General features: G+C 37.5%; 24 protein-coding genes, 1 long non-coding RNA gene, 4 other non-coding genes and 1 pseudogene across 41 annotated transcripts; 13 read left to right on the top strand and 17 right to left on the bottom strand.

The window, feature by feature from the left end:
• The first annotated feature begins 12,880 nt into the window (after positions 1–12,880).
• On the top strand, positions 12,881–14,484 carry LOC135632811 (cytochrome P450 71A1-like). The gene is made up of 2 exons (XM_065141601.1): positions 12,881–13,681; positions 13,762–14,484. Exons 1-2 carry the CDS (start codon positions 13,004–13,006, stop codon positions 14,380–14,382), a joined length of 1,299 nt encoding a protein of 432 aa, XP_064997673.1. The 5' UTR covers positions 12,881–13,003; the 3' UTR covers positions 14,383–14,484.
• A 4,054-nt stretch (positions 14,485–18,538) lies between these two features.
• LOC103978095 (cytochrome P450 71A9-like) lies at positions 18,539–19,635 on the top strand. The gene is made up of 2 exons (XM_009393797.3): positions 18,539–18,913; positions 18,994–19,635. Exons 1-2 carry the CDS (start codon positions 18,539–18,541, stop codon positions 19,633–19,635), a joined length of 1,017 nt encoding a protein of 338 aa, XP_009392072.3.
• Positions 19,636–36,330: 16,695 nt separating this feature from the next.
• Positions 36,331–50,340, top strand: LOC103977842 (uncharacterized). Of its 3 annotated transcripts, XM_009393477.3 has the most exons (33): positions 36,331–36,674; positions 37,203–37,264; positions 37,397–37,489; positions 37,834–38,005; positions 38,172–38,287; positions 38,404–38,490; positions 38,609–38,725; positions 38,800–38,863; positions 38,974–39,116; positions 40,379–40,426; positions 40,511–40,579; positions 41,094–41,169; positions 41,979–42,109; positions 43,334–43,393; positions 43,553–43,622; positions 43,688–43,752; positions 43,839–43,900; positions 43,984–44,104; positions 44,176–44,233; positions 44,373–44,485; positions 45,638–45,715; positions 46,009–46,071; positions 46,184–46,279; positions 46,382–46,491; positions 47,142–47,331; positions 47,723–47,837; positions 48,541–48,653; positions 48,732–48,809; positions 49,291–49,359; positions 49,443–49,574; positions 49,682–49,738; positions 49,811–49,891; positions 49,982–50,340. In XM_009393477.3, the coding sequence occupies exons 1-33, from the start codon at positions 36,551–36,553 to the stop codon at positions 50,030–50,032; spliced, it is 3,084 nt and encodes a 1,027-aa protein (XP_009391752.2). In that variant the 5' UTR covers positions 36,331–36,550; the 3' UTR covers positions 50,033–50,340. The 3 variants fall into 3 exon arrangements, with proteins under 3 accessions (XP_009391752.2, XP_065000805.1, XP_065000804.1); XM_065144733.1 differs by lacking the exon at positions 36,331–36,674 and having other exon boundaries at positions 37,224–37,272; positions 37,407–37,489; XM_065144732.1 differs by lacking the exons at positions 36,331–36,674; positions 37,203–37,264 and adding an exon at positions 37,265–37,286 and having other exon boundaries at positions 37,407–37,489.
• Positions 50,341–50,871: 531 nt separating this feature from the next.
• On the bottom strand, positions 50,872–53,882 carry LOC103977841 (heat shock factor-binding protein). Its single transcript, XM_009393475.3, has 5 exons — positions 53,754–53,882; positions 52,634–52,690; positions 52,426–52,449; positions 52,300–52,342; positions 50,872–51,194 (listed from the first exon to the last, which is right to left on the bottom strand). Exons 1-5 carry the CDS (start codon positions 53,781–53,783, stop codon positions 51,073–51,075), a joined length of 276 nt encoding a protein of 91 aa, XP_009391750.1. The 5' UTR covers positions 53,784–53,882; the 3' UTR covers positions 50,872–51,072.
• Positions 53,883–58,595: 4,713 nt separating this feature from the next.
• On the bottom strand, positions 58,596–58,716 carry LOC135634462 (small nucleolar RNA SNORD14). Its single transcript, XR_010495373.1, has one exon. It is a non-coding gene; the product is annotated as a small nucleolar RNA SNORD14 (small nucleolar RNA).
• A 322-nt stretch (positions 58,717–59,038) lies between these two features.
• On the bottom strand, positions 59,039–59,160 carry LOC135634464 (small nucleolar RNA SNORD14). Its single transcript, XR_010495375.1, has one exon. It is a non-coding gene; the product is annotated as a small nucleolar RNA SNORD14 (small nucleolar RNA).
• Positions 59,161–59,272: 112 nt separating this feature from the next.
• On the bottom strand, positions 59,273–59,398 carry LOC135634463 (small nucleolar RNA SNORD14). Its single transcript, XR_010495374.1, has one exon. It is a non-coding gene; the product is annotated as a small nucleolar RNA SNORD14 (small nucleolar RNA).
• A 93-nt stretch (positions 59,399–59,491) lies between these two features.
• Positions 59,492–59,613, bottom strand: LOC135634461 (small nucleolar RNA SNORD14). The gene has a single exon (XR_010495372.1). It is a non-coding gene; the product is annotated as a small nucleolar RNA SNORD14 (small nucleolar RNA).
• Positions 59,614–64,949: 5,336 nt separating this feature from the next.
• On the top strand, positions 64,950–66,961 carry LOC135632949 (probable xyloglucan endotransglucosylase/hydrolase protein 33). The gene is made up of 4 exons (XM_065141870.1): positions 64,950–65,221; positions 65,302–65,402; positions 66,140–66,348; positions 66,422–66,961. Exons 1-4 carry the CDS (start codon positions 64,993–64,995, stop codon positions 66,837–66,839), a joined length of 957 nt encoding a protein of 318 aa, XP_064997942.1. The 5' UTR covers positions 64,950–64,992; the 3' UTR covers positions 66,840–66,961.
• Positions 66,962–68,167: 1,206 nt separating this feature from the next.
• LOC135634166 (AP-1 complex subunit gamma-2-like) lies at positions 68,168–93,933 on the top strand. The gene is made up of 19 exons (XM_065144432.1): positions 68,168–68,403; positions 71,546–71,848; positions 71,965–72,106; positions 74,640–74,813; positions 77,029–77,208; positions 78,976–79,130; positions 81,100–81,190; positions 81,938–82,101; positions 82,786–82,840; positions 84,254–84,376; positions 84,460–84,555; positions 84,987–85,114; positions 89,351–89,455; positions 89,580–89,857; positions 91,619–91,720; positions 91,812–91,898; positions 91,974–92,149; positions 92,824–92,928; positions 93,515–93,933. Exons 1-19 carry the CDS (start codon positions 68,372–68,374, stop codon positions 93,608–93,610), a joined length of 2,592 nt encoding a protein of 863 aa, XP_065000504.1. The 5' UTR covers positions 68,168–68,371; the 3' UTR covers positions 93,611–93,933.
• Positions 93,934–98,362: 4,429 nt separating this feature from the next.
• LOC135633146 (RING-H2 finger protein ATL46-like) lies at positions 98,363–101,634 on the bottom strand. 2 transcript variants are annotated; one of them, XM_065142270.1, is made up of 3 exons: positions 101,347–101,634; positions 100,959–101,048; positions 98,363–100,822 (listed from the first exon to the last, which is right to left on the bottom strand). In XM_065142270.1, the coding sequence occupies exon 3, from the start codon at positions 99,579–99,581 to the stop codon at positions 98,418–98,420; it is 1,164 nt and encodes a 387-aa protein (XP_064998342.1). In that variant the 5' UTR covers positions 99,582–100,822; positions 100,959–101,048; positions 101,347–101,634; the 3' UTR covers positions 98,363–98,417. The 2 variants fall into 2 exon arrangements, with proteins under 2 accessions (XP_064998342.1, XP_064998340.1); XM_065142268.1 differs by having other exon boundaries at positions 100,959–101,634.
• Positions 101,635–101,785: 151 nt separating this feature from the next.
• On the bottom strand, positions 101,786–105,287 carry LOC103977835 (uncharacterized). Its single transcript, XM_009393469.2, has 2 exons — positions 104,174–105,287; positions 101,786–103,147 (listed from the first exon to the last, which is right to left on the bottom strand). The coding sequence occupies exons 1-2, from the start codon at positions 104,628–104,630 to the stop codon at positions 103,107–103,109; spliced, it is 498 nt and encodes a 165-aa protein (XP_009391744.2). The 5' UTR covers positions 104,631–105,287; the 3' UTR covers positions 101,786–103,106.
• A 5,701-nt stretch (positions 105,288–110,988) lies between these two features.
• Positions 110,989–111,842, bottom strand: LOC103977834 (MLP-like protein 423). The gene is made up of 2 exons (XM_009393468.3): positions 111,493–111,842; positions 110,989–111,414 (listed from the first exon to the last, which is right to left on the bottom strand). Exons 1-2 carry the CDS (start codon positions 111,671–111,673, stop codon positions 111,143–111,145), a joined length of 453 nt encoding a protein of 150 aa, XP_009391743.2. The 5' UTR covers positions 111,674–111,842; the 3' UTR covers positions 110,989–111,142.
• Positions 111,843–113,686: 1,844 nt separating this feature from the next.
• Positions 113,687–115,414, bottom strand: LOC135634137 (xyloglucan O-acetyltransferase 1-like). The gene is made up of 2 exons (XM_065144388.1): positions 115,051–115,414; positions 113,687–114,967 (listed from the first exon to the last, which is right to left on the bottom strand). Exons 1-2 carry the CDS (start codon positions 115,397–115,399, stop codon positions 113,853–113,855), a joined length of 1,464 nt encoding a protein of 487 aa, XP_065000460.1. The 5' UTR covers positions 115,400–115,414; the 3' UTR covers positions 113,687–113,852.
• A 5,858-nt stretch (positions 115,415–121,272) lies between these two features.
• On the bottom strand, positions 121,273–129,061 carry LOC135634141 (uncharacterized). Its single transcript, XM_065144394.1, has 4 exons — positions 128,379–129,061; positions 126,172–126,540; positions 121,553–126,068; positions 121,273–121,457 (listed from the first exon to the last, which is right to left on the bottom strand). Exons 1-3 carry the CDS (start codon positions 128,556–128,558, stop codon positions 121,596–121,598), a joined length of 5,022 nt encoding a protein of 1,673 aa, XP_065000466.1. The 5' UTR covers positions 128,559–129,061; the 3' UTR covers positions 121,273–121,457; positions 121,553–121,595.
• Positions 129,062–134,446: 5,385 nt separating this feature from the next.
• LOC135633823 (nucleobase-ascorbate transporter 6-like) lies at positions 134,447–139,550 on the top strand. 2 transcript variants are annotated; one of them, XM_065143762.1, is made up of 14 exons: positions 134,447–135,163; positions 135,742–135,839; positions 135,970–136,146; positions 136,225–136,325; positions 136,411–136,486; positions 136,645–136,704; positions 136,837–137,021; positions 137,149–137,245; positions 137,324–137,410; positions 137,504–137,562; positions 137,662–137,753; positions 138,775–138,852; positions 138,933–139,093; positions 139,185–139,550. In XM_065143762.1, exons 1-14 carry the CDS (start codon positions 135,058–135,060, stop codon positions 139,401–139,403), a joined length of 1,596 nt encoding a protein of 531 aa, XP_064999834.1. In that variant the 5' UTR covers positions 134,447–135,057; the 3' UTR covers positions 139,404–139,550. The 2 variants fall into 2 exon arrangements, with proteins under 2 accessions (XP_064999834.1, XP_064999833.1); XM_065143761.1 differs by lacking the exons at positions 134,447–135,163; positions 135,742–135,839; positions 135,970–136,146 and having other exon boundaries at positions 136,169–136,325; positions 136,837–136,865; positions 136,953–137,021.
• A 1,650-nt stretch (positions 139,551–141,200) lies between these two features.
• On the bottom strand, positions 141,201–145,495 carry LOC103977830 (uncharacterized). The gene is made up of 2 exons (XR_010495163.1): positions 145,116–145,495; positions 141,201–141,776 (listed from the first exon to the last, which is right to left on the bottom strand). It is a non-coding gene; the product is annotated as an uncharacterized LOC103977830 (long non-coding RNA).
• An 85-nt stretch (positions 145,496–145,580) lies between these two features.
• Positions 145,581–146,708, top strand: LOC103977829 (uncharacterized). Its single transcript, XM_009393462.3, has 3 exons — positions 145,581–145,987; positions 146,072–146,235; positions 146,369–146,708. The coding sequence occupies exons 1-3, from the start codon at positions 145,726–145,728 to the stop codon at positions 146,471–146,473; spliced, it is 531 nt and encodes a 176-aa protein (XP_009391737.2). The 5' UTR covers positions 145,581–145,725; the 3' UTR covers positions 146,474–146,708.
• Positions 146,709–150,145: 3,437 nt separating this feature from the next.
• LOC103977828 (protein PLASTID REDOX INSENSITIVE 2, chloroplastic) lies at positions 150,146–155,844 on the bottom strand. The gene is made up of 3 exons (XM_009393461.3): positions 155,514–155,844; positions 155,339–155,437; positions 150,146–150,619 (listed from the first exon to the last, which is right to left on the bottom strand). The coding sequence occupies exons 1-3, from the start codon at positions 155,781–155,783 to the stop codon at positions 150,416–150,418; spliced, it is 573 nt and encodes a 190-aa protein (XP_009391736.2). The 5' UTR covers positions 155,784–155,844; the 3' UTR covers positions 150,146–150,415.
• Positions 155,845–156,717: 873 nt separating this feature from the next.
• On the bottom strand, positions 156,718–184,771 carry LOC135633876 (DNA polymerase lambda-like). Of its 3 annotated transcripts, XM_065143848.1 has the most exons (15): positions 184,573–184,710; positions 183,955–184,088; positions 183,390–183,527; positions 180,496–180,861; positions 179,529–179,622; positions 179,325–179,455; positions 178,315–178,377; positions 165,207–165,386; positions 165,075–165,128; positions 164,058–164,146; positions 162,380–162,470; positions 160,528–160,608; positions 158,643–158,710; positions 157,262–157,346; positions 156,718–157,053 (listed from the first exon to the last, which is right to left on the bottom strand). In XM_065143848.1, exons 3-15 carry the CDS (start codon positions 183,501–183,503, stop codon positions 156,955–156,957), a joined length of 1,515 nt encoding a protein of 504 aa, XP_064999920.1. In that variant the 5' UTR covers positions 183,504–183,527; positions 183,955–184,088; positions 184,573–184,710; the 3' UTR covers positions 156,718–156,954. The 3 variants fall into 3 exon arrangements, with proteins under 3 accessions (XP_064999920.1, XP_064999918.1, XP_064999919.1); XM_065143846.1 differs by lacking the exon at positions 183,955–184,088 and having other exon boundaries at positions 184,573–184,771; XM_065143847.1 differs by lacking the exons at positions 183,390–183,527; positions 183,955–184,088 and having other exon boundaries at positions 184,573–184,771.
• A 2,081-nt stretch (positions 184,772–186,852) lies between these two features.
• LOC135633084 (peroxidase 31-like) lies at positions 186,853–187,884 on the top strand. The gene has a single exon (XM_065142158.1). It carries the CDS (start codon positions 186,874–186,876, stop codon positions 187,882–187,884), a length of 1,011 nt encoding a protein of 336 aa, XP_064998230.1. The 5' UTR covers positions 186,853–186,873.
• Positions 187,885–188,526: 642 nt separating this feature from the next.
• LOC135632305 (zinc finger AN1 domain-containing stress-associated protein 12-like) lies at positions 188,527–189,274 on the top strand. The gene is made up of 2 exons (XM_065140761.1): positions 188,527–188,702; positions 188,775–189,274. The coding sequence occupies exons 1-2, from the start codon at positions 188,598–188,600 to the stop codon at positions 189,168–189,170; spliced, it is 501 nt and encodes a 166-aa protein (XP_064996833.1). The 5' UTR covers positions 188,527–188,597; the 3' UTR covers positions 189,171–189,274.
• A 3,756-nt stretch (positions 189,275–193,030) lies between these two features.
• LOC103977824 (protein LURP-one-related 6) lies at positions 193,031–194,615 on the bottom strand. The gene is made up of 3 exons (XM_009393457.3): positions 193,699–194,615; positions 193,398–193,634; positions 193,031–193,333 (listed from the first exon to the last, which is right to left on the bottom strand). Exons 1-3 carry the CDS (start codon positions 193,930–193,932, stop codon positions 193,202–193,204), a joined length of 603 nt encoding a protein of 200 aa, XP_009391732.2. The 5' UTR covers positions 193,933–194,615; the 3' UTR covers positions 193,031–193,201.
• A 1,321-nt stretch (positions 194,616–195,936) lies between these two features.
• On the bottom strand, positions 195,937–200,632 carry LOC103977823 (subtilisin-like protease SBT1.8). Its single transcript, XM_009393456.3, has 3 exons — positions 198,543–200,632; positions 196,243–196,948; positions 195,937–196,100 (listed from the first exon to the last, which is right to left on the bottom strand). Exons 1-2 carry the CDS (start codon positions 200,185–200,187, stop codon positions 196,281–196,283), a joined length of 2,313 nt encoding a protein of 770 aa, XP_009391731.2. The 5' UTR covers positions 200,188–200,632; the 3' UTR covers positions 195,937–196,100; positions 196,243–196,280.
• An 8,040-nt stretch (positions 200,633–208,672) lies between these two features.
• LOC103977822 (uncharacterized) lies at positions 208,673–210,808 on the top strand. 6 transcript variants are annotated; one of them, XR_010494705.1, is made up of 4 exons: positions 208,673–209,055; positions 209,134–209,652; positions 210,440–210,499; positions 210,628–210,808. XR_010494705.1 is itself a non-coding variant. In XM_018822983.2 (3 exons), the coding sequence occupies exon 2, from the start codon at positions 209,150–209,152 to the stop codon at positions 209,609–209,611; it is 462 nt and encodes a 153-aa protein (XP_018678528.2). In that variant the 5' UTR covers positions 208,673–209,055; positions 209,134–209,149; the 3' UTR covers positions 209,612–209,652; positions 210,535–210,808. The 6 variants fall into 6 exon arrangements, 2 of the variants coding, with proteins under 2 accessions (XP_018678528.2, XP_064997098.1); XR_010494704.1 differs by having other exon boundaries at positions 210,575–210,808; XR_010494703.1 differs by having other exon boundaries at positions 209,134–210,499.
• On the top strand, positions 210,125–229,860 carry LOC135633881 (ATP-dependent DNA helicase Q-like 3). Its single transcript, XM_065143853.1, has 21 exons — positions 210,125–210,132; positions 210,440–210,499; positions 213,629–213,774; positions 219,619–219,726; positions 219,851–219,858; positions 219,933–220,016; positions 221,070–221,210; positions 221,304–221,338; positions 221,475–221,558; positions 222,691–222,779; positions 223,170–223,322; positions 223,412–223,508; positions 224,996–224,999; positions 225,105–225,254; positions 225,330–225,422; positions 225,503–225,568; positions 225,666–225,799; positions 226,523–226,617; positions 226,997–227,124; positions 228,230–228,333; positions 228,950–229,860. The coding sequence occupies exons 1-21, from the start codon at positions 210,125–210,127 to the stop codon at positions 229,416–229,418; spliced, it is 2,256 nt and encodes a 751-aa protein (XP_064999925.1). The 3' UTR covers positions 229,419–229,860.
• Positions 229,861–230,888: 1,028 nt separating this feature from the next.
• On the bottom strand, positions 230,889–237,378 carry LOC103977820 (probable nucleoredoxin 1). Its single transcript, XM_009393450.3, has 4 exons — positions 237,139–237,378; positions 234,151–234,633; positions 233,588–234,067; positions 230,889–231,830 (listed from the first exon to the last, which is right to left on the bottom strand). Exons 1-4 carry the CDS (start codon positions 237,259–237,261, stop codon positions 231,141–231,143), a joined length of 1,776 nt encoding a protein of 591 aa, XP_009391725.2. The 5' UTR covers positions 237,262–237,378; the 3' UTR covers positions 230,889–231,140.
• Positions 237,379–243,373: 5,995 nt separating this feature from the next.
• LOC103977819 (probable polygalacturonase) lies at positions 243,374–248,527 on the top strand. Of its 2 annotated transcripts, XM_009393449.3 has the most exons (5): positions 243,374–244,074; positions 244,509–244,629; positions 246,181–246,429; positions 246,759–246,912; positions 247,840–248,527. In XM_009393449.3, exons 1-5 carry the CDS (start codon positions 243,649–243,651, stop codon positions 248,363–248,365), a joined length of 1,476 nt encoding a protein of 491 aa, XP_009391724.2. In that variant the 5' UTR covers positions 243,374–243,648; the 3' UTR covers positions 248,366–248,527. The 2 variants fall into 2 exon arrangements, with proteins under 2 accessions (XP_009391724.2, XP_064999936.1); XM_065143864.1 differs by lacking the exon at positions 246,181–246,429.
• A 1,682-nt stretch (positions 248,528–250,209) lies between these two features.
• Positions 250,210–251,766, top strand: LOC103977817 (protein TIFY 10a). The gene is made up of 5 exons (XM_065141734.1): positions 250,210–250,585; positions 250,670–250,802; positions 250,877–251,106; positions 251,207–251,264; positions 251,340–251,766. Exons 1-5 carry the CDS (start codon positions 250,435–250,437, stop codon positions 251,458–251,460), a joined length of 693 nt encoding a protein of 230 aa, XP_064997806.1. The 5' UTR covers positions 250,210–250,434; the 3' UTR covers positions 251,461–251,766.
• Positions 251,767–254,815: 3,049 nt separating this feature from the next.
• The window catches only part of LOC135633890 (auxin response factor 16-like), an 8,182-nt pseudogene continuing 5,989 nt past the window's right edge, over positions 254,816–257,008 (bottom strand).

Raw genomic sequence — 257,008 nt, 5'->3', positions numbered from 1 at the left:
AATTATACGATGCGTACGTTTTGATGCCATATGTTCAAAGATCCCGTTGATCTGCTAAGCACCGTCTTTAATCCAAGATAGCTGCAAGCATCGTCTTTAATCCGACCGTCTTTAATCCAATCGCACGCAATCTGAAGGAGTGCAAAGAGAGTAGACCATTTCTCCTCTCTTCCTATCCATGGATTTTGGGAAGAGAGTCGAGGAGAATAACTGAATCCCTCAACGGAGAGGTGCGTCTATACGAGAGCAGAGGGTCTACGATGAGATCTCAGGAGATTTCCTCCCATCAAGGTTATCTCCCGAGGAATCGTTCCGTAGTGGACTTAGTCTATTGGCTAAAATATCTGAACGGAACCCAATTAGTTATTATATTATATATCTTATTCAATTATAAAAGGGCGACATATTCTAACATTCTCCCACTTGGCCCATTAATTGATAAGATATAAAAGAGATACAAAATCAAAACAAACAAAACAAAATTTATTTAAAAAATAATTTTACCTAATTGGATTCCAAGAAATTTTGAAAAGCATTTTATACATGGTCATGTTTTAAAATAAGCCAATAAGTCCAATAAACATAATAATACAATATTAAGTCCAACTATCAATGCGAGTCATAGCGGTTGTATTTCATCAATGTCACACTCCCTTCTATGTACCACAACATTGTTAGTATTTCCTAATATAATCTATAATGACCCCTGTAATTTATCTTGTCAAGACAATCCTGTTATTACATTCAACCATAATATGCATAAACATAAATGTAAACAGGATAACAAAAACAAATAACTTTAATTAAATAGAATGTCAATAATAGCATCCACATAAACATGCGTCACCATATCCTTTATAACTTGCTCACAAGCCCCATTCTAAGAACATGTTCTTTAAATATTTTGCACTGTAAGGCTTTTGTCAATAGATCAACAATCATCATAGTGGTGCTCAAGTTCTTAATTGACACTTGTTGTTTCTGGACTCTTTCTCTAACCACCAAGTACTTTATCTCAATTTGCTTGGAACCACTAGAGTACTTGCCATTCTTAGAGAAAAAACTGCTGCGGTGTTATCACAAAATATCTTCAGCGGCTTGGTAATTGAGTCGACCACACCAAGTCCTGAGATGAAATTTTACAGCCATAAAACTTGATTTGTGGCCTCAAAGCATGCCACAAATTCAGCTTCCATTATTGATGATGCAATAGCGATTGCTTTGCACTTTTCCAAGAAATTACCCCACCAGCTAACATAAATACAAATCCTGAAATGGACTTCCTACTGTCGAGGCAATTTGTAAAATCATGTTACTTCAAGCTGATCTGATCTCCTATATGTGAGCATATAATCTTTCGTCCCTTGTAGATATCTCATTACTTTCTTTGCAGCTTTCTAATGTTCCATTCTTGGGTTACTTTGATATCTTCCCAGCATTACAACTGCAAAACTGATATCTGGTCTTGTACAAGTTTGAGCATATAATATACTTCCAACTGCGCATCCATAAGGAATATTCTTCATTTGATTCTTTTCTAAGTCATTTCTTAGGCACTGGTTTTGACTGAATTTTTCACCTTTAATAATAGATACATCATTGGCTGAGCAAAGCTGCATATTAAATCTCTCCAAGATACGATCAATATATCCTTTCTGAGATAATCCTAATAATTCTTGAGATCTATTCCTGAATATCTCAATGCCAATGACATAGGATGCCTTATTCATATCAACCATCTTAAAGTTCTTGTTAAGAAATATCTTGGTTTCGTGCAATAAACCAAGATCACTACTGGCAAGAAAAATATCATCCACATATAAGACCAATATGATAAACTTGCTCCCACTTACCTTCAGATATATACACTGATCAATAGTGTTTTCCTTAAATCCGAAGGAAGTAATGGTATTATGAAACTTTATATACCATTGTCTGGAAGCTTGTTTAAGGTCATAAACGGATTACTTAAGTTTACAAGCCCAACTTTCTTTTCCCTTTTCTATGAATCCTTCAGGTTGTTCCATATAGATTTCCTCATCCAGATCCCCATTCAGAAATGCTGTTTTCACATCCATCTGATTCAACTCAAGATCATAATGAGCTACTAATGCCATAACAATTCTCAATGAGTCCTTTTTAGAAACTGGAGAAAAAGTCTCATTATAGTCGATGCCTTCCTTCTGAGAAAAACCTTTGGCCACAAGTCTGGCTTTATATCGTTCGATATTACCCTTTGAGTCGTGTTTTGTCTTAAAGACTCATTTACAATCGACTCTTTTACAATCATTGGGCAATTCAACGAGATCCCAGACATCATTGTTGACCATTAATTTGAACTCTTCTTTCATTGCATCATACCATTTTTTAGAATCGTTACTTTCTATGGCTTGTGAAAATAATAAGGGGTCTCTTTTTATTCCTATATCATAATCTGATTCTTGTAGATATACCACATAATCATCAGAAATGGCATGTTTCCTTTTCCTTTGAGATCTTCTCAAATCTACCAGTTGTGATTGTTCTACAAGATCATCATCGGCGACATCAACATCATGTGAGAGTTCTTCGATGTTATTTTGTTGTTCACCCTCATCAATACTCTCATTGATTTGGGGAACAACAATTTCTCGGACAGGAGATGATATGGGAGAATTAACATGAATCTCCTCAATATCAAAATTAACCTTTCGAGATTTTTCACTCCCACTGATTTCACCATTTTCTAGGAATTTTGCATTACCAGATTCTACTATTCTCATACTATAATTAGGGCAATAAAATCTGTATCTCTTGGATTTTTCTAGATAACCAATAAAATATCCTGAAATAGTTCTTGGATCCAATTTCTTTTCATGTGAATTGAATACTCTTATCTCTACAGGACACCCCCCATATATGTAGATGTCTCAGACTAGGCTTCCTACCAGTCCATAACTAAAAATGAGTCGATGAAACTGACTTACTAGGAACCCTGTTCAAGATGTACATAGTTGTCCTAAGAGCTTCACCTCACATCGACTCAAGTACAGATGAATAACTCATCATGCTCCTAACCATATCCATCAGAGTACGATTTCACCTTTCAGCAATACCGTTCTGCTGTGGCACACCTAGTAATGCATATTGAGCACAAATACCCCGTTGTTCTAGGAATCTAGCAAAAGGACCAATATTCTAACTAGATCCATCATATCTATCATAAAATTCACCACCTCTGTCAGATCTGACAATTTTAACTTTTCTATCTAATTGTCTCTCAACCTCATTTATGTATACTTCAAGAGTATCAATGGCTTGAGACTTTTCATGTATTAGATAAACTTTGTCATATCTAGACAGATCATCTATAAATGTGATGAAATATTTTTCTCCACTAAAACAAGGAATATGGAGTGGTCCGCAGATATCAGTATGAATAATCTCAAGGAGTTCTTTACTTCTTGTGGCATTTTTCTTTATTTGTTTAGTTTGTTTTCCCTTAATGCAATCTATACAAATATCAAAATCAGTGAAGTCTAAATGTTCCAAAATATTATCCTTCACTAATCTTTCAATTCTTTCTTTGGAGTTATGCCCCAATCGTCTATGCCACAGTATAGAAGATCTTTCATTATTGAAACTACGTTTCAATCCAACACATGATTGTAGGGTCATTAGTGTCTTTGCAAACTCAAGATCCAAATTAATTCTGTACAAATCATCACACAGAATTCCAGAACCAACTTTTATTGAATCAAAAAACATGCTGAGTTTGCCACTACCAAAAGAAAAATAATATCCTAACTCATCAATTCTAGAAAGAGAAATCAAATTTCTAGAAATTGTAGGGATATAACATGTGTCAACAAGATCCATCAAGTGACCCGTCTCTAAGCGTAGACGATAAGTTCCCATTGATATCACTTTCACTTTAAGACGATTTCTCATAATGATGAATCTTTCATGTTTTTTTGGTTTTTGAATTGAAAGAAATCCCTGTATGTTATTTGTAACATGAGTTGAAGCACCGAAATCTATCCACCAAGTGTTAGAAGGAACTTCTGTAATGTTTGATTCAAAACATACAAAGGTCGAGTTAATACCTTTCTTTTCGAACCAAGTCTTGTGTTTAATGCAATCCTTCTTCACATGTCCTTTCTTGCAATCCTTCTTCACATGTCCTTTCTTGCCACAAAAGAAGCACTTTATAGTAAAGGCTTTCTTTTCATTAGTCTGTTTAACATTTCCAAACTTAACAAATCTCTTTGATGGATGATGCTTCAACTTTCTTTTCTTATTACCACCTCCTTGAGTAGTCGTCATGACATTATATGAATTTTCCTTAATCTCAATTCTTCCTGAATACACATGCTAGTCAACTCATTCAAGTCCCACTTATCCTTATTTGTATTGTAGTGAATCTTAAATGGGCCAAACTGAGAAGGAAGAGAATCGAGAATAAATTGCACAATGAAAGATTCATCAACATTCATGCCTAATGTTTTAAGTTTTGCAGCTTTGTCAGCCATATTGAGGATGTGATCCTGAATTCCTCGAGTACCATCATACTAAGCCGTAGTCAGTTCTTTCATCAATGTGCCAGCCAATGACTTATTAGTAGATTTAAATCTATCTTCAATAACCTTTAAATATTCCTTTGCGCTAGTTGCAATCGATAATGAAGTCTTTATGTTATTTACAATTGTCATTCTTATGAACATTAAACTAAGCCTATCAGATCTTTCCCAAGCCTTCATTTCATTAACTTGTTTTGTAATACTTTCATCAGTCAAGTCTGCAGGCTTTTCAACAAGTAATGATAGATCAAGATCTAATACACCCAGTGTGAATTGCACATGTTCTAACCATTCTGAATAATTTGATCCAGAAAGTTCAAGACATTAGAAGCATAAGAATGTATATGTGGAAGCACCTCTGCAAAAAGATATATAATAATATTAATGCTTTGAGTTTGTCAAAAATTGATGAACTATTGATATCATCTATATTACACCTTTGGGTGAAATATTGACATATCTAGTGTTCACTCAAGAATATTTATGGAGGACTAGTACCATCCTTTAGGAATAGGTATTGTTACCTTTGGGTATAGAACCCTAAACTACAAGAATTTCCAAAAATAATATCATCCTACCCCATCATATAATTATTTGAATTAGATTCTCCTTTGGGATTATCTAAATCTACTAATTATATATGCAATTATAAATATTATTTCCTTAATATCATTTAGGACTAATTCTTTAATATTATTTTATAAGTCATTAGTCCACGTCACTTTGGTGGCTACAAGACTAATGCAATGATATAAAATAAAAATGTCCTATAAATGATAAAACTTTTATTATAATTCATATCACAAAAGTCTATCATCCTAGGCCACTTTGGCAGCTATTAGTCAGATAAAACTTAAAGAGATGAATTACAAATAATATTCATCAATTTCTTTAATTTTGCCAAGCAATTCAATAATAGAATAACAATAATAATTATTGAACATTAATGCTAAGCAATTCAATAATAAAGAATAATAATTATTATTAAATATTAATGTAAAATAATTCAATAATAAATAACCATAATAATTATTGAACAATAATGCAAAACAGTTCAATAATAAAATAAAAATAATAATTATTAAACATTAATGCAAAACAATTCAATAATAAAATAACCATAATAATTATTGAACAATAATGTTAAGCAATTCAATAATAAGAAAACTCATATGATAATCATGATAATATATAAATCATATATTTATGTGAAATGTAAACATTATTTCACAATTTCAAATATATACATATGAATAAATAAATAAAAGTCCAAAAACAATAATTGAATTTTAATTTTATTTATCATATGTAAAAAATCAATAATTTATATAAATCATGCATTCATGTGAAAGGTATACATTATTTCACAATTTCATATATATACAGGTGGATAAATAAATAAAATTCTAAAAATAATAATAATTGGATTTTAATTTTATTTATCACATGTAAAATCAAAAATTCATATGAGAAAACTATAAAATAAACCATAATTTATAGTTTTTTTAATCAAAAATTAAATCCAATCAAATAATCAAAATATAATTATGATTAAAATTAATCATAATTATAATAAATCATATTTATCAATTTATAATTGAGAATATGAATTAAATTTCTCAATTTTTGATAAAACCATAAAATTTTGAAATGGAATAAATCAGAAATATGGGAATGGCAGAACTGTAATTTTGGCATAAATTAAACCCGAGGGTAAAACCATAAATTTGTTAACAGAACATAACCTGAAATTACGAAATTTACAAGGGTAAAACTATAATTTTATAAAACCCTAGCCTCGAGGGTAAAACTATAATTATGCCAAGAACCCTAATCTGCCTTAGCCGCCGCCGCTGCTGCCTGCGGCCCGGCCGCCTGTGCGCGGCTGCGGGCTATCGCCTGTACGCGGCTGCCAGCGGCAGTTCTAGCCTGTGTGCGACCACTGCCGCCACGGCGCTGTCGCCGCGGGGCTGCTACTGCTCACGCGCGGCCGCTGCGGCGGTTCCTGCTCGCGGGTGGCTGCTGCCAGCACGCGGCCGCCGCCTGTGCACGGCCTACTCACGCATGGCCGCCACTTGGGCTGTCTACCTGCGTGCGGTCGACCGTCGCATGGACGGGTTCTGGCCGTGTGCGACTGGCCGTCGCATGGACGGGATTTGGCCATGTGCGGCCGGATTCTGTAATGCCCGCATATGGGACAGGTTCTGTGATGTCCGCATATGGGACAGGTTCTGTGATGTCCGCGTATGGGACAGGTTCTGTGATGTCCGCGTATGGGACAAGTTCTGTGATGCGTACGCTACTCGGCGTAATCGCAGATTCGCAACGAGGTCGACGGTGACCATTACTGCTTAGCAGTTCTTGGAAGATAAAGGTAATTATGCATCGTAAATTAATTTACAGATCTAATGCATGATTTCAAAAACCGGGCTCTGATACCAATTGTAAGCATAAAATCTATAATTATGCTATGTCAATAATGCGGAAATAACCTATATGCCAGGATTGAAATCAAATGCATAGATCTAATTATACGAAGCGTATCTTTTGATGCCATATGTTCAAAGATCCCGTTGATCTGCTAAGCACCGTCTTTAATCCAAGATAGCTGCAAGCACCGTCTTTAATCCGACCGTCTTTAATCCAATCCAATCGCACGCAATCTAAAAGAGTGCAAGGAGAGTAGACCCTTTCTCCTCTCAACGGAGGTGCGTCTATACGTGTCAACGTTATGACGTTCTAACACACCCTCAACCCTTAGAGATCCTGTCCTTTTATAGGTGAGAGTAGAGGGTCTACGATGAGATCTCAGGAGATTTCCTCCCATCAAGATTATCTCCTGAGGAATCGTTCCGTAGTGGACTTAGTCTATTAGCTAAAATATATGAACGGAACCCAATTAGTTATTCTATTATATATCTTATTCAATTATAAAATGGCCACATATTCTAACACCTACATCCAGAAAAATGAACTCACAAGCTACATATGCTTATTTTTGTTAAACAATGATAGAACATCCTAGAGATGTCTTCTCCAAAAGGCATTTGAACTATGAATATAATACATTAGGAGAAAAAGATGGTCGTGGATATCCTTCTTTCCCTCCCGCAAGTAATGTCCTATGTAATGTTAGTATAAAGTGTAAGCATAAAGATCTATAATTATGCTATGTCAATAATGCGGAAATAACCTATATGCTAGGATTGAAATCAATGCATAGATCTAATTATACGATACGTACCTTTTGATGTCATATGTTCAGAGATCCCGTTGATCTGCTAAGCACCGTCTTTAATCCAAAATAGTTGCAAGCACCGTCTTTAATCCGACCGTCTTTAATCCAATCGCATGCTCACAGGACCCACACAGATTAGTGCTTAGCAGTTCTTAGAAGATAAAGGTAATTATGCATCGTAAATTAATTTATAGATCTAATGCATGATTTCAAAAACCGGGCTCTGATACTAATTGTAAGCATAAAGATCTGTAATTATGCTATGTCAATAATGCGGAAATAACCTATATGCCAGGATTGAAATCAATGCATAAATCTAATTATACGATGCGTACCTTTTGACGTCATATGTTCAGAGATCCCGTTGATCTGCTAAGCACCATCTTTAATCCAAAATAGCTGCAAGCACCGTCTTTAATCCAATCGCACGCAATCTGAAGGAGTGTAGACCCTTTCTCCTCTCTTCCTATCCTTCATATCCTTTCACAGGACCCACACAGATTGATGGATTTGGGGATAGGGTTTTGAGAGAGAGTCGAGGAGAATAACTAAATCCCTCAACGGAGAGGTGTGTCTATACGTGTCAACGTTATGACGCTCTAACACACCATCAACATCTAAAATATCTGAACGGAACCCAATTAGTTATTCTATTATATATCTTATTTAATTATAAAAGAACCACATATTCTTCAAAGAATGATAATTGTGCCTACAATTTTCGGATTACTGTCCTGCCACTGGATCTTATCTTTTTCATTGATTAAAAAAAAAGACACAATATATAAAATCTTTCACAATTTATGGGACAACAATACATTTATTTTTTTATATTGCATCATTAATTGGTGGATACACCTATTTATAGATCAAATCATTTTTGAAGAAACTTATTCATATGTTTGATTACATTTTTGAAGAAATTAGTGAGACTCGAGCATTCTATCAACTCGATGACTATAAAAGCTGACCTGGAATATCAAGATTGATAATGGAATGTGATGTTGAGATTCTAACCAACATAAAAGCTTTTGAATTAAATTAGGAATACTCTAAGTTTACTTGATGGATTTTTTTTTTCTTTTAAAGTTGATAGATTTATTGAGTTGATAATGGAATGTGATGGATTTTTTAAGTTGATAGATATATTTTATTATTTCTAATATTTATTTAAAATATATTATGTTATCAATTGATCAACTAATTAGACTCATACCTACTGACTCCCATCATAATCATGACCAATTAATTATGCATTGTAGGGTTGACTTTTTCTCGTTGGAAGAAAATTTAGGACAATGCTCAATCAATTATTTTACCTACTCCCTCCATCGTCTTAAAATCTTGTGAAAAAAAAAGAAAAGAAAACGAGACCATGCAATCTCCCTCATTTAGGACGGCTTCTCGTTCTTGAGCGTGACATGCAGCTATAAAGAACTAGGAACCTCTACCGTTCCAGTATCATTCACGAGCAACCATCGCAAAGCACACTTCCTCACATTATTGGAGAACGATTGCTTGAAAACGACTAACGTAGTTCAACAACTCTCACCCACATCCGTAGTGAAAAATTAAATTTTTTAATATATCAAATTAATTACAAGATCATTAAATTATCCCACTCACGTACACTCAAGCAAGAATTAAATTTCTCAATATACGAGATCAATTATAAGGTTCCTGTTATAGAAGTACTCAAGACACACATTCTCGAGTACTATAATCAACTATTTCTCATCTCCTCTGTTAAGCTTATGTATAGTCGTTCCGACATAGGTTTCATGTCGTATGAATAAAGATCGATGAAGGATTAATATATATGATCGACTCTGACATAGACTTTTGTTAAAATAATTAAATTTAATTAAAATAGAACAAATAAGTCAAGAAGAATATATATTCTTATAAAAATTAAAATAATTTGAGTTTAAGCTATCACTCGATCTTATCAACTATTTGGATGATTTCTATGAGAAAATGGGTTCCTCCATACAAGCTTTTTGTTAAGGTTTTATTGTATTGTATGCTAATGTACAATTAATTGTACGTTGATAAAGACTTTCTCCGGAGGTCAAGAATTCTCAATCAACCTTATTGGTGGTTGCTGGAATTATGATTATCAAGATTCTATACCTATACTCGAGTGGGGACCTACAACTAAAACTATGATCATAAAAGCCTTGGCCAACACCTTAAATCTTTTGTCCACCTACAAAAGAAATCTATAGTTCCAATTGGATTTTATCCTTTGGTGTGTGAAACATCATCTATTAAGGCATCTCACAGTTATCAGACCACATCTGTCGTTAGAGGAAGTAATAATACTTCATCAAGGATTAGATATTTTGTGCAAACATCTAAAAGAAATCTCCAGAAGATACTCAATCTGTGTCGTCAAAAGTAGAGGCCTCTTTTTTCTTTGCCCAAGTCACTATTTGATGGTAGAAAGAAAGATATATATATATATATATATATATATATATATATATATATATATATATATATATATATATATATATATATATATAGAGGATATGTTTTCTTGTCCTTAATCAAATAGATTAAAAATTAAAAAGAAAGAAGAACAAGCAAGTTTATATGTCCTTGTCTAATGATTTCCTAAGAGAAATTATATATAGGACAAAGAAAATAATTGAAAGAGTGGAAGACACAAAGGACACTTACTGATTATAATACTACCATTGATTTCTAGGAACAACTAATAATAAAAAAATTTATATTATAAATAGCTTACTCAGATAATGTGCTAGAGTTTTAATATAACTATATAAATATAATATGATAAGATAAAATAACTTTATCTTTGTATAGAGTATTTATAGTTGTGATATCTAATTACACATCACATAGTTCTATAGGACCAAGTCTATGGTAATCAAGTCTAAAATTATAGCTTAAGATATTTAAAAAAATTAATAAATTGTTTTATACGTTTATCTCAATTTATTCTTATCGTCTTAGATTAGATTACTATTCGAGGAAGTGTCACACTTATATATGATCCTCCCTTTATTGTACTAATTGTATGTGATTACATCAACATTTTGATTAAAATATTTAAAGATTTATTTTAATGTAAGGTAAAACTTTTTTTTTAAGGTTATGATATAGTTTAGAAGGGCTTTGTTCGAATATATCATAATGTTAAAGGGACGAGTTATAGATATAATGTTATAGACTCTAATACTATTTATAAGAAGAAGATTCTTTGATATTAATAGATAACTGATAAGAAAAAAATAGCTGATTGTGAGGTGGTAGGAATATAGTGGAGAAAAGCCCTCACAGTCACTTACATTTTCACTTGATAGTCACTCACATTTTTCATTTGATACAATTTCTCCACACACTTATACAACATGGACCCCTTATCTATATATAGGGGATAGATGGTAATTTCAAATCACATATATCTAGTATTCTCATAATTATCTAGAAATATTTCTCTTCTCAAAGTATCCTCATTCATTCTATGTTTAATCAGGTCATAATTATTTAAATGATCTTTTAGATATCTAAAGAACTTCATATATTCTAATAAATTAATTTTATTTTGAACGAATTAGATAGTTGATTTGGTTATTGGATTAGAAATTTAAAAATATATTTAATTGAATCCAATCTATTAGTTTCTAGAAAATCGGAATAACAAATTGGTTGAACCAAATTGAGATAATTTTGAAATGCTAAAAAAATAATCAACAAAATATTTGTTTTTGAGTTTTCACCACTAATATGTGGAAAATATACTTAATTGAATCTAAAATTTCTGGAAAATCAGAATGACAAATTGGTTGAACCAAATTAGGATAATTTTAAAATACACGATAAATGATAAACAAAATATAAACCCCAACACCTTTCTTCATCTTATTAGTCCGGCCAAGCATAGAAATATGAGAGTTCCCACTGGCTTTATCCCTTAACTTGTAAAACATTGGACATGTACATTGCAACTCACATCCATCATATGACATCTATTCTTCATCCATCAGATGATGGATGTTTTGTGCAAATATCCAAAAGAAATGATTTACTATAGAGGCTCGATCAAATGACATTTGTCTGTGCATGTCTTTAGACGAAAGTAGAGGCTTCTTTTGTCCTTGCCCAAGCAATGCATATAAAGAAACGATTTACATGTTTATTAGTCCGCAACGCATATGAATCAAAACTTATAACCCAATAATGCAATCTTATGTAATAGGACAAAAAAAAGGGTGGGGATGGAACGAGCATTTCGATTAGAAGAAGATTAAAGCTTTACTTTATTAGAATTATAATTTACAAATAAAAATTATTCTAAAAAAATCCTATTTGATATAATCCTGATAATTTATAATTAATTTAAGTTCTTTACATATTTTTGGATATTTTTTATTAATGATATTTCATTAAATATATAGTTCAATTAATTGATCAGTCAATTATAAGAAGATCCTAATGAGAAGAGCTTACTATGGGACCTAATCCTCATAATTATGAAATCATAGGCCAATAGTGATGCCTGGGGGATTTCTCTGAGAAAGCTTCCAAGTTTTTATTTTTTCCAAAGGCGTCCCCTATTTTAATTTTTTTCAAAATGATACTCCTAATTCGAATATTATTGAAGGCAAAAAACTATTTAAAGAAATATTATTGAAAACAAAAAACTATTTAAAGAAACATCTTTTGAAAAAAAACAAAAAAATAACACATGATTCTTTGGTGACAAATTGGTGTTTGCTTGGGAGGTTGGTTTTCCCATTGGAAGATAATTTTGATCTAATTTTTCTTGCTAGTTGGATATATAATTAATTATCTTATCTATTATTTTTATTAATCTTAAAAGAATAAAATACTTGTTGTGGAGCAATTCATATGAAAACAGATCAACTCAGTAGTGTCACAACTATAAATCAGCAGGCGCTCCTACCATTCCCTTGTCAACATAAGTGAGCTACCATCACAAAACGCAACCATGGCAGTTCCTCCCTTCCTGCTCTCCTCTCTCCCTTCTCTTCTCGTTGTTCTTGCACTGCTGTCTTCACTTCTACTCGCAGGTCGGAAGGCGAGAGGTGGCTCGGCGACCTGGAAACTCCCTCCAAGCCCACCCAAGCTCCCCGTCATCGGCCACCTCCACCTCTTGGGGAGCAGCTTGCTGCATCGCTCCCTTTGGGAACTCTCCAAGAAACATGGACCTCTCATGCACTTGAAACTTGGTCGAGTCCCCGTTGTCGTCGTGTCCTCGCCGGAGATGGCTAAGGAAGTGCTCAAGACACACGATCTTGAGTGCTGCAGTCGGCCTTCGCTCCTCTCCTTTTCCAAGTTTTCATACGGTTTCTCCGACGTCGCCTTAACCCCATACGGAGAACGATGGAGGCAGCTTCGGAAGTTCTGCACCGTCGAACTCTTCAGCGCCAGGAAGATCAACTCTTTTAGGGACATAAGAAAAGAAGAGATGGAGCGAGTGACGAAACTGATATGTTCTCACGCTCGCGCTTCGACCATGGTCAACCTGAGCGAGTTGCTGCTCTCGCTTACCTGCAATATAACATGCAGAACTGCCTTTGGCTCCGGCTTCGACGATGGAGGCGACATCCAACTCCACGACATGCTCAGAGAAGCCCAAGCGTTGGTAGCTGGCTTGTTTTTATCTGATTACTTACCATTGTTGGGGTGGGTTGATAGGCTAAGTGGGATGAGATCCAGACTTGAAAGGACCTACGTTAAGCTCGATAGCATCTACCAACGCCTTATAGATTACCACCGAGATCGATTCAGGCAACAAGGTAAAGAAGATGAAGACGTCTTAGATGCTTTGCTCCGCATGCAAAAGGATGAGGAGGGTCTAACAGAAGACCACATCAAAGGAGTGCTCGTGGTAGTTGATGCCACCCTTTTCACACCATCCAGTTCTTGTTAACGCCTTTTCTCTTTCATAATAACCAAGCTCAAGTGCAGGATATTTTCGTTGCTGGGACGGACACATCCTCGGCAACCGTGGACTGGGCGATGGCGGAGCTCATCAGACAACCTGAGCTGATGAAGAGAGCACAAGACGAGGTAAGAGGATGCGTCGGAAGCAAAGGGGAGGTGGAGGAGAGTGACCTTCACCAACTTCATTTCTTCAAGTGTGTCATCAAGGAGACGATGAGGCTGCACCCTCCCGCTCCGCTGCTACTTCCTAGGGAAACCATGCAGCACTTTAAGCTAAATGGCTATGATATTCTACCCAAAACATGGATGTATGTGAATGCTTGGGCGATAGGAAGAGATCCCAATTCGTGGGGGAGGCCTCATGTCTTTGATCCAGAGAGGTTCATGCATGACTCCATGGAGGCAAATGGGCAGGATTTCAAGCTCATACCATTTGGCGAAGGTCGAAGGATCTGCCCCGGTAAGAATCTTGGAATGTTAATGGTGGAACTTGTGCTTGCCAACATCCTCTACTCCTTTGATTGGCATTTACCACCTGGAATGGTGAAGGAGGACATCAGTATGGAGGAAGCCCCTGGTGTTACTGTACATAGAAAGTATGCTCTTTGTCTCATGGCCACCAAATATGATGCAACAACAGCCTGAATTGCTCGTGCATGTTAAAGTACTAATATGTCTAAGTACTTTAAATGATACGCTTGTTTAATGTACAGGTGATTTAAATGATTAGTACTTGTATGTTCCTGTTAAAGTATCAGATTGAATAAAGACAGCCATATGTGTCGATTTGTGCAATTAAAACATCTGGCGATATCTTCTGTTTGTGATTTATTGTTTCATGAAAAGAAGTGCGTGACTATATTTCGTAACTTCGTGGTTGGATTGTTCACTTTGAGAAAAGAGTATATACTCTTCTATCAACGAAACTAATCACCAGTGATAAGAATTGAGACTTTTCTTAGTAGGATTATGGCATGGCATTGACTAACTATGGCTGTTTTATTCCTTAGGGGTTTTTGCGTTGAAAGTAACTGTGAAGAAGATAAAGTAAATTTGTGCTAGATTGGTTTTGAAGATTCATAATGCTTGGGGCTTTCAACTTGACGTCTGTGTTAGAGATCTCTTAAGGAGATCGAATCGAAGTCAAGTTGTGGCCCAGTTAAAATATTATTCAAACATAAAAAATTAAAAATCTCAATATAGTATTAAAGTTGGATGATGTACGAAAATAAGTTGGATTAATGGATTTGATGGATTTGGCCTGGATAATGATCAAAATTGAAGTAAAGTTTGCTTGAAGTTGAAGAATTGAAACATAATGATTAGTCATATTTACCTCATAAAGAAAAATATTTTATTATGTCAGACTGAAGCTAAGGATACGTTTTACCGATAAGTTAAGCCTAAAAAGTAGCGAAAAGATATTAAATTCAATTGAACCACATATGAAAAAGAGGAAATATTAGAAAAAAAATTCATATGTTAGTCTCAAATTTCTAAAAGAGATATTATCGAGCTATAAATAGGAGTTGTCCAAAATCTTTATAACGAAATTTTTTAGGTTAAATAGGTCTAAGAAAATTATTAAAAAAACTAAAGGTATTATGTCATCTAAGGATTTATTTATATTTTTTTAGTGCTAGTTCACTGGTTCGCATCTACTCAGTTGTTAGAATATTTTTTCTTTCAAGACTCTAATAATTAAACTGGTCGGAACTAATGTAAATGAAAGTGGATACCAAATACGATCTAAAAATTTGAACATTAAATCATGAATCAAACTTATTATTATATGCTGTTTAACTCTTTCGATCTTTATTAATCTCTCGATGATTATCACATACTCATATCTATTTTGTCATCTCACATATTTTGTCCTATGAGATTATGTATAATATATATAGGTGAAGTAGAGGATCTAGAACAAGTAATTATGAAAGTTTCTCTTATCAAAGTCATCTCCTAACAAATTCTATAATAACAAAAAAAGTTTATTAATTAATAATTTTTATTAAAAATAATTATATTTATAATATATCTTAATAATTAATTCCATCGAACTTCTTTACCGTTTAATCGAATTATGCTTCCATTAATTATTTAAGATTCTACGTATGCCGATACCTTCACATCAGAGTGGAGCCTACGTCCAAAAAATGAGATGTCAAACAGTTGTAATCATAAATAAGCCGGCCTTCTCATTGGTCAATCAATGATTCAAGATAAACATGAGATAGAATTGCATGCGTTGTGAAACATGAAAATTGTATCGAGGCAACTCACAAGCAGCATATGCATTTGAACTATGAATATATTCCTTTAGGACAAAAAGATGGTCGTCGAGATTTTTTTTCCCTCCCGCTAGTAATGTCCTAAGTATGTCACGTTAGTATAAAGCTAAAAAAAAAAAAGCTGACCAACTTGAAGGGGTTAAATAGGATCAAAGAATGATACTTGCACCTACAATTTTGAGAGAGAAAACCTTTGTCAGATTTCTGTCCTGGCACTTTATCTTATTCGTTGATTAAAAAGTATGTAATATATAAAATTGTTGACAATTTATGAGAGTGCAATATTTTGATTTTTTTTATGTTACCATCATTGATAGCTGGGGACACCTATTTATATGTTAAAACATTTCTGAAGAAACTTATTTATATGTTTGATTTTTTTTTTTTTTTTAAGAAACTAGTGAGACTAGAGCACTCTATCAACTTGATATTCCTGAAATGTCAAGCTTGATAATGGAATGTGATGTTGAGATTCCAACCAACATCACATTATCTTGTAAAACCAACATCACATTAGGTCGATTTGTCAAATCAATATATCAATTATCTTGTTAGGTCATATCAAGATTATCTTTTTTTTTTATCCCCTTCCACGTGTAGCGTACTATCAAACTGATGGCGACAAAAAATTATGTTAATATATGCTATGAACTTGGAATATCAAGATGGTAGTGAAATGTGACGCAGAGATCAAACTGATGGCGACAAAAAATTATATTTAGATTGGTAATGGAATGTGATGCAAATATCATAATTAAAATTTTGAACGAGGAGAATCCCCTTGTTTTCTTTGAAACTATAAGGAATATTGAGTGTAAATGGTTTGATGTATTCCATAAGGTTAATAGCAGTGATCATTCGCTACCTAGGTTTTTTTTTTTGTTTTTCAAAGGATATGGATAGATTGTTAAAGGTTTTTATCAACTATATTAGCTATCTATTAAGACCCTTGGGTTTTTATTTTAGAAGAAGGAGAACAAAAGGATAAGATCATTTCGAGGGGATAGATCTCCAAGAGTTTATCAAATGCTGAAAAGTATTTCCTTCGTAGCAAAAAGAAGCAAATGCATCACAATTTAGATAATTTTACCCCTTGGTCCACTAGGACTTGAGCTCATAATCAAAATAACAAATCTCAGCTAAACCCTTAGCTAACTCCTATTAAAATTATAAAACTCAAAAGAATATGTTCTTTATATTAGTTTAGGACTCTCAAGTGTCATCTTCCTTTCAGTACTTTGTAGGATTCTCAAATGCCATCTTTCTTTGGTAAGTTGGTTGATTGCATTAGCACTTCTATCATAAGATGTCTGCGACGCATGATAACTCATCGATCAAGAATAACTTGCGATTAAACTTGAACTTCACTAGCAATAGAGATGTCAGGCAAATGGTGTTGTACTACTATCTTATCTTCACCTAACTTCTTTTTAAGACAGAAAATATGAAAAACTAAGTGTATCTAGGAGCTAGCCAGTAAATCCAAACGGTAGGCAACTGGTCTAATACATTCTAATACTATATAAAACCCAAAAAATCAAGGAGACAGCTTCATAGAAGACCAGACCTTTATCAAAGTTTGCTTGTATGGCTGAAGACAAAGGAAAATCTAATCACCCATGATAAAATCTCATTTACTTTGGTGTTTATCAGCTTGTTGTTTCATTCTTGCTTGTGCGCCTGTGAGGTTATTCTTTAAAAGCTAAATAATCTTATCTCTGTCAAGTAATTCATTATTCACTTGATCAACTTTAGAGGAGCTATGTACATATTTTATAATTGCAAGTGGGATTTAACCATGAACTAATTTAAAGGGAGTCATTTTAATAGAAGAATACTATGAAGTATTATACCACCACTTTGCTAAGGGAAGCTATTTAGTTCATTCCTTTGACTTGTCACTAGTAAAACATATGAGATAATTTTCTAGGCACCTATTTATTATTTTAGTTTTCTCATGGATGATAAGTAATACTCATATTCAACTAGGTACCTGTAAACAAAAAAGCTTTGTCTTAAAGGTGTTAGTAAAATCCGTATCTCTATCAATAACAATGGAATGAGAATCCTACGTAATTTAGCTATGTTCTCGATAAAAATACAAACAACACTTACGATCGTATAAGAATGTCATAAAGCATAAAAATCAACATAATTCATAAGCCAATCTAGTGCTTTTTCTGTGGGAGTCTATCCATTAAGAAAGTGGGGAGGGGCTGAAGCAAACTTACGGTAGCTACTATCTCACTTTTGTCCTCGCCAGAGATGGCTAAGTGCTCAAGACACACGACCTGAGTGCTGCAGTCGGCCTTCGCTCCTCTCGTATTCCAAAATTTCATACGGTCTCTCCGACGTCGCCTTCATCCCATACGGAGAACGATGGAGGCAGCTTCGGAAGTTCTGAACCGTCGAACTCTTCGGCACCGGGAAGATCAACTCTTTTAGGGACATAAGAATAGAAGAGATGGAGCGAGTGACGAAACTGATGTTCTCACGCTCGCGCTTCGACCATGGTCAACCTGAGCGAGTTGCTGTTCTCGCTTTCCTGCAATATGACATGCAGAACTGCCTTAGGCTCTGGCTTCGACGATGGAGGCGACATCCAACTCCACGACATGCTCAGAGAAGCCCAAGCGGCGTTAGGTGGCTTGTTTTTATCTGATTACTTACCATTGTTGGGGTGGGTTGATAGGCTGAGTGGGATGAGATTCAGACTTGAAAGGGCCTATCTTAAGCTCGATAGCATCTACCAACGCCGTATAGATTACCACCAAGATCGATTCAGGCAGCAAGGTAAAGAAGATGGAAACGTCTTAGATGATTTGCTCCGCATGCAAAAGGATGAAGAGGGTCTAACAGAAGACCACATCAAAGGAGTGCTCATGGTAGTTGATGCCACCCTTTTCACAGCATCCAGTTCTTGTAAACGCCTTTTCTCTTTCATAACAACCAAGCTCAAACGCAGAATATTTTCATTGGTGGGACGGACACATGCTCGGCAACCGTGGAGTGGGCGATGGCGGAGCTCATCAGACAACCTGAGCTGATGAAGAGAACACAAGACGAGGTAAGAGGATGTGTCAGAAGAAAAGGGGAGGCGGAGGAGAGTGACCTTCACCAACTTCATTTCTTCAAGTGTGTCGTCAAGGAGACAATGAGGCTGCACCCTCCCGCTCCGCTGCTAATTCCTAGGGAAACCATGCAGCACTTTAAGCTTAATGGCTATGATATTCTACCCAAAACTTGGATGTATGTGAATGCTTGGGCAATAGGAAGAGATCCCAATTCGTGGGGGAGGCCTCATGTCTTTGATCCACAGAGGTTCATGCATGACTCCATGGAGGCAAATGGGCATGATTTCAAGCTCATACCATTTGGCGAAGGTCGAAGGATCTGCCCCGCTAAGAATCTTGGAATGTTAATGGTGGAACTTGTGCTTGCCAACGTCCTCTACTCCTTTGATTGGCATTTACCACCTGGAATGGTGAAGGAGGACATCAGCATGGAGGAAACATCTGTCTTACTGTCAATAGAGTGTATGCTCTTTGTCTCATGGCCACCAAATGATGCATCAACCGCCCGAATTAAAGTATATGATGGACGATGAAGACTGGTAAATGGATGGTTATATGCATTATAATTGGTATAATAATTATTATCCAGAGGATATGTTTTGATTCTTGGTGAGGGATAATGACTGATTGGATATGCAAGCGCAAAGAAACATATGCATACAGTTCAGTAGCCAGTGGAAAGCAGTGATGCGTCGCCCTCTAATTGTTTCATTTGCTTCGAGTAAATGTGTTGTAGAATGCTTTTAAGTGTCTGATAAATAATAAATAAAAATTATATTTTAAATATCAATTGACGTAAATATTATTTACTAAAATGATTATTCAAAACTTCATTAAGTATTTTAACTAAGACCTTTTAATTGATCATGAATTATTTTATATGAAAGATCTCAAGTATTTTCATATTTCTAGAGTTAATGTCTTTAGAGAAAAACCTGCTCGAGAAAAATCTTAGTAACATTCAGAGTGTTTTCTCACGTCCTCCCACGTCAAGATTGTCATCCGAATCTGTGCTCTTCAGATTCCTTTACTTTAGAGTTAAAGCATTGAGGAAAAGCTACAGAAACAAAGAGGAACTGACAAGAATATAAAACCTAGAAAGTTGGACAAATGGACACGTAAAAGAAGGCAGAAAAGGGACTGAAGAGCCTTAGGGGTTAAGAATAGTGTCATGCTGTATCATGTCTGTCATAGAACCAACCAACCCACAGATGATGAGACACTGAGACAATGCTCATCAGAGGAGGTTCAGAGAAGCAACCAAGATTCTCATTTTGGAGCCACAGCTGGAAAGAACCAGATTTTTTGTTTTGTATTGGTCCCAATAAAATTTGTATGATGTGGTCAAACAAGGTAGTAAGTACTCTTTGCACAAGCTGTGTACGTATGAAAGTAATGGTCAGGATGCATGTGTGAGCTAATTGAGGAAACAAAACTAAGTAAAATCCCATCTTGGAGAAGATAAGCATGCTTAGAGCACAGAAGTGAGAAGTTTTTCTTGGCATTAAGTGCTATATATAGAATCAATCACCAAATTGTATCTGTTCTGAACCATGCATTTGATGGTTCAAAGTATAGATGTTCTTGTTGCATTTATATGGTATTACCAGTTGATGCAAGACGATGGAATCACAAGGTTGCCTGCAATACATTTCTCTGAAACAAGGTTTCTGTGGCACCCCTGTGAAGCCAAAGTGAAGCAACTCAAAAAAATGAATCAATGGAGTGGATTCATGAAGAGTTCACAGAGTTTTTTTCCAAGTAGAAGATGGGATCCGATTCTGATCATTTAAACGAATGTTATACAAGATCAAAGAGGATTATTTCTCATCAAGTTCACCAATTCCAAAAGAATCATTGTACTATGCGAAGTGTCATTATCTCAGAAACCAGGTGGATTAGCTGCTTGAAGAAAGGAAACCGAGATTTTAGTTTGTTCTAAGGATGACTACATTATCTTGCATGCAGCTAAAAAGCTAATATATCAATCTAAGTTCTTGTAAGATATCTCAACAAATTCATCGGTTCACAGAATTGAACTTGGGATGGCGAGTTTTATTGTTCCGAGTGCAGCTATTCTGAACGTATTACAAGAAACACAAGAAGCATACAGAAGCACAAACAATGGTCGAGAGATCATCAAATGTGAGACTTGGAACCTAAACCATGATCGACGCATAAAATCTAGCGATAAAATCCGAGGCCTTCTTGTCTACATCATGTTCGCCGACCCATCGTCCCCGGTCCTCATCACTTGGACGCATCTTTCGCGCGTAGTACCTCTTCTCTCCGTCCACCTCTTCGTCTCTGTTCCTCGACCTCCCGAAGCAAAGGCCACAGAAGGACTTGGACGCGTACCGCTTTCCTCCCATGTGTTTCTCCTTCCTTTGATATGAACTCGGAGGAAGAGACACCTTACTGCGCAATTTATAGTGGTAGTCCGGCAGCTGGCTTCTCAGTACCGAAGCTAATTCGATGGTCGACATGTGATCTATGGCAAAAGCTGGTGGAGATACCAACTAAAAAACTAGCGCAAAAGCCTTGTAGTCTGTAATCCTCTGCTTGGTACTAGCTATCTCGTGAAGAAGTCAGGACGGTAAAAATCTCAAAGTTGGCAGTGCTTAGAATAGTCTCCTATAACTTAGACATAATGCAACCAACAAAGCTTTTGCAGCTTTAGATGCGCACCGTTATTCCATGGGATTGTAAGAAGTAACAGTAGCTTCATCTGTAGTCACTAGAGCAAGAGTACTGCGTCGTCAAGAGTCCACACTGTGCATGTGAACCTCTTTGGACTCCGCGAAGAGTAGTGGCCGTCGAACGTGCTTAAATGGCAAGTGAATACAGAGCCACTAATGGCTCCTTTTGCGTTTCAAGTTCAATGTCTGTAGCGATTTCTTATGATGCATGCAGATATCTATGTGTAGAATATGTAAAGCAAGTGTGGTCAAGACACCACTTTTTCTTGATGTTCTCCAAAAGCATCCCTTTCCTTTTTGCATGCTGCAAGCTGTTCTCCTCTCTCTCTCTCTCTCTCTATCTCTCTCTCCAAACACTCTCATGCATGCAAGCAACCATGGTTTGGTATGCCCACCTAGTGAAGGAAATCAACTCCAGATATCCAACTTTATCTTTACCTCTTTCCTTTATCAAAGAGCAACCTTTACCTATTTGTTTAATCAATATCCAACAATTTCTTGGTGTAATCACGTTCATTATAAAACTATGGTAGCAGAACCTTGATCATTGAGTGCCTTTGATAGGATGGTGAGCTACTTATAATATGGACTGTGAGATTCTTCTCTAGTACCTGTCCCTGTACATATATGTCTTAGCTCATGAACTCAAGAAAAGAGGCTGGAACAGAATCATATACCAACAGAAAAAGGCCAGTGTAGTATAATTATACTGATATGGAGCTTTTGCATGAGCCCATATCAGCTTAACTGATACAACTAGTATTGCATCTGTTTCCATTTTTCTGTTTCTGTAGTACTATGGGCTACTACTAAGAGAAAGCTTTGAACTCTATAGCTCTTATTTGCTTACATTTTGGCAGTAAGCCACTGAGATCTTTATGATGTTAGACCAGCCGATCCTATTTTGTTGATGTTTTATATCAGTGATTAGTGGCATCTTCAAGTAAAATATTGTGCAGTGTTTTATATAGCAAGCTACACTCTTTTCATGACTTGTCCTTGCATGTATGTTCTTCCATTATTATGCAGATTAGTTCAAACAGCATCCAACAAGCTGTTGTCTGAATTGAAAGAGATGAGATGCCTAGAACTAAAATTCTCTCTGCAAAGAATGCTGAAATAAGGCAAAGTTACTAGGCTTCTCTTCCTTTTCTTCTCTTTTCACCAATTTGCAAAAAATTATAAACTGCGAGCATCACGAATTCTGCAGTAAAAACACGTGATTCTTTAGGAGGATAATAAATTATCAAGTTTAGACTAAATCATACCACATCCAAGTTACCAAATCCACACATTTGCATTCAAGTTCATCATAAACTTGGTAGATCGATACATACACAACTTCCAAGTACTCTTTTCCCGAAATTTTCTGGTTTGAAGTAGTGGAACTTAACAAAGAAAACTTCATATTTAACATAATAAGAGACATTTTTTCTTGGGCGATTTTTCTAAAGAAACCCCTGTTTTTGGGCTTTTCCAAAAGGTACTACCATTTTTCATTTGGTGCCCCTTGTTTTATGTAATAATTGTAATGCCACCCGTCGTCGGTTTTCACCTTTGCCCCGTCGTCTTCCAACGTGTTAGATTATCGTTTTTGCCCACTTCGTCACATCCTCACAAAGATCACTAAAATCCTCAAGCGCACCCCTCACTCTCGTTCATCATTACGTGAAGAGAGTAGAGGTGGGCAAGAGCTATGGCAAAAGATGCAAGGAGTTGGTGATGGTGACAGAACACTAGATGAAATAGCATAGGACAACAAATGAGGGTGATGGTGTGCTTTAGTTTAGTGCCTTAGCAATCTTCACAAGGACACAATGGAGTGGTAAAAAAAGACGAGTCAATATGGTAGAAGGTGACGGGGCCTCATCATGCGGCCGAGGTGATGGGGCGAAGGCAATAACGAGGGGCATCACAAGTTGTTAGGATCAAGAGCACTAAGAGGGGGAGTGAATTAGCGTAGTGAAAAACTTTCGACGATTAAAACTGTGTTCGTACGTTGAAAGTCGATTCCGATGTAAAAGTCGTTTCATGCAGATAATAACTTTGAAAGCTTATGGAAATGTATTTGAAGTAAAGTAAGTTAGGAAGTTTGCAGTTAAGATAGAAATCAGAGCGCAAACTGAAATATGATGTTCGTATGATAAAACCGATTTTTGACGTAAAACCGTTTTTGGAAACTTAACTTGAAAATGAGTTCGTAAAAGAGCTAAAGGCAGTAAGCTATTGAGGAGATTTGCAGTAAAGATAAAATGCTCAAAGTAAATGCAAACCGAGATTTAGAGTGGTTCGGTTAATCTTGACCTACATCCACTTTTGGCTTCCTCCTCCAACGAGGTCACCGACGTCCACTAGAGGCCTTCCTTCAATAGACGAAGGTCAACCACCCTTTTACAGTTTCACTTCTTTTGACGGGCTTAGGAGACAACCCTTACAAACATTTCTCTCCTCTCTTGAAAGATCAAAACTTGGAAAAAGAGGGAGGAGAACTTGTAGCCTTTACAACACTTTTGAGCTCTAAAAATCACAAAGTAAGATTGGATTTTCGGTGCCTTTTCGTGCAGGAAAGGGTCGGGTATATATAGGCCCCAAACTAGTTTAAATTTGGAGCTCAAAAATATCTTTTCCCGGATTTTCGGGGTCCTGGCGGTACCACCTCCTAACTGGGGCGGTACAACCGCCTAGCAGCTCGGAGACTGAGCTTCTGGGCGGTGCCACCGCCTGACAGGGGCGGTTGCATCACCCAGTCTCGCTCGGAGACTGAGCCCTAGTAGTGCCATCGCCTGCCTGGGGCAGTTGCATCGCCCAGTCTCGCTCGGAGACTGAGCTCTAACGGTGTCACCGCCTAGTAGGAATTCTAGTCCGAATTGGTTGATCCATTCGGCCCAATTTGGGTTTGTCAAGGGCCCAATTGCCCCCATATTAAGTTAATGGGATCACCTCTCATTCCTAACTTAATCTATATGCTAACTACGATAATTCTTTAAGACATTTACTACAGCTTGCTCCGGTGCGTCAATCGCTTCTTCCGGCGAACATCCGACGAACCTCCGACGATGCTCCGATGAACTTCCAGCAAACTCTTGGACTTGCGACGATCCACTTGGCGAGTTCCGATGAGCTTCTTTTGGCAAGCTCCTGGACTTCTCGGATTTATTCCTGCAGAACCTTCGATGACCGTCCGGACTTCCGTCGAGCTCTCGAACTCCCAACATGATCATAGTCTTTGACTCTAGCTCAACTCCTGCTGCATGTCTTACTTTCATCGTAGTTAATCCTACACACTTATCTCAACATATGGATTAGATAATAAATGACAATTAACTTCATCATCAAAATCTGAGATACAACAATCTCCCCCTTTTTGATGATGACAATCAATTGATAATGGAGTTAACCTTAACTCCCACTATCTATATGTCATTCTTGAATTCAAGGTCTTTGAAATCAATAGACTTATTGATAAGTTAAGAACTCTTAACCTTATAAATTACTCCCATCATGATTCCTATCATGATGTATCTTACTGAAAATGATGTCAAGACTTGACATCCATTCTCAAGTTTTACATTTCAAATATGAATGATTGTAGTAGTTCAACATAAGATATCAACATGTAAAATTATGATGCAAGTTCTTGATATCTTAATATAATGCAAACATGGCATAATGTAAATATTGCAATCATAGTTATCATCGATTCATATATTTTCGATGATGTAAGCATGGCATAATCATAGTATCAATTCATATATCTCTCCCCCTTTGTCATCAATAAAAAGGAAAGCGATATAAATAATTTTTAAGCATAAGTGTGGTTTTATTCATGCCATAAGGTTCATGTCATTTTCCAATAGTGAGTGATAGGATACCAATTATGCAAACATCTCAAAGAAAACATGACATGGAGATAGCTTTTAATACTTCTTCCTTTTCATTTGTTATTATCTTTTTGCATGAAGGAGGACGGCTATTTGTGATACTAGCTATTTATGAGTTTACTTTGAATGAAGTTAAAATCGATGAGAGATTAAATCATATTCCATTTTTACAAGGATCAAGATATGTATGTGAAACAAATCCTTGCAAGTAAAAATACTATGATTCATATTTCAAAAAGGAATTTACATGCAGGAATCAAATCCATTTCTCAAAAAATATTTTTCACATGATAAGTGTATGAGAGATGTTTTTGCTAGTTGATTCTATATGTCAAAAATCAATGATGAGAATCAAACTCGATATACATATGCTTATTAAGTTCGGAAGAGGATAATGTATCGAGAAAATCCGATTGTTATGATACCACTAATTAAGAGAATCCGAAAATAAAATTAACACTTTCATGCATTCGAACAAGACTATACTATAGATTTTCAAATACAATCATAAAGACAAAACATGCTCATTGTTATGGAAATTTTTGTATCCAAAAAATATAATTTCCAACATGTAATTTTAGGCATGTAATTGCAATCAAGTGATTTGATCATTCAATCAATAAAGTCTGAAAAATGATTTTAACAAGTTTTTGCATTCGAACAAGACTATATTATAGATTTTAAAATACAATCATAAAGACAAAACATGCTCATTGTTATGAAAATTTTTGTATCCAAAAAACATAATTTCCAACATGTAATTTTAGGCATGTAACGGCAATCAAGTGATTTGATCATTCAATCAATAAAATCCAAAAAATGATTTTAACAAGTTTATGCATTCGGACAAGACTATACTATAGATTTTCAAATACAATCATGAAGACAAAACATGCTCATTGTTATGAAAATTTTTGTATCAAAAAAAGATAATTTCCAACATGTAATTTTAGGCATGTAATAACAATCAAGTGATTTGATCATTCAATCAATAAAGTTCGAAAAATAATTTTAACAAGTTTATGCATTCGGACAAGACTATACTATAGATTTTAAAATACAATCATGAAGACAAAACATGCTCATTGTTAAGAAAATTTTTGTATAAAAAAAACCATAATTTCCAACATGTAATTTTAGGCATGTAATGACAATCAAGTGATTTGATCATTCAATCAATAAAGTCCAAAAAATGATTTTAACAAGTTTATGCATTCGGACAAGACTACACTATAGATTTTCAAATACAATCATGAAGACAAAACATGTTCATTGTTATGAAAATTTTTGTATCCAAAATATATAATTTCCAACATGTAATTTTAGGCATGTAATGGCAATCAAGTGATTTGATCATTCAATCAATAAAGTCTGAAAAATGATTTTAACAAGTTTTTGCATTCGAATAAGACTATATTATAGATTTTCAAATACAATCATGAAGACAAAACATGCTCATTGTTATGGAAATTTTTGTATCCAAAAACCATAATTTCCAACATGTAATTTTAGGCATGTAATGGCAATCTAGTGATTTGATCATTCAATCAATAAAGTCCAAAAAATGATTTTAACAAGTTTATGCATTCGGACAAGACTATACTATAGATTTTCAAATACAATCATGAAGACAAAACATGCTCATTGTTATGAAAATTTTTGTATCCAAAAAACATAATTTCCAACATGTAATTTTAGGCATGTAATGACAATCAAGTGATTTGATCATTCAATCAATAAAGTCCGAAAAATGATTTTAACAAGTTTATGCATTCGGACAAGACTATACTATAGATTTTCAAATACAATCACGAAGACAAAACATGCTCATTGTTATGAAAATTTTTGTATAAAAAAAAACATAATTTCCAACATGTAATTTTAGGCATGTAATGACAATCAAGTGATTTGATCATTCAATCAATAAAGTTCGAAAAATGATTTTAACAAGTTTATGCATTCGGACAAGACTATACTATAGATTTTCAAATACAATCATGAAGACAAAACATGCTCATTGTTATGGAAATTTTTGTATCCAAAAAATATAATTTCCAACATGTAATTTTAGGCATGTAATGGCAATCAAGTGATTTGATCATTCAATCAATAAAGTCTAAAAAATGATTTTAACAAGTTTTTGCATTCGAACAAGACTATATTATAGATTTTCAAATACAATCATGAAGACAAAACATGCTCATTGTTATGGAAATTTTTGTATCCAAAAAACATAATTTCCAACATGTAATTTTAGGCATGTAATGACAATCAAGTGATTTGATCATTCAATCAATAAAATCCGAAAAATGATTTTAATAAGTTTATGCATTCGGACAAGACTATACTATAGATTTTCAAATACAATCATGAAGACAAAACATGCTCATTGTTATGAAAATTTTTGTATCCAAAAATAATAATTTCCAACATGTAATTTTAGGCATGTAATGACAATCAAGTGATTTGATCATTCAATCAATAAAGTCCAAAAAATAATTTTAACAAGTTTATGCATTCGGACAAGACTATACTATAGATTTTCAAATACAATCATGAAGACAAAACATGCTCATTGTTATGAAAATTTTTGTATAAAAAAAAACATAATTTCCAACATGTAATTTTATGCATGTAATGGCAATCAAGTGATTTAATCATTCAATCAATAAAGTCTGAAAAATAATTTTAACAAGTTTATGCATTCGTACAAGACTATACTATAGATTTTCAAATACAATCATGAAGACAAAATATGCTCATTGTTATGAAAATTTTTGTATAAAAAAAAACATAATTTCCAACATGTAATTTTAGGCATGTAATGGTAATCAAGTGATTTTATCATTCAATCAATAAAGTCTGAAAATTGATTTTAACAAGTTTATGCATTCGGATAAGACTATACTATAGATTTTCAAATACAATCATAAAGACAAAACATGCTCATTGTTATGGAAATTTTTGTATAAAAAAAATATATAATTTCCAACATGTAATTTTAGGCATGTAATGGCAATCAAGTGATTTGATCATTCAATCAATAAAGTCCGAAAAATGATTTTAACAAGTTTATGCATTCGGACAAATTAACATTCCTAATTCTCTTCTAATGAAATCAAATTGTTCTTCGCTTAAAGGTTTTGTAAAAATATCAACTAGTTGATGCTTTGTATCAATAAACTCTATGATTACATCATGATAACGACACATCAATTTCATGGCTATATTACCTTCTCAAATCACATTTATCATGGAAACCAAGACACAAGATTTTTAAAGTAGGCATTATAGAAACATTTAATTTCAACATGAAATCCGACAATGAGTAACGAGATTGAGCAATGAAACCCTACATATTCTCACCAATTAATACATCAAGTAACCATATCAAAGATTAGTAGTCATCAAGGCATTGTGATTAAGGTGAGTAATATAAAGAGTTTACAACAACGTAATTGTTACAACAAGAGGTGATTGTGTCCACATATACAAGCTTATTCAGGAGGTGAAAAATTAAAGTGCCTCAATAAAGAATCAAATTGTCGATTAATTTGCTACGGTTCAGATAGGATTTGATCTTGTCGATGTTCAAGCCGATCTTGTCTTTGTTTAAATCGGTCCGTCCGAATTCCAATGTCTTCGATAGATGATGTAGGAGCTTGCTCAAATGGATGTGTTTCCTCAAAGGGATAGATCAGAGGAGATTGAGTACCCCTAAAGACTGGTGTTTCGGGTTCTGGTTCTGGTTGAGGGGGATCGATTCTTCTAGGCATTCTAACCCGATTACCGTTTCTATAAAAATATATCAATCGGTGAAGTAGATTTTTATTTATTATACTAAACCTATCTACTTTCATCACTTCTTCGTCGGGTGGTATTGGATTATCGTAGGCTTTAAGTATTTTAGCATCATGTCTTTCTTGGATAGTTCTATCATGTTTTGTTGGATAAGGTAACCAAACCAAATGTTATGTCCTTTTATGATCCAATACATGGTTCCTAATTCCATTTGACTTACTTCATCATGATGGTATTGTTTAGGGAGAATGATGTTAGTTATGATATGATGAAGTACCTTAGTGTTTAGTGGTAGTAGATGTTCATAGCTTTTAGGAACTATCACTAAGTTGGGATTACCGAAAATTGTTCCTAAGGCTTCAACATATGTTGTCCCAACTGTTTCATTATCCCACGATCCTCTAAAATAAAGACCTCTATTTTTTATGAGAATGTCTATCATGTCGCAAATGAATCTATCCGTAATGGAGATGTGTTGTTCTAGGAGATAGGTAGACATTCTTTTTTCTTCATCTACTTGTAGATTGTTGTAAAACAATCTAACAAGTCTTGGATAGATGGGTTCACTAATTTATAAAATTGGGAGTAGATCTAAGTTTGCAAATCATTAGATTGTCTCTAAGTCTCTTAGTTCATCTAGATCTACATGTTTTCCCTTATTGACACTTCTAAATTCGAAGGAAAATTTTTTTTCAGCATGATATTTTGAATCGAAAAGGGTAAGATCAAAGTCTTCTTCTAATCTTCTCTTCCCTTTGTCTCTAGAGGATCTTCTAGAGCCCATAACTACTGCTATTTAAGAAGATAGTAATGAGCAAGAGTAAATGACTCAAAAATAGAATTTAAAGGGTTCTTAGAGAATACCTTAAGTGAGATCCTTAAGAGAAAGAGAAATTATTGATCTTTTGCTTTGAAATGAGGAGTATTTGGGAGAAATGAAGGTGGAGAAGCTTTGGTGGTGTAAAGAGGGGGAGTAAGTTGGGGTCGATTCCACCGCCGGCCCTAGCTTGGTTTAAAAGGGGCAAGATTACGGGCAGTTGCACCGCTGGCTGGGGCGGTGCAACCGCTTGCAACCCGTGATAGTCGGCGATGCCACCGCCTACAGGTGGCGAGCACTTGTTTGGGGGCTATATGGACTGATTTGGATGTTTTCAATTTGAGGAGAGGTTTCATTTGTGGAGCAATCAACTTTACTTTCGTAATTACGTCAGAGTTTCCATTTCAAGATGAGAAATTTCGTACGTTCAAAATTAGATCTTGTGACGCGCATATTCTACTTCAAATGTCATACACAATTTTAGACATGTTCATGACTTATTATCCAAGTTTGTAAGCTTTGCAAGTTTATGACAAACTTTGCTTGCAAGACATAAGTTAATGATATAGTTGGATCCGAAGAAGAAATCAATTCGATGAGTTCAGAAATCCGGAGGGTATGCGAAGGGAGAATTATGAGTTTCAAAATCTGAGGGATTAAACAGGATTGTATTAGTATCACTCTGTAATATTAATTTTCTAATCCACTTTTTACTATTTAGGCTAGAGAGCATTATGTGTTCTTTTGGATCTCGAGTCATGAATATCGAGTACCCAAAAAGCAAGATATTATCTCTTGCTCCTAGCTTTTGATGGTGTATGTTTCTACAAGAAGGGGTGATTTTTAGGTACCTATTTACTTTTGGGTGCCTTAAAAACTAATCTACATTGTTTATTATGTTGCATAGAGTTTATCATAGTTCCTTTAGGAACCCAAATCAGTTTGTTCGGACTAATTTTCTTGAATGGACAATGATACGTTTTATGTCCATGTTTGCAACAAAAGTTGCATTTGCTTTGATGTTGAACATGTAAGATAGGGCCTTTTATGAAGGTGGTTGGATTTTGGTGAGGACTTCTCACAAATCCGATTCCACTTCTTTTGGGAACGTGACCCTTGTTTGCAAGGATCATATTCAAAGACTCGCTACCAACCTCGAATTTCTTCAAGGTGTCCTTAAGTAGCAAGTTTTCCTTTTGGAGAGTTTCTAGATCATGACATTTTTCACATTGAGCTAAACTATCATGATATTCAATTTTTAATTTATCAAAATTGCTAACAAGACTATCATGCTTATTTTTCAACAATTTATATTTTTATTAATTATTTTGCATTCATCAAATAAGTCATGGAAGGCATTTAACAATTCATCAAATGATAAATCTGCATCAATTAAATTTGTTACCTCTTCTCCGATGTCTATTAAGGCGTAATGAGCAACTTGCTCGGTGTTGGACTCCTCTTCTTCGGACGTGCTCGAGTCATTCCACATTGCTTTGAGCGCCTTCTTCTTTGATGTTCTCTTCTTGGCTTGGGGACAATCACTTTTGTAGTGTCCCGACTTTTTGCATTTGCAATAAACAACTTGGTCCTTCTTGAGTTCAAGTTTATTTTTTGTGTCACTTTTAAACTTGTTTCTCTTAATAAATTTTTTGAATTTTCTTGTTAGAAGTGCCAAGTCATCGTCACAGTTTTCATCACTTGAGTTTTCTCTCAAGTGGTTATCTAAAGTTATAAGTGTCATATCCTTCCTGTTCTTTGGAAGGATGTCTTCTTGCTCTTCATGAGCCTTACAAGTCATTTCATAGGTCATTAATGATCTGATTAGTTCTTCAAGAGGGAAGTTGTTTAAATCTTTAGCCTCTTGAATAGCAATGACTTTAGGGTCCCAACTCTTATGAAGGGATCTTAGAATCTTATTTACGAGCTCAAAATCCGAAAAACTTTTGCCGAGTCCTTTTAGACCATTGACGACATCCGTGAAACTGGTGTACATGTTGCCAATAGTCTCGCTCGGTTTTATTCGAAAAAGTTCAAAAGAATGTATCAAAAGATTGATTTTTGACTCTTTCACTCTACTTGTGCCTTCGTGAGTCACTTCGAGTGTATGCCAAATATCAAATGCGGTTTCACAAACTGAAACACGATTTAACTCATTTTTATTAAGAGCACAAAATAAGGCATTAATAGCCTTTGCATTAAGAGCGAAAGTCTTCTTCTCCAATTCATTCCAATCGATCATCGGAAGAGAAGACTTCGAAAATCCATTTTCAACAAGATTCCAAAGTTCAAAATCCATTGAAATAAGGAAGATCCTCATTCGGGTCTTCCAATAGGTGTAGTCCGTCCCATTGAACATGGGTGGACATGTAATAGAGTGGCCCTCTTGGTTTCGGCGTATGCCATATCTCTTGGGTTTTAATCCGTTTGAGAGTTAACCCCGCTCTGATACCAATTATTAGGATCAAGAGCACTAAGAGGGAGAGGGGGGGGGGGGGGGGGTGAATTAGTGCAGCGAAAAACTTTCGACGATTAAAACTGTGTTCGTACGTTGAAAGTCGATTCCGACGTAAAAGTCGTTTCGTGCATATAATAACTTTGAAAGCTTATGGAAATGTATTTGAAGTAAAGTAAGCCAGGAAGTTTGCAGTTAAGATAGAAATCAGAGCGCAAACTGAAATATGATGTTCGTATGATAAAATCGATTTTCAACGTAAAACCGTTTTCGGAAACTTAACTTGAAAGTGAGTTCGTAAAAGAGCTGAAGGCAATAAGCTATTGAGGAGGTTTGCAGTAAAGATAAATTGCTCAAAGTAAAAGCAAACCGAGATTTAGAGTGGTTCGGTCAATCTTAACCTACATCCACTTTTGGCTTCCTCCTCTAACGAGGTCATCGACGTCCACTAGAGGCCTTCCTTCAATAGGTGAAGGCCAACCACCCTTTTACAATTTCACTCCTTTTGACGGGCTTAGGAGACAACCCTTACAAACTTTTCTCTCCTCTCTTGAAAGATCAAAACTTGAAAAAAGAGGGAGGAGAACTTGTAGCCTTTACAACACTTTTGAGCTCTAAAAATCACATAGTAAGATTGGATTTTCGGTGCCTTTTCATGTAGGAAATGGTGGGGTATATATAGGCCCCAAACTAGTTTGAATTTGGAGCTCAAAAATGTCTTTTCCCGGATTTTCGGGGTCCTAGCGGTACCACCTCCTAACTGGGGCGGTACAACTGCCTGACAGCTCGGAGACTGAGCTTCTGGGCGGTGCCACCGCCTGACAGGGGCGGTTGCACCACCCAGTCTCACTCAAAGACTAAGCCCTGGTGGTGCCACCGCCTACCTGGGGTAGTTGCACCGCCTAATCTCGCTCGGAGGCTGAGCCCTGACGGTGTCATCGCTTGTGAAGGGCGGTTGCACCGCCCAGTCTCACTCGGAGATTGAGCCCAGGCGGTGCCACCGCCTGCCTGGGGCGGTTGCACCGCCCAGCTTACCTGGGAGACCCTCTCCTAGGCGGTGCCACCTCCTAGTAGGAATTCTGGTCCGAATGGGTTGATCCATTCGGCCTAATTTGGGTCTATCAAGGGCCAAATTGCCCCCAGATTAAGTTAATGAGATCACCTCCCATTCCTAACTTAATCTACACGCTAACTACGACAATTCTTAAGACATTTACTATAGCTTTCTCCGGTGCGTCAATTGCTTCTTCCGGTGAGCTTCCGGCGAACTTCCAGCGAACATCCGACGAACCTCCGGCGATGCTCCGACGGACTTCCGGCAAACTCCTGGACTTGTGACGATCCACTTGACGGGTTCCGACGAGCTTCTTTTGGTAAGCTCCTGGACTTCTCAAATTTGTTCCCGCAGAACCTCCGACGACCGTCCGGACTTCCGTCGAGCTCTCGAACTCCCAACGTGATCATAGTCTTTGACTCCGGCTCAACTCTTGCTCCATGTCTTACTTTCATCGTAGTTAATCCTGCACACTTATGTCAACATATGGATTAGATAATACATGACAATTGACTTCATCATCAAAATCCGAGATACAACACAAGTGACATGAGACACCTTTCAAAATAATTCTAAAAAGAAAGATTTTTTTCAGAAAAATAACTCTCTTTTTTTCCTTCAGGATTGGTATCTCATGCAAATATATGTGCATAAATAATGTATAAAGTAAAATTATTAATAAGTTCTCTATGCATCCAATGAAAAAATTATCTCCTTATATTTTTTATATCATTAAAGTTACTAAATCATACTACATCCAAGTTATTATATATATCCACCTATATACACTGTTACTTTTTTATTTAAATAATTAGATATTTTTTATATTATTCTCTTTGTATCTCTTTCTTTTGGAAGAATAAAATTACCTTAAATCATCGTATTCATACAAGATGTTTGGAGGTGAAGTACCTCTCCAGCTGATATTAGCATACTGTTGTCTTGCAAAGGTTGCTATAGGTAAGATGTCTTGAGTTATGTTTTAAAGCTGGAGTCCTTGAGTTGTTGCAAGAGCAACATGAGCTGCATATAGTTAAATTTCAACATCTTTGATTTTATCAATAAAAATATTAAAATAATAAATAATTTTAATTTTAATATTCTAATTGATGATGATGAATGATGTGTGATGGACAATAACATCATTAGGAGTTATGAGTGACTGTTATATATGAAAAGAGTATTGACGAAAGATAAAAATTGTTTTGTATCGATATCGATGTAGTTATCGAATGATTCTTTCATCATTCTTGTACGTGAGTTTACTAGCCAATATGAAATCACTGTCTTGATGTCTCCCTCCCTCTTCTGAGGGACATCCGGATGATGCTAGAGACGATATACTTTTTCCTAACTATAGCTTATAAAAATATTCCGAATTTTTGTTGCTCATACGGTCGCACAAATCCGACCAAATGTGCACCGGTGAAGCAGCTGAGCACTCCGACCACCGGCGGAGGATCCCCCACCAGAACACACAATAGGCTGTGATGGACCTGGCCCACATATATGGGCCACAGATCAAACTCCAGCGTCGGCCTAGGACCAAGAATTACTTTGCCCAAAATCCCATTTCTCGAGCTCAACCCAATCCCATCTCGGACTCGAGTCCTATAAACACCGCCCTCACCTCACCTGCGTCAACTCAAACCCGTTCCCTTCCCTTGAGGTCCCACTCTTCGCATGGTGCCAAACACACCCCTTCCAATCCTACCGAACCAGCAGTTTTTACTCCTACTTTGTTGCCTAATCCGTCCACAAGGGTTCAAAAATAAATGATTTAGGATTAGAATGAGGATCGATGTGAATTAAAAGGGCAATGACCTAAAAGAAGGCTATTGAGATAGATACGTAAGCAAAAGGCTACATGTCTTGCCAGAATTGTTAGCGAGCACTTTGTAAGTCTAATAGGTAAAGTTCGAGCCAAGAAAACTTTGGTAAGCGAACATAATATCATGAAAAGTCAGTCATAACTGAATTATTTATGAAAAATGAGATTCTCCCTTTTTATCCATCGGGTGGTCAATGCAATTTAAATCTTAATAAAGAAACCATAACAAAGAATCCAAATCAAACAATGAAAGATCAATTTAAAAGAAATAACGTAAATTAGAGATAATATTAACATAGATGACAAAAAAGAGTCATCAAGATTTATCTTATTCTTTTCATAAATGAAGGAATGAAATTAAGTTAATCGAACTTTATATTCTTTCTAATAAAAATATAATTCTCATATGTCACCCATGATGTCATCGTCGATCATTATCGATACCATTCGTCATCATTTAGAATATTAAAATTATTTTTTATTTAATATTTTTTATTGATAAATTAATAAATATTATGATAAATAAATTTAAAATATTTTATTTTTATAATTATAAGAATTTTAACTTAATTTTTTAAGTATAAATACTAATCGGATCTAACTACCGTCTAATGAACCCGCTTAGTTCGGATTGGGCTCGACCCAAAAGCACCAATTCCAAAAGCCGCGCTCAAAAGCTCACATCCCAAACAACCACATCGCGCCCCCATCCCCCTCCCCCCGCGCGACACAGCCATCTCAATCCCTATAAAAACCCTAAACTCGCTCGCCCCGACCGTTCCCCAGGCGGATATCAGACAGCCACCCCACAGCGCTCCTCCGATCTCGCCGCCCTCCTCGCCCCCGTCGCTGCGGTGGCCCTTGCGGAGATCCCGAGCCCCTACTCGCCGATCGCTCTAGCGTTTTCTTGATGGAACCCGTTGTGGATCGGGACCAGAAATGGCTTCTGGATTGCCTCTCCGCGACGCTCGACACCAGCCGCGACATCCGGTCCTTCGCCGAGGCATCGCTACAGCAGGCCTCTTCACAACCGGGTTGGATTTTTCGTTCTTTGGTATTTGTTTCTCGAGACACCAGTTACAAGTCGTACATTTAGCATCTTGGAAGGGTTATTTGGTGTTTACTTTACTAGGACTAGGTAATTGACCAGGTCTGAATGGCACTCTAGTTGTTTCGTTGATAGTCAACGCGATGATCGGCCATGTTGTCGCTGTAGTAACAACGCGATGGCACTCTAGTTGTTTCGTTGATAGTCAACTCTAGTCGTTCGTGTTGTGCGTCGACCATTTTGGTTTATTATTTATAATTTGTGTTGCTGTAGTAATTTTCTAACAGGATTATTTTCTGGCTCAATGCCATTGTGTTGTTTTGGCACAAAAGAAAAAGAAGCAGGTTGCAGAATTGTCAACCACTTTGATTCCTTTTTTACTAACCTAGCATTTTTGTTGCATGTCACTTCATCTCTGTACTGCTTTATCATCTACAGAAATTGTGTTTCTACCTGTTCTATTGTTTCAGATTTGATAACTGCTACAAAGTGGTTTTTGTTTCTTCTCACACAGGTTTTGGGGCTGCTCTGTCCAAGATCATGGTGAACAAGGAGATCTCATTTGGATTACGTCAAATATCCTAGTAAATTTATTAGAGTTGTGTATTTTTCCTTCAATAAATTGTTTGGTTGTGATTACTTTCATGCTGTTTCTCGTTCTTGTTCTTGGGAAGGTCCCTGTTTATTGTGAGACTTAACTTCCTCCACCTGGCAGCAGTCTTGCTCAAGCAATTCATAAAGCAGCATTGGCAGGAAGATGAAGAGAATTTTGTACATCCTGTTGTTTCACCTGAAGAGAAGGTCTTTTTGGTTACAGTTTTTCTTTTGTAAATTAAAGTTTGTGCAGCTCTTATTCCTTTGAACAGGAAGGATTTAAATTTTGTTTGTAAACTAATGTGGTTGTTCTGCTATGCTCAACTGAATCTGTTTAAGACTTGCTAATTCCAATATATTTCAGTATTCTTTTGGGGGCATATTTTTGTATCATTACTGATTGGATTTATGTTTAATACTTTTCTGTTGTGTTTCTGACAATATTTGGTTAGTTTTCATGGATATGCATAATCAAAAAGTCTGTAGCGTGTAGATTCATTGTGCTTCAGTTTTTTTTCTTTAATTTTTTACCTCAAGTTATAATTCAACAGGCAGCTATACGCCAACTTCTGCCTCCTTGTTTGGATGACTCTCATGGGAAAATCCGTACAGCTGTAAGCATGGCAGTAGCATCAATTGCTCAGTATGACTGGCCAGAGGATTGGCCTGAATTATTGCCTTTCCTCTTGAAATTGATAAGTGGAGAGAACAATATCAATGGAGGTAATATGATATTATAGCTTGAAAATCTCAACAGATAAAAACTTTGTATATTACGTCATCAACTATACAAAACTAATACAATTCTGTGTACTTACTGCTTAGTGTCTCCCCACATATCTTTTATTTTTTATTGACTTGACATTGTATTTTTTTTCTCTTGCCACAGTGCATGGATCTTTAAGATGTTTAGCTCTTCTATCTGATGATTTGGATGATACATTGGTTCCAAAATTAGTTCCCTCTCTGTTTCCGTACTTGCACACTATTATATCTTCCTCCCATGTAAGTTGTTTAATGAATGTGTTTTTGCCTGGATTTTTTTTTTTACTTATTTACTTTTCAAATTGAATTAGCTCCTTCACTCTTTTTTGCTTAAGCTTCTACTTTTTAATTTGTAGTTGTATGAAAAATCTCTGCGTGCAAAAGCTCTTTCAGTGGTTCACTCTTGTGTCTCAGTCTTGGGAACTATGAGTGGGGTATATAAGGTAAACTTCTCTTCTTCTTCTTCTTGTTTTATCTCGTTGCTTTTGCCCATGGAGTGTGACTGTTCTATTGGTTTTCCACTTTTCTTCAAAAAATAACTATGGACATCTGATGGTGCAGACGGAAACTATAACAATGATGATGCCAATGCTTAGCTCTTTGATGGAACAGTTCTCCATCATCTTACAAGATCCAATGCAGTCCGAAGATCCTGATGACTGGAGCCTCAGGATGGAGGTAGATGCATTTACTCTCATTTACTTTGTTTAGATGTATTTAATTATTTATGTGTGCCTTTGATGTGACATTAGGTGCTGAAATGTCTGCTCCAGTTTGTTCAGAGCATTTCCAACCTTAGCGAAACACAATTTTCTGGTAACAATCTTGGAACATTATGGAGCCATGAGAACTTATCCTATGTTGTGTTTTTTTCCTGTTAATATTTCTTTTTTAATACAGATTATGAGAATGAAATCTTTGTGCAGTCATTCTTGCACCTTTGTGGCAGACATTTATTTCTTCTCTGAAAGTATATCAACTATCAGCAATAGAAGGTAAGCAGGATTCACATTCAGGAAGGTATGATTCAGATGGTGGTGAAAAAAGTCTTGATTCCTTTGTCATTCAGGTACATGATTCTTCTTGGAACTCTTGACTGTTTCGTTCCACTGTCTATCTGTCCAGTATGAAAAATATGCCAAATAAAAATTGGATGCGATATGCTGAATCAACACATAGAACATAATTAAGTAAACAATTTGTGTGTGTTTCCATTTTATGTTGCTTTGCAAATGTATGCATCTTGAAAAAATGTTTTGTTAGTTAGAGCATAATATTCTTGGACTTTCTTATCTGAAGCATGTTCCTCTTGTAGAATTATTTATTCTTCTTCTTTTGTCTCTATAATTTCTGTATAGATTGATGATGCCTTATGTTTGAATTTTGTTAGCAACCCATCTATCAAAACGGTTTGTTGCTTACTGGCTTGAAAGGTTGTTGATTTTCCAATCCTCTTGTTGCTCATAGTAAAATGAGATGACAACCCAACCAGCAGGAATTTCTATATTAGATATTGATAACTGCTGTTTACTTCCCACTTCTTTTGTTGTTCTTTGTTCGTCTTTTCTTCTCTTCTGTATAGATTTTATGGTAGTAGGAAGTAGGAACCATAATACTAGTTGTTGTATGCCTCACAGACATATTTCTCCCTTGAATTACTATAGCTGCTCAGATGATCTTGGTGGAGATTGTATTCCTTTCAGGAATTTTTTCATGATAGACTCCAAAAAAAGGGGGAAAAAAGTCTGGAAGCCTCTGTTAAGCTAGTGATACAAGAATGAGTAGGATCAATCTTATATGAGATTGAAGTCATCCAACACTTTATTATACTCTCCACAAACATTTAACCATTGTTACAGATATACCTGAAATTGGATGGGAGTTTATAGCTTTGTGAGCATTAGGAGGATGAGCATCCCTGGGTTCATTTAGACGTGCTCTAGTTATAGTTACTTGAATTTGAGGTACCACTTACTCTATATTTCAATTGATTGACTTGGTTTAAGACTCTAGAAAATGTTAAAGAAAAATGTCAAATAGTTGATTTGGCGATTTTTGATTGTATCATCACTAGTTCTAATAAACCATGACTGCATATGGATAACTTCAGTTTTTGAAGAATAGTGAAGAGAAAAATATAGAATTTGTGGTTACATTTTTCTATTTCATTCTTGTTTGAGATTCTTTTCTGTTTGCTTCGAACTCTTTATGGCTTTAACATATGCATGACTAGTACATAAAGACATTGGTTAAGTTTTTCATTTTGTGCAAGAGTTTAATTATCTTTTAAAATTTTCTGATTCATCATCTAACGTTGTCATTTATCTTTAGTTATTTGAGTTCTTGTTAACTATCGTGGGAAAATCTAGATTGGTGAAGGTACATACTAACACATCTATCACACTTTTGGTAACTTCCCATTTCCTAGACTGTTTTTATTCATGTCAATCTGGGTGCTTGAAGGTCATTGGCAGGGATGTGAAGGAGCTGATTTATTACACTATTGCTTTTCTTCAGATAACTGAAGAACAGGTATGCTCCTTTGGGTATATAATCAAGTGCCTTATGTTATGAAAATTTTTGAATTGTAGTGGTATATATAATATAATTCAACTTGCTTAGGATTAAATGTTGGTTAAGAAGTTGTCAAATCATAGTCAGGTTAAATGTTAACACCAATATTTTTGTTTTTCTTTCTTGTCCAGTTATAACTTGATTTCATTTATTATTTTTATAGTTGGCTAATCTATTAGGACCCTGAGTACTATGTTTCAAGACATGCTTATGTGACATCATTCTGTAAAATTTAACTGATCCTCAAATAGTCTCAGCCAAACTTCTGGATTTAACTGCTGCAATTTGTGTTGATTTTCTTGTTTGTTTCATACACTTCATTTTTGGAACTTCTAATGCCATTAGTTATTTATATTGCTTTCTTTAGGATTTTGTTGATATCATCTTCAACTTTGTTTGGTAGTGAGTTATTTGTTGACCATTTCTTTGTGTTGTTTGTTTTTTTTTTTTTTTGATGTTCACTTTGTTGTAGGAACACAGTTGGTCACTAGATGCTAACCAGTATGTTGCGGATGAGGATGATGTAACTTATAGTTGTCGTGTATCAGGTACAAATTATTTGAACAAGTTCTAGTTAATCCTTATAATTCTTCTCCAGAGTATCCAGGTAAAATTAATTGTTCTGGTGGACTTATTTGTTTCACTTTAGTTTCTGGGAGCTTCTGTCTTTAATCGGGCAACAGTTGATTTATGTAGGTTTAGTTTGTGCTGAGAGAAGCATTTCTTCTTTGTTGGTCTTTAAGTTTCTGGATGTTTTCACTCTTGGCCAGGAGTTAACGAGAAAATGTAGCAATTTTAAATGAATCTGTATCTTGAAGGGTTACCAGTAGCTAGAACTGCTCCTCTTTCTTCTTTCTCTGATTGCAGCTGTGTTGAAAAGGAATTTTGCCTCATAATATTCATAGCTTTTATTTATCAATATTCAAACTTTTTTCCAGTACCAGACCATGTTATCTGCTTAATGCCCTTCCTTTTGTTGGCATGATAATTAAGACTTTGTAGGTCATGTTTTTCTTAAGACAAAGCAAAAGTTGGCCAATTTATGGTGCACTAGGCCCATGTTTTGGCCTGTCGGGAGACTGATACTCATAGCTGGTCTAGGCATTTTTACTGTGTTTTCTTAGTAGGTGCTGGCTCATCAAGGGAATCCTTCATATTTCTTTGTTGTTTATGATATTCAATGGAATTTAGTAGCTAATGTGATTTATAGAGTCATGACATATAGTTTTCATGTTTTGTGTCATTTACTTCTTGTTTGGAGACTGTATTTATACTTCCATGAGCTTGAAATTGTCATCAGCACTTACAAATTTCGGTTGTATTTTTATGATGCATTTACTAAATAAACTATATCCAGGGTCTCTCCTGCTGGAAGAGTTAACTAATGCTTATGGTGGAGAAGCAATCAAATCTATAATGGAGGCATGTCAAAGCCATTTTTCTGAATCATGCCAAGCAAAAGTTGCAGGTTCTGCAGATTGGTGGAGAGTGAGTGAACATTTTTCTAACTCTATATTAAGTTTTGGGTTTCATATATCTAAAAACTTTTCCTTGTATATGATGCTGCTCCATATGTTAGAAGTTCTCTTACTTTTTTGTGGCACCTTGATTTAGTGGGAAGTTATTATGGAATGTAGGGCTAGATTGGTGTACTGATAAAGAATTGAACTTAAGCATTTTGGGTCATGTGCTTTAGGTTTATTAAGTTGGCCTATTAGATCAGACTGAAAATTGTAACCATACTAGACTTAGTACTACACACATATGGTGGTTGGTGCTATGTAAGAAAAGGCTATTGAGGTATGGTGCAAGAGGCATGTCAAGGGGTGGAGCCATGATTGGGCCATGAGCTTCACATGTTGTCCGCTAGCAAATGATGGTGGATTTATGTTGGACCTTGATAAGGACACAACATGCTGATTAGTCCTTCATCGCTAAGCGAGAGGGGATTATGACGGTATAAGAACTAGATGGGATACTACTCGTAAGTTGAGTTTAAACATTTTGGATCACATGGTTTTAGGTCCATTGTATCGAAGTTATTAGGTTGGTAGATCTATCAGGCTGGGATGTGATACTTTTCACCTAGATTGTTTGAAATTTAGGTGCTTGTGGAAGTTTGCTCTCTTGTTACATGAGTTTAAATTGAAAAACAACAAATCATACGTCAGACTATTTGTCTTCATCTACATGGATCTTTTCGTGCCATTAAGCTCTGTTGAGCTCAACCTTACTTCTTCAAATAAAAGTCATCAGCTGTTGAAACTCTTCTTATTGTTTCCAATAAAGTGTTCTTATGTCTTCCTCTTCTTCTCCATATGCTGCTATTTCAAAATGACTCCCTATCTAATAGGTTCATCTGGAGATCTCAGATGTGTATATACTACTTCCGTATCCATAACAGTTGGGTCACAAACTCTCAAATTCTTTTAGCTGAAACTTATCCAATTTTGGTTTTTCAAGAAGTTGTGTTGTCAGTGGCAATGGAGCTCGTTTCTTGTGCTTCTTATTTATTTTATTTATGTTCAGTGAACTATGATTTTGATGCTATTTGTGATGTAATTATGACATGTTGTTTGTACTTGACTCTTGGTACATTTACTACTACTTAATGTTTACCTTGACTTCTGTCTGCTGAAGGCTGGTTTTTCATATTTGTTTTTCTGTACATGTATCCATTGTCAAATTTCAAACTGCTGCTGGTTGTTCCAGTTACAAGAAGCATCTCTATTTGCACTGGTTTCTTTATCCGAACAATTGATCGAAGCAGAGGTTTGTTTTCTTATCTGATTTGATGATAAGATGCTGTCAACATTAGCTTTGTTTACATTCAGACTCCTAGCTGGAATGACTACATTTCATCTTTATTTTTTAGTCTTGCTTTCCTTTGGGTTTCATTTTATAAGTCCTTGAATCTTACCCTTCTTTCAGGCTTCAAAGCTAACAAAAGATAACTTAAGGAATCTTCTTGAGCAGATGATCACTGAAGATTCAGGGGCAGGTAGTCAAAGATCTTTTAGAACTAGGTTTTTCTAATGTTAAAATATGATGGTTTTCTGCTGTCAGGAATACATGAATGTCCTTTTCTTCATGCACGCATTTTTTCAACTATATCCAAGTTCTCTTCTCTGGTATGACATTGATTTCCATCCTCTTGATTGTCCTCCTTGCCATACATGGAATATTCCAGATACTGAGTATTTTAAATACTATGCAGATAAATAGAAGGATATGTGAACAATCATTATATGCTGCTATTCAAGCGATAGCTTCAGATGTGTAAGAAATAGATCATTGCTGCATTTGCAACTTAGTTGTAGTGAGGCAATCTTGTTGCTAATTTAGGCATATTTGTTGTGCAGTCCAGCACCTGTAAAAGTTGGTGCTTGCAGGGCATTATCCCAGCTTCTGCCAGTATATAGTGAAAATGTTCAACCATATATAATGGGCTTGTTGTCGTCTCTAACAAATCTTCTGAGACAGGTATGTAGTTATAAATTTTTTAAGCTTATTTTCAAAATGAGTTTTGATTGGCAATATTTTGTTTTTCTCAGGCATCAGATGAAACCCTACATCTTGTACTTGAAACACTCCAAGCAGCTATTAAGGCAGGTGTGTATCTTTTTGAGCTTTTATGATTTAAATATGTCTCATATTCATAGCACCTAGAACCTGGAGATGAGATCTCCTCTCTCTGAAGCAATGAGAGTCGTGATTTCTTTTTTATTTTAATATTTTTTTGGAATTATAGGTCAAGAACAATCAATGACAATTGAACCTGTTATCTCCCCCATCATCTTGGATGTGTGGTCACAACATGTTTCAGATCCATTTATCAGTATCGATGCAGTTGAAGTCTTGGAGGTACTCTCAATGTATTTGATTTGGATAGAAGGAAATGTCGAATAATATCCATACATCTGCCTTCTATGTGTTATTATTGTGGTACTTTTTGTATATATGTAGAACATGTTTCCTGATAACAGACATATGTTCTTACGGCTGAGCAAACTTATGCTCAAAAGTTAAATATTCCCATGGTATTTACTACATCCTTTCTCTAAAAAACTGTTTTTCAGTATTTAGTGTGTGGACAAAATATGAAACTTGCAAGCATACCTATATATAGAGCTACTAGCTCCAATTATCCTAACCTAAATAGGAGCATGACAAGTTTAGAAATCTGTACATATTACATAACGATATAGTGAAATAACATGATAAACCTTCCTTAAATATCCCTACTCAACCTTCTTAATTTCAATCAAGTTTTCCTGATTGTACCCCAAAAAAGAGCCCTGCATGCCTATCCTTACTGATTGTACTGACAGGTCATAGAAATGTCCATATGGTTTGTATGGATGGCAGGTTTAGGGGTGAGAAAAGGGTAATTGAACCCTTGTTTCACCTAAGCTATGACTTGTTAGATAATTAGGATTTAGCTCCTTTCCATCTTAAAGCAGATGTGATCATCTGCAACTCCTAGTCTTTGAACGACTTCTTAAAGCAAGAAATCATACCCAATCTTTCGCAGTGCAAAACTGTTGATGTCCATATCTTGTGCAGGGTCAAACATGCATCTTGAGATACAAGAAGTCCAGCATTCAACCTTCTGAAGTCGGTTGGACCTTGACTTGATTGACTTAGGCTGGAGTCTTGATCGGGTCTGGTCCACTCTGTAAAACTTTGTAGCCTGAGTACTGACTTCTAAAACTGCGTAATCAATAGCATCCAAAAAATTAGTCAAAATTGATGCATAAGAGGAGCTAATTGTTTAGAATTGTTGGTCCTCACACCATGCACCTCTTTTTTTTTCCCCCAGTCTTCTTTCTCCATGTGTTCGCTGTAAGTTGTGTTCAATTGACACCATAATTATCTATATTTTCTGGATTGTATTTCTTAAACTGTTCAACATGGATAACTTTGTGTATTGATCTATAGAATATTTTTCAAGTTTTATATGGCATGTTGTAATCAATTAAATATGTTGACTTGATAAGATTATTTGCATTTCAGGTAATCAAGAATGCTCCAGGATGTTTACAGCCTCTGGTCTCACGAATTTTGCCGCCCATTAGATCTGTTTTGGAAAAAGTAAGCTTTATCTACTAAAAGGAATTGAATTGATATCATTGCTATAGATGCCCACAAGAGCTCAAACAAGATACTGTTGTCAGCAAAAAAATGTTGTAAAAATTAAGGGAAACTATATCAGTTCATGGTTGGATATGAGATTTGATGAAGGATTGAGAATCACCTGGGATCTATCCTGGGCTTCTTTTCTGGGTGTAAAGAGCATTTCTCTTGTTTCTTTTTTTCTTTTTGTCTAAAGTGTTTTCTGACACATTCTGCTTGACATATTTGTCCTGTATCATAAAATGCATCAGCCACAGTCACAGCCTGTTGGTTTAGTTGCTGGCTCATTGGACCTTTTGATTATGCTACTGAAAGTAAGTTTTTGGACTTTTGTTTTGCTTATTCTGTTCATTAAAATTTAGATGAACTGTGTTACCATTTATTGGATTCCTGTTGGTGACAATCATTAATTGGGATGTATTATAGAGTGCTCCTCTGGATGTGGTAAAGGCAATCTTTGATGCTTGCTTCAATCTTGTAATTCAAATTGTCCTCCAAAGTGATGATCATGCAGAAATGCAGGTGAAGTATTTGGTATAGTTTTTGTTGTTACTGCAGTCACCTTTGTTTGTTTGTATCTTTACAATATGTGGTCACTTTCTTTATTCCATGATTGAATTTCAGAATGCAACAGAATGTTTGGCTTCCTTCCTGTCTGGAGGAAGACAAGAGTTGCTAGTGTGGGCTGGTGACCCAGCACTTACAATGAAAAGATTACTTGATGCTGCTTCTAGGTAATTCTAAGGACTTCACTTTTGCTGGGTGCAATCTGTAATTTATCTTCATTTTAAATTATTGGAGTACCCCTCTAGTCATATCTTTTGCTTAATTCTATACTTACATATTAACCAATTGTTCTGTGATAACTTAACTGTACCAAGATTCTGACTCATTATTCATAATTAGGACTTGTAGATTGTGAAAGTGGTTGGTTTACCTGTAGAAGAGATTGTCTGGAATAACAATCAGTGCTTAGTGACACTGAGAGTTTGTTACCTAAGAAGAGAGATTTTGTAATTATTACTGAAGTTGTACTTATTCAAAAAAGTGGTTATTAGCATGTTAAGATGCTTTCTCTTCCCCTTAGTTTAAAATTTCAAACTTACATGAAGTTTGCATAATCAGTAAACTTGTAGTGCATTTCTAAGATTTGATCCATGAATGCAACTGATTGCTTTGATGTTTATCAAATAATTGGTTTCTGTCCTTCCTACTAAGTTCTACTACCTGTCCAAGCACCCACTGTATTCTTCATTTTTATGTGTTCTGTGATAGTTTATTGTTCATCATGTGGTGCCAAGATATGTTGGTCTATTGTGTCAAATTTGACACAATTGTTATTTTTTTAATGCATTCCAATAAATTCCTGGTTGATGTTTTACAGACTTCTGGACCCAGACCTGGAAAGTTCAGGATCACTTTTCGTGGGCAGCTACATTTTGCAGCTTATCTTACATTTGCCATCCCAAATGTCTCTGCACATTCATGAGCTCGTTGCGTCTGTTGTGTGGCGTATGCAGTCATGTGAAATATCTGGGTTAAAAAGTTCCTTGATTGTTATTCTCGCTAGACTGGTAATTATCCTTCTAAAGGTTTCTTTTTTCCTTTTGACTTTCTGCTGCTTTACAATGTCCTTATATTTTGTTAAATTATAGAATAAAATGTTGCTATAACTTACATTTCATATAATTTTACTCTTTCTGAAATTGCTGATTATCGTGTGTTTGGTACCTTGGATAACTGGTAGGAATTAATAGCACAATTATAAGAGTTCTCCATCTGATTGTTTACAGCATACCCTTTGGAATACTGTCTTTTAAATGCCAACGAAACCTCACTTTCTATTTTACTGTTAAAATATACCTTATGTTGTCAATCTGTCTTTCCTGAAAAAGTTTGAGAAGACCTTATGTTGTTTCCTTATTAAATTAAAGTTTGGTTTGATATTCTCTTTTTGTGTTTCAGGTACATCTCAGTACCCCAGATGTTGATCGGTTTATCAATTTATTGCTTACTATACCTGCTAAAGGCTATGAAAATGCACTGGGTTATGTAATGCCAGAATGGACCAAAATTCAGGGTAAATATTTTGTTTAATTTATGTTTCTGGTTCTCCAGTTCTAGCTGTTTCAGACAAACAAGAAGCTGCTGTGAAGTATCAACCATTCACCATTTTTTAGGATTTTTCATGTTCAGTAGTATCTAGCTACCATGTATCTATAATTCAACTTTCACAATGGTAAGAACTGAAACCATGTGTCTTATAGAGAAACTAAAAGAAGATAACAGAACAATAATGATGTGAAAACCTAATAGAGCTTTATTAGTCATTACATTTAATGAGGGTTTAGACGCTCATCTATCTTTGTATCTTTGCTGAGTGGATTGTTCACTCTGATACTGAACCAATTTAAGAGAAATGAAAATGATCTGAGTTACTTACCTTTCAGTTTCTATTAACTTTGAGATAAATTTGGCTGATTTTAACTTACGAGAGGCTTTGCTGCTGGACTGATTCCCACAACAGAAAGAATTGTGAAAGACTAGAAGGTCAATATGAAGAATTCTTCAACTAAAGTGAAATGCCCATTGGGTTTTTAACTTTGGTGATATGTTTTATTGTGAATACATATCATTGGACTAGTTGTGAAAGAATTGTTGATTCACTTAAATTTTAATGGAGTTATAACATCCAGCAAAAGAAATTTTGGTGATAGTATCCAAACAAATGAAAAGAAATGATGAAACGTCAGAGCATTAAATTTCATATCTCTTGAGTGAAGGTGAAATTCAAGGAGCCTATCAGATAAAGGTTACGACAACTGCACTGGCTCTATTACTCTCAACACGTCATGTGGAGCTGGCAAAGATCAATGTCCAAGGGAATCTAATCAAGGTTTTGCATTCTTCCTTCCTGCAACCAAATTGTCCTTTAGAAATATATTAGAAAATCTTATTCCATTTGAGAATGCAGTCTAGTGCAGGTATAACTACACGATCAAAAGCAAAATTAGCTCCTGACAGATGGACGACGATACCGCTTCCTGCAAAGGTATGAAGCACATTTTGAACATTGAAAAAGTTGGATTAGTCTTTTAATTGGTTATTTTATAATCTAAGTGTGGCCTTTGAGGCCATTGATATCTTAGTCTTGGCCAGAAACTCTTTTGATACTTTTGGATGAAATACTTGTATCTTCCTTTTGAGTTTTCTTTGTCACTATCATTATGAGATTGGAAATGGTGTGAATAATGATTGTTTCCAGCATGACGTGTGATCTTTTCTACCAAAAAAAATCTAATAAATACCCTATTTGTGACTGTGGATGGATTTAGAATATTTAGCAGTAACTTATTATTTCATGGAGATAACATTTGATAAATACTTGTTGGTAGTTTCTTCTGATGGATCATTTGTTCACTAACCTGCTAAACTTAATGCTAACCTGAGTGCATCTGCAATGTTGTATGCAATTTCATCATGATTTCTTCTTTTTTGTGAGAACCTGAAGTTTGAGCTCTGCATAACTGCAGATATTTGCTCTATTATCGGATGCACTTATTGAGATTCAGGAACAAGCCTTGGATGATGATGACGATGAGGTAGTTGGGTGACTTTGGCCTCTTACATGAAACATACCAAATATATTATATTAGTATCTTCATTAAGCTAGCTGTCCCTGTAGGATAGCGACTGGGAAGAAGCTTCAAACAATGGAAGTGGTGTTCCACAAGATATACTATATTCGTCTACCGTGCCATCAAATGTTAATCCTTCAGTCAAACATCTTGATGCCATGGCAAAGGTGTTTGATGAGGTGAGGACACATCAACAATGCAAACCCTTTACCTATCTGGTTCTCCACATACGTTTACTCTGATGTACTTGGGAGATCACTGTCTCATGTGTTGCCCAAACTTCCAGGGTGATGATGATGGTGACTATGATGATGATCTTACAAAAGTTGATCCACTAAACGAGGTTTGTTATCTAACATAGGTCTTGTTAAAAATTAGTGTGCCCTCTTCTCATAATTCACATCATGCTTTGCAGATCAAACTGCCAGAGTTTTTGACAAGTTTTGTTCTGAACTTGTATGAAACCGATCAGGCACTCTTCAATTATCTTTCCCAGGTAGATTTGTGCATAACTGCTACTTGATATAGTTTGGAGTAGTAGTGTTTAATCTCTCTACTAATGCTGCCACATTCTCACGCATTGCAGAACCTGACAGATGTACAAAAATCTGTTGTGAGAAAGGTTATAAGAAGGTAACTTTAACCATTGGTAATGTTTGTGATAAATGAAGAAAGGGCTTGTCAAGAAGAAAGAGAGGAAGAAAGCAGACTTTTAAGGTTTGATATGCTTGTAAGTTGTTGAATGTATGTACAAACAAATTTTGCCCAAATTACATATTTGATTGAAGTCGATGTTGAGCTTATCCATTGAGAGTTATTTATTGCTTCCTTTGCCAGTGAGAGCAAAACGTCAAGTTGTAAATTTTTCAGGAGGATTCAGTGGCTGGTTTTACCACCACCAGGCTAATTGTATTCTTTGGATAGAAACATCGTTACAGAGATCCACCGTGTTTCTGCATAAATAATATATATTCCAGACAATATCTAGTCATGACTAGCTAGCTAATTTGGAATCTCATATGAATGCATGCCTCTAATTTAGCACATCTCAATTTCCAAGATTGATAAATTCGGAAACCCAAACCTCTCATATCTCTTTTTTCTTTTTCTCGCCCTCTTCTTTTATTATTTTTTTAATAAAGAAACTCATTCATCTGTCAATAAGGTTCACAATACAAAATTAGTGAACCATCTCGCCTGTACAAAAAATCCACTACATGAGCAGAAAACTCTCGATTCAAAACCTCGGTCTCTGAACCCAAAGCAAAAAACATCACTTTACATATCTCACACGGTTGCCTTTCTTGTTTGAAATTCTTATAATTCTTTGCTTAATATTTTGGCCCTCATAAACCTTCTTCTTTGTTTCACATCATTAATTCTTTTGTGTTGTTACATCTAAGACCTAAACATCATCAGCAAACCACTCGAAGCATACAGAAAGAAAGCAGAGCACAATAAATAGCAAGCTGATGATTGCATGAAGATATTACCAAGAATTGCAGTCGTTAGTTTCAGAAACATCTGTGGGTGTCAGCTAACAAAGAGGTACAATAGATTCCTAATGATACCAACAGGATTACTTGTGGTTTCCATATTACTGCAGAAAAGCAAATGATGAAAGGAACGATACCCCTAATCCCAGCATCGTCCGCCCATCACCTGCTTCTCATAAGCTTACACAGGCTCGTCGGAAGGCTTATCGTCTTCAGGCTTCGACTTGGATGCACCCTCCATGTCAGCATTGAGGTCTTGGATGCTCTGCTCCAGTTCATCTATCTTGCTTCCCATTTCATCTAGTGAATTGCAGTTAAGAAGAACATCCACATTTGGACACAATGCTAGCGCTTACGCATGAAATATAAAGATGAAGAGAATGCAGGGGTTGAAAAGGAATAAGAGCCTTCTTGGGAGCATAATTCAAAGGCATAGGTTTTGCAATGGAAATGATTAATAGTTTGGTCGAGGCAGAGATGAAAATGCACAAATTGCAAACAATTTGATTTAATTTCGATTAAGAACAAAATAGACAATTGTAAAAATAAATACAGAGTTTAATCCAACATTTATCACCAAAACCTGCTCCCAGAAGGAATGTCCTCTGTTATGCCCATTATGAACTCTTAAACTAGGTCCATTTAGATTAAGCATTCTAGAGTTCCTGCCAAAAATTGGACAGTCATTGCAGATTTGGAGTAAAATTTTGCAAGCAGTATTTTGAGTATACCCATGAACATAAAAGGAACATGCATTTATTTTATCATGTGTTTGATGTTGCCACCATACTGTCTTCCGTATTCAATCTCGAGAAACTGGAAACCTTATGTTCTTACTGAGTTCATGAAGTTAATTAGTTTCTGTAAATGCAGCAACGTAATGAATACCATTGCCCAATCATCTAATAACTTGCTTCTTGTTTATGTACAAGTATTGTTTGATCGGAAGGTACTTGGACATCTGAAATACTGCACCAATTTGTCACTCCTAGGCAAGATTGGATAAGGCATTTTAACAGCTAAAAGAGGTGAAAATGAGGCTTATAATATGATTTACCAGTCATGTCAAATTGATTAAATCAGCAGAATTTGAATCCTGAAAGAAAGCACTGTAAGAGAAAGATACAACTATCAACTCAATAACTGGCATATTGAAAGGTATGTAATACTCCCACTTAGGGCATAGATACTACTTTGATATAATGATATAACAGTACATATGGTTCACAATTAACAAGTGTAATATCAAAGTCAAATATATAATTAAAATGAGTGAGTTATTCTGATCCTAGTTTATCACACACTAGAAATGTGTAAACACTGAGTGAAACAGTCAACCAAGATGTCCAGTAAAACAAAAGACAATATGTCCTGTGCACATTGTTAAGACAGGCTTGGCAAAGGATATTCTTTGAAACAATGCCCTCTGACATTGCTTGGAACCTGGTTTTCTGTAAAAAGGAACTTCCAAATATAAGAAACCGCATATGCTCCAGTAAAAACAAAAAATTCTTGGTGGAAAGACAAAATTTACCATCTGCACGAGGAGATTTTGTACCTGAAAGGAAAGTGAATAGATTAACAAAAGCAATTTACTTTAATATGAGTTTGTCAAGAGAGAAAATAAATAACCATATATTGTTTCTTTATGATAAAGACCCTAAAGTTCATTAGCTATGAGTAAAAAGAATGATGTCAATCTTTTTTGAAATGTCAAAAATGTCATGGGAAAGAAAACTCACAAATGCTGTCATATCAGCAGTGCTCTGCATCGAACTCTCCGAGTCTTGATCGGGTTGCTATTGGTATTAAGGAGGCAGAAGCCAGCAGATGTTGAGTAAAAGAGGATTATCATTATAAATACATATAAAAACTAGAACACGTAATGCTTCATGAATAATTAAATTTGGCAGTTAGGAAAGGAACTTTTTAACTGAAAACAACAAAATGTCTCGATGCAGATTTAACTGAAACAGAAGTAAATATATGAAGATTAGTGATCATCTAACTGAACAATTTGAGTTTTTCCAAGTTAAGAGCGAAACATCAAGAGCTCCGAGAAAAGGAAACATATTCGGAGCTCAGTAGCTCCACCTATCCTCAGCTCACAACCTCATACTTTTTAGGTAATATGTTCACAATAGACTATCATTTTTGTTAAACAGAAGTTTACAGCATACCTCTGCAGAGCTACTATTGATCTTTTGGACCAACAAAGATGATGTCTTAGTGGAGGCAGATGGCAGTGGTTTTCCTGGCGCATACTGATTCAACTCACCAACAACTCTTTATCTTTATGAAAAGTCAGCTTAGTGCTTCTTTTCACCTCCTTACGATTTACACATAAAGAATTTGAAAATTGTGCATATGTCATAAACTAACCCTCCCTATGATTATGAAGATCAAAATTCTCTGAACGATATCAAGTCACAATTAACCGTCCCTCCGAAAGCAATACTACATAACAAAACCCCCTTTTTTTCGCTCATTAGCATGATCAATAACATACAGAGAAAAAGCTACTCGCACTGAGGAGCCTCACTTGTGGCTATTATAATCGCTTCAAGACCACATTCACCCACTTTCTTTGAGTTGGTTCATAATGTCACTGGGGGTTTTTACCACGTCCCTTAATTCCACCCGGCACAAAGGGTTAAACCGTGCCCATTTGGTCAAATTCACAAGGCAAAACAATTCGATGTGAAATTACCCAACAAATGGTCAAGATCGCTTCATCTGATCAACTCAGATCTTCCTCAACTCAGATCCGCGATAGCCATCACAAAACAGAATCAGATCGATCCGAGTGGAGAGAGATGGGGGGGGGGTGCATTGACAGTTTGGGCTTTCGAATGGACTGACCTTGACGCATCCGGGGTTCGTGGCAGCCATCGTCGAGGAAGGAGATCGAAACCCTAACAGATCCGAATTCGAAAGAGCTACAAGGCGAGCTAAGGATGAGAGAGAGAAACGCGAAGGGATTTATATAGTGTCGTCGAACCGAGGGTTCAAAATTTGAAAGCGGTATAATGCCCGGTAATTGAAGTTGGAGCAGCCGTTACGATCCATGATGATGTCAACATGTCCCGCTGTGACAAGCCAGTATCGTGCCGTTATCAAGCGGTTCCCGTTATATTCGGACTATTAATTTCTTTTAGGTAATTAGTTCTTCATAAATCGAATATAAGCATCATTTCTATACATTGTTTGATACATAATAGTCGCTAAGTCTTTATTATGGACTTGAGAGACAAATTCTTATAATAATAAAAAAATATTTTTATATAAAATTGATGGGCCCACATAATCTTATCCTTTCACGATAAATCATATTCTATTTAACCTTAGCTCTTCAAGTTAGATTAAATATGAGATTATTAATATTATTTCGACTAACATGAAGATATGAGATTTTGAATTTATTAATGTTATCTCGTATTTTTTCTGCATGTTATATTAAGATCATTAATATTATTGATGATGTGATAAGTGATTAGACCTCAATAACGAAGAATTAGGTCGACAAATGAAAAAAATATATATCAAACAGATATAAGCTTCTGATTGGATTATAATTAGAAAAGAACAAAAAGTAAAACAAGTGGTGTTGAGGTATCCAGCAAATTGATAATTTTTAATATTTTTTTCCTATTCTATAAACCCTTAAATTGGTTAATATCAACTCTTAGTAAAAGCTCAAGTTGTTTTTGTAACAATAAAAATAAATATATTAACAAAGATTAAGAAGCATCTGGGAAACAAAGAGATGATGATCCCAAGTTTGAGATAAGCCTGTGCACCTTGCTCGCTTGGGAAGGGTACGAGGAATGTTGTTTTCTTCCCTAGTGATGATGTGTGTCCATGAGACAACATTAACAGGTTTGACAAGATTTAGACAATCAAAGATGAGGGTTTTAAGGCATGAGGATACTGCTGTTAAGGATCTTGTTATGCGTGAGAGAACTAGTCCTGACAATAATGTCATGAAGGCCTTCAGAATGAGCACGATGAAGAGCGTCTCTGATACCCCATGCTTCAGCTTCAATACCATCATGAGTGGATAAGAACCCTCGCTGCTCTTAGTGAGAAAACTGTATTGTTATGTGCATAAGAACCATCACAGTCAATGATAGAAACATGTAGGTAAAGACTGTATTGTTAGGACTCTATGCCGCGGATGGCCTGGATGAGTTCGAAAATAACACCAGTAGGAAGAAGCGAAATAACATTCAAAATGTATGTGATTGATAGAATCAGATTCAGCTTGACAAACAGGACAACAATTTAAACATGCCATGATCTAATTAATCCATTGGTTATGAATATTCATCTTAGTTTCGACCATATAAATGGCATTCCATATAATAATACTAAGTTTAAAAGAGCTCAAAGTTACGAAAGCACAAAGGAGACAACCTTTACAATACACTAAAAAAAACTGTACATTCCTTTTTTATGTATGTTTCAACATGAACAAAAACATAATTATCCTTCTAACATGAAAATATGCTAAGAAGCCACAACCTTCATTAGATAGAGCGATATAAACGAGATAGGTCCACCAGCATCCATCACATCAATGGTGGCAGTATCAACTATAAATATAGGTGACACAAACTCCTGAATTGACTTCCACGAGAGAAAATATTAAGAATATTTTGATTAAAAAGAATATTCAAAGACATTGAAATGTTAAACCATCTAGATGATCTTTGGGTACCTGCAAGGACAAATGTTGCACATGGGAGATAATATTTGTCATAGAAAGGTCAAAATGCTTAGTTTTCAACATGGAAAGTGATGTGTTGAGTATAATCACTTCTCGACTGCATGATCACCAAAATGCCAGAGAGACTTTATGTTTTGGGCCACACAATCACATACAATGAAGTGTGAACCAATTGAAGTCCAGTGTGACTGTCAGATGAAGCTTGATGACATATCACTCTCATCAATGAAGCTTGATGACATCCATGTAGCCCATCTGAAGTAGTTCATGCATGGCCCCATGACTGATAATGCAACCAACACAATCTTTATGCCTTAATTCTTTAAGTTTATATATTTTAGGTAAAAAAGATACTAGAAAATGTCCAAAAAAAAAAAGGCTTTTCTTGGGATTCGCTCACCATACAAAGATGAGTGGAAACCCCTAAAACATGAGTGGTTATAGATCTAAGTCTTTTTGTAAAAAAAAAAGAAAAGAATATTCCTTTCTGGAAAAGGAAAAGAATAATCCCCAAAAAATTAGGGAAGAGACTTGTATTCTGTTGCTCATATCAACATGCAGGAGATCTACAAAGTAAAATTAGCCAAGTTTAAACCCCATGTCTTGAACAGAAAAATAAGGTACACCCTCAAAATCATGTTAATTTTCTCGAAAAAGAAAAGGTGCAAGTTTGAGCTTGAAGATGCTCAAGACAAACTAAACAGCAGTGTTCTTTCTCATAACACACACATGATTCTTGCCAGTGGATCTTTTAGAAAACAGCATGTAAGATAAACAAGCCGAGAACAGCTTCCATCCCTTCATCATCATCTCAATGAAACAAGAAACTAATCATGGTGGGTGGGAATATCTAAATTATATATATATATATATATATAGAGAGAGAGAGAGAGAGAGAGAGAGAAAGTTCATTACAGGAAAATCACACTAGTGCTGGAACTAAAAGGCATAGCTTTTTTTTCCCATGGAGTCGGCCGTCTTAAGGTTCTTGGCTATGAACTTCTGAGCCCTCTTGCTTCTGATCTCCACCCTCATGCTCTCCGTCTTGCCCATCTTATCATAAGGCTTCTTCCCCTTCAGTGACTTCAGCTTGGCCTTGAGGCTGCCCACCAGCTTTTCTAGTTGGTGCCCCATCACCACCATCTTCCCTGTGTTCCTGCAAACAGAACAACTAATCTTTATGGTAAGGACAGGAACTTGAACTTCCATAAGAATTCAGCATCGATTACAGAACAGAACAGGGGGAAGAGAGAGAGAGAGAGAGAGAGAGAGAACTTCGTACCAACTGGTGTGTGAATGATGAAGGGTAGAGGTTGAGGCTGCTTGTAGGTGTTTTATACAAGTATAATTGTAAGAGCAATGACCACTTCTCTTTTTGTTGTTGTGAAAAAAAAAGGAAAAGAATATCATATATATACATGTTTATATAAAAGAAAAAAAAAACATTTTGGTGGTTACGATGGAACGAAGAAAAGAAGTGGAAAGTTCATTTGTAAACAACCAACCAAAGACCTTTCTACTTGAGAAAAGTTTTCTTAAATTCCAAAACATTGAGGTGCAGTCAATATAACCTACCACATCACTGACTTTTTTCCATACTATTCAGACAAAAAGGTGCACGTCATCAGAGATTTCGTTGTTAAAGATCGTAACATAATAACTTCAATTATCTCAGGCAGGTATTGGGGTTTTAATTCGTAGATATATGATTTAGGTAAACCTGCTGGTAAAGATATGCCAGATTAGGAGGTCCGAGACACAAAAAACTATATTTGAATTATTATTGTCACAACACAAAATTAATCTTGACACAATATGAAATAACAGTACATGAATTTACATCCGTTGATGGCATAATTCGGTTTCGAATGTAGCTTAATGAACTCTCTAGGAATCTAAGAGGGTATTTTCTTGATCTCACACTCTATACACATGTTAAAAATTCTCAACCATACTCAGGCTAAAAAATTGCCTAAAATCAAAACCACCACAACAACAATAGTTACTACTATTCAATCTCGAGAGATTTTTTTTGTTACAATAAACCATGCCATATTTTTTAAAAAAATAGTTTTTATTTATTTAAAAAGGGGCATATGATATCATATATCAAGAGGTCAATATTCTGAGTTCACGGATTTAAAGTTTATTATAGTACCGTAACAGGTCTTGTATGTTAACTTAAGACACTTCAGGCATCTAAAAAATAAACTTCAGACAAGCATGTCAAATAATTTAGTACAAGCAATCTTCCAAGTGGAGCCTCCTTGATAGCTTTTGAAGGGTGCAAACAATAGAGATTTTGTCGCCACGGCCAGAATTAAGGCAGCGTGGCGACCACCATGAAGACTAAATAACATACTTCCTTCTACGTCCTTCCAGCATGAGACTGTCATGTACAAGGGAATACGCATACACACATACTGGATGTTTCGGACACCATGGCATCGTCGACACATGTGGTCCACGTGCAACGGTGAAAGAATTCATATAGACGATCAGTGACATTAAAGACTCGACAACAAAGAACCAAAGTAACGCTTGGAATGGGAGCGGCTAAACAAGTGATCAGAACTAAACTAGAACATCAACTTAAATCCAATTATTGACACCAATAGCTACATAATATAAATCGTATTTAGATGAAAGCACGTCAAACATTATCAAGATCTGTTACGACTAGAAATGATGAGCTACGATGAACAATATGATCTTTGGAACAAGGAGACAATATCTAGCAAAGCTCGATGAATAGAAACAATGTGGATAGCTTGTTGTAGCCGAACACATTCAGAGATGCAATGCGACACATTGAGACACAATGGCATGCGGCTAGAATCAATGTAAAACCAAAGATGCAACGTGATAACTACCAAATTTAGTGATCGAACAATCATAACTACTCTTCAAGTACACAAGCTAAGACTAGCAGACACCGTAGGAGAGAACTAATTTATAGAGCATGATTTGGAAAGGAACTCAGACATCCAAGGAAGAATTGAGCAGCACAAGCTCTCAAGCCCGTCAAGGCGAAAGCTCTCAGGCGGCCACTGCGAATGTTTTGAGAAACAAGCCTTAGATTTGTCATCATTGGCGAACTTCAGTGTAGTTAAAAGAAACAACTTTAATGCCTCTAGACAATCAAATAAAGATCGAGCATAAATCAATCACTAGCTTAAAACTAAGACATCCAAGGAAGGGAGAATCTAGCAGCACAAGCTCTCAAGTCCGGCGAGGCGGAAGCCCTCAGGCGGCCACTGAGAATGTTTTGAGAAACAAGCCTTTGAATTTATCGTCATTGGAATCAAGGATAAAAATGAATTTAGAAAATGAAAAAAAAAATTGAGATTTAAAGCTTTAACAATTGAAAAATCTAAAAACACATCGAAAAACATCGGGACAATTTAATTTGTTGATCGATCTCAGACATCCAAGGGAAAACAGGACAGCACAAGCTCTCAAGCCCGGCGAGGCGAAAGCTCTCAGGCAGCCACTGCGAATGTTTTGAGAAACAAGCCTTTGAATTTATCGTCATTGGAATCAAGCATAAAAATGGATTTAGAGAAGGAAAAAAAATTGAGATTTAAAGCTGCAACAATTGAAAAAGCTAAAAACACATCGAAAAACATCGCGACAATTTAATGTGTTTATCGATCTCAGACATCCAAGGAAGGGAAAACAGAGCAGCACAAGCTCTCAAGCCGGGCGAGGCGAAAGCTCTCAGGCGGCCACTGCGAATGTTTTGAGAAACAAGCCTTAGGATCTCTCATCATCGACGTCTAGCACGAAAATTTAGAAACTTTACAGAAATCAAAAGGATTCTTAACACAACGAAAAATAATAAAAAAAGCCGATCGACAACGCAGGGATCAATCTCAGACATCCAAGGAAAAATTGAGCAGCATAAGCTCTCAAGCCCGGCGAGGCGAAAGCTCTCAGGCGGCCACTGCGAATGTTTTGAGAAACAAGCCTTAGAATTTATCATCATCGACGACCCCGACAACCCACGAAGGAAGATTTGCCGATTAGAAACCACATACAGGAAAACGCTAAGCCATTAACAGCACAACGAAACACACTTCCGGCATCAGTAGCCCAGCAAAGCGCTCATCGGTCTGCCATTTCGAACACGAAGAGAGACTTTACCATCAGAAGAAGCATCGATTGAAGAGAGAGGTCAAATAAGCGAGGCAACTAGGATTTGGAGGCGTCCGCTGCAGAAAAGGCTTAGGGTTTACGGGATGCTTTGCGTTAAGAGAGGCGCAGTGCAAGCATATATAGAGGGTAGAGAGGGAGCTCCGGAAGCTTCTAGTTGCGCAAAGCAGAAGGGCACCAAAATTGGGCTTTCGGCCCATCAAATCATATAATTGCTAAACACGGCGGCGGCCTTCTGATGATGAATACTCTTCATGGGGAGAACTCATAGGAGTAAATAATGCTAGTAGTAACAATAATTCTACACAATAATGATTTTCCTGTTTATTCCACTAATATTAACTTGCCAAAACCTAAAATAAAAACTTGTATTTGTATACTCTTGTAATTAGACAAAACATGGTAAAATAATGGGACATTGAGGAATTTAATTCAAGTTTTAACTTGTTTATCCAAGCGCCAATAATTAGAATTTTAATGGTGATGTAAGAATGAACAACAATCATTTAGTTATAATTAGTTAACGAATCTAAGTCATAAATATAAGATATTAATGTGAGGGGATAAAGTAAAATTGATTTTATAAAATAAAAATAAAAATATAATCGGTTTGACAAATCAAAATATAAACAAATTTGTACAAAATGTATAACTTACAAAAACTGATAATGTCAATATCATCGTCACTAAAAACTAGCCTACACAACAGATCTTCTATATTTTTGTCTACGAGAAAGTTAATTTCTAAAGTATTTCTCAAATCAAAATTGTTAGCTTCAAAATTGATGACTTTCTTATAGTTGGGCACTCCTAAAATCATAGCAACATCACTCGAGCTAAATTGGATACCACCAAATGTAGAAATGGATCCTTAATCCTATATTTCAAAATACTATATAAAGTAAATCGGCACGTAGAACTATTAGGAATATATGCTATCTGGCAAAAAATAGCTATCATGTGCCCTCGACTTTTACTACTTGGTTTATAAATAATACCTAAAATGATCAATATAACAACAATCATTAACTATGTATGGGGTTTAGTGATAACTACGAGGTTTACTGATAACTAAGGAAGCACGATCGGTGAAAGATGAGGTGATGTAATAGAAGGTGAAGAAGAAATGGGTGATTCATGTTGTTTGGACTTTACACCTAAAAATAATTAATTAGTTATACATAATTTAATAATAATTTATATAAATCTTTAAATTATGATATATATCACTTATAGTAACTACTTTATTTATCTTATTTACTTGAATGAAGAGTGTTGTGATTTCTTATGCCGTGACTTAAGAAGGGGAACAACTAAGTTCAATCCTGATTGCGTAAGATCATTAGCAAGATTACTCAAGATGAAGGTTTCATGGAGAACGAATGAAGAGTTGTGATTATCATCTCTTAGGGTTTTCTCTAGCAAATCCACGAGGGGCTTATGGTCTCGAGTTCCTACACAACAAGTCAACGTTGGAGAGGAGAGTTTCAACTTAACCCCTTCAAAACTTAAGTCGGATTTTGTGCATAGTGGATCATATCCCCGACATTTATCCGGGGATGGTTTTTTATACCTTATGTAAGGAGTCAACTCTCCATGTGTTTCCTGGCGTCTATTGACATTTCTAATGGGCGGTTTGTATGTTCTATAGCTATTTTTTTTAACCCATGCCTTATGAGGTTGTATCCTCGAGCGGTGCAGATTTGTAATTCCTTCGGAGTTGTAACGTGGCGTCACTTTTGAGCCAAGCTACGGCACTTTATGATGCAACCGTTTTTTTGTTGTAAGTTGTGTGTGTTATTTTGATTGGGATGACACCACATATGATTTGAGATGGTTGCTAATTGGGTGAAGTGGCATCACGTATGGTCGAAGGTGGCTGCTAGTTCGGTAATACCAAAATATCCTCTATCAAAGGGATCCATGTAATTGTATTATTCTATTTATATACGGAGATAAATATTACAAATATAAGACATTATATCCAAAATTTAAGGGATAAAAAATAAAAAATTTTAATCGATGTATCATAAAACATATTAGAGAGTTCACATTCCAATCAAATAATATGTTTAACTAAATGAATTAAAATCAATTCTATTTGATAAAGATAACTTGCAAGTTGGTTATCAATGAAGTGCAATCATCTAAGCATGGATCAATATAAAAAACAAGTATATAGTCCACATTAATCTATAATAGTGTAACTCGAGCGTAACTCAAGCGTAAATAGAGAAATTATCCTCAAACTTATTTACTATCAAATTTTGCTAATTTTAAATTTATTAATTATCAAAATATGAGAATTTTATATTGAATAGTGTAACACAAGTGTAAATACGAGAATAATATCCAAGGATATCTAAACTTCTCCAAAAGTTATATAACATGGTTCTAAAATGTTTAGTATTACTTTTTCTAATTTTTTGATTTTATGATCATTAATTATTAAAATAAAAAAATTTATATTAAATTTATGATCGAGTATAATGCATGTATAACCCAAGTGTAATTCTAGTAATTACACTCTAAACATATCAAAACTTCTCTATAGTAATTAGTATCAATTTTCATAATTTTTATTTTTAGATTATTTTAAAAATTATTTTTTTATAAATAATTTTATAGTTCACGATGGTACTACTACTTGGTCTAGAATAGTATTACCGACTAGCTTGGAGTGATACCATCACTCAAGTTAGTAGTGCACTATATGTGACACCATCGCTTATCTGCTAACATCATCAGGTAGAGGTCCAAAAATTCAAATAATCTATCAACCCTAAATTCAATTAATCTTTTATCCTAAATCACATAAATAATTTGGTATTACAGAATAATAGTTAGGTATTACATATAAAATTTTGAGGTAGGAGACACCCAGCAAAGGCTTACCAAAAACAAAAACAAGAGAGGAGATGCCGAAGAGGAATTCACTTAATGAAGGATTGGTGCTGTTGAAGAGAGAAGTTACTAAGCCTCTTGGCAAAGCACTAACAAAGCTAGAGAGGAAGTAGCAAAAGTCACTGAGGAGAGGATACACAGTCAAAGGTGAGATAAGTTATTACCTATAATCAATGTCGATAAAGCCAAAAACGATTAGAGTCAAGTACTATCATTTGCCAATTAAGCTAGAGAAAGAGAGAAATTGAGAGCAATAGCTAGAGAGGAGACGAGGAGATGAGTCCTTCGTCGGGGCTATTTTACATTCAATCAGTGTAACTCATGTACGTAAATTATTAAATCCTAAATTTTGATAATGAAACAAATTGATAAGTTTATTGAACTAATATACTTTTGAGATAAGTGATATAATAAATATTTTGATCACGGACTTGTACTACTAAAGGATAAATTATTGAATAGGAGAGTTAAATGTTGTGTTAAAAAATTATCATATAAAAAATTAGGCTTTGTGCTAGAGGATTAGTTGTTGACGTGTTAGAAAATTGGACTTGTTCAAGCATCGTGCCAAAGAGATTAGATATTGTGCTATAAGATTGGATGTCATGGAAAAATTGATATTTCGATGAAATGGGCAATATATCGAAGGATGAAATACCAAATGATCGGACGACATGCTAGAATGGTGTACAATATGCTGAAAGATTCATAAATGTGTCGGATGTGTGGTTGATTTGTTAAAATCATGGTCGAGGTCATTATGGGGCAATTTGAGTTAGTATTGGATTGAAACAATATCAACTTTGTAAGAAGGCTATTGGACTTAAAGTCGGGTTGAATTGGGCTCATCAAAAGGCAAAATTGGTAGCTTAAACTAGAATTGGGTGGTGGTACCATTAGGCCCAAGCAGTAGTACTGTTTAAGACCGACAAACACTGCTTGTGCTTTATTAGCCTTTTTTATAGTGGTATCATCTATGTCCACTATAGTATCATATAGGCCGATGATAATATTGCCAGAGTCATTTATAGCATAGTTGTGGTGATAGTATCATCCAGTGCCAATGGTAATACCTCTCGTACCCTAAAATTTCAGGGATTTGAATATTTGACTTCTTTTAGACCTATAAATATCCCACTCCAGGTTGGTTGATAAAGCATCTACTCACCGAGTTAGTGAAGTATTATAAAGTCTTAGTTTGAGTAGAATTTAAGCATCATCTTCCTTTTGAATTTGATTATAATTTTAAGTTGTATGAGGTGATAGATCTTATATAAAAAGAGAGTGCCAAGATTATCTCTTTAGCTTTAAAAAGGAGAAAGTTATAATGAAGATAATTTATCTTCATCTATTAGGAAGAAAATCAATAGTAATAGTCAGGAGTAAACATAAGTCGAAAAAATCAAACTATTATAAATTGGTTTGCCTCTATTTACTTATTTTTAACTTGTAACTTTAAGTTGATTTATCAAGTTTCTAAAATATATTGATTTACCGATCAAGTTTTAAAATTAAATATTAAATTAATGCTCTTTTTTAACATCCTAATATAAACCATGTGTCTTATGTGAAAGATCCAACCCGCGATCGACTCAACCCACAACCAATATGACCTGAAATAAAATAATTGATTTGAATTAAATCGAGAATTCGATTAGGCCAAACTGGTCCAGCTTCAATTAGATTGGTTCAAGTGTATTCATAAGTTTTCTAAAAATGGGCATCCCTAAACTAATTAAGGGAATATTTTCTCACCAAAGTATTACATCATTGACATTTTATAATTGACATTTTATATGATGTGAATGGAACTTGTATGATATGAATAAAATTTTAGCATGGTGATAATTACATATCTTATAAAAATTAAGAAATGTATTATTTATATTATGGACATGTAACTATATATGACCACCCTAAAAAGTTGAATGAAATATCAAAATTCTCACAAGTATTTATTCTTTTTTCATAAGTGCAATGTTTGGTGTATGTAAGGATGTCTTTGATGAGAGCGTGCTGTGTGTTGTATGGATATACTCAACACCGTCAGCAATATATATAAAGTGCTTAAATATTTACTGTAAATTTAGTAGAAAAATTGTTGTCTGCAAAGGAAGCATGCGTGCTTGAGAATTTCTTTGAGATCTGCTCGTATTTTTACCACAAGTTACTAGTCGAAGAACAGTGTGCTGGGGCCATGGAAACCTTCAATGCTCTTTGAATGACATGCAGCTGTAGCCTTTGAATCATTCACTCACCAATCCAGCTTCATCATCAATCCAGTCAATCATTTGCACGCACACTGTCGTGAAGATGGTCACACTCACTCAGAGACTCCTCTTTGTGCTAAGCTTCATCTCTTGCATGGCGATCTCCATGTCGATGCGCCACAACACTCCGATCCCTCCGACCACCGCCCGTCTCACCGACCGCTTCCCCCGCCTCGTCTTCGACGGTGCATTCTCAGATTTATTCGGTGGCCAAAACATCAAAAAAACCAGCAACGGATCACAAGTCAGTCTCATGCTCGACAAAACTTCAGGTTGCATCTTCCTGCAAGCTCTCAGTTCAGTCTTCTCATAGCGCTGCAAGAAGCTCAGGGTTTTGTGACTGTGGCTGCAGGATCTGGATTCAAGTCAAATGATGCGTATTACTATGGATTCTTCAGTGCTGCCATCAAACTGCCTATGGATTACTCTGCAGGAGTTGTAGTAGCATTCTATGTAAGTGCTCTCTCTCTCTCTCTCTCTACCGTTTCCCAGTCTTTCTATTTGATGAAAGTTCAAAAAGCTAGAAAAGCTATTTCCGAGATTCTGCTGTATATGACATTTTTTGGAGTGCACATTTTGTGTAGCATAACAGAGCTTATGATCTGATATGCCTATGAACATAGCTGAAATTATTAGGATCAGATTATATTAGGACAAGAATAAGAATTTGTTCTTATAGAATAACATGGTTGGATGGAGAAGTTGGAGAAGCTAAAAGATTTGCTTTATGTTTAGGTTATCCAATTCTATAGCTAGCAACTTTGATCTACTAGATTGACTTGTCATCTGGAGCTTCAGAGGAAAAAGAAGAGAAGAGAAACAGAATATTATGTAGTCGAGTAGATGAATGCATCGTCTTCACAACCAAAGACTTCCCTGGGCAAAACAAAATGACCCATAGAATTGTGGGACAAGCTTCTGGAAACAAGAAGACATGGCTCAGTTATAGTACTGCCATGAGTAGCTGCTGGAGTTTAGGGGACAATTTTTGCTGTCAAAGATGAAGTCTTACCTAACATCCAGTTAATCTCTTCAGCCACCAAGCTATGCTGTCCAAGGATGGTGATTGCCAGCTTGGAAAGATTCCAACTTATCTATGAATAATTAGCTTCATCTGCAGCTTGTAATTGCTACGTTGCAATATTCTTTGTTGCATTGTAATTGTTACTGGCGTTTGTGGTGTCTCAAAGATGTCCAATTCAGAAGCCTACCCAAAAAACCATGATGAGATCGACTTCGAGCTTTTAGGCCATGAGAAGAGGAAGGAGTGGGCACTGCAGACCAATGTATATGGCGATGGAAGCACCGGGATCGGCCGTGAGGAGAAGTTCTTCCTCTGGTTCGACCCCACTGCAGATTTCCACGAGTACAGCCTCATCTGGAATCAGCATCACATAGTGTAAGCACTGCAGTTTCAGCTGACTGCACCATATTTAGCATTCACTGATGAGTTCATGCAACTCCTTGTGCAGGTTTCTGGTGGACAATCTCCCAGTTAGAGAGGTGAACCACAGTATGGCCATGGCCAGCGCTTATCCCTCCAAGCCCATGTCGATCTACTCCACGATCTGGGATGGCTCACAGTGGGCTACTCATGGAGGGAAGAAGCCTGTCAACTACAAGTTTGGGCCATTTGTGGCATCATTCAAGAACTTTCTGGTTGCTGGCTGTGCATGGAATCAGACCAAAGCAGCTCCTTCTTGCACGAGGAGTGGCCAAAGTGGGCGCCTCGCTCTCGATCCGATCGAGGGGGATGAATTCGTGAAGCTGTCAGCAGAGCAGCAGAGGGGGATGGAGTGGGTGAGGAGCAAGTTCATGTTCTACTCCTACTGCAATGATCTCAGTAGGTTTCCAGTGTTACCACCTGAATGCAAAGAAGGAAAACAGTAACAGGCATTCATCAGTAGCTCAATTTATGAAATAAAGTTGCAGAGTTCATCTCTCACCATTGCAAGGACATGATCTATGTTGTTATGATCTCTGCATTTAACCTGATATAACATTCAATTAAACCATGCAAGGACCCTTGGAAAGCATTAACAGCTGCATTCAACTGCTGCTAGTTGTTGAATGGCTTGGTTCCATTTTCCCCCTTCTGTGCACAAGATCTTAGCAAGTGTTTCATGCAGTTCCAGTTGAGCATTGTTTATTGAGAAAACTAGTAGTAAATTATCTGTCAATGTCAACAAGCATTGACGTGTGATCTGTTTGCAGAAATATCCATAGCCAAAGTAAACCACACCAACCCCAAGGATTTATACTTGGAAGGAAACCCAACCCAAGTAAGGAGGTAAAAAATAGTTTCACTTCATACCTTCCACACTAAGTAGAAAGTCTATACAATTAAAACAACTAAAGTATCATTTCTTTCCTTAAACCATCTCTTTCATGCCACAATTCTCTAAATTTAAAATAAATTCCCAATTTACTCTCAAATAATTTTAAAGTATTTTATGTAAAAGGACAATAAAAAAAAGATATCAAATATGATATTACATAAACAACAAATATTAGAGATAGAAACGACCACACATGAGTAAAAATTTATTATGCAGTAGTTTTCTCCTTAAACGCAAAACCCGAGAAGAAATAGTGAGAACAATATTTCATATTTTCATCGTTAAGCAATCAAGTGTTATTCAATGCATTAAGACATTTCAGGTATATATTTAATATTTTATTAACAGAGTTGATATTAATGTGAATATTAAGAGATAGTATGCAAATTAAAATGATTATGAGCTATCTAACCATTATCTAATTGATGGGGTCCATCTTCCTCCTAAACATCTCTTCAACAAGTATAGTAAAAAAAAAATAAGAACTTTGAGAAAGATCCCCATGATAAAAAAAATAACTTCATTTTTATAACACAGTTGATATTAGTATGAATATTAAGAGAGAGTGTGCAAATTAAAATAATTATGAGCTGATTAGATATAATTTTGAATTATCATGTATTTTGACATTAATATGAAACATAGAGAAATCATTAGATTTAAGCTTTTGGTGCATCATGATCATTCCCATATCACGGAGTACACGTGTCACGTGCCACCGATCCAGTCGCCCATTGGCTTCTAGGTCCGGCCGGATCGATTTCGTCGACCGGTGGACCGGCTACTCTCTCGCATCCGGGAGGGTGAAACCGGTCCGGTTCATGGCGTTCAGTTCTCGGAGACCGTTTACGGAAGAAGAAGGAAAATAAGGTAACCTCGCAGAATAAAATTGCTCGCTCACTCAGATCTAACCCTTCCCCTCCTCTATCATTCTCTCTCTCTTCTTGGATCACTGGAGTCAAGATTCCGTCACTCAGATCTCGATCTTTGCCTGCCCTGCTTCGCCCTCTCGGGGATCTAGCTTCTCTTGCGTGTTCCGGAGCCGAAGGTTGAGTTCCGGAAGCCCTCGCCTCGGCCATAGCCATGAACCCCTTCTCCTCGGGGACGCGGTTGAGGTGAGCTGCAACCTTTTCCCCCTTTACCGTAGATCAGACCCTTAATTCTTTCGTCGGCGCCCTTGTCCTTACATCTGCTTCGTCCCCAATGAGACGCTAATTTGCTCGGATTAGCTCGGTTTCGTTCTATTAGCAAGAAGAGTCTGGCAGGGCTGCCTGTTGATCAGATTCGCATTTTCTGTCGTTCTTGCCTTCTTGGTGGAAAAATCTTGCGATCTTGGTCGTAATAAGTTGGTGAACGTTTTGCTTTGGGGTTCTTGGTTGTGATCGTTAATTTGTGGGTCCAGAATTTTCATTGTCGTATTTGAAGGTTGGCAATGGTCGATCACACTAGGTGAAATGTGATTGAATGTTGTGGGATCGATAAGAACTTGTTCTTTATATCACAGAATTCAAGAACACACATTCTAGTTATCACCATCATCTTGGTTCCTGGTTTGTGACACAAGATTAACATATACAACAAATTTTGTTGTCATTATCATTCCATAAATTATATTAAAAAGCACTGGTACATATATTTTAGGTCTTATCAGTCGTAGATTCCTGTCAAATTATTAAAGTAACCACAGGAGCACAAAAGACATCTTTAAGTCTGAGGCAAAATTTAAGAATTGGTGCTGGAGTTCAATGCTACGTTAAACGTAGGGCTCATGCTGTAACTATTAATTCCATTTGGTAGTTTGACTTGTCTATGGCATGAATTTCATCAAGGTTACCAGAGGAATAAACCTTCAAATTTCTTATCAATTTTTTCAGAATTCAAGACAATGAAAATGACAATAAATTTTGCCTTTCAGGGTTTTTTAAAAATGAATATTTTATGTTGCATATAATGTTATATACCCTTTAGCATTCAACAATACTAAAAGCAAATTGAAAAAAAAAGATGCATCGGTTAGGACATAACAGAATTGACAAGACAAGGGTGTGAACCTGGTGGAAGATGAAGCACTAGTTATGGTGAAGACATGATTGATGTTACATTTCTTAGTGCTATTGTAAAGCCTGATAAAGTTGATCACTGGCATCATGTGTAAAATACCTGAAAGCAAACGAGAAAGAGATATCTTGTTAAAGAAAAAAGAGGGGTTATTTTGATATGGTTGTCTCTATTTCGTGATTCTTAATTCAATTATCTAAGGGGATCCATGTTAAGATGTTTCTACTGCATGAGCTTACATGTGGGACTGTTCTTTATAAGTTGGCCTTGATGTTCTTATTCATGAGTGAATTATCATAAGCGGTCTAAGGATTAGCTTGATGATGGAATGAAGGGACATTAAATACAACTTCTAATCTTAAAACTGTGATGCCTAATTTAATATCTTGATATTCATATTAGTGGTTAGGATATAGAAAGATGTAGGGTATGAGAGTCCCTTCAATTAAAAACTATGTAGTACCAAATAGGACTCCCTATCAATTAAAAATCTATATAGTATTAAATAGATATGCTACAAATACAAATCATTCTTTGTAATAATAAAAAATGAAGCATCATATTCATCACAACATGTATTGCCCTTTTCTTTTCCCCCACTTTGATAAGCATGCTGCTGAATCCCAACAAATAACAATTAATTTGTAGCAGCAATGACAAAGGAAAACTTAAATTTAATCTCTCTTAGAGAACATGTAGCTTCTAAGGACAAGCCTAAATGCAATCGTTTATGATAATCAGCCTAAAACAAATTTAGCTACTCATCTAGTAAACACCAGTATCAATATGATTATTTTCAGATTTTGACAATATTTGCCTAGTTTACTCTGATAACTCCTTGGTTTCGTAATTAACTCTGTACTTTCTTTTCTTTGTGAGCATTGTCAGATTTTGTTTAATAAATGTGCCATTTACCATTTTCATGTACAGTTTCTGTATTCATATTGTTAGAGGAAATCCATCTTAAGATTGTTTGCCGATATATCTGCAAATTTTCTTGTCTGGTTCATGCAATAAAGTGATTCTTATGTTGCTTGCATAAACATAACTTCCTTTACTATACAAGATACAGAAACTGCCTAGATATGAAGCATAGACAAGGACATGGGGCATGTATATGACAATATGCTGATATGCCAATATGACAAATATTTGAAAACTATGACACAATACGACCTGGAAACATCACATAGTAGCTATCGTTTATATATGTATATGTATTTCTTTAGTTAGATGTTTTGTGTAATATACAATTTGGATAATCTACAATCATTGAATTTGTATATTATATCAAGTTATCAACAAAGGTCTGCAATTTCGGTTAGCGGACCTGTGTTGGTCCATGGCTGGATTGGTATGGTTCTAGCCCGTTCCGACATTCTGTGTGTCAGTATGCCGGAATGTACTATGATCCATTTAGGAGGGGGGAGGAAGATGAGGAGGAAGAGGAAGAAGTAAGATGACGAGGAAGAGGAAGAAAGAAGGAAAAAGAGGAGGTAATGGGAGAAGGAAGAAGGGGAGGCAGTGGAAGAGGAAGAGGAGGAGAGGAGGAGGAGGTGGGTGGCAGGCAGCAAGTGGCGATGTGGGCCACCGGCATCCATGCGAGCGGCGGGGGTGGCATCCATGTGAACAGTGGCCCTGTGGTCCTCCTCATAGGCGTGAGGAATAAGGTGCTGGAACCCTAGGGTATATATAATATGGACCACCGGTTTGGCCTGATCCATGTACTGATCGGTGGTTGGACCAGTAAAAACGGGCTGAACTGTACCGAACTGGTCAGTTTAGTATACCTTGATATCAACCATTATAAAAACCATTTACCATATGCCGAAAGTTAAATCCCCAAAAAATCTTTATGTTGCCTACATGTAATTTTTTAGAAGTTTTAGGTGGATGATTTAAGCATCTTGTGTATGCATCAACTGTAGGTATTTCGAATTCTAATATGTTTCGAAGTATCTAAGATATGTCTGAGAGTATCCAGCAAGTGTGTGTGACCAAGACGGACATGACATAAGACACGGACATTGCAAATGTTTTTAAATGGCTGTGCTTCTAAATCTTATTTTTTTCCTTTAGTAATTGAGCTTAGTTGAGTAGATTGAGATGGGATTTTGGCTCTGTATCATGAGTTTTTCCTCTTCTTTTTTCAGTTAACTTTGGATAAGTCAGCATGTTATTACTAAACTTTGATTTCAGGGATATGATTCGGGCCATACGTGCCTGCAAAACTGCTGCAGAAGAACGTGCTGTTGTGAGAAAAGAATGTGCAGCTATACGTTCTGCTATTAGTGAAAATGATCAAGATTATAGACATCGTAACATCGCAAAACTCATGTTCATTCACATGCTTGGTTATCCAACTCATTTTGGTCAAATGGAATGTCTCAAACTGATAGCTTCAGCTGGGTTCCCTGAGAAACGAATTGGTTATCTGGGCCTTATGCTTCTTCTTGATGAGAGACAGGAAGTTCTTATGCTGGTTACAAATTCCTTGAAACAGTATGCAATAACTTGATCTTCCTAATTTTTTGAAAATTTTAATATCTCTGTCCTGACGACATTGTCATCTAAACATATACTCTTGTTATAACTTTGGATATCCTCTATATGTGCAGAGATCTCAATCATACAAACCAGTACATTGTGGGTCTAGCACTTTGTGCTTTGGGAAATATATGTTCTGCAGAAATGGCAAGCGATCTAGCAGCAGAAGTAGAAAGATTACTACTAACTAAAGACCCAAATATTAAAAAGAAGGTTTTTTTTTTGTCTTTTGAAGAGTTTCTCTCGAATTACATAACTTCTGGATGTGACTTTATGTTATTTTAATATCTTAGTTTCGTGAGCTAGAAGGTTTGAAATTGTTATTTTCCTCTTGGTTTATTCTTTCTGGTTTTCAATATAAAATCTGTACCTCCGTGAAATGTGTTTCTCATATTTTTAATGTTTGCATGGCTGCTTGCATGCTGTTCATATACTAATACCTTTTAGGTTGTATAGAAAGCAATTGAACCTGTAGGTGAATGCCCTAGAGAGTGAGATTGGTAATTTACTTGTTTTCTAATTTCAGTTCATCCTTATTAGATAGAACAACAAAAAATAATCAGTCAAAATATTCTCTCGAAGAAGTCCTGGTCAGTTAAAGCATATCCAGTTATCAACTTTTGTGCTTTTGAATTTACATGGAATAAAGAGCCCTCTTATCTACAAAATAGGTAGCCAAATGGAGCTTCCTCCTTTTCTTTAGATATCATCTCCAGAAAGTTGGGACATTCAAAAATAAAAAAGCTAATATCCAAATCCTTGAGTTTTGATTAGTTTTTGTTGCAGGTTTAGTTTTTAAATGTTTTATATATCACTGCCTAGATTTTAAAAAGATGGGAAGAAGGTTATGTGCAGCTAGAATATTTTGTTTCAGTTACATATTCAGTTTTAAATGGAAACTTTGTATTTATCAAGGTATATAGTTTTGATTGATATCGGGCGGTACATACTGGTCCGATAGTAAACCGGTACGTAGACTGCTCACTACCGGACGGTATGATATATATATATATATATATATGATGTCACCTCATTTTTCTACGACGTCGCCTTGCCGCCTGGGGAGAAGAGAGGCGATGTCGCCGAAATTTTTTTTTTACTTATATATATACCGAACGGTATACCGAGCGGATACCGTATCGTACTGAGAGAATGTCGAAACTTCGGTACGGTATGATATTTCAATCCTTGGTATTTATGACTAATTCTTTTAGCAAACAAAATCGAGAGCTTGTCAGAATTTGGCTAGATTTGGAATATTTTTGTTTTGACTAGAGTTAGTTTAACGAGTCCAAACCTTTGATCCAAAATACTTAAGTTTATATTAATGACATTAGACTCAATCTGTCCCTATAATTTAATTCAATTGTGTTCTCACATCTGATGTAAGATTAAATTTAATTGTCACTATCTCCTTTGCATATCCAAGTCAGTGGTTGCTCTATATGTTGTGATGGACCTCTAACCTCATCTAACCTCATCCACCATATGATCTTGATTGGACCCATCATCATGAATCTGAGTCACTGGTCCAAAATACTTAAGTCTGGTTAATGAGAACAGACTCATTCTTGCCCTACAACTCAATTCAATTATTCTCTTACTATCTTACATTTTATGCATGACTAAACTTAGGTGTCATAATTCTTCTTGAAGAAAGATTATAATTTGGTAGTTCACGATGCACGATAATATCTGTTAAGCATCCATCAGTGAATGGTGTAGAGGTAGGAGGGAGGAGGGAGTTGGAGAAAGAGAGAGTTATAGTCTCTGAAGAAGAAGTTGATGTTGTCGCTGAAGGAAGTCGTCGTCGTTGTGACTGGGGGAAGACGTCACCGCTGTTGCTAGAGGAAGACATCGCTAATGCCGTTGGACGAAGACGTCATTGCTGCTGTTGGAGGAAGATGTCATTGTTGTCATTGTTCATCAATGGTAGGAAGTCCATCGCTGTGCAGAAACATTGGGGAAAGACTTAAATCTGCGTTTAGGGCACAGTTTGTGTGGGGGCATTCGAGGTGTTCGAGCATGAGATTACCTGGTTCAATTGAACTAGAGAGTGATTGGTTTTGCGTTTTGGTTCGAGTCAGGCTCAACCTAGCATGGGTTGAACCAGGTGGGCGCTTGGCCTGCCTAACGCTTCACCTTGGCCGCGCTTGATTGAAGTTGCCCGCCTAGCCCAATAGGCGGGTGCTTGGGCCACGCTTCGCCTTGGCACATAGGCAAGTGCGCAAGCCTGGTGACTTCACTAGGAAGGATTACTGTACACATTTGTACACCTGCAAGTAAGAGTAAGAGGATGATTTCAAGATCTGAACATGTTTACTAAGGTTGCAAAAGAATAACCTTGCCATATTGTCAAGGATCATCCTCTAAATGTGAATATCAACCCTTATATTCTTATTACATCGTATGGTGATTTTGGCTTAAAGCATGTGATCAACGAAAGCAGGATGTATCTCCATCATACACATTTTGTTTTTGCATCAATTTTGTTATGTGGTTTAGCTTTCTCTTTTCCCTTTTGCTGTCAAGTAGATGAGTTCATTTTCTTGTATCTGATTTTTCTCTGTTTCCTGTAGTTATGAATAGTCTCATCTATTTTCTTTGTAGTTGGATGTGTGTGAGATGTGTTTAGACTTTAGTTTGAATACATATGGTTTTGATCGATGCAACAATCTTCTTTTATTTTTTTCCTTTTCAAAAACATTATTCATTCTTGAACTGAATGTGGTTTCTGGTTTTCTAGGCTGCCTTATGCTCGATCAGGATTATTAGAAAAGTTCCAGACTTGGCAGAAAACTTTTTAAGTCCTGCAGCTTCGTTGTTGAAGGAAAAGCACCATGGAGTTTTAATAGCTGGAATTCAGCTTTGTACAGATCTATGTAAAGTCAGTGCAGATGCCAACAAGCATCTGCGAAAGGTACCTAATACCATTCATTATCCGGTAGATGTTTTGCTTTGTCTGTGATTTTAATACATCTGTATCTGATCCTCTTTTTCTGGTTCTTATTCTTCATTTTACAACATTCTTGTAGTCAATCATTGTATCTAATATTTTGAAATTTCTAAAGCTAATACTGGTCAATAGAATATACTTGATAATGTAGTTAGGTTGGGGATTGCGTTGATTCAGTAACATGTTTTAAGTTTGACAGCATGGTGGTTGTGAGAAATGTGCCAGTACAACTTCTGTTGGGCCTTGTTCCAAGCAAGGTCCGCCATACCGTACCGTACCGGAGTTTCGACCCGGGCTCGGTATGGTACGGTACGGGTGTACCGACCGGTATACCGAGATGTACCGAGCGGTACACCTGATTTTATCGATTTATCCCTCCAAAATATCTGAAAATTAGAAAAAAAAGGTTAGGTTAGTGTTGTCAAGTAACAAATACATACTTCTTGATTAGAAAACGAATACATACCTCTTGATTAGAAAAGTTACGATAGTCTTAATTACTCTCTAATTAAAAAAAAAGAATACATATCTCTTGATTAGAAAGTTCTTCCTCTTAATCTTCCCAAATTAGCCTCGATTGAATTCACAAATCGTTGTTTTATAGAGTTTAGGAGAGAAAAAGAAAGTTTGAGAGAGAGTTTAAGAGAGTATAATGAAATAGGGGAGAGAAGAATGGTTTAAATAGGAGGAGAAAAAGCTCCAACGGTCAAATTGACCGTTGGAACACTGTAGCACTGCTACTGTGTGGTAACGGTCGATTTCGACCATTACCGAGTGGTGTCGGACGGTAGCAGTCGAAATCGACCGTTATCGAGTGGTGTCGGGCGGTAACGGTCGAAATTTCGACCGTTACCGCCCGATTTTGCCTCGTATCGCCCGATATGGGGTTTTTGGGGCGTACCGCCCGGTAGTGGGCGGTCCGCATACCGGTACGTACCGCCCGGTACGGGCGGTATGCTTCGGTACGGCAGACCTTGGTTCCAAGTTAGTGTGGCAGGGAGCTTCTGCTGCTGGCATGGACTGTCAATTAAATTCATATTTGGTGCTTCATATATGCAGTCCTTTTTTTCAAAGCTAAGAAAAACATAACGTGAGATACTGATGGAAATTGCAAATGGGATATTTTCTTTTGTCTAACTACCTTGAGCTTCATGGAAGTCCTACATAGCTCCTCTTTTATATTCTTATAGGCTTGGGTTTGATTTGGAAACTCTTCGTACAATTATTTTCACTATGGTTGTATGCTACAGACAGATTAGGTAGATTAAAAATTTAAAATAAAACTGATCATATGGTAAACACAGACTCGTAATTTAAAAAAGACCTAAATGTAAGATTTCTAAGTACCATTGTACATAAAATATTACTCAAGAACCTAACAATAAAAGATCATGATAACCAAAAAAAAAAACCGCAAGAAATCTAAGAAAACAGTGGATCCATCTTTTTTGCAGTCTAAATTTAATTTCAAAAATTGGTGAATTTGTAAACGGTTCTAGGCAGAAGCTGCCTTTTTTCTTCATGATCTCCACTCAAGATTAAGGATAGGCCCCACTTCTGTTTTCCAACGCAACAGATTTAATCATATTTTTATGGGTGCAAGGTCGTGAGAAGTTATGGCAACAATTGGCAACATGTGTAATCTTCATTGTGCACCTTATTGACATGAATAACATGCATTCTATGTCATCATCTGTTCTATCATCCATCTACTTTGGTATTTCATGAAGCTTGGCATTTATCTAATTAATTTAAAAATTCCAAAAGTCAAGTTTCAATAGTATGTGGCCAACTATTAGGATTTTGTTCATAATCCAGTTTCAGAACCTAAGTTGATATATGTTACTAGATCTAAAAAAATTCAAGGAGATAGTGTCTCATATTTGGCTTTCTGTGCTCAAGTTCTTGTTTATGACATTGTACCATGTTTTAGCAATATGTCTTTACAAGATACTGTAGATCATGTGAGTTTCAGTTTTTGATATTCGGCAGATGTCGAGTAGTTTAACACTCTTTTTCAATAATTCATCTGAAAGTTGTAGTGTTTCTTTTGCCAAGATTTGCATCATGCTATATACTTATTTTGGTTGATATGTTTTCTGGATTCAGCATATGACTGTTAGGCTTGTAGTTGCTTAATGCAGTGCATACCATAAATTAGTTTCCATCTTAATTATAGAACTGCACAGAGGGATTGATTCGGATATTGAAGGATGTCTCAAATAGTTCGTATGCACCTGAGTATGACATTGCTGGGATTACAGATCCTTTCTTACACATCCAAGTGCTTAGGCTGATGCGAATGTTGGGCCAGGGAGATGCAGATACCAGTGAATATATGAATGATATTCTTGCTCAGGTCAGTTTTTCTTATACTATCGACTTGCTTTAAAATTTTGAAGAATCTTGCTTTGCTATAGTTTCTGAGAAACTGATAACCCAACCTTTTTGCTTTAAGGGATACATGTTTGTATAATACATACAATACCTTGTATAGGGAACCTGCTAGGGATATAAAACAAGACATATATGCATATCCAAGTATGTTATATCCGAGTTTATGTCCAAATTTCTAAGTATGATTTTATAAAGATCTGTACATGCACAACACATTTGTACATACAAATCCATATTCATATATATGAATGTGTGTTCGAAAAGTTTATTTCTCAGAGTGTAAGAATATTAGCTAAGGATATAACAGAAGTCTTGCTCAGCCATGTAGATATCAAAAACCTTCTTCCCTTTGTGTTGTTCTTATGTTTCCCCGAAAAATAAGGTTTCCATAATTATAGATATGGAAAACTAAGAGATCTTTTGTAAAACTTGACACTATGTCCACTGATCCAGGTCATACTGAAATATATTACATTTAATTAATTCCAAGCATCCTTTGATTGATACAGGGAAATGGAAAATAATATTTATGGTTAGCATTTAAGTTATATTCTGAATCTATAATTCTTGGATCACAATAATTTTTTTCTATATGCAGTTTTTTAATTTTAAATTATTTTTCTGATAACTAATGGAAAATATATCTGTTTTGCTGGTTAAATTTTGTCGTAAACTTTAGTCGCTTCCGGATTTCTATATTAGCACTTGCTGTATCATCCTTTTCATGTCTTCTTTTCAAACTCAAATCCAGTTAGGCAAAATTCAAAGGTATATCTGGCTGAAGCTTATAAACAAAGACACTGGGAATAGTTTCATAATTTTATATGTTACAACAGTAATAAAAAGATCAAAAGACGTTTGACAAAGCTTATGAAAATACAAGTAGCATGTGAAGAGGAAACCTCTTTCTTTCTCCTTGAATTTGTACAAATTTATCATTATCATCAAGTCCAGTTAACATATGTGCATTTAAATAAAGCCTGAAAGTTGGTATTTGTATAGGTATTTAGTAAATATGTAGTTGTGCAGAAATCAATGCACGAGAGATATGATCTCCTTTCGCCAGTGGACTTTTGTTTCTCGTCTAGAATGATTCCTTATGGAATCTGTAATCCATAATGCAATAATTTGTAGTCTTCAAATGTTTTTCTTTTCTTTCGTTTTACCATAAACACTTAAATTACTTTTCATAAGTGGCTTGTTTTAAAGTAGCAACTTCCAGAGTTATCCATTCTATTATTATGCATGTAGTCTAGTAATCTAAATGGTTGACGGTGATTGTATTTACCTTGATAATAAATGGAAGATATACAAAAAGTATTTGCAAAGATTTTGGATTTCTAATGTGAATATCTTGTTATTAGTATTCATTGATGTTGAACAAAATTCATCTGTTAAAGGGGTAAAGTCAAGCCTTTATTTTCTGTGGTCTGGAGCATGCGAATTAAGAACCTGAAGGGCATAAGGACAACTATTGGTTTAACTTATATTGCATTTATTAATGCATTTTTATAAGACCTTTTACTCATTGTAATCCATAACATCAGTTCATCTTGTAAGCATTTTACTTGTTTCAATCCATACTTTTAATTGTCTGAAAGGCATTGTTTGTTAAGTTATTCTTTTGATTGAACCATGAATCCATGATCAGGGGTGGTTACTTGTGCTATCAAGCGCTATGTATTGTCAAAACTGTACCTGATTATTATCTGCTGAATTCTTTTAATAGATTGCTTCAAAAACTGAATCAAACAAAAATGCTGGGAATGCTATTCTATATGAATGTGTTGAAACTATTATGGGTATAGAAGCGACCAGTGGTCTGCGTGTTCTTGCAATCAATATCTTGGGTAGATTCTTGTCAAATCGTGACAACAACATCAGGTAATTTTTTTTTCAGTAATTTTTTAGAAATTTTTTTGAAGGAGTCATTATATGCTATGTTTTGCTGAACTTTTAACTGTTTGGTTGTCAAAGTTTCCATATGTAATAATTGGTCTTCTTGAAGAGAGTGAATACATCCTTCATGCACATGCTTATAATGAAGTTTTAGATTGAGATTTGCATGGTTTGTGCTTGAAGTTGGACATTATATTGCTTTAAGTAATGCCTTGAATTTGCTTGTACCTTCGTTCAAAAGGGTATTCTAGTCACTAGAGATGCATGTGGTTCAAAAGCATTACTCTGGAGGTTTTAAAAAATTTCTAGTTATGCTTGAGCCTTTTTTTTTTTGCTATGAGTTGATCAACTTTTGGCAAGAGAGGAAATATGGTTTTTGTGTGGAGATAGTTTAAGCTTTGTGATTGATGCAAAGGGAAAAGATACCATCCATACAGGGGTCCGCTAGCAGATCGGTACACGGACCGCCAGCTACTAGGCAGTTCTGTCGACTGGGGCTGTTTTCGCCCCATTACCACCCAAAATCGGTCGATGACGGTCGATTTCAATCATCGCCACTTGCTACCGGGTGGCATTAGCCAAGGGAGAAGGAAGAAGAGGGAGAAGAAAAGGGAGAACCTGGAGATGCGACGTGGCTCTCCCTCGACGATCTCGATCTGTCGTCGCCGTACCTCGTAGGACGTTGCAGATGAGATGTCGCCTCCTCGTTTGAGGCGACGAGGCCTCGATGTCATTGGTTACTTCTCCTAATCAGCACGGAGAGAAGAAGCCTCGACGTGGGGAGAAGAAACCTTGGTGATGTCGGGGAGACCTCGACGTCGTCAGCAACTTCTCCTAATCTGTGCGGGGGGAAGAAGTCTTGGCGTGGGGAGAAGAAACCTCGGCGACGTCGCCAAGGCTTCGCGGGGAGAAGAAACGACACGACGTCACCTTGACGACGTTGCCCCTTTTTTATTTTTTAATACTGGTTTTGAATACTGGTCCATATATTTTTTAATATATGTATACACACACACAAGGTTTTGAATACTGGTCCACATCGGCGTATTGAGCTCTGCTCGGTACTGACGTACCATATATACCATCGGTACGCCAGGGCGTACCGATGGTCCATCGAATACCGTCACCTACTATGCCAGGGCGTACCAATCGGTATGCCTCGGTAACGATCGAAATTTGGGGCGGTACTAGTCGATACGTTTCGGTACCGGTCAAAACACTAGTACTGCCTGGTAGAGGACGATCTGCGTACCGATATCCTCTCGAACCGGTACGTACCGTTCGTATTGGGCGGTATACATCGAAATTGAAAACCCTATATATATACACACACACACACACACACACACACCACATACACACCGAGCGATACGCTAGAGCGTACCACTCAGTATACTCGATACTCGTACCGTACCATACTGTACTGAGTTGAACTTGATACTCCGGTACGGTACGAAATTACGAATCTTGTCTCCAACTCAAATTGATAATTGTTAGGTACATTAAACTTACATCAATTAAAATGAATATGAAACATGCATTTTTGATAATCAGTCTAATTGTGTTTGACAGATCAAGATGTAGAAACTATTGGTAGAAAGGACTTGCATAAAATACAGGTTTTTCAAAAAAGCTTATAGTAGAGTTCCTAGCAAAACAATATGGTGAATTTTAGAAAAGAAAGAACTTCCTTGCCAATTTTAATGTATTACAAAGTTCCAAAAGCATCCAACTAGAGCTCTGAAGTTTGGCTTCCATCTTGGCCATGCAATTGCATGCCAACAGTACTGGCATTTGAAGCCATTACAATTCATGCCATGCTACATGGTGATCTGTAAAGGGACAGGGGCTATAAGAAAACCATGATTTGGGTGTTCTTTTTCATTTCCATCCTTATTAAATCAAAATATAGTTACTGTTGTCTTGATATCTTTTTTCTTTTATTTTGGTTCAGATATGTTGCCTTGAACATGCTTATGAAAGCCATTGCAGTAGATTCTCAAGCAGTGCAGAGGCACAGAACAACAATTCTAGAATGTGTCAAGGTACCATACAGTCATACACTATATTTCTTTGCTTTAGAATGAACTTACTTTTGGCAAATTAGATGGCTGAGGTAGTATTTGAAGTAGATGCTTTCCTGTAAGAATTGCACTGTGGAACAATTTGAATGTTTTCTGTGATTTTGCTGTTCTTCCTATTGATAAATGGTATATGTTATTGGTGTGCCTTTAGTTCATTTTCTTCATCATCAGAATTCATATGGCTCTCTTCTACTATCTTCATGAAGTAATTTTCTTCACTGCAAATAAGGCTTATTAATTGTGTTTATACATCTTCCATGTCAATGTAAGGAGAATATATATACATACATACATACAACATACATACATATATATGTATATAAATTATAAATAAATAAATAAATAAATATATATATATATATATATATACATATACATATACATATACATATACATATACATATACATATACATATACATATACATATACATATTCATATACATATACATATAACGGAATTACTTACATTTGTTTTCTCTAGTTTTATTGTCCATCAGGTGCTTAAGTTTGTGGTCATCAGACTCATCACTATCTTCCATGTTTATTTAGCTCTTGAAATAACTTGCATATTACTCTTTTGTCTTTTCTTTTCACTGTAGATGGAGCTAAAGCTCATTGATACTGCTTATTGTTAATGGTATTCATGGCTAAATAGACTGTGCTTTCTGATTAGAATCAGTAACTTTGTTTATTTATACATCTTTCAGGATTCTGATGCCTCAATCAGGAAGAGGGCTCTTGAACTTGTTTTTCTGTTAGTCAATGACACAAATGCTAAGCCTTTGACAAAAGAACTTATTGATTATCTCGAAGTGAGCGATCAAGATTTTAAGGGAGATCTAACTGCCAAAATTTGTTCAATCATTGAAAAGTAAGTGGAAAATGACAGTTTTAAATTAAACTTAGCCATATACAGATGTGAATGATGTCTAAATTTTCCTTCATCAATCATGCACAATTCTGAACCCCTTTTTTTAACCATAGCATGAATGCTTACTTGCTTTCAAGTTTTCACTTTTAGCATCAGTTCAGAAGAATATTAATTGAACGATGAAAGATCAGCCACGTTATTTGACTGAATTGTGCAATTTATCATTTTGGAACCATTGTTGTTGGTTCATGTTGGAATGTATCTGAATATCAATGCAAGCGTAGGTATGCCATTTATTATTAGAAATTCATTAGCATTGTTCTAATTTGTAATTCTTTATCAATTTATTTATGTAATTTTGTCAATCTACCTTTTATACCAAAATAAGACATTTTCAACAGTTTCTCCAATTTTTGCAGTATTTTCATCCATAGTCTTGCTTTTCCATGTCTTACTTTGACTGATTTACTCTTCTTGCCATGCCTATTTTGTTATAAATGAACTGCACACTCCAAATCACATATTTATTTTAACCAAATTTTGCAGTCAGGTTTACGCTATATGAAATTGGCAAAATTTGGTTACAGCAATCCTGCATCTTTTGTGACCATCAAATACATTAAAAGCCTATGGACTATAACCTGTTTAAAGTCCTAATTATGACTTGTGCTTTTACTTCTATAGGTTTTCTCAAGAAAAGAAATGGTATATTGATCAGATGCTAAAGGTTTTATCTCTGGTATGTAATGAAGTAGTTCATTGAATTGCTTTCTATTCTTTTAGAACTTGCAAAGGTGCAGATATTTACTTTTGATTGATGTTTGCCAGATTGTTTCTATTAAAGTTATCATTCCAAATGTCATCTACTTCATGGCTCTTTGAAGTTCCAACTGCATTATTATATAATAACAGAATGCCTTCCACTTTTGTTTGTGATTAGACATCGCACTTGCTGTTGTGACCCAATCTGATAGACCCACTTGTTCAATTGGTGAAATGGGTTCAATAATTTAAGCATCTGAGGATATGTGAAAGTTTAGAAATGTATAACACATCTATGATCTGTCTGCTGCATCGACCTAATTGAAGATTTATGTTCTAAGTCCTTTTGGATTTCACAGATCACATAATATATGGAGTGGACTATCAAAAGCAGGCACTCTTAATTAAGAACTTTCTTCCTGAAGACCACATAAAGAAAGTAAGAGATTCAGATATCATCTTTTAATGTTCTGGTTCACAGTCAGTATTGTAATGGTTTCTAAGCAGTAATTTACATCTCATTCTGCTGAAAACAACTATGCTTGCAAACAGTTGCCATCATACAATATTTGCATTCAAATTTATTAGGTTCATCATAAAAACCGGTTGACCTAGTGCATGAGGCTCCTGTCAAATTCATAAAATTCATAGTTCTCTGAACATGGTTTGAGGATACTAAAATTCATACCGGTCCTGGGCCGGAGCACTACAGGTCTGATATGGGTTGGCATACTGACAAATGGTACACCAACACGTGCCATGGAATTTAAGGTTTGAGTACACACAGTGTTGAGAGAACATGTGCTACGGTCCGTGGTGCCGACCTAACAGGCCAGACAAGATGGGAGGACAATGACTCTGATCTGATACTGTTGTGGTGACAGCAATACTATTCCTAGTCTGAAAAAAAAAACTATTCTAGTCTGAATATGCTGTATCAAGAGTGTATTTCAATTTAATTCTATTTGGTTTTTGGAATTTATTGTCTGTCATATGGTTCAATCTATGCAACCAAGAGTTCTCTGGCTAATTAGCTGGCAGTTTAAGGTTCTCCTTATTTTCAGGCTGACTATTTAGATTTATTGTTAGATGAGAGAGCTTTAAATTTGTTATTTTTGAAGATAAGTAGTATGTTAATACATCAAAATAGAGCCATAACTATTTTAATTTTTTATTTCTTTGATAATGCAAAACTTGACAAATGCCTGAATATATCTGATGAATGTCCTTGCTTTTTACTAGATATCTTGGATGGTTGAAGTTTTATGACAACTGTTGCTATATGTTTTTCTTTAAAGATCCTATTCTGACATTTACATTAAATTTCTTTAGCTACTACTTAAGAATGTCTTTATAGCCTTTGTCTTTCTAAATGACCTATAATGTTTAGGCAGGGAGCTACGTGAAAGATGATGTGTGGCATGCTCTTATAGTTGCAATAAGTAATGCACCTGATCTTCAAGGATACTCTGTAAGGTCACTGTACAAGGCAGTCCAAACATCATTTGAACAGGTAAAGACTAATCTGTTGATATTGAAGATTTATAATATTTAGATTTTATTATTATTTATAGTAGCCTTGGATATATTTTCTAGGTAAGTTTAGTTCGAGTAGTGGTATGGTGCATTGGAGAATATGGCGAGATGCTGGTTGGTAATGTTGGGGTGTTGGAAGTTGAGGAACCGTTGACCGTAAGTGCACGATTTTCATTTCTTTGTTTACTAACAGCTGTAGCATCTCTCCTGTTACTTAGCCTGAAATTGACCAAGTTGTTGACTTGCAATTTATCAAGTTGTTGCTTTGTTATCTTCCAAAATCCTAAAACATGTTTGGTGCGATTGACACTCCTATTTCAGCCAAGCAAACTTTACAAACACATGAACATACAAAGTTGGGTTTTCTGAACTTCACATTTTCTTCTCGCTCTTATGTGTATAGTTTGGTTTTCATTTAACTAATAGTTATTTAAGTATGCTCTATATGCTGCTTTTATCAGACTTTCCCATTAATATTTGATGTTTAGAATTAATGAGCCATTCCTTGTACCTTTCTGTAAGGATGCTCTACATTGTCTTCTTTCTAATCCTTTTGTAGGCACTCCCTGCTTGATACATTGTTGCAGGTAACAGAATCTGATACCGTGGATGTTTTGGAGGCATGTTTAACAGGTCATTCAGCAGATATTACAACTAGATCAATGTCCTTGATTGCTCTTCTGAAGCTCTCCTCACGTTTTCCCCCAACTTCAGAGTATGTTCTTCGATGCATTTTATTGCATCATTTTTTTTACTTTTACAAGCCTTAGTTCAATCTTGTGAGCATGAGTTCAGTCAAAGTTCATGTTGCTGTATCTGATAAGTTTAACAGCACAGTTATCGAGTCAATCAACTGTCTTATTTTTTAAAATTAAATGGTTATTACTTTTTACAAGCTTTCTTTTTCTAAAGAACTTCTAAACTAACAATTTAGGCTGCTGCAAATTTCTTTTACGTATCTGTATCTTTATTTGTGTATATGTGCTCTATGTCTCCTATTAGTTATAACATAGCATCAGACTAATTTATTAGCTTCTAGGCTTTTCCTCTGTTCACAAGATCTGATACAATTTTATACTGGCTGTTTAGAAAGCAATTGCTATGAAAGAGATTCTTGGAGAATGTAAAGGTTGAGGCTAAGAGAGAGTTGGTGATGACACCAAGAAGTTCAAAAAGCAATTACTACTGAAAGATCTTACTTAATGACTAACTTGTAAAAGTGAGGAGAATAATAATGATATATTGCAACCGGAAAAGATGCAAAAAGAGTTATAAGGATGACAAGATATAAAGCCCACGATAATATTTTGTAATAATCTAGGTACTAAGCAAGGTTTGCAATACTGAATGATATCATCTGTACCGGGTAGTATGTATTGGTCCGTCAGCAGACCGGTACACAAATCGTCTGCTACCGAGCGGTATCGTTGATTGAGGTCGTTATCGTCGTCGGTGACCGATGGAGAAGAAAGAGGGAGTCGATGGTGACTAAGGGAGAAGAAAGAGGGAGAAGGTGAAAGAAGAGACAGAAGGGAAAGAAAGAAATAAGGGAAAAAAAAACAACCTGAGATCGACGTCTCTCTCCTCCTCTGCGGCAACTTCTCATTTGTGCGTTGGGAGAAGAGTATCGGTGCCACGGGGCGAAGAGAGGCGACGCCTTAGCGAATTTTTTTTTTCTCGACGATGTCGTAATTTTTTTTTCCTACGACCTTGCCTTGGGCAACATCGTAAATTTTTCTTTTTTTTCTACGACGTCGCCCGAGAAGAGAGGCGGCGTCGCCTCGGTGACGTTGCCCCGCGTGGGGAGAAGAGAGGTATACCGAGCGGTTTACCTCTTATATATATATATATATACCGAGCGGTATACCAAAATATTCTGCTCGGTATACAATATTGTACCGTACTGAGCAAATCTCGAAATTCTGGTACGGTACGAAATTTCAATCCTTGATACTAAGAATGGGGAAAATGGTATTTTTCAAATTGCTAAAGTTAGAAAAAGATCAATAATTTAGGTAATGTTAGATCACAAAGGATGAAAATAAAAAGATAATCATTTATACTCTTGGTATCTTTTACATTAAAGGAAAATTTTACAAGATAGTTATTAAATCAATTGTTTTATTGATTTGTGTTTTGGGTATTTAAGTAGCAACAGTTATAAAAAAATTGTGTTTCTTATATGATGATGTCGAGATGGATATGTGGGGATACTAGAAAAAATAGAAAATAAATTATAATATTTTTGAACAATTAGATGCAACTCTAACAAAGAATAAAATAAGCAAGAATATATTCTAAGTAAATATTTTGATTTAACTCTTAGTATTATTGGTTTGAGAGGTAGAGAGAGCACTAAAAAGACTTTATAAGAAACTATAATAGAGATGTAAACACTATTGATTTAACTAAGATATTGAAAAGATTCATATAGCCACAAATAGTTGGGACTTTATAGCTTGTTGTTGTTATTATTGTAGATTCCTACCCCATTCCCTTTTTTTTTCTATTCGTCTGATTGTTCAGAACTTCAGAATGCAAACATATTCTCCTGTAATTTACTTGTAAGAAAAACACATAATCCATTGCTTATTACATCTGCATATGGTAGACATTTCTTTTCCAGCTTATTACATCTGCATATGGTAGACATATCATTTCCTGTTACAATTTTCCCGCATCTGATTGTTATTTGTTTAGGGAAGCAATGAAAGTTAAATATCTTGGTGCACCTTGGCTTACATATTCCAATTTCATTTTATTACAAGAAATCTTTGTCAACTAACAAATATTATATATCTTTTTTCTGACTTGATGTTTGTGAATAGTTACTGTTCCATGTTGTTGTATGTAAATTACCCTATATGTCTTTGCATTTAATGTTAAATATTATATGCTTTTCTTTTTGGGAAAATGCAATTTTACCGTTGTGATTTCCCAGATAAAGTCCAAGGTTTTGAGTTTTCCCGAATCACACTCCCCATTTTTATATTTCTCAAAGGAAACTCAGTCCCCTTATAAAAGATTAAAATACCTTTGAAAATGTATTTTCCATCAAAAATACAAATCAGTCCATTAAAGCATTTTTGTATAGAGTTACATTATTTTTACTTTTAATGTGAATAGGGTTATAATGTGTTTAATTACTGAATAAAAATTAAAATGTGAATAGGGCTATAATGTGTTTAATTACTGAATAAAAGTTAACTCCATAAAAAAATACTATAACTGGATAATATCTTATAATTTTTTATATCAATTTTCATAATAAATAATTATAAATGTTATAAGATTTTTATAAAATATTTAGACCTAAATTTAACACAAAGTGGGAAAAATAAAATTTTATCATGATTTATTTTGAAATATATCAAGGCCTTTATAATTTTCATCTGAAATCATTCAAATTCTAATATACCTCCAAACCTAAAGTACAGTTGATATTTATTGTTAGTGAAAATTTTAATTAGTTAAAAAATTGAGTTACAATATTTTTTATTTGTAAGTCCATTAAAAACTTTCTAATTGAGAATGTTCTTTTATAATCATTATTTTAAGAAATAAAATAAATATTATAGGCCTAAATTTAGGTCATCTTAAATTTGTCTCAATTTTCATTCAAAATCACTTAAGAACTCTCAAGTAAAATATTTTATGAAACCTTAATACATATAATAAGATTAATAATTAATATTTATGAGAATTTGAATTAATCAAGATTGAATTACAGTATTTTTTGAATAGGGCTATACTATATTGAGTTCACTAGCAAAAAAAAAAACACTATAGCCCTATTAAAGAACACGGTAGCTGGTTCAGTTGAATAAAAAATACTGAAACCCTATTCAAAAATACCGTAGCCAGTTTGGTTTAATACCAAACTAGTTTGATTGGTTTGGATTATGGTGGGAAATTAAAAAATTAAAGCTTCAACATGTGGGGGACATTTTTATCATTTTAAAAAGTAGGAGCTCTCTAGAAGCATTTTGGAAATGAGGGGTGCTATCCAAGAAAAACCCAAATTTTAGGGCTTTCCAGAAAATCACCCCCTTTTTACTAATACATTTTACAAAATAATGAACCCGTAAACTGAAGAAAGATAGGTTTGCTTGATTCACCTTCTCTCGTCTAGTTGAAGTACTGCTATTTCGTGGGTATTTCAAATTTGCTTGTTTAACATGCTATGTTATAGGCATCTGCCTCCCTAGAAAGAAAATAGGTAAAAGGGAACAAAAAGAAGAAAAATAAAAGAATGTCACATCAATGCAGTGTTTGCTAGCTTCAATGGTATCATTGCTCATATATTGTGTACCTGCAAAAGATGCTAACTCTAAAAGTACATTATTAAGTCCAAACAAGGCAGAATCTTTGAGGAACTGTCTGCACCTACCTTGACCTGTAAGAAGGTATATCTGCCAGATGTGTCAGAATGTCTAAGGTGAGAGCTTAATAGTTTCATAGTTGGTCTTGGTGCATGCAGTCACATATATCATGTATGCCAATCAATTGTTTGAATTAAGTACATGTCAATATATAAGTAACAGTTTTGCACTATAATGCTTTTCTTGTTTCTTAGTGAGAAGGATCTTTCTTTTTCCATTATTAATCTCATTAAACATGTTTTAGTTTTCCTACCCAATTTTCCTTACTGCATATTTTACAGTTCTATGTATATTATGAGGCTTTTTAATATATGTTAATTTTTCATATCATTGAAGATTATTATGCCTACTTTCTCCAAACTATTAGCAATTGAATTTATTAGTTCTGGTATCACTACTCTATGAAAATTGTGTTGATATTACTGAGTGAAGAAAGGGCTAGTTGTCATCTGAATTGTGTTCTAGACTGGTACTTTTCCTTCCATGATCTTAATTATTTTACTTGATCTATCTACATTATGATATTATAGGATTCCTGGCATTGACCATGTTCTCAATTAATTGCTCAGGAGGATAAAAGAGATTATCACAGTGCATAAAGGAAGTATTGTGCTTGAATTGCAACAAAGAGCAATTGAATTCAACTCTATAATCCAGAGACATGACAACATAAAGTGAGGAATTAGTTCCGTAACAACCACTGTTTCTCAAAAATCTTATTCTGAAACTTTAATTTCAGAAAGTGAACAATTCATTCTTGGAGTTGCTTTAATTTTGGAAACTTTGGTGCATATGCAGATCTTCTTTGGTTGAGCGAATGCCTGTTCTGGATGAGTCAGCTTATATGGTGAAGAAAGCTAACTCTTCACAAGAAAACATTGTAGCTGTTAAATCTAGCCAAATGTCTTTAGCTGGAACTTCAGTTACGCTTCCAAATGGTGTCGCAAAGCCACCTGCTGCTCCCTTGGTCGATTTACTTGATTTGAGTTCTGATGATACTCTGGTTCCTACTTCAACCTCTAAGGATTTTTTGCATGACCTGTTGGGCATTGACTTGACAAATTCATCATCCTCAGGTTTTAGTTTCTTCCATATATAAGTTCCATACTTCTATAGAGTAAATATACATGTTTAGGCTGAATTCCTATTGGCAATTTGCTTGGATTAGTTTAACCTCCATTTTGCTATTTGTTAATGACAAATTGTTTTTCTTATACATTATTGACAATTTTGACAACTACCAATTAGGTTCGCCTTTCCCGACAATTGCTTTTAGAGGCACTTCGTGTTTGGAGAAAATAAGAAATTAGATAATGCTTACAAATGATTCATACAGCTAATTTTAAGAAGTTAGATAACTAAAGAATGTTTTGTTATCAGTATATGCCTCTATCTTTCGTATGTTGGAAAAAGCATGCCAGAGTCGAGATCCATCAATGTTATTCTAAATGCCAAAGTCTAAAGCCACCACTAGCACATGGAATTATTACTAAACAATGCACTGTGTAGTTTGAATCAGTTGCAAACCACTGATTTTTTTTTTCGTTTTGCAAATCACTGATTGCTTGTGAACCATTTGTGTATGAATTGCAGATTTGTTATCAAATTCTTTATTAGATCTGAGTCACTCAATAGTCATCCCCCCCAAAAAAGTCAAGGACAAATGATCAAGCTGTCTTCAAGACTGAACCTAGATGACAAAAATGCAAGTTGCATCAAGCAAAGATGACCGAACTTTCACCATGAATGCCAAGTTTGTTCACATTTTTAGCATAAGATATGGCATATATCATTATGAGACAATTATGGTGCTAGAACCATACATCATGAAAGTTATCTTACTCTCAGGTCACCTCTCTCACAACCTTAAGTACAAAAGAGATAGAGACAATGCCAAATGCTAGCATTGACATATATGTCCTGTTACTTTGTCTAGGGATGAATATCATATATTCTGATTGTTCTTGCTGCTCAACCTCAGTCTGTACAAGTTGCAACATGTACTAGTGTGGCAAGGGCTTAGCTAATGGATGCCTTGGAGCCTTTGGTTCCCTTAGTCTTCAGGCTGAGGTCGGGAAAAGAAGTCCCATTCTGTTGCACTCCAGTGTACAAACCAAATAGCTTAAGCAAAAACAGTACTATGACATTATTTTGCTCTTTCTATATAAACATTAATCAAGGTGTAACTGTGTAAAGCTTCAAATATTTGTGATAATTGCTACCTTATATATATATATATATATATATATATAACATTGAAGAACGGATATGGAAATTAATATGACGACAAAGATGTCACATATACACAGATACACAGATACAATTAACCCCTGGATAGGATATAATATGATGTCCATACCAAGAAATCAAATTTTGGTTGTATATGTTCCTTATATTAGATATGCAATTGCTTTAAGTAAACACCATTCTTTTAAGGCAAGCAAAGTTTTAAATATCTATCCAACACTAGTTCCAACCTGTAAGTGACATATTGATTTGTATTATCCAGTACCAATGAAGGAAATAATAGAAAAGTCATATAATAGGGAATACCAAGCTGTTTGGTTTGTGACGGTATTTGGTTGGAATGAAATATCAGTTGGCAAGTACCATGTTTCCTATCATTAATCAATCAAGATCCATTAAGAAAAAGTCCAGGAAATATCTAGAAAATAATTGTATTTCAAGTATTCTGACAAAATTGTGGCATGTGTTTGGTAGTATGGATGTGCCACAGTTACATACTAACAGTTTTTTTTGTGCGTCTTTGAACTTTAAATTCTTTTGGGCTTGTCGTTAAATTGGAGGAATATTGATTGGATTTTTTCTTTTTTAAGGCATTGCTCCATCAGGGGGTACTGATATTCTTATGGATCTGTTATCTATTGGAACACCTGTTCAAAGTGATATTTCACCAGAAACTGTTTCTTCCAACCAAGGTAACAGTTGACTAAGTATTCAAATACTGAATCATACACCATAATTGTACATATTTGTATTCTTGTTTAACCACCCTGGATATTATTTTAGGATTTGCACCAACAACTAAACCTACTCCTACCACTGTTCAAGTACTGGATTTGTTGGATGTGTTACCATCAAATGGATCTGTTGCAGGTAAATTTGCTTGTTTATTAGTATTGTTATTAGAGCAATGAAAATTATGGTAATGCTACTTTTATTCTTGAACAGGAGATCAAAGTCCTCTTTATCCATCTATCACTGCTTTCCAGAGCAGCACCTTGAAGATCATGTTCAGTTTCAAAAAGCATCCTGAAAAACCACAAGTTACTGAAATCCATGCAACATTTATGAATTTGTCATCTGATTCTTATACAGATTTTGTTTTTCAAGCAGCAGTGCCAAAGGTATCTCAGCATATATTAGTTGTATGTATGCTTATATAACATTGTCATGTTTGCTTTCTTTCAGGTACTTTTCTTTTTCTTTTTGTTTTTCAAAAGAGCATTCGTTATCGACATTAATTTATTAGAGTTGTTGACATAGAGGTGATCTAGGACTCTTAGCATTCTTAAGCATGCTTTTTGTCCATTTAAACATATAAAGAACTTGTCTCACTTAAGATCTTGATAGGTTGTCTTCTGGAAATTGTTGTGCTCGAAACTGATGTTAGACTAAGAAATAATAGTTGGAAGGTGGTATTTTCCTTCAGACATGAATTTACTTATATGTCTCTCAGTTGTGTACACGGTAATTTGTAACTTTAAAGCATTCAATATATAGACGAATCAATGATGACTGTATAATAATATTTGAGATACGAAATCACTTTTAACAATTTAGGTGAAGATTTTAAATGCTTGTTTAGGTTTGATTGTATCTATGCAGGTATATAGTGCTGGACTGTGTATGCAATCATTTTCATTCATGAATGTCTCAGTTTAAGTTTTGTTTGTGCTATGCTTTTCATCTTTAATTGCCTTTGGTAGGTCCCTAATACTTGTTTGTGCTTTTGGTGATTTGTGAATTCTAACCTGCAAATTGAAGACTCATTATGAGCTAACATTTATATACTCTACAGTTTATCCAGCTACATTTGGACCCAGCCAGCAGCAATCATCTTCCGGCCAATGGCAATGGGACAATTACACAAACAGTTACTGTTACTAATAGTCAGCATGGACAGGTACATGAGCTCCAGATGTTCGAGAGCTATCTCATCTGAATTTTCTTTAGATCTATATTTCATGATAATATAATTTAATTAAATCAATTATGTAAAGTGTATATCTAGACTAAGTTAAGCTGCAAAATTAACACGTGAGCCATTGTAAGTTTGTGTTCAAATTCAAAGGGATGTGAGATAATAGATTATCTGAAAGGCTAATGGAATAATCAGAGTGACATGTAAATAAATAGTAATGTGCTACAAACTCAAATACTATATGAACAATATTTAAGTTGGTCTTAGACTAAAGGAGACTGAGTTTGTTATTTGTTGAATTTATCCAACTCCCCAAATTTCTGATGGCATGGTTCACCATTAGAAAGATCAAATGTAATTTGTGAAGTTTTCTACCTGGTAAATTAAGTGTGATAGTCAACAATTTGTGGCGGTCGTAGTTCCTTATTGCGTACATGTAAAACGATGTTCTAAATTAGTTTCTTTGGCAACTTTAGCCTAGAATTTTATAATTTGCATTCCTTTAACTTCCAGATAACCACATCATGACTGGAATTATCATTGTTAATTATTCCTTCTTCCATTTCAGAAACCCCTGGCCATGCGTATTAGAATGGTTTACAAAGTTGACAACCAAGAGAAGTTGGAACAAGGACAGATTAACAATTTCCCTCCCGGTTTATGAGTCTTTAAACTGCTTTTCCACAAGAATTTACCCTCTTCTTCTGCAGAAAGAGTGCTATCTTGTTCTCTCTTTGTGTGTTCTTAAACAATTAAGAGAAATTTTTTTGATAATTGATTTAGTGTTATGTATAGTTTATCGGCTATCAAATAACAATGTCCAGTTGCACTCTTTCAGCCTGTGAGCACCAAGCATTTAGATTGGAGGTGTGCGGAAGTTATTCATTCTTGCTAGTAGGGAAGAGGTCACAATGAAACTTGATCTAGGGGTTGTATAAATGTTTGTCAGAGCTATCTATTTTTAGCCATATGGTGTTGTTCATTGTATGTACTGTGATAAGTATGAGGCGTGTGGATAGATTTTAGCTTGATTTTGCTAAATGTGCAGAACATGCGATAAACCATTCTTGACTTTGAGGTATATTATGTTCTAGTGTAGTGGATCTTAAAAGTAGAATGAATACACAAGGTTAGCCTTTTTTTGGTGAAAGGTAGTGTCGACTACTGTCAGTTAAGGATAATTGTCTCTTTGTTTACTTGCTTGTGATATGTCTTGTTTGTTGTGAATCCAACTTGGGTTTACATCAATGACGTTTATGAGTTGGGAGTGAAATTGCTGCAACCTATGCAGTTAGGTTTCCTTTTGTGTTGGGAAGTGTCTTTCCTCCTTTTCATTCCTCCCAAACGATCTAGATTAACAGTAGACCTTTCCAAAATAAATAATAGTTAATAAAATTAATTAAATGAATATATATATATATATATATTTAAACTAATATTAGTATAAATAATTATATAAAATTTAATCTTCAAATTTAAAATAATATACTGTAAAAATATGATAAAAATAAAATAAAATCATATTATGGAGAAGTTATTATATATAATAACATTATTTCTATATTTAAATAAATATAAATAAATTATTAAATAAAAAGTACATGTTAAATATTGATTCTTTTTTTTTTTTTTTCAAATTGTCAGGAAACATTGCAAATGATTTAAAAAGGTTTAAATGATTTTTTTTTACTTTAAAGCTTTAAAATAGGTATATTTATTGATTTTAGCCATTAAATAATCATTATATTTAATGTAAGGAACTAATGTGTTTAATAACATATCATCATCTTAGTTACAATCATATTCAGCAAGTATTTGTTTAATATTATCATATAAATAGAGGAAGAAAAAAAAAGAAGGACGAATAGATTGGCATTTAAAGAAAGAAAAACACAAAAGGAGGACAAAAAGATAAATGAAAAGAATAAAAAAAAATGATAGAGGTCTTAATGGAGCTCAGCACCATCCACTTATACACTGTAGAACCAATTTCCTTAGTGATGGTAAACCACTAGAACCAAATCAAACCAAACCAAACCAATAGTGAACCCTTAATGGTCCAAAAGCCATTGTCTACGTGGAAAAATAAATCCAAAGTTATGTAAGGGTAAAAAGATAAAGTTGGCCAGTATCTATATGTGGGAATGTTTGGAGATAAGGACGCTTAGCGAGAATTTCTAGAAATTTTTTTAAAATTTGTCCAAAAATTAAACACCTCTTTTTTCTTTTTCTTTGTTTTTTAATATAAATATTTTGCCATTCCTCTTCCAGCCTCCGTCCAACACAGATTCTTTTTGGCAATGAAAGGAAACATGGCCCATTCTACCTCCTTTGGTACAAACATAACACACAGTCTCTCTTGATCAAGATGCCTTGCTGCGGCACATATCCTTAAACATAGACTAACCTTGGAGCTTTATATCTTGTGGCATAACTTGTTCACCACATTTCCTCCGCCAAGCCACAAAAGTTGCTGTCTCCTACTCTGCATGTGTGGACCGGAGGGGCACCGAGATTGCACGCTGCTGCGTCAAGGGGTTTGACACAACAGCAATCTAGCTGACTCCGCATGCAAGTGATTCCAAATGTTTCCAGGTGATTTGTAGTTCAAGCACTTGCTGTTTCTGATCACAGGACTTACAGTGACAGCATTCTTGACAGTAGCAGCTCACCACAAAAGCAGTGAAGCTGAGTCCAGCTTTGGTCGCATCATCATCTTAAAGTTCATTTGTCCTCTGGTGGCCCACCATCCATGAATGAGAAATGTTCTTGTTCATGCGCCTTGATCCTTTTTGCTGCCATTTTCATGTGGGATGCTTCACCAGGACACTGCCTCGGTGCCTCTTTATGCTCTCATCCAGCAGATTGCTTGCTCTGAGGTCAAGTCAAACTTCCAGCGCCAGTGCAAGTTTGTCTTTTTACCATCCTCGGCCTATTAGGTCATTTTCATTCTTCGCATATATAATCATATAAAAAGAATAAATGCAGTATTATCCTTAGGCAATAGACAAGTTAATGCTTAAGCATACTTAGTTAGATATCCCAATCCAATCCAATCTGAATTTGTATTCGGATGATACCCAAATCCGAATGACCCAATCCAACATTATTTGGATTTTTGAGTCCGGATTCAGATGAACAAATAGATATTTAGTGGTACAACCAAATAGATGTTGCTAATTATCACATTCACTTGATGAAGTATTGCAAGTGTTTATCTCTCTCATAATAAAAGGAGGAGAAAGAAAATTAGAATCCCACACCATGCTAATTCTCATTTGAGGTGTCTAGTGTTTTCCAATCCTGTGACTGCAATCAGAATCTAAAACTCTACTAGTTTAATAGCCTCCTCCAAAAAGTATTGTCAAAAATAATCTCTTTGTTCAAAGTGTACACCACATAATTTTCCTCTTGTTTCATTATGGAAAGGGTCTTTAAACATGAAAACAAGACAAAAGACCAGCTAATATACCTGCCACTCCCATTAATATAAGTAAATACTCTAATATAAAAAAAGTTTCACCAACTCCTAGAATTATCTCATTCCCTGTACCTGTCCATGGAAGGCCTTGGGTTCCATGAACAATCAATTGGCACTCATGGTGCAGACAACCATAAGAACAAAATGACACAACTTTATGTGGAAACCAGTAAATTTATTCTACAGTGACAAATGTAGCCCAAGGCTAATATTTGATAGGCATATATTATAGTTACTGAATGTTAGTGCTTCTGAAAAGGCAAGCATTGAGCTAAAAACTGTGACAACTTTCTGTGTTGTTTGCCCACTTTTTTTTGTTCTCGAGATCATGGAAAAGAAAAGCTGAAGATTCTGCAAAATGAGAAAAGAGGGAGGTGAAATGAGTAAAAGGAAATGAGATAGAAAGAAGATTCCTCAAAGTATTGACTTTAACAAAAGATAAGAAGATGAAGGCAGCGGAGAGGCGGAGAGTTGTGCGCAGTTTACTTTCGAGCACCGAGGGCCACTGCAGAATCTGGAAAGAGATGGCAAAGTAGAGCTCCAATGGCAGACTAGAAAAATGCAAGTGGTCTCAAAAGTCTTTCTTCCATGCTTTGTTGGTTGAAACGATGGCCATATGGTGGAAGCCGAGACTATGGCGCAAGTGGGGCATACTTCAAGCTCAGGAACTTGAAGGTCATGAATGAAATGCCACCAAACTTCCCTGCCTCTTTCCCAAATCTTGTGTGCAACTCTTACATGGAAAAGAACAACTTTCCGGATGGATCATCTGGACTTGATCACGTAAGAAGCACCAACTAGTTTTCTGTAGGTGAATCATTGCCTCCTTTTCAGATCCCACTCGAGTCCCACAAAGATGTCATGACCAAATCAATGCAAGTTGGATGGTCCTCGATTTGCACCCAAGTCTGCATCCTACATGACATTTAATGCTTCGAGTTGATTTGTTTCCTGGCCTTAAGATGTATCTGTTGAGTTACTTTTCACTGTCCTGTTGAGAAACAATGCCTTGTGAGTTTCTAATAATCCAAGTTAAAAGCTTATTGAGTCTTCATTCTTATTCACCAGCTGTTACTGCTAATCATCTCTTTTCCAGTTCTTGTGGATGTAACTTTGACCTTTTGTCACCTTGTTTTCCATCTGAGTAGTTAGATTCGAGTCCTCATGGTGTCATTGATGTTATCAGCTAAATCTTCAAGAACTAGCAGTATACTTCAGACAGGACAACTGCTTCAAGCCAAGAGCTTCATATCTCGCCTTACTTTTCAGATCAAGTGATTTCATCACAAGAATCCACAGTCAAGCTTTTGGGAGGTTTCCCAGTCTGCTTATTCAACAGGAAAGACAACAAACACAACACCATTGTAGGCTTCAGCTGATTCAAGGTACAAGTACAGAAGCTTTGTGGTGTCACACCAGCACCCAAGAGGCATCTCAAACAGCAGCAGCAGCAGCAGCAGCAACAACAACAGAGAAAGGCTATAAAGCTATAAAGAGGCATTACATTAATCTTTTTTCTGAGGGAATCAAGGATTATATTAATCAAATTTTCAGGAATGCAATCCCAAGCAAAAATCACCAACCAGGATGTGGATGAGAAACAATAATGCTGGACTTGGATCATGGCTGGAGTGCTTGATGTAAAGGCAAAATGAAAGCAGAGTTCAAGGCATGTAAATTTTGGAATGTCTCTTAAAACATTCAAAGGATAGGTTTATTCACTAATGATTGTCACAACATATTACCACTAAGATTCATTGCCAGCTCCAAAAAGGATTGAAAAGTAGCAAGTTTCACTATGTTAATCTACTCATAACCATCTAAGATTCATCAACTAGCTGCTAAAATTATCATTTTTTCTTGAGGATTGCTGAAACCACATTGGGAAAACAAGTATCAGATGAGATGAAAGGTAAGCAAAACAAAAGAGAAATGTGAATCGAATCAGCCATCACAGATGAAGAACAACATACAAGGCATTGTAGTAACATCACATTCGTGTATCCCCAACATTTCTTCTAATCCATGGCAAGTCCCCATCAGGAGAAGTAATACCTGATGACACTGGGAATTTTCCCTTCTTGTTAGACCACTGCCAGATCTTTGACACAGAGAAGCTCTCACCTCTGCTCCCGATTCCCAGTTTCTTCCCCTCCATAACCTCAGTGCTTGCAGACTGCTCGTTGATTCGCCTTCCCCTGCCTCCCTTTGCATCACCATTCTTGATACGACCACTGGGGAGAGTAACTTGGAGACTGGAATCAGCAAGAACGTACTGATAAGAGCCCATGGAGAAGCACCTCCTTGCATCCAAGTTGTTGCTGCTAGTTTCTCCTTCCTCCATTCTCACAGCACCATCAGCAATGCCACTTCCACCATCATTCCCAGCTCCTCTGGTGCACAAGTTCTTGTATTTGCCAAGCCTCACTGAGAACACCCTCTTCTCGGTGACCGTTTCATCACCTTCTGCCTCCTGCTCCATAGGGAATCCATCCTCTTCTCTCGGGTCGTCGAAGTCGAAGACCGGATTCTCGATCGTGAAGCCCGGCACAAAGAGCGCCCCCCGGCACAGCGGACAGGTGGAATTGGAGAGGAGCCATGTGTCGATGCAGTTGATGTGGAAAGCGTGGCCACACACCGGCAGAAGCCGAAGCTGGTCTTCTTGGGCGAACTCACACAGGCAGACCGCGCAATCGAATGGCTCCTTGGAGCCGACGATCTCCTTGTAGAGGAAGACGGGCAGCGCGTCGATGAAGGCCTGATCGAGGCCCGAGTCGTGGAGGTGGAACAGCTGCTGGAGCTGGCGCTGGAGCGCGTCGGAGCCGGCGAGCTCGCCGGCCTGTGGCCGCTCCGGATGGGATGAGGTGGTGGAAAAAGGGTGCTTTTTGATGAGGAATCTGACCAAGAGGTGGAGGAGGCCGGAAATGAAGAAGACCACCGCAAGGATGACTATGATGAACAGGACTGCGGGGCTAATCCTACTGCCCGGTGAAGGTGATGCGGGTGGGGGTGGGGGTTGGGATGACGGCCATGGAAGTGAATCCTTCAGAAAGGCAGCAAATTGAGAAGACTGGTGATGGAGAACCCCATCATCAACCTTGGGTTGAGGGAGGAGCCAAGGAGCTCTAATGGATTTGTAGGGTGTGGCAACCATCTCCTTCCTTGATCTGAGACCAACCACAAGTCATCTCAAGAACCAGGGAGCTGACAACTCACTTCTTCCTAGCATCTAAATCTAGCTCAGATCACAGGGGAAGGAGCAGCACAAACACAAAATTGCACTAGTCAAAGAGGACACAGGCCAATAACAGTTCATGAAAGGCTGAGATGCTTGCAATCTTGTGAGATCAAGTGCGATCACCCATGTGAACCTTGGTGACTACTACTTCAGGAGGGCTTCAAGATCCTGGGGAAAGAAAGGAAAGGACTTGATCTTTAGCTGTGAGGGAAATGGGGGGTTACCTCAAGTTTGGCCTGTACTGCTGCATCAGAGAGTGGAAGTCCTCAGATTTGCTTGGCGGGGGGAGAGCGTGGTAGAGACTGGTCTCTGCTTCCCTTGTTAGCATGAGGTCTTCGTCTTTTGGGTTCAGAGACGGGGCCTTCAGTAGCAAGACCAGTCTCTTCTGGGAATTTGCGCAGTTCAGTCTCTGGTGATAGGCTGGAAGCACAGCTTATTGGCAGAGGAATAATTATGATCTAAAAAATACATTGAAAACAGAGAGGAGATCATTATGTTGAAAACAGAGATGAGTTAATTATGATCCAAAAAATATATTGAAAACAGAAAGAGGAGTTTGGTAGGGTGGTGGCAGCACTGCAAGCCCAAACAAAGGCTGGGATGGGGAACAGCAGCAGCTTATCATTGTATCCTCCTTTGATAAAAACATATGGTGATGTTGAATGGAAACCCTAATTGGCTAATTTCCATAACATGGGACTCTGAACATGTTTTTTATTTTAGTTCTATTGGTTTATGTGTTACAAGTTGATCACATGCATAACCAAACCTAAACTCAAACCCCAATAGTATCGTACTGATTTCCTACACATAGGTGGTAAAGAAAATGCATCATATTAACTTGAAAAGGTTATGATGGTTTGAGGAAGTTTGACAAACAAAACAGACAACAACAATAGATTTTAATCTGTCAAACAACTAAGCCTGCAGCATTCAGTGAAGGATCTATCTTGGTCTTGTTTTCCTTAATCTTCTTTCCCCCCATGGTGTTGATCTTTGTTTGCATTGCCGTCATTAAAGCTATGTGATGCAAGGATCCATGTTGTTGTTCATCAAAATGCTGGGGGACTAGAGATTTCCATGGGCAAATTCCATCTGCATGAAGCTCCTTGTGCATGAATGCCAGGCCCTCATCAACTCCTGCAGCGACTCGTATTCTGCAATTCCAGTCAAAGTATGATCAGCTAATACATTCGACACACAACAAGAACTCATTGCAACACCAGCAGCTGATGCATTCTTCTCATCATCGATCTCTCATTGTTAGTCTTCTTCCTGTAGATCATTCATTACCTTGTTAAGTGGTTTTCCACACAAGTCTTCCAGTCTTCTTGCATGTATAGGATTTCTTCTCGTGTAACACAATGACTATTCCTGTGGAATCTGAAAAGAAAGAGAAAATGGATGTGAGACTGTGGTTGCTAAAGTTCTGTAAGACCTGAAAAGAATGAGAGTTGCAGGAGGAAATGATTTTAAATAATGCTTTTAAGAAACTGCAAACTTGTTCACACAAGACTGTCTATAATCCCTGCATGCAACATGTTTTGGCATCAATGGTAAGTAGAAGATTAACTGCTCCATATCCGTCACATTTCTTCATGCGGAAAGAATTTGTCCTGGTGATAGGCATCAACCGGTAGAAGTTAAAGGAAGCGGAAATGTTTAAAGGTAGGCAGCGTACCAGAAATCCAGACCATAGTCTATAAGATATAGGTCCCAAGGTGCTCCTCAACATGTAGCACACGAGCATGCCCAGTCCAAATCATGAGCATGCTTGAAACACGGCTTCAATCATGTGGCTCCTCAGAAAAGCTGTGATGATGCAATTAAGTATTTCAACCACCAAAAACAATCCGGTCAATAAAGACAATGGAAGCAGCTTCACCATCGATGACAGGATGGCAATGATGAACAGCTATTAAAAGAGGATAAAAGCATGTTACAAGTCAATGGAAATGCAGATATAATTACTACAACAAAGTAAAAAAGAAAGTGAAAGTCCAGAGGCCAGAGGAAAGCACATCATAGAAATTTTCTGCTTCCAGTACAAAAAGAAATATTACACTCCAAGGTTGGGTCATCAAAGAATCACTAGAAAGAGCTGACCAATTCAACAACCATGCAGTAGAATTATCTTTTTCTTATAAACATATGACTTTTGGAAAAGAATTCTACCCTACAAAGCAACAAGGAGCTTGGCCTTCCTAAAGCATAATATTTACAGCAAAATTGGAAAAGGATGGCTCCCTATGTACAGTAGTAGTTACATTGTTTAGTCTCAGTAAGTACATAATGCAATGGTGAAAATCCCCATCTGGATGCAGTAAGAAGAGGGATAAAAGAATAAACGCAATTCCTAATTTTTCTCATCCCCAGTCAAAATAATCTGAAACTTCCTGAATATGCAATACTCCATTGCTACACTTCTAAAGTTGCCTTTTCTCCCGTTGTGAAAAACAATTTGCTTCTGGAAAAATCATAGGCACGAGTCTCATGGGTTAAGACACTCCTTTGCTTCATAATCATGGTCATAGTAGCCTGTAGCATCCGTAAGTTAAAAAACCCCATTGCTACCCTAACTTCTCTGGTTGCCTTCTCTGCTGTTGTGAGAAACAATTTGCTTCGAAAATATCACAGGGGAATGGTATCCAACAGGAATTTTATACGCTAAGAGATTCTATTGTTTCATGGTTATGGTGAAAATAATCTCAAGCTTCCTAAGTGGCAAAAATTTATTGCCACTGTAACTTCTCCGGTTGCCATCCCTCCAGTAGTGAGTTTGACTCCAAAATATCACAGGTGAATTGTATCCAGCAGGAATTTTATGTGCTCAGACATTCCATAGCTTAATAATCAGAAGCTTCCTGAAGTTGCAAAACTCCATTACATAACTTCTCCAGTTGCCTTCTCTCCAGCTGAAAGAAACAATTGGTTCCAAAAGTACCACAACCGATTGGTATCCAGCAAGAATTTTGTGTTACAACACTCCATTGCTTCATGGTTATGATCAAAACAATATGAAGCTTCCTGAAGTTGCTAAACTCAGTTGCTACCTTAACTTCTCCAGTTGTAAGAACAATTTGACTCCAAAATATCATGAGTGAGTGGTATCCAGCAGGATTTTTATGCGCTAAGACATTCCATTGCTTAATAATCCGAAGCTTCTTGAAATTGCAAACTCCAATACTACTTTAACTTCTCCAGTTGCCTTCCTTCCAATGGTAAGAAACAATTTTCTTCCAAAAAAGATCACAAGCGAATATCCAGCAGGAATTTTATGTGCTATGACACTCCATTGCTTCATGATTGTTCTTCTTTCACACTGAATTTTTTTCTCTTTTTTTTTTCTCTAATTTTAACTATAGAATGACAAAAGCTGATGGTCTTCAATAACATCTTGTAAGGCCAAGCTATCAATTAATTATCACATAGTTGGGTACATCAAAGAGAAGAAAGCCATTCTTCCATGTACTTCTTGCCATCTGCACCAATAAAATTTTAAATGATATTAGAATAGTCGTTCAATGACATGAACTGTTTACAATAGAATTTCACATGTATGCTTAAATAATGAAAAGATAGACAGAAATTGCTGCCAGGAAAGAAGATTTCAGTAACTAAAAAAAAGCAGAATCTAACAAAATCTAATTATATTCAAGCTTTTTATACGAGAACAAAAAGAAAATGAAAATTCTAATTACTGAGCTTCCCAGCAGGGTCCTAGGCATTTAGAAGAATCAACCTTTTTATATGATGACCAAAAGAAAAAGGTATAACCAGGGAAAAAAGACCAAAACAAGGCAAGATCTTAGAAAGCACATAACATATGAAACAACTAAAGTGAAAGACCTCAAGGCATTTGACCAAAATAAGTAGCACCAACAACCTAATCAAGGTATATCCGCCTTTTGGCCCTCAATGACAGTGGAATCATCTGAATGCAAATTACTTAGCCGAATAGAGCTATGAAATAATGGAATCAATGCCAAATATGGCATTTTCAGGTAGAACAGCTCAGCGCATGCATATTTACTTGCCTAAAGAAGCAAAAAATAAACTATAGAAGGAAATATTTCAAAAAAGTCTAGTAAAATAAATCAACAATGTCCTTGTCCTGCATCTCCTGGTCTTGTATCTCATGTAAACTTGATATGTCTTAATGGCCATAGATTTGGCTTTTAGGAGTCCATTAATTAACTAGTGCACTTTGAAGGCACTGGCTAGGTAAAGCCTTTGACGGCCTGAGCTCCAATCCCCTCATCACCATTTGTGCTTTTGTGAAAAAGGAAAAAAAAGAAATAAAACTAGTGTACCTTGACAATACACAACTTGTCTAACAAGGAAGCATGAAACCATCATTAACAATGCAACAACATAAACTTCAACAAATCTAGCACTAAGTTTAGAAGATTAAATAATGCATGTAAGGAGACTCATATCTCGAACTACAAGATATCGGTAATAGTTAACTGATAGTTTGTGCAACATGTAGAACCACCATATCTCACCAGAGAGATCATCGTCCAAACGATCAACCGCTCCCAAGACATGGGTTTTGGAGCTCTCCACCTGCTCACAACGACCACGCCCATAGCACGGGACCAAGACAGCGAAGCTGCTGTTCTCGGTCTCACTGTCACTCTGGAACTCAGGCGCATGAGGCTCTAACCACCCAATCGACCAATCGGAATCTGACGATTCCGACCCCGACATGCACCCACCGTCCGAGGGCACAAGGACGATGTCATACTCCTTATCGATCCGCCGCTCTTCCCGGCTCTGCCACTTCTTCTTAATTCTTCTCGAATTCGACCTTATCCTAGGCCCACTAACTGGCGGAAACTTCAAGTAATCTGGCTCTCTAAACCCCGACGAGAGATCAGGAGAAGCACTCAGGGAATTCGAGGATTCATAATCTTTCCCACCCCAGATCCAGCCAGAGAAACGAGTAAAAGCCACTGCCATTTTCTCCACAAAAAACCCTTATCTTGATCCAATCACCCCACCAAATTCGCCATCTGATCTGATTTTATGAAGATTATCGAGAAGAAAACAGACGTCTTGCAATCTTCCAAAAATAATAAAGAAGAATCAACTCAACACACTAATCCGCCCCAAAAAAATCAAAATTTCACATAAACAGAACAAAATCACCTCCATTCTAACAAAAAAATTACACCTCGAGTTAAAAAATTATCAGCAAAGTCCCATTTTTTCTCTCGAAAATCGACCACGAAATTGGAGATCTCCCAAACAACACCAGTCAAAATAAGCATAACTATCAATCATAAAAGATCTCCGAAATAGCGCCAGAACTAAAATCCCTTGAAGACCTGTCGCCCAATGAAAGCTCTTTCCAAGAACACATAAAACACCGCACTAGATGAGCCTTCGAGAAGAAATCCAGATCAACAAAACAAGCTGCTTCCTAACGATCAAAATCCCAATCCGACAAGATCGGAGCCGACGTGATGATCGGATGCGGCGGCCCTCAGGCCATCGGCGGCCGCGCCGTCCTTTCAGTCAGAGATCGCCGGCTCGAGGCCGGACGTGATGATGAGAGAGAAGGAAAGAGTAAAGTGGGGGCAGACGTAAGGCTGAGAGACACCAGCAGTGGAGAGGATGTGCAGGCCGTCGTCGTCTTCTTCGGCTATTTATAGCCATCCGATATGCTGCTTCGGGTTTCGCGATATAGCGATGGACGGACTAGATCCTCGACAACACTCCCGTTCGATGATCTAGGCCGTCTGATGAGGGGCCCCAGATCGCACCACTAGCGACACCTTTACGCGAGTGGACGACATCGTCTTCCGGGATCTGCGCATAGATGATCGTATGCGACGCGTTTGCAACCGTAGATTTATAAGATCAACGATAGATCGTAGGCAGTAATGTCGCAAGCGTCAAAAAAGGTGGGACCCACAAGCGGGCCAAGTCTTCTATGCAGTCACGCTTAGGTTTTTGTGTGGAGAAATTGCCACGTCACTGACGCGCCCAAACATAATCCAAGGATATAATATTATATATATATATATATATATATATCCTATCCTTGTATTTACTCATCTAAACTTAAGCTTAACGTAAATTACATAATTTTTACAAAGATGAAAACGTGGAGTGAAAAGAAAAAGAAATAAAATAATTCATGAGAATAATAAATGTTTTTTAGGTGTTCAATATTTTTACAAAATGATAAAAACTCAAATTCATAATGATAACCATGGTTTGTATTTAATTTTATTTGGATGGATACTAATGAGAGTGATACTTATGAGACATAAATATGTAATACTATTTCAACTGATTAATGTATTATTTATCATTAATTTTTTTTTCCTAAGGGTAATTAATATAAGACGAAAACAGAAATCATTAGCTTATTATCTACCATTAAGATTTTGTCATCATTAGAAAACCATGATTAGAAAAAAGCATTCATGCACCATTCTGTTTATCTATATTTTGGGATTTTTTTATGTCTTTTCAGCAACTTGACCTGCATTAATTACAAGTAGTGACATAATAATAATAATAATAATAATAATAATAATAATAATAATAATAATAATAATAATACTCCATTCACAGCATTTGCGAATGAGGTTTCCTTTCATTTTTATCACAAATTTTATTTAGGCTAAGTGGTGAAGACTGGGATGAAAAAGTAAAGAACTCAAAGCCAAAACAGGATGAGAAAAAAAATATGCAACTTGTACTTGACACCTCCCACTGCTTTTTATTTTATTTTATTTTCCTGTTTTAAGCAGGAGTATTACTGTAGCTTCATGAGTTGTAGTGGTGATCAAGAAGTATATAGCTTGTTTGCAAGTTCATATGCAAACTTACTGCAAGAACAGCATGAGAAAAATATAATGTAGATTTCATGAGTTATGCTGCATGCTGTTACTTGTAAGATTCAGTATCATCTTTGAAGTACAGATTTGTGGAGTGCAGCAGTCTGAAAGTTTTGTTCATGTTGCCTACTGAGTGAATGAAAGAGAAATGAGGATTTGCTTCCTATTTATTTGATGTGGTAGTTTCTTATCCAATTTACTCTCTCTATGAATTGCAAGGGTGAAACAGAGTGTAGGACTTATCACAGGGTGGATATCTGTAGATTGCTGCAACTTGCATGAACTCTTCAACCCATATCTTCTTCTCGTATGTGAAAGATCTGTGTCTGGCCCACCAAGCACCCTTCCCACAAGTTGCATGATGAATCAGTCCCTTCCCCTCTATGTCACCATCGTTGAAAGGAGACCACAAAGAGAGACCAAACACCTATGTGTGGTTTCTAGCTAGTCTGTATGTCATCTTCCAAACAATGAATAGAAGGCCAACTTTACCTCTTCCACTTGGCAAGATAATTATCAATCCAAATGGAGAATTAGAATATTAAGTAGCTGAATACAATCATTGCGGCAACAGTAATCTCATCCGATGTCGACATTTTTCGGCTTGTTTTTGGAGTATTTGGATGTCCATTGACCCTCTCTCTTGGTCAAGAAGTAAATGAAATCTGAAAGGCTTCACCCTGGAATTTTGATGGCACAAAATGCAGCCGAGAGATTCCACCAACCACAACCAGTACTTTAGTGATTATAGTGTAATCATGTGTCCATGCCTTGTCACTTTGTCCTTTAGTTCAAGCCTACAAAAAATTTCTTGAGAGAGAAAGATTATATAAAAAAATAAGTGGATGCGAAATGAATTCATGGTAATTGTGGGAACTAATTGATACAAAATAGAAAAATTCATGGAATTATTTGTGAAGGTGCATGTCCCTATCAAATGACAGAAGCTGAACACAGAAAGAGTTCTGAGACAACTTCAAGATCCAAATAATGATGAAAGCAAGGCAGGCTTGTCTGCAACTTGTTTTGCAATTGGATTTCAGGATCAGCAAACCAGTTTGAGCAATCAAGACAGCTCAACAACCTAAGCCTGAATGAATTTAGATCAGGTGACGGATCTGTAGACTTTTTCTGGATCAATCATACTGAAGAGATCAAACAGAAAAATTCACACAACTAAAGTGGTCTTGAAAATATGAATCATTAAAATAAGTTGAACTTTCTTGCATATCTCTTACTACATAGCATCACTGACATATGTGCTACATCTCAGGTTCAACTAATGCATTCATCATGGAATCTGAAGTCAAATATCCTGTTCATGTGGCATGACAAAGCAAGTTTTGGAGCAACTCCAGTTAATTTTGTCTATAAATCATCTTCAGGTTGGTCTGATGTAATCAAAATAAGCCCCATGCATAGATGTCTGAAATAATCTATTTGGAGGCTGAGACACACATGATGGTGGTTGTTTGTCCTCAATCAATCTGCCTAGATCTTAAACAATGATGTGTGGTTCCACTACTGAGTTAAATAAAATAGCTAGAGCTCTCAATCTCTCTCTTATCTTAATGAACTATAATTGAAGCACCATCAAAAAGTTGATTGTCATCAAATGCTGCGGAAACACCAACCTAAAGTTGAATATGACACCTCCTCTGAGGAGATCAAAGAAGTGCCATCCAGCAATGAGTTACAAAGTAGAATCATACTGCAGTTTTATGTGCCCAAGCACTTATTTCAGTTCATGGTGGAACTTTATATTGATCTTGAAATAATCAAGTCCATGAGCATTAAGAATAAGTTTTCTTAACTTGAAATTATCCAAATTTCTCTATTATGTTCTTGAAGTGTCTGATGGTGTTCCTGAACAAATTTGTAGATCATTTTAGTATGAACAAATTCAATGCAAAATAGTTATATCTACTTCGAGATTCCTGCAACACATTCCAATGGGAAATTTTTACTTTGGAAACTGCTACAGTTCCTGGAGACAACTATGGCCTCTGCCATGCAGATGTCTTGCAATTTATGCATTAATTCCCTCAATCTTATCTCATCATAGCACTAATAAGCAGCAATCAAATACCACAGTTAAAAATGTTTCCAATTACCTATATGTATATGTATATATATATATATATATGTATATATATATACATATATGTATATATATGTATATATATATACATATACATATACATATACATATATACATATACATACATATATGTATATATACATATACATACATATATGTATATATACATATACATATATATATACATATATATATATATACATATACATATATACATATATATATATATGTATATATATATATACATATATACATATATATACATATATATATATATATATATATACATATATATATATATATACATATATATATATATATATATATATATATATATATATTCATGAGAAGGAGATCTAATCTAGGGAATAACTAAGAGGGAGGACAAATAAAAAAAATGTAGACTGAATGAGCAATGTTACAGAAATAAAAATTGAGGTGCTTCCATCCAACAGAGGTCTCTCTCTTTCTCTATCACCATCAAGGAATCTGCACTTATGCCTTTAAGAAATGACATGATAATAGTCAAAATATTCCGTAGAGTAGTAAAGAGCACAGATGATATATTCATTTGGCATCTGTCTTCATGTATGTACAAAAATCTTAATGAATTGTGTGCATATAAATGTAGGGAGAAAGAGGTGTGTATGATATCCATGCATAATTCACACATATATATCATTAGTAGATGGAGTAGCATAATCTAATTATGCTTGAGTTCATATAAAGGATGATTCAGGATTAGCCAAAGAACAAATAAAAGGCTTCAAAATAGTTGAAGAGAACCTTCTTTCCATCACAATCATCTGCATAATTTACAAGATGAAAACACATAGAACTGAAAAGATATCAAAAGTCTAAAGGAATGCTCTTTTTCTTCTCCATTATTATTTTTGGTAGGATCATAATGTTGTTGTCATACTAGTCAATCTTTGATGTGCAATGCATTGTGATGAACTTTTGTCTTTGGACCATCTAAGAAGAGATGTCTCTGAGCCACTAGAAATGGGGCAGATTCTGTCCTGTTTTCTGGGATTGCATGGTGGCCAGTGAGTGATTTCGGAGGTGATAACAACTTTAATGTCCCTGATCTTGACCTTTCGAAATAAAGGAACATCACATGATCATGGAAGGGAGAGACAACACCACATGATCCAAAGTCTAGTGAACATCACCTCCATGCTCTTGACCCTACACCTGCATGATCCTGTGACTCCTCTCCCTGATAGCCATAGATTGCCAAACACATGTAGCAAAAGTTGTCATCCATCCAAGAGTACAGCCAGCTTTGCCAAGGACAGGGTCATGCATACATGTTCCTAAATAAGGGACAGTAAGAGAAGAAGGGGTATTGATAGAGTTTCATTTGAGTAATTATCATGTCAATCTACCTCATCTCAGTAAGAGATGTTGTGGCCATCTCAAGTAGTATATAAAATCAATCTGATATGGGATATTTTAACCAAGCTATGAGTCTCATTTGGTTGCAATTCATAATCTCCCCAACATATTATATGCTGAGGCAGCAAGTATGGCAAAAATTTGGCTCACCCTGTTCAATATTAGGTTCTGATAGTAACAAGCAAAGAAGGCCTCCACCACAAGAAATTTATGGACAAAGCCTATGCATTATGTAGTCTTCTACTGGCACTTGTCCTCAGCAATGTCATGTGTCTCAGACTTCAGAAGATTGTAAAAGAAGAGCAAAGATAAAGAAGGCACTCCTCCAATAGTGATATTACAACCTTTTGCTCATAATTTTACAGATTCATCAGTCTTTTGTGTTAGCTTTTCTCTATTCTTGGACTCATTTTTGAACTAGTTAAAATGGTAAGTCTCTTTGTTACTTCAATAATTCATGTTGAGCATGGACCCATGGCTATGACTCCTGTCCTTCTATTCAACAAACCCTCAGCAATGCACACTAACTTTGTGTGGAAAAACCAGTCGTTTGGTTGTTTTCATGATCACTTTGGTAGGAGGAAGCCATAAAGATCTTCCAGAAGATTGTGGCTCTGTCAATTTGTTGCAACATTTAGTGATTTCTTTGCTTCCTCTGTATGATCTGATGCACTTCATATCGGCATGAATTTTCTCTATAACAATTGACATGTTAGAAATTTAGAGATCAATCGAGATTTGGTCCATGTCACAGTACCACTACTGGAAGCTTGCTCGTTAGGAGCAGAGAGGACTCAAATGGAAGATGATGTTAGAACTGGGAGAGAAAAACTTGAACATCTTCTCCCCGTTTAAGTAGAATATGACATATTTATTATTGTTTTGATTTCATTAAATCTACTAACCTTTTTTTTACCTATATGATCTGATCCAAACCTTTTCTTTGTGACTGAAATTTTAGATGTTCTTTCAATCAGTTCCATTGTTTTTAGTTTTGATCCAAAGACGAGCACACAGCTGATGATTCCAACACCAGAAGATCCCTTTGCCGAGCACGGCCATGACACAGGCATGTCGTTCTTGGCTTTATTCTCACTGCCATAGCATTCTTAGCATTCCTAGTTCTTGGCGAGGTACTCATCCAAGGCACTGAAGGTCTTGGTCGCCGTCTCCTTGACGAGGTCCGGGTCAGGGACCTCTGTGTTGGCCTTCTCGTACTCCATGCACCACTTCACCTGGCTGCCGTCGCCGTTGGGTTCCACCTTCAGGCTGGCCTTGAAGTTCTTGTAGTAGCTCACCAGCTCGCCGTCGATCAGGCTGTACGACACCTGCTTGCTTGCGTCGTCCACCTCCTCGATCTTCTCCTTGGCGAACGTCACCAGTGGAACTCCTGCACCCACCCAACAACTCTTTCACGGTGGATCACGACGAGGACAACCGACTGGGGTTGGGATTGGTGGGTGCTCACCCTGGGCGTATTTTAGCAGGCGGACGGTGCCGGCGCTGCGGCCATCGCCCTCGACGATCTCGATGCTCTGGTACTGCTCGGGGAAGACCTTGGGGAAGAGCTCGGTGGAGCCGCGGATGGCTTCCCAGAACCTGTCCGGCGAGGACTTCACCGCCACTAACACTTCAGCCGTGGAGGCCATGGATGATGATGCTAGGGGATGAAGCAGTAGAGGAGTGCAGATATAGTGGAGGCAGGGGGGAGTGTGAGCTCCGGTTGCTTGCAGTGCTCATTGAAGAGGCTCATCAGCTGCCACCTACTTCACTTTGCTCTTGAATGCCCGGTCGGTGGATTTCTGTGAAGCATGAGATCTGGATCACAAACGTAGACTGCATTCATGGCTTCGGCTATTTATGAGCAGAGGAAGTTTGTTCAAGCAGCGACATCAGAAAAATATTCATCTGGAAGAAAAAGGATGAAAACATTCAGATGATAAAACATATATAAAGTTTTATCCATAATTTAACATCTTAGATTTTAAGTTGAATTAATTTCCAATTCAATGTATGTTATTCATGATTAGTTCTACTAATCAATCAATACTCAAAACAATATATATTTGTGAGATAAAAATTAATAGAAGATTAAGAATAGTTTTGTATTATTTATTGCTCACTGTATTATTATGTAATTTCTTTGTGTGTGTGTGTATCTGAATACTAAGCTCTATATATTCTTGTGGAATAATTGACCGGAAACAAAGCATAGAATGGGTTTTCTCCTTGAAAGCAACCACAGCTCAGTCCAAGTTTTAGCTGTTCTGCCTGAAGAAGGGCTGAGATGTGTTAATCCTGTTTTCTTTAATTAGGTTTTCTTTGACTGCAGTAGGTCATATCATTAACTGAGAACAGTTCTCAAGGAAGGCAACCCTTCCCCACTGTGATCAGTGACAGGATGTTATGACACATCAAAACAATGCATCACTAACCATACTATGCATTTTCAAATCCTTAATGCTCATCCATTTCAGAAGATGAATCAGGAGGAAGCTACATAAGATAGAAAACTGTGAATGAAATCAATCCTGCTTCAAGCCAAGTTCTATCCTTGTTATGCAGCAGAATAAAGAATCAAATTGGGGTATAATGTTTACTTATCAGTTTCACAAAGAGCTACTGTCAGGAAGCAAAAGCCAAGTCAGATACAAGCACAGCTCACTGTGAAGCAGAAATTTCAATGATAAGAAGCATAAATGAACTGATCTCATTTGTCATCTGACACAACTGTTTTCTTTTCATAGAAGAAGGTCTATTTTGTCATGTAGAGAAGCATAATTTCATTTCCTATCTTACAATTTACACTCAATTATGGTGACTAGTTCTTACAACTTAGTTTACACTTCTTGAAATCATTTTAATCTTATTCTCTGAAGGCACACATATATTTTGCTAGTATTGGAATTTGCTTATGAACTAGTGTGTTTTTCTATTTATATTAATCTTCTTTTCTTCTTTATATATGTCATCTGTGTTCATTGAAATATCTTTCAAATGACCCATGGTTGAAGCTACCATAATTATTCTATGACATAAGAAAGGCATGACTTTCATGATACCTTCACATGGGATGCCAACTGGTTGTACAAAGATCAGTAAACAACACATCTTTTCTGAGTGAAATCTGAAGCCCAACATCAATATGATTGCCAATAGAACTCCCAAAACTATAAATCATACATAAAGAAATCCACTCCAATCCTTTTTCAACTTGAACAAATTTAAGTTTCAACAAAGAATTTGATCAAAAAGTACTGCCCCCAACATAAAAACTCAAAGTTCCACCAAGTATATTATTTGATGATCCATGGTGTGGACTTTAAGAGCTTCAAAAGAAACTTCTTGATGGGGCACCAACTGGCCTCCAATTTCCATTTACCAATCTAAACAAGGGAACACCATGAACCAGTACTGGTCTTCATCTGATCTTTTTCCAAGCAGAGACATTCACATTTCTCTCATTGACAGCAACAACACAATCTTTTTGCACTCCAACTGTCCATAGTCTACCAGCTTTTGACCAAAGAAAAAGCATTAAATCTAAAATCTTCCCTGGTAAGATCTAAGCATATGTTATGTGTTCATGAATTCTCTCAGTATCCTCTTCTTTGATTCATAACAAGCAAGCTTTTAGTAACAAAACACACAAAAAATGGGTCTGTCTAAGCTGAATTCACCCCTTTGTATCATCTTCCACATTAACTTGCACAAATCTTTTAGTACTTCTGCTAACTTCTCATCGTTTAGCCTCAAACAAAAACAGATCAAGAAACAAACAAGAAGAAAGAATGATTCTGACTTGGAATGGAAGTGATGGGAAGTGCTTCATTTGCTCTCACCCTTCCATCTCCTCATCATCTCCAGTAGTATCTCATTCCATGAATCAATTGGGCCCGGCAAGCACCAGTGCACACAGTCATTCTGCATCCTCTCCTGCGCTCCATTGGCAAAAGGATTGGGATGCATGTATGGCCCCGGGTGGCCGTCCGGCCTCATCAGTGCCATCTTGGTCACGTCCAACGCCTCAAACCTCAGACCCTTTCCTCCTCCCCTCTCCGCCGCCGCGGCCACTTCCTCCACCTCTATCTTCCTCATCTCGGCGTCCATGTACTCCATCTCCTTTTCCCCTTCCTTGTATGGCTCTTTCTTCGGGCACGCCCCGGCCTTGTCCCATTCCCCGTCGAAGTGCGCCGGGGAGAAGGTCGTCACCACCACGAGCTTCTCGGAAGTGCCTGGTGACGAATCGTGTCTTCTGCTGACCTCCCTGAGAGTGGTGTTGAGTGCCTTGCGGAACACATCGAAGAAGCCGATCTCGGTGTAGTTGAACTCCGGGCAGTGGTGGCAGCCGAGAACGACCCCGTTCTCGTGGTAGAATGCCGGGTGGAGGTACCAGTGCCCCACCGAGAAGACCACCACGTCCATCCCATCCAACTCCGAAGCCCACCGCTCGTCGACGGATTCCAGGTACAGATTGTTGTGGTACTGCCCCGTCGCCTCCGACTTCTCCACTCCCTTCACCAGGAAGGGCGACCAGAGGACGGACACGGTCGCGTTGCGGCCGCGGAAGACCCACCGCCGGAACTTATTGTCCTCGCCATCGCGGTAGACCAGCTCGGGCTCCTCCGCGGTGGCGAGGAGGCAGAGGAGGGACTCCAGCTGGTTCCGGGCCATGGAATCGCCAATGAAGGCCAGATGCCTGTTCTCGATCAGCCGCAGGAACGCGGCTGGGTCGAAGGCTGGGACCGCGCACTGCTTCGGCTGCCACCGCCAGTGGAGGTAGCCGGTGTCGGGCCGGCCATGCGCCATGCAGTTCTGCCCTTCTTTGATGGTCTTGCAGCCGGTGCCACTGTAACGAGGCTCGCCGGAGTGTCGAACCCACTGGCCATCGGAGTAGTTGCACCGGGGCCTGCTCGGCCGCTTCTTCAGCTCAGCTACTCCTGCTGCAGAATCGCAAAAACCACACACAAACAGATCAGTGTCATGACATCTGCCCACGATAGAAAGAAGAGTGAAGCTGGTATACCTTGGGAGGAGGAGGAGGAGGAGGAGGTGAAAGTGGTGGTGGTGGTGGTGGAAGAGGCGGAGGAGGAGGAGGAGGAGGGCGAGAGAGTGGCGTTTGGTTGGGGAGGGGGAGAAAAGAGAGGGAAGAGGTACAAGTGGAGAAGAGCCAAGGGGATGATGGTGTAGAGAGCCCAAATGATGAGCTTCTTGAGGAGGAGATGATGGGTTTTGGGGGTGTTGTGATGGTGGTAGAGGTGTGTGCCCATTCCTGTGTTGGGGTTGTGGTGGATGATGGGGAGGAGATTAAGGGAAGCTTGGGGAGGTGGAGAAGAAAGAGGAGAAGGTGACAAATGCCAGTGCAGAGGCGACATGATTGGGTCAATAGCACTACTAAATAATAATGTCCCATGTGTTGGGGCCCATGTCCTGTCTTTCCCTTGTTTTACTTTTTATTTTTGCATATTACTCTCTCCATTTTTTTCCATTTTATTTTTCATAAATTTATTTTATTTCTTGCTGAAGACATCACTCGAACTAATAATAATTATTTTCATATCACCTAATTTGTTATATATATATATATATATATATATATATATATAATGGGCAATTGAAATTTTTGTTCCCAATCAACACGTGTCTGCCCAAATTGCTTTCCCATTCCACCGACAGAAGCTTCGGCCAATTGGGTGGCACGTCGAGTGCGGAATTCGGTGTCATTAGATTGACCAGAATCTACCACGATGTGCCACGATTGGTACTAATGGCATTCCATGACTCATTAATATCTATAATATACGTAAGAGTAATGAGTGTAGTATTTGTAGATATACAGTAAAATTATATATTTAAAAATAATATATATATATATATCAAAATGATATATATATATATATATATATATATATATATATATATATAACACATGTAGATTCAGATATGAAACTTATCACTCGTGAAACATTATAATATCTCGACATAAAATCGTACGTTATTTAATATTAGAAGCGTGAATAATAAATATACAAGAAAATGCTTTGGCATCTCATAAATCTCCCATCCAAAACTAAACTGGAATCTTGGATGAAACATTAGTAGTTGGGCACCATATGGGCCTATTTTGGGTGGCCCAATGGGCTTTATATGTCTCTCTCAAATCTGGCACAAGAAATGGATCATAATTTAAATCTGTGATCTAATTCTAAACCACTGGTTTAAGAAGCATCATAATGGCATTATTCTAATGATATAATTTTATTATATATAGTATGGCATTATATGATACTAAATTGGCATATTGTTAATGCATGATATTACAATAAAATTATGTGATATTATGCTATATGGCTTACTAAAAATAATGTGCATCAATGGTGAGGTAATTGTTTCTTCATGAGCAATGAAATAATGTTTACCTTTTTCTATAAGAAGACCAAAAAAAAAAATCTAATTTGAAATTTTCTTTCACAGTTGTAATGAATACATCTTCTTTGTTATCTAAATAAACATATTTGAAGACACTGTAACGAAATTTTTTAATCGTTTTTTAATGTCATCAGACCATTGTGTATATAGAATATAGTGTAATAAATAAAAAATATAAAAATATTTCCTATACAGTATTTTTATGTTATTATTACAGTGTTTTAGAAATACGAATGAAAACACTAAAACGAAATCTTTTTAATCGCTGTTTTCGAATCCATGATACAAAAGATATCTTAGTACTTTATATATATATATATATATATTATAAGGAGTATAGTGTAATAAATAAAAAAAATTATGAAATTATTGTCTATATAACATTTTTAATGTATCTTTATAGTGTTTTAGAAATACAATGAAAATACTATAAACAGTTCATAAAAACACTGTAATGAAGCTTTTTTCGAATCAATGATGTAATTGATGTTTTAGTACCATTGTATATATGAAATGCAATGTAATGAATGAAAGAATTACCAAAATATTACTTATACAATGTTATAGAAATACTAATCAAAAATTAAAAAGAATTCATAAAAACACTTAATCAAATCTTTTAATTGCTTTTTTTAATTATGATGTAATGATAATACAATTATATATATATATATATAATATTATAATGAATGGAAGAATTACGAAAATATTACATATATAATATTTTTATGTTATCATTATAGTGTTTTAGAAATACGAATGAAAACACTATAAGTGTCACGACCCGAACCCGACGGGCTAACTAGTCTTGCCACTTCGTTTAATAGGTCGGTTCTGATACCAAATATCACGATCCAAGTTTAATAGGTTAACTAGTCTATCAACTTCGTTTGGTCTAAACCACTGACTAAAATACGCTGAATGTGATAGTAATATACTCATCAGACTCTTATAAGCTAATCGTAATCTTTCATATGGTACTAATCAGGGATGTTACAATAAACACTTTATAGAAACATCATAACTAAATCTTTTAATCACTTTTTTGATTACTATGCAAATAATGTAGTGTCATGAATGAAAGAATTACAAAAATATTTCTTATACAATGTTTTTATGTTATCTTTATAGTATTTTAGAAACTCAGAAAAAAAACACTATGAACACTTCATAAAAACATTGTAACCATATACTTTAATTACATATTTATAATTCATGATGCAAATGATTTTTTGGTATAATTGTGTTTATGGTATGCACTATAATGAATGAAAGAATTTAAAAAATGTACCATGTATAGTGTTTTGATGTTACCTTCAAAGTGTTTTATAAATTCAAATAAATATAGTGTAAACACTGAATCAAAACACTATAAACATGTGTTTTAGAAACTTTTTTGGAATCCATGATCCAAAAGTCCCCAACTAATTCTATTACTTGTTTTTCTTTGTGTATTTTCTCTCTATATGTGTTTATGGGAATGATACTCCTCTGAATTATGTATTCTCCATTTAATGGTTAATTCTCTATTCTCTCTATTTAAGTGTCTAAGCGGACACAAGTCTTGAAATATAATAATATCACTCTTATTGGGGATAAAAATAATCAAGTACTAGCTTAACCATTGATCTATGATAAACATTAGTTTTGAATGATCTATGTTTCTCAAATGAAAATAAAGATAGTGATGATATTACCGAAACTAAATTGATCGATAAACACATGTATATATATACATACATATATGGTTATGAATTTGTTGATGAGGTTATATATACGGAGGACCTTTATAGGACCGTATTAGAGAGCCAAATATGATAGAGATAGTTAGTATTAACCTTCGAGACATATGAAGATGATGATTTGATATTAATTTTTTTGGTTCCATATGTGGAAGATGAGGATTTTATACCCAAAAAATTATTTTTTAAAAAAATAAATAAAAGATCTATAATATTTCCATAAATGTTATTTTTGTTATTTTGTAAGAATTATATGATTTAAGAAAAATGATTTTTTTTTTATTTTTAGGTTTTAGAAGAATTCAAACAAATTGTCAATGAGTATGCAATAGAAAGAAACTTTGAAATGAAAATTAGTCTTCTTCTTCCTACTACAAATTAGAGCCCTCTTCTTGAAATGGGTAGGAGCAAAAGACACTTTGATTTTTATGATGACCTCAAAGACACTCTCCTTGAGCCTTCAATGGATTCCACACTTTGACCTCTATTCCAACTTCATAGGGCTTCATCTCTAAGTCAACTAATAAGTTAGTTGACTTGAGTTGCTGAATAAGTAAAAGCTGCCTATTCTCTATAAATTAAATTTGAAAAAAAGACTTGAATTTGGACATTGACTCCTTCAAGTCTCTGCTCACCATAAATAGTGTATATTAACACATCACTTATCCCTACTTTTTGGATGAGCGTTAGATAAATTAGATGGTTATTTGGTGGCTCAAGATTATGTTCAGAATTAAAATTTGCTTTCAAAAATTATGTTAGAATAAACTGTCTACCTGTAACTATACATCTGTAATCTTTTTTTTAGATTCTCGCATGCACATTTCCTATCAATGTCATTTTTGTTCATTTTTTTAGGATTCTATTCAGGAAAATTTTAGGCTTCCATTTCGATTGTTTTCAAGTAGGTACAAAGGAGATTGACTAGCCTAGATAGTTCTTTCCGATCCTACTTGCTCAGTATTATAGCTACCTCCTTCCAGTATCGTTAAACTAATCGTAATGATGATAAGCATCGCAACTATTCAATCAGGCCATCGCTTTAAGGGTTTTAATAGCTGCTAATGATTTTATTTATGTATATCCCCAAGCTCTGAGGGAATGGTGGGAGAATTTTAGTAGATGATAGTCTTCCTCTTTTATGTTTCCTGCTGCTGCTGCTGCTGCTGCTGCTGCTGATCGATCAGCTCTTCAATTTGTATCACAGACTTCACAATATAATTTCCTTTTTCTAAGAATGAATCCTAATGTTATCCAACAAGTTAGATGGGACGCTTCTTTGATACGAGTGCTTCTCGATTGCAATACTACTTCTAACGATACAAATGTGTCGATTTTGTTTCAAATCGTTCCCAGCTTGCTCCCCCCCTTTCATTGCTCTCATGGTATGTGTTTGCGTGGTGCAAAGAGGAGATCTGCAACTCCACAGAAGAAGCTCTCAGAAGACACCATCGTATGGTTTCGTGGAAGCTGAAGCGATGAGCTGAGCAAAACTTGCAAGCAAAACCAAACATCCACAGCGTTTTAGGTTCGGTATCTCCTTTCGTCATGGTGATGGCACGATCGAAGCAACAGGATAAAAATGGCGAGACGGAGGCAATCAATTTGAGACGAAAGCAATGTGATGAAGGCAACAACAATAAGACCTCACGAAGAGAAAGATATCGATGAGGTCGAAGAAAATGAGGAAAAAATAATGGGACCTCGCTGATGGCACCATTGTCGTCACCGCTGCCCCACCCGTGCATCCAACGTGTTGCAGAAGGCAGAAGGCAACGGTAGCCTCGAGACGCGTGCAGGTCGTCCAACCCCCCCATGTGACGGTGGCGCCGGCAAGTAAGATCTGGATCTCGCACAAACGTCAGGTCATGTGGCTAATGCCGAGAAGCCGACATACATCTGCATGTGAGCCCATCACCCCGTCAAGAAACAAATCCACCATCAGCCTTGGTTGGATCGGCCCCATCGTCGCGTCACCGGCTTCCACCACATGTGATGGGAAAGAAGGTCGTGTTGCGTGGTGGACCAATCTCTCTCTATCTCTCCCTTTCTTTTGTCTTTTTGGCTGGAGGATGTCAGAAGGCGAAGGACATGAAGGGGACAGGAGGGAATAAATGAAGTGGTGAAGCAGACACAAGTATCGCATCACGGGCATCATCATGTCCTTCGTCTTTGTCATGCCTTCGTCGACACATTTTTGTGCGCACCAAGTGGTCTGCCCCGGGGGCCCGGCGATGGGACTCGCCTTTCGACGGTGACTCAGATGATGCCCGTGGCCGTGGGGGTGTAGTGCTTTCTGTCCGTGGTTGATGATTTCTATGCTCATCCTTGTAGATTTCGCTGCCACTTTCTTTGCCTTCCACGTGCTCGACGAAAAGACGGACTGTGTCGATGCAGTCTGTCTCATATTCAATGTAGCTCCCGACAGTAGATGGCCAAAAGACAAGGAATTAAGATTACAGCAATTGCATCAGATAAACCTGAGTGTTTTGATTGCTGAGAGAGAGAGAGAGAGGTAAGACTCGGAATCAACACAAACAGGGGTGCCGCATGAACAAACATGCAGCTCACATAAATGATCCAACAGGTACCAGAACAGACACCAGCAACCTTCTCATGCACCAACTAAATGAAACAAGAAGCTTAACGAGTACTAAAGATTATGGAAGTCACTGACCCACGCACTAAAATGCTCGAAAGGGAGAAAGAATGACTAATGCAACTCAGGCAGTTGCTGGCTGCCAATTTGATCCACTAAGTTTCGAGTGACAAAACTTGACAACAGAATTGTATGATAGCATTTATTCAATAAAGTGATACTGAAGTGCTCAGATAGCATACTATTCAACTCATATAGCAGAAATTGTCAACTCCATGAAGCAGCGAAGGCAGGCAGCATAGTAAGCTGCAGTAGCCACCAATCATGAACATATAACATCCTTTGAGAGAAGAAAGCACCTGATTGCAGTGGCTCCAATGGATAATAAGATGATAAATAAAAAAGACTCGACAAAAGTAATGTCGTCGTCCTGCAAGGGGTTTCCCCAGAAAACACGCTGGAACATGCTAAAGCAACGTAAGACAAAAGTGCTGAACTCATGAAAATTTGTTTCAACGAGTGTCGACATTTACAGGAAATACAGCAAGTTTCAGAATCCTCTGAAAGATTTCCACATATTCCTCAAGAAACATCAGGACACATGCGGCTTTAAGTGCATAACTTAGTGCAAACCAATACAAGGAATTCCACATATGTGTGTGCCTGCAAAACAAGGATAAATCATTTATTATAGTCTAGAATAGACCACTCATGAACACAAATCATACCATATACAACAAGAACATAAGACAGCTTACTGTATTTGGATACTGCTACTGATTTGCTGCTTCTAAAATCTCTTCACTGCCATGAGATTTGCTTGTAAGCAGATCTATCTGCATCCCAACCTCCCTCAGGTTCCTTCCTCTTCAGACCCCCTCCTGCCACCGCATACATTCTTACCTGTTCCTCCATGAAAGCCTGGGAGTTTGAAACTAGTTGTCTCGTTGGCAAGGGCAATCTGTCATCCTTTCCTTCTGCATTTCCTGGACCTGCATTAAGATCAAGTGCTGATGTAATCCATTTCCTGCTGTTGTCGGATCCACCACTGGCACTACCCTCAGGAGGGCCTATCGCATAAGGCCTCGGATAATTGGATAAAATGCCACCAGCAGGTCCAACAAGTGGCGAAGGAATGGCAGGGAAACCTGAACCAGCTCCAGACGAAGAATCGACAAAGGTTGCCGATCCACCTGAAAACGAAGTTGATGCAAGCGGAAAATTGGACCCGAAAGTGAACCCAGCATAAGGAAATGCCGTAGCAGGAGCAAATGCCATGGCTGGAGATGATGAAAGCCCAGGGCCCCGGTAAACATCTCCCCCATAGGGACCACTAGCTGTAACTGGCCCCAAAATTCTTTGGCCTCCTGCAGCTGCAACAATTGGGTAAGGGTGCTCTCCTCTGTTGGTCAAGAAGGATGGTATAGCAACAGCAGGATAAGAACCACCAGGAGGAAACCACGATGATACACTTCCCAATTCAGGAGGATTCATTCTGACACCAGCAACTGCAGGTAAGAATGGCACACTACCAGTGCTTTTTGTATTTTGGTTCCTCGTTACAGGTTCAGCACAAACTTCATCGAGGCCCGGTCCATTATTTAGATCAAAGTCCCTTAACATATTGGCCTCCCTATTAGGAAATTCCGTTGATGCTTGTCCTATGGCAAAAAGTGGAACCTCCATCCTATGGGAGGTGCTCACTAAGAACTGGCCACTTTCCATACCTTCATCGACCCTATTTAGATCAAGATCAAGTCCCCCAGAAATTCGTCCAGGTGCATCAAGATTGCCCACTGTCCCCAGCTCAGAGCCCATGGACTTAGCAGAGCTCTGAGTGGCCATGTCTTCAAGAGCTCTCTCATCAGGTTCATTCAGATCAATATCGAGTGGAGGACGACACTGCTTTCCTGCAGAATCAGATGGTAGCAACACTCCAGAAGTATTGAGTGGCACCTCCAGAACTTTACGTGGTTCTGCTGGCCGGAAAGCACTAGTGGCGGCCGAGCCTTTCCATCCAGGCTCATCCTTGCTCTTTAATAAGTTTTCAGGTGGAACAAAAGGTCCTTTCGCTGGTGCAGCTACTGTAATTGGAGCAGGCAACCCGGTCAACATGGAATTTGAGAACAGAGACAGGCTGGGCAAATGACCTATAGAGGAACACACGGTTGAAATAGAGACAGAAGTCTCAACTTGGGTTCCATCATCTCCGGTGATGCCTTCGTTCAAATCAAAGTCAAGCTTACTAGCAACATCTGGCACAGCTTTAACAGCCAATGAAGAGGCCTCCAGGGATGATGCAAGATCCTCCTTCACATCCGCAAAAGCCCCCGAGAACCTAGAACCAGCAGGTTTTGATTGGTTCTCCATCTCTTGGGCTGTACAACTTGAGGGTGGTTCTTGACTGGCTGATCCCACAGTTAAACTTTCAAGAGACTCCTTTATTTTCAAATCTTCAGCTGCACAAGCAGTACTGCAGGAGGTGGTTGCTAGTCTAACTGATTCATCAAGTTTAGACAGGTTGAGGCTGTCACATTCATGTTTATCATTCGACTCAAAGTGATTGACCCCCAGGTTATCAGGCTTGCAAGTCTTTGACCCATCAGCATTTTCTGGATATGCAACATCAGGAACACCAGATGAAATAGCATCATTATCACTTCTCTCCACAATCACAGGCATCTGAGGTTGTTGCTGGCAAGATTGGGGTGCAACCTCAGGCACTACTTTTGCTGTAAGGCCTGATTGACATTCCTCGATGACCAGCTTTTCTATCTTGATACCTGGAGCAGCAATGTCATGATCACATCCATCTTTGTTAGCAACCTCAAAGGTACATATACTGTCATCTCCAATCTTCTGACGAGCACATTCCCTAGGTTTGCTTTCATCTTCCATTGAGCTTCTTTCTTTAAGCTTGCAATCAGTAGAATTGTCCAAACCTGTTATATGCTTTTCCTCGAGTGGAGGGACTCCATCATTATCCCACTTCCCCAATCCAGCTGACTTGGACACCAAAAAATTTCCATCTCTTTCTTCCTCGAGTTTCGGCTTAGGTATGGGACAAGAGTCTTTAGTTTTGTGAGAACTCAAACCAGAAGCAGATTGTTCAGCCTCCTCACCTGTCGATTTATTATCATGCAAGGAGACATCATTTCCACTGTTTCCCAAAAAGTTGGTCCCATCCTGACATGGAACATCCCCAGTTGAAATAGAATTGACACTCTTCCCTTTCTTAATGGAGTCGGCATCTGCGGCTTCATCTAATTCAATATGACTCTGGGCCAAATCATCAGCACTTGATAACCTTGACTTGGCCTCCGTAGATGGGTCTTCGGCCCCAGGTGATGCCCCAGCTGAGCCAGTGGGAGAAATTAAGTCAGACTTGGAGATTTCTCCAGTTGCCACACTAGCAAGCAGATTCATCCCAACATCATCTTCAACAGCTGAAGGATCACTAGCTTCAGAGTATTTGACGCAACTTTCAATCAAGGCAATTATAGAACTTAAAGAACTTCTTGTCCTGGTTTCAGTCGAGGAAACACCCTTTTCATTTCCAGAAGATGAACACGCAGCTCCTGGAGCCTCAGTATCCTTTCCAGTTTCCCCAGCACTCCTGATGTGTTCTTCATCAGCTGCTGGTGATCTAACACCCCCAGCTCCAACTGGCAATTCTTTTACATCATTGCTCAGCCATGACTCTGTATTAGCATCCATGACAATGTTAGATTGATAAGCATCAACCCTTGGCTTCACTCTACGATCACCGTGCTCATGTTTATCTGAGAACCCAGGAGAGGATGCTCTGCTACCGGAAATTGATGGATCATCAAATGAACCTCCACTTGCACTTCGTGCAGGGCTTCGAGCAGGGTTAGGAAGCCGGACAATAAGCCTGTGGTTATTTCCATGATCTACAGCAGGCATATCAATTGGTTTTTCACATGTCAGTCCTGATTGTGATGATTTTTCCAATGTTGCAGCTCGGTTGAGAGAACCAGATTTACTTGGATGAGTTTCCTTCTGAACTCCAGAAATACTAGTCACAGTAACCCCATTGCTCGATCTTCGATGACGGGATGAAGCACCAGCGGCCTTAGTAGCATTAATTGACCCAGCACTTGAACTCCTTGTGTCTTCCTTCCATGAGGAACCCACTGTTTTTGCATGATCACTAGAACAAGATTGGCTATTGTTCTGAGAATGACTGGAACTACTGCTCTTCTCCTCTTTGACTGCTGTTGGTGTCATCTCTGTACCCCCACTGTGATGAGCTGCTTTGCAAAGTGAATCCTTTGAGCCAGTTGCAATAGATGTTGCTTTCGAAGACCCTTGTGTTGCTGAAGCTGACTTCACAATAGGATCTGAATGTCCAGGCTTACTAGACTTACATGCAGTATGAGTTACAGGGCTCTTAGAAACCACATCAGTTGGTCCAGATCGTCTGTTTCCAACATGAGAAACATCAGAAGAACCTGACTTAACTTGCCAAACAGGTTGGCCTAATCCAACAGATTTGGCATCATTGATCCTTGTTATTTCGGCATTAACTCGTTTCTTCCAGGTGTCAATAAGACTCCTAGCCTTCTTCTGGATTTCAGGATTTTTATGGCTCCGCAAGTGATTCACAGATTTACCAATATTACAAGCCTGCAGAGCATTAAGGTTGACAGGCAATTTAGCCAGTGCACAAAGAAGAGCCAAGAGAAGCTCCTCAACAGCTTTATCACTTTCTTTATGACTAGTACCATCACCAGCCTTAGACTTGTACACCTGCTGGAGCCAATCATTCAAGACTGGCACACCCTTAAGCTGCACAAACCTGCCAAGGCAATCATAACGATCAGTGGCTGCAATCACATTTGCAACCAGTATCCGACTAGAAACATCTATTTTATTCTCGGGTCTATCATGCTGCAATAAGTTCACCAATTTCTCAACCCCTTCGGTGCTTATAAGTCCACCTTTTTCTGTTATTTTGACTAATTCTGCCTTCATCATGTTATCAGATTTAAATGAATCACCATCATCTGGTTTAGAAGACCGCTCTCTCTTGATATGCTCTGTGCCCTGATCACTCCTGTCTCTCTTCTTCAACTTCGATTGAAACGGGAGAGAAGGGCCAGTATTATGATCACTCTCTGAACTAGATTTTAACTGTTGTGTGCTTGATGGACCATTAAGTGGTTTAGGTGAACGTCCACCGGACTGAACTGCTGCGTGCATTTCTAATTGAGTTCTGTCCAAAAGCTGATCTACTTCCTCTTGTCGTTCCTGAGAAGAAAAAAGTGAACAATAAGGCACCTAATCTAAAATAACACCAGAGGAAAAAAAGTTCTGATTCTTAGTAGAGATATTAAAAGCATGCAAAACTCACATTGATATAGTCTTGATCAGTCAACCACCACAAGCACTTGTTAGTAATGTCATATACTCGTCTGCATATAAATGATGATACCCCTGCTGGAAGCTCGACACCCTTACGTAAAAACACTACTTTACAAGGATGAAGCAATGAAGCTGCAGTTATCACGTCCTTGTGGAAGGAGTAAAAAACTTCGTTTGGAGCAGCTTCAAGCAATACACCTTTGGCAAGCTTAATGTCAGCAGGTCGGTAAAGCCAATTAACACATAACCGAAGGTGATCCTCCTTGCCTTCTGTAAACCAGCGAATTATTCCAATGAAAGGAGGTGCATTGCCAGCCTGGAAAAGAGCACAATCACCAACTCGAATTTTACGCCCATCCTGCAAAATATAGAATATTAACAGGCCGTTGCGAAGAAAAAAGAGAACCATATTAACATGGGTTCCACAGCACGAAAGCGTAGACTAATAGTGAAACAAAACTACAAAAGAACTACCCCAAACAAAAGAATGGATAGTGTCTGCCACATTTTGCAACGAAAGAGTACACTCACAGTAAAACAGAACTCAAAAGAACTACCCCAAACAAAAGTATAGACAGTGTCTGATGCATTTTTGCAATTGCCATGACTATGACAACAACAAGAATGACGTTTTCATTCACCTTCTCAAAAGCATCTAACAATATGGTAAAACATTATAGTTGTGTGCAACCTTCAGCTGTTAACAAAATTTGATATTAACTTAATGTGAATCATAGACCATTTCTTGCAAAAAATATAGACATGTTGAAGTGTGATATATTGAAGACAGGTTAACGTATACTTCTTTAGAAGCCACATTTCAAACACAACCAAACATACATACAAAACTGTGAACAAAGCAAATATGCCTTCTCATGCCGCAAAGGTCAAACTCTACTAACTCTTAACACAGTCCCATTCCAAAGCAGCAAAGGTTACAACTACTTCTATAAAAAAAACACTGACCAAAAAGACAGAGATGCATGACCATAAATCTTAAGATTCTGAACAAAGAAAAACTGACAGCAGCAGAACTAAAAGTACAGCAAGAATTGCCACTGATGCTAAGAAAGAAAATGTAAGCAGACAAATATCAGATGCAGGACTAAAGGATTATATTGATAAGCAGGATTAATAATATTTTTTAATTACAATCTATAGATTTAGAGAAGGAACTCCGGACAAATATAACTCCTGTATATTTCACTGAATCAGGATAAGCTAAAATTACAACAGACCTCCAGTGTTTCACATGAATCTAGTATTATAACAGTCCCATAAAAATAATTATAGAAAACCAATTGAGCCCAATCAAAAACTGGATCTCTAATTGACAGACCAGAAAGAGTTATAGGACCTTAAATTTGAGCCATGAGCTTTGTCCATCAGTGGAGACAACTTCATAACTGAAATAGCATAGGATCCATAGGAAACAAATTTCCACATGATTGAAACAATGAAAGAAATGTGGTCAAGGACCAAGCTGTTTCATGTAACTCAAAAAATAGCTAAAAATATTCTATCCTCCTGGTATCCACATAAGGCTCGACTATCTCGACAGGAAATTTTGGTTAATAAGTATCAAAACAATAACCGCAAACACCAAGAACTATCTATATCACCAGGAAGGAATCATCGGGCTTAACAAAACCATATTTCAAAACCATTTCCAACACGAAAATACCAGATGTTCACCTCAAAGTTATGTATCAAGTTCCAAAAGAAGCCACCTACATAACATGCTTATTACGATCCACCATCTGTGTCTGAGAGTTCATCCTTGACCAGGAATAGGATCCTTCAGGTCGACAGCAACAAACACTAAAAACTTCCTTCAAAAAATAATGCCCGCTTAAATTATAACTCTCTAGGCAGAAATACGTTAAATCTATCAAAAGCCCCATCTTGTCTATTTCACAAGGAAAAGGCCAAAAAAAAAGCAGAGGAGCACAAATTAATTAAAAGAATAACGTCCAAGGCTGCAAATCTAAACAACGTAATGAATAATCCAGAAAAACGAGTAAAGTATCAACAAAGCCACCATAAGAACTATAAAATTGGCAAAAATCTAACGAAAATTACCGTAAGTCCAAAAAAAAAAAAAGAATTAAACAACTAAATTATTTTGACCAATGGGAGTCAAAATTTCCCCCTATTTCACGCACAAAGACGGATGAAACACACGAAAGGAGACACCTTTAGGAACGAATCGCAAGAGGACCGAGAGGAATCCGACTCCGAGGAGGGGTTCTCCGGAAAAGCTAGAGAAGGTGGAGGAGCTGATGACGACGATGACGCTGATGCTGCTGTACCGGGCGCAGGTACCGGCCACATGTGCCGCCGCCGTTTCCTCTCCTCACCCTCCCGCCCATGCATAGCCTTTCATCGTCCCCTCTCCGATCCCTCCGCCGACGCCACCAACCATCAATTCCTCTCCACTCTACCCGTCTATAATTCCACCGAATCAAACCCTAGAACAAGTAACACGCCACCGCCACACCCGCCTTCAGATCCACCGTCTGCAAGCCCCTCCACGGCGGTTTCCCGCAACAAACGAACGCGCGAAGAAAGACCCTAACTATGCCGGATCGAGCTCGACGCTGAAGGAGAGATCGGGAGGTGGACCGATCAATCTGGGAGGAAGACAACGTGACGCAGGGACTGGTGGATCGAGGGTATTTGTGGAGCGATTTGGGTCGCGGGTTTCGCGATCTGATGAAAGAGAAAGAAAGGAAGAAGTGGATGCGATCCGTGGGGGATCGTGAGAAGGGGATGAAGAAAAAGAGGGGGCGTGAGGGAGACGAGGGGAACGCGGCGCAGTTAACTTGGATGGCGGAGAGGGCGGCGCTAACGTGCGCCAGCGGTCGGATGCGGTCGTTTGACTTGTGGTCGGCGCTAACGTGCGCGTCCAACCATCATGTCACGGTGCGATGCGCACGAGACTTACCCCCCCCGCTTTCCTCGGTACGCTGTGGTGCCATCGGGTCGGATCCAAATAGGATCCGTATCCAATGGACCTAATTCACGTAAGGAACAGCAATTATGCAATTTAAATCTTTTACATGCTGTAAGTGAATTAGTGATTTTAATTGTCATGCGTCACAATTACAATTAACACCTACTCATGCAGACATTAACATAAGTGTAGATATAATGTTAAATCTATTTATTATAAGATAATAATACCTTTTAATCAGTCAGTTAATTAGATGTGGATGGAGGTTTCAACTTTAATTGATAATTCCCGGAATAATACGATTTATAATTGATGATGATGATTCATGATCAAATCTCCCAGAAAATTCATCAGCCGGGGGCCCAAATTTGCAGACCCAATCCTCGGGTTCGTGTCAGCCCGGAAAGATTTGCTGGGTGATTCGGTCTGCTTAGCCGAAGCCCATTGTAGATACTGATCTATCCTGTCTCGAATTTTGATCGCTACAAAAGGAATAATACGTCGAATGGCTTATATGGGATGATATCAGATGATGGTTTACCAAGATGAAAATAAATGCGATGATATCAGATAAAGCATGACTTGAAAGTGATATCATTTGTATAATTATTTAATATTTTAGACATAAAATATTAGTTTTATGAGCATAATATAATATCATTTGTTGTTATTATTTTGGTCATTGTGTGTACGACAAGATCAAGTGAAATAAATGTAAGCATCTGTCTGGATAACTATTGAGTCAGGCTGGTTTAAAAAATAATTAATTAAAATTATTATTGTAGTTTGAGTCATAGTCATTAGATTTTCTGGATGTGACACATAATCTAAAAAGTGCTGTTATTTTTCTGCTACATTTGGTTTGTTTATTTGTTCATCTGAGTACAAAAATATAGATGTAAGGCCAAGTTAGATCCCTACGACCCAACCTACATTGCTGTAAATATCGGTTCTTATTTTCCCTTTGAATATATTCTTTCAGCTGCTCATGTTCTTCCTTTTTGTCACAGCATTCTGTAGTCACAGCATTATATCTTAGGAGAGACTTGGTTGTTTGTTTCAGTGTCATCTTCCTTCAATCATCGTCATCAAGAAAGAAGGTTCATGGTGCTTCATACAAGGCAATAAGCACTGTGCTACTGGTTCCAGCATCAGTGGTGGTGGCAATGGAGAATCCACACAGCTACTCTACGTTAGAAGCTGGTGGAACGGACACATCATCCTTGTCAGACAAGGGAAGAGCTAAGAATCAAAGGCAACTCGCATGACTTCTGCTCCTCGAGCTTCAGAGGGCTCTTTCCTCCCTTTCCTGGTCCTTGTTTGCATTTGGGAAGCTCCTTGCCACAGCACAAAGGCGCATCTTCTTCAGGAGCCCCGAGAAGCCGCAAAAGACCGGAAGGCTACTGATAATTCTCAGAGCTTTCCTCATTGTTTCCGCCATGGCATTGCTGTCGGAAGCCTGTGCGCATAAGAACGAGCTGCATCTAATTCCGCCTTGGGAGGGCCCAAAGCTGGAACAGCGGGCCTGTTTGTTCGTGCTCGCACTCAGAGCACAATACATGGCTCCGTCGGTCATCTACCTCTAGATTCTGTGTCGTCCTGTTCTTGATCCAATCCATCGATCTAATCGGGTCTCTGTTTCGACTGTTGGGCTAATTACACATCATCCTTTTTTAGTTAGACTTTCTTAACATTTTGATCCATATATTTTAAAAATTTTATATTAAAATTGATACATAAAAATAATAGATAAAAAAAATAATTATAATATTCTAGTTGATAATAGCGGACGTCATTGGAGCTACTCTGTGTGGATGAAAAGAGTTATGTTAAGAGATGAGAACCGTTTTACATTTGCATCGACGTTGATGCAGATGTCAAGTGATCTTTTCGTCGTTTTACATCTGTGTCAGCATCGACATAGTTATTGAGTAGCCCTTTCATCACTAGGCACATGCGTCGACATTAACACAAATACAAAGTAATGAAAGGGCTACTCATTGTATTAATGTCGAGATGCTGTCGTTGAGCGGAGCTACTCTCTCTTAAAAAAAATCATACAAATACAAATCATAAAAGAAGACGTCATCGTGCATAACGACAATCAAAGCAAGATTGTTTTTTTTCCAAAGATCAGATGCACTATGACAGAACCAAAGATTGTTAACAATATCGAGTATCATTTTAGTCATAAAGAAATCGCTAAAAGGAAGTCTTTCTTCACAAAATTGATGTAGCTGACAAACCGACAAACATGCTAACGAAGTTGCTTCCTTTGGCTAAACACAAGCATTGTTTGAATTTGGTCAATCTGTATCGAGCTTTAGTTTAATGCCCTATGGGGTATTTTTGAGAGAAGAGAAGACAAAGTTTCTTAGCTGAATCAACACTAATTTTTCATCGTGGAGAAGAATTTATGAGAATTTGACTCAAAATTGGAGTCAAAATTAGGATGCTGATCGTGCAGCGTTCCTCTCCACACAGCCACCACCATCCCCCGGGCGCCTGCTGCCCTCGCGCACCGCCGCACGCAGGTCGTGTTTCATGCTGCCGCCCTTGATGCTCCCCGTGGCCTTCGTCGCTGCCTGCCCATAGGCTCGCAGTTGCTCACCACAATCACCCAAACCATCGGTGTGTTCTTACTTCCTATCACTATACCATATGGTTCAAGTATTTGAAACTTCCGAACTCAGTACATGAACTCTGTGAACACAAGCCAACAGTATCAAAATGGAGGCCAAGCATCAGAATGTTAGAAGTGGGAAACAATTGGTCTCATATAGAGAGAGGAGAGAAAAATTAATTAGTTTCAATAGGGTTACATCTTACCTTCACCAAATGTTAGAAATAATTCTTTATGAAACAATGAGATTCTGCTGTTGTAAAGTTGAGGAGATCGACATAATAAATAAGGTGATTATATTGTCAATATGGTTAAACTTCCTCAGTATGATCTTGTTCATTTGATATCCTTACTTTTTAGATCCTGTAAAGATATTGTTATAATGATTAAATGCTTACATTTACAAGGAGATATTTTTGGTGTTGCATTTAAATGATTAAATGCTGAAAATAGATATCTGAACTTAATTTTGGATGAATTCAAATATCTATGCAAGCTTTGAAATCATGGATAAGCATGTGATGTAATGTGATGTGATGGTGCCCCTCTCTCTTTTGGTGAGTGAGGAGGAAGTTTTCCCGGATGCCATGCTTGGACATGAAAGTTGATTCTGGGTATTGGATGCTCATCAACATGAGTCAAAAGTAACACAGAATAAATGTGTGCATTGTCACTGAAACTTGAAAAGTATGAGTCAGGTTTGGGGCCAGATGAGATCCATGAATAAGGACTATTATGTTCCTTAATATCTAACCAACAAATAGATTTATGTCAGTGATTCTTGTATGCTCTCCAACTATATCTAAAAGAACAAAAAAATTTGAATTATATTTAAAAAAACACACATAAAGATCAGAGATCCTCTGTGTCCCAGGTTATGTATAATATCTAACTTCAATATATCACAAATTTCTAATTGTAGCCTCCTAGTTTGGTCAAATATGAAAGTCTAGTCAACCAAACATTCTCTTATATCTTATTTATAGAGGATTTATGCACATATCTAATCTTTTCTCTCTCTTATTTTTAGATGATTAACACAATCTATGTTGGTCCCAAACTCAAATGAAAATAGTGAAGGATCGTGTTAGACAACTGACAATCAACAGAAAATTATATTATTATCATGAAAATGCAGCTTAAGGATGGTTGTTAATATTGTTATAATACATTCATTCATGCATTTTTGAGTGTTTTCACCACGATTTTTTACATTGATAAGAATACTTAGCCAAGAGTGATGATGTGATTCTTCTATGCTACTGAGTGGTCCATCTTCTTGGCAAGGTGGAGAATGTACAACCAAATTTCTTTTGTCATCAAGCATATGCATACAAAACATAGCCATCCACAAGTTGAATTATTTGCATGGTATATTTTCCTGTACAGGAAAAGCTTAGTGGATGGAGTACTGTTGTGTTAGAAATCTTTACAGAAAAAGAGTACTAGAAATTTCGGACTGCATGGTGGATGAACAAAAGGTTGCATGGATGGAGCCCCTTCCCTTTCAATCACATGCATCCAAGCAAAGAACATATTGAGCATATATGGTTGGGGGGAGAAGACAAAAGAATCCAAAGGTCATGTTGCTAAGCAAAGAACATATGGGCATGAACAGTTGATAGAGAAAACCAGCAGGTACGAAGGTATTCTTCAAAATGAAAGGGACTGTTTTTCTACCCTGTTCCTGTTCTTTTTGACACTTTTTAACCTGCAAATTTGTCTGTTCCTCAATGATTTGAGTTGTGGCTGGTGACAGCCAGCCAGCAGAGAAGGGGAATGTGGTGGTTGCCTGCTTGATCCTAACTTTTCTACATAAACATATTTACTAATTAGAAGAAACACTTTTAAAGCAATTTCCTCGTCCTTGGTTTCTTTCAAATGCTATGTTCTTAGTTTCTTCCCAAAATAAATATGTCCCTGTGAAGGTATCAAATACCTTTGCTAAAACTGGAAATCTGCATATAGTTATCATAGCGTCTTGATCGTATATTGGTAAATTGCAAACTCATTACACTGGAAAGGACATCCATTATGTTGCTAATGCTTTGTGGTTGTGTATGGAGATGTTGCACATTAATCTTGCAGTGAAAGAACAAAAAGTACAAGTTACATCTGCAGGGTTTATATAGAAGTATGTGCAGTTTCCTATTTGTCTTGTGAACACTTACCATTTTGCTTCACCAGTTTTGAAGATTTTAACAGATATACAAAATAGTGATTCTTATTCCTGTTCTTTTGACCGAGAGAAATTTGATCTCAATTATTAATCTTGGGGCAATTTAAATTCTTCTTTTAATTTGAGGCAAACAATTCTAGAATATAATATAAATGTAACATAAAAGAAAAGAAAACAAAGTAGATATTGTTTGCATTTTCAGTTCATGTATGCATAAACCAAACATGTTGCAGGATTTGAGTATCCTCATTTTTATTTTATCTGAATCAGATTCTAATTTTGACTTTAGATCAAATTTCCATTTAGATTCTTGAAAGCAGACTAAACACCACTTTCGACAGTGGCAGAAATCCAATTTTTACACTGCTCTGAGACCAAGACTCTGTTGGAAGCATTGAAGCGTGGAGACCACCTTGCTCGGCAATGGAGGGCAGAAATTCTAATATTTTCCTTCGCTTTCTTTATTTTGGAATCTTTTTCTTCACTTTTGATACTCCTTTTTCTTTATTTCACCTATTTAATATTATCTCTCTTTTGGCTTCTGCCATTCTTCCTGTCTTCCTTTCTTGGAGTGTGGAGACCGGAGAGTGTGAAGAGGTGGCAGTGTTTTGCTTGCTGCTGAAGACAGCTAGGCAGCAAATGGGTTGAGAAGGCATGAAGAGCTGAACACGAAGGAAACAAGAAATAAAAAGCAGAGCTTGCAGAAGATTCGCCTGAGCACCGAGGAGAGAGAAAGCGAGGGAAGGGCAAGGGGACATTTTGATGTGCTTGCGTGCTTTTTTAGCCATCTGGGGAACGCTTCATGACTCCTTTCCCAGTCTTTTGTTCCACCGCTGGTGGAGAGTCGCGCCGTCTGCTACTTCTTCCCTCTCTTCTCTTTTTCTTGTAGAATCTTCTGGTGGGACTGCGACTGCTGTTCTTCGCCTTTTGGCTGGTGAAAGATTGGATCTTGACGCTTAAATCCTTTAGATCTTGAAGTTTGCCGAGAAATCTTTTGAGAGAGGTTGCTTCTTTTGGTCGTGGTATGAATGTGTGTTGGGGGAGTGAGGTTTAAGGGCGTTTATAGCGTTCTTGAAGTAGGTTTTTGAGGAAGAATCGAAGGGAGAAGAGGAGAGACATGGCCGGACCAGCGCCGCCACCGAAGCAGGAGGAGTTGGTGCCGCACCCCGTGAAGGACCAGTTGCCCAATGTTTCCTTCTGCATCACTAGTCCTCCTCCTTGGCGTAAGTCGTTCACATTTCTATCTTTCTTATTTTTCCTCGTCTTATGTTGATTCATTCACTTAGTGCTAACCTTGAGTTTTTGATCCCGTGCTTCAATGCTATTTCCCCCCACCATTTTGATGCTTTTTTTGGCCACCGCTCTTGTGCCTGTTTTAATCATTTTTGTAACTTCTATTAGCAGGCTGTGTTTCTGTTGTTCACTATTCTTCAATTTATGCCTAGTCTTCTCTGATTTTTCCATATTTTATAAGATCCTTTGTAGAATCCTTTTTTGTGTCGTGGGTGAATTGTGTAAATTTTCTGACAAAAGATTCCGTGATGATCCTTTTTTCCCATTCGATGTGCAAAAGCTTAATTTTGGATCATCTGTCTCTGCTTTCATCCTTCTTGTTTTTGCTTTACAGTTCATAATTCCTGCCATGAAGAAAAAAAAAAAGAAAACTGTAATTTTGTTCCTACAACTGTGCTTATTATCTCCTACTTGCAATATGGTGCATGATCTTTCTTCTCTTATCCTCAATAAAAATGATCCAATGTGAGAATAGTTACCTGATCTCAATTTTGTTTTGTTGATGCAGCTGAAGCTATTCTTCTTGGTTTCCAACATTACCTGGTCGTTCTGGGAACCACTGTTCTCATCCCCACTGCGCTTGTTCCTCAGATGGGGGGAGGAAATGTGAGAATTTACACACACAGAAAGAAGAATCTCTTGTTCAAACTAAAGCGCTTGTTTAGGTTCATTTTACAATTGGTGCCTAATTTGATTTTGTTTATGTTAACATCTGATTCTCTTTGCCCTGTTCTAGGATGAGAAAGCGAGGGTGGTCCAGACATTGCTGTTTCTGGCTGGTATTAACACTCTTCTCCAAACCTACTTCGGTACTTGCTTGCCAGCCGTGATGGGAGGGTCGTATACTTTCGTAGCTCCTACCATATCAATCATCTTAGCTGGGCGTTACAGCAATATCGTGGATCCTCATGAGGCTGCTACAAGACCTTGATTGTATTGACACTATTGCATTCATTCTTCTAGAAGTTAATTTTATGTTCTTTTCATGCAGAAATTCCTGCATATCATGCGTGGGACACAGGGTGCACTAATTGTCGCTTCGACGCTTCAAATTATTATTGGTTTCAGCGGTCTTTGGCGTAATGTGACGAGGTCAGTATACTAGTATTCATTTCCAGTGGTATCATGTGAGTTTATTCTAAGTGCTATTTTCCCCGTCCTTTTGAATTGTGTTTAGATATTTAAGTCCCCTGTCAGCGGTTCCTCTGGTTGCACTAGCTGGGTTTGGGCTCTATGAGCTTGGATTTCCTGGGGTAATAATTTACTTTGTAGTATATGTTCATATCCTATTAATGCGACATTCCTAAGGAATCTTATGATAAGCATGGTTTTCTTTTATTAGATTCTGATCCTTCCAATAAATGCTCTCTCTTAATTTTCACTACTAACCTAATTTTTTATGGCTATGCAGGTTGCCAAATGTGTTGAGGTTGGCCTACCAGTGATTATCCTGTTAGTGACATTTTCACAGGTGATACAGTCTGAAGAATGACCATGCAACCAAATGCATAATTCATTCATTTGTTTTGTACAAATACATCCACATCATTCGCAATTATACATTACTTAAAGGAATCATGTTTGCTTGCTTTTATGTCTTCAGTACGTTCCTCATGCTATACATTCGGAGAGGTCCGTATTTGATAGATTTGCTGTCATATTTTCAATTACAATTGTGTGGCTATATGCATACCTGCTTACAGTTGGTGGGGCATACAGGCATGCCCCACCAAAGACACAATTGCATTGCCGTACTGATCGTTCTGGACTTGTTGGTGGGGCTCCCTGGTAAGCTTCCATTTCCTTGTTTTTCAGATTTATACTGAATGCTAGTAATATGATAATGACATAAAAATGTGCCCTTAGTGACTGGAGTTTTATCTTTTGTTGTCTGTAATTTTACTTCCATTCTTAGGATAAGAGTTCCATATCCCTTTCAATGGGGAGCACCAACTTTTGATGCTGGTGAAGCTTTTGCAATGATGGCAGCTTCATTTGTGGCCCTTGTAGAGGTAGGAACACATTTCTCTTACTGTTTACAACTGTGGAGTTGGCTGATTACCTTTTATAACATGTCTGTAATTGTACAGTCTACTGGCACTTTTACGGCAGTCGCGAGGTATGCAAGTGCTACACCAGTGCCTCCTTCAGTTCTCAGTCGAGGCATTGGCTGGCAGGTGGGAGTTTCATCTCTGTTTCCTTTGAAGTAGCAGAAGATTTATTTTTCTTTTCTTTTGGGTTTCTGAAATCATAACCATTTACTACTTCAGGGTATTGCTATCTTGTTGGATGGATTATTTGGAACAGCAAATGGTACATCAGTGTCAGTGTAAGGATTATGTCAAGCATCTAACTTTTATAGCATGCTCTAATGAGGGCTGAGAAAAATGTTTCCTTTGTTCTAAAGCTCTAAATTTCACGTGTGCAGTGAAAATGCTGGCTTACTGGCTTTGACACGTGTTGGCAGCCGGAGAGTTGTGCAAATATCTGCAGGATTCATGATTTTCTTTTCCATTCTTGGTAAGCTGTTCACATTCTGGAGCTTTTGTCTGCAGTGATACACGACTCTCTGCTGCCACACAAAGTTTGTACATAACAAAGGCAGTTAGATGTCGGTTGTCTTGTTTGTTGTACCAAAATCCATGAATGTGAAGCTGATAGTGGCCAACTTATCTTCTTGGAATATGGTTCTATATGATGCGCTGAACGGTTGGATATGGAGTGACCTAGTAGGTACAGCTGGCAATATAATCTGTTAATGTCAACACTCACTCATACTACGAAGTTTTAAAATTGGATATCGGCATTGAAGTTTCGTAAAGTGGATCAGGTCAAAGTGAAGATGACCGACATCTGTCAGCAGTCCATTATTTTTCTCATTTCACCTGTCCAAAAAGGAATCTAGTACCTTGTGAGTCTTGATTATGAAGATCTAAATAGGATGAATTAGCATAGTGGGTCTGGTTGCCATCCTATTTTGTGAAGGAAAGATAAAGTTTAATGTTTTTAGTTGTTACTGTTTATCCATCATCACTCTACTCGATATCATAATTCAAATACATAGATACTTTCCTATGTCGAACAGCATATTTCTCCTTTTTATATCTATTATAATGGGTTGTGGACCTTCTGGATAAATTCGAATACATGAATGTAGCCTTTTATATCTCCTTTTTATATCTATTATATATCTATTCGAATACATGAATGTAGCCTTGTGGATAAATTCCTCTCTGCTCTTGCTCCCTCTTCCTGTATGTTTTCTCCCTTCTCTCCTTAATACCCAAATAATCCCTCCTGTCACTGATTACCTCCAGCATTGCAGCACCTATCAATCACTCCAGAGAAGTTGCAACATGAAGTAAATTGCACTGTACTTAAAGGTTTTTGATCTCTTAAAATTGCCTCACAGAATGGCACTAGAACATGCATATGTTTTATGATGAGCCATAATGAATTGGATGAAATGATGCAGGAATGCAATCAGTTGTTTAAATGGTTCCATTACCAATTTGACTGATCACATTTTTCTTTGTGGTAGGGAAATTTGGAGCAGTTTTTGCATCCATTCCTGCACCAATTTTTGCGGCTCTTTACTGTCTTCTTTTCGCATATGTTGGTATGTACAATGTAACAAAATCATCTACTTATCAAACATTTTTAGATGTTCTTGGGATTCATGGTGTAATGTATCTGCAGGTGCTGGTGGTCTTAGTTTCCTTCAGTTCTGCAATCTTAACAGCTTCCGTACTAAATTCATCCTAGGATTCTCTTTTTTCATGGGGTTGTCAGTTCCGCAGTACTTCAATGAATACACTTCTGTTGCCGGATATGGTCCAGTCCACACCGGAGCAAGATGGGTACACATTATTATAGTTCACATCTTGAACTCTTGTATTTTCATTCATAAACTTACATCGCCATTATATTGATAATCTTTCTTTTCTCTAGTTCAACGATATCATTAATGTGATATTCTCTTCGAAGCCATTTGTCGCGGGGTTTGTGGCATTTTTCTTGGACAATAGTCTCCATAGGCATGACAGCGCTGTAAGAAAGGACAGGGGGCTTCATTGGTGGCACAAGTTCCGATCCTACAAGGGGGATCCGAGAAGTGAGGAATTCTACCGGCTGCCACTAAATCTCAATAAGTTCTTTCCAGCAGATTGAGCTCTATAAATGTGACAACATTTGCAGTGCATCTCACTTTGTCCTTTTAGAGAGTTCTTGGATCATCTTGTAGTGGATCTCTCTTTGTTTCTCGGCCCAAGAGAAACCTTAAACTATTAATGTGTTCTGATGAATTTGTCTGTTAAAGTTTTCCTTGGATACATGTTTGACTTGTATATGTCATAGTTGATATGGATCACTCTAATGTAGGATATTACTACCTTGTTTGAAGCATCACCTTCAGTAGTAATTTTTGGCTAATATGTCTCTCGGTCCTCCATCACATGCAATGCACAAATCATCATATGCCACAGGTTACATTGAGATTAAAATGTTTTGTTCTTGTCCATTTTATTTCAAGATACTGTGTGCTATTGACTGTTGCCTTTCAACATAGAGCAAAAACTTGATATTTCAGTTGGAACATTCACATGCAAATAGTCATTAAAGGTCCAATTTTCCTTTGAAAATTATGCAAAATCTTTTCTGTTCTTGTTCTGACATCCATAAAAGTTCGCTTTGGTTTGCAGGGTATGTATGAGACTTTACCTTGCATGGAAGTTTCTTTAGTTATGACATTTATTGTCTGCATACCTAGAGTCTGAACTATGTTCCCCAGTGAACAAAGCTCTCTTTCCTGATTGTTTAATTCTTCTTTTCCTTGTTATTAGGTTTGCAATACCATTCGATATGATTCAATATGGATGCGGACCAGGTAAATCCGACACACGAGGTAAACTATTTGATACAGGTTTGTACCATCCAGTATTCTGGTTCTGTAGTGGTATGGTTCTATTTTGATTTGTATGGTCTATTACAGGGTTTATACCAAATAAATAATATGTGTGGTCCAGGACTGATATGAGTCTAGTTCACCAAATTAAAAGTATTATCTTAATGAAAGGATTTGTTGTCTCTAATCACTAAATTAATATGTCTGATTTACTGAAATCTAGACTTGTGTGACAGTGTCAGGGATAAGATTTGAGATACACATTTCTGTTCTTCACAGGAGATGTAATGGAAAAATTGTGCCAAACATACTGCTCCTGAGGAATCAAATTCATGAGTTTTGTTTTTGCCTAGATGTGATTGCTTATATTTTTTTCATTAGATTTTGAGTATTGTTCTTCCTGAAGCCTCAAACCGTTGATTCTTAGATCAAGTGTTTGCTGTGATTGGGGCAGAGATCAAAGCTTTCTTGAGCATCATGATGAACCAAGTTCATGGAATCCTCTCCAGCCTGTGTTGTTTTCTTGAGCTCAAAACTTGGATGCTGAGAACAAAACCTTTTCCCCTTGATTTTGCATATTTTATCTAACTCCTTTGGTCCAAAAAACTCAGTCCATCAACCTTTGTTGGATCAATGATCTTTAGAAAGAAAAGTGTTTAGAGCCCTACTCTTTGTTGGAATAGATTCCCATGATCGTTCGCACTATGGTCTCAAAAAGCACTCGAATCTGGATTGACCATTAACGGGGAGATCTAATATTAGATTGGCGACATAATCCATGTCGTGAAATCATGATTACGATCATTGTTTTTTCGTTGCTTGTCTAATTAGTATAAAAACCCGGACCAAATCGATCGATCCCACTAAAAAAATGGAACCGAACCCTCAGTCGATTTGGTTCTCTAATTTGATCTTTTTTTTTTTTCTTAAAAGGATTAGAATGTTCTTAAATTTTTTATTTAGTATCAAATATTTAAAATATATAAAATATTTATATATTAATTCATCTGTAGAAGTTTTCTTGACATCCTCCAAATCTGCATCTGAATCAAAAAGATGGTACATGACATATTACTCTGCAAGTTGCAATTTACTTGTAAATGTTGACATCCACTGACCATAAAAACCCCTGTGAATGTTGTTCTGTGCAGAGATAAAATTTGACACTGCAAGATGAACTTACACACACTCTCTCTCCAGAATCTTGAAGAACTTGGGAAGAGCTGCTGCTCTTTACATGAATGAGTAGTCCATCTCCCTCATGAATTTGATTTGGGGAGGATATGATTGTCGACTCTGGACATCATCACGGTGTATTATTTTCTGATAGAGAAAAATCCTGCTCGACTTTGTACTCATGCATTCTGCCAATTCAACGTTGCTTGCAAGTTAAGCTTGAGAAGATCAAGACTGCATGGATGAGTCTCTGATCTAAAAAGCACCTTAAATGACTAGTCACCAATGGAACCTATGAGCAGATCTGAGCTGGTTAATTTGCTGCGTTTGAGAACTTCCTGTGATTGGAGCGGTAGTCCTCTTGATGGATGCTATTGGGACAGTGGTCCTCCAATACCTTTCATGAGGCAACTCCCAATCATGCTCACTTGGTTGGCACTGGAATTCCATATGATGCACCTGATCTGTCAAGCAAACAAATGTGTGGAATCGTTGTCAGTGGCCCAACCATTTGACTAACAAAGATTGGATTAGATTAAGCAAATAAATCAGAATTCAATGATGGTCACAATCTCAAATGACATTGACAGTTTGCTAATGATAATGATGTCATCTAATTTTTTCGGTTAGTATCGACAAACGGTTTGTCGATGAACAACTGAGAAATAAAATGATCAGACAGATGCCTATATTTGCAAAATAACATCAGCTCAGATTATGATGGTTGAGAACAAAGTCTTAGTATGAAATATGAATCCCAACATTTTTCTTTTTTGCAAAAGAAAATTTATTAAAACTTCTGGGTTCTACAAAGGGATTGTAGGAGAACATTGCTCTCAATTAATGAAAGGAAGGCCTTCCTCCTACAACAAAGAGGAGCTGTCAGTGTTGAGATTAATCCATCCGGTGGCTTTTGCCATTGCAACCAAAGTATATTACCTTTATGTTTTGTGGACTCTTAGGTTACAGAAAATAAAATATCCAAATAGCCTTAGATACTGTTCATTAAAAAAAAGAAAAAGATGAATTTTGCACATTCCAAATAAACCATAATTGATTTACGATGGTAGCTTGAAGCAACATTCCAGTAAATCTTAACTTCATCATGATACCAGTGATCAAACATCTTCTACATTTATGTTTGTGGACTATTAGGTTACAGAAAATGAAATGTTCCCTTAAAGTATGAAAAGAGACTTTAGACTTATCTAAGAGGCCAGCTTTAATGACTACTTTAGAGATGAGCGGAACACATTTCATTTAATGTGATCCTGGCAGGACAGAGAGCCTCACAGATGATTCACACATCAATGTCAATAAATAAGACCTGTTTATGGGACTGATATGAGAGGTTGACAAGCTAATCTACTTCCACATCTACATCTACATCTTGGTGTGTGCTTGCAGTTAGGTTTCTTTCAATTCTTGTCATGTTCATAGATGAGCATGTGGTGGGGACTCAGTGGTGAAGGGAAATTGACTTGTCAACCAGAACAGTGAATGAATGGTATTCCTGTCTGTGGTCCAACTATTCAAACTTGTGGTTAGATTATGCAACAAAATCCAAAGCTAATGAGATTGATCTTTTACCCACTGAAACATCCTCCTTTCAGAGAAAGGTTTTTCCCAGTGGCATTCACAAATCCAACTTCTGCACTAGAAATCTTTTGGTGGCAGCTGCAAGCCTGCAATAATGGAGCTTGAAGTGCACAAAAGGTGCCACTACTTGCAGAAATGAATGCATCATGAATCATGACTCATGTCTCAGTCAAAGAAAACAAGAAAAAGGAGGAGAGGAAAGAGAGAGGACTGTAGATGAGCATTACTAATTTCAGAACATGAAGGCCTCATATTGGGACCATCACAAGAAATCATATCTGAGAACCTGGCACAGTTGGTACTTGTGCTGCATTTGGACAGAGTAATCAGATCAAGTTGGTCCAATACCATGTAATCAGAAGGTGTTTTACTTACTGACACTCCAAGTTTGCCCTTTCTAAAACATTGATGCCCTGTTCTCATGCTCACATTATTCACTTCTTTGCTGTTGGCTCTTGGTGAGAGCAACTGTGCAGAACATAATGAACTGACTCTAGCACAAATCATAGACAACTTACAGACACTATTTTTCAAGGATATTTCATGTCCCCTAATGAGACAAGATTTATTTCTAAACCCTAAGATTCATATGTGATTCAAATCGATGCAAGACCTAATCCAATTAATCAAAGAGCAAAACCCTGATCACAAATGTGAATACAACATATGAGGTCTCTGCAGATTAAGATCTGAAATTTGAACATCTTGATTCGATGGCATCAGATTAAGTGTTGAATCAGAAATAAGAAGTGGACCCAAGCATGATCTGAATTATATTCTTCTCAACTTTGGAGGATACAAGGGACAAGATGACACTGGCACCTGACTGCATTCTCCCAACCAGACAATTATGACAAAAGGGGTCCAAAAAGACCTACCACTTGCTTGTAGTTAAGCAAACCAGCTACAAAAATGCTTAGGATATCCTAAGCCTGCTTTCTAGACAAATTATTTGAACTTTGTGGAAGAGATGAGCACCCCAGGTAATCATCATTTCTTGGCTTATGTCTGGAAAATAAGAGATTGGAGTATGTGAGAACTCCAACACTTCACATGGCCTCTTGATGGCGTTTAATGGGCATGTGGACCAGACGTAAGGACCTTGACACTGGGGAGGACTGTTTTGAAGGAAGAGAAAACCTACATAACTTGTATCAGTTCAACAAAACAGTGTTGTGAGACATCACACTGCCTAATTTACCTTGCATGGTCCCTATTCTGATACACAATACAAAGAAGGAAAAGACAGAGGCTTCGAGTGCAAGGAGGACTACCTCATGTCATCACACGACCACCATCAGATTAAAATTAGGTGGTGGTGGTGGTTGATGACACATCCTCGAGTTTTTTTACATATTCTGTGCTTTTGTTTAAAGAAACTTGGCAGGTTGATGTGCTGAAAAAATATATGTATGTTGGCTGTACAAACTAGCTTCGTTAAACTTTCTTTTGATGTACATAATCTAAATGTTCTAAAAAACTAACACGAAAACTTGCTACTGACATTTATTTTTCTAGTCTTTCTATAACTAGAATAATGGAGATTAAACAAATTTAGATTCTCTTGATAAATCAATCAAGCATAGGTGCAAGTGGTGCACTATTTTGGAACATTGGACTGTAATCACTGCTTTCATGCCACAAATGTTGGGCAACCAAGAACCAAAAAAATCTTAAGCCGATGTGATGCACACTCAAAACAAGGTGGTTGTCTTTGTACATATTTTTCTCAGCAACAACAGGATGAAACTTGGAAGAGAAAATGTGATGGATCAACTATCAATTCACCATTACCCTTCGACCAATAGATTTGTTGTTTTCTCTTTGGGCTTGGTTTATTGCTGACTGATTTTTAGGACATATAAGAACTTATTATTGATTGAAGCCTACACAAGAAATCTGACATAATAGAACTGATTCCATCTTTAATGCTTCCATGCCCTACCACCTCCTAACCTGCAGATGGACAGATTTTGATGCAATACGCAACTCCAAGACGGCCAAAGGAAGTTCATATATCAGCTGAGCAGTCACCCAAATATTGAATTCACAGATGAATTTGAACAAACAGGAAACCTGCACTATGACCATGGGGCTCAATTAGCCCCTGAGCTCATACACGTCTCTTGCCAAACTCCATCAAATGAAGTCCATAGCAAGCAACACTGCTAATACAATGTAAGAGGGCAACTAGTAGTACTGACTTGTTGTTTATCTGATGCTCCGCGAGGTAACAGGAGGGCCATGATCACAGAATGGGACTAGCTTTTGTCCCAAAGACTCCCATTCCATGCGCTGGTGGAAAGGAAAAGGCAACGAGGTTACTTCTCCATCAATGATTCAGTCTCTTATCTTCTCTTTGGTTATGTGGCCCCTCGCACCCCCACAATCCCATGACAAGAAGAATCTCATCCCCCCTGGCTGCTGCTGCTGACAGCATGCAGTAGATGATGGCTACTTCCCTCATCCTCATCCATGACCTGCAAGGTAAACCATGCCTGCCATGCTCTTTACCTTGCCCAGCACCCACTGAAATCTTGCCACGTGGAGCGTAGCCCATCAACCATGGATTGGCTCATCTCTCTCTCTCTCTCTCTCTCTCTCTCTCTCTCTCTCTACATTATAGTGACACACTGGGTGCAGGATCCACAGTACTATATTATCACGGCGTTCTGAGTCCTACCTCACCTTCATCCCATTGAAGAAGGCAACTGCACTTGCTTGAAGGCTGCTTTCTTCTCTTCAACATCCCTTCCCTAACAAACAAGAGAGAGAGAGAGAGAGAGAGAGAGAGAGAGAGAGAGAGAGAGAGGGATGGGGAATTGCCAAGCGTCGGAGGCGGCGACGGCGGTGATTCAGCACCCGGGAGGAAGAGTGGAGAGGCTGTACTGGCCGACGAGCGCGGGGGCCGTGATGAAGAGTAACCCAGGCTACTACGTGGCCCTCGTCACTCTCTACGTCTCGGAGGAGAAGCAGGACGGCAGCGGCGGCACCGTCCGGATCACCCGCGTGAGGCTGCTGAAGCCCAAGGACATGCTCCTGCTCGGCCAAGTCTACCGGCTGATCACCTCCCAAGGTTCTTCCCCTGTTCCCGTCTGTACCTCCGTCGAGAACCCGCAATCCTCCGTCTAACAGTGAGCTCTTTCTGATGCTTGGTCAGAGGTCACAAAGGCTCTGAACCAAAGGAAGCACGAGAAGCTCAAGAAGACCCAGGCTGAACTGATCAGGAAACAGCAACAGGGGGAGCAGCAGCAGAGAAGAAACGATCAGGGTTGCGATGCTGTTCCACAGGAAACGCAGGAGGTTTCAGAAGACGCACATCAGGTACATTCTATCTGCCTCTGCTCAGCAGTAATCCTTTCACAAGAATGATTGAAAGAGACAAGAAGCAAAGAGAGTTTAGTAGGATTAAGCAATTAACAGCGTCGCTGCTCTTCGTGTTCCTGCGACGATTCAGGCAACAAAGCAGGAGAGGGATCGGCCAAAGAGCAGCACGCAGACGGCAACCAGAGGCCGACATTGGCGGCCTTCGCTTGGGAGCATCTCGGAAGTGGTGAGCTAATTCTGCAGCTGTCTCCTGCTGCTGCGGTCACCACAGAAAGACTAGTATTAACGTGCTTCACAGTCTCATGTCTCAGCCATGGGATGAGGCTTCATCTGGTTAGTGTGTTCCTGTTTACGAGAAGCATCACATGGAAAAGAAGAATTGGGATCTGAATTGTTACCGTGAGAGAAATTTCAGAGAGTCCCTGTAAAGATAAACACTCTTGAATAACACGGTCTTCACGGTGTGCTCATCACCAGTGTTCAGAAACAACAATGCATGTCTCATCATAATCTTGACCTTGCGAAACATGAATTGCAACAGCTTTCTTTCCATGTTTAGGATCAAACATACGTATCTATGGATTTCAAATTGGTGGAATTTGAGAGGACAGGAGAGATAAGCAGTAATATCTTTATATTTAACTGTATATAAGATGCTCTCACACCAAATCATGTCGAGACTTATAGACTATGCAACAAAGACATCCCGTGAAGAGTTGGCATTGTTGGCTCATAGAGTTCCAGGAAGTTTCTTCTTCCTTAGTGCAAGTAATATATTGGTAAAGGATTCCACCAACTGTGTCCAAGATCATCCCTGCTCCTTGTCTAAGAAGCTTCTGTGTGTTCAGATCACAGAGCACCAAAAGATGCTGCTAAGATTTTGATGCTGTGGTAGATCTGCTATCTCAATAAAATTACATATCCTAGATTTGTGTTGCGAACAGACTGAAGAATGAGGATGTGGATTAGAAATCTGAAGGATATCAAGTGTTTTTGGGATGATTTAGCTTCATATAATATATGAAGTCTGATACTTCCACTATAATCTTTCCCATAAACTTAAAGAATAAGGAAAAAAAAAAAGATTTCGATTGCAGAGAACATTAAGATTTGGAATAGAAATTACAAATTTCGTGATCAAACCATGAAGCGTTTAACCAAAGTTATGATCCAAGGATAAGAATAAAAAGAAAATATCATCATAATTTATTTTTAAATGATAGGAAAAAAAGGGATTATTAGAAGAGAATATATTATTTTTCGGTATGTTATTATTGACACCAAGTTCTTTAATTAGTTTCCACCTAATTTATTTTCTATCGGTGACATTATTTTTTTTGTTTAAGATCTATCTAAATAGTAAAATAATAATTATCTTTTGAAGTAAAATAAAATGTCGCCTGTGAGCCTATCAGAACGCATCAGATAACAAAAGTGGCCTAAAAGAACTCTTTTTTATTGCTATTCATTCAAGTCGAGTGTTCTTATGCTCACTCAAGGTGAGTTGAATCATAATGTATTAAATATATTGTTAACAGTGAAACGTTTGTAAACATCAGAGCCATAATATGCTACCATCAATAAAATTTTAATATCAAAAATTAAAATCAAATAACAATATATCAAATTTACGATATGTACTTTTGATGTTATTCGGATATCAAATATACCATCGTTAAATTCGAAAGTCACAATAATACAAATATATAAGAAGATCTATAATCTCTTACTAACTAATTATTTCATCCTTAAAAAATATTATCATTTATAGACAAGAGCAGAAGGTTTAATATGATAATTACGAGAGTCTCTCCTATCAAAATCATTTTATAAGGAATTCTACCATAATTAAACTTTCATCACATTCTTAATATCAAGATTAAATTTTAAAATTTTCACTCTTACTAATTCACTATATTTTAGGAATTCTACGTTACTATATTTGACAGTCCTACTATGACATTAAAATATATATCCTTTAAAATTTTCTAGATAAATAATATAATATCTAAAAATAGTCCTTAAATTTATTTTATTTTTACATGAATTGAAGACTCGTATCTTTATAAAATAATCCTAAATATGTAAATGTCTCAAGTTAGGTTTTCTATTGATCCATAACTCAAACGAAGTTGATAAAATTGACTTACTAGAAACCTTCAAGATATACATAATTATCCTTACAATTTTACATTATATTAATTTATATCTATAAAAGTACGGTTTTACCTTTTAATAATCTCATTCTACTATGACATATCTGATAAAACATAATGAACGTAAATACCCCGCTTTTCTTTAAATCTAACCAAAGAACTAGAGTTATGATCGACCTCATCATAACTATCATAAAATTTATCACCCATATCAAATTTGATAATTTAGACTTTTCTATCTAATTATCTCTCGACTTTATTTATGGTATCAATAGCCTAAAACCTTAGATAGTCATCTCAATAGGTAATCTATAAAGATGATAAAATATCTCACTCCACTAAAATAGAGAACATGGAGTGATGCGCAAATATAAGCATATACAATCTCAAAGAGTTTATGAAACTATGATTCATTTTAATATTTGATTACAAGATCATTGTAAACTCAAGATTCATATTAATTTTATACAAATCACTATATAAATTTTAAAAATTAATTTTTATTGAATTATAAATATACTAAATTTATAACTATCAGAAGAGAAACAATATTACAATAATTCTAGATAAAGAACTCAAATTTCTAGAATTATAAAGTCATAACATTAGATGAATAATCTCTAAATATAGACGATAAGTATTGATTATTATCGCTCTCACTTTAAGATGATTGATTGTAACGATGAATATTTCATACTCTTTTAATTCTCATATTAAAATAAATATCTATAATTGATAACATATATTGAAATGTTAATACCAATCTACCAAGTATCAGAAAAGATTTGATTCGAAACATACAAAGGTTAGACTTATATCTTTTCCTTTCGAACCAAAACCTTATAATCCTTTTTTTCACATCTTTCTTACCATAAAAATAACATTTTACTATGAAGTTTTTTTTTATGAGTTTATATAGTATTTAAAAACTTAAGTGATTTACACTTCAACTTTCTTTTATTATTACTTTTTGAATAATATATTATGAGTATTTCTTACTTTAATTTTAATTCTTTCTAAACATATATGCTAGCAAGCTGATTTTATTATCCTTAATTTTATTATAGTAAATTTTAAATGAATCAAACTAAGAAGAAATATAATTAAAAATAAATTATACAAGAAAAAACTTAATTATATTTATGTAATTTTTTTGTGATTACAACTTTGTCATACATATTGAGGATATATTTTTGAGTTTCTCAAATACTATTATACTTAATTTCAATCAGTTCTTTTATTAATATGTTAGTTAATGGCTTGTTAGTAAATTTAAATTTATCTTTAAAACATTCAAATATGTTAGTTGTAGACTCTAATGAAATCTAAATATTATTATGAATTATCATAAAGCTAAGTCTTTTAGATTTTTCTCAATCATTTATCTCAATTATTTGTTTCCCGTAATTTTCAGTAATTAGTATGATCAAAACCTAATACACTCAATGTAAATTATATATGCTTTCATTTATAATAATTTAATTCAAAAATAAAGAAATATTTACAAAAATACATTGACAAAAATATCACTATAATAAAATAAAATAAAATAATATTTTTATTTTTTTTATAAATATTAAACAATTGCTATCATCTCTATTTTATCTTTGGATGAAATATTAATATATCTAGTATTCACAAAAAAAAATTATTTATAAAGAACTGATATATATATATATATATATATATATATATATATATATATATAAGGCTTGACGAAGACTTCAGTTCACAAGCAAAATCCAACTGCGTGAGCATCAACTCATGATTAATTCTAACAGAGTATGATTTGTGTATCACCACTCATCCTCAAACATACAGGGACAAAAAGCCACAAAATGACTCAACAAAACCCTACATCCATGGTTAGACTACCCCTGACACTCCATCATCTAGAAGTACATAATCCTTGATTGATTCTTGTTCATCATTCGGTGGCATGCCATTTTTGCAATTCAAGATCAAACACCTTCCGTAAGACTGACTACGAACATGAAACTCTAATCTATTCATTGTAAAAACTAATCCAAGTCTGAATCTTCACCAACTGTCCATTCATTCCAATCTTCGTCAACGTGCTTTTGGGCCCAAACTATTGCAGCACGTGCCGCTTGAGGAGCTCCGGGAAGCCCCTTCTCTCTAAGTGTATCAGCCATGTCGATGAACGGAATGACCAGGAGTGTCCCTGGGCCACCATATTCTGTATGCAAGAAGTTCCTCAAGATCTGCAGCAAAACCAATATGGTGTGAGTTTTACTTGTGGATAAATAGAATCCGTGGGTTACCAGCATGCTGGTAAATCCTTCTCATGGAGGAAGTGACAGGAAAAAAAAAACAGGAAGCCTACAATTACAGCAATGAAAAAGCTGACTTGAGTTAAAAAAATATTGACCACACTATGAGAATGATTATATCATATTCAAGGAAAATATGAAAGCAAAGTAACAATCAATGTATTGACTCGTCATTTACGAGAAGATAAAATCCAGCTGCCGGTGTGTTGTTTAGTGAAACATTGAGGAGGATAAGCAGATCTAAGTTTTGATAGTTTGTAAATGTACATATTAGAAGAGGATAGAAAACCATGGGTGCTTCTCTTATTCTATATTGATTTTACTTGTATCAGTGGAAACTATCTGTATCATTTTCATTTTTCTAGTTTAGATGTTCAACTCACACCAAGGATAAGAAAGAAGAGAAGCGCGAGACAACAATCACAGAATCATGCAGCACAAGTATATCTATGGTTGTAGAACAAGTATTTATATGCTCATACTCATTACACATATATTTATATGGTTTGACATATAGGCCTGCATCCATGAGTGGTAATTATTACGGGTGCTTCATTTGCATGAATGGAGGTACAATGATACAATAGGAACCCCCAAATATAATTCTTCCAACACACATCGTAGCACATACCAACCAGCACTTAGACATTTTAAATTCATTTTCATGAAACAAGTGTTTCTACAGTTATCTATCATGTACTTATACATTATGGATTAGGCTGGTAAATACATGCTTCTATACAATCTAGTATTGAAGCTGGTAATACAATCTAGCATAGGACTCTGTGAACCATGTATATGTAAACCGGCGTTACAATCTAGTATAAAAGTCATTCACTTTAATACTATGGATAACCATCACTGTAGTGATTTAAAAAGCGCTAGGCGCCAAAAGGCGCCAAGGTCCAAAAACGCCCGAGGCGCTAGGCGCTCGCCCGAGCGAAGCTAGGCGCTCGCCCGAGCGAAGCGAGGCGCTAAAATATAAAAATATAAAATATAATTAATAAATATAATTATTTAAAATTTTAAATAAAAATATAAAAATATATAATATAATTAATAAATATAATCACATTAATAGTATAAATCTGCTGACGGAGAAACGAGGAAGCAGCGGCGGCGAGCGACGACAGCAGTGGCGGCAGCGGCAGTGGTGAGCGGCGGCAGCGGCGAGCGGCGGCAGTGGCAGCGGGAAAGGGAAAGGGAGCGGAAGGCGCGAGCAACGGGAGGGCTCGCGGGAGGCGTGAGCAGCGGGAGGGCTCGAGGGAGGCGCGAGCAGCGGGAAGGTTCGCGGGAGGGCTCGCAGGAGACGCGAGCAGCGAGAGGGCTCGCGGGAGGCGCGAGCAGCAGGAGGGCTCGCAGGAGGCGCGAGCAGCGAGAGGGCTCGCGGGAGGCACGAGCAACGGGAAGGCTCGCGGGAGGCGCGAGCAGCGACAGCGGCAGCAGGAGCAGCGACAGCGAGCGACGAGATCGCGATCGGCAGCGGCAGCAGGTTAGGGTTGGGGTTATATCGGTTTAGTTGGTTCGATTGAACCAACTAACAATCGAACCAGGACCGAACCAGACCTAAAATTCTGGTTCGGTTTACCCAGGTGCTCGCCCGAAGCACCCAGCGCCTGGGCTCGGGCGAGCGCCTAGGCGGCGCCTGATTGAAGCGCGCCGCCTGGGACATTAGCGAGGCGCTCGGGCCTCGCCTCGCCTCGCCCGAGCGCCTAGGCGAGCGCCCGAGCGCCTTTTGCAATCACTGCATCACTGTTTCCTCAGAAATCCTAGAAACTTCAATTTGTAAACTAAAACCACCATGCTGCTCACAGTCCAACCCCAGGTTGCTTCCAACACTTGATTCATGTGATGTTTTGCATTTGGATCAAGCTTCTATCATCAACCTCCTTTTGTTTGTCAAGAACCTTTTTTCTTCCATGGCTACAGACTAAGAAATTAGGATAACTTTGGTTGGCTGGCAAGTGGCATTCAATCACTCCATTTTGAAGCTAATTATGCATGTCTTTGTTTCTAGAGATTCCCTTCGTCAGAATACTTCTGTGTGTTAATTATACCACAATACTAAAATAAAAAACAACACGTACAATTATTGATAACATTGCCTGACTAGCGTAGACTACTTAGTGAATAGATAGGACAAGGTGTTGTAAAATATGATATATAGATCTATGGTCAACTCAACTTGACCTTGCTTAAACAAATCAAGTGTGATAAACTAACAACAGTCAATCCACTAATGGTAAGTATTCAAATGTTTACATGATACAACTAACATGCACCAAGAAAACTCCAAGTCAGATGCACCTGAAACCAACCAATTTATCAGTCGGATTAATCATATAAATCCATACATGAGTCAATCCTATAATAACCATGGCTGGAGCCCCCGAGCTTTTTGTTTGTTTCTGTGTCAACTGTCAAGATTTTGCATCACCTTTGACATGAGGAAACTCTAAATTAGGTAGTAATCCCAGACCGAGAGTGATGACACTGACTTTCAGTATGAAAAGGTTAAGGTTGATATATTTACCATTATTAGGAGTGTCTGATCTCGAGGACCATATGCCCAAAACAAAACAACAAAAGCTTATACAGTAACTACATACTTCTCAACAAACCATGAAACAATCACAACAATATTTAAATTACCAACCGTTTTCAATTACAAGACTTCAATAATATGTTAACTCTTTTGCCCACACTGATACCAAGCAGGTAGGCGATATGTATTGGTTCAGGCATGAACTGGCACGTGGACTGCCCCCATTTCGGGTGGCCCGCTTTGACCCGTTAAAAAAAATTTAAAACTTATAAGTATCGCGAGCCCTCCGCAAGTTGTTTCACCTCCTCATGTTGTCATCACCCGCCGCCCATCGCCGACGGGTACGCTTCCTCCTCTTCCTTCCTTCTTACTCACCGCCTTCTCTCTTTCTTCCTTCTCTTCCACCACCACCTCTTCTTCCATCCTCTTCCTCCTTATTCCCTCCACTACCTTCTCTTCTTCCTCCCTCTTCTTTCCTCCTCCTTCCTCCTCTTCCTCCACTACCCCTTTCTCTTCTCCTTCTTCTTCCTCTTTAAGTCACTAGTACATATCGGTGTACCATGTGTCAATGTGCTAGTACCAACCGGTACATATAGGTCTGTCCAAGTCACTGTTAAGGGTCCGGAACCTGAAATTGCAATCCTTGTTCATATGTCGATATCTAGTGTCACATACCAATGTCAATCTCATGCTTGTCTTTTAAATTCCATAAAATCCAAATATGAAAAATAATATATATTCTCACCAACTTTTTCTTAAAACATAGCTTTTCTTTTTATTTTTTTGAGTCTTCCTTTGCATTCACACCTCCTGGAAACCCTGGTCAAGCCACCAACCTTAGATGTTTCACCTTTTAAGATCAAAAACATTTCATTCTTACATTCTTAAGTACAACCAATTAGGCACAACAATGGGGTCGTGAGAGGTCAGTTCACGAATCATATATGGGCATCCAATCTTGATTCTTGTGCAGTGAAATGTCCAATTTGAGTTATCAGTAGCACTATACTGCTTTGGCATCTCTCTCCTAGACACATTGGTAGGTCAGAAACCTCTGAGGACAACCAAGCATGAGCAGGAAGTAATTCCAGCAAATGCAGTATGGTTCAGATTTTGGTTAAACATGAGACACGATTACAATTCATCATTACAAACTCAAAGAGGGTGCATCCTTTGTCATAATTGATCTCTATTGTGATATCTTATTAATCATGGAAAAGGGTTTTGATACTGGAAATGAAGCTCATTTTCCTGACTCAGGTAAGCTTTGACTCAAGTCACCTTCATATTTTTTTGAACATTGATCCTCCCCAGACCCCGCATTGGCAAGAGCCCCGTATATTGGATACACCCTTTTTTACCTTCATATTCTTTTGGTGAATGTATCAGCTATTTGTTACGAAGCTAACGTGACTCTTGAACCACCTTATAATAGCCTACACCTAGTCGAAAGGACATAAGTGTGCTGAGAAGAATGTAAAATTAAGGGCGTAGTGTTGCTGAAAATGTCCCAAACACAAAAATGCAACAACATCCTAAATTAATGGCATAGCATTGCTGAAAGTGTTCCTGAGATAAAAACAAAAAAACAAAAAACACAATATCCTAAGCAACGAATCATTCTATATCTAGAGTGTCTACAAAATTGAATTAAGCAACAACTAGCATGTCCGGTGCTACATTTCAATGGGATTATACCTCTCAGTGTCTTATGTTAATCATTGTGTGACTCCATATTTTCTTTCTTCTGTCTTTCTCATTCTCCAACTAATCAACACCTGCTTTCAACATATTATCCTGTACTTCCTTGTCACACGATAGCTGTCTCCATTATGAAAGGCCTTTTTCGTTTATATTCTACTCTCATTTACATTTACTTTACATACGTACACATATATAGGATTCAAAAAACCTCTAAGGTGCATTCTGTTCCCCAATACATACGTGTAAGCAGTTCTACCAGTTAACAGTAAAGGTTTGATAATAAAGCACACACAAAAGAATTGCTCTTAACAACAGCAGCAAGAACAAGTTCTAAACTTTTAGCTACAGAAGGGGGACAAAGTTCTGTGACTTCAATCGATCATAATGGGATAGTTCTTAACCTCAGTGCAGACATCGACAACTTCCCCGACAGAATCTCCAAAGTGCTCTTTCTTCTTCGTCAGCCTCTCGAGCATATGCGTCCTGAACCTGTCTGTCTCCTGAACCAAAAGCAAAATTACCAGCAAGATCAACAAAACCAAAAGAACTAACATACGAGGGGGGTGGAGAACATACGGCTGCAGCGAAGTCAGGAATCGGGTCGGGGAACTTGTACTCCGCGGCCCTGCAAGTGAATCGGTTCCCGCGATGAGGGGCTCGCTTCAAAGGGATGGAGCGGTGGAATCTTGGAGATGATAGGCGAGAAGGGGAAAGAGGTAGTGAGGGGCATGGGACGGGGCGGTGGAAGAGGGAAGGGAAGGGAGGAGGAGGGGCGTTTGATTTAGGGGGAGGAATGAGAAGAGGAGAAGATACCAGCGCAATCACAGCAGAAGCAGCAGCAGCCATGGAGGAATGACCAGTCCGGCGTTGGACACCGAAGCCGACAAGATTTCCCAATAAGATACTGGGAAATCTTGCATCTTGTCCAAAAAGTCCACCAACATTCTAAATTTCACTTCAGCTTACAGAATGAAGGAAAAAAGGGAGGCTTTAATGAAAATAAATGAAATGAAACGGAAATTTCCTTTTACGCCCTTCTTCTATATGTTATTTACATATAAACCCCTCGATAGAATATTAAATTATAAACTTACAAAAAATTTAACATAAAATTATATATTTTCTTCAAAAATTAATGATTTTCACGTATCCTCGTAAAACTTCACACGTAAACACCATTATAATTCTATTCCCTCCCCTCCTTCGCCCTACACTACCAATCCTCCCTAGGGACTCACCTTCGTCCTACACCACCACCTTGCATCACCTTCTCTCCTCTCATACATATCGTGCCGCTTTCATCTCCACTATACATGCTAATCAACAAAGGTGCAACAATCCCGTTAGGTCTAATGATGACAATGAGGCACCCCCTACCTCGCCACCCGCATAACCTCATCTTACACAAGGACGACAAAAGATTGTCATCACCATACCTCTTCCTTCCTCACACGAGAGCGATACGAGCAAACACATTCAATGGGTCAACCACAACGTAGGATAAAGGCGACAATGCAAGGGCGACAATGAAGAGATAAAATAATCTATTCGGGTCCTATGAAATTTTTTAAAAATTTAAGTGCTTTGCAAAAATTCCTAGAATATAAGAGCTTTTTTCAAAACTTTACCCTTCATATTTTTTTATAAAAATACTAAAAATTATTTAAAGCACTTTAATTTTTAATATATTTAAAACTCACCTACAACCGTCGTTAATAGCCATGAACCTGGATTTGTTTGATGAACACTTGACAGGAATAGCATGCATAAGATATTTAAATATCTGATGGGATATATATTAATATATCCATAATATTAGAAGAGCAAATATGTTAAGTTCACCACACCTTCAAATGAAACAATCAACGAAAAACGTGGATAATGGCTGTGACAAAACCGGATGGCATCTTCGTTTCTTTCTAGCTTTTACAACTGCACATATGAAACAAAGTCAAAAAGGAAAAGATACCCAAGAAAGACGGTCGACATGTACACAAATGGGTTCAAGCAAGTGAAGTCACATATTCCTCTCATGAGGTTCCGGCCAAGGGAACCCAAGTACATCAAACACCTCCTTCTCCGTGTAACAGCTTACTCTGGTGCTGGATTTGGTCCCCTGCAAAGCAAGAAAGGAATTTGGGTCATGCATGCCAAATTGTGCAGCTTTTATTGCTGTTGAGACTTCCTCATGGTTAGAATATTGTTATATAGACGTAGGTCTCATGTTCAAATCCGTGTAGGAGTTTATATAACGAAAAAATAATAATTAATCTAGAAACACATATGGTTTTGCTTCTCATGAGAAAGCAGCTACGTTTACTTACTCTCTTTCCAGGAGAACCCTGGGTGGCCAAGTACAGTCCCGTATCGTCGAGCCTGTATCCCTTGGATTCTGCTAACAACCTCAACCTGCAGCATGTGTTGTTCAACAATAATATATGTTTTCGATGAAAAACACAAATCCTACAAGCAGGAAAAAGAACTCTTCCCAACCTATGAATATCCGCCAAAGAAGAAATTGAATCCCGATAGACAAATAGAAAGAAACTTAACTTCTTTTCGGTGACTTGGTTATGTTACCATTTTCACCATTTGAACTTGCAAAGCAAAAGCAATCATTTCAGAAAAAAGAAAAAAATCATGCCTCGTGCCATTTGTTTTGAGATCTCTAAATCCCAAGGCAGGACAGATGAAATCCAAATACATCACATCATGTTCAATATACAAAATGAACATGCACTGTAAAGGGCATCACCCTTTTGTTTGCAGGAAGATGCACTGCCTCAATTATGTATTCAAAAGAAATAAATGGAAATACTTACGAATACATGTTAAACAAAGGGGCAAAAAGAACTTGGGGATAGCATTGATCAAGCACATCATCTTATCTATATATAAAGTATCGGTTAGAGCTTCAACTACTACATAATCTTATCTATATATAAAGTATATCAAGCACTCCAGACCCATTGTAATTTATGGGATAGCATTGATCTGATTTCGTTATATGATATCCATAATTCAAATGAACATTGTTTTTTATTATTACAGTTTGATATAGGGACATGTAGCAAGAGCTTTGGGGGTTGGAAAAGTAAGAACATACACAAGACATCTCACAAAACCAAAGATGAGAGCAAATGCTTTAAGTTCATTACCTAAGAGGAGCTTGAGAGATACAAATGAGTCGAAAAGGAAGATGATGACAAAATTATGAATGTTAAGGATGATGAAGTGGAATTTGATGATGATTGATGTTAATTTTATTTTTGTTTTATTTTCTCATTTTTGTTATTAGATTTGGACAACATAGTACTTTGGAATTTTAAACAAATCTAATTTGATTTTTTAACGGTGATATTTGGAATATAAAATGATATGAAACTCGTATTGTCTCCTTTTTATTTTAGTGATCATATTTCTCCTTAATTATATATTTAAAAAATAATAATATTCACGAGTGACTACATGCTTTACATTGAGATAAGACAACATTCAGGTACACATAAACAGGACATCTAGACTTTTGATAAATTAAATTTTTTTGATTGTTCTATAGCAGTGCATGAGCAATGTACACCAAAGGTCAAAAACACAATATTTCTAGTTTCAAGAATTCAAAAGTCTAGTTTTGAGAATTATCAATTCATGTTCTATGGAAGATCAATAAACTATACTATTCCAGTTCATAAAAAGATTAGATACCGCCTATTTAGTACATCATTTCCAGTCCATGCTATTAGTCCAAAAGCATATCGATCCTTTGGATACACCTGCAAACACAAAGTATACTCAAACTTAGTTAGCTCATGAATACAAATAGGCTTTATAAGACACAATACAAGTGTCTATCTTTCGGATCTATAGGAAACTTGCAAACTTGCTTTGGGGATTGACAAATTGAGAGTCCACAATCATGTGATATAGGAAACTTGCTTTTGATAGAAGTCCATCCAAATAGTCATTTTGAAATGTAAAATTGGAGCCATCTAGAATCCGAGTACTTTGTTTGGGGGATTAATAATTTGGTGGCCAACAGAAAGCGATGTAGACTTTACCTACCTAGGATGAAACATTCTCCTTGATGGAGATTGTATACATGCTATCTTCTATTCTTCGTCTCTTCTTTTTTTGAGGCAAATCTTCTTGTTAGTCATTTACTGTCCTATTCCATCACCAAAGCTTCCTGTTCTCAACTCTTAAGGATTGCAGTCCCTCGTATCCAGAGACTACTGCAGTTTAATATCAGGTACCTGATCTCCCTCCCTCTCAATGATCGGTACTGGTAACTCGAGACTGAAAATCTTTGTTAGGGTATTATGGCTTGTTATTGTAAACAATTCATACCTCATGATCAGCAAAAGCATCGACAACAACAAACTGATAAGATAATTGAACACATTGAGAAACCAGCAGAACTAACTTTGAGTTTCTTCAATGCCAAATACCTAGAATGTGAAGATTTAATATTAGATGGTGATTCAAGCATGAAGAACCAATTCTGAAAATCTCCATAAAATGAAGATCCACCATGTAAAATGTTAGTCACAAGTTACACACTGTTGGTAACAGTAGTTCACCGTGTTGCTATGATGATTTTATCACACTTAGGTAATAAGATGATGGATTGGAAGTAACTTTTCACTGCTCTCAACAATATTGAATTTGTTCATCTTTGCCAATATTTCTTGTTGAAGTTACTCCCTGGTTCCCTATATTGTGTATCTTTGCTGATAATTTAAATTTCAATTGTCCACATTCTTCTTTACACTTTTTTCTGGTCTCCATTAAGGATCTTAAAATCTCATGGTATCTATCAGCATAAGTAGATATACTCCAACTAGCACAGCCTTTACAACAAGTTCTGTTTTAGTCTTAATTTACCTAGCTAGCAATTTACCTAACATACATAGGATTATTAGGCCTCTAATACAAACCAATAACAAAAACAACAAAGCCATAAAGTTTCAACTGTTTAGGGCACGGTTCGCCTTACTAGTTCATACCGATATACTGACCGACTGTCGGTACAATACGTACTGAGCCATACTGACATACCAGCATATAGTATGATGGGGCAAACAGACATACCAGTATATATTGCCTATACCAGACTACCAGTCCCTTGTCGGACTAGTACATAACACCCGTACTAAGTAGTATGCCACGGTATTATGAACCTTGATTTAGGGTCAACTAGATGGATTTTTTGCCACTTTGAATTATATAAAAAAAATCATATTTTTTGTTAAAATAAAAATATTTAAATCTTTATCTACAGTGATCGATCACGTAATTCCTCAAAACGGCTTGGATAATAATGTCGACGTCAAGGTTCGCAATACTGTACCGTATCGGTATTTCGACCTGGGCTCGGTACCGGTACAGTATGGTGTACCGAGCACTGTAGCACTGCTACAGTGCGGACCGGTACTGAGCGGTCCACGTACCGCTGGCCTGTCAGACCGATACGTACCGCCCATACCGGGCGGTATGATTCGGTATGGCAGACACTGGTCGACGTCATAATATGTGGAAAGAATGACAAATATAGCTCATCTTTCTTCATTAGAAACTTTTGCAACTTTACCTTCAAATCAATCCGATGTCGCAATTCTCTACCAGGATATGTGCAGAGACCAAAATATGTGTCTACCCCTGAATCAGTACCCTGCATATTAGTTCGAGTTAAATGATGAATAAACAGATCCTGCAATACTTTGAAAACAACAAAAGGTAGATTAAGAGAGTGTCAATGCAGCATTACGTGGCTTAGAAATCAGAGCTGACCTTAAATAATGTAGTTATTAACATTATAAGAGATAACATGTCACAATGAATCATAGTTATTAAGTCACATTCCAATGTGACCCAAACTAAACAATCATTGTATCAAGTATTATCAACTATCAAACATGTTATCCTTTAATATACCATCCATTCAGAGTTAACTGAAACCACAAATCAAGTGGAGTACAAGCCACTCCATGTTATGTTCAAGGAGAAACATCTTCATAATTGCATCAAAATAAGTGTACATATATCATTAAAAAATACAGTTCCCAGCAACTTTTATTCCACAGATTGTGCCATAACATAAGATATTTAGCACAGTTAAATAAGCGGCACTAGGTTGATTTCTTTTATATTTGTTATAGACAACTTACAATAGTAGCATTGCATATGTTGTCTTAACTTGGAACAAAATGAAGATAATAGCCTGGAAGAAATGATTGGTTATTCAAAGCAGTAAATGGATAACAAATATGAAGATAATAGCCAAAATTGACCGGGTGTCTAAATCAGCTAATGGATCTTCAGGGGGGTTGACCACTGCAGGATTCAAGCTTATTTTTGCATCAAGCAAGCCGGATAGTTAGCTTTTTTTTTAGCTATGTATTATACTCAAAGCATGATGACTTTTGCTGATTCTCAGTTCTTTATGAATCACAACGCAAGGATGAAGAAACTAGAAAGTAATGTTGAAAGAATTGAAGAAATTATAAACAAAAAAATGGATGATAAGTGGAATGACCAGCCATAGGCAATCAGTCGTAATTATAAACAATAAGATTCTCAACAGAAAATATCCCCAGAAATATAATCTTAGAGCAAGCCAAGACATCAAAAATTTTGTTTAAAAAAGATCTCCTTTGCCTACCTTTATCTGGTTGTGAATATAGTTGAAGTAACGTGAGACAATTCCTCTCATGTGAACATGATAGATTCTTGATGTCATTGGATTGAGCATTCAATAACCCATCATCAGTTCTACTGGCCTTACCAAATTGTTCATTTGATCACATTCTGGTAGCTCTAGAAACTACTGCCAGAAAACCCACCTGAGGTCCCCAGTACAAGATCTTTTAAAGTTGCTTAGTTTCAGCTAATTTATCCCAGTATCAAACATATAGTGGGGGATAAAGAGGGTGCATCTGCAAAAGCTAAATTCTAAGCATAGTCATTTTGAAGTGTCTGTATGTGATGGTCATTCATCACAAAAACTTCACCTTATTAAATTGGAAATAAACCTTTTACCAAGGAAAGATAATGTTGTACTTTGCAAGTGAATAAAAGATATGGCAACATAGATGATGAAGCACCAGATTCGTGTTCAAACAGATGTGTCAACAGCACTTAGAGCATTAAACCTATGAAAAAAATGTTCTATATATATGACCAGTAGAAGCAAGAAATCAAGGTAAAGGTTTGTATTATTTTAACTCTCAAAGATATTATATTTAATCAAAGTTTTATTGCTATACTCTTTGTGCTTGCACCCAAGCAGAAATTACAGACCTTAAACTTAAAGTAACCACTATGCAACTTTACTATCTATCATATAAATTACAGACCCAAGCAGATAGTATAGAACACTGTCAAATAAAAGAAAAGATGGGATAAATGGAGTAGAAAATAAGGCAACTAAGCTAAACACTTACCTCAGTGCTATGAGTGCTAAATACCAAGTCTTCTCTTAAAAAGTTAATGTCCTTCAAATATTGAACATACCTGGGTAAGAATCCTTTATGACTGAAAAAAAAAAAGAAAATTGTGGCCATGTTAAACCGTCTCACTTAAAGTTCAGCTAAAAAAAATTGAAATGATTTTCATTTTTTGAATAAAAAGACCATTGTTAATGTATAATACATGACTTAGTTTGATTAGTGATGTGGCTATCAATAAAGTTCAATGACAGAAAAAAGAATCTAAATAGCCAACACCAAATAGTATGGAGTTATGGCCCGTAGATGTCATAGATATTATGTTGTTGTCATGTCCTTGTTGTAATTGTTTTTGTGATTCTTGTAGTTATTTTAAAACCTCCAATTAGTCCCACATCGAAAATGGGCAAGACTAATATTGGCTTATAAGGGTCTGATGAGTGTATTACTAAAATTATCAACTTCAGCTTAAGTATTTTGGCAGGGCTATCCGTAGATAGAGTCAAAGGACTTGGAGCCACTACTGGGCTACGCCTCACATGTATTATACTAGGGTTTGATCTGAGCAATGTTGAGCCTTAACGAGGACGTCAAGCCCTTGAGTGGGAGAGATTGTAACACCCCCGATTAGTCCGACATCGAAAGTGAGCAAGACTAAGATTGGCTTATAAGGGTCTGATGATTGTACTACTATTAACTTCAGCTTAAGTATTTTGGCTAGTGGTTTAGGCCAAACGAAGTTGATAGGCCAATTATCTTATCAGGCCTGGATTGTGATAGTTGTACTTTCAGTGCAGCGACAAGAAATGATTCTTTCAATTCCTTACAAACTGAAATGTCAACAATATGTCATATAAGTATAGTAAACACACCTAAAAATAGAGTGCAAATGCAATGAAACAAAGGACTAAAATTTCAAAGTTGGTATATTTATATAAAATATTACAACTTGTTTCAAATGGATGACAAACAAAATATTCAATACTGGATGGTGCATGCTACTTTGCATCTTCATGACTAACAGATTTTAAATTGGCAATTTTAGCTACCAGGCAGGATTAAAATGTATGACTAGAAACATGTCATGTACTGGATATATACTAGAGAAATGAAATACATGACATAAAAAAAATTAATAGCAATATCTTTGCTTAAAAAATCAACAATAAATACTCCACTGGGTAAAAGTCATGTCACTACTTGTGCACTACATCCAGTAAATGACCATAATGGTGCTGCAGATGCAAAAATCAACAGAACACCCTTCATGGACAAAATATTATGCAAGACAATTGCATTGTAGCACATAATGAATCAGAATGATGGCACCAACTATATTTACAGGACATTTTAATCAAAATGGCAAAATTTTTAAAAAATAAAAAAATGTAAAATGGAATCTGAAAAGATAATCCAACAGATAAATTTATCACCATTTTGAGAGGAGTATGAGATTAAGTTTATCAATACACCTAAACCTACAAGACAGAGAACAAACATCCATGGGACATGAGACTTGAGCCTTTGAAAAAATATAATGGTAAATCTAGGATTCAGTAATGAACCAGCTCATGGTCCTACACATAACTCGTATTCGATCTGAATGAAAATTTCCAGGCTGAACCTGTCCAGAATATAAATATGCAGGATAAATATGTCAAGATACATGTGTTACCTTTCCCCATCAGGATGAGTAATTACAATGTCCAGGTCCCCACAAGAAGCTTTTCCACGTCTATATGATCCTCCACATACAACGATTACCTTGAAGACCAAAATGCTTCACTGAAATGATGCATGAACAGAATCTAGAACTTTAAATTGGAGGATTACATCAAGGTAAGTAGAATTCAACTGAAGTAGATAATCACAGTTTATTTCCGATGAAGAAATAGCTGTCATTTAATGAAAGAAAATATTTTATTTATTTATTTTGCAACAAAAATTCATAACTTGTTACAAAATTCTTATGAATCATATACTTTTACCAAATACCAACTTGCGTATGCAATTACAAGTCCCTTTTAATACTAAGAAAGAATTAGTCTGTATAGAAGTGTCTGATAGGCCTTCCAGAAAAGCCAGATTGACATATTCAAGCCATGAATCTAAACACAAAGCATGTTTCTCAATGCAGGTCTGCCAAAAAGTGTTTTGGAAACTTCACTGGCCTACTATCCCAAGCTAAAAAGCTGAAAGTTTTCTAGCCTTCTTTTCTACCTTAGGGGGGTGTTCTAAGTTCATAGGAACAAAATCATATTCTGTTTTTCAGGAAGGATATGCTGCCCCAATTCTAAACCCCTTATGCTCTCTTTTTTGTTTCATCTATTTAGTCTCCTTGAGATCAATCTGGTCCTATTAATAAGCAACAAGTATCCCCTTTCCTTCAGTATTTGTCTCACTTGCACTTATCAGGATATATTTAAGCGAGTTTATATAAGTAATTTACAGCTACCTTAAAGGTTTTTCTTCATCCAGATTCAGTATGCCAAGAATCTTTAAAAATACATGCAAATGGCCAAAAACAATTAAGAATTTTTATATGTATCAGAAGCTCCAGTACGGACAATTGAAAACAAATGCTTCAACAATATGGAAGAACAACAGTTTTCTGAAAAACATATTTTCTTTTTCATGTATATAATATATATACACAAATCAGTACAAATTAGATATTTTCAAGTATACTCACCCCAGGCAAAACCTCCTGACCAGCATTTTGTAAAAGCATCTCCATATCTTTAACCTCGATTTTAAGAAAAAAAAAGTTAAGTCAAAGATTATAGAAATGAAAAGAAACAGAATAGAAGGCCATATTTTGCACCTCATGTCGTGGAATTCTTGTCTTTATATCATCGAAGTACTTCAGACCTATCTTCTGAGCAGCTGTCAATGAGTCATCATGTTTTAAATCATCAAGGTTACGGTGACCTTTTTCATATAATTTAAGAGCAGTGGCAGGACCAACACCCCAAATTTCACCAAAAAGGTTTACTGTCCGAACCTTCAAGACAACAGGGATTGAGAATTGATATCACAAAATATAAAGGCAAAAAGTAGCAAAATTCAAAGGAGAATAGAATATTAAAAAAATAAAATATGTTATCATACGATAAAAGGCATAGGATGTAAAAGAAATTACAAATTAGTTATCATCATCATGAAAAACATTTATGAAAAGGGAGACGATCATAAACAGACATTAACATTTTGTAAGATTCTTTCTTCCAAAAGACAATGAATTTCCAATTGAGTCAACTTCAGCCTTTTTTTGAGGTCTCTTCAGCAAATCTAAACAAATCAAACTCACACAAACATAATAATGTTTAAAGGTCCAGAAGCAATCTAGCTCATAAGCAAAGCCTATTTAAAAACTTAAATATTACCCCGGAATAGCTTAAAGAACAAAGAACATGAATAAGGGACTTATGAGTTTGATAATCTGGAATGAGAAAAGAAGCTAGCCAATAAAGACTCTCCATTGGAAGTTGTACAATACTGTAATACCCTAATTTTAATTAGGGGTAAATTAATAATTTTATTTCATTAGTAAACATAGGTATAGGGTTTAACCACCTCACCCTGTATTTATAGCAGTCATTCGCCCTCTTTCATGAGAGATAGCATGGCATCAAAGGAGGAGGACACGAGCTGCTAGAGTGAAATAAAGATCAATGTAGGGATCCTCCTCTTATCTGCTTTATTGGTTCTCTTCTCATATCATGATTCATGTTTATTTGATAGTTTATCCTGATCTTACATCGATATGAAATATAATAAGTCAAATTGTTATAGACACATAAAATAAGTTGTGTAAAATTAAAGTATTCTGGTATTTGTGAGTTGTGTTGACAAATTTCTTCTTTTCTGTTGATTTTGGAATTTCTTGGGGTTGTTTATGTGGTATCTTTTTTTCCCTTTGCTCTTATTTAAAACTGGATCGGTTGTTGCTCGATCGGGATGAGAGGGTTCTTGATATCAAAGGTGGGATCTTTCAGGGGTTTCCTTCTCCTGGAGGTACACCGTAGATGTTCTTGAGATCTTACTGTCCAAGACCCCACCTTCCTTGCACTCTAGTTTATCAAGTTCGTCTCCTGCCCTATTGCCTATGCATGGCTTAAGTGTCGACTCGATGGGAGAACAAGAGAGGCAGCAGGCTTAGGTTTCTTGGAACAAGAGGTGGGATCTCTCGTTGGGGGATTCCTTCTCCCACAGCTATGTCGTAGATGTCTAGTTAAGATCTTGTCCAGTTGTGGTGAATCTGTCAATTGTACCTTGCTCTTTGGGTCTGATTCTTGATGCTAAAGAATGGAAGTATTATGAATTGATTCTTGGTGTTTATGAAGAATCTGTGTAGATTGAAATGTTCCCTAGCACACCTGTGTCAGATTTCTTCTGTCCACCAGTCTATCGTCTTTAGAAATCATATGTTAAGGAAAAGATGTTTGATCTTGTTAGGAAAATTTCTGATATTTGGGCAAAGAATTAGCTGCTGAGAAACATTATAAAAAAAATAATCAAATCATGCATAAAAAAACTAAAATTTATAATTCATATGATCATTTAAAGCTGTTTTGTGATTCAAACCATCATGCCTGTGTCGGGGCCAACTTGCATATTTTGTTAAAGGTAGTGTCCAGTTTTTTCAATAATCTAAAAACCTTGACTTGGAATTAAATCTAAGAGTGTTCTGAGATGACTTCTAGAGTGACTACTAGCCTTATGCATGTCATTAATACCTGTTGATAGTGAATCAACATCATCAGATGATACTTCGAAATGTTCTATATCACCAAATAAATGAGTGAAGTGGTCTCTGTATAACTACCACAAAAGCAGCTATTTGTCTGTCAAATGTGCTTCATATTTTGCAAATTCTTTGATGGCATGACTCTGAAATTTTAGTCTAAATGAAGACTCAAATATTGAGCCAGCAAAAAAAAGGAGATGGAATGACTAATATGCAAAATATAAAGTTGATTAGTTTGAAAATGAGCGATGAACAAGTCCCAACATCTCGCGAAGAGGGAAGCTTTACAAGCAATTCAGCGAACACCTTAAGTACAAGAGAGAAAAGAAAGGAATGAGAAAACAAGGACTTTAGAAGGTTGAACAAACAGTTGCAAGTCCGCAAACAACTGCTTACCGGGTGTCGGGCGCGAAGGCAAGTTCCCGTCAAGTTAACGTACGAACTTGTGAAGGTTGTTCAACGCCCGACACTACCCCGAAGCCCCATCCCCCCTGGTGCCACCCGGGGGGTTCCAAGGTACTGAGATGGCTGACGTTTTGCGTGAGGCTACGGTCTGCAGAAAACAGGTCATGACACACGAAAACAGAGCCATTTTGGGACAGTTTGGTCCGACGCGACGAGTGGTCGCACTACAGCGCTGCGAACTATCGTTGCTTATATTTTTCAAGCAAGAACACACAAAACCAAGGCAAAACATACTGTCATGTATCTGTACAAGCATGCAAAAGCGACAAACGGTTCGTTGAACGAAGTTGTTGCAAGTGCGCGATGACCGTTCGTAACACCACGCCCGACCTAGTGAAAGGAACCCAACAGAATAAACCTTGTCGTGAGCCTCCTCTGCCCTATTGTCACGGACAAACTTCTAAACAAGATGTTGGATGTAATGCTTATGTGTGTCCGTGTCTTTTGGCATGTTCATGCCTTGTACAGAATGTAAAGGGGCGGCCGAAGGCTTCAATGTCCCATTTGAGTTAGGTTAGTGGCCTCTTTAGGCTTGTAAATAAAGGTTGTGTCATGTGGACACGCGCGAGAGCTTTTCGGTCTGTAATGGACCATTTTACCCTTTGTTGTGCAACTGTTCAGAGCTTGTAAAGTCTGTTTGTAATTTGCATTGTCTATGAAGTGTTTTTCGGACATGTTGCTTGTGGATCCCGATTGAGGCGTTCTCTTTAACCCGTTCTCTCTTTTGTTGGTCCTAAGGGACAATGGGAGGCTTCGGGGAGGCTGACCTTTGCGGACGGACGCACGAGGGTGCCGCACGACTTAGGCAAAACCAGCTAAGTCCGTGTCATATGGTATCAAAGCGGGACAAGCACTCATAGAAACACTTGACATGCAAACGTGAGGGACCTAGCGGGGCTGCGTTGAGGGCAGTCAGCAACGCGCGACCGTTTGAGGGAAAACGGGCATGGAGATGTAGGGAAAAGAGTCGCTCAGAGGAGCGGGCATCTAACATTGGCATTCAGAGGAATGGCCAACCCTTCGCGCAAGAGGCACCACGAGAACAAGCAAGCTTGGAAGAATGCGGAGCGCACAAAGGTTGGGATGGCTGAGTTTGAGCTACGGCTCAAAGTTGACAACTATACTTGATGGTGCTCTAGGCAAGCGAGGCGCTTGGCAAGAATGAGACCATGCAAGGTGGAATGAGTTGCTCAACGACCAAAAGAGTTATGCAAAGCTCACAGAGGTGAGGGGAATTGCTAACTCGAAGAATTTAGTACTCATGCATGGGCTTGTATGCGGACGATGGAATGTTCGTGGCCATCCCAAGGCGACCGAAACTCGGCGCCATGGAGCATTGAAACTTTCTCTTCGGCATGTGAAGGATACATCCGTAGGAGGCTGAAGTGTGCAACGAGTTCAGCATGTTGCTAGGCCTTGAGGGGTGCAGCGGTGGCTGTATTGACGTGGAGGCGCAATCTAGCAAGTGCGTTTGCAAGAGGCAGAACAATGCACAGTTTGTTCAGTAGATCGGAGTAGTCCAAGGGGATGGTGGTCTCCAAAACGAAGAGAGATGTTGCTCCAACGGGACAGTTATCTAGGAGGGATAAGTCTCGGCTCTCCAGAGGGAGAATCATGGGAGATGGACCTCACATGTTGAGGAGGAGTGCCTCAACAAACAACAACTCCACGAAGCTCGATGGACTGAGCAAGCGGCGAGGAGTCGTTGCATGATCTCGCTCGAGAGAATGCATTGGTGGATGCATTGCGAGATCAAGTGGGGGAGCGACCTGAAGCAACTTAAATGAAGGCACACTTAGAGTCGATATGGAGATCGGACTCAAGGGAGGGTTGACCCGTGGAATGGTGGGCACGAGGGCCACCATCGACTCAATGCGAAAACGAGGAGCGGAGCAACTTGGGTGTAACTTGGCGAAGTACCCAAGCCGCATGAAGGGAGCCAGCAGAGAAGTTGGAACATGGAGCAGAAGCACAGTGCTTTCCTTAGACAGAGGTCAAAGACATGAACTCTTGCAGAGGCAAGGGTAGGATCATGTTGTTCCATGGGTCCTTCATTCTGACGGAGCGGACTCATCTTGCATGGTGCCAAAGACGAAGGGAGATTCTGGGCACATGCACCTTATCTCGAAGGAGCATTTGATGGAGGAATTAAGGCGACTCAATTTGCGGAGGCAAAATTGGGTTCAGAAGGCCTTAGCACGGGGCAAGAGGACGCAGAGGCGGTTACTCTTGAAGAATATGCCACAGTGTTGCTATTCAAGTTGTCATGAAGGAAGCAGTGCGCAGCGGAGATTGTGCTGGTAGGGGCAGAGGCCTAGGATTCAGACAATGGTGCACAAATTATAGTGAAGTCGGAGGACTTCGGGAGCTACTAGGCGACGGACTGTCCTAGAGCAGTGCTTCATCTAGGTGTGACCCAGGAGTGGGTGGATGAAGGTCGATTGCCAAAGGAGCGAACAAAATCGAAGGTGGAAGAGACCCTGCGATGTATTGGCAGAGGCCACACATGGAGGGTTCACAATTCGAGTTTATTCCACAAGGATCAGAATGCAATGGAGATGTCACCAGGAGGCGACATGGTGCAGCGGACCGTGGTGGAACAGTTCGTGGCAATGCGATACACACAACCTAGTCCCGTGAGGGATAGATCATACGGAGGTATGATCGGGAGCTACTGGGAGCTCCACTTCGTTGAACAACACGACGGCATGAAGGGCTATGGATTCAAGGAGTAAAGGCCATGGTACTGTAGAGGCGGGTCTTCCGTGCGTGCATCGAATTTTGCATCGGATGAAAACCTTGGTCATCAGCATATGAGGGCTATGTTCCACCAAGGGAAAAGTTCGAATGCAAGTACCAGTGAGTCCCGTGGGAGGGACTTGATCATGCAAAGGTATGATCGAAGCAGTTGGAGAGTTGGACTACTCCAGAGCTCATATTCGCTTAAGGGAGCCCAACAAGTCAGAGGACAAGGTCGAGTAAGCGAACGCTGCTACCAAGGAAGCTAAGGAGAACAGAATCGGTGCAAACCCTACAATGTGATGGCAGAGGCCATCCATGGGAGTTGCAGTCTGTCTTTCCATCGACCAAACATACTGCTTGGAGAACACAGAGGTGTTGAAACAGGAGGTCAAAAGGGGCGAGGAAGCGACGACGAGTCCAGAGGGACTTAGCTACCCAAAATCAAGAATCAGTTAGAATGGAGGTGGACTCAGAGGAGTGTCACGGAGACATATCTACTGATCGTGAAGAAAAGGGATGCAGATGCGAGGCGACGGATAGTAGGGCCATGGGCATGGCAGCGCCATGGTACCGCAGAGGCGGGACTTCCGTGTAAGTCATTGATCCCTTGCTCTCATGGAGGGAGAGCGCTTGGTCGTGAAAGGGGCCGAGGAGGTGGAGCATGCAGAGGAAATTTCCAAGTACCGAGACAAGGCTGAAGGGCAGAGGCCAAGAAACTTCGTAAGACCGGTGTCAACAAGTTTCTCATCAAGATAGCCGTAAGTGAAGGACTTCGGGTCATGCAAGAGTGCACGACCAAGGAACGAAGCAGGCAGTACGCGGTGCTGCAACTTTGCTACTCAGTGGAGTAGGCGGCAGGGTTGATGGAGAAGACGGTACAATCCCAGAGGCGACCTCATCTATCAGAGAATTACTCCAAGTTGGGGTGAAAACTTCCTGCATTCCAGAAGTTCAATGGCATTGAGAAGGTGAATCACAGTAGCTAACTCAACGCAAGGAGTGCAAACACTTCAAGTGCTTCAGAAGTGTGAGCAAAGAGCAGGCGAAGACCAGTAACCAGCTCGATGTATGAAGTACAACCTCGAGGAGGCGGGCGAAGTCAAGTAACCTTTGCCTTCTCAACTCTTAAGAGAATGGGCGAAACCGAGTACCCCAATTCTCTTATCTATCCAGCAGAGGAGCTCTGCACAAGTTCAAAGACCCTTCGAAGATAACGGAAGACAATAGTTGTCAAATCCTCACCAGCGGTGATTAGTGCTACTGAGAGTAGATTGTCTGCTTCATTTCCCAACGAAATGCCAATCGAAAGCGGAAGTGATGCGAACCTACTTGGATGTGACAACTAACTGAAAGAAGAGTCAATGAGCAGATTTTGTGGAGGAAGGACCCAAAACTTCAGAAGTTTGCGAGGCGATGCTCGTTAAAGCTCCAACAAGCATCCATCCAGTTCAAGCAGCATGTGGAATTTTTGAGAAACTGGCACAGTAAAGATGGTCTTTTCCTTCATCTGGCGGATCCGCAGGAATCAACAAGGATCAACACAACTCAGCCAACCCCCAACAGAGTCAGAGTCATTGGTGAGTTGTAGCAGCATGGCGGATTAAAGGGTCGTCTACTCAAAAACAGCAACGAAGAGCAGCTGGGAGCCAGGAGGCGCATTGCAGCTGGAGCGGAAGATTGAAGACTCGGCAAAGGCGAAGAGTTGCAGTGTTCACAAAGGCTTCGACGAGGACGTCGAAGGGATAAGTGGGGGAGAATGTCACGGACAAACTTCTAAACAAGATGTTGGATGTAATGCTTATGTGTGTCCGTGTCTTTTGGCATGTTCATGCCTTGTACAGAATGTAAAGGGGTGGCCGAAGGATTCAAAGTCCCATTTGAGTTAGGTTAGTGGCCTCTTTAGGCTTGTAAATAAAGGTTGTGTCATGTGGACACGCGCGAGAGCTTTTCGGTCTGTAATGGACCATTTTACCCTTTGTTGTGCAACTGTTCAGAGCTTGTAAAGTCTGTTTGTAATTTGCATTGTCTATGAAGTGTTTTTCGGACATGTTTGCTTGTGGATCCCGATTGAGGCGTTCTCTTTAACCCGTTCTCTCTTTTGTTGGTCCTAAGGGACAATGGGAGGCTTCGGGGAGGCTGACCTTTGCGGACGGACGCGCGAGGGTGCTGCACGACTTAGGCAAAACCAACTAAGTCCGTGTCACTATGTTGTCGTCTATAGCTTCATTTCTCTACTGTGTGAGCTTACATCATCGACCAGCTTCGTTCTGCCGTTGGTTACCACCTTCCTCCACCCTAACCACTACCTCTGTCGATTGCCACCTTCGTTCTGTTCACTGCTGCCTTCCTCGGTGCCATACTCCACAGCCTTTCACCAATTGGTCACTACTCCATCTCCTCCTCTTTCTCAATTTATAGGTAACAACAACTACTTTGTCAAATGATCTCCTATTTCCTGCACCTGTAAGGATCTCCTATTTCCTATTTTTATTTCTTGCACTTTATTAAATTTCCTGCACCTTGAGGTGGGTACACTATCAAGAGTTAGAACATAACAGTATAATGGAAGATACAAACATCGCACCTTCAATATCTACTCTTATTTCTTGCAAAACAACACCCTTTTGGGAATTTCTATTACCCTATTAGATGGAAATGAACTTGATTTAAGCACCCTATTAGGGCAAACAACACCTTATAGTAGTAGGCTTGCAACATACTACATGATCTGTTGTTATTAACATTGTATTTCGCCTTCAATGTCTGATCCTTTTTATATTTCAGGAAATAATAACAAGTGTAGAGAGTAATTAAGAAGAATCATCGGCAAAAAACTCGAGAAAAGATCCCAGTTGAAAATGCAACTATCTAAATGATCCTAAAGATCCTAATGTTGTGACTTGTAATTTTTTGCAAAAAAAACTACTAAAGGCAACATTTTTCATGCAAAGTAAATCATGTAGGGAACTTCAAGAATGCATCACTATGCAAAAAGTGTTCACCTGATATATAAAAAGAGTTACTGGCTTATATAAATGATTAAAAGGTAAAAAAGAACGAATCTTATGGGATTTTACCAATGGTTCGCCTTAATAGTCTGTACCGGTGCACCGATCAGCCATCGATACGATACGTACCAACACATGGTACAGTGGAGTGTATTAACAAATTAGTATATACTACCCATACCGATCCTCTATTGGATTAGTACGTACAGCCCGTATCAAGCGACAGTGATTTAAAAAGCGCTAGACGCTAAAAGGCGCCAAGGTCCAAAAACGCCCGAGCGAAGCGAGGCGCTAAAATATAAAAAAATAATAATATAATTAATAAATATAATTATTTAAAATTTTAAATTAAAATATGCTATTAAATTAAGAAAATCTATTAACAATATTGAAATTTACTAATTTTAAATAAACCTAACAATATTAACAGTATACAGTATACTGTTAACGGTATACTGTATACTGTTAACAGAAGAAGAAGAAGGAAGTGTAAGGGGGTGCTGAGCCTGCTGACTGAGAAAAGAGGAAGCGGCAGCGGCAGTGGAGTGTAAGGAGGCAACGGTGACAATGACAGCGACAGCGGGAGTGGGAGTGGGAGCAGGAGTGGCAAGCAGCGGGAGGCGCGAGCGGCGACAGCGGCAGCGTTTGCGAGCAACGACAGTGGCGAACAGCGGCAGCAGGAGCGGGAGCGGGAGCGGGAGCAGGAGCGACGAGCAGCGGGAGGCGCGAGCGGCGACAGCGGCAACGTTTGCGAGCAGCAACAGCAGCGAGCAGCGAGAGCGGGAGCAGGAGCGGCAAGCAGCGACAGAGGCAGCGTTTATGAGCCGCGACAGCGGCAGCGGGAGCAGGATCGGCGAGCAACGGGAGGCGCGAGCGGCGACAGAGGCAGCGTTTGTGAGCAGCGACAACGGCGAGCAGCGAGAACGGGATCGAGATCGAGAGCGACAGCGGCAGCGGCGAGGGTTAGGGTTGGGTTCTCACTTATATCGATTTTAGTTGGTTCGATTGAACCAACTAACCATCAGAGACCGAACCAGGACCGAACCAGACCTAAAATCCTGGTTCGGTTGCCTTGGTTAACCCAGGCGCTCACCCGAAGCGCCCAGCGCTTGGGCTCGGGCGAGCGCCCAGGTGGCGCCTGTTTGAAGCGTCTGGGCTCAGGCGACCGCCTGGGAGATTAGTGAGGCGCTCGGGCCTCGCCTCGCCTCGCCCGAGCGCCTAGGCGAGCGCCCGAGCGCCTTTTTAAATCACTATCAAGCGATACACCATGGTACGACGAACCTTGATTTTACCTAAGGATAATGATATTCTATATATTAGAGATGATAATGAAGAGGAAGATCATTCAAAAAATGCCGATGCCAGTGGGAAAAGAGTATCCGAAAGAAAAGGAAAAGAAATTGTGATTGCTAAAAAGGCTAAAACTTAAACAAAAAAAAGGGGACCAATAGACTTGTATATGTTTCAAGAATAAAAAAAGCTATAAAAGGTCAGAAAAAGAAAAACTAAGATAAACAAGTATAAATGATGCTTGTGATAAGAAAATAAGGGCAAGAATGATTCAACACATTGCTCGCATCTCCCATTAATGCTTCTCATTTAGACAATTTTAAACATATGATTAAAGCTATTGGAAGATGTGGTCCTGAATTAAAACCTCTAAGTTATCATGAGTTAAGAGTTTTATTACTAAAAAAATAGTTGAAGTACACAAATGATTTATTGAAGGGTCATAAGGAAACATAGGCAAAGCATGATTGCTCTATTATGTCATATGTCTGGATTAATAAGAGAAGGATGAAACGAGTATAATTAATTATAATCAACTATTTTTTGGGAACCATGTTTGTGAAGTCAATAGACGCATCTTCTTTTATGAAATTTGGAGAACCGACATTTGAGTTGTTTAACAAGTTTGTAGAAGAAATTGAAGAACAAAAAGTTTTTCAACTTATAACTAACAATAGAAGCAACATGTTTTAACAAGTAAGATTTAGCTTTTGAATGTTTAAAACTTTTAATTACTCTATGTCTCCTATTTGAACGAAAGCAACTATGTGACTCTTATGTATTATCAATATTATTATCCTCTTTCTTAGGTAAATTACTCCAAGTAAAAAGACAGCACTTGCATTAGACTCCATACACGGTATCAAGGTTCGTAATTTCGTACCGTACCGGAGTATCGAGTTCAGCTCGGTATGATATGGTACTAGTATACCGAGATGTATGATATGGCGTATATATATATATATATATATATATAATGAAAAAATAAAAAAAATAAAGGTTAAAAAAATAAAAAAAAAGCGGCGACATCGTCGAGGCAACGTGGCATCATTTCTTCTCCCCACACCGAGGCTTCTTCTCCCCGTATATATTAGGAGAAGTCGCTGACGACACTGAGGTCCCCTCGTGAAGCCTCGATGACATCACCAAAGTTTCTTCTCCCCACGCCGAGGCTTTTTCTCCCCTCACGGATTAGGAGAAGTCGCCGACGACGTCGAGGCCTCATTGCCTAAGACAACGAGGAGGCGATATCTCATTTGTAGCGTCCGACGAGGGACAACGGCGACGAATCAAGATCGTTGAGGGAGAGCAACGCCAGATCCCCAAGTTCTCCCTTTCCTTCTCCTTCTCTCTCTTTCTCTTTTTCCCTCGGCTAATACCACCCGGTAGTGGACGGCGACGGTCAAAATTGACCGTCACCGACCGATTTCAACTGGTAACGGGGTGAGAACAGCCCCAATCCACGGTATCGCCCAGTAGCGAGCGGTCTGCGTACTGATTTGCTGCCGGACCAGTACGTACCGCCCGACACGGGCGGTATCATTCGAAATTAAAAACCCTGTGTACCGAACGGTATCATTCGAAATTAGAAACCATGCACAGCACATTGCATTGATCTAATGTTGGAAAATATTAAAAATATTGCAAACATAATGAAGACCTTAGAAAAGGAGATTTTTGTCATTGAATTTCTATATAATCATATTGGGGTTTTAAATATAATGAGAGAATTTACAAGCAACAAAGAATGGTATAGTCTCATGCAATTTACTACTTCATTTCTAACATTGCAAAGTGTGCACTGACAAAAGCATAACCTTAGAATTATTTTTACCTTAGAGAAATTGGTAACAAGTAAATGAGCAAAAGATGCAAAAGGCAGCACGGCCAACGATATTATATTAATGTCATCCTTTTGGAATCATGGTCTATACATTACAAGTAACGAGCCCTCTTGTTCGAGTTTTTTGGCTTGCAGATAATGAAAAGAATGAGATATATTTATAAAGCAATGTATAGAGCCAAGGAAACGATTCAAAAATCTTTTGGTAGAAATAAAGAAAAGCACAAGGATATATTTACAATCATAGACAAAAGATGGGAATGTCAACTTCATAATCCACTACATGTAGCAAGACACTATTCAGACTCAAAATTCTTTTATAAAAACTCCACTACTGAGTTTTATGTAGAAATTGTATATGGGTTATATTAGCACATTACAAGATTAGTTCTAAGCACTAAAGTTTAAGATAAGATTAGCAACATATTATCTTTATATAAGAATCCTAATGAATTAATATGATAGTTTGAAGTTTGAACGAAGACAACTAAATTCCCAAATATAACTTCATATAATTAACATCATATAAATACATATAGTGTGTTATTATTAATAATGAAATTAAAATTTACAACTGAATGGTGAAGCTTATTTGGATAAATGAAATTAGGGTATCTTTGAGAATGTAGCTATATAAGAATATTTTAGTTTCAACTAATCTATTCTTTTTTAAATAGATTTATTAATATATATTTAATTTTATAACATGACGGATTCATACAAAAAGAAATATCAATTGGGGCATCAACGATTACATGCTCAAGTCTATATAAAATATAATCAAGCACTGAAGACTTGTTATAATTTACAATATATTATTGATCTAATCTCATTATAAGATATTGATGATTCAAATGAATGGTTGGTAAGGAGAAATTGATGCTAACTAACAAAATGCCGAAGATGAGCTTATATTTAAATATAATAATTTGACCTAGGGAGATATAACAAGAGCTTTAGGTATTGGAAAAATAAGAATATGCATAAGGCAATTCACAAAGACAAAGATGAGTATAAAAGCCTAAGTTCACCACCAACCATTGTTGAAAAGGAAAAAAACTATATTGATGAAGATTAACAAGAGAAATATAAATCAATTGATGAGAAAGAGGAAAATGATGAGAAGTTTGAAACTGATGAAGCAGATTTACTTGATTATGATGATCATTGAATTTAATGTTACTCTTATTTTGTTTTGACATTTTTATTATTAGATTTGGATAATATAATTTGATACTTTATAGGATTGCAATCTAATGTGTCATTTTTATTTTTGTGATCATATTTATAATCATAATATATTTTTAAAAATTTTAATATTCAGGAGCGCCTCGTGTCGTTATCTCTCATAGTCCTTGGTGCCAAAATTTTTACTTGAAATATTACACGAACCTCTAGCACGTGCACTAGATTACAAAGATACACAAGTTACACTAAGCTTTATGTTTTGACAATAAGTTTCACTTGATCTGCTATAATAAGAAACAAGACTTGTTTTCCAAATTTAGCTAAATGAATCTAGAGATTAAAATGGTCTACGGAGTTTTATAATGCAGAAGATATGGTAGTTTATTCAAGGGCTAGCCTTAAAGATTGCTCCTTTACAATCTATGGATTAATAGGTTCGAGGTTAAAACAAAGCCTATCTGCTCAAATCCTCAGACCCCGCCTTGGTAGGAGCCTCATGCTTTGTGCCAACCTCCAAATAAAAAGTATGTATTAAGTTCCAACATATGCTAATGCAAATTAACCTTCCAGTGGCAAACTAGTTGTTATCAAAGCAAGTATACATGGAATGTTAAAACTAATATTGAAGTTAGGAGCATATCATTACCTTGTCATCATTCTCAAAGTGCTCCAATTTAGATAACTTTCCAGTAGTCACTATTTCATGAATCTGCAAACCACAATTATTCATCTTGAGCCATGCATGAAGTTACAAATAAATAAATAGAAGGAAACAGAAAATTTTATAGCAACCGACTAATCATATATGAAACTGTCCTTAACACAGGTACAATAACAAAATTTTTGGTATTAACAGAACTAGTATCTTTTTCCCTTTTTCCTTTTCACTTTTCAGGGCAAGGCCTCTTCATCAGGGAGGAAATATATAAGCACATCAGTGCCACTCAGAATAAATTATTCAATCACTAATGAATATTTTTTTATTTGGTTGTGGAAATATATAAAAGACTGTATAGAAACTTGGAAAGTACAGAACCTCTCTGGGTGTGCAATCAACGAAAATGATAACTATAAACTTTCCAAAATTGCTAACAGTCAGAAACCAATCCAAAGGTCAAATATTAAGTTCCATGGTAGCGCATGTTGTACACTAAGTGTTGCTGTTATTGTTGTTTTGTAATTGATTAAATTAATAAACAATAAGCATAGGTCAAGATAAATGTCATTCTTTTTATAATATTCCACTTAGAAGTAGATGAATTCAGAAGAAAGGAATAACTAGAAATTCATAAAACAAAAGTTGGAGCCCTTTACTAACCATAATTTTAAATAGTGTTTTTAAAGAAAAATCAAACCACTGACTCCCTGGATAGACAAGTAACAACGGTACCAGTCTAATGCTAACTGCCATGACATAAGATCATGGACAAAGCGCCATAAACAGGTAAGTAACCACTCATGTATGTTATGAAATAATTTCGTTGAAAGAAAAAATTACAAGATCAATATAGGGAAATAAGTCAGGTGGACTTGTTCCTGCAGAACTAATAATAGTATGGAATATCACCTTGGAAAAGAAATACATGATTGTCTTCATACCCACAAAGAAAATGGATACTGAACAAATTTACTTGGCAATTGAAAGAATTTGCTTACATGGTCCTGCAATGACTTCCCAATTGTAGGAAGATTTTTGACCTGATCAACACTTTCAATTCTAAAAGGCAACTTCTCAATAATAGGAATGGCCTTGTAGTAGCTGAATGACCTCCTTTCATCTCCTAATGCTGCAGAGAAACAATCATTAGGAGTGTCAGGACAGAGAGGAATTGTGCAATTTCAGACACTCTTCCTCTGTACCTCTGTAAATGTTGATCAGCTTTCCAAATATTTCAGTAATGTTCCTGTTCAGATCTGGTGGGTTGTATGGAGATTGTGACTGAGACACATCAGCCTGATAACACACAAGATATGACACTTAGGATATGCAGAAATCCTCCATAAGTCTACACAAAAAGAACAAACAAGCAACATAAAAATTGCTGAGATCTGCCTCAACAATTTCATTGCGACAAATGATGATTTTTATTTCATCAAAATCAGAAGAAAAAAACATGTGACACTGTTGGAAAATTTTGTCCATAATTGCCAAGAATAAAATTAAAGAATATTTTGCAAAAGAGATATTCCAAAGACGATAATGAAAAACTGTTTAAGTGGGTAGCAGAGAGGGCCACAATACAGAAGGCTATACTGACTGTAAATCTAAATTCAGTGGCCAAACAAGGGCCACATCGGTAAAGTTGGTATTAAGAACATATGCAATATGAAATAGCAAGGTGGTACAGCAAGAACAATAGTGGCAACTGAATAATTACATTGGTGAAATGGAAGATGTTTTGGCAAGAAAACAACCATGATTTTCCCCAAAAAAACATTATCAATAGATGAAAGTTGCCTGGTCTGGTGTCAAAAGCACAGTGGGAATCTACCAGTGTAGTTGCATAAGCAGACCTGGAATTTGGAAGCATGGTCAGGGCACAATGATGAAAGTTAGGCTGGAGCAGCCATGAGTTGGTACATAAAGATCATCTTGGCTTAACAGAAAGGAAGATACTAGCATGAATTTGTTGTGTTACTTTCTACAAAATTTGAAAGAAGCTTAGGAATGTTAAAAAAACCACATTTCTCTGTAAATGTTTTCTCCCTTCTAGTTTTATCCAAAATTAAGATTTGAAGAAGATCTAACTTATGATCTGTTTCTGTTCTTAAGTTAATTCAAAACATATGACAGTAAGATCTATGAAAAAAACCCAAATGTAAACACCTTGTTTGTTGGTGCACCAGAAGCATCAGTCCCAAGTTTGGTATCTTGTAAGCTGTCGTCGCTCGTTGATGGACCCTCAACTTGACCATGAACGCCAGAGTGTTGATTTTCTGATCTAGTTGAGTCTGCTTTCTTGGCTCTATTTTCTTCCATGCTTGATCCTTCCACAACCTTAAAGGAAACTTTGATCCTTTTGTGGCTTGACAGCTCATCATCAGGATATCTAGCTTCAGATGGTTCAGGAGATATCTTGCCAGAGTGCTTATCTGATCTATTAACACCTTGAAACTTCAGCACATATGGATCTTCAGCTATTTTTTCTCCTAATCTTAGACAGTTCTCTAACCATTGATAATGAAGTAAAATCTGCAGCAGCATTTTGAAAATAAGATGTTCTAGAATAGCTAATGATGAATTAAGTATAAATTTCCATTTAAGTTACAATACGAGATACAAAAAGCCAAAAGAGGCATTTCATAATTTTTAAAAGCAGTATGTAGACAGTATCCAGCAAAAATTGATAAAAGAAAATTTGAAAATACAGAACCTACATTTTTCCTAGGGATCAATTGTGTTAGGAAAACAACATGATGAATTCACGATTACTTCCAACATAAGAGTTCAAGAACATGACCAAAATACCAGTATATCAACAAAAATTCTGGTATCTTCCCATTAAAGAAATTAGATATAGTAATGCAGCAATGATTGGATTTTGAATTTTAATCTTTCTATCATATAAAGAATCCCTGATATGATCCTCGAGTTGGCACTGTGATATCCTAGAAAGTTGTGCAGTATCATGATCAACTAATGCAAGAAAGTTGTAATGCTTTGATAGTTTCTCTTAGTTTGGTTAAGCATTTATTCTTTTTTTTTATTTTTGAGGTCAGCTTATTGCAACAGAAAGATCAAGCCAATCAAGTGAATGGTTAATAAAACACAATAAATTGCAAAAGGAACACTGTGCAAACAATTATGTATCTTCATTTTCCAAATACATGCTAGATATAACATGAAAAATGTATGCTCATTGATAAATCTGTATAAAGCTAGTAGAGGTAGATAAACTTCTAATTGATGGAATAACATTATGATACTGAAATATTTTATATCATAGATCATGATAAAAGAACAAGCAGATCCTCTTCTCCACAAAACAAAACCAAAAAAGATTATGCAGTGATCATGATAGAATATCACAGAATTACATTATTTGATTAAATCAGAATTGTACTATCATGATAGTATATATAAAGTCAGTAACATAATACCTAACAAAGACTGATGGCAATTGGCAACCAAGCCTTCATATGGTTGTATATATATAATAACAGCTCTAATAAGGACAGATACAAACAGATGGAGAACAAAGATATTCAGAATCATTTTGTCGTCAGCATGTTAACAAATGCACTGTTCTACTTCTACAAATTATTTCATATACTTTAAAAATGGAATTTCGATTCCAAAAAAATTTATGACTAATTGAATGCTTTGTACTCCTTCAAAAATGAAGATTGATGGTAGTTTGAAATTGTAATATCTAATGTGAGCTTTACTTCAATGTATTTCTTGTATTGCTGTAGCATCAGTAATCTCACATGCATATCGCAAGCTGTCAGTAGATAAATATAAATATATAAATGCACCCTGGTATCTAATTGAATTATTAAAGCATGAGTCCTAAATATTAATAATACAACAAGAATTATTAAAGCATGAATCCTAAGTATTTATAATACTACAAAAATTATTCCTCATAGAATTTACAAAAAATGCCACTTATTTGGAATCAAAATTATTTAAACAACATAGATGAAACTTTAACTGAAATTTTAATTAATAAATGGTCACCTTATGTCTAATAAGGATGCCAACAAACTCAGACTGAATTGTATGTAGTTGCAAAGAATGTTGTATCGTGAACCGAACTTGTACCAATCGCTGGTCGGAATGGTACATAATGGTTGACACCAACACATGGTACACCAGACATTTTGGTGTTTCAAAGTCGACAAAGAAGAAGAGGAAGGCCATAGTGGAGGAAGGAGGAAGAAAAAGAAAGAGGAAGCAAGAAAAAGGAAGAAGAGGAGGCAATAGAGGAAGAGGAGAAGGAATAAGGAGGAAGAGGAAGGAAGAAGGTAGAGGCGATGGAGGAAGAGGAGAAGGAAGAAGCAGTGGAGGAGGAAGAAGAAGAAAAGGAGAAGATGAGGGAGAATACTGAGGAGGTAGGCAATGGCAAATGGTAGTGGTGGCATCGAATGGCAACGACGATGCGAACGATAACTGTGGCATTGTCCATGTACTGATCCAGGCCCTAACTGGCACGTATTGCCCATTTGTACCAGTCCAACGGACTTCCTTGTGTGGTAGTATACATATATTCCAATAAATGCTAGGAAATTAAGTTATTTTAGATTTCTAATTATATGGAGCAGAAAACTGAAATTTTGTCTGCTTTTATTTTATGAGGTAAAAAGTTTCTCTTTGTTTTTTTGTCCATACTTTTTGTTATTATAACTTCCTGTCCACTCCCATTGCTATAAACCATGTATGTGATTATACCAAGCCACATTTGTGTATGGATATATCTCAGTAACTGAATGTGTCATGATGTGATCTTTTTTTGCTTTTGAGATTCTTTTTTTTTTTCATAATATAAACACAACCAACTGCATGTTCTTTCTCCATATCCAGAAATGATAGGTGAAAAAGTCCATTGCTTCATTTTGTCGCTGTTTCTAGATAGTCTTGTCAATATCATAAATTGAACAGACTCACATGATATTACATTCCAATATCTGAATAATCTAGAACAAAAAGATTAACAAAATCAGGAAAGAACCTTTGATGTTCATCTGAACAGTAACCAGTACAAAGAAGAAACTCACTCCTTCATGTCGATGCAAGAGTTCCAGGTTCACTTGCTGTAGAAGTGTACTAGAGTTCATTGCAAAAATATGAGTAACTCTCTTTGAGAGGTTATCATCAACCACAGCTCCCATTTGGGTTAGCTTCTGCTTCCATACCTAATGATTGCATCAAATCAATGCCTGGTGAAACATACAACGAACTAGGGATTTTGCAGAATTGCCATGAACACAACTGCACACTTCTTTGAAGTTGCAAGACAAAAAAGAAATATATCAGTATTGGTGACAAAGAATTAGGGCTCAGATTGAAATTGGATTGAACAACTGATTTAGTTTCTCAAAAAGTAGCCAAGGATTTTGGAGAGGTGTCCTATATCATTTTAAGATATCTGATGGGTACACTAAAGTCAACCAACCAGCCAGGTTTTCTTAGGTCTTTTGGTGTTGTTTCATCCAAATTACCATGTTCTCCAAGCATTGCCTTCTTTACCCAATTGTAAAGTGCTTGTTGCTTTATCAAGAAACACAAGAGAGCAAGATCCTCATGATGTACCATGAGAAAATACCCAATCCAGAAACTTACTCATCAATACCCTATTGAGGATGCCTCGAAAGAAATCAAGACCCTTCTGTTAGTAGTCTTTGCTACTTCAAAGGATTGTTCTGAAAATATCGCTTTTGATTCAATTCGTCGAAGCCGAGAAGTCGAAAGAAGCCCTTGAAACACAAGAGATTGCCGTTAACAACATACTCATTAAGATAACGCTTTTAATTCAATTCATCGAAGCCAGGTAGGTCGAAATAAGTCCTTTGTTCACCCAATTGTAAAGTGTTTGTGGTTTATCGAGAAACACAAGAGAGCAAGAACCTCATGATTAATCAAGAGAGAATACCCAATCCAGCAACTTCCTCGTCAACACCCTACTGAAGATGCCTCAAAAGGAATCAAGACCCTTCTGTTAGCAGTCTGTGATCTTTCAAAAGATTGTTCTAAAAATATCGCTTTCAATTCAATTCATCGAAGCCAAGAAAGTGGGTAGGGGGCCTTGAAGTCCTGAATCGACCGCAAAGACGACCACCGGGCGCGGCGCTCCAAGATTCCAAATCATAGATGCGCCATTCCCCGGTTCTCGAGTACCAAAAAACAGAAAAGGGCAGGGAAAGAACGCAAAGAAGAGGAGAGAGGAGGAGGAATCCATACTTGAAGCCTTCGGGGTTGGACGCCCTTGGGGACCAAGAAGACGACCATGCCCTGGAACATGCCATCGGGGTCCGGGGTAGGAGACCGCTGCCGGTTCTGGGAGCCCCTTCTGGGCGCCATCTGCTCGTCCCTCTTTCTACTCCAACCTCACCGCTACAATGGCAATGCCGGCTTCTACAGTTGACATGGCGCGTGTAAAGACAGGAGAGAGAGAGAGAGAGAGAGAGGTTTTATGCCACTAGGAAAAGTTTCAACTTCTATTACTATTGTTGAGGAATCCTATGATTTCCGAGAACTACTAGGGATAATTACTAGTGAAACATTTAATCTTGAAAAAATCACACATGTTATTATTGTTAAATTATTAGATTTATATCCACTTCTTGTCTTTTAACTTATTTATTTTCATCTCCTCTTTCCCTACTTACCGGCCACTCGCCCATCTCACTCGCTCGATCATCGTTACTCCTACACTGCTTGATCGTCACCACACTTGCACCGCTCGTCATTGTCACACTTGCATCTCTCGACTATCGCTCCTGTACCACTCGACCACTACCTCTCCTGCATCATTCGTCGCCATCACACTGGACCCGCTCGACTACCGTCGCTTCTGCATCACTCGATCACCGCACCTACATTGCTTGCTATCGTCGCACTGGACCCAACTTGCCCATCGTATCCGTTCGACCATCGTACTTGCTCGTCTATCGTTCGCCAACGATACAATTGGGTGCGTTCGCTACGGCGATGGAGAAGACTAGTGGGTCGATTTTGAAGCTTATGGAGTTTGCCAAAGGGCAAAGTGGAGGACGATAAAGATGCAATTGATCGATGGAGGGTTGGGGAGCTTTCCATTGTGTACGAGGATGACAATCTTGGAGTCTTACAAGCAGGTGCTGAGTTCATGTTTAGGGATGATTGGGTTTCCACCATTACTAATTCATCTATTTGCTTTTGTTTCTCCTAGTGAGTTGGGTTTTATGCGACGATGGCGAACGATGCAAGTGTGGTGATTGAGCAGTGTAGGAGCAATGGCAGTCAAGCAAGTCTAGTGCGATGACAACGAGTAGTGTAGGAGCAACAGCAATTGAGTGGGTCTAGTGTGACAGGGTAGAGCGGTGTAGAAGAGGGACGGTTGAGTAGTATAAGAGCGATGGTGGTGAGCAGTGCAAGTGCGATGGTGATCGAGCAATGCAAGAGCGGTGGCGATCGAGTGGTGCAGGTCGAGCGAGTACAATGGGTGAGCGATAGGAAATAGGTCGGAAAGAGGAGAGAAAGAGAAATCGATTAGGGTAAGAAGTAAATATAAATTTAATAACTTAAAAATAATAAAATTATATTTTTATCCTTTGTCATTCATACTATTTTTGTACGTGACAACACGTACTATTTTTCTTATCGAAGAAGTTAATTGCGTAGAAAGAATTGAGATTAAATATTTCACATTCATATATGTTGAGACCTCAATGCTATTTTTTAAAGTATAAAAATCGGGAATCTAATCATAATTAACTACAGGAGATAGCTGCTACATAAGTTCAAATCTATTTAAAGACAACAGTAAATTCTTTTTTAAAAAATGCATTTGTTACGATTAAACTCTCTATCTTTGTCTTATAAGACTTGTAGAGATCAATTTCTGCTCCAAATTATATTCTATAAAAAAAAACCCGGTCATCAAAGTCAAGAAAAAAAGATAACGTAATCATGATGTCAGGGTTCATGATTATTTCAGTGAGCAATCTAAAGTAATAAAATTGACTCAATACGATTATTTTTTTAGTGTTATTAAATCACTTTAGTCTTAAACCACATGTATTCCTATCTCATGTGTTGCTTCGATCTGAGAACAAAAATTGTTCTTTATCTCATTTTAATCCAATTTGACCCGACAATAGGTTCGATAAAATCTTTCTTATGGTTAAGTCGGTTATTTTGGTATAGACAAAAATATATTTTTAATTTACTAATCCAAGACGTCCTCTCCCAAAATCTAACACCCGCAGACACACACCTCTGTCTTCCGATATCATCAACCTCTCACCTCCGAGAACAACCCAAATTAAGCAACGAGCGACGCTCACCTCCCTCCCGCTTCCTAAAACCCCTCCCCGCCACTCCTCTCGTCCCCGTTTCCTCCTTTCTTCATTCCCGTCCTCTCTCTTCTCTCCTCCGCAACCTGCCGACCCCTTTCTCTCCATGCTTCTTCTGACCACCCAAAGCCTTCCTCTCTTCCATCATCCGATCCCCTTGGCAGTGGCACTGGGTTCCACGGATCAAACTTGATCGGAGAAGAGCATGCAGAAGCTCGTTAAGATGGCGAGCCATCTCTTGGTGGTATGGCTCGTGGCCCTTTGCTTCGCCAGCCCAGCGGCCGCGAAGCTGAGCACCACCTACTACCAGAAGACGTGCCCCGAGGTGGAGCAGATCGTGTTGGACGTGGTGACCAGCAAGCAGATCACCACCCCCACCACCGGCGCCGGCGCGCTCCGCCTCTTCTTCCACGACTGCTTCGTCGGCGGCTGTGACGCTTCCTTGCTGGTCTCCACCAACGCCTTCAACCGCGCCGAGCGCGACGCCGACGACAACATCTCCCTCCCCGGGGACGCCTTCGACGCCGTGGTCCGCGCTAAAACCGCCCTCGAGCTGCAGTGCCCCGGCGTAGTCTCCTGCGCCGACATCCTCGCCATCGCCACCCGAGACCTCGTCCTCATGCTGGGCGGGCCCCGCTACGCTGTCCGCCTCGGCCGCAAGGACGCTTTCGCCTCCACCGCAGCTTCCGTCGCGGGCCACCTCCCCTCCCCCAACATGACCATGGACCAGCTCATCTCCCTCTTCGAAAAGAACAAGTTCACCGTCCAGGAGATGGTCGCCCTCAGCGGCGCCCACACCGTGGGCTTCGCCCACTGCAGCGAGTTCGCCTCGCGGATCTACGGCTTCAACGGCGCCGACCGGGACGCCCACGACCCGGCACTGAACCCCCAGTTCGCGCAGGCGCTGCAGAAGGCTTGCGCCAACTACGTCGAGGACCCGACCATCGCCGCATTCAACGACGTGATGACGCCGGGCAAGTTCGACAACCTGTACTACCAGAACCTGCTGCGTGGATTGGGGCTGCTGGCCTCCGACACCGCGCTGGCGGCGGACCCGCGGACCAAGTCCTTCGTGCAGCTCTACGCCGCCAACCAGACGGCCTTCTTCGAGGACTTCAGCCACGCCATGGAGAAGCTCAGCGTCCACGGGGTGAAGACCGGTCGCAAGGGGGAAATCCGGCGTCGCTGCGACGTTTTCAACAACCTCTCCACCTAAATCAATGCGGATTCGGATTCGGATTCGGGTTCGGGTTTATCGCATACGAAACAGCGATGGATTCTCAATTGTTATTTTCTTATATATACTGATGGAGATGAGAAAGGGCGAGCGTATATTACATCTAATTGTGTGTGTTTTTTGTTTTGGAGTATCGATTGATATTGCTTACCTTCCATCTGATGGAGAAAGAAATGGATTATGCAATTGAATGTGAAACAATTAATTTATGAGTACAACACCATAAAGCCTATCTACGACACCTCAAAACTCTCATGATCGAAATAAATAAATATATATATATATACTAAATTAGTTTCTTAATATTTTATTATTTTATAATTTTGAACCAAATTGGTTTATCTAGGTCGGTGCTACAGTGAATTGGTTCGCGAGATATTAGGCATCTGACGAATACTGAAAGGTAAGAACCAATTATGAATAACAGTTTACCTAAATACTTTCGAATTTAGTGGGTCCCACTCCACGTCACCACCTACGACAGGAGAGATGCGGCGGCTGCGGGTACGCGAGCCGCGTGGACGCGTAAACGAGGCGCACACCAGACTTCTCCAGAATCATCCCGGATGTTTATAAGACCAAACCAATCGCGTGTCTTGGAACCCAAGAAACGACGGCAAATCTACAAATACCTCGAAGCCAAGGCACAGGGGCGACAAAGGAGGACGAAGAAGAAGGAAGCAGGAGTAGCCATGGGGCGAGGAACGGAGGCGTTTCCTGATATCGGAGAGCACTGCCAACACGAAGACTGCAATCAGCTCGATTTCCTGCCCTTCACCTGCCATGGCTGTAAAAAGGTACTACCAATCTCCTCGTCCTCTTACCACGGCCTCTGCAGCAACAACTGATTTGGGCCTTGTTTCGAACAGGTCTTCTGCTTGGAGCACCGGAGCTACGCAGCTCACGTCTGCCCAAAGGCGGACCACAACAGCCGATTCGTGGTGGTGTGCGAGGCCTGCTCAATGTCCATGGAGAAGCGGGCGGGCGAGGAGGAGAAGGCCGCACTGGAGCGGCACGAGAAGTCGGGGTCCTGCGACCCGAGCAAGAAGAAGAAGCCTAGGTGCCCCGTGAAACGCTGCAAAGAGGTTCTGACGTTCTCCAACAACAGCATTTGCAAGGTCTGCAAACAAAGCGTCTGCCTCAAGCACAGGTTCCCTTCCGACCACGCCTGCAAGCCGCCGCTTCGATTGCCAACCAGGAGCGGGATGGATTGCGGAGACTGGAAGGGCAACGTCTCGACGCGTTCATCCGTAAAAGCCTGCTGACATATCTCTGCCTTCCACGATTCGATCTGTAGGACCGACCTCAAGCGAGACAAAAATGCACGTGTATCTATTTTCTAATTTGCTATTTAATTGTTTATTTTTAAGTTGTCTCTGTTCAACAAAAGATTGGTTTTTATATATGGTGTGAAAGGCAAAAAAATTATGTAAGCTTTGGGAAATAAAAATAATTAAATTGTAGATATAAAAAAAGTTTTTATCAAGCAAAAATAAGTTTTTTGTTAACAAGTAAAGCATATGTATGTTAATTGAATAAATATAATTATATTAAAATATTTTGTATAGAGTTATTACATGACAATATCCTGTATAGAATTAAATTTATTTTTCCTTCAAAATTTCAAAAATATTATATGATAATATTTAATTTTTTTTTGTCTAAAAGTGGTTGTATATTAACCTTGATAAAAGTAATAAAATAATATACTTTCAAGTTTTGAAGGATAAATATTTTCGATTGTTCATAAAATTTTTTGGCCAAAAGACCTTATAATTTCATCTGAAATTGGTCAAAAATAAAAATTAAAAAATATCATTTGTTAAGAGCTCATTAAATCTAAGATAGATCTCTTAATTGCTGAGAAAAGAAAAATTGATCAATCAGGGGGCTGACTAGATATTTTCAATATTTTATGAAAACTTTGTTAATTTTTTAGATAAAAAAAACATAATTTTATTTTTTTAATGAGGTTATATTTTTCTTTATAATATCCAAAAGTAAAAAATCATGTGTATTTTTTTTTCAATCTCAAAATGTTAGAAAATCTTCTCTAATGAAATAAAATTGATTATGTGATCAAATTTATCTTAAATTGGCTAAAAATGAGAAAAAATTAACCTTTTAATGATCGGATTAATTGAAAATAGATCTTTTAAAAACCTTAAAGTAGAAACAATAATTATTTAGCCCTTCAAAAGATATTTCTATGGTTTCATGAAACGTTCAACTTAAATAAAAAAATTAAAAAAGGGGTTAAATTTTAAAATTTTAATTAACTGAAAATAAGTACTTTAAAAGCTCAAAGATAGAAAAGAAATAATCATTTAAGACTTTTACTAGGTTTCATAAAAAATTTGACTGAAAATCTTGTAATTTTGGCTTAAATTAGCTAAAAACAAAAAAACAACTGCTTAAAGATTGGATTAAAGGTTTCATTATAAATTTTCAAAGTTTTACAAAAATTTTGATATTTTTCGATCAAATGCACCTAAGCAATGCTGTTTTTTGTGTGAAGTTCTATTGTAATTTTGTATAGGATACCAAAAACCTCATTGAAAATTTTGTACAACCTCATTCAAAACTAATGTAACTCAAATATCAAATTTTATTTTTGAAAAATTTTATAAAAATTTCTCTGATGAAATAGAAGTGATTTTGTGGTCAATTTATTATAAATTCACATTAACTTGGCCAAAAATAAGAAAACAAGATAAACTCACCTTTTAAGGGACGAATTAACTAAAAATAAGTTTTCAAAGAAATATGGCATTTTTAAAGTTTCATGAAACTTTTGGCAAATTTTAGTTTAAATTTCAGCTTAAATTATCAAAATAAAAATGGAGAATTTTAGTTTTTTCAAAATGCTCACTTAACTGAAAATAGATTCTTAAAAAGCCCAAAAACAGAAGAAAAAAAAAAGGTTATTTAATACTTCACTATATATTTCCAAAGTTTCATAAAAATTTTGCCCAAGAAAACTTGTAATTTCATCTTAAATAGATCAAGAATAAAAAAATATATTTTTTAAGCATTTTAAGAGATTATTAACTGAAAATATGTCATTTAATTGTTCAAAAATTAAAAGAAAATTCTTCAATTTGGACTTCATTAGATAGTGTATAGGTTCAATAAAATTTTGATATTTTTGGTTAAAAATCGGACTGAGTTACAACGTTTGATATTTTGATATTTTTTGAATAAATATCTATTTTTAAAACTTAAAAATATAAAGATTAATTTATACTTTTTAAGTCATTTATATGGCATATTAAAATTTTATTTTATTTTTTTTAAAAAAAGGTGTGATGTAAGTTACACTAATTTTTTAATATGACGCAAAAAATAATGTAAATTCATTCAAAAAAGGAATAACTCAAGTCCCCAAAAAAAATTTATTTCCTAAAATTTTCAGAAACCCTCTCTGATAATATTCAAAGAGGTTGTAAATTTGCTTAAATTGGGTAAAATTAAACAATAACATAATTTCAATCTTTTAAAAAATGAAATAAAAAATCACTGCCTATTTTAAAGGCTTAAAAACAGATTTTAGGTTTCTTGAAAACGTGAAATTTTTTGAAAAGGATGAAATGTAAGTTATTTTTTTATAATGTAAATCATTTCAATTGGTAACCTCAAGTTCAATAATCTCATTATTAGTACCTTGAGAATCAATAACCTTAATCTTTTGTTTCTTCTTAATTAGTTCACTCATCAAAAACTTTTTTTACTTGCGATACTTCTAGCTTCACTTTTCCTCTGTGAATATTTAAATTAAGATCTTCAATAAATATTCCTATCAATTGTATCTTTAGCTTAATTTGATAGTCATTTAAATCGACTTTGATAAAGTTTGATGAATCTTGATCTATTAATATTCTCATATTGGAATGATTCAAAACAAATAAGTCATTTCTTAAATGACTATTAGAATTTTCTTTAAGTTTTTCTTAGGTTAATCTTCTACTATTAGAATTTCAATTAAGAATGATTAAAGTAGTTGACTTGTTAGTCACTTATTTATTAATATTCTTGGTTCAATGACTTTTTATATTAATTTTTTTATATAATCATGCAAAAGAAATTATAATTGTCATAGTACATGATTGACAAACCTTAACTTCACGATGGATATTTAAATTAAGACCTTCAATAAATATTCCTATCAATTGTATTTTTAGCTTAATTTGATAGTCATTCAAATCGACTTTGATACTCTAGTGGAAGTTTGATGAATCTTGACGTACTATCTATTAATATTCTCATATTCGAATGGTCTAAAACAAATAAGTTCTTTCTTAAATTACTCTCATGAGAAAACTCCTTTCATACCAATCATAGTATTGAATAGCATCCTCGTCTAATTAGAAAGAAGTTATTTTTCACTTTAAAATATTCTAAAATTTTATTAAAATTTTCACTTTTGAAAAGGTCACTTACAGCATAATTTAGTTACAACATCTAAAGCTAAAACAAAGTGGGTGACTGAAGGAGATAGAAATTCTAAATATTATCATAATTTAGTTACTATTCATAGAAGAGCCAATCACATTTATCTTACTAAAACAGATCTTGATACTGTTGCAGATCAACATCAAACTTTAATTGTCTTTCCACACATAATAATTGTTGCTCTAGAAACCATATGTTAAATTTGAACTTAACTAAGATCAATGAATCTGATAGGCTGAACCTCATTCTTTCTTTTGCTCAAGATGAGATTTGTATCTCTCTTAGATCCAAATTACTATTCATAGAAGACCCAATCACATTTATCTTATTAAAACAGATCTCGATACTGTTCGACATCAACATCAAACTTTAATTGTGTTTCCTTCTTTCCACACATAATACTTGTTGCTATAGAAACCGTATGTTAAATTATAACTTAACTAAGATCTTCTTCTTCTTCTTCTTCTTCTTCTTTTCATTCTCTTAAGCAATGAAAAGATTGTATACGCCTTTATTATACATAGTTTTCGATGTTCACAACCTTCATCATAATAAACATAGTTTACTATGTAGACAACTTTGTGTGGACATCTTGACTTCCGTCTCAGCTTTTGAGTTGGATCCGATAGTCAACTCAGAAGATGTGTTCTCCGATTCCTCAATCGTCGAAGGATTACGATTTTTATAGTCATATTCTTTATAAAGGAGACAGAAACTAAAAGATAATGAAGACTAGAAGAGTAAGTCATGATTGGTTTTATGATGTTGCATGCAACCATGTCAAGAAGCTTCTTCTCATCTATCTCTAATTAGCAGTAACGAGGAAAGGCTTATGTTATCTTCATCAGCACCGAGTGGATTCCCCGTGGATGTTGTCGAGGACGGCAAGCACCCCAACGATGAACGCTTGGTCGTAGCCCGCCTGCACCGTCACCTGGTACAACTCCTTGCCGCCGACCATGTCCGTCGCTCCGAGCTTCCTCAGATCACACGAGGCACGTCAGCATGAGTTCATGCTCGTCGACAATTCACGTCCTTACCTGCGCAACGATGTCTCCGCTGTAATCCTCGATGGTGCATGTCCTGTCGACGAAGGACCCGTGAACTTGGAAGTCCCAGCCTCCGCTGCGTCCGCTGGATTCAAGACGGATCCTGATGGCGTTGCTCATCGGGCACTTGGGATCGGTCAAGCTGAACACCGACTTCTTCCTTCCCTCGAAGTCCGTCAAGTACCCGCTCCATCTGCGGCGGGTGCTCAGAGCTTGGGCGATTCCTCCCTGTGACAGAAAGAACGACATCAACATCGAGGCTGACGAGACCAAGCAGGCCGAGAGACGCTACCCTTTTGCTGATGGAGAGTATCAGCCCTCCGTCACCGTCCTTCAACGCCAACTCCCCCTTGACTCCGAGGATTCCGCAACCTTCCACCACGAAAACCGCACCATGGCTGGCGTTCATCACCACAAAGCCACCTCCATTGATGACGTGAGGCCTCTTCCTCACCATCAGCGTCGTGGGCGAGGAGGAGCAGTAGATCTTGCTAATGACGGGCATCACGTTGCTCGACCCACCCATGTTTCCCTTGAGCTGAGTGAGAGGAAGAAGCAGTTCTCGCTGCCTTGGCCTTCTCCCGGCCTGCGTCCATCGAGCTAATATATCGAGGGTGGTGGTGGAAACTCATGACTCTTGCTTGCAGGCACGCTTTCTGGTGGAAGCTACAGAGACCAAAGGTAAATGATTGCGTTGAAACCGAGGGCACAAGAAAAGAGTGCAGCATCTTTGAATTCAATGCCTTCAGGCATGAAAGCCAGAACTTTCAAAAGGCTCCTGGAAATCATAAAGCAAATCATCATCTCCATAATGTTGACAACCTCCAGAGAGCTCAACTTGGATTGCTTACAATCATCACAAAGTATCACGTGTTGGTTTTTGGCTTCAGTCCATCTATCTATCCATCCATCCATCCATGTTTTGTTGTTCCTTTTACTGTGGATCCCAATGTCATATAATTCAAACTTCATGCTTAGTTTTAGCCTTTTGTTCTAATAAAGCATTGGCTGATCAGCCAAAGTAAAACCAGAAAGAACACTGCTATTAGCTAATCATGACAACTTAGTAATTCTAATCCTTGTTCTTCTAACTTGTGTCGGTTTTTCAACATGAACAACTATCACTGTGCTTATAAAACTAGGCATGAAAGCCATGACTTCCAAAAGGTTCCTGGAAGTCATAAAGCAAGCCAATCATCTACACATAATGATGACAACCCCCAGGGAGGAGAGCTCAACTAAACAATCTTTTTGTATGCTCAGTCAGCCTACTCAAAGGCAAGAAAGAAAAAAAGCTGTCATTTCAATTGCAATCTCAGAAAAATACAACCTCTAAGGTGTGTGTGTGTGCCTGACAGTGGATACCCGGTCGCAAGAAATGCTGTGAAGATTCAAGAACAAATGTATAAACTGGGAGACATCATGTCAAACCATAATTCATAGGTCTCAGCCTAGTGGTTGGTTCCACTCTTCATCTCGATGATGTATGGAAGAACTCTGTACTCGAAATTTTGGGAAAATGGGAATCAGACACCGGATTTGGTAGATCGAGAGCAAGCCTGCCTAACCCTACTGATCTTGAACCTAATCTTATCTGCCTACAATAGAGGAGGAAATGGTGGCCTGGTACATGGTCAAAAGATCCCAGATTGAATGAGGTTGTGGCCATTTCTTGATGCAGAGTTCTCGGAGGACTTGTCTTGCTGTACTCCATAAGATCTCTACCAGACTTGTCATGAGAACAGCTCCTGAGTCTTAACAAGCAAGAAAAGTTCATCCTGTGACACACAGAAAGTCGTGCCCAGAAGCTTATTTAGATGGTTCAGGAAATAGTGTCTTCCTAACTTTCTTTGCTTGCAGTGACCTCTCTCTATCATGAAAAGCTAGTTCAATCATGCCAAATATTTATGAACAAAGCTCTGCCACAAAAAGATGATAAACCTTTGGCAATCAGATTTAGAAAAAGATGTTTTGCACTCACAGGTGAAGGTGATGGAAGATAATTGTAACGGACCTGAGAAATGAGCAGTTGGATAATAAAAAATGCATAATTAGAAGAGTCTGATTAGAAACTTTTATGTGAGAGATTACAGTTTTGTAACATTTTTGGTCAGCATCTTTTGGTTTGTAAAATAGATTTATGTTATATTATTATATGCAGCATGATGTTTTTTGCATCCAGAAAACAAAAGATCATACATGTCAATCAGCATGGAATATATCTGCACCAATTGAGCAAGAGCTTAAACATCATTAGTTTCAACACATGAGATTTGCTTGTGCCCAATGTTGTGAACTAAATGAGATTTTGAGCTGTTTTGTAGTGCATGATGCACAGATCTACCATTAGCTGTAAACAGATATATCATGGTGCAGCAGAACTAGTTTTATGGAGACATTTTAGATGAGAAAAAAAATCCTGGTCAAGGAACAATCAAAGAAATGCATGAATCTAGCCGTGTCAGACATCATCGAGCAGATATCATACACAAGGAAGAAACAAATATTTAATATGGAAGAAACCCGAACATGAATGGAACATTAACAACTTACAATTTTTATTTATCAGTTGATGTCATTACATTCTGATTTAAATCTTAGTTGTTCGAGGATGACCTGATGTTCCAGACCCAAACATCAGATGCCGCGAGAAGAGGCATGGATCACCAACTTTGACTCTTGATGAACCAGTTGCTAAATCGAAACACAAGAGGAAATAAAACAGTATTATGAAGCCATAGATCTTCAGAAAGCCACTTGAGCAGAAATAATTGTTATTCTGCGCCACGTTAGGCAAAAGTAGTCTGAAAACCTTCAAATTCAACTCTTCACTTACTTATCTGTCATTTGAAGAGGGAGACATATCCTGATAATTCAGGATATTAGCCATCTATATGATACGGGACTTCGTACTTGATGCTGCTCGCTACTCCAAGTGATCCAACCAAATGCCATATCTACTGGGTCACCTGCCTTTGTTGACGTAAATGTAACTTTGTACCTCAGTTTCTGGCCAACTTGATTGAAGATGAGTTTTGTTGGTTTCACGGTCACTTTAACACCGGGAGGTCCACCGACCTTCACATTGTACACAGAACCTGGCACACCAACATTTGTTAGCACCCTGTTGTACTTCACGAATCTGCGGGACCTTCTACCAAACACGACAGAGAATGACGGGTAGTTTAGGTTCCCAGGATTGGGGAGACGGCGTGAGCATGTCTTGTTAGTGCTCTTTGAGATGGCCTGAATGTGGTCGGTGGAATACTCCAGGGAGCACAAGAAGGCAAGGTAGTCCCCTGTACCAATGTCATAGATGAGGCCTGGGGAGAGAGCCTTCTGTGGATCAACATGACCGGATCCATAAGCCCATGGTGTCGCAGGTGAACCTCCAGCACCATCAACGAGAGGAGATCCAGTATTGTCATCAGTGTATGCCGTGGTCATGAGGGCAGACTTGATGGCACTGGGGCTCCAATCAGGGTGGGCAGCCTTTAGCAATGCAGCAACCCCACTAATGTGAGGGCAGGACATTGATGTTCCTACATTCATACAAGTTGGATCTTAAAATGGATGAAAATTTCACAAGCCACCAATTATTTGCCCATAGTAATTACTGCATTTTGCAGAGAGAAGTATCCAAATATCATTATATAACAACAAAAACCTATATGGCATAGGATTGGTATTTAATCAAGCAAACAAAATGCAGTTGCAACGAGGTATCTTCATGTTGATATCAATGATGTTTTGATAGGCGACTAGTTAGATAACAGTAGTGAGATTATGGAATGTTGAAATCAGTTCTTGTTGTATCTACTTCACACTGATACTATCTACAAGCTGGAACTTCATGCTCGCACTTTTCTGAGCATGTTTCCTCACCAATATATAAACTTTAGCCTAGTTGTACTGCAAATAGAAAAAGGGCAAAATGTGACACCATACTACTTCCAGGACGAAATTTTGTAATGCAGACAACAATATTGTCAGTGTCATCTTATTCGAAAGTAAAGCTCAAATAAGTTGTAGTCCAAGTAACGAAGGATAATCATTTTCAGTTCAGATCTATCATTCATAAGTTGCTCTATCGGGATTCTAAATACCAGATTGATCTTTGGATCAATTGGCATCTTTTGATCAGCGCATCCTATTCTTCAATTTTCCTGAACCATTCATAAAATCATAGAACAAATAAATCCAGCTATGTTGCTTTTGCCCATAAAGTGATTTTAATCCAATAAAAATGTAGACACCAAAATTAGTCAAGATTGATTACAGATTTCATTTAATAATTCAACATACCACACATGAAAATTATAGTTTCCATTCCACAGGAAAAATAATTTAGAAGTGGCTTCGGTGTGTATATGTATAATATAATCCTTGACTATCAAAATATACGGACAACATAGAAATGTTACCGTGGAGACATCTAAAATTGTCATCGATTTAGCCATTCAGCTAATGCTGGTACCACCACAAAACCAAGCAAGATCAGTTCAACAAAATGTCGAAATTGGAAATGCCTTTGTCCTTTATTAGCCATCGGGTATCTAATTATTCATCTCTGCCAAGATTGTTCAGATAGTAGAACAAGTTTACGTCACACTTCCTCTGCCTCAACATCAAAGTTTCTTCACTTGTCTCTCTGCTAAAGAGCTTACTGTGCAATGCTACTATTAAGTATGCAATAAGTTGCAATTTGGTAAAGAGCACTAATATATGTTATGAATAATTTCTGCATATTCTTATCAAAATCATTTTGGTTTGATTCTGGGAAATATTGCATATATTTGATTATCTATTCTTAACCTAATCCTGAAAGCCAAAGTTCTTTAAGTTTTTCATTTGACTGTAGAAATGAGAACTATTGTCAGACAACTGAAGCTAACAGTATATTTATGAGACATCTTTCGATAATTATGTGTTATCTGCATTGTTATGGAAATAATATTTCTAACTCTGTCTTCAAGCTTTAAGCAATGATGAAGGGTTTCTGCAGTGAAATGCAACAAATGTGTGATAGAACACAGCTGCAGAGGACTTCAAACTTCTACCCCAAAGAATACTGAACGAGGAATGCATAACACTGAGCAAAGATTGATGAGAACCAGCAATGGAGATCAAGCTTACCGGACATGATGTTGAAGGCGGATCGCCGCTCGTCCTTCGCCAACCCAGTAGGCCCAACCGACCCTGACCAAGCTGCCAGTATGTTAACTCCTGGCCCTATCAAGTCCGGCTTCAGCAGCTGCGGCACCACCGTGTTCGGCCCCCTGGAGCTGAAGGCCGCCACCACCGGGGATGGTTGCACGCCGAGCACTGTGCCCCGGAAGCTAAGCATTGCCGTCGGGTTCGAGCTCGTCCTCACGAAGTCTCTAATCAAGTTCCCACTCTTCGCCCCTACGGCGACAGTCGGCAGCAGGTGGCTGTCCGCCACCAGCTCCTCGCCGTTGACAGCGGCGTTAGCCAGTATCATCGCCACGCCGCCGGCCTCCTTCACTACCTGCCCCTTCTCCACCCGCGCGTTGATTCCCCGGTCGCAGAACACCACCTTGCCCTTCACCTGCTCAGGGTCTAGTGTTCCGGGCATGCAGAATTTGCTGGAGTTGCTGCCCACCTGCACTCCTTTGCCGTAGACTATTGGAACCATTTGGTCCTCGAGCCCCGCTCCGCTGCAGAGCGACAACCCGGCGTAGCGCTCGCCGTTGCCCAATTGGACGGTGGCCGGGAAATCCCTGTCTAGGGTGCCGGCGCCGACCGTGGTGATCCATGGCGCAGTGTTGGTGAGAGAGGAGGGGGAGGGCCCGCTGTTCCCGGCGGAGCAGGCCACGAAGATGCCGCGCTGCACCGCGGAGAAGGCCCCCACTGCGACCGGGTCCCGAGAGAACGGGGCGGAGCCGCCGCCGAGAGAGAGGGAGAGGACGTCGACACCGTCCTCGATGGCCTTGTCGATGCCAGCGAGGATGTCGGAGCCGTAGCACCCGTTGGCCCAGCAGACCTTGTAGACGGCGACGCGCGCCCCAGGGGCCATGCCCCGGGCGACGCCCGAGGCGTAGCCCAGAAGGCTGGCGTTGGCCACCGGCGCGCCGGCGGCGGTCGACGCTGTGTGAGTCCCGTGGCCGTCGCGATCCCGCGGAGAGGCGTACTCCTCCCGGGGCTTGTCGGCGTCCCCGCCGCCAGCGGCGGCGCGGTACCCACGGCCGAAGCTGCGAGCGCCAACGAGTTTACGATTGCAGAGCGAGGAGGGGAAGTCGACGCCGGCCTCGCAGGCGCCGCGCCACCGGGAGGGGACCTCGGGGAGGCCGGCGTCGTCGAAGCTGGGGGACTCCGGCCAGACGCCGGTGTCAAGCACACCGATGACAACGTCAGTGGCGGCGGCGGCGGGGTCGAGGGAGTGGCTGCGGCTAGAGGGGGCGGGCGGCCACGGGGAGAGGCCAAGGAAGTGCGGGGAGCGGGTGGTGTGCAAGGGGAGGAGGGGGTCCGGGTGGACGTTGAGGACGGCGGGGTGGCGCCGGAGGATGGGGAGTTGTTCGGGGTGGAGAACGGCGGCGAAGCCGTGGACGGCGGCGGAGTAGGAGTAGAGGAGGTGGCGGGCGGGGTCAATGGACAGCGACCTCAGGTGGGCCTCGTACCAGTGCGCGTTCGTTGGATGGGCTTCCGTCCTGTGGGCCGCGTTCATGTACACTATGTAAGTCTGCTTGCATGCAACCAAGCTTACTGTTGCCGCGAAGGAACTCAAGAACACCAGTAGAAGATAACAAACTGCTTCTTTCATGTTTGCAACTCAGCGAGAGAGCGAGAGATAAGAAGTGAAGGGTGTTGCTTCAGATATAAGGAGAGTGGTGGGAAGAAGAGATGACGAGGGAAAGGATAGTTACTCTTGATTGGAAATGATGTTGTAGTGGTATGAGCTTGGATTGGGCTTCCGGAGCTGGAAATGGAATTCCAGTTGTAAGGATGTGAGGTAGAGAGAGAGAGAGAGAAGAATGCACTCTATTCCATGAAGCTTTCAGTGAGAGGTATCAGAGAGAGAAAGAGAGGAATGTGCTCTATCCCATGAAGCTTTCAGTGAGAGGGATTTAAAGGCCTGAGCTGGTGTCCACGCTGTTGGATTCATACCCCAAAAGTGTCAAGACATGGGAGGGCGCTCAAGGAAAGGATAAAGCAAGGGAGGAAGAGAGAGAGAGAGAGAGGAGGCTGTGGACAACTGTGCTAGCAGTGTCCTGTTCATGGGGAGGACAAACTCGCAAAGAGGCCTTGTGACCAAGTTTTGTTTGCATGGATGACACCTTGTCCTCTCTGCCAGTCTCACGAGACAAGACTCACGCCACAGCTTTCGCCTCCTCACTTGGATTCTCACCCCCAAAGACAATGACTCAATTGCCCAGAGAGAGTAAACTAGTGCGGTAGTCCGATGGCCATTAGAGACCAGATCTAGAACTGCATGCATCAGCAGACCCCAATACAATGAACTGATCACACAGACATAAAGTAAGTGATTGAAGAGTACTTGTGTTGGAGAATACTATGGCAACTTCTCTTGCTTCCGCAGTCCTCAAAGTGCACATGATGCTTATAGAAATACCAAGTTGTGGATACATGCCATTGTTTTGCTCACAGTACATATGAATAGGGTGTGGAAGGTATGGGTTTGGATGATACTGGTGCAGAAATATTTCCTCTCTCTCTCTCTCTCTCTCTGTATTCTAGCTTCACGCCGACTGCGCGTGAGCTTCGACATGGGGATCTGTCTCAAAACTCGAGCTTCACGTGAACACATCACCCATGTAGCTTCTGTACATGGATGGTATACTTATTTTGGTATATGCATCGTCGTATGGTAACATGCATACCATATGCATGCATATGGTACATCCATACCATTATGTACCGTCGTCCACGCTTTGGAATACTTATTTTCTACCTTTCATACATGTAGCTTCTCTCTCTCTCTCTCTCTCTCTCTCTCTCTCTCTCTCTCTCTCTGCAACACTAACATCTTTTTTCTGTCATAGTACACTCTATATACGATGAGCTTAATCAATCATTAAATTACTCTACTGAATCCACCAGTGATACTACTTTATTTTTGGAACTCTCATGAATAATCTAACCCTTCTTAGAGCTACATAATAGAAAGAAATAAATACTAGTAGATTGTACAGCGATTGTGGGTCTTCAAAGCCATGCAAGAATTCAGTACAAGAATTCAAAGCCAAAAGGGAAGACTGTGTTTCCTCATTCTCATAACTCATCCCATGAACTCAAGCAGATAATTTAGGGTTCTATGACAACACTGATGTGGGTCATCCCCCTTCATGGATGCAATCTTATAAGGGGTTTGAGTGCCCTTCTGCCTAATCATTCAAAAGCATGCCACATTCAAGAATTGTACAACACTACTGAGTGAGCATCATCATCATCTCTCTCTCTTTCTCCCTCATACAGAGAGACACAGTGCCATCCATCATCTAGTTTTTGAGTGGCAATATTGCATGTCTTCGTCAACCACCGAGAGCACCAAAGTGCCTTCTTCCTCCACTTCGACATGCTTACCGATTAAACAATTTGCTGTGGTAGATTAGTCATTGATAAGTTTGAATGATCAACAATTCATCACTGTTTTGATAAGCATCATTTTAGAAACTATCGTTTTAGATGTCTCATAAATAACAATCATTAAAGAACATTTAGCGAAAGATAAACATCACGTTTAGGTGCAGACTGTAACAAAAATTATTATTGTGGTTGTCATTTGCAAGATCAAAGTATCTGTTACAACGCATGTATGAATTATTATCCATCGTTACAAAAAATTCTAATTATATATTATTTTGACGATTTTTATTACGATTGTTCTTAATCACTGAAATAGAATTTACTATTTTATAAAGTATAGGGATATATAAGTAAACAAATTACAGGTAAAAAATATTTTCATTGCGTGCTCATAACTCATCCCATCATGTCGAACTCCACGGCTAGTTAGACTTTGACCACAGTGCGTGGGTCCTCCACCTACGTGCCACCCGACAGTGATGTATTTATAGCCCACGGGGAAGCTGTTGCAAAGACCAGCTTATGAGGACTCGGGAGAGTGCTCTCCAACCTATACATTCAAAAGTTGGTACCTCATTATTGATCTCTCTCTCTCTCTCACTCACTCACTCACAGACGCACAGGGTCATCCATCATCCACTCTTGTTCTTGAGTGGCCTCTGGGTGGTGGTGAGTGAATGCATGCCATTTGTCAGCCACCACCATGAGCTCCCAGGTGTCATCTTCTTCCCCTCCAAAAAGCTCGTTGATCAATCATTCTACACGTCCTCCATGAATTCATGGTTATGTCCTGCTGACATGATGATGAGGTCAAAGCTTCTGCCTCATCGCATGTATGGCTGTAGCTCTCCTGATTGCTCGATGGAGACCACTTTTGCCGCCCAAGCTGCTCCTTCCTGTTTGACTCACACAAACGAGATAAGAAAGAATCAAATGATTCGAAAGGGATCAGGAAAGTATTGACGTAAGATTTGAAATGGATTTGCACAGATGGGAAATCTTGTGTTTCCCAATAGATAACCAGCTTGGCCAAGCTCATCATGGTGCTCTTCACATGTACAATTGCAAGGTTGGCGAACTGGAAATGGAGCTGCTTGTCCATACTGAGTTATTTGGGGTGGGAGACTGCATCAGAATCAAATGATTCCAGGAACAAGAAAGGAACATGATACGGCAAATAAGAAGACTTTTCTTCTCATTTATATCACATGTGAACAGTACAACTCACATGACGAATAACACTCACATACAAGCTGTTTATCTAGCAATAGTACAGCAGGCAAACATGGTTTGATAGAGAAACCATGTTTTTTGTTCGTTTTCCTTCTCAATATATTTCGGTTGTTAAAGTACTGTTTACATCATAAAATTTATGCTCTTCATGGAAACACAGCCACCTCTGATGATACGAAATAAGATTTCATACTTTGGATTGACGAGATCTTATTCACGAAAGGACAGCAACAACTCTTTGATAGGCGGAGAGGGGTGACGTCATTGCCCGTTGGAGCTAGTGCGATAGTGGTGGAACTCGTGAACTTTGGAGGTCGTCTGATGGTTTTGTCGTCGGAGCTGCGGCTTAAAAGGTTAGAATGCGAGAATGCAACAACGGAGAGGAGTGGCAATGTGAGAACCTAGTTGTTGTTGGTGGTGCTGCACCTAAGCCTGACGATGGATTTGACGGTAGCTCCAGAGTTGAAATCGTTGGAGGAAGTAGCAATTGCCAGTAAGGAAGGAAGGATAAACCTTACTCTAAAGTAGTAGAGCTCTGATACAATGATAAGTTGAATTATAATGATAAAAGTACATTTTAAATGATTGAATACAATATCTTATTTATACATGTTGGAAGAAAAGATTTCCTCAATCGTGAAATTTCCTTACAGAAAATCTTATCTACTATCACTCTCTACTTTCTAGCTACCTTCCTATTATAATTCTCAACCCTTCATAGGATCGAAATCGATCTATGCTACTGTTCGGATGTTTATGTCATAAATCGTATTGTATAAAAAAAAATGTCTTGAATAATTTCTTTCTCATTGTCATGTGATTCACAGGCACCATAGAATATTTGGAGAGTACTCCATCTGCCATCCAGTCACATATGGAATATAAGACCTGCTTAACAGGCCCATGGGTTGGTCTACTACTTCCTCAAAAGTCAATTCACAGAAAAGATCTGCATCCACTCGAGTGGTTCTTGTCAACCACACCATGTAGCTTTATATCAATCCTAATAACAGAAAAGATCCACTGTCCAAAATTGCTCCAAAGTTGATAAATCTCAATCATTCAGAAGACTGATACAAAAGAGACATTACGCTGAAGTACTATTTCTATTCACTGAAATCATTAGTCATATATGATAAATTAGTCATATACTAGTCCTTGCTTCCTTTACTTCTCAATAAATATTTCTTTACTTTTCAATAAATATAGGATTAAATGTTTCTATCAGTGCTCATGATTTTTCGTGAAAATATTACTATCTAAACATCACCACACCAACCAAGGCTTAACCTGACTTGATCTTCTTCCAAAGGCACAAGATCATTGAGGTGTCCATTATGGTGGTTAGAGTGAGGAATTTAGTGTTGAGGATGGGTTGACCAAAGTGAAATAAGCTTTGCTCTCGTTAGGTCCTCCACAAAGGTCAAAATCGGGGGGAGGAGAAGAGATTTTTCTTACTTGATCTTTCCGGTGATTAAGTTAGTTAGTTTTTATAGAATGATGAAAATAGAAAAGGTTTTGGGTCTAGGGTTTAATCCCTGTTCAAATATCGGGGATCAATTTTTATACCTGGGAAGTTAAGGAACCACGACCGAAGGGTGACGGATTCGTATGCCCTTCTATGGTTCATTTATGTAGATAATTGATCCGTATGACCTCTTATGCTTGCCAGATAGCGAACAAGATTGAATTAGATGATACGCCATGGGCTATCGCTCATAAGGCGAGGTGGGGTGCAGGTTTGCCCGGTTGTTGATCCCGGGTGAATAATGTAAGGCTCATGGCTTTCATGACAATTACTCAATGGTAGTGTTCATAGCACTGTACGTGCATGCTTTTTGCTCATGTCTCAGTGGACATCTCCACCATTTCCTAGATCCACGCTCAGTTGAAAGACTCGTACCAGTTCTTGGGGAGGAGTAGCTGCTGTCATCAAACACCACCTTTGCTTGCTGCTTCGTTCAACGAAGAGCTCCACGGAACGGATCGTTTCAGTTCGCCCAAGTTGGATAAGCTCCCACGATACCTTCGTCCGAGGCCACATCCATCAATCACCCACACCAACCGCGCGGATAAAGCCAAGCCGGCCGGCGACGTGATGCCCGCAGACGTGGTGCGCTCCTGCTCCATAAACGAGAAGGCAGGAGATAACGCAGGGAGACCTTTCGTCGAGCACCTTGATTGTGAGACTCGATGAACAGCTCGTGAGCTAATTGGCATTTGGAATGGAATCGTCCTTGCTGTGATTTGACATCTCAACGCCGTTGGACGTTCTCCAATTCTGCCAGCGCGCACCGAACGCCTGGCATCCCGCGTTTCAGGAATTCTGGCATTAGTCCACGTGATTCTTATGGATGTTGACATGACATTCGCATCTTCGTACTAACATTTCTATCACCGAAGTATCTCGTAAAATTACCGACTCTTTAATTTTGATGGATGTTGATAAATGGTTTTAGCATACCGTATCAATCCTCAAATATTAAATCAATCTTAAATTTAAAAGCTACTATGATAATCAGTATAATTTCATTATGAACTTATGGAACAAATATTAAATTTGCAATGCTAATTGCTGATAGGGGACCACTTGGTCTGTCTCGGTGCACCTTGGGGGTGCGACGGATTGTCCACTTTGGGCGTGGGAGCGCCAAAGGGTTTTGTCTCTTCAGAACGCTTGGAGCTCTCTGAAATGCGCCTCTTGGAGGGGGGATGCCCGTTCAGCCCAGCCGGTAGAGACCGTGTGGGGGCGTTGAGAGGTATTGTCTGCTTTGGACGTGTGAGCGCTAAAGGGTTTTGTCCCTTTAGAGAGCTTGGAGCTCTGAAAGGCACCTTTGAGGGTAAGGGAGGCACGACTACTTTTGGCGCCAAAAATGTTGATAGATCGATGTGTCGTGGTTAATAGAGTCAGCACAGCCTGGTCCATTGGGCAATGTTGGGAGTCTCTGGTCGGTTGAGCCGGGTTTCGAGATCGATCGAACACCACTTTCAGCATCGGCAATGAGGATTTGATGAGTGCCTTCTAACCTGCGATGACAGCTTTCCTGCAAGAAAGACCGTCGTCGGGTGTTTCCCAACTTTGGTCCCTCCGATGATCAAGTTAGTGGCGAGTTGAAGTTTTTTAATTTTCTTTTCTCCTTTCGCCCCCCCCCCCCCCTTGGCCGGGTCCCGACCAGGTACTTTTATGCTATTGTGTGAGGATCAATCGTACGCAGGCATAGTGGCCGATCTTTGGGAGGTGAGGTGGTACCTTCGTGTGTGGAGGTGCCCCTCTTGCTTACCTGGTTGCAGTACTATGTGGCATCCCCCTCGTGACATGGCGTGGACCCATAATATACCTTATTAACTGCATCTTCTAAGAATGCAACAAATGAATACTAGAGATTTTGTCGGAGGCACCTTGGATGTAGTCTTTAATAAATAAAGAATGATATTCTTATCCTTTGCATCACATCGTTCTACATGCAATAATATTCAAAAATTGATGATACGTTGATAGTCAAAATTCACCTAATAAATATGAATTGTTGACTCAAAATACTTAAACTTAAATTAATAATAGTTATCCAAATCAATTCAATTATTATTTTTATCTTAGATATAATATTAAATTTAATATCAATTTCTTTGATATTGATAGAGGAAACATTTATCTCAATCCAAACTCGGTAAGTGACAACCCAATAACATAAGGAGAATAGAAGACAAATGTTAAGAAAATATTTGGTATATACCTTAAAATATTCTCTCTAGTTAAATTAATCATAAAAACCCTTTATATCATAAACTAGAGTGTTAGATAGGCTACATCGGAAACTTCACCTAACCTTAGTCTTCCTATAGGTCAATCACTTGAGCAAGGTTCGAATCTCCTTTTCGACTATGTCAAACTTTTTATGCATGTGAACCTAAATGAATCAAGTCAATTTGGCCATCACTGACATCTACCATATCATTTAACATTAGAAGAAGGGCTCATGTTATAAGAATGTCTTCCTATTGACTCGCCAATGAGTGCTCGAGCAATGATACTTTACCATCGACCCACAATATAACTAAAATGACCTAAAACATCCCAAAATATGATGCATATTTTACAAACATAAGTGCCTCTGAAGCATGACGCGTTCTTTGTAGACAAAAATATTGAAAGCATCCGATATATATGATACGTTCTTCGTAGATAAAAATATCTCAATGTCCAACATATTTTTTTATAGACATAAGTGTCAACGGCATTACAATTGATTGAGATACTCATCCACTATAGTAAACTTCTCAACGGTATTATAATTCAAGGGGTGTTGTCTCTTGTGTTACTCAATGCACCCATTTCGAGCTAAGTGTTAGAAGTTGCTTGATGCATCAATAATGAACGTGCTAAGAGAGCTCTCAAATTATACCTTCAAGGGGAGGGGTGTTTGGGAAAATAATAAAAAAAATTATTCACTTTAATCGGAGCTTAACACATGACATAATAGCCCTTGAGTTCAACATACTATAAAAAAATTTCATATTACATAAATTGAGTTCAATTACTATTTACTCAAAACTCTTGCTTTTCATTCTGGGACTCGTTAAAGCATCGAATGAATCATATCGAAAATTATATCCAATCTCAATCTATATATAGGTTGACCATTAAGTAAGCATCTAAGTTCCCCGTAACCATTGAATGAGAGTTTTATTTTCATCTATGTCATATTTTCTATATACGTAAGTTTGAATCCAATGGAATCGATTCAATCATCATCGGTATCTACCATATCAATATCTACTATGTATTCTATGATTAAATTTAGTTAAGTTCAAATATACATTTTTCTTTAGTTGGTTTTGGACGAATACAAATAGAATAATGGATACTTGATTGAGTCGGGTATGGATCGAATTCAAGGAATTAAGCGAGTTGGAAGAGAAAGGTCACGTGCCTTGCACGCTCGTGCGTGGAGCCGACTGCAGGCACACGTCACGTGGACTTCTCCTCCCGCCCGTAAGTAATCACGAGGGGCAGAGACCAGATCCACACCGTTGATCAGAGGATGCACCGATTGAATGAAAGGATCTACCTTTAGTGTACGGTTCCTCCTGCTGCCATCGATCACGGAACGCCGACATCTCATCACCTGTGGAGCCGACTGCTGAGAGCGTGGTACTGTCTGATAGACCGTTCGAGCGAGACAGTGAGCTGGATCTGCCTACGTGGGTGTTTGCGCGCGATGGGCCGCGTCGAAACAATTCTGTTTCCTGACCGACGTGTTACGGGGGATCCGAACGAGCGACAGCTGGCTATATCTCCACGTTTAAAGTCATCGTCGAGCGCCAGGTCAATAGTGGACAATCCCGTCGGACATCCGGTGGACCCCTATTTGGTCCCTTCCCTTTCCCAACGATTGGCGGGCGGGTCCCACGGGCCTGGTCAATAGAAGTCAAATAATAAAGCCGCACCGCATGTCTTTCCCCCCCCCCCACAAAGCCCCGCTCGCTCTCCCTCTCTCTCTCTTTCGATCGCTCGTCATCGAAGGAAGCCAAAGAAGAGAGAGCACGCACGCGAAGATTCCGAAGGAGAACGCTCTCCCATCGCACAATCCGAAGTCGGCCCAGTCTCTGCGAGCCAGAGGTTTGCGAATTGAGGGAGGACGGGAGTCCCGTCCTGAGATGTCTTTGGCCGAGTGGGGGAAGCGGCGGTGGTCCTGGTCGTAGCAGAGAGGGAAGTGCAGAACGCCTCCATCGCGTGGGAGAAGGAGCGATAACTCAATCCGTTGACTTCTTTTTATCCTCTGTCCCATACTTTGCCTCCTTTGCTCCTTTCCACCGTTCTCGGGTTCCAGTGGCTGCTCTCGGAAGAACGGTAGGGTTTTATCAAGTTATCGCTTTGGAATCGAATCGGTGGTTATAGATCGTTTTTTTTTTTTTTTTGGGATTTGAGCTACGTGCTTTCGGAGATGTCGGCGAAGGTGCGGAACGGCGACGCGGGTGACGCGAAGCCGGAGGTCGTGTGGGCCACCTGCGTGTGCTGCGGACTAATGGAGGAGTGCACGTCGGCTTACGTCGCGCGTGTGCGCGAACGGTACGGGGGCAGCTGGGTATGCGGCCTCTGCGGTGAGGCCGTCAAGGACGAGATCCGCCGCTCCGGCCACCGTATCTCCACGGAGGAGGCCCTCAGCCGCCACATCAGCTTCTCCGAGAGCTTCCGCTCCGCTTCCCCACCCATCGACACCGCGGAGCACCTCATCACCGCTATGCGCCAGCTCCTCCGCCGCAGCCTCGAGTCGCCGCGGGCGATGCGCTCCACTCCCAACAGCCCTCAACGTGAGGCTGAGGGGGAGGACGGCGCCGTGTCCTCCGACGCCGCCCGTCGCTCGCTCGCACGGTCCGGGAGCTGCTTCTCGACTCTGTCTCGCTGATTGACGCAAATGGGACAAAGCCCTCGCCAACAAATCTCAAGGTAAAAAGTAAAAAACCATCATTGGGACGGGAAATCAATTAAATGTCACTATTTAGATCTCGAACAATACCCATATATCTAATTCTTAGACAATTATGTTTACCTTACCATTTCAATCAAATCAATGCAACCAATGCATAGAGAACATGACGAAAATCATTCTTTTCCACAAAAAAAAGAGAGAAAACAATAAAATCTTTGCTAAATTGATTCTCTGTGCAGTTAGTATTACTGTATGGGATTTTGTTGATCGCCTCTCTGCATGCTATTTATCATGTGGTTCTTGGTTAAGGGAGTAATGCCTTTTATGTAAATATCACACAATTTGTGTTCATAGATGTTTCAGTAAGTTCCAAAAGTTTGATTGATGTGGATGTGGAGATCTTGGAAGTATTCGGTTGGACAGGGAAGATGTTTTGTTGTTTCTGCTTACTGTGACAAGTAGGTTGGGGAGGCTTGTCACATTTGGACCATGGTCTGGTAAGTTGTTTTACAGGTTATTATTCACATGTTACTTGCTTGATAATGTGATTTCTAGCTAAGTAATGTATGATTTCATGCTAATCCTATTAAGCCAAATCCATCAACCACACACAAACACACAGAGAAAGAAATAGTTTATCAACAGAACCAAGTTTTTTCTTAGTCCTTTCAGAGAAAACTGCTTATGCGCCTCTCTACAGTTTGGGGAGGATTTTGTTGCACAAAAATTGTAGAATGTTCTATATGCATCATGCACAACTTATGATCTGAAATTACTGGTTACCTGTGCATCTGTGTTTCACAGGACATATGAGTATTTATACATTTGGGAGGATAAATGTAGAGACTTTCTGAACATTGCAAGGTATTTATAGAATTGACCCTTCTCATTCTATGCAGATATTTAGCACAATCCTGATGGTTGGTGAATTATCTTTAGGTTGTGATATTAGTTTTTACACTAATGCAAGAAGAACCAATTCTTCTTGACAGGGCTACTGAATTGTCTTTTAGTATGCACAACTCAGAAAGATCTGAAACTTATTAGAGACATGCACTTCCAGAGGTATACATCTGTATTCACAGGACATATGATTTTTTTGCATTTGAGAGGGGTGTATATGAAACTTTTGAACATTGCAAAGTATCTATATAATAGACCCTTTTAATTCTATGCAGGTCTTTAGCATAATCCTGATGGTTGGTGAATTATCTTTAGCATAATCCTGATATCTGTTTTTCACATTAATTTCTGAGTTTATGGGGAAATGCAATATTTTGTTAAGCTTCATTGTTTGGACGTCTAGCCAAAAACAAAAAGAGAAGAAATATAAGAACCAATTCATATTGACAGATTAATTGGAGGAGTGTTATCAGCAGCAGAGTTTATGGATAGACAGCTACTAGAGGAGAAAAAATATGGTCATATACTTTATCTCAAATATGAGCTACATGAATGAATGGGAGGCTATAAAGAAGCAAAAAAAAACATATAGTTGAAGGAATTATGTAGCAAAAGAAAATGCAATTAGCTGAATTCTAGCAACCAAAGAGTTTATTTCTTGACTTAGCAGTATAGTTTGTAAGAGGTTTATAAGGAGATACTGAGAGACATTATGGAGAGAAGTGTGATCTCCATCAGACAAACCATTAGGGTTCAATGTTTCTTCTTCCATGATACTATGCATTGGTGTTTGATGGCTGTCTCATTTGAATGCCAGTTGACAATGCTTCTCTTGGTCATGGAAAGCAGGAAAAATGAGGTCTGTTCATCTTTTTGTGGCCTTCTGATGGATATCCAATATTGCTGGAAATCCAAGTTCAATCAAACTTGTTTGATCCCAAAACTATATGAGGAGATTCAAAGAATCTGTTGTGGTTGATGTCTGAATGATAATAATTTTTTTTGGAATTGAAATAACAAAAAAAAGTGTATTCTATTTAGTTTCAGGATAGCACATTGTAAATGAAAATTGCAATATATATATATATATATATATATATATATATATATATATATTGCTAAAGAACATACAGCTAGATTAATCAATTGTAATCTAAATTAAGTTTGAACATCTCAATATCAACTCTATAAACATGAAATGTTCAGTTCTTCAACACCTATGCCTATGCTATAATGATTCCAAGAATTACCATGTGTGATTCTGCTGCATCTTCCTCGAGCATTGCCTTATGAATTTTGAATGATTTATCGGAAAAATCAAAACTAATAAAAATTACAATTAAAATAAAAGGTTTTTCTTCTGCAATCGCCCAAAGAATTCTTTCTCTTTTCGTTTGAGAGTACTTACCTCTTCGTTATCCTAATTGAAGATGGATCTACACACACACACACAAAAAGAGTTGGGTTCTGGATTAGTTAGAATATGATATCTATATCGAATTGATCTTATTAAATTGAATATAATATTTGTTTATCATGTTTGAAACAAATATGGATTATTTGGCAGATTATTAGGTCGGAATTAAGACAGATTCATATAATCAAGTAACTAATAGGGTTAAATTGGCAGGGCAATGACACCAATTATAATCAAGTAATGCACAAGACGCCAAATATACCAGCGTTATATAGTATATAACGGGCATGTTCATGACGGCCCTTATTATATTCGTCGATCAAAATTCAAATAATTAAGTAATTAATCGAGAACAATTAAAATGAAATTGGTAACCACGCACACCAATTTAATTTATTTTTCGGATTCCATTAATTCACATGACCCCCCGAATGTACCAGCGTTATGTATGATGTATATAACGGATATTATTATATTATAACAGCGTTAAAACAATATAACGGGCAGCGTTGTTAGGGCCCTTGGCATACTACTGAAATGACCGAATCACTCTTCTATTTGATTCGTCTTTCGATATAAAACCCTTCTTCTCCACGGAAACGATCGTCGCGCGTGTTCTCTTTGGTGCCCTCTTCCTGCCATCTTCTTCGATCATTCTACTCGCCAGTTGGTATTCCGCCGATTGGCGCACCTATTGTCCGTTCTTCCTGCGTTGCAGATTGAATTTTCTTGTGATATTTGTGCACAGAGGTTGAATCTTTAGGTGAGATTTGTATGTTGCAACCAATGCGGCAAATGGCGACTCATTTTAATGCTTCAGATTGTAATTCTCAGTTAAAAGAATGAATGTCTTCTTATTGAGATGATTCGTAGATTTTCAAAGATGCTACAGTAAGAAACATCACTAGGGTTTGTTTTTCCTTCTCTCTTCAAGTTTTATCTTTTCTCTATGCATTTAATCGTTGAGGTTTACGGTAAAAGGGAAACGGGAAACGGAGCAAATGCTGGTCATGGCCCAGCAAGCTTTGACTGAGAAGATTTCATAGGCATTATATTCTCTTTTTACTTTTTCTGTTTTTCCTTTAAGGAATCACAGGTGGACGAAAAAGTATGAGCGAAGAACACTTCTATGTTTCAAGAACTCAATCCACACTCTTGGAGATGTTGCAACAATGTGCTCAAATGATAATACTTAGACACCTCTCACCGAATATTCCTGATAGATTGATGTTCTTTTGGTGCCTTCATTTGATAGCTTAGCCAGATAACAAGGCACCCTTTTAGGCTTTTGTGTTGCGCCATTAAGGTTGGATGGTTTATTGATAATATTATTATCCGTAAAGCTAGTGGAATTCAGTTCTTTCTTCTCAGTGTGGAAGTCTCACTAGATGAAATCCATAATCTTTGCTCATCAATCTCTGCATAAATCTCTATGTTCAATTTGATTTATTTTGTACACATGACTTAAATATTCGATGCTTCCAAATGTGTACTCTTCCTGTTACTTAAAGTGCACCTTTTTATTGTTAAATTGGGTTTCACGAAGTTGGTGTGCATTATGGTCGAAAAGTTTGACTGACATACATGTCCAAGTTATGTGGACATTCTGAAATAAACATGTAAATTGATCTTTATATAGAGTTCATTCTCTGGTCATGCAGCTTGTAATGAAGAAGTCAAATCCTTCCTGTGAAAAATGAGAAGGGTTCTGGAAATAAAATTCTTGCAAAAGAAGATTTACAGAAGCTTCTAAATCATTATTTTGGCTACTCTGAGTTCAGGGGAAAACAGTTGCAGGCCATTAATGCGGTTTTGTCAGGTAGCTAGTTCTGCATTTTGTTTATGTTGTTTCATTGGTATATTGAGAAATGGAAGAATGCTTGTGTTTCACTGATGTTATTACACAAAGATTGGTAGCTTGTGCATAGGGATTCCATATCCAAAGTCCTGTTGTTATGCATGCAGGTTGTTACCGTTTAATTCTGAAATGTAGGGAATTACAATGATACGACAACAAATTAATCAAGGATAATTAATATAGACAAAATAATTGTGTGCAAGAGAACATGAAAGGCTCTGATGAAGGAAGAAAAATTAAAGGATACAAATTGGAAGGGAAAAGTTATATGATAAGGCTAAATGTTAGTCCTTATGACATGGATTACGAATAGTCTACCATCTGAATGGTGTGTAACAAATGACTAAGATGTATAAAAGCTAGCAACTGGAATCTCTGTTGATCCTGAAATGAATACAATTACAACTGTAATTTGCGTCATAACTCTGGTATTTAAAGTTATTCCAGATGAAGGGTCATGACAAGCATACTAGGATTCCTTTTATGATAAACACTACAGCTTTCTTTATTCCCCATCTACCATCTGCAAACAAATATTTTTGCTAAGGGTCATATTAGTTATGATTCTCAGAAGAACAAAGTAAAGTAGAAAAGATTAAATCCATAGATTATATTTCATTATCAACTTAGTCAATTCAAACAAGAATTAGCTATGTGAGTTAATTTTGATCCAATTTTGACTCAAGTAAACTTAGAAGATATAAAAATTAATTTAGACTAATGCAATTCCATTTTACCTTAACATTAGGCTCAATGAGATCTAAATCTTGATTCAACATAGGGCCCAAAGTACTACAACAATAAAGCTATAAAGTCCCAACTATTTGGATCGGTTGCGTGGATCTTTTGCCATCATTGAGATCAGTAAAAAGTCATATGTTTAGTTAAGAGTATCTAAATCTTTATTATAGTTTCTATTAAAATCTTATTAGGTCTTCATTGATCTCTCATCATATACCACTAATAGTAGTCATTTCATCTCTTCTAACTATCACATATATAGTTATTCTATACCATCTTAAACAATTCTCCCTCATTTTATCTTCTATTAAAGTGATACATAATCGTTTATGAATACAAATATTTTTTTTCATATCTTTTCTAGGAGCTGCAGACATTCACCACACCACAACATTCTCATCTCAACAACATATATTTTTTTTATATGTTGTTTCTTAACTAGTCAACATTTAGGTCTATAAAGCATTGTTAGTTTAAAAACTATCTTATATTATTTTTTTATGAACCTCAAAGGTATCTGATGATCATATAAGAATCATTTTAACTATTCTATTTTTATTCTACGAATAATATCTTCATTGATCTCTTCATTTTGTAGAATAATTAATCCAAGATACCTAGAGCTTTTACTTAATGAAATTTCTTTCCCATTCAACTTAATTATATCCTTCTATCTATTCTTAGTAGTACTAAAATTCCATCTCATATATTCTTAGTGCATGACTCAAGTTTAGTATTAATTCGTTCTATACTCTTATAAATCATGACAATATCATCAATTAGAAAAGATAGAGACTTTATGCGGGTCCTTGATGTAGTCCTATACTAATAGAAAACTTACTAGACAAACTTCTTATAGTTCTAATATTAGTGACTACATTATTATATATATCCTTAATAATGTTAATATAATTTTTAATATAATTAGTGGATACAAATTTGTTTTCTAAAGCCCATAATAATAAATCTCTAGTAACTTTATCATAGGCTTTTTCTAAATAAAAAATATAAATATTTCTTTTCTCTTTATACTTTTATATTAATTATCTTAGTAAATAAATAGTTTCTATTGTTGATCTCACACTCTTAGCTATTTTCATCTTTTTTTAAGGTGTAGTTTAGCACTAATTTTACAAACAAATCTATGATTACTAATTGACCACTATTATATATCGTTAAAGCTAAATCATTTGTGGAATATTGTTAAATAATTTATAAAAATAATTTCTACATCTTTCCTTAACCGTGTTAATTTATAAACGAATAAGATCTCTATCTTTAATGCATCTAGTGTTATCTAAATCCTTACACTTTCTTTTCTTAGTTTTAGGAATTCGATATATATATATATATATATATATATATATATATATATATATATATGTATATATTCCCATCTTTATTACCTAATTTATTATAAAAATTATCTTAAGTTTCATATTTTGCCATACTAACACTATTTTAGACTCTTTTCAAGATTCTATATATCTTTTAAATTTCTCCTCACTTTTATAATTCTATCAATCTTTAAAGCATGATGTTTTAATAATAATTACTTTTTGAACTTTCTCACACCGTCGCCAACTCTCACTTAAAGTTATACTTCTAACTAAGGTTCGCAATACCGTACCGTAACGGTATTTCGACCTGGGCTCGGTACCGATACGGTATGGTGTACCGAGCACTGTAGCATTGCTACAGTATGGACCGGTACCGGACGGTCCGCGTATCGCTGGCCTGTCGGACCGGTACGTACCGCCCGTACTGGGCGGTACGATTCGGTATGGCAGACATTGCTTCTAACCTTTAGCATCATCAAGAATCTCCTTTGTTAAGCTCCTAATAATATTAGCTGTTGTAGTCCAAATAATATTAATATTATCTCATTTAAGTTTCAAATCATCTTTCTTTTCATCTTATTCTTAAATATTTTTATATTATTATCTTTATAATTCTACCATCTAGTCTCTATAAATTTTTTATTAACTTTTTCTTCTTTCATTTTCTTTGACAAATATCTAATACTATCGACGTATGTTAATTCATCAAGCTTTCGTCAGGCAAGGATTTTAATTTCGAATAATACCGCCCGTATCGGGCGATATTGTCGATTGGGGTTGCTTATGTCTCGTTACCACCCTAAATTGGTTGGTGACGGTCAGTGATTACAATAGGCGCTCGGGCGCTCGCCTAAGCGCTTGGGTGAGGCGAGGCCCGAGCTCCTCGCTTCATTTCGAGGCGACGCGCTTCAAAGAGATGTCGCCTCGGCGCTCGCCCGAGCCCAGGTGCCGAGTGCTTCGGGCGAGCGGCTGGGTTAAACCAGGTGACCAAACTAGATTTTTAGGTCTGGTTGGTCTTCGGTGATTTAGTTGGTTCGTCGGTGCTTTAGTTGGTTCAATCGAACCAACTAAATCACCGATATCAGGCTCCCTCTCGCGATTTCCTCGACTTCCCCAACCCTAACACTCGCGATTTTGCCGCCTAGATTTCTTCTCCGCTGTCGCTGCTCTCTGCTGTCCCTGCCACCACTACTGTTGCTACTCACCGCTGCCACAATCACTGCTCGCCGCTGTTGTCGTCGCTCCCGCTGTTGCTCGCCGCTTCGCTATCACTCGCCGCTCGCAGATTTCGCTCCCACTCCCGCTGTCGCTCGTCGCTCTCGTTGCTGCCGTCGTCGCTTTCGCTCCAGATACCATTGTCTTTGCTTCAGCAGCCTCGGTCTTCTCACACTCTTTTCACTATACTGTTAATAGTATATTAACAGTATACTGCTAACTGTATACTAATAATAGTATTTTTATTTATTAGATTAATAATATATTATTTTGATTTTAATACTATTAATTTTTATTTATTTAAAATTATTGTTGGGTTTTCAGAATAAATGTCAAGTGTACAGAGCAACTCAATAGATTTGATGTAAAATTTTATTGTTTTAATTTTTGAGACTTTTTTATTAATGTGACATTGTGATTTTGTACCCGATTTTCTTAATTTAATAGTATATTTTTTATTTAAATAATTATATTTATTAATTATATTATATATTTTTATATTTTAGTGTCTCGCTTCGCTCGGGCGAACACCTAGCGCCTCGGGCGTTTTTGGACCTTGGTGCATAGCGCTTGTTAAATAACTGGTGACAGTCGATTTCGTTCATCGCTACGCGTTACTAGGTGGTATTAGCTGAGGGAGAGCGAGGGAGAAGAGAAGGGAGAACCTGGAGATCCGACGCCGCTCTCCCTCTACAATCTCGATCCATTGTCGCCCTTTCTCACAAAACGCTGCAGATGAGATATCGCCTCCTCCTCATCTGCGACAAGGCCTCGGCGTAATCGACGACTTCTCATCCACACAGGGAGAAGAATATATATATATATATATATATATATATCGAGCGGTATGGTACGAAATTATGATCCTTGTCAGCAGGTATAATTTTACAATTCTTACATATACTTTATTTAACTTTCTAGCGAGAAAACATTTTATCTGATTATAATTGGTAGTTTGGTACCACTCTTATAAATAATCAAGTATTCATCTCTCTTCTTTTATATACAATTATAATATCATATGAAGTGGCACAAAATCCAAGATTAGACCACCCTCTTCATTTCTCTCCCTATGACCAAGGCCGCTTGTACCTCTTTAAATCGACTATACAATTTTCCTACAAGACTATTCAAATCTCCTCCCATCATAAGTTCTTCAGTTATAGGTATTTGTCGAATGCTATAATCTAAGTTTTCCTAAAATTCTCTTTTGGTTTGATTATTTAGTCCAACTTAAGGGATTTAACTTTTAGCATTCAAAACAGGTTTTAGAACTATATTTCTATCTCTAATATTTTTACATCTATAACTTAAGAACCTTATAAACAACAATTTCTATACCATTTTTGTGTTTAACTTTTTCAAAAAATTAAATTTTAAACCTAATACCATGAATCTTTTTGAACTTTTTACCTACCCACTTAGTCTTATAAGCAAATAATGTTTATTCTTCTTGCGGTAATAATCCTACCAACTCTAGTCCCTTTCTTGAAAGTGTTCATATATTCCATGTTGATAACTTAATCCTCTTTTCTTGGGCTAACTTTTTTATTCACATTGGTCTGAAATAGTGAGAGATTCTTACCCTACTTTGCACCACATTCGAACATCGATGTGATGGTTGCTTTTGGACGACCTCCTAGCCCATCGTTTTTCAGACACTAGATGGTGAATGTGCCTCATGTCACTTCCGTATGACGACTTAGCCCTATATTGAAATTGGTTAAGATCCATGTTCATGATATTTGAAGAAGTTTTATGCTGATGTTGTCAGTAACCTAATACAACCCTCCACCTTTTTCATCTGAATTTAGGACCAACATTGGTGGTGTTAACATAAAGACCCAATGGGATATTCAATATTTATTTATTTTAGTCATATGTGCAAATAGGCACTTCTTTTTTTAATAATCATGTCCTTGTATTCAATTTTTATTTAATTGTTCTGATCATTTTCATGGTTCTGATCACTAAATTTTTATGAAAACCAATTCTTAGACCTCATGCAATGAGATGTCACTGGGATTGGACCACACTCTGCTCCTTGATGCAACAACTATTCTGTACCTTGATCAACTAGGATTTTTTCATTTGACAAAGTGACCTCAAATTTTTAGCCACTTGAACCGTCATGATATAATAATTTGTTATAGTGGAGCATTGTAGGAAGAATAATAGAACTCTCAAACCTCGTATCTTGCGATGTCATTTAGTTAAGTACCATGGGCAACTTAGTATCTTTACTGAGTGCTCTCAGATTTGTAGTCACTTGAATCATCGTGATTAGATGGTCCATGGACATCGAAGAAACAATAACAAAATTAGGAGGATAAAATAGGAATCAAATGTGAAATTCAGGTAATGAGTTATATAGGAGAACACTTTTTGCAAGATTATTGAGCTTGCTCTGATACCATTTGAGACACAAATGTGACCTACTTAAAGACCTGTCATATTTGAGCACTCTAGAGTGTAGAGTCCGTAATTGTATTATTGATTGACCTTACAGGAAGGGACTGTTTCTGTCTCATGCCAACTGGAGGAGGAAAATCTATGTGCTATCAGATTCCAGCAGTAGCAAAACTGGGCATTGTGCTTGTGATCTCTCCCTTGATTGGTAAATGCTATATGTCCCTTGCACAATTTACATAGGCTACTGGTAGCTCAAAAAAAGCTAATTTTCTTATTTTTGGTACTCTATCTGACAATTTCTTGTTGATCTTTTCATTTCATTGGTGCAGCACTGATGGTAAGCATGTCCACTATTCTTATTTATTCCAATTTTAACATTTGTTGTGACTCAATCTTTGTTTCCATTCATAGGAAAACCAGGTTGAAACCTTGAGGAAGAAAGGAATTCCTGCTGAGTTTCTCTCCTCTACACAAGCTGTGCATGTTAAACAGAAGGTAAAGAATTGCATTACACATTCATCTTTAAGTCGGCTATTTTCATGGGTACCTCTGTTTTACTGTAGTCTATTGTCATTAGAGCTGTTTTATCATGTTTCAAAGTGTACAGGAACTGTAGTTCCTGAGGAAGAAACTGTATAAGATTGTCATCGGTCTTATGACTAATTGCCAGTACCTAGCTATTTCAGTCTTGGGCTTTATGTTACAGTGTTTAGAAGATTTGAAACTGAGACAAATCTATGTGAAATTCCTATTTTTTGATGAATTTATTATTCAACAAATTGGATAAACATTAGTTTTTAACTCCTATGTGGCTGTGTCTTTGTTCAGTCATTGACTGCCACTCTTCTGTTTTTCTAATTATGTTCACCAATGATTGTGTCTCTGATTTGTTTTTTGTTTTTCCAACTTGGCATTGTGCTTATGTCAAGAAGGTTGTGATAACATGTCATGTCCTATAAATGGAAAAAATTGCAAGTGAAGGTATGAGAAGTTTTATTGCTAGAAGTTACATAAACCATGCAATGATGCATCATGTGGGGAGCAGTATGATGAGTTAATCTGAATACTTTTCATGGGTTGCAATAGGCATTGTTGTTGCATGCTCATTAATTATTTTTTTATCAGTACCTTTGTTGGACCCCGTAATATAAAGAAGATTTTTTCTGGTTTCTATGCTTCAGACAAACAAGCTTTAGATATTTTGCAACATTTAGGTATTCATCCTAATTTTAGAATTTACAGTTCTCTTATGTGCATCTACTTGATGTGTCTGTATGTTGATAACGATATTTGTTTGTTTTCTTTTATGGTGATGATATGAGGACTTCAGAAATCTATGCAATAGTAATCTTAAGCTTTCAAGATTTTTCTGGTAACCATTTGAAATAAAAATAACTTACCAGGCTCATACAGTTGAGTTTCTAAGAATACAAATTTTATGTTGATATTAGTGAATATGATTGGTGAAGCAGAATTCCAGAAAATCATTCACAATAAGTTTTACTTCATTTTCTATTTTAAGACATCTTTTTTGTTGCTGCTCTCCAGATCCATGAGGACCTAAATTCTGGAAAGCCTTCTCTTAGATTGTTGTATGTGACTCCAGAGTTGGTGGCAACTGTTAGTTTCATGGCCAAGCTAACAAAGCTTTATGATAGAGGGCTCTTGAGTCTCTTTGCAGTAGATGAGGTTTGAAAATTCAGTATTTAATTGGACTTCTATTACTTTGTAGCTTCTAATTGTTGTTTGTGACCCTTACCTACCCATTCTATATGTGTTCAGGCTCATTGCATTTCATCATGGGGCCATGATTTCAGGTTAGTAATAAATATCATCAACCTGGAGTACTGCATAGTGATTATTCTACTTATTAATCAAGTTTTGAAGAATAAGAATTCAAAGTCTAGAATAGCCTACTAATATTTTTATCATGCCTGCTTACTTGAAATGCAGGCCCAGCTTTCGCAAATTATCTTCTTTAAGGAGCCATTTTCCAGGTGTTCCTATATTAGCTCTGACAGCCACAGCTGTTCCTAAGTGAGTGAAAAATTTCTTGTATTTACCAAAAAGATACATTTTTCCTGTTTGCTTTTATAGGTTAATTCCTTTAATTGCACTTTTATTTTCAATTATTTGCAGTTCCCTACAAGATTGATTTCTAGTATGATAGGTGTTTGATTGGATCAATTTTATCCCATGTTAATTCCTAAGTTTTAATTATTTGTAGGTTTGAATTGTTTCAAACTAGATTGATCAAGAATTAGCACATGTATGTCACCTTTGATTCATGCCAGTTCACATGTACCATACATGGGCATGGTGTGCAGTACCATGCTAGACAGTACTTGTGTGGGTTGGCAGACTCTTGCTAAGTGGCATGTATGGTAAGTCCATTGCCAGCAATGTACCATGTTCCAATTAAAGAACTTGAAATTGGCGTCATAGTATATCTTTTTTGTTCTTTTTGGAAACTGTAGTTGATTTTTGCCATTATCTTCAAGGGCTGCTAGATTTAGGTTGTCTGAAAAATTGCAGTCTGATTAATCAAGTAATACTTAATAACTCAAACAATGACACATGGGATTTCTGGTGAAATGTAAGAGGATTTATCTACTGCCACTATTGATCTAAGCCATATGAAAATTTTGGTTTGGCTAATTACTACTCCTCAAACTATGCATAAGCTTATAATGAAAAATTACTTGTGTTCTCTCTCTCTCTCTCTCTCTCTCTCAATTTCTATATGTTTTTCCAGGTTCTATACCTGAGACTTTATGAATATTCTTGTTCTTTTGTCACAGAAAATAACTTGATCCATTTTGTCAGGACTTGTGGGTGTATGTTTAGACTGTTTTATGATGTATCAAGCCTATATATTTTAAAAGGAACCTTTCTGTCTTGATACATAGCATGCCAGTTCCGTGAATCAGACTTTTATGTGGAATCCATCTAATAATATAAAGATTTCCAATATTAAGCCTCATTTATCTTCGTTAGCATGAATCAATAACTCTGATATTTAGACCTGAGGCAAAGTCCAGTAATCTAGATAGATGATTTATCCTTTACTTTGTATATTGACTTTCTTAATCATTAAGGTATAGTTTGTACTGCATACATCATTACACTATTTTGGCATTGTTAATAACTGGGTTCTTCTGCGATGCAGAGTTCAGAAAGATGTGATAAGTTCCTTGTGCCTTCATCAACCATTAGTCCTAAGTGCTTCATTCAATCGTCCTAACATATATTATGAAGGTAATATCATTAGGTCACTGTCTTTTGATCAATGACATTCTCTTTTAGTTTGTTTACAAATCTTTGTTTTGGTTGCATTTTTAGTTCCTTTCAGAATTTTCAGTAATATTTGTAGTGCTATCTATTTCTTATATGTTTTAAATATAGCTCTCAAAGTAAGCTTTTCATTCAGGAACTCATCATGAATCCACAACATTTATTGTCATTGCTTTTTAAGTTTTATAATTTCTTTCATTTCTCTTCATTTTCTGATGATCATGTTAATCATGAAGATGATTGGAAAAAACTATAGTAGTATGCTGTCTTTCCCCTCTTTTTGTTTCTCCTGTTGTTTACATTCTGTTTTTAACCAGAATTTAGACCTATCTAATTTATAATTATTTGTTGCAGTTCGTTACAAAGATCTTTTGAAAGATACCTATGCTGATTTGTTAAATCTACTAAAATCTAGTGGAAATGTTTGCTCGATTGTTTATTGTCATGAGCGTTCCACTTGTGATGATTTATCATCTCACCTATCAAAGCATGGTATCTCATCAGCAGGTATGTCTGTAAGGTCTGAATGTTAACCATCAAGGATCTTTGTTAATAATAACATCGATGTATTCTTTTTTGCTTTCTCTTTGTTTTAGTTTACCATGCTGGTTTGAGTAGCAAATTGCGGTCTACTGTGTTGGATGACTGGCTATCTTCCAAAATTGAGGTTGTTGTTGCAACAGTAGCTTTCGGGTATCAATCGTCTTAATACCTTTAGTAAATCTATTTGATATATTGTTTATTGAACTGCGTTTAATTTCCTGGATGTGATTGTATTGTTAATTGGTTCATCTTGCAGCAAAGTATTATAGTCTTTTGTCTGAATTAACTTGTTTGGATCTTTCATAGGTAATACAATAACAATTATGATGAGACCCTTTATGCAAATCATTTGAGAACTGTGGGATCAACTTCCTCAAATCATGACTCCACATCTCCAAACCAGGGCCTCTATGAGAAGTTGTAACTGAAACTAAGTTAATTAAACCAGGGCATAAATGCGTTAAGATGTCAACTATACCATTTTTATGTGAACTTTCATATACAACTTCGAGCAATATATTAAGTTTCACTAGGGGTACCCATAAGATCATTGATATAACTTCTAACCATTCTTGATAGTTATGACTTCAAGCCAATGCCCTCTTGTACTGCGACTTTGCATCCATTATTCAATCAGCAAGTAACATTTCTGTTGTACTTCTGGTGAATTCTCTTACTTGTAAACAAAAGGAAAACTACTTGGCTTGTTTCACAGAAGTGCACTAATCAAGGGTTTCTGCTTGATTGTTGGTCTTTATTAAAGTTATTTTGATAGCTTGTTTTGAAACCTATCCTAAGGAGTTCTTATATTTACTCACCGACTTCAAGATTGTTGATGTGTGGCAATGGAATATGATTGAGTCTGGAACCTTCTATACCAAGCTAGTTTGTCATATCCCATCAAGCTTGAAAAATGATGTTTCTATTCTATATGAAATACCCCATTAAGGCCAAAGGTAATGGACATGAATTGGTTAACTTTTGGTTTTTAAGATTGAATAAGGATAGTTATGGGGAGAATTCTGAGAATTTCCCTAATATCCAAGGTAATTGGTTCCTTGTTTCTTTATAATTTCTACTTTTTTAAGGATAAAGAAGATTAATCTTTTGCTAAGAAAAACATACATTAAGTTTAATTATTATCTGAGGGTGTCCCAATACACACCTTGTTGCTTTGACCATACTCCTTTTTCTTTTCCTCCATGTCTTTAGAATGTCATAGACTTATAGTTATGTTTGTTTGATAAACCCTATTATATTGCCTATACAGAATCTCACCATTACTTGTGCTGAATAGTAAATTTTAGGTTGACATTGCACAACATCAAGGACCTCAAATAGTAAATTTTAAGATTATATTATGTTTGTTGATTTCGAATTACCAGGTATTGGTGACACTGTACCTGAAGGATGACTTAACTCATCCTATAAGTTGAAAACAATTTAAATATAAATTGATCTTGATAATCTACATTCTAGCTTCAGTGGTGGTGTTCTTTTTAGTTTCTGCATTCAGACTATTTCATATTTTACTGAAAATCTGTCATCTCATCATTTTGTCTACTGTGTCTGTTGCGGTTGCTTGCTCGTGTCCAATCATAAAAATTTGGGGTTTTTACACTTCGGGTTTGGCACAGGATGGTATGAACTATGAACGCCTTGAGTATTTAATTTTATACAAGTTTCTTTGTCTTGGTTTGAGTACTAAATTGCTTCGCTCCACATGGTCCATTTTGTTACTTATAGGGTATAGATAGAAAGGATGTTCGCATTGTTTGTCACTTCAATATACCAAAATCAATGGAAGCCTTTTACCAAGAGTCTGGAAGAGCTGGCCGTGATCAGTCGTCTTCGAGGAGTATTTTATACTATGGATTGGATGATTGCAAAAGAATGGTGATTATACCAGATACCCTATTTCATGCCTAATGGAGATCACCACTTCTAAATGGTCTGTTCTCTATGTAATAGGAATTCATTCTGAGTAATGCTATTGGGAAAAATAATGAATGTTCATCTTCCTCAAATGGCTTGTCAGAGAAGTCCCTTGCTGCATTCAATCAGGTGTATTAACTGTTCTGGAAGGACAATTTATACGTTTCTCAAATTTTAGTTAAAGAATATTGCATTGCTGCAATATACAGATGGTGGAATACTGTGAAGGTTCTGGTTGCCGGAGAAAAAAGATTCTTGAAAGTTTTGGTGAACAGGTTCTTACCATGTAGCTCATCAACACCACATACTTGATAAATTCCAGTCTGGATCCTATTTTAATTTGTAATTAACTAACATTCGATGGTTAAGTAGATATCAACATCATTATGCCAAAAAACGTGTGATTCGTGCAAACATCCGAACCTAGTAGTGCAGAAGTTGGAGGATCTTCAGCGCATACATTATTCTCACAAAAAGGCCAGGCTCTTTCCTATTTTCATTAAAAGGTATTGTGTTAGTGTTAAAAAGTTCAAATACCAGTTAAATAAAGTGTTCGAGCATAGTTTGTTGCTTTCACTATTATGCAAACTGCACATCCACAATTAGGTTGAATTTTTAATATTGTTTTCTATACAATATTATGATTTTACATCTAGTATGATTTACACAATCTATGATCATCATGTGTGAAATTTATAAAAAAACATAACAACAAATGTTTAATTTATATGCACATTATAATGTTTAACATGTTTTGAAGCCTTATATAGATGACATGTAAATATACAAAGTGTAGATAGTCTTGAAAGTTGAAACTATTTGACACATGTTGAAAAGTATTCAGCAACAGTTAGTGTTTGACGGACCAATCATTGAACCATGATATATTACTGTCTATCAGGATATGTTCTATATATTTGAACACAAAATGTCAAAATGTCAGTTATGGCATTATATAATAAAGATATCTTGTATTGCCTCATGCATGCTGTCCCATATGCTCTTTTTATTGAGGTTTGCCATGTTAAATTTGCAGTCATATCAGTATCCCATATGTCTAACCATAATTATGCATTATAGTAGCTCTCTTACTTTTTAAGGATATAACTTTAGCCAGTCATTGTATGGCATGGCCTAGACTCAAAACCATACTTATTCTAACAAGCTCAGTTAGGAGTTATTCGCCTGGTTGATTTATGCATAATTGACTGTCCCTTGGTTGTTTCCAGCACAACCTATGGCACTTCAGAAGGTCAGAGCACAGAATTCTGGAATCGAGAAAATGAGGATAGTTACTTGGGTGAAGAAATATCAAATTCTGAAGGTAATACATCCATTCATGGTTAAAGCTCAAACTTTTCTGTTAATATATCTTATTTTCAGTCATCTAGGAGCTACTATCTAGCTCATGTTTGCTTCCAGTACTTCTCAGTGGTTTTAAGCTCTATGGTTTAGGTTCTGGCAAATAATATAGCTTATTAAATGGGATTATTCTTCTGAAACAAAGAAGCCGTTTGTTTTCTTTCTTTTGTATACTATACAATTGGAGTGGCTCAATCCAAGAATCCAATCACAAATATTCTGGAAGAAAGAAGGCTTATTATTGCACAAAAGGGATAAGAAATTTGAGCTTTACCATTATGAAATTATAAATATTTTTGAATTGCACATGTATCTTTTAACTGTTAATTTTAACCTAACAGATGAAGCAGATGATGCTAGCAATATGACCAGATCAAAGATGCCAACAGATGCAGCACTAGATGAAAAATTCAAGATATTGCAGCATGCAGAAGAGGTTTATTTTCGGAGTAAAGGTCCAAGCAAGCAGGTACGAATACTCCTTTTATTTAATATAGAGGTTCATTGGAGCTTCAGCTTTTCATAACTTTCACTGCTGGAAGGGTTTAATATATTTCACAAAATTGACCAGTTTCTTTGACTTGAATACCATTTTATAGTCGTCTGCATATAATTCACACCTTGTTGACAAGTCACAGAGTGCACCATCATTATCACTAATTACATACTGCAACCACACTATCTATAAACTGCAACCAACTTTTCCGTTTAATTTAATGCCCTTGTCATTAAACTGCAACCACATTATCTATAGACCAAAATGCAACTCTTTTGCCCCTGGGACTTCTTAATTTTTTGGATACTTTACTGCTCTTTTTGAAATTAGTTCCCACCATGGATTCCATTATCCTGCTGGAAGTTGACTACAATTCTTTCACCAAATTTTGGCTCCACCTCCATCAATCATAGTTATGAATTAGTTTTTACTTCCTAGGGAACTTAGTGACCATCGAATTGATGGGAGAAGGTTCAGTGAATGAGGATAGTTTTAAATATGAGGGTTTTTTCCTTCAAAAATACCGTGGTAAGGCTGATGGCACATTATTGCAGAGGCTGCTGCATAAATTAGATGGATTAGTCTGGTGTTTTCTTGTAAACTGCAGAAGTGTTGGCTGTAGTTTACGATGTAAGATAAAATTCTTCATGATAAGCTAAATCATTTCAAATTTTCAAGAACTCTTTTTATGATGTAAGTGTAAGCATATGAATGGTATTTGTAGACCATATTTCTGACAAACATGTGGACATGCAGAGGCAGTCAGATCTGGCCTCGAAGTATCTGAAAATGAGAAAATATGCCATCAACCCATCAGACTTTTGGTATTTCAGAAGATTAAAAGCTGTGTGATAGAAGTTCACATTAATTTCTTACAAGGACATTCTAAACCAAGCTCTACATGGTGTTCATATGTTGTATAGTCTGCATGCGTCCTTTCTGTCTAGTCTTGTCTTCTAGTTTCTCTCTTCCTTGTTTGATAGTGAAGTTAATGAAATTAATGCAATATAAGTACTGCTGGTTTGCATGTGATTGACCGTTTCGAATGGCTGTATCACATCTCTTGGGTGATTATCAGGGTAGCAGCGACAAAAAGACCATTACTGACACATTGAGAAAAGAAAGCACAAAAAGGTTTTTGAATGCTCTGAAGCAGACCAAGGAACGGCTCAGAAAGCTACCGTAAGCAACTTTCTTTTTTTAACAAAAGCCTTATCAAGCATATGTTCTTCCATAAACTTGCCCTGCCATACCCCTGAAATGCACTGTATCTATTGCCAGTGAGATACCTGGATCTCATATGAGTATGTTTAAGGACTCATTTGGCGTATTTCTGTTTTGATATTTAAAATTTGAAAAATAAAAACTTGGAAATCAATGCAAACTTAGTCTTGGTGTCTATGTATCAAGAAGAGTAATTACCTTATTTGTAGATTTTTTTCAGATATAGAAATTCTATTTCTAAAATTTTCCATAATTAACTTCCACTCTTTTCATCCCTCTGTAATCAGAAATTTTTTTCTACAACAAAAGAAAGAACCACATAAGACCGACTTTTTTTAATTTCTTATGTTCATAGGCACTAAGAAAGTAATTAATGCCAAATTACTTTTCTATGTAACCACATTCTGGATTGGTTGGAAAAGCTTGATTGGTTGCATAATTTTGTTTACTCAATTCTACCCTATATTAGTTCATTTTCCTTCACCATTTTTTCCAAACTTTTGATCAAATACTACGAGTTCTCAGAAGGATGTTCTTTCCTCTAATTTGGCTTTCTTGTTCTGTCATCTTTCAGAATAGACTGTGAGGCTTCTGCTGCGTTCCTTGAAATGGAATGTTTTAAGAAGTACGAGAAGGTTGGGAAAACATTTTACATTTCGCAAGTTGCTGCCACAGTCAGGTGGTTGTCAAATTCCAGCTTTGAGCAGATATATGACAGGCTTAGTGATGAATCTACCCAGACTAGCTCCAGTTATGGACAGGATGATCTTCCAAGTGGTACTGATTCACTTCAGGATGGGATTACTACAGAAGCTGTGCATAAAGAAAACCAGCTTAATAGTAATGCCCTAGTAGAAAATTTTAATTGTTCATTAGAGATGAAGAATCCTAACGAAAAGATTGATCTTCCTCCGATCCCATCCTTCTCGGAATTTGTCAACGGAAAGGGGAGGGCACAGTCTTCTGGTTCTTCAAATATCACAACTTCAGAATCTAGGAAGCACATGGGCAAGAATCCGGAGAAGAGGATACGATTGAAGTAAATCTGCTTAACCGACCCCTCTCAGCTAGATGTTACCTCATTCGTTTGTCTTTTAATGCTAATGTTGTCAAACTACGTGAACCGGCAATATGTTGTTTAAGGGGTAGACATCAATGTTTTGATCCATGTTCTGGAGAGATTTTTGATGGCTGTAGAAGATAGCTGCTAATGGACCCTATAAAAGGCATCTCATGTGTCTGTGGCAAACAAAGATTTTGGGCTTGCAAATTTCAAGCACTTGATTAAACATCGTCCTTCTTTGTGATACAAGTTCTTGTTCCTCTTTGTTTTTTATTGATCTTTTGCAGTTGCATCAAAGGATTGTTGTAAACTTTTACATCAGTCAACTGGATAATTCGAAGAGTCACCGGTTGGCACTGATCATGTTTCAAGCACTTGATTAAACATCATCCTTCTTTGTGATACAAGTTCTCGTTCCTCTTTGTTTTTGATTCATCTTTTGCTGTTGCATCAAAGGATTGTTGTAAACTTTTACATCAGTCAACTGGATAATTCAAAGAGTCACCGGTTGGCACTGATCATGTTTTGGATCAGCTAATTAAAAATCCAGGAATCATTTTGGTGCTAATTTATGATGAAGAAACTCCCAAAATCTCTTCGATGAGTTGACCTGGAAATGTTGATTGTTATGTTGTGCCCCAAATGTAGGATGCATAGAACATGAGTGAAAGTTTAGAAGTAGGGATGCCAAAGAGGCTTGATAGTTCTCCTTGCACAATTTATGTGGTTCAAAATAGTATCAACTAAGCCAAGAATGCTCAGTATCAGCGAAATATATTGGATGCATAAAGATGAAATGTTTTTGCTACGAAGTCGAACTATGCAATGTTTCGAGTGTTGAAAAAGATCCAATTTAAAATGGCTTTCTTGATACAAGCAATGCACGTAGATGATGTTGCAAATATGTTATTTGGAATTTGCTACATAGATTTGTTTTGTTGTTGTTGTTGTTAGAACAAACAATATACACAAAAGCAAGATATTGTGCAAATTTAAACAGCTTTTAGAAACCTTGCGGCGGACTTGCATTGCAAATGTTGTTGTCGTTCTCCATCCTCTCGACACCACCCAGTTCTTCGTGTTTCTCCATCCTCTCGATCTCGTCTTCACCACTTTGTTCTCCGTGTTGGATGCAGAACAAATGCCTACATCAAACTTGTGCTGAGAAGTAGAAGAGCATGTTCATATGGATGTGGAGTTCAGACACGGAAATTATGTCAGTGATCAGAGAAAGCCAGTAGATAAACCCTAACCATGCTGCTCTCAAGAACAAAACAGCCACCTTTAACCATTCCTGTTCTCCAAGAACAATAGAAAGATCAGGGAGAGAGGCTCTGACCACCAGCATGGAAACACCAGATAAGTTTGAGCAACCAAAGAATCAAAGCCACACACAATATATCTAGGCTGCATTCTGAAATTTCCATCATGTTCCATTGACAAATGCAACTACCAACGATTTCGATGTATTCTCCATCCAAATCTTCTTTAATAGACACAGTTGCATTTCACAGAGAAGGCAGTGATAATTATACATCAACAATACAAATCCAGTACACAAAATGATCCATTTTATTTGTGGCATACATTGCTAGTCAACCATTTGGGAGTTCCGATACCTTGAAGGAAGACAAAGATGTCAAAGCACACAGAACAATAGATTAACTTAAGCAGCTTCAATAACCATCGAGAATGGACACTCTCAAGCTTTATAGCAGACTTCGCCATCACAGATGTATCCTTCCTTGCCATTCTCCCTTTGTTCTTCTCCAGGGTCATCACTGTGTGAATCACCAACTCCATTAGCCACTTCGTCATCATTGAATGCACACTTGGGATGCAGATCAAAGTCACAATCATCACAGTAGAAGGACCACCCACTTCCTTCCTCGTTGCATGCATCACATATGTAGCTCCTGCGGTGGGACTTCACAAGCTCATGCTGCTCATGTAGCTTATGCTTAAGCTTTTCAGGCCAACCCTTTGCCATCTCCTCAATCTCAGCCTCGATTTCTTGTATTCGTTCCTTGGTGAACGGATAGGCAGCAGCACCATGGGTCATTACCAGCTCTCTTGCTTCCGTGGTGACAGTTTTTCCTGTTGGACCAATGGCCACAAGCGATGGAATACCATAGATCTTAAAGGTGCGAGCCAAAAACTTTTTCCTCTCATCTCCAAAAGGGAGTGCCAGCCATGGCATTTCCGAAAAGAAGTCATGAAAAGAGCTCTCATCATGATCACTCGACACAAAAATGATTTCAAAGGCATCATCCTTCTCCTTGATCTTGTGGTATGCCTCGATTAACTTGGGTAGAAACATGCGACAAGGAGGACACCAATGTGCTGAGAAGTAAAGAAGTATGTTCTTCCCGACGAGTTCAGACACTGGAACCTAATCCATAAGAGCAATTAAATAAGTTAGAAGATTGCAATATCATACAGCTTATCAAGAAAAACACCTTTCATACCTCACCTTTCCTATTATCTTGAGAAGAATGAAAAGGAGACAGAGAGATTCACCACTGACATTAAGTAGTACATGATAATTTAAATTACCAATAAAGCAAGTAGCATAAGAAACCCAAACCCACCTATTGATGCCTCTAATAATTAAACAAGAAAAGCCTTTGTCTTGGCCTGATATTTTCTAGACAGTAGTCCAGGTTATTCAATTCAATGTGCATTTGATATGTACAAGGATCTACCGCCATAAAAAGGCAATTTTTAAGGGCAAACTCCATTCTGACTAACCTACTTTAATCATATGAAATTGGCATGTGCCTTCTTGTTGGTCAGTACAAGGATGGCAGTTTCGCTGACACGCCTAGCCAGATGAAACTACATCCCAATACAACCATTTCACAGTAAATTCTAAAACTGGCAAAATCATTTTTCTCTGGTTTATTCAGCAGCAGTGCAACTGAAACAAAACTTACAAATAAACTAGCATTCATAAGGTTAAGAAACATGAAGGACATTGAGCACATAAGCTCCCACACTTTTCTGCTTCCTCCTTTTTCTTTCTCTTTTGGCAGCTGCCGGCATGCTGGCCTGGCACGAAACCATGCTGATGGCACATACCAAGCCAGATGGTGATGGGCATTGCTGCAGTAAGGCATTTCTCAATATAGGGGAATCTCCAACTCATTTAATCATCAAGTAGAAACCATCATTTATGAAGCATCTTTCCTTTCTTACAAGTAGGAAGAGGATGGAGCAAGTGGATGACATATGACTTGCAACCAAAAACTTGTGATCTAATCGATGTGTTTCAACTGATTCAAACATATACACGTAGTCAGAAGTGTGTCACAATAAGATCACTTAAAACTTAAAAGTACATAATCAGCAGTGATTCATGATTGCATATACAAGTAGGAAAAAAAAATCATAAGGCATCAAATTTAGTCACATCAAACACAAACACTTCAAAACATAGTTTGATGTTTTGGGTTGGTATGTCTCGCCATACCAACACATGATATGCCAGCACGTACTGTAAAACCTTTTTTAAGACTTAAGCATACATGGTGTTGGGAGACACGTGCCACAGATCAATATGGTAAATGCCAGTGCCCACTGGTTACTTTGCAGATACCTATTAGATACAGTACATATAATTATAAAAGACTGGACATTTAATAATACTTCAGATGTACTTTGTAGATATCTCATGTAATATGATGGACACCTTAAAAATATGGCTTGAATATTTGTTGTCATTTGTATTCAGAAATAAACTTATGGATAAGAAACTATAATCATAATTTCATTGACCCTCATTGTAAGTTCTCATTAGTTTACCTTTTGTCCATTTTGTAGCATAAGGTTATAAGAAACAATTTCTTCCTTGATGAATTGGTAAATGTATTCTTTAATTGTTATTTACTACTCATTAATGTTGGCATCAATTAACCGTCTACATAAGTAAAGAACTTCTTTATACATAATACAGTTCATTCAAATTATTATTTACCAACACAATCATACTGTATAGTATGCTATTCTTTTAAATATTTGATATTTCAGTGTATCCATATTGTGTCATACCAAGAACTTATTTTCTTATCTGTGCTTCGTAATAGATATTTTTCCATAGATCAAATGTAAATAAGAGCAAAGTGCAAACACATTATATAGGATTTTTACCCTAATGCCGTCCTTTCCAATGACAAAATCCTGCTCTCCAGAAGCAAGAAGTGATTCTAGAGTTTGAACTTCTATCCTTGCCTTCTCTTTTTCTGCAATCTCTTCTAACTTCTCAGGAGAGAATGGATATGCTTCAATCCCATGTTCTTCAATGAGCTCAGCAACATTGGAGTTTAGAGTCTTTCCATCGGAGCCAATTATAACCAGTGTAGGAATGGAATCAAGCTCAAAGTAGCGAACTAGTTTATCACAGATTTTGTCCTTGAAGGGAATTGCAAGCCATGGCATGTCCGCAAAGCCTTGCTCATAAGATGACTCCTCATCATCCAAGGAGACTAGTACGACCTCAAAGTTCTCACCATTTTCTTTCAGTTTTAGATACATCTCTTTAAGTGATTTTGCAAATTCACTGCATGAATTGAATGAGCTAATTGAGAAGAATATACCGACAATCTTTCCTTGAAGCTCAGACACAGGAACCTGACATATATGCTAAAGGTCATATCGATGAAGTTAAGATATTATATATAAAGAAAACTCCAATATCAATGAGAAGTAATCACCTTATTTCCATCTTTTGAGATCACAAAATCACGAGAGGAGGACACAAGCAAGCTTCGAAGAGTTTGATTCTGTTTTGCAGCCTCTTCTTCCTCTTTCAGCTTTTGAATCCTTTCATCTGTGAATGGATAAGCATTGGATCCATAATCCCTCACCACTTGAACACCCACACTAGTAAGAACTTTCCCATTGACATCAAATATCACTAGGTAAGGTATCCCACCCACATCAAACAAATCATTGAGTCTATCACGGATATCGGAGTCTGAAAAAGGAATTGCAAACCATGGCATCTTAGAGAAGTAATCAGTAAATGACTTTTCATCCTCATCAGCCGAGACAAAAACAATCTCAAAGTTGCCATTTTCAGAGGATAGCTCATTGTAAGTCTCAACCAGTTTTGGGGTAAATCTTTTGCAGGGTCCGCACCAAGAAGCTGAGAAGTAAAGACCAACAATTTTACCATCTAAATTGCTGATCTTCACCTGAAGAATTTTAAATAGAAGCACGATGTCAGAATACAATACAATTTATCTGCAAAGCTTAAACACGTATTGGAGTGAGAATAATATATGAAACTAATATCTGGGAAAGTGAAACTATAAGATGCCCTAGGCAGGATAAATTTTGCTACGCGCACAAAACTGATTTCTTGTAGTTACCAAGCTCACTAAAGGATTTTAGAAAGGATACATTCAATTGAAGGCCAAAGAGAAAACCAAGCTCAGTTCAAGTACAGCATGTGTTATGCAATGCTTTGCTCCATATGATTAATGAAATGGTTCCTTCCCTTAGCATTAATAAAATATGACGGCCATCAAAAGCAAAAATGACATGGATAGTAAATCCTCAATCAGATGCAAAATCAAGTGGTCACCATCAAGTACCACAAACACAGGTCTCCACTCTTATCTTCAAAATATACTAATTAATACCCTCAAAGTTGAGAAGTCATCATTCTGAAAATCAGCATAAAAAGCACAACTAAAAATCTCCAATTACCTACCAATGCCTATTCAAACTATATTCATTTGAAGGAATCACCCAAAACTCCACCAATTTCGTAACACTGGCCAAACACACAAGAAGAAAGCATCCATTTTATTCATTTTACTAGTTCATCTATTTGTCTACAGAGTCAAGAATAAGCCCATACTGAATTTCCAAGACCATCTAAAAGGAAGATTTAAGGTACACTATAGTATAGAATATTAGCTATTAGCTAATATAAACCAGAAAATATATCAGCCATAATAGACACTCCAATGTGCCACCGTATATGACATTGAGAAAATAATCTTGATAGGAAACTGCTGATAGGTCAATTTGTTCCTTACATGTTCTGTGGAAGAATGTGCCAAAAATCTGTCAGCATCATCATATACAACTACGCATACATATAGATCCAGATCAATAAAGGAATACAGAATCCAAATCCGATAAAACCTTAAATCCAAATTTAAGTATTTATCATTTATCAAAATCTAAAGTTGATGTTTGACTTATCACCTAGCATGTTAGTTGTTTCTATTATAGAAAAAAAATTATATGTATTATATAAAGTCACCATTGACAATGATCTTATTATAGTTGATTTTAACTATCATTTAAATATGAAATACTTATCTTATGTAATACACAGATAATTTCACAAGTATATTGTATAAAAGCATGAATTAAACTATAACAATTAATTGGATCTATTATCAAATCTAGGATAAGTATCTAGCAATATTTGAACACAAATCTGCTAAGCTTTTGATAAGCCATTAAATAAGCAACCTTTCATAGAAAATGATTAATAAATCATTCTTGATGTATTCTTCATTCTTTACTTATTCTTGTCATGGTCATATGCTTTCATTTCTAATCTAACAAGGCCATAGATCCATATCTAAAAAGTTATTTAATATTGGATTCTAGATCTGATGTTTGGCTTCCACTAAGTATAGAATTGTACATGAGAATTATCTTCTTATAATAGATTAATTTTATCATTTAAATTAAAGTTTAAAATACAGATGTGTATATCATGGTGCATATGTGATATGCAAACATATATACAGGTTTTATATTTTTATAAAAATAAAATACTAAAGTGATATATTTCAAGAAATATAATCAAACTTATGGTGGATGAAAACATAGTATACCCAAATTTAAGATGAGTTACATGCTAAATATATGAAACCATAACAAAGAACCACAAAAAATTTAAAAGAACTTATCAACAATATTATGTAAATTCTAAGACCATTACGTAATGCAACATGAACAAACTTGATATCTATCCAAAAGATCAAGCATTCAAAGAAACAAAGGTAAGATCATAAAAATCCAATCATACTCTGAATATAAAGCTGCAAAAATGATCTGTGGATAGATGCATGTCACTACTGCATATGTCATATTTTGACCATTGTTTGAAGTTGTTGGAAGCATTAATTCAAATTACAGATAACACATCTCACATCATGAATAAAAATCACAAACAAGTGTGATAATAGCATATTTTATGCATAAAAACTACGAGACACGAAATATAAGCTATATTAATTTATTGCGCCTAAAAGAAACTAATGACACTAATGACATCATTAGCTTAACCAACATAGCGCGGATGTTTGACCTGGTGGCTAATTTAATCTAAATTTATAAAATTAAAGTGAAATAAATAACTGAAGATAAGCACGTAATGTTTAAAGTCAACAATTTCAAAGTTGACCGTCAGATTTTTTTTTTGGCCCTGTCTTTTAATCTGGAAAAAGAACGACATAGCGGTCGCTATTAATTTCCAAGAAAGCAAACGGTATTCCCGACCGTCCATGTCAGAACCCGATCATCGGAGAACCTCCGATAACGAGGCCAGTGCGTGGGCAGAAACGATACTGAGAAGAAGCACTACGAGGGCGGCGACGGCGGCCGAGTCGCTAAATTCTCGAGATGGTAAAGCAGGAATCAATAGAAAAGAGAAGGCGACGGAAGGGGACCTGATCGCCGGTGTTGCGGACGAGGAAGTCCCGACCAACGCTGGCAAGCAGCGACTGGAGGTCGTGGGTTGTCTCCTCGTGGCCGTTGAGCTCGCCGTTGGATTCCGCGTCGTGCTCCGCCATAGTCGCCTCCCTCCCTCCACTCCGCCACAGTCTCTCTCACGCTCTCTTTCTCTTCTTACAGAAGGGGGATAGCGTCGCGTACCGGCGAAACGGATCGATGCCTCCCCCAACTATTATTACCCTCCTTTTATAAATATAAATATATATATATATATATATATATATAATTAATTTTATTTTATTTCCTTTGTCATTAAGCAAAGAATAAGCGAAGATTTGACTTCCTATGGACCGAGTCTGGGCTCAGATTTGGAAGTAATCACGACTAAGCCATTGGAGGGGTCTGTTCGTTGACTTGGCACAGTACACTGCGAGTCTTAATTTGTGTATCTTATATTGCTTATAATTAATGTTTCATTGCATATTTTTTATTATTCATTTATCAAAAAAAGTTGTGGTTATCACTATCTCAAAAGGTTTTTCTTTACTTTTTAATGTGAGACTAAATTATTTTCTTAGATTTTTTCTTATTAACTTAATTGGATTATGATTTATTGAGGCAAAAAATATTTTTTGATTAGGATAAATTATGCATCTAATTAGTTAATTTATTAAAATTTAAATATGATAAATTTTATGTCAGATCACATGAACATGGATCTCTTAGTGTAGTTATGATAAAAAAATAATTTTGTTCATTCGAAAAAAAAAAAAAAAAGATTGTTCGGCAAAAGCGAGTTGGACATGGGCAGAAATCATTTCCTCAACACAGAAAAATTGATTTGGCATTGCAAAATTGAGAATATAGAATATTTCTACAAGAAGCAATAGATATTTCCACAAAAATGTCTAAACAATAAAAGAACACAACAATGTCGCATGTGCATTTTTGCCTGTGGAAAGAGACTATATAGATGTTTGCAGACAGCTTTCTTCATGTATCTGTTGAAGCAAATAATTTATGTCATGTCCTCCAATGCTGTTAATTCATTGCATAATTCGGTTAAAGCAAATAAATAAGATACATAGTGTTCTTGATACTTTGCAGACACCTCTTTCTCCAGTTATCATGTAATGCTAACAATTCTGAAATCTGAAGGATCTACTTTTCACTTTCATCATTTGGGAGGCTGTGTTACAGACTTTAATTGACCTTTTCACTGATTGTGGAAGTTGTCTATCTCTTAGTTATTTGATCATTTAGGACGATGAACTATTTATTTCATAATATTTAACAGAAAATTATTAATAAATTACCGGGAAGATGTTGCAATGCCGATCCTTAAACAATGTTACAGGATCTGCAAAGTATTGCTGATTCCTCAGAAAAATACTATGAGCATTTTTGGATAAAGCCAAGCTTTTCTTAAGGCATGCAGGGATGAGGATGCCGGTACTGTCAATGAGTTTGGCCTGAGCAAACCACAAAAGCATCTCAGGGTCAGATCCTGCAGAATTTAAAGCAGTTGAAGGATTAATAATTTCAAATATCAAGCACTAACTATAAGTCATTTTTGGATGAAGCCAAGCTTTTGTACATGAGTTTGGCCTGAGCAATCCATAAAAGCATCTCAGGGTCAGATCCTGCAGAATTTAAAGCAGTTGAAGGATTAATAATTTCAAATATCAAGCACTAACTATAAGTCATTTTTGGATGAAGCCAAGCTTTTGTACATGTGTTTGGCCTGAGCAATCCATAAAAGCATCTCAGGGTCAGATCCTGCAGAATTTAAAGCAGTTGAAGGATTAATAATTTCAAATATCAAGCACTAACTATAAGTCATTTTTGGATGAAGCCAAGCTTTTGTACATGAGTTTGGCCTGAGCAATCCATAAAAGCATCTCAGGGTCAGATCCTGCAGAATTTAAAGCAGTTGAAGGATTAATAATTTCAAATATCAAGCACTAACTATAAGTCATTTTTGGATGAAGCCAAGCTTTTGTACATGTGTTTGGCCTGAGCAATCCATAAAAGCATCTCAGGGTCAGATCCTGCAGAATTTAAAGCAGTTGAAGGATTAATAATTTCAAATATCAAGCACTAACTATAAGTCATTTTTGGATGAAGCCAAGCTTTTGTACATGAGTTTGGCCTGAGCAATCCATAAAAGCATCTCAGGGTCAGATCCTGCAGAATTTAAAGCAGTTGAAGGATTAATAATTTCAAATATCAAGCACTAACTATAAGTCATTTTTGGATGAAGCCAAGCTTTTGTACATGAGTTTGGCCTGAGCAATCCATAAAAGCATCTCAGGGTCAGATCCTGCAGAATTTAAAGCAGTTGAAGGATTAATAATTTCAAATATCAAGCACTAACTATAAGTCATTTTTGGATGAAGCCAAGCTTTTGTACATGAGTTTGGCCTGAGCAATCCATAAAAGCATCTCAGGGTCAGATCCTGCAGAATTTAAAGCAGTTGAAGGATTAATAATTTCAAATATCAAGCACTAACTATAAGTCATTTTTGGATGAAGCCAAGCTTTTGTACATGAGTTTGGCCTGAGCAATCCACAAAAGCATCTCAGGGTCAGATCCTGCAGAATTTAAAACAGTTGAAGGATTAAGAATTTCAAATATCAAGCACTAACTATAAGTCATTTTTGGATGAAGCCAAGCTTTTGTACATGAGTTTGGCCTGAGCAATCCATAAAAGCATCTCAGGGTCAGATCCTGCAGAATTTAAAGCAGTTGAAGGATTAAGAATTTCAAATATCAAACACTAACTACAAGTAATTTTTGGATGAAGCCAAGCTTTTGTACATGAGTTTGGCCTGAGCAATCCACAAAAGCATCTGATCCTGCAGAATTTAAAGCAGTTGAAGGATTAATAATTTCAAATATCAAGCACTAACTATAAGTCATTTTTGGATGAAGCCAAGCTTTTGTACATGAGTTTGGCCTGAGCAATCCACAAAAGCATCTCAGGGTCAGATCCTGCAGAATTTAAAACAGTTGAAGGATTAAGAATTTCAAATATCAAGCACTAACCACAAGTCCAAGGAAACGGTTCTGTTCTTCTAAATTTCCATTAGTTGAGGCATTTTATCATACAAATAGAGGACTGTCAAATGTGCCAAGCACTACAAATCCGTGAGCATAAAAGACAACACTTTCACCTGGTTTGTTCACATGACACTTTATTCTTAATTCTATTTCATGCATGATCTGGAGGCATGCATGAAATACAACACTTTCATCTGTTCTTCTAATTTTCCATTAGTTGAGCCATTTTATCATACAAATAGAGGACTGTCAAATGTGCCAAGCACTACAAATTCGTGAGCATAAAAGACAACACTTTCACCTGGTTTGTTCACATGACACTTTATTCTTAATTCTATTTCATGCATTATCTGGATGAAGTGCTTACCTGGTCCAACAGGATTGGAACCAAAGTCTCCAGGAAGACTACAAATTGTGTGAAACCTTGAACAAGTCCTGTCTCTGAGACTTCATTGGAAGCCTCCACGCTACCAGTCATCATGTGATAGATGGCAACCATTCTGAGAATGTGCAACAAATACACAACTATACATTCATGCCATTGTGGTGCCATTTCATTGTAGCCTGAGAATATTTCAGACGCTAAGGGAAGCAAAATAATGAAGAAGGATTGAGAAATGGTAGACAATATCAACAGCTGATTTCATTGGCTTAACAGAGATTAATTTGAAGCAATAGAAGTAGAAAGGGATGCAGTGGTGCTACAGACTTGGACTGGGGATTGCAGAGTGCAAAGCAAGCAGTTGCTGGTGCCATAGATTTGTCTAATATTTTGTACAATAATTGCGAGACAAATTAATCTTCATATTTCCTTTTCTTTCAAATCCATGAAAATGATACCTTAAATTGAGCTCATTCACTGTGAACAAATGATACAATATATATATATATATATATATATATATATTCTATTTTCAGTTGTGTGGGTCGATTAATTGTCAACTATGAATAAAATTGTAGTGAATTTGTAATAAGGTTGAAAAAATTATAGGATTTATATTTAAATATCAATTAGAGGATTGTCAGGACAATTTGATTATCTGGGTTTGATGGAACCAAATTCTCTAAATCCAATAAAATATAATCTGATTTAGCACAATTTGAGTTAAATTCTAAGCAATTTAACACGGATAATAATCGATATGATTGGTGATTACAATAATGATAAATGATAATTTAAAGTGAGACTTTAGATGATTAATATGGATTTGGTTGATACTGATGTGGACAAATTAATCTTAACTTGAAGTCTGATTTGAAAAGAAAAAAATAGCAGATTGATCCAATTAGATATAATATAGGAAAAGATTGATCTGATTAGAAAGCAATGACTAGAAGAAACAAATCACAAATTTTAGATATCAAATTAGGAAGTTAAGTTACCTTTAATTATAACCAAGTTAGATTATCACAATAATACTGACAATGACTGGGGTTACAAAAACTTGTAAAGCCTTTGGTGGATCTCATGGTTTCAATCAAAAACCAGAAGAAAAGCCTCAATTCCACCATTAAACCATGCACATGCAATCACTAATCAATCAAGCAACTACAGAAGTTGTGTGTTTCAATCAAAGGTGTAGATTTAAATCTTATCAGTGTGATTATTAATTGTAATTGTCAACTTCTTTATTTCTGAACACAAATTACTTAAAACTATTAGCTGCTTCCAATTCAGAAATGTTTCAAACAAGAGTGACAAATCTTTCTTGCTAAGGTTCAGATCTGAATAGAAAGAAAAAAGAATTCTTTTGGAGTCACTTGATACTCATCAAAAATATCAAATATCCTGAAAGTTTCTGCTTGCAAGCCAAGGCTTGATCAAAGACTGGAAAGACTTGCATCCTTCAGAGAGATCCAGTTTTGAGTAAGACATCACATCACCATGAAACAAGGTAAGCATGAAACAATAATATCTGTTCCTATGACCAAGTGTTCATTTGCAGAGAACAAGTCATCAGTTTCTACAGAACTTGAAGAGGAGAAGAAGGTGTTGGAACCTAATGGGCATCTGAATCATCTAGATTTCTCATCCTGATTCCTATGCACATACATGATGAAAAACAAGGATTCCAGAAACAAAATCCTTCTGCAATCACTCACAAACCACAGCATCTGAAAAAACTCCACCTTCTTCATACCCTTGATAAAACTCCCACCTACCTTGATGTCTCATCAGTTAACAACTAGTCTCTTTCCTTTTCCTAATGAGAGCTTCTGCTTACCTATTCTGTGGAGTGCTTCTTACTCCAAAACAAACATAGGATGACAGATGTTCTGAGTTAGATTAGATGTTCATAAATCAGAAGAAATCCATGAGAACTCTTACCTGCCACACAACTCCATTCTTATTGGGAGTTAAAAGTCAATGCTATAAGCACAAGCAAGACCATGGGACCAGCCACAACTTTATGCTCGAAGAACTCATGATCAAACATCATGTACTAATAGAGCTTTGCCATAGAAGAATATTCGAACTATCCAAAATTGATTGTACAAATGATAGATCTCATAGTTGAATTTACGTATGAGTGTCTTATACTCATGAATATTTTTTCTGCTATTAAGCTTAGTATATAATAATTTTTTTAGTCAAATCGAGAATATTTAATAGCGATATATCAATATTGTTTGTGATTATTATAGTATTTTTATTTGATAACATAACATATAACAAAGAAGTTGACAAGTGTGGAAGGATGTAATTTTAGTCAAAACGAGGGAATTAGTACACGAGACTTCCACCAATATCAATATATGATTTTTTTGGATAATCGGCTTAAATTCTGATCATCTAAATTATTAACTAAGATTAGCATGACCCCAACTCTAAACTAATATCAAACATTTGGTTGAAATCAAAAGGCTATAATTTTAAATGCACAAAAAAATATTTTATGCAAAACATTTGTAATAGTTAGCAAAAATAAATAAGCTAATTTGGCCTTCATAAAGCATGTAAAATTTACATTAATTACTGAATATATATATATATATATTTATATATTTATATATTTATATATTCAATACTTTTCCCTTCATCGCCTCATAAAGCAATGGCAATCTAACTGATCGCTCTTGATGGTCTGCAGGCAGATGTGAACCGTTGGATCAAGATCGTAAAGGTAGCAAGAGGGGCATTCTCGTTAAAGAGTCGACTTCTACGGTTCCGGTCGGTTGACGCACCCCGAACTCTCGACATCCTGCTCCCCGTCTTCCCTTCTACTCCACTCCACCTCTCGCCCTTCATTTATATCTCCCGGTCGCCTTCTTCCATGGCCAAGACGCTCTCTCTCCGATCCTTAACCTCGTTTGTCCCCAGCAGGATCCAGTTCTCCTCTCCGAGATCTGCCGATTGACCCCTGTTTCATCTCTTCTTGTGGAGCAGAGTGAAAGAACTGATTGAATCCTAGGGTTTCTTGGTTTGTGTTTGGATCAGGTCATGGTTGAGATCTTTCCCTCCGGATGGAGATTGCAGTTCCAGCAGCACCCGCGATGGTTGATGGGATTGCTCACCACGCACAGGACGCTGGTTTTGGTGCTCTGGATCGTGGGGTTAGCGCTGGTGTTCGGGTGGCAGACGAGCTCGGTGGACGGCCTCGCGTTCTTCCGGTGGGGGACGGTGGCTCGGCCGTCGCCGAGACTGCGGGCGGCGCTGTACAATTTGACGGATTTTGGTGGGGTTGGGGATGGGAAGACGCTGAACACCGAAGCATTTGAGCGTGCAGTAGAGGCGATTTCGAAGCTTGGGTCTAGGGGGGGCGGGCAGCTCAACGTGCCGTCCGGCCTCTGGCTGACTGCGCCCTTCAATCTCACCAGTCACATGACCCTCTTCCTCGCTGAGGGTGCAGTGATTTTGGGAATAGAGGTAATACCATTCGAGTTTCGTTTCATTAAAGGTATAACAGGAAAGAAATTTAGGAACAATTAACCAACACTAGCCTCATTTCTGGATCCATATGTCACTTACAACTTGCTGTTTATGCTAGGAACATAGATCGTCATCAACAAATAGGACGTTCATTCAATTAGGATTCCTGTTCTCCTTCTGACTTCAACGTATTGAGGACATACAAGATGATTAGTGCCATGCAGCAATAGGGCTTCTTTAGCTTGTGAGGTTTTATTTTCCTCATGCTCTAGTAATGATCCAAGTTCTATCTTTTCTAATGTTTTAATGATAAGCAAGATGTGTCAGTAATCATTTTGTGCATGATGATCGAATTTTAGCACAAGATTTATTTATATATAGTGGACATGGTTGTTTCCTTTTGTCAAATTACTTAGTGTTTTCTCAATCAGGATGAACGCTACTGGCCACTGATGCCTCCTTTGCCATCATATGGATATGGGCGGGAACACAGGGGTCCTCGGTACGGAAGTCTCATACATGGTGAAAATCTGAAGGATATTGTTATAACTGGTCAGTGTTTTTATTGTGGCAATTTATATTTCATGTTGTTTCTAATTTTCTGCTTCATAAAGTGAATATTAGTGAATCCTCTTCACAGAGAAAGATAAAGAGTAGAATTTACAACTACTAGAGTTTATGCCCTAAATCAATTTATGAAGCAAAATTTGTGTCACCGCTAAAAAACAGCACAGTTAACTTATTGAAAATGCAATTCTGAGTTGTTGTACACAACATTGTTGGGCGGATAAAAATACGCTTAAATGAGGTTGAGACACACCATTGTTTATCATTTTAGTGCTTTTTCACCCTTTCTAACTACATCTCAGGTGATGGTGATATTCTCTTATGTTTTCTTGTTCTTTTTTAAGAACTCCATTCATAAATGAAAATTACAAGAACATCTGTCGATACCTGGTGCCTCTGAGGGAAGTGTACCTAGACTATTGTAATGAAAAGCAACTTAGTTAATGTATCAACAAAAAGCTAAGTTTTTTGTTTGGAGAAGGCCATTGAATAACCATGATGCATAGTCTGTAAGCTTACAATATAGAAGCATCAAGTAGTTCTCAGAGTTGTCCATCAATATTTATGACATTAGGATTTGAAGCTTCTTTGTCAAAGATGCTTTAAGGCAGTAGTTTTCATCTTAAAGAAGTCCCTTTGAGCCATGCTTCCAAGGAAGATTGTTTTATATGGTTTATTGAATTCAGTTGTCCTTGTTGTAGGTTGTACACCTTTTTTTTCTTCATCCCAGCATCCTTATTATTCATCAATAACCTTCTCCAGACCAGGTTTTAGTTTTGTCTCCCTTGTTACATGGTGAGAAACTTTTAGCTGTTGACGACCTAAAACAGTTTGGCAGGAGAAAGGCAAGGTCACACAAATTAACATCAGGGGTTCACCAGCACTGCCGAGGGGAAAGTTCTGCAAAAAAGTTCATTTCTTCCATCATTTTCCTTTCAGGCAGTTCCTATTAACTTTTTGTAGGTTTTTTCAGAACACGAGAAAACATGATGCTTGCTTTCCACTGTCCACCGAAACAGATGTAGAAAGGTTTTTGGTGACAACTCTTAATTTCTGTTAGGAATATATCTTCTATTATGTTGACAAACAACTTTTCCCTAAATTATGTAAGAAGTGGGTGGTTAATTTCTAGAGATGGTGTCTGTGTAATGTTGCAGAAGTATGATATGGTTGTTATCAAGGTTTGCCATTTGAGTACCAAACCCATCTCGGAGATTTGTCGGGTTGGTACATACCAGTCTGTATCGGTGTACCAATAAATGGTACGCTAGGGCATGCTGATGGGGACTTGGGTGATCCTCGTCTCAGTCACGAGTCGAACCAGTCCATATTGCATGTACCATATTGACTCGAGCAATATAGCAAACGTTAGTTGTCATAATCTTTGATAATCTAATAATAACTAAATCCCTGATACTTTTTAATACTTCATTGCTGATTAAATACTTGAGGATGATGCTATTCAGGTTAAATTACTGTTGATAAGCATTATAAAAGAACCCTGCTTTCTTGAACACATTCTTATATATGAAACAGGACATAATGGTACAATAAATGGTCAAGGTCAAGCATGGTGGACAAAATACAAGAAAAAGGTTCTCAACTATACCAGAGGACCTCTTGTTCAGCTAATGTGGTCCAAGGATATAGTCATCTCCAACATAACTCTGCGTGACTCTCCTTTTTGGACTCTGCATCCCTATGACTGCAAGAATGTAACCATCTCAAATGTCACCATATTGGCTCCTGTTTCTGGAGCTCCAAACACAGATGGAATCGACCCAGGTAGGCATGCTTTGGTTGAAATTACTGATATGTTGTAGTCTTTAGAATTTTTAATGTAAAACTGTCACACCTGAATTATTTTTGCATTAACAATAAAGTCAGTTTCTTTTATCGATGTACCACTCTTGACCCCTCTTTACTCCTAGTGTTTAAAGAAAAACAACGACAAGCATAAAAGGTTTCTTATTTATTCTAAAATAATCAATATAATTATTTGACTCAATGCTTCATACACAAACCCATTTTGCAATTTATATGAATTCGCTGATATATTTTTCCCTTAAAACATTACCCCTCAGAATGCTGACAACTGCTCATGGTCTCTGCAGATTCTTGTGAGGATGTGTTGATAGAGAACTCCTACATATGTGTAGGTGATGATGCAGTGGCCATAAAGAGTGGCTGGGATCAGTATGGAATAGCATATGGGCGTCCATCTACCAACATCACACTCCGCAATCTCACTGTCCGGTCTGTTGTGAGGTGAGATATTCTTGGCTACTAGCATGTTGGGGTGGTACCACTGTATCCCTGTGAACTCACAAAATTGCATGTTTATCCCTCAAAAGTTGCAAACACACCATATATGCCTGCAAAATAAATATTTTTTGTATACATGCTTGCCGTCTATTGTTGTTAATTGTCATTATTAGGGTACACAGTAGTCAAAGTAAACTGGTTTCTAAACATAAAATATTGACTAATCTCTACAAACTTTAACAAAGGTGATGTTCAGGTAAACACTTTATTTCTAGTCACCATGTTTCATAGTTTATTTCTTAACATTTCAAGATTTTACTCTAGATTTTACCAATCCAGCTAGAACTAGACCTATTTTGGACTTCTCTAGATTAATCCTCAGTTTACACTCATTAATAGTAGCTTGGGAAATGGCTACGCTGTCATCAGCAAATAGTGATGCTAGGAGGTCCTGCAGATTTGAATTCAACAGAGCAATCCCTGAGCCTGTTTGTGTCTGATCAAAACAACAATTAAGACAAATAATCCCTGGACACGACAAGAACAAGTGGATAAGGAGTTCCCATAGTGTTTGGGCATAAGATCGGGTGAATTATTAATTAGAATATAGTAACAAATAATCCCTGGACACAAAACGAGAAAAAGGGGATAAGGAGTTGCCATAGTGTTTGGACATAAGACCAGGTAAATTATTTATCAGGATATAGTAGCGTATAGACACCCGATTAGGTTGCATTAGTGCTTAGGCAGTTTATATGTTGGATTATATTCTTTTTATGTGCTCTTATAGCCCTAACTTTTGGTTTTTTTTTTTTAATATTCAACTTATGGGTTATGAGAGGCAATGCTTTCAGCTACTGAAATTGTCTACAGGTTCTATCTTTTTAATCAATTTCATGTTTTCATTGGAACTACATTTGTTGATTGCAGTGCTGGAATATCCATAGGCAGCGAGATGTCTGGAGGAGTTTCTAATGTCACAGTTGAAGACCTTATCGTTTGGGAGTCAAGGCGAGGCATAAGAATAAAGACAGCTGCAGGGAGAGGCGGTTATGTTCGCGACATCTTCTACCACAATGTGACCCTCGACAATGTTCGTGTTGGAATTGTGATAAAGACGGATTACAATGAGCACCCTGATAATGGCTTTGACGCTAAAGCTGTGCCTATCATTGAGAACATAACTTTCAGTGGGATCCACGGTCAAAGTGTTCGCGTGCCGGTTCGAATCCATGGTAGTGAGGAAATCTTTATTAAAGGTGTGAGCTTCAAGGATATGTCTGTTGGCTTAAGCCACAAGAAGAAACATGTCTTCCAATGCTCATTTGTGGAGGGTCGGGTGATAGGATCCATTTTTCCCGCACCATGTGAGAATCTTGACTTATACAACGAGCAAGGCAAGTTAGTAAAGCGATCAATGTCTCAGAACGTCACCGATATCGATTATAACATTTAGAATTTTTATTGTTACAAAAATTACATTGCGGCAAACACTCCTAAACATATATATTGAGTTGCCCACTCTATTTTTTGGTTTGTACATATAGAAGATCTTAATGTTGATTTTGTTAGTTATTTTATCTACTTTAAATTAAGATATTAGATTCTCCTTACGAAATATTTTTTTTAATCTTTTTTAAATATGATTCTTTTTTTTAAAAAAAGATTTTTTGTGTTTTACTTGTACACACGTGCGTGGGCGTTCCGGAGAAATCGAAGACAACCACAGAGTGTGCCGAACCTTAAGATGAATGGATTCGTCGGAGAAGACTTCAGATGTGGTGGGGATGATGGTTTCCACTTGGAGACTTCTCCATTACTCTCTCTCGATCGTATCTTCCCACCACAGTGTAAGCACTCATCCCCTCTTCTCTATAATCTTCGTATCATAATCACCCATCATTGTCTCTTTAGGTTCTATCTCTTGTATTGATTCTACATAACCTTGTTTTATTATTCCCATTACCAAAAATCTCAGAATCATTCTACTTCCCATTAATAGAATCAGATGGAGATAAATATTTTGAAGCTTTCTCGTGAATTACTGCACTCTCCGAATGCATGCAAGAACAAAGGTCATCTTATCATTTAATCAGCCACCCACCGCTTCACCCAAAACCTTGCATGAACGATTGTGCTTGGCCTTATCGGCTTCTTCTCCAAAGATGCGAGATCGATGGCCATTGAATCTATCATCGTCTTGGAATGATCCATCAACTTGTACTGCTGTCGGATACGTGTCATCACCACATCCAAAGCCTTTACGAGAGAGAGAGAGAGAGAGAGAGCGAGAGGGGTGGGCACACCGCGTTTAACACGTGAATCCCTGTGGCCGCCGACTCCCCTTGGAAACCACTAGGAAGGCACCACCACCAGCAGCAAGCGGAAGAAGAAGCCGGACAGGTAGTAGTACTTAGCCTTGCTCTTTTCTTCCTCGATCCAATCTCCATTTATGGCACCTGCACAGGATGTATCTCCCATGCACTGTTCTTTATCGTCCCCAAGAGCTATCGAATGGAACGGTAGGCCCACTTACCCACCTCATTTTCCAAAGGAGGCCTAAGTTCTTATTTATTTCTTTATTTTTATTTTTTTAACTTGGAATAATTGAAAGAGATTATTCTGGTGCTTAAATCAATTTAAGCTCTTATGCAAAAGTTAAGAATAAAGTTTTAGATCCTCGATTATACTTGAAAGGTTTTTATTTATTGTTGATTTATAATTTTAAAATTAAATATTCTCAATAATTTCTCTTTAACTTAATCAAATTATTATATTTTTAATAAATGATAAGTGATGAAGATAAGATTCGAACTAAGAACTTACGATAAATTATTTTTATCTTTACTGATCAGGCTAGCTGATACATGTGGTACTCTTCTTTTTTTAATTAATTTAATTTTGAATTATAAACATGACATAATAGAGAAATATTTTTTAAAAATTGATTGGATCGAGTCTAACTAAATTTCATATATGAAATAATTGAACCCAATTATTTTCTCTCTCTCTCTCTCTCTCTCTCTCTCTCTCTAGGCCCAAAATTTGGCGTCTCTCTCCAAGCATATGCCGTCACTTTGTGGCACGCTATTGAAGGTTGATGGCATCACCTCCACCACCACCTCCCGTCCATTCCATGGAGTATATTGTTGATGGCATATCTCTCTCTCTCTATCGTCCATTCTTCGTCGGCCTTCTATTCTATCCTTTCCTTCCCAAAATAATAATAATTATTATTATATAATAAAGAAAAATAGCACGTGCTATCTTAACTCATCCTTACCCTCTCTTCTTCTTCTTCTTCGTTCTTTTTTTGGTCTCTCCCTCGCGCACCAAACCAACAGCCATAACACAAGCCACTATAAACCAACAGCAAAAGGAGAAGGGTGAGGAGAGGAAGCACAGGTGCTCATAGGGCCAAAGAGGTGAGAGAAAGCAACCACAAAGGCAATCTTAACAGACACCACATCAAACACAAGCAAAATTGGAGGAGGAGAAGAGAGAGAGAGAGAGAGAGAGAGAGAGATGGCAGAGAAGATGGGGAAGAGATGGGAGAAGGGCTCGCAGTTCTCAGTCACATGCAACCTCTTGAGCCAGTACCTGAAGGAGAAGGGCGGCTTCGGTAGCATTGGCCTTGACATCGCCTCGAGGCCTCTTGACGTCCACCGACCCAAAGGTGACATCTTCTTGGGTCGCCTTCTTCTTCCCTCTCCTTCTCCCTCTTCTCCTTGTCTAACAGCTATGTCGGCGTCTTCTGCAGACAAGCACCGGAATCCCACCACCTTGAGCTTGATGCCTGGTGTTGATGTGCCCCCTGAAGACGATGATGCCACTGACCACCAAACTGCTCCCAAATCCATGGAGGACTCTCTCAAGACTCCCCCAGTGATCAAGTAAGACCTCTTCCAAGATGATGTTCTTGGAATTTGTATTGACTGGGAGCGATAAGACTAAAGGTTGATTCCAGGGAGGTGGAGAAGTCGCAGCTGACGATCTTCTACGGCGGAAAGGTGCTGGTTTTCGACGATTTCCCGGGCGACAAGGTCAGAGATTTGATGCAGATGGCGGGCAACGAGATCGCTGCAGCTAAAAACCTCAGCTTCCCGGCGCCTCCCCCGACTTCCATCTTGGCCTCCGCATCCAGCTGGCAGGAGCCGCCGCCTGGCCTGCCGACCCCCGCCCAGGCTAATGCTTCAGGTAATCATGTTGAGATGCTTCACTACATCCATTCCTTCGATTGCGACACAAATCTGTACAGCCCTGCAACTGATGATGATTAATGCTATGTTGGGAACAGATATGCCCATAGCCAGAAAAAACTCCCTTCATCGGTTCCTGGAGAAGAGGAAGGATCGGTGAGTGTCTGTTCTTGCATCAATCTTGTGTTTTACGAGCTGCATCTAAGCGTCTCTCGGTCGAAATGCTTACAGGATCAGCACCAAGGCCCCGTATCAAGCCCATGGAGCGCCGGCGGCGTCGCCGACCGATGCCGAGCTCCGCCTGGGACGAGAAGATCTGAGGCAAGAACACAGCTCCGGGAGCTTCAGATAGCTTGAGGAGAAAGCCTTTGGTGACTCTGCTTCTCTCTTTGCTGCCTGTTGCTCCCCCTGACACAGGGTCTCAACCACAGGGATGATGCGGAACATGGATCTTGTCCTGGGATGAAGAATTGTGGTGTTGTTCTACATGATTAGAACAAGTTCTTGAGATCTTCTTTGATAGAATACAGCAGTCTCCGTTCCTGTTGATTTCTATTGCTTTCTTTTGCTCATACTATGTATGATCATGCTTAGGCAATCTCAGTGTTGTTCAAAACAGATGGTGTTGAATTCCACTTTCTACATTTTTTGGTTGATACTTCTTCTTCCATCTTACATGATTAGGACAAATTCTTGAGATCTCATTTTGACAGGATACAGCAGCATCATAGCTGATTTCTCTATTGCTTTTTTTTACTCATGCTTTGTGCTATCGTTCTCAGGCAATCTCAGTGTTAAAAATTAATGGTGTTGAATTACACTTTCTACATTTCTTGTTTGATACTTGTAACAAATCACAGGCCTTCCATCTTACATGATTAGGGAAAGTTCTTGAGATCTCATTTGACAAGATACAGTGCTGATTTGTATTGATTTTGCTCATACTTTGTTTGTATCATCATGGTTAGGCAATCTGAGTGTTCAAAAATAATGGTGTTGAGTACCACTTCCTACATTTCTTGGTTGATACTTCTTCCATCTTACATGACTAGAACAAGTTCCTGAGACCTCATTGGACAGGATATATCAGTTTCCATTGCTGCTGATTTGTATTGCTTTTGCTGATACTTCTTTGTGTCATCATTGTTAGGCACTCTCAGTGTTCAAAGATGGTGTGTTGAACCCCACTTTCTACATTTCTTGGTTGATACTTGTAACAGATGACATGTCTTCCATCTTGCATGATTAGGACAAAGTTCTTGAGATCTCATTTGACAGGAAACAACAGTATCCACTGCTGTTGATTTCACATTGCTTTTACTCATGCTTTGTATCATCATTCTTAGGCAATCTCAGTGTCCAAACATGATGGTGCTGAATTCCACTTTCTACATTTCAAAAACTTGAAGCATATCAAATTTTATATGGCCATGACTCTTTACCTTAGCATTTTGGAAATCTTCTATATCCGATTAATAAGAATTTGTAAATCAAACAATTTCTATCCACTTGTTACCTAATGCCATAATTGAAGACTGGGAGTGGTGATGTATTCATGTTGGATCAGAAGCTTCCCTCGAAGACTTTTGCATGGACCACAAGGAATTGAAACAAGTGACATGTTGCTGTGTTAAGCTGGCTAAATCTTCAACACATTGTTCACATCAATTGTCCACAACATCAAATTCAGTGGTAGGAAGCTTCTGTTCTACTGAAATGCAGCAAATTATTCTCATGTGCAAGAGAAAAAAATGCTCTTCTTGCTTGAACAACATGTGTTCTTGATTGTGACTACATGGTGGGTAGTATGTTTTGAATCCAGTAGTTTTACCTACAACTTCAGAATCATGATGCAGAAAATGAAAACAAATATGGTTATGTTTCATGTTTTAATTGCTCTCTCTCTCTCTCATCTTTGTCTTTGTCTACCTGTCACCAGCTTTGTTGTAGATCTAACACTGAAGAAGTTAAATTAGAAGGAAAAGGGTATTGAGTTGGATGAGTCAAAGTGCATGAACTTTCTCAAGAATTGTGTGGCTCCTCCTCCCACATGGAACCAACATGACTCATTGAGCAATATCAGCATTAGGTATTAATGTTTTGATATATCCATGTCAAACCACAATAAAACCATAGATTCCATGGGATGTCAACCACAGTTTCAAGTATGTCAGCACTTTGTTTCAAATTAAGTAGGCAAAAGTTGGATTTACTAAGTCTAAGATGGAGGATTATATTAGAACACTAATTGACAATATTGGACTCTGTCAGAATCCATCAGTATGAATCTTAACCACTCTCACTAAGACTCTTTGAATATTATGGCTTCCTTTTATTGTTATTGTTATTGTAAGCGGAGTAGGATAAAATTTATAATTAACAAGCATTGCTTTTGTCTTTGACAAAAAAATTAGAAAAAAAAGCTTAAATTAAGACTAACGAATGAGGATCGAGTTTTGAACTCTTTTTATGAGAATATTTTATGGATAAAAAATTATTTTTCTTTGTCTTACCAAAGTCGTGATCTTTTCGTTCTGATACCATCCGAAAAATTTTAAATTCTTATCGATATTATCATATTTAAGAATTTATTCATAAAACATATTTTTCATCGTATCATACGATCTAATGGGAGATGTATAATATATCACCGGAAGAATGATCGAGATGGGGGGATAGGAGGGAGAATTAGATCCGTAAGAAAGGGGAAAGGATCCGACAAGAGGATGTTGCTTGGAAGCTTACTTCCTTCTAAAAATAATTGAAGCATGTGATGAACGAGGAGTAAAACGAGGATGTGGACATCACAAGAAACCGTTCACGACAAGTCATGACAGCAAATGGAATCCATCGAAAGATAGAAAGAGAGATAATTAAAGGAAGAGGAGAAGAAGAAGACATGCACTACTTGGGCTGCTGGTGACTGTGGATGGAAGTTGCGTGTGTGTTGGGGGATGGATGGACGTCCTATTATTATTATTATTATTTTCTTGGTCAATAACAAATTGAAAGAAAGAACACATTTCTCATCTCCTCCTCCACTTGGAAGCGTTCGATTCAGCAACTTCGCTCTCATGCGGTGGCATTAAGGTTGTCCAATACTTTAAACATATCATATAACGTCTTAATTCTTTTATCACTATATTTGAGTTTAGTACTTTGTGAAGCTTTCAAATTCTTTGTATAAAACCTTAAAAAAAATGTTAAATGAGATTTCGAATCCACAATCATTCGTAAATGAATCTGACACATCATCACCATATTAATATTTGAAGTATAAAAATATATCAGATAATATTTTATATTCTCAATCTTTCATAAGTGAATTTGATACATAACAATCAAATTAATATTTTATGTATGAAATATATCGAATAAAATTTTGAACTCTCAATCTTTGATAAATGGATGATCAAATTAATGTTTAAAAATATAAAAAATACATTAATTGATATTCCTCAAACACTTCACTTTGTGTGTGGATGACTGACTAACTCGGCCTAATCTTGAATTAAATAAGAATATACATTAGCTACTTTCTCAGTTTCATAGAATAAGAACAACAAAAGTTCAGAGATTTGAAATCAAAAATTAATTTTTAGGGCATTTGTGGATAAAAAGGTGGATAAAAAGGGGGATGGCACACTCACCCCTGGAGGTCTAGATTGATGTCCAAGCTAAGATCACATCTCTAATATGTGTGTGTGTGTGTGTGTGTGTGTGTGTTAAAGTCGAACACATCCTTCAAACACATGTTATGTACATGTAGACACAAGGTGGTTATACATCTGTCATGTATTTATATATATACAGATAAGAGTGAACATCATGAAACATTTTTTCAAGATCCCAGATGCATGCACATAGCACCCTTCCATCACAGCTTTAGGGACTCCTCTGAACCAAATACACCCATTCCAAGGCTTGCAACATCCATTGTTTGCTATCTGAGTTGTGTTTCAGTCTTTGAATTCTGTAGTCAAATGATACACATATAGTTCCTTCATCTGCCTCCTTTGTTTGCATGCTGAGTTGTGTTTTAGTCTTTGAATTCTGTGGTCAAATGATACACACAATTCCTTCATCTGTCATTTGCTGCAAAATTATGCTTCAAGCTGTAAACTAGGCAAACTCATATCTTGTTTTCTTCTTTTTGGCACATCGTATGAGCATTTATTGACACAAAATCCCCGTGGTTCTTCTCAAGATCACAACACATGGTTGCATCTTTGTATAAATCATGCATCTGTCGGGGATCACATATCTGATTGAAGCTGTTGCAAGGCTTCTGCAGAATAATTTGCCTGGTCATTTCATGGTTGAAGCCTCTCTTGAAGTGGCTGCAGTGTTTCCAGCCATGTAGATTATATATAGCTTTCTGGAATGGTATCATTGATTGTTTTTTTACCAGTGTATCACTCAGTGCTGAAAGGATGCAAATGAGCAATCATCAAGCTGGCCTCTCCAAGGATTACCACTGTTAGACCCACTACATGCCTCGGTTCCCACAGATAAACCAATCAGGTTACCATCCAAACTCATCCGCTGGACTTCTGCTGCTGATAAAATCTTGATGCTCTGAACGCAGCTAACAAATTCCCTGTATACGGATAAAAGAAATGTAGTCACTTTGATGCATGGAATAAAAGAGTACAAAACTAACATGAGTCATTGTATGTGGGCTTACTCCCAAGGGTCATCACCGACAAGTAAAACGTCATTTTCATGATCGACATAGACCAGCTTCCACTCAGTCCTGTGTGAATCCTCTAGTTGCCCTTCAATCCCAAACATACAAGCAAGATCATGTCGAAGCTCATCATAACCCTTGTAACGGGTTACGTCAATACACCTTCCAACGGATCCACGCTTTTGAACCTTCAAAATTTTATAGTCAGTACGTCAGTTATAGGAATTCAGAAAATATAAAAGAGGAACAATACAATTATGCTTCATGGAAATAGAAACTGGAAAGAGGAAAATAAGAAGCATAATACTTGTAATTTAAACCATGTCTTTTTTTACTTTATCAAATGTTACCTGCTTTGTTTTGCTACCTTAAATGTCTTAATTGGATAGGTGATATCATAGACCAAGTAAACAAAGTAATTTAGAGTATTTTATATGTCAGCAGTTAATTATCTATATTGATAAAGCTTTGTAAACAATCAATTATGCGGTTCCCAGATAACTTGTAGGAACTACCGACACATCTAAGTAATTCCTTCATTTTTAAATTTTATGCATTAGTATGAAACAACATGGTAGATCACTTAAGTATAGAAGGAAAGTAGCAGACCTTAGTGTATGTTCGCATGCGTTGATGTTGGTTAGCCCATGCTCCTCTATTAGGAACACCCTCATTGACCACAACATCAGCTGAACAGCCAGGCTTGAAAGACATGTCTGCCACACCGAATGATTGAGAACTGATATCTGCAGTGGACAACTCTGTATCAACGTCTTTCTGCTGCCAATAACCAGAGATCAAGTTCTGTATTTCCTTCCCCATACCCAAGCCTCTTGATAGCAGGGTATCTGGCATTGTTCCAAGAAGAAAGTTGCCCCGATGATCTTGACCGTTACCATCTAGGCAATGAGGGGGAAGTGATAAGCCCTCATGCACTTTACTATCTAAACAAAAAGAAGTTGTAGAAAAAGCATCTAATTGATCAGCAACAGGGAGCTGATTGGGAAGCTTAGACTCGTTAAAACTGAACTGCTCGTGCTTGATCATCACTTGTGGCTTGCTTTGAAGTTCCTGAAGCATATTATCCACAGGTGGTGCAACTGTTTCTTCAACTAAAATTGCTGGTCCTTGCTGAGTTTTACCGTTTAAGCTCAATGAAACAATGTGACTGTTAGTTGAAGGAAGGTTCGATGAAGATGGACCCTTGGTC

This window comes from Musa acuminata, chromosome BXJ3-3, assembly GCF_036884655.1.
Source record: "Musa acuminata AAA Group cultivar baxijiao chromosome BXJ3-3, Cavendish_Baxijiao_AAA, whole genome shotgun sequence".
In the NCBI taxonomy this organism is placed as follows: Eukaryota; Viridiplantae; Streptophyta; class Magnoliopsida; order Zingiberales; family Musaceae; genus Musa; species Musa acuminata.
This window is presented reverse-complemented; position numbering and strand designations above follow the sequence as displayed.

What these genes read in the sequence shown, in the direction of transcription:
- LOC135632811 (XM_065141601.1), top strand. Translation starts at nt 13,004, where the DNA reads ATGCACTTGAAACTTGGTCGAGTCCCCGTTGTCGTCGTGTCCTCGCCG. An exon ending in ACATCAAAGGAGTGCTCGTG is followed by an intron (nt 13,682 to 13,761) that starts GTAGTTGATGCC and finishes GCTCAAGTGCAG; the next exon opens with GATATTTTCGTTGCTGGGAC.
- LOC103978095 (XM_009393797.3), top strand. Translation starts at nt 18,539, where the DNA reads ATGGTCAACCTGAGCGAGTTGCTGTTCTCGCTTTCCTGCAATATGACA. An exon ending in ACATCAAAGGAGTGCTCATG is followed by an intron (nt 18,914 to 18,993) that starts GTAGTTGATGCC and finishes GCTCAAACGCAG; the next exon opens with AATATTTTCATTGGTGGGAC.
- LOC103977842 (XM_009393477.3), top strand. Translation starts at nt 36,551, where the DNA reads ATGGAACCCGTTGTGGATCGGGACCAGAAATGGCTTCTGGATTGCCTC. An exon ending in TAGCGAAACACAATTTTCTG is followed by an intron (nt 38,864 to 38,973) that starts GTAACAATCTTG and finishes ATCTTTGTGCAG; the next exon opens with TCATTCTTGCACCTTTGTGG. An exon ending in TTTTGATTATGCTACTGAAA is followed by an intron (nt 46,072 to 46,183) that starts GTAAGTTTTTGG and finishes GATGTATTATAG; the next exon opens with AGTGCTCCTCTGGATGTGGT.
- LOC103977841 (XM_009393475.3), bottom strand. Translation starts at nt 53,783, where the DNA reads ATGGCTGCCACGAACCCCGGATGCGTCAAG. An exon ending in AAAATCTCCTCGTGCAGATG is followed by an intron (nt 52,343 to 52,425) that starts GTAAATTTTGTC and finishes TCCTTTTTACAG; the next exon opens with AAAACCAGGTTCCAAGCAAT. An exon ending in AGAGGGCATTGTTTCAAAGA is followed by an intron (nt 51,195 to 52,299) that starts ATATCCTTTGCC and finishes ACTGCAATTCAC; the next exon opens with TAGATGAAATGGGAAGCAAG.
- LOC135632949 (XM_065141870.1), top strand. Translation starts at nt 64,993, where the DNA reads ATGGTCACACTCACTCAGAGACTCCTCTTTGTGCTAAGCTTCATCTCT. An exon ending in GAGTTGTAGTAGCATTCTAT is followed by an intron (nt 65,403 to 66,139) that starts GTAAGTGCTCTC and finishes GGTGTCTCAAAG; the next exon opens with ATGTCCAATTCAGAAGCCTA. An exon ending in TGGAATCAGCATCACATAGT is followed by an intron (nt 66,349 to 66,421) that starts GTAAGCACTGCA and finishes CTCCTTGTGCAG; the next exon opens with GTTTCTGGTGGACAATCTCC.
- LOC135634166 (XM_065144432.1), top strand. Translation starts at nt 68,372, where the DNA reads ATGAACCCCTTCTCCTCGGGGACGCGGTTGAG. An exon ending in TGAATGATATTCTTGCTCAG is followed by an intron (nt 77,209 to 78,975) that starts GTCAGTTTTTCT and finishes TTCTTTTAATAG; the next exon opens with ATTGCTTCAAAAACTGAATC. An exon ending in ATTTGTTCAATCATTGAAAA is followed by an intron (nt 82,102 to 82,785) that starts GTAAGTGGAAAA and finishes TTACTTCTATAG; the next exon opens with GTTTTCTCAAGAAAAGAAAT.
- LOC135633146 (XM_065142268.1), bottom strand. Translation starts at nt 99,581, where the DNA reads ATGGTTGCCACACCCTACAAATCCATTAGAGCTCCTTGGCTCCTCCCT.
- LOC103977835 (XM_009393469.2), bottom strand. Translation starts at nt 104,630, where the DNA reads ATGGCAGTGGCTTTTACTCGTTTCTCTGGCTGGATCTGGGGTGGGAAA. An exon ending in TTTGGACGATGATCTCTCTG is followed by an intron (nt 103,148 to 104,173) that starts GTGAGATATGGT and finishes TTATTGGTGCAG; the next exon opens with ATGGCAAGAAGTACATGGAA.
- LOC103977834 (XM_009393468.3), bottom strand. Translation starts at nt 111,673, where the DNA reads ATGGCCTCCACGGCTGAAGTGTTAGTGGCGGTGAAGTCCTCGCCGGAC. An exon ending in CCTGCTAAAATACGCCCAGG is followed by an intron (nt 111,415 to 111,492) that starts GTGAGCACCCAC and finishes GGGTGGGTGCAG; the next exon opens with GAGTTCCACTGGTGACGTTC.
- LOC135634137 (XM_065144388.1), bottom strand. Translation starts at nt 115,399, where the DNA reads ATGTCGCCTCTGCACTGGCATTTGTCACCTTCTCCTCTTTCTTCTCCA. An exon ending in CTCCTCCTCCTCCTCCCAAG is followed by an intron (nt 114,968 to 115,050) that starts GTATACCAGCTT and finishes GCGATTCTGCAG; the next exon opens with CAGGAGTAGCTGAGCTGAAG.
- LOC135634141 (XM_065144394.1), bottom strand. Translation starts at nt 128,558, where the DNA reads ATGCATGGGCGGGAGGGTGAGGAGAGGAAACGGCGGCGGCACATGTGG. An exon ending in CTTGCGATTCGTTCCTAAAG is followed by an intron (nt 126,541 to 128,378) that starts GTGTCTCCTTTC and finishes TATATTTTGCAG; the next exon opens with GATGGGCGTAAAATTCGAGT. An exon ending in CTGATCAAGACTATATCAAT is followed by an intron (nt 126,069 to 126,171) that starts GTGAGTTTTGCA and finishes TTTTCTTCTCAG; the next exon opens with GAACGACAAGAGGAAGTAGA.
- LOC135633823 (XM_065143762.1), top strand. Translation starts at nt 135,058, where the DNA reads ATGGCCGGACCAGCGCCGCCACCGAAGCAGGAGGAGTTGGTGCCGCAC. An exon ending in ATATCGTGGATCCTCATGAG is followed by an intron (nt 136,147 to 136,224) that starts GCTGCTACAAGA and finishes CTTTTCATGCAG; the next exon opens with AAATTCCTGCATATCATGCG. An exon ending in CATTTGTGGCCCTTGTAGAG is followed by an intron (nt 137,246 to 137,323) that starts GTAGGAACACAT and finishes GTAATTGTACAG; the next exon opens with TCTACTGGCACTTTTACGGC.
- LOC103977829 (XM_009393462.3), top strand. Translation starts at nt 145,726, where the DNA reads ATGGGGAATTGCCAAGCGTCGGAGGCGGCGACGGCGGTGATTCAGCAC. An exon ending in CCGGCTGATCACCTCCCAAG is followed by an intron (nt 145,988 to 146,071) that starts GTTCTTCCCCTG and finishes ATGCTTGGTCAG; the next exon opens with AGGTCACAAAGGCTCTGAAC. An exon ending in TTTCAGAAGACGCACATCAG is followed by an intron (nt 146,236 to 146,368) that starts GTACATTCTATC and finishes GCGACGATTCAG; the next exon opens with GCAACAAAGCAGGAGAGGGA.
- LOC103977828 (XM_009393461.3), bottom strand. Translation starts at nt 155,783, where the DNA reads ATGGCTGCTGCTGCTTCTGCTGTGATTGCGCTGGTATCTTCTCCTCTT. An exon ending in TTCCTGACTTCGCTGCAGCC is followed by an intron (nt 155,438 to 155,513) that starts GTATGTTCTCCA and finishes CTTTTGGTTCAG; the next exon opens with GAGACAGACAGGTTCAGGAC. An exon ending in TTGTCGATGTCTGCACTGAG is followed by an intron (nt 150,620 to 155,338) that starts GTTAAGAACTAT and finishes GTTTTGCTGCAG; the next exon opens with ATCTTGAGGAACTTCTTGCA.
- LOC135633876 (XM_065143846.1), bottom strand. Translation starts at nt 184,692, where the DNA reads ATGGCGCCCAGAAGGGGCTCCCAGAACCGGCAGCGGTCTCCTACCCCG. An exon ending in GCTGATCAACATTTACAGAG is followed by an intron (nt 179,456 to 179,528) that starts GTACAGAGGAAG and finishes GTTTCTCTGCAG; the next exon opens with CATTAGGAGATGAAAGGAGG. An exon ending in GTCAGGAGGTTTTGCCTGGG is followed by an intron (nt 164,147 to 165,074) that starts GTGAGTATACTT and finishes TTGGTCTTCAAG; the next exon opens with GTAATCGTTGTATGTGGAGG.
- LOC135633084 (XM_065142158.1), top strand. Translation starts at nt 186,874, where the DNA reads ATGCAGAAGCTCGTTAAGATGGCGAGCCATCTCTTGGTGGTATGGCTC.
- LOC135632305 (XM_065140761.1), top strand. Translation starts at nt 188,598, where the DNA reads ATGGGGCGAGGAACGGAGGCGTTTCCTGATATCGGAGAGCACTGCCAA. An exon ending in CCTGCCATGGCTGTAAAAAG is followed by an intron (nt 188,703 to 188,774) that starts GTACTACCAATC and finishes TGTTTCGAACAG; the next exon opens with GTCTTCTGCTTGGAGCACCG.
- LOC103977824 (XM_009393457.3), bottom strand. Translation starts at nt 193,932, where the DNA reads ATGGGTGGGTCGAGCAACGTGATGCCCGTCATTAGCAAGATCTACTGC. An exon ending in TACTCTCCATCAGCAAAAGG is followed by an intron (nt 193,635 to 193,698) that starts GTAGCGTCTCTC and finishes TTTCTGTCACAG; the next exon opens with GGAGGAATCGCCCAAGCTCT. An exon ending in GCGGAGACATCGTTGCGCAG is followed by an intron (nt 193,334 to 193,397) that starts GTAAGGACGTGA and finishes GATCTGAGGAAG; the next exon opens with CTCGGAGCGACGGACATGGT.
- LOC103977823 (XM_009393456.3), bottom strand. Translation starts at nt 200,187, where the DNA reads ATGAAAGAAGCAGTTTGTTATCTTCTACTGGTGTTCTTGAGTTCCTTC. An exon ending in CGCCTTCAACATCATGTCCG is followed by an intron (nt 196,949 to 198,542) that starts GTAAGCTTGATC and finishes GTATGAATGTAG; the next exon opens with GAACATCAATGTCCTGCCCT.
- LOC103977822 (XM_018822983.2), top strand. Translation starts at nt 209,150, where the DNA reads ATGTCGGCGAAGGTGCGGAACGGCGACGCGGGTGACGCGAAGCCGGAG.
- LOC135633881 (XM_065143853.1), top strand. An exon ending in GACTTTCTGAACATTGCAAG is followed by an intron (nt 210,500 to 213,628) that starts GTATTTATAGAA and finishes CTTGTAATGAAG; the next exon opens with AAGTCAAATCCTTCCTGTGA. An exon ending in CTGTGCATGTTAAACAGAAG is followed by an intron (nt 220,017 to 221,069) that starts GTAAAGAATTGC and finishes GCTGCTCTCCAG; the next exon opens with ATCCATGAGGACCTAAATTC.
- LOC103977820 (XM_009393450.3), bottom strand. Translation starts at nt 237,261, where the DNA reads ATGGCGGAGCACGACGCGGAATCCAACGGCGAGCTCAACGGCCACGAG. An exon ending in TCCGCAACACCGGCGATCAG is followed by an intron (nt 234,634 to 237,138) that starts GTCCCCTTCCGT and finishes AAAATTCTTCAG; the next exon opens with GTGAAGATCAGCAATTTAGA. An exon ending in TCTCAAAAGATGGAAATAAG is followed by an intron (nt 234,068 to 234,150) that starts GTGATTACTTCT and finishes CATATATGTCAG; the next exon opens with GTTCCTGTGTCTGAGCTTCA.
- LOC103977819 (XM_009393449.3), top strand. Translation starts at nt 243,649, where the DNA reads ATGGTTGAGATCTTTCCCTCCGGATGGAGATTGCAGTTCCAGCAGCAC. An exon ending in CAGTGATTTTGGGAATAGAG is followed by an intron (nt 244,075 to 244,508) that starts GTAATACCATTC and finishes TTTCTCAATCAG; the next exon opens with GATGAACGCTACTGGCCACT. An exon ending in ACTGTCCGGTCTGTTGTGAG is followed by an intron (nt 246,913 to 247,839) that starts GTGAGATATTCT and finishes TGTTGATTGCAG; the next exon opens with TGCTGGAATATCCATAGGCA.
- LOC103977817 (XM_065141734.1), top strand. Translation starts at nt 250,435, where the DNA reads ATGGCAGAGAAGATGGGGAAGAGATGGGAGAAGGGCTCGCAGTTCTCA. An exon ending in TGACGTCCACCGACCCAAAG is followed by an intron (nt 250,586 to 250,669) that starts GTGACATCTTCT and finishes CGTCTTCTGCAG; the next exon opens with ACAAGCACCGGAATCCCACC. An exon ending in AAGACTCCCCCAGTGATCAA is followed by an intron (nt 250,803 to 250,876) that starts GTAAGACCTCTT and finishes GGTTGATTCCAG; the next exon opens with GGAGGTGGAGAAGTCGCAGC.